This window comes from Oryx dammah, unplaced genomic scaffold (assembly GCF_014754425.2).
Source record: "Oryx dammah isolate SB20612 unplaced genomic scaffold, SCBI_Odam_1.1 HiC_scaffold_25, whole genome shotgun sequence".
In the NCBI taxonomy this organism is placed as follows: domain Eukaryota; kingdom Metazoa; phylum Chordata; class Mammalia; order Artiodactyla; family Bovidae; genus Oryx; species Oryx dammah.
In genome coordinates, this window is record NW_024070209.1 from 39,941,500 (window position 1) to 40,204,432 (window position 262,933).

Genomic DNA, 262,933 nt, shown 5'->3' on the forward strand with positions numbered 1-262,933 from the left:
AGTCAGGATACTAGAAAGTTTGGGTTCACTTGGAGGAGGGCCGGACACAAATTGAAAGTTACAGTCCATCTAACCAACTCCTCCATCTTAAGTCAACTTCATCTTTGTGTAGTAGTTTGGGTCTCCAGGGTCAAATAAAACAGCAATTCAGGTCACATGGCTCTATTCTTTTGTAAGTTTCAAACATTCAATTTATAGTTCTTTCTTTACTTATGCTTATTATTTAATTTTATAGATTTCATCAATATAAATATAATGTTTATTACAAAGTTTAGTCAGACCTATCAAAAAAGTGGAATTTCTACATGTAGGCACATAATATAACTATGAGAAATGGAAACGGAATCTTCCCTTTAGTGAGCATATTAAATTATTCAAACCGAATAGCTTTCCGTCTGTACACATATGTCTACAACAGCCTAATCAAAAGCAAAGATAGAAAGTTAATAATTCAAAGCTTTGGTTATCTTTAATCAAATAGGTGGACTTTTGAGGCTATAAAAGTCATATATACATAAATATGTAAAGTACATAAATATATAAAAAGTCTGAAAGAATATTGCTAGAGGCCTGTATTTATTTAAAGTACCAATTCAGTCTTGAGTCATTTGTTAAAACCATGAGTTCTAGCAAACATCTGTAGGAAGATATCAAAATTAGTCTTAGACTTAGTATAGGTTTATCAGCTGAAGCAACAAGTTTACATAAGTCATGTTACTAAAGTATTTGTTTTTGTCCTATAGTTAAAGTATTTGGAAGCAGAATTCTTAGGGTCTTAGGACATAACAAATGAAAGTGTATTAAAATCTGTTTTAAAGCACATTATTTCTACCTAAGAAAGCAAATTTAATGTACTAGCTTCTTCCCCATTCATTCAATGACTTATTCACCATTCATCTCATAAATATTTATTGAGCTCCCTGCTCCTACACTACTGTAGGGAAAGCAGAAGCATAAAGTATATGGCCATAATAGCATGCGATAAGTGCTCTGGGTTATTTACCAAGTTAGGCCATTCATGAGAACAAATAAGTTAATTACAAAAAGTCCCTCAATAATGTTACTTCCAAAGTAACGGGGTTTAAAAATAAAAAGTTGCCTACATTAGGCTTCATTATACTGTAAAAGAACTGGTGAGTGAAAAACTCTGGAATTATTATATTTACATTAAGGAAAATTAGGCAAGATGCCTATCTTCTTAACTTCATATTCATTTAATGGATGCTCATTCTTCATCTTTTCTCTTCAGTTACAGAAATACTTAAAAGGCATTATAACAGGTTCATTTTAATAAGAGAGAGGACAATCATATAGAAAATGGCTAAATTATTCTCAGTTTAGGGTTTCACTGTTTATTTATTTATTTATTTATTTTTGCCTCAGGCTTTGGGGACATTAAGGCCATGTTATAAATCCTGGTCACTGCTATTTCTAAAGAGCCAAAATGAGAGTTTATTAGCATCTCAGTGGTTGCCTCAATAATGACAAAACAGTTGCTCATTACTGCTCATTAGTTTCATATTAGATTCATTTGCAGTAGCAATACATCTTCTATTCATACTCGATTGCAAAACACCCGATATGATTTGACACCTGCTGTACAATAGAATTCATTAGATAGTAATAACATAAATAGAAATTCAGGAGCTGGACTTCTATTTGCCTCTCTGATGACTCTGTACAGGAAAAGGCCTCTGAAATCATCTAGGCTAGAATAAGATAAATATGCACAGCAGATAATCAAGGTTTTCAAATACCAAATTTTTCTGTCTATAGCAATGTTCTGTAACACAATGTAATATTTTTATCAGTGACATAATTTCCAAAATAATGAAGCATCCTACTATACAGATGAAATGAAATGTTATTTTAAAAACCATATTGAATAAAAAACAGCCTAAGATTTTTTTAAATCACAACATAGACCAAATTTGTTCTCATACACTTCATATTTTTCATACATTTATGCTCTAATTCATGGGAAGGAATCAGGTTTCAAAATGTACCTAATCATTACTTCTGATATTCAATTATGTTTGTTTACTTGAATTCTTGTGAATATTGCTACATGTCACTGAATATAATAAAAGAAGAGGATTTCAAATCGTATTCTTTTGTTTAGATTCATGTCCTCTAAATCACCTAAGTGCAACACAGAAATTCAAAATGAATGACTGCTCTTGCTCACCAGAAATGTTTTAGGGAAATCTAAAGTGCTTTGCTTCAGGTAAGAAAGTCAATTGTTAACTTTTTTATATTTCCATCTCCATTTCTTCCTCTGAAGGAAGAGCTGAATTTGGATAGGTGGAAACTGGGGAAAAAATACTTTAGAGGAGAGAAAAGAACTGCCCTCAGTTTAGAAGTAGAAATGAGCATAGGAAATATTGATGATGTCTACAATAGCTATTTTACAATATATTGGGTTGGCCAAAAACTTCATTTGAGTTTTCATACACTGTTACAGAAAAAAAAAAAAAAAAAAAAAAGCCCAAAGAACTTTTTGGCCAACCCAATATTTAAAGCTTTTAAATAAGAAATTTTCCTATATATGCTGCCTCTTTTTGGACATCAGAAAAGGTTTTTAAAAGTCACATTACTAAAATACATGTAATGAGCCATGAATAAGTCATAACTTATTCTGTTCCATTTCACAACCATTTTTTTAGATATTCACACTATTCCAGGGGTTATGAGGCCATGATATTCATACTTTGTGCAAGTAGAATTTAACAACACTTGGCCATTTCCATCAAATTATAAACTCCAAAGAATCTCAATATTGGCCAACTTTTTGGCCAACCCAATATTTAAAGCTTTTAAATAAGGTATTTTCACATATATACTGCCATTTTGCAGACATCAGAATATGGTGGTCCCATTTATTCAGGGTTTTGTGTTTCATAATTTTAATTACCTGCTGTCAACCATGGTCCAAAAATGTTATTTTGTTCCTTAATATTCCTCAATAATGATTGATTTTCTTCAATTTTATCTTTTATCAAAAAACTAATACTCAAAGCAAAGAGTAGAAATGTTTCTAACTCTTTTATATATGTGGTTGTATTGGCTAAGTTTTAACAGGCTACATAAATAAAACTTCTCTCAGATAAACATTTACCTGGGTTCTTTCACTGAATCAGACAAAGAATCCAAACATTTTGCTTTGTGAAATATCAAAAATTTTGAAGTTGATCAGGGAGTGTTGAGACAGAAACTAGTTCTTCCAGTCCAGTAGAAAACCATTTTTAAAACTGTATAAATAATAGTCTATCATGTTCTCAGCAGTCACAGTGAATGTAAAGACTTAAAGACTAGCTAGCTAGCCACTATTCTAATTCCAAAGGTCAGTTAGTTGACCATTTAGTCTAATTTCACAGTTGAAAAGCAAAGAAATTCCAAAATATTCAGGCATTAACATTCATGTGATAAAGATTTGCAGTTTTACTGATCATCTAGAAAGTATTCATCAAGAATTGTCAAATACACTGTCTTCTGTTTGATATGTCTTTATAAATTAGCGTGGTCAGTATGTAGGGATTTAGATGCAAAAACTCTTTTGCCAGGAAACCAGGCTTACATAGGGATTAATTTATTAAAAGAAAAAATATCTAAGAAGATAAACCTATTAATACATTAAAAAATTATCAAAATGGATTGCTTTTCTTTAAAATCATTGATTTTGTTTTTTTTAAAAGCAATGTAAGCTCATGGTAGAAAATTTGAAAAATTTAGAAAGGGCACAGATTAAAATTAAAATAATTTCAAGTTTCAATATGAATTTCTAAATACTTTTTAGAAAGCATTTACTTTTTGATACATTTATTTCTAATCTTCCAAGTATTAATTTGGTTTACAAAATAGGGATTATATTGGGTACTGTTTTTAACAATAGGATAATTAAATGTAAAATGTCAATAAGTGAAGTAAAGAGCAATTTAAACCTAATTGAATAAAAGTTAAGATGCAAAATAAATCTGATGAAATGATATAAAAATCTAGTACGAAGAAAAAGTATAAGACATAAAAGAGGAATTAAAAACATGGGAGAACAATTGAAAATATCAGTAACAACATTTAAAAAGATAAAATGTAAACATTCTTCCAGAGTTGTTTTAAACATCAAAACTCAGATTAAGAATACCAGTCAATCTTAAATAGACTTAAAATTCTTAGACACAATTGTATATTAATACATCTTAGGTAAATAAAGTGAGTGAGTGAAGTGAAGTTCGCTCAGTTGTGTCCAACTCTTTGCTATCCCATGGACTGTATATCCATGGAATTCTCCAGGTAAGAATATTGGAATGAGTAGTCTTTCCCTTCTCCAAGGGATCTTCCTGACCCAGAGATCAAACCCAGGTCCCCTGCATTGCAAGCAGATTCTTTACCAGTTGAGCTACAAAGGAACAGCATATATAAAGAAAAGATTTCAAAAGTTTCTGGCAATGGTTTTACTTTTTAAAAATTGAGTAGAGAGTCTTATTTCCAATAATTGGGAACTTGGAAATTTTGACCAGTCTTCCTCTGAGAACTAGGAAGTTTTAACAACAAAAAAATTGTTTCAAATCATTAGATGATAACAGGCAAGAATGGCATTGAAACATGTATACTATCATGTAAGAAACGAATCGCCAGTCTATGTCCAATGCAGGATACAGGATGCTTGGGGCTGGTGCACAGGGAGGACCCAGAGAGATGTTATGGGGAGGGAGGTGGGAGGGGGGTTCATGTTTGGGAACGCATGTACACCTGTGGTGGATTCATGTCAATGTATGGCAAAACAAATACAGTATTGTAAAGTAAAATAAAGTAAAAATTAAAAATTAAAAAAAATTTATGTATCAAAGATAGAAAATGAAAAAGAAACTCAGAATGTAAAACCAGGCATTTGATTGCTTTCTCCTTAAAAACTTATACTGATTCTGGAAAACCTAATCGACCTGAGAAACTGAGCAGAGATTTCACTGGGCTTGTGAAGACAAAGAAAAATTAGCACGTGTAGTCTGCAAAAATATGGAATCTGGGGGAGCTAGGGCATGGAAAGTCTATTGGGCTACAAACAAGGGGTAAGGGTGAACCAGACAGACCTTTCTTTTTAGAGACTGAAGCTTACCTTTGAATAAAACTAATATTTGATTGATTTAAGGTAATCAGGCATTGTTGATTGTTTCTACTAGCTTTCTAGACTTCCCTGGTGGCTCAGACAGTAAAGCGTCTTGCTTACAATGCGGGAGACCTGGGTTCGATCCCTGGGTCAGGAAGATCCTCTGGAGAAGGAAATGGCAACCCACTCCAGTACTCTTGCCTGGAAAATCCCATGGACAGAGGAGCATGGTGGGCTATAGTCCACGGGGTCGCAAAGAGTCGGACACGACTGAGCGACTTCACTTCACTAGCTTTCTACCAGAAGCAAATATAAATTACCTGGAAGACAGCAACATCATCCTATATCTCAAGTATCTTAATATCTGTCACTCAATCAATAAAAAGCATATACATGAAGAAAAAAGATAAAGTGACCTAAACTAAAAGAACCAATAGGCACTAAATATTTGTAAAGGTTGATTTCTGTCTTATTTTTATTGGGTAGGCCAAAGGTTTGTTTGGTTTTTTGCAAGGGATAGCTCTAGCCTTTAGTTATTTTTAACTTAATTCAAAACAACTTCATTACATTGTATTGTGACAGCTGTCATATTAACATGCATTTTTTAAAAAATTTACCAGAATTGGAGAATTTTTGCGTAGACATTTTAATATTGAAGATGGGGGAAAAAAAGCAAGTCTTTTAGCATGTGATGCTTTGTTAGGGCTTCCCGGGTGGCACAGTAGTAAATAATCCACCTGCCAATGCAGTAGGTGCAAGAGACTCGGGTTTGATCCTTGGGTTGGGAAGACACCCCGGAGAAGGAAATGGCAACCCACTCCAGTATTGTTGCCTGGAAAATTCCATGGACAGAGGCCTGGTGGGCCACAGTCCATGGGGTCACAAAGACTCAGACACAACTGAGCGACTGAGCATAACCACACGTGCTTAATTATTTCAAGAAAGGTGAAAATACAACTGAAACACACACACACACAAATGATTTTGATTTGTGCCATGTATGAAGAAAATGCTGTGACCAATTGAATATGTCAAAAGTTGTTTGGAAAGTTCTGTGCTTGCGATTTCTCACCAGACAATACTCCTTGTTCAGGTAGATTAGTTGAAGTTGATAGCAATCAAATTGAGACATTAACTGAGAATAATCAATGTTATACCACACAGGAGATAGCCAACATACTCCAAATCAGGAGGTTAAAATCATTTGCACCAGCTTAATTATATTAATCGCTTTGATGTTTGAATTCTATGTAAGTTAAGCAGAGGGGAAAAACCTTCTTGACTGTATTTCTACAGGTAATTTTCTACTTAAATGTAATGAAGATATTCTATTTTTAAAACAAATTGTGATGGGTAGTGATAAGTGGATACAGCACAATAATGTGGAATCCATGGGGCAGGTGAAATCAATCACCACTGACCACACCAAAGGCCAGTCTTCATGCAAATAAGGTGATGTGGTGTATATGGTGGGATTGGAAGGGAGTTCTCTATTATCAGTTCCTTCCAGAAAACTAGACTATTAATTCCAACAAGTACTGCTTCGAGTTGCGATCAACTGAAGTCAGCCATGGATAAAAGATTACAGATTTAGTCAACAGAAAATGCATAATTTTCCATCAGGGAGACCACATGTTTATTTGATGACCAGGCGAAAACCGTTACAGCTTGATTGGGAAGTTCTGATTCATCAGCCATATTCACTAGACATTGCACCTTCAGATATGCATTTATTTCAGCCTTTACAAAATTCTCTTAATGAAAAAAGTTTCAATTCCCTGAAAGACTATAAAAGGAAGTTGGTACAGTTCTTTGTTCAAAAAGAACTAATGTTTTGGGAAGATGGAATTATAAAGTTGTCTGAAAAAATGGCAAAAGTAGTGAAACAAAATGATGAATATATTGATCAATAAAAAAATTATCTTTTGTTTTTACTTAAAAACCAAAGGAAATTTTTTGCCAATACAGTAGTTTAAAAATAGTATAATTAATAGATCTAGTATGCCTTCTTATACCTGATCACTTTGCTTTCACATCACCTGTGATGTTCACACCTTGAATTATATGCATATTTTATTTAATTTCTAATTTGATGTTCTGCTGTGTCAGTTTTGATCATTCTGCTCTTTGCATGTCATCTACTATTTCAGACTGTTTCACTTTCATTTTATTCCTAAAGCCCATATGTTATTGAAATTGTAAAGAGTACAGCATAGTTACTGTTTTTTTTCCAAAGGTAAGTAGGGTTTAGATATGCATTGACTAATGAGATTATGTTTTGTTGATTCCTCATGTTGATTTTTTTTCCTGGATATCTCCTTCTTTAATGAGGAGCAACCAGTATATCCAGGCCTACATGTTGTAAATTGACAATGTGAATATGCATTCCAAATTTTCTTCTACTCAGTGTCTCCTGGGATACTGACAAAATTCTCCTCTTTTATATTAATCTGGAGAACAATACATGTGTACTCTCAAGTTTATAGTTTCTGATTAATGCTTATTTGGTGCAACTGAGACAGAATTGTTTTATCCCTACTGTTGTTATTGTTGACGTGCTCAGTTGTGTCTGACTCTTTGCAACCCCATGGGCTGCAGCATGCCAGGCTTCCCTGTCCTACACTATCTCCTGGAGTTTGCTCAGATTCATGCCCATTGAGTCGATGATGCCATCAACCATCTCATCCTCTGTTGCCCCCTTTTTCTCTCACCTTCAATCTGTCCCAGCATCAGAGTCTTTGTCAGTGAGTTGGCTCTTCACATCAGGTGGCCAAACTGTAGGAGCTTCAGCTTCAGCATCAGTCCTTCCAATGAATATTTCCTTTATGACTGACTGATTTGATGTCCTTGCAGTCCAAGGGACTCTTAAGGGTCTTCTCCAGCATCACAGTTCAAAAGCATCAATTCTTTGGCACTCATTCAGCCTTCTTTATGGTCCAACTCTCACATCCATATATGACTACTGGAAAAACCATAGTTTTGACTGTATGGACACTGGTCAGCAAAGTGATATCTCTGCTTTTTAATATGCTATCTAGGTTTCTCATAGTGTCTCTTCCAAGGAGCAGGCGTCTTTTAATTTCATGGCACCAGTCACAATCCACAGTGAATTTGGAGGCCAAGAAAATAAAATCTGTCACCGTTTCCATTGTTTCCCCATCTATTTGCCATGAAGTGATGGGACCAGATGCCATGATCTTAGTTGTTTGAATGTTAAGTTTAAGCCAACTTTTTCACACTCTTCTTTCATCTTCATCAAGAGGCTCTTTAGTTCCTCTTTGCTTTATGCCATTAGAGTGGTGTCATCTGCATCTGAGGTTATTGATATTTCTCCAGGCAATCTTGATTCCAACTTGAACTCTATCCAGCCCAGAATTTCACATGATGTACTCTGCATGTAAGTTAAATAAGTAGGGTGACAATATACAGCTTTGATGTACTCTTCCCCAATTTTGAAACAGTCCATTATTCCATATCTGATCCTAACTGTTGCTTCTTGATCAACATACAGGTTTCTCGGGAAGCAAAGGTAGCCTTGTATTCCCATCTCTTTAAGAATTTTCCACAGTTTCTTGTGATCCACACAGTCAAAGGCTTTAGCGTAATCAGTAAAGCAGAAGTAGATGTGTTTCTGGAATTCTCTTGCTTTTTCTATGATCCAGTGGATGTTGGGAGTTTGATCTCTGGTTCCTCTGCATTTCCTCTGGTTCCTCTTATCTCCACTACCTGGTTCCTTTACAATGAGAAATCAGTCTGCTGTATTGTTTAAAAGCATAGTCTTGAAACATATCACTCAGGTTCAAACCCAGCTCTGCAACCTATTGGAGGTGTGACCTTGGGTGAATCACTTAGCTTGTCTCTGCTTTAATTAGCATAGCTCTAAAATAGAGATGATAATCCTTACCTCACAGTGCTGCTATAATTCTGTGGCAAATGAATGTGACTGCTTATTAATTTATGTTTGGGTCTTTCTTTAATATTGTTTTAAATTTATTTTTAATTGAAGGATAATTGCTTTACAATGTTGTGTTGATTTTTGCTGTACAACAGCATGAATCATCCATAAGTATATGTACATCCCCTACCTCTTTATCTTCCCTCCCACCTCCCCATCCCACCCCTCTAGATCACCATAGAGCACGGGGCTAAGCTCCCCGTGGTGTACAGCAACTTCCCACTAACTATCTATTTTACACATGGCTACTCAGTTCATCCCACCCTCTCCTGCTTGCCAGTTGAAAATAAAAATCTCTACACAGTACTAATTCCCGTAATTCCCTATGTTTTTCTATTTCTACTCTCAGTTATAGCTGATTTAATATCCAGGCATTATAGGGGTCATCTGTCCCTATTCACCTCTGTCTAGTTTACATTCTATGCTCAATGATAGGAAATTTAATGTTGGTCAGTTTTGTTTGCCTTAGCCAGGGGAATAATCTCTTTGTGGTTGAACACAGGCCTCCATTTCTGATATAGGAATGGGGAATAGGGACTCATTCCCATCTACTATCTGCCTGTCCATGCAACACTTTTGGGGGCCCAGACATGAGTGCCATCCTTCTCAATCTGATACTTTTGCAAAATTAATACTTTAAGTTTGGCAACTCTGTGTATCCCTCCCCCTCACAGAAGACTCTACGACCTCACTTTATAAAGATGAAAGAACTGAGGTTCAGAGAAACAGCATCACAAAGCTAGTAAATGGATGAGCTAGACTTATTTTTCACTCCATCATATTACAAATGATTCCTCTCTCTACCCTCAAACTGGGTCAACTTTTGTTGTTCCCTACATCATTAATGATGCCACTATTCCTCTAGTTTTGTGGACTAAATTTCTGAGTTCACCTTAATTAACACTTCCTGTTCCCTCATCATCGCTCATGTCCCATTCATTTTCCACTCCTGTTTCTTTCACTTCTGAAATAGAACTAAAGCCATCCGCTTCTCTTCCTTTCTGCCTCCACAATATCAGTGCATGTAGACATCATCTTTCCCGGGACCCCTTCCTTAGGCTAACCCACATTCACTCTGATGTTCCCCGATCTATCCTCCAGGACGCTATCAATGTAGTTTCTCTCATTGTTGAAAACTCCCAGACACAGTTTGGCCATTTCCTACCCCTCCCAACACTGACTCACATCCTTTCCTAATACCTCTCAGTTTAAGCATCCCCTTCTTGGGGAAGCTTTCTGACTTCCCTTGATTACCTGAATCCTTCCAGGTTAATTGTGTCTTGTCTGCCTCTACTCTGCCCAGAATGATATCTCTAAAAAGACAGGGAATTTTCTCTATATGTTTACCTAAAGCAGCTTGGCCCAGAATAGGCTCTCAAATAAATATTTAACACATTATTCACTTTGTAATAAAGTTGCAATTCTGCAAGTGTTCCTGTGTTCTCAGAGGCTTTTCAGTGGGAGCTTTATCAGACAAAGCTTAGCTGACCACTGTAGCTTGGAAGTCAAGTGCATTATTTTAAGAGCTAGTCATTTGGACTTTCTGCAATACATATCAGATTTTTTTAAAATATATATTTAACAGCCCAGAGGATCTTTTCTTTGGTAATGTCAGAGAAGACAATTGAAGTCATTGAATTTGCATTAGGAGCAGCAACTTTCCCTCAAACAGTAGCTGCCTTAGAGCAAGGGCAAACTTTCAACAATGCTGGCTAGACTGGGTTGGTCACAGACTCTGCTCTAGATATACCATCCAATGAAATTGGTTTTGGTTACTAATATTCATGGCATTCCTTTTAGGGGTTTTTCCCAATTCTTTTCAGTTCTAAAGTTCTTATTCTATTTATGATGATTTCAATTGCCAGTCAAAAAGCTTCTATCCAAAACTGCTAGCTGAGAAGATACTTGAATTGGAATTTCTATTAATAAGCACTGTAAACAATGACTTAGTGTCATTCATCTAATAAGTTATATTAAATCATGGAAGAAAGACACAAGATGTGTCTGGTGTGTTTTTCCTCCTGATGGATTTTTTCCCTGCCTAATAGTCATTAATTGTTAAGATGGTAAGCGATGTGTGAAAGTGAAATATTTCATTTGTGTCCGACTCTTTGTGACCACATGGACTGTAGCCTACCAGGCTCCTCTGTCTATGGGATATTCCAGGCAAAAGTACTGGAGTGGATTGCCATTTCCTTCTCCAGGGGATCTTCCCAACCCAGGGATTGAACCCAGGTCTCCCACATTGTAGGCAGATGCTTTACCATCTGAGCCACCAGGGAAGCCCAAGAGAGATGTGTTCATGGCATTTACTCCTCCTGACATTTCATTTTTGGGTCTTGTTAATATACTGGGAGATTAAAACCAGTTCCACAAAATGAAATTGTTAACAGTTGAAATCCAGGGGTTCTCATTGTTATGCCACAAATTCAAATTCATAAAATCATTTGCTTACATAAATGCTATTATCTGAACTAAATATCACTTACTATATGGAAAGCAATATCTGCATATGTCATTTTCCAACAACAGTTCTCTAAATCTTTGATACCAGCTGGGTATTCTACAATTCATTCACATTCTGACACTAACTACCCAGAGTTAGCATCAGACTCCATAGATATAACGGCTCAATCACGTAAGACTACATTCACTTCAGACACCAGTCACAATTCCTGGGTCCTATACTTCTGTCAGACTTGTCTAAAATTCAGGAGCTCCCACAACCTACCCCTACCCTCAGCTTCAGTAATTATTAATAGAATGATTCATAGCACTCAGAAAAATCACTCTACCTGGATTACTGGTTTGTTGTAAAGGTTACAACTCAGCCAAATGGTTAAGATGCGTGGGGCATGGTATTAGGAGGAAGTAGCAGAGCTTTCAGGACTTCTCCAGGAGAGCCACCCTCCCAGCACGTTGAGGTGTTTACCAGCACAAAGCTCCCTGAATCTCACTGGTTTTCAAGGTCTTATTCCTTAGACCTGCTTGATTAAATCATTGATCACAGGTGATTAAACTCTATTCCCAGCCACTTTCTCCTACAAGTGTGGCCAGTTTCTCCCTTGAAATTATCTAAAGGGCCACCTTGAGTCACCTCTTGAGCATAAACTCATAGTGAAAAAAGTTCATTTCTATGAACAACAGAAGACACTCCATCACTCAGGAAATTTTTAGGAGCTCTGTGACAGGAACCACGAATAAAAACCAATTTTTTTATACAAGCCTGGGTAAATCATGTTTACTGACAGATACTTGCATGTTATATCTAAATAATACTATTTTTGTTACTATTCTGTAGCCAGATACTTTGAATTTTTTAATGAAAAAAATAAAATTTAAATCTTCCATTGTGTTTTAATGTGGCAAAATCTTTGTTAAACATTCCAGTATCTAAAATAATTCAAATTATGCAGGGTTTCAAATCATCCCTAGGAGGAAGTAGGTTTATGGAGAATAATAATATTTCAAAAAAAGTGAAATTTTAACTTTAGATGTATTCTATTTTTTAAAATAAATTATTTTAATTCCAAGTTTTACTTATTTATTTATTTGGCTATGCTGTCTTAGTTGCAGCTTGCATGAGCTTCAGTCTTTGTTGCAGCATGGGGAATGTTTAGTTGCAACATGTGGGATCTAATTCCCTGACCACAGATTAAACCCAGGTCCCCTGCATTAGGAGCGCAATCTTAGCCACTGGACCACCAGGGAAGTCCCTTAATTTCTGTTTTAGGTGAACAAAATTAAACAAAAAATAATCAAGAAGAAAAATAATTAGGGTCTCTGTTTTTTAAATGCCAACACATTTTAATGGTGAAATATGAAAATAGAAATATAAAGAAGTGAAGTGAAGTAGCTCAGTCGTGCCCAATTCTTTGTGACCCCATGGACAGTAGCCTGCACCAAGCTCCTCTATCCATGGGATTTTCTAGGCAAGACTACTGGAGTGGGTTGCCGTTTCCTTCTCCAGGGAATCTTCCTGACCCAGGGATCGAACCCAGGTCTCCTGCATTGTAGACAGACGGCTTTACCGTCTGAACCACCAGGGAAGTCCCAGAAATATAAAAAGATCTATAAATATTATAACCAAAGTTTGATTTTTACCGTGAGAGTTGGACTGTGAAGAAAGCTGAGCACCGAAGAATTGATGCTTTTGAACTGTGGTGTTGGAGAAGACTCTTGAGAGTCCCTTGGACTGCAAGGAGATTCAACCAGTCCATTCTAAAGATCAGCCCTGGGCGTTCTTTGGAAGGAATGATGCTAAAGCTGAAACTCCAGTACTTGGGCCACCTCATGCGAAGAGTTGACTCATTGGAAAAGACCCTGATGCTGCGAGGGATTGGGGGCAGGAGGAGAAGGGGACGACAGAGGATGAGATGGCTGGATGGCATCACCAACTCGATGCACATGAGTTTGGGTGAACTCCGGGAGTTGGTGATGGACACGGAGGCCTGGGGTGCTGCGATTCATGGGGTCGCAAAGAGTCGGACAGGACTGAGCGACTGAACTGAACTGAAACTGTATAAGAGGACTTACAAAAGGCATTTTTGTAACTTCCAGCTACATTTATTTGTATCTGTTCTTTGCACATTTACTAAGGCCATCAAAAATGCATAATGAGAGAGCAGTGGCAGAATACTTGATCTAGATAATATATTTACATATTCTGATTGCTAATACCCATGTGATGTTGAAAAAAATAAGTAAATTAAAATGTCTTCCAGTGCTAGCCTTGTAAAGAATTTAATTTCAATTATCTAAAAAATTTTTTGAATATGTAGTTCCCTTCCTATATTTTAAAATAAGTAATACTTACTAAAGAGTTTTGTAAAAAGAGACAGGTATAGTAACTTGTTCAATACAAACTGATTAAATTTTCCATGTTATTTTTATATTGAACAGCAATATGTTCTCAATTTACTCAACTTTTGCACATGTTATAGGTTAATCCTTTAATAATACTTTCAGAAGAAATATCACTTAGACAATAACGATATTACAGTGTTTCTACTTTCTTATAGCAAGGATTTAATAGCAGCTATTCTTAGCTGAGATAATTCGTTGCTAATTAGTTCATATTATCAGTTTTTAAAAATTGATACATGTACTAAAAAGTCATGCACAAACTTGGGAACATACTATGTTGTAATTTGCTCTAGCTGGTGCCCTTTTCTATCTTCCTAAAGAGATAAACCACTGAATCTATACAATGTATATTGGACAATAGCAGTGTAAATTATCACTACTATATGAGCAAGTATAATTCCAATTAATACAATGTCCTTTGTTATATTTAAATACCTATCTTAATTTGTATTATGAGGTTTTCTTTGATTATTAATTTTCGGTTCACTCCTTTTTCTTTTTCTAGAATTAAGTCTCTGGGCTCTTGAGTTATACTGCCTAACTTTACCACTTACACATCTTCAATCTTTGAACAAGTTATTTAACTGTTCTGTGCCTTCGTTTCCTCATCTGTAAAATGGAGAACATATTCGCATTCACCTAATAATGTCATTGTGTGGATAACATCTCATCGCATGTAAAGGATAAAAAAGACTCTAGCACATAATAAAAGGTTAACAAACACGAATTATTATTGATAGTCTTATCACCATATTCCTATAGAACTTCTAATTTATAGACTATTGTGTTTCAATTTTGAATAGGGTTTGCATTTAAATCCATCTTTTAAAATTTCTAAATTGCTACCTTTGCATGGATGCCATGTTTTCTAGACTCTTGTGGGGGACATGAACTAGAGAGTTTTGAAAATTTGCTCCTGTTTCTTGAAATAAATTTGTTTTGTTACCTCCAAAGGATATTTGCTTTATCTCCTCACAATGGTTTCCCTCCCCAGAATTACTAAATATTTCCGTTGGTCTCATGATTTTTCTGTTGGTTCAACTTTACAGAGTGAGACTCTTGTTCAGTTGGGGAAGTTGATATTAGGTAGGTTTCATTTCTGTTTTAGCTACAGTCAAAGGGGAAAAGGAAACATCTTCATTTTCTGAGGCTTTATTTTGCTGGATCTGAGAGTCCCAAGTGCCTTCAGGAGTTGTCTGGGAGAAGGACCCACATGACAAACATTTCTGCTGTGGAAAGAGGGTTTCTTTTCCACGGTTGCTGAATCCCAGATTATAGGTGAGCACCTGGCCCTGCCTTTTCCACCTAACGGTGCTAATCTCACGGGTGGTCTATTGTGACACCAGCCACTCAGCCAGTCTTTCTATTGGTACCCTATATTATTTGCCCTCCATTCACTCACTACTGGAGGGGACTAAATCATCAGGTTCTGTTCAGAGATTGGATTTTGTCAACGACGTTAGGCAATCTTGTTTTCTTATTTCCCACATGAACTTTTTTTATTGTAAGTGCCTTATCACAAACTAGTTTTTTACAACGTTCCATCTACTCCCATCTGCAATAGATTTTGTAGGCACGGTCCTCTAATATGGGCCTCTAAATGGACTTCTTTCCTGTTATGCAACATGTTCATGATTTTTAAAAAATTTTTCCCATTATTTATATTTCTTCGATCAATTTCTTGGAACAGTGTTAAATATATGTGCTCACATTACTATCCTAAAATGCAAACCTCCTGTTTTCTTTTCTTTTTTTTAAAATGGGAGATCCTTACTTTTCCAAAGCACTGACATTAGTATATTATGGACCCAAATTTGAAATATGTGATTAAATATGTAATACATCTCCTTGAAAAAGTAAGTTACCTTATTTCTTGTTAATTATAGTAAGGCCATTCTTTTGGATTTGTTGTTGAATTTCTGTTAAACAAATAAATAAGCAAGATACCATGAATTTTTAAGCTGCTACCTGATAATTATATGAAAATATTCATAGAATATGTTGCAATGTAATAGAGACAACAAATGGGTAGAAAATAATCTCTCTTGAATATTAGAAAATAGAAAATATATTTTCAAAAACAAGAGCTTTGAATCCACTATATTAAGTCCAGTTCTTCAATGAGAGAAAAGTTTTACTTAGTTCATCCTACCTTGTTAATTCTAAAAGATTTTATTTTATAACTCATGTACGTGAGTGTTTTTCCCTTTCTAAAATTCATGTTCATTTGCAGCAAATATTTGTTAAGGTCTTATGTTTCTAAAATTTGTGTTTCAAAAGGTATTTTTTCATTTATAAAAGTAGCATGATATTGTAATGTTGAATTATATTTTTTTTCAAATTATAACACTTCTGCAGAAATTCTGATATGCCCTGCAGGCTACTTAAGTATACATCTGACTTCTCCCTAATTCCTCTGAATAAAAATGCTAATCTAAAAGAAAAACACTGGTTTATATGAAGAAAGTACATCAAAATCTTTGTTTTGCTTATTTATTTTTATAGTGTAGATATTGCCTAGCTAAGAACCAAACTCTGATTTTTCCTTTTAAGTGAGTGAAGTAGCTCAGTCGTGTCTGACTCTTTGCGACCCCATGGACTGTAGCCTACCAGGCTCCTCTGTCCATGGGATTCTCCAAGCAAGAATACTGGAGTGGATTGCCATTTCCTTCTCTAGGAGATCTTCCTGACCCAGGGATTGAACCCAGGTCTCCCACATTGTAGCCAGACACTTTACTGTCTGAGCTACCAGGGAAGTCCTTTTCTGTTTAACGCTTCTCTATATGGTCAAGGCAGAGCTGACCACTTCAGGTCTGAGGGTGCAAATAACAGGTTCTGTCCATTCTGCAGGTTTTATTCCATTCACTTAAAATGCCACTCTAGTCCCAGGCATTCAGAGTTACCTACAGTACATCCTAATCTCATCCAAATGACCTCCACATAACTGCAATTATGTGTTATGTGCCCCCTTCTCTGGAGTTTTCCTGAACCAAGCTTGGCTTATACTACCTACATACTCTCATCACTAATAGAGTTCTTCTCACACAGTATTGAAAAATACCTCTTTAAATGCCTTTCCTACCTAATGAAAAGCTCAGCAGGCAAGAACTATTCCTTCCTCAAATTTCTATTTAAAGTACCAAGCATAATATCTACTCTCAGAAATATTTATGAGTTAATTACTAAATGATGTTACCGTACTAAATGGTCAAATGATAAAGAGAAAATTTGAACACCCTATCACAGAGCTGGCAACCCTAAGAACATTAGTAACTACTCGTACTTTAAGTGTGGGGGTAATCTATGACTAACGAATAAATGTCTCTGAGTTATTTTGTAAAAATTTTGCAGTCATCATGTAAATGACAGCATTATGTAATGTTGACAGGAGTTAAATTTAGCCATGACTCATATTCATTTCAGGTTTTCATGGCAAATGTGACGGAGAAATAAGACTATTATCCAGGAAATCAGGGTGTGTGGTGGGAATAGAAAGCCTTGACCTAAAGACAGTGAGTTTAGAATTTAGTTCAGCTTTGATTTTCAATTATGACAGGAAAAAAGAGTAGCACTCCACTTATTTCAGGATCCTTCAGGCTTCCTAACCTCCTGGTTCTGTACAGACTTTCTTTCTAAACAAATGCTTTTCATCAACATAACCTGTGGGATTCTGTTCATAAAGCTGTATTTTCTGAGGAGAACCATGGCACCTAACAACTACTCAGAAGTATACTAATTCTCTTAATGCTTAAAGAGTAAATAGATATTATTCCAAGAAAGAAAAAATTGAATATTTATACAAAATTACAGTTATAGAGGGCTTTCCTGGTGGCTTATACAGTAAAGAATCTGCCTGCAACGTGGGACACCGGGGTTCGATCCCTGGGTCGGGAAGATCCCTTGGAGAAGGGAATGACTATCCACTCCAGTATTCTTGCCTGGAGAATCCCGTGGTTGGAGGAGCCCGGCGGGCTACAGTCCAGTGGGTCGCAAAGAGTCAGACACGACCGAGCAACTAACATACATAGCTACAGAGAAATAACTAGAGAAACTGGAAAACCTTTGCACTTTCAACTTTTCAAACAATTTGAACTTTTAGAGGGAAAATATAAATCTACTTGCAAAACAAAGAAACACAGGCAATTAGGGATGGATTAAAAAGAAGCATTAAAAACAAACCAAAAAAAAGCATAAACCAAGGGGACATAACCAAGAGTAAACACATCAAAACACGCAGAATATCTATACACAGAAAATATTAATCAGTACTTAGGGACATTGTTTGAAATAGTAAAATACTGAATGCAATCAAAAAAGATCAGATACAGTAGGGATACTTCGTATAATCAAATACAACTTAGCCACTAAAACTTAAAAATGAACTGTTTTCTCTATACAGACATGGAGCAATTGTCAAGACACACTGTAAAGTGGCAAAGCTAAGGTATAGATTATTGTGTAAAACAGAAAAAATTAATGTCCTATATAAATATATGTATATACAATAGAATATAAAATATATTACATATATGCTTAGATTTGAATCAAAGGCTCATAGAAAATAATGGTTGCTTCTGGTGAGTAGCATTTGCGGTAACAAAGAAACTTGCTTTTCATTATATAATTTGTCGTGTTATATAACTGAATATGTTTTAATGTGCATGAATTATCTTTCAAGTTTTTTTACATAATAAGATAAAATCTCTGAAGTAATTCTGATACTTAAAGTTAAATGCCACTGGTCTAGTATGATCGTTTAGACCTTAATAAAGTCACTGTGTAGCAGAGGTTCTTAACGTGGTTCTGTCCCATGGACCCCTTGCCAGACCAGGAGAGCTTTTGGACTCATTCCTCTTAAAGTTTTGACTTTTTTAACTGGATAAAATAGAATGATAGACATAGGATCATAAAAGAAATAAAATTATGAAATTAGTTATAAAATTTTTTAAATACCTAGATCTGACGTTAGGTCAGATTTCTCTAATAGTGATGAATATAAATGATATTTTGAGATATGCAGAACAGCTCTGTTATGATATGAAAATATCTTCAATTTCTTTGGTAGAAAAATCATAAGTAATGCTAATGCTACATTGTTTGCTACATAGGTTAAATCCCTGTTAAAATTAGTGAAAATAAATATTATATATATATTTTTTTTTTCCCCTCACTTTCATATTCACATTCACAGACTTCTCTGCCTATCCAGGAATTTACTGAGTGTCTATGGACTCCAAATTAAGAACCTTTTCTTTATAAGAATTCTCTGGTAGTAAGTTCTTTCAGATTCCAGAAAATTAATACATATCTTTGTCATAAGGGTTTCAGATGATAGCTAATGTGTTAACTATAGAATTTTTCTTAATTCCCACTTATAAATATGTTTGAATATGTTTGAGATATTAATTTTTTCTAGATATGACAGTCAACAAGTCAGTCAGAGATATTGTGACACTTTTGAGTTTATACTAATCTATGAAATGAAAAATACATCAATCAGCTACCCAGTGGATCGTTTCCATGCAGACATCTGTTATTATTGATTCTATGTTTGTGGGGTTTTTTTTTTGTAATTAAACTTCATCTTTTTTCTCTAGCCCACCCTAAAATCAGCAAATTACAGCTTTTTTCATTTTCTTTACTTTTTACACAGGACTCAGCTAGTAACAGCTCCCGTACGTCTCCATACCAGGACAGGTGGCTACTAAAACCTACATCTTCATTTGGTTCTATATAGCAGTACAATTTTTTTAGCCTGGAATATATGATTGAACAAATTTCTCAAATTCCAATGCCCTTGCCTTTTAAACAATCGTTGCTTCTTCACTTTGTCTCAACCATCAATGCTGTTAATACTCTGAACCCTCCTTAAGCTGCAAAATGTCCACTTGAAAACCTTAATCAGTCAGAAGGTTGGTAAATTATACCTTCATGCTATCCATATTGAGTACCCATTACTCCTGGACATAGCACATTAACTGACTCATTAGCTATTTCAAACCATATGGACTTGGGTTTGGGCGGGTCATTTTGATAATATCCTGAGGTGAGTTTCCTAATTATTGCAATTATGTGATCTCAATCATGAGGCCAGGCTCACAAAATACTGTCAGTGCCTTTAGAATGAGTGTCAATGCACCCAGACAATGACTGAGATGAGCAACATGCTCTTTGGTTGTTATAAGTCCCTTGATACCCAAAAAGTAATTACTTGAAAAGTTCTGAGAAAATGCCAGAAACAGTCTTGAGAATCAAGTAAGCATGGAATGTTGCAGTGCTTGACAGCCATGAATAGATGGGCCAGAGCTGAAAGTGGGAAAACTTGAATATTTAATATTGATGCTGTTTAGACATTATGTTTCTAATATAAACCTCAAATAGTATTTTAAGCAACAAGCAGATTTTTTTAAAAAGGGAATGAGAAAAGAGTAAATGTAAAAAATATGGAGTCTGTGAGAAATTCTGTAAAGATATTACAGGAAACAAATGGGGGAGATTAGAAGTTCACATACTAGAGGTGATGGAGGGGATGGAGAGTTGTTTTCTTTTTTAATAACAAAGTTTTTTACTGTAAAGTATACATGAAAGTTATCATTTAAAGTGTACAGTTTGTGGCATTAAGTGCATTCTCATTGTTCTGCAACCATCACTACAACTATCTTCAAAATTTTTCATCCTGCAAAACTGAAATTCTACCCTAATGCAGTAAGTCTTCAATCTCTCCTCCTCCTGGCCCCTGGTAATGACCAATCTGCTTTCTGTCTCTGAATTTGTCTACTCTGGGTACCTCAGGTAAGTGTCATCACACAATATTTGCTCTTTTGTGACTGTCCCTATGTCATTTAGCATATCTTTAAGGTTCATCTGTGTTATAGCATGTGTCAGAATTTTCCTCCTTTTGTAAGGATGAATAATATTTCTGAATGTATATATGTATTTGTATACATATCACATAGTTTATCCATTCATCTGTTGGTGGGCATTTGAGCTACTTCCACCTTTTAGCTACTGAAAATGAAACAGAGGAAATTGCCAAAACTTAACACTCCCTTCTATTTTTCTGGCTTCTTTACCTAACAGCCAAATATAAACATTCAGTTCAGTTCAGTTCGGTTGCTCAGTCATGTCTGACTCTTTGTGACCCCATGAATCGCAGCACACCAGGCCTCCCTGTCCATCACCAACTCCTGGATTTTACTCAAACTCATGTTTATCGAGTTGGTGATGCCATCCAGCCATCTCATCCTCTGTCGTCCCCTTTTCCTCCTGCCCCCAATCCCTCCCAGCATCAAGGTCTTTTCCAATGAGTCAACTCTTTGCATGAGATGGCCAAAGTATTGGAGTTTCAGCTTCAGCATCAGTCTTTCCAATGAACACCTAGGACTGATCTCCTTTAGAATGGACTGGTTGGATCTCCTTGTAGTCCAATGAACTCTCAAGAGTCTTCTCCAACACCACAGTTCAAAAGCATCAATTCTTCGGTGCTCAGCTTTCTTCACAGTCCAACTCTCATATCCATACATGACCACTGGAAAAACCATAGCCTTGACTAGATGGCCCTTCATTGGCAAAGTAATGTCTCTGCTTTTTAATATGCTGCCTAGGTTGGTCGTAACTTTCCTTCCAAGGAGTAAGTGTCTTTTAATTTCATGGCTGCAATCACCATCTGCAGTGATTTTGGAGCCCCCCAAAATAAAGCCTGTCACTGTTTCCACTATTTCCCATCTATTTGCTGTGAAGTGATGGGACCACATGCCATGATCTTAGTTTTCTGAATGTTGAGCTTTAAGCCAACTTTTTCACTCTCCCCTTTCACTTTCATCAAGACACTTTTTAGTTCCTCTTTACTTTCTGCCATAAGGGTGGTGTCATCTGCACATCTGAGGTTATTGATATTTCTCCCGGCAATCGTGATTCCTGCTTGTGCTTCCTCCAGCCCAGCATTTCGCATGATGTAATCTGCATATAAGTTAAATAAGCAGAGTGACAATATACAGCCCTGACGTACTCCTTTTCCTATTTGGAACCAGTCTGTTGTTCCATGTCCAGTTCTAACTGTTGCTTCCTGATGTACATATACGTTTCTCAAGAGGCAGGTCAGGTACTCTGGTATTCCCATCTCTTTCAGAATTTTCCACAGTTTATTGTGATCCACACAGTCAAAAGCTTTGGCATAGTCAAGAAAGCAGAAATAGATGTTTTTCTGGAACTCTCTTGCTTTTTCCATGATCCAGCAGATGTTGGCAATTTGATCTCTGATTCCTCTGCTTTTCTAAAACCAGCTTGAACATCTGGAAGTTCACAGTTCATGTATTGCTGAAGCCTGGCTTGGAGAATATTGAGCATTACTTTACTAATGTGTGAGATGAGTGCAATTGTGCGGTAGTTTGAGCATTCTTTGGCATTGCCTTTCTTTGGGATTGGAATGAAATCTGACCTTTTCCAGTCCTGTGACCACTGCTGAGTTTTCCAAATTTGCTGGCAGTTGAGTGCAGCACTTTCACAGCATCATCTTTCAGGATTTGAAATAGCTCAACTAGAATTCTATCACCTCCCCTAGCTTTGTTCATAGTGATGCTTTCTAAGGCCTACTTGACTTCATAGTCCAAGATAAACATTAGTAATCAAAATTTTCTGTTCCTATGGCTCTAAGATACATGTGAAAGGATTAGCACAATCAGAGCTGCTGAAGTGGGTCATCTGGACACAACACCTAAGCACAAAATCAATATGGAAGCTTTGGAGTGGAGTGGTCATGCTCAGGCTGATGTAAACAACAGAACTGTTGAATTCAGAGTTTTTCTGGGAAAGGTGGGGTTTCCCTGGTGACTAAGCAGTAAAGAATCTTCCTGCAATGCAGTAGCCACGGGAGATGTGGGTTTGATCCCTGGGTCAGGAAGATCCTCTGGAGGAGGGCATGGCAACCTACTCCAGTATTCTTGCCTGGAGAATTTCATGGACAGAGGAGCCTGGTGAACTACAGTCCATAGGGTTGCAAAGAGTCGGACACGACTGAAGCGACTTAGCATGTTTGCACGCACTGGGAAAAGGAAAGAAGTCTGTAATTCCACAGCTGAGTGATGAGCAGATAGCTACCTAGGGAGAAACATTTTAAATATTTAAAATCTAGAGATAGGGAGACACAAGAACAGATTCTGAGACAAATATACATTTAGGCTGGAAATGTCGTCAGTGTGAGTAGGTCTCAGCTTGACAAGCACTATTCACACTTGTGAAGAGCTCGAGAGTTCTGGACAGATATTTCCAATTTAGAGGTTGAAAGAACAGGCTTAGAAATCAGAATAACTCAGGAATTAGTAGTAGTCTGTGTGTGCTGTTTCATTCTGTTAGAAGTATTAAACCACTTGATAGAGTGACACCATTTGTTACTGGGAATCTAAATTCAGTGGATATATGATGGTCAACCCATGGAGAAGACACTGTCATTGATTTTAACAATTCTAATTTATTTTTGGTCAGAAAGAGAATCATGGCTTTCTTGATATTTTATTTTGGAAGTGTTTGTTCTAAAATTGAACCTGTCCAAATTTATTCTTAGGTAGCCTATCCCCTGACCCATTGAAGCAAATCTGTTACCTAAGTGAGGGCTGAAAACCTTTCAAGGTTTTGATACTCTCATAAAGACCTGACTCATAAAATACTAAGCCCTTAAAGTGTAACATAATATTTTTGAGTAACTGTGCATGAGGGTGCTGAATTTAGTTGCTTAATGTGACAGCAACTTTGTGAAAAAGATTAATAATTTTTGGAAATAAAGATTATCTGATGAGCCTCAAATATAAAGGAAAAAACCTTCACTAGAAACTAAATGTAAATGTGGGTGACAGACCTTGTTTTATCTGCCTGAGGGTTCAATTCAGCTCAGTTCAGTCGCTCAGTCGTGTCCGACTCTTTGCGACCCCATGAATCGCAGCACACCAGGCCTCCCTGTCCATCACCATCTCCTAGGGTTTACTCAGACTCATGTCCATCAAGTCGGTGATGCCATCCAGCCATCTCATCCTGAGTCGTACCCTTCTCCTCCTGCCCCCAATCCCTCCCAGCATCAGAGTCTTTTCCAATGAGTCAACTCTTCGCAGGAGGTAGCCAAAGTACTGGAGCTTCAGCTTTAGCATCATTCCTTCCAAAGAAATCCCAGGGCTGATCTCCTTTAGGATGGACTGGTTGGATGTCCTTGCAGTCCAAGGGACTCTCAAGAGTCTTCCCCAACACCACAGTTCAAACGCATCAATTCTTCGGTGCTCAACCTTCTTCACAGTCCAACTCTCACATCCATACATGACCACAGGAAAAACCATAGCCTTGACTAGACGGACCTTAGTCGGCAAAGTAATGTCTCTGGAATAAAAGCAGAAGGACCAGGTGGTAAGGCTTGTCTTCTAGACAAAGGATACTTCATATGACAAGTGTTTAACTGAGCCATCCTGTCCTTAATCCCATTTAACTTCGAACTTTGTACGAAGTGTAGCAGAGTGGTTAAGAGTACAGATTCTGCAGCTGAACTGCCTGGATTCAAATTCTGTCTCCATTGCTTGCCTGCTGTGTGATCTTAGGCAATGAACTAAACTACTCAGATCTTTGGGTTCATCTACTGTAAAATAGGGACAATAATATATATATATATATGTATATGTAAACTTCATTTTTTCTTTTTTTTGACTATTAAATGAATTAATATCTAGAAAGCAATTAGAACAGGGCCTGGAACATATTAACAGCTCAATATGTGGTAAACCATTACTGTTGCTCTCACTGTGGTTTCCTCCTTTCATTTGACTTTCTAACAAGCATTCAAAAACCATCTCTACTGTGTATTAACGCATATATATGAAATTTAGAAACATGGTAATGATGACCCTATATGCAAGACAGCAAAAGAGACATAGATGTACAGAACAGACTTTTTGGACTCTGTAGGAGAAGGCGAGGGTGGGATACTTTGAGAGAATAGCATTGAAACACGTGTATTACTATATGTGAAACAGATGACCAGTCCAAGTTCAATGCATGAAATAGGACACTAAAAGCCGGTGCACTGGGACAACCCAGAGGGATAGGAAGGGGAAGGAGATGAGACAGGTTTGGGACAGAGGAACATATGTACACCCATGGCTGATTCATGTCAATATATGGCAAAAACCACCAAAATATTGTAAAGTAATTGGCCTCCAATTAAAATAAATACATTCATTAAAAATAAAATAAAATTATATTTATATGTATGGCTATTCTTCTGAAGTCGCTCAGTTGTCTCCAACTCTGCCACCCCATGGATAGTAGTCAACCAGGCTCCTCCATCCATGGGATTCTCCAGGCAAGAACACTGGAGTGGGTTGCCATTTCCTTCTCCAGGGGATCTTCCCAACCCAGGGATTGAACCCGGGTCTCCCGCATTGTTGGTAGATGCTTTACTGTCTGAGCCACCAGGGAAGTTGATTTATATGTATAAAATGTATAAAAAGGCCAATTCTAGAGAAAGCCCACACTGAAGAATCACACAAAAAGAGAAAATCATAGGCCAATTTTTTTAATTAAAATATTTGCCATATCTCAATTATTTCTAAGTCTTTTATCTGCCTTTATGTTCATTGCTTAGGGCTTTTAGGTCAATTATGCTCATGCGTTTATCTTCTTACCTGTCTCAGAGCTGAGGGCAGCTGGGAACAGCGGCATGAACTTTTTTCAGGGACAGAATGAATCCCCTTGCCGGATTAAAGATGCTCTGATATCTTGGAAGGCTTTTTCCTAGTGTTTTTCAAGGTTGGTTCAGCTAACCAGAGAAGGGATGACAGTTGAGTGGCTTTTATGGAAAGGTAAGCTTCTGCTTAGAGACACTCAAAACCGTTTTGCCTGACCTTTGCAGATCACTGGTTCCTCTATTAGCCTTTCCAAGTAGTGCCTCCTTTACCTAACATTGTTCCCATACTTCTAGGCACTTTTGATCTAATTTATAATGTGTAGTAAACATTCATCAGTTTGCAATGCTCTCTGTGATTTCAGCATAGATGACTACCCTTCACGTATTACTGTTCTATAAAACTAGTGTAAATGAAATAAAATGTGACTCTTCCATGACTTCAACCACTGCAAGTCTTCCCTCGTTCAGCTTTCTCTGTTTCACTTCTTCTATTATGTCATAGAGATGTACCTAGCACATTTTCCCTTCTGAGAGAATAACAGAAAATCTTTCCATTGCTGAGATTATTGAAATGTCTATTACCTAAGAGTGGGTGTTGCCAATGAGACCAAAAGCAAGTGTGTAAAAGAGAAAAAGATAAAGAGGGAGGGGGACAGTTTAACATGAACTTTATATAATTAATTTCTGTAACATGAAAACATTTTATATATTTGGCTAAAGAACCTTGATATGACTCCTGAAGACAACAGATCCACAGCACTCTTCCTATAAATATGAAAGAGTGAAAAATAGGTTTTCAGGTAAAAAATAATTTGCAAGTCATGAATTAAGCTTGTCAGTATGGATTGTGCAGTGTTTTGGAGAGTAAATATAATTTCATTTAATTTGTAAACTATATTGATGTTAATGGAATGAAAGACCCATTTAATTTTTCTTATAGGCTAATGGCTAAAGAGAAATCTTTGTTAACTGCTGAAGACGTATGAATCTGCAGATGTTAGTGAGTTTTAGCTACCCTATGGCTATATAGTTTAAAATTTTTATATAAAAATGTAATAATATGTTAAACTATAGTACCATCTAACTTATTATTACTTTTTTATATAGAAGTTTAAAACTATGTAGCCATAAGGTAGCTAAAGCTCACTAACATTTGAATATTCATACCAGTAACACTGAAGAAGCTGAAGTTGAACGGTTCTATGAAGACCTACAAGACCTCTTAGAACTAACACCCAAAAAAAGATGTCCTTTTCATTCTAGGGGACTGGAATGCAAAAGTAGGAAGTCAAGAAACACCTGGAGTAACGGGCAAATTTGGCCTTGGAGTACGGAGTGAAGCAGGGCAAAGGCTAAGAGTGTTGCCAAGAAACACTGGTGATAGAAAAACACCCTCTTCCAACAACACAAGAGAAGACTCTACACATGGACATCACCAGATGGTCAACACCAAAATCAGATTGATTATATTCTTTGCAGCCAAAGATGGAGAGGCTCTATACAGTCAACAAAAACAAGACCAGGAGCTGACTGTGGCTCAGATCATGAACTCCTTATTGCCAAATTCAGACTTAAATTGAAGAAAGTGGGGGAAACCACTAGACCATTCAGATATGACCTAAATCAAATCCCTTATGATTATACAGTGAAAGTGAGAAATAGATTTAAGGGACTAGATCTGATAGATAGAGTGCCTGATGAACTATGGACTGAGGTTAGTGACATTGTACCGGAGATAAGGATCAAAACCATCCCCATGGAAAAGAAATGCAAAAAAGCAAAATGGCTGTCTGAGGCGGCCTTACAAATAGCTGTGAAAAGACAAGCAAAAAGCAAAGGAGGAAAGGAAAGATATAAGCATCTGAATGCAGAGTTCCAAAGAATAGCAAGAAGAGATAAGAAAGCCTTCCTCAGCGATCAATGCAAAGGAATAGAGGAAAAGAACAGAATGGGAAAGACTAGAGATCTCTTCAAGAAAATTAGATATACCAAGGGAACACTTCATGCAAGGATGGGCTCAATAAAGGACAGAAATGGTATGGACCTAACAGAAACAGAAGATATTAAGAAGAGGTGGCAAGAAGACACAGAAGAACTGTACAAAATAGAGCTTCACAACCAAGATAATCACGATGCTGTGATCACTCACCTAAAGCCAGACACCCTGGAATGTGAAGTCAAGTGGGCCTTAGAAAGCAACTCTATGAACAAAGCTAGGGGAGGTGACGGAATTCCAGTTGAGCTATTTCAAATCCTGAAAGATGATGCTGTGAAAGTGCTGCACTCAATATACCATCAAATTTGGAAAACTCAGCAGTGGCCACAGGACTGGAAGAGGTCAAGTTTTCATTCCAGTTCCAAAGAAAGGCAATGCCAAAGAATGCTCAAACTACCGCACAATTGCACTCATCTCACATGCTAGTAAAGTAATGCTCAAGATTCTCCAAGCCAGGCTTCAGCAATTCATGAACCGGGAACTTCCAGATGTTCAAGCTGGTTTTAGGAAAGGCAGAGGAACCAGAGATCAAATTGCCAACATCCGCTGGATCATGGAAAAAGCAAGAGAGTTCCAGAAAAACATCTATTTCTGCTTTGTTGACTATGCCAAAGCCTTTGACTGTGTGGATCACAAGAAACTGTGGAAAATTCTTCAAAAGATGGGAATACCAGAGCACCTGACCTGCCTCTTGAGAAACCTATATGCAGGTCAGGAAGCAACAGTTACAACTAGACATGGAACAACAGACTGGTTCCAAATATGAAAAGGAGTATGTCAAGGCTATATATTGTCACCCTGCTTATTTAACTTATATGCAGAGTACATCATGAGAAACGCTGGGCTGGAGGAAGCACAAACTTGAATCATGATTGCCAGGAGAAATATCAATGACCTCAGATATGCAGATGACACCACCCTTATGGCAGAAAGTGAAGAGGAACTAAAAAGCCTCTTGATGAACGTGAAAGAAGAGAGTGAAAAAGTTGGCTTAATGCTCAACATTCAGAAAACGAAGATCATGGCATCCTGTCCCATCACTTCATGGCAAATAGATGGGAAACAATGGAAACAGTGTCAGACTTTATTTTGGGGAGCTCCAAAATCACTGCAGATGGTGATTGCAGCCATGAAATTAAAAGACAGTTACTACTGAAAGGAAAGTTATGACCAACCTAGATAGTATATTGAAAAGCAGAGATATTACTTTGCCAACAAAGATACGTCTAGTCAAGGCTATGGTTTTCCCACTGGTCATGTATGGATAAGAGAGTTGGACTGTGAAGAAAGCTGAGCGCTGAAGAATTGCTGCTTTTGAACTGTGGTGTTGGAGAAGACTCTTGAGAGTCCCTTGGACTGCAAGGAGATCCAACCACTCCATCCTAAAGGAGACCAGTCCTGGGTTTCATTGGAAGGACTGATGCTAAAGCTGAAACTCCAATACTTTGGCCACCTCATGCAAAGAGTTGACTCATTGGAAAAGACCCTGATGCTGGGAGGGATTGGGGGCAGGAGGAGAAGGGAATGGCAGAAGATGAGATGGCTGGATGGCATCACCGACTTGATGGAATGAGTTTGAGTGAACTCTGGGAGTTGGTGATGGACAGGGAGGCCTGGCGTCTTGCAATTCATGGGGTCGCAAAGAGTCAGAAACGACGAGCAACTGAACTGAACTGATGGTACCATCTAATGCAAATTAAGGGTGTCCTTCCCTTTTAAATCTTTTCCCTTAGTAATTGTCTAGAACCTCCATCCCATTATATTCCAGATCTAAGAAGACCCAATTCAGGATGCCCAATGAGCCAGCAGAACGAGAAAAACCTCAGTGGAGGCCAGTGAGAATTCAGGGTTATATGTGAAGACAAAACACCTCTCATATGAACTCTATGAACACAAATAAAATCCCACAGTATTCAAATTACAACTAGGGAAAGCAACAGGAATGAGCAGTGGTGAGACAATTTCTATAGCATGAGAGCAACAGCTATGATGGATAACATAGCATCTAAGATGACAGAATATACATCATAAGGAGTCTTTTAAACAACAAGAGACATGGTTTCCCCTACTTATTAATAAGAAAATAATGATTTCTGTTTGGGTCACATGTTAGAGATAGTGATGGAGGGAGTGTTGGAAAGAATATAAAAGAGATTGCTGGATTTGGAAGCTAATGTGGAAATGGGGGCTGAGAGATAAAGAGAAGAGTCAATTATAGTTTGTCAACTGTATGAATAAAAATTACTTTTTGTACATCTGAATCAAGGTATATAAATAAATATTGATTCTAATACTGATAAAATTATTGATAAAATATTCTCATAAGCTTTTCAGACTAGGAAAACAATACTGGCTCCATCTACAAAATATATAGAAGTATAAGTATCCAACATGGGATATGACAGAGGATTATAGGAATGGCTACATAAATAAAGAGAAAAAAAACCACTGCTCTCTGAACAGATGTGCTTGTATTTCCATGAATGTGGCCAGTATTTTATTTTATTTTTTATTTTTACCATTGAAACAGCAAATTTTTATAAGTATTTGAGATAAGCTGTTTTCACAAATAGTCTGGATTTGTCTTCTGTAAATTTCATAGAATTTTCAAATCAGATTTCAACTGGACCTTTGTCATGCTTTCATTAAGTACAGCTGTATGGTTGTGAAATCGCATAGCATTTGGTGCTTTCGGGGATGTGGAAACTGGGCATGTTGGCAGCACAGCATCACTGGAGATGGTTGATGCACAGGAAGTGCATGAAGGAAGTGAGCCTAACACATGTGGGGAGTGACCAAGTGGCCACCTGTGACTGGTGTCACCACTGACGCCACCAAACAGCTCGTGGGGGTAGAACCTTCCCTTAAGTTAAAGAAGAAAAATAAACCACAGCCTATTTTTTATTTCAAGAATTAGGCATTAAAACTCTTATCGTTTCCAAATGTCCAAATGGGCAAACAAATGATCTAGTGAATTTTGGTCAAAGATAATCAAAGCAAAGGCACAAAATTCTTATCCAGGTGAATAAAACTGTTAGTGGGAAAAATACATTAAGCTTTTTATTAAAATTAGAAAAAAATTAATAATCATGTTGATCTAGTGATACTTAGTTCAGTTTTCCAGTCTACTTTTATTTTTAAAAAACTGAAAAAGGCAAATTTTTTAAAACAGAAGTGTTAAGAATAATTTGATGTGGCTGAATAACAAAGTTCTAATAAAATGAGGTAGTTCAGTTCAGTTCAGTTCAGTCACTCAGTTGTGTCCGACTATTTGTGACCCCATGAATCGCAGCACGCCAGGCCTCCCTGTCCATCACCATCTCCCGAAGTTCACTCAGACTCACGTCCATCCAGTCAGTGATGCCATCCAGCCATCTCATCCTCTGTCATCCCCTTCTCCCCCTGCCCCCAATCCCTCCCAGCATCAGAGTCTTTTCCAATGAGTCAGCTCTTCACATGAGGTGGTCAAAGTACTGGAGTTTCAGCTTCAGCATCATTCCTTCCAAAGAAATCCCAGGGTTGATCTTCAGAATGGACTGGTTGGATCTCCTTGCAGTCCAAGGGACTCTCAAGAGTCTTCTCCAACACCACAGTTCAAAAGCATCAATTCTTCAGCACTCAGCTTTCTTCACAGTCCAACTCTCACATCCATACATGACCACTGGAAAAACCATAGCCTTGACTAGACGGACCTTAGTTGGCAAAATAATGTCTCTGCTTTTGAATATACTATCTAGGTTCGTCATAACTTTTCTTCCAAGGAGTAAGCGTCTTTTAATTTCATGGCTGCAATCACCATCTGCAGTGATTTTGGAGCCCCAAAAAATAAAGTCTGACACTGTTTCCACTGTTTCCCCATCTACTTCCCATGAAGTGATGGGACAGGATGCCATGATCTTCGTTTTCTGAATGTTGAGCGTTAAGCCAACCTTTTCACTCTCCCCTTTCACTTTCATCAAGAGGCTTTTTAGTTCCTCTTCACTTTCTGCCATAAGGGTGGTGTCATCTGCATATCTGAAGTTATTGATATTTCTCCTGGCAATCTTGAGTCCAGCTTGTGCTTCCTCCAGCCCAGCACTTCTCATGATGTACTCTGCATATAAGTCATCTCCATATCTGAAGGAGTTCCTTTAAAAGTCTAAGGAGCCCTATGGAAGCTGATGGACTGCTTTCTATTTCTATTACAAAGCAGGTAGAGGGGAAAAAAATAAAAGGGAAACCTCTGGGCATGAAGTGATCTATATAACTTCATCTCCAGTTTTTCTCCACCTTCCATATCCTTCACCTATTTGGCCAGCATCCACCATTATTTTGTTTTCAGACTGGTTTCCTCACAGGCAGTTTGGACTTCAACTCTCCAAGTCTCTGATTTCCCTTTCTAATGTTGTTCAGATGGGAGTTTTGTGCTTTGCATCAATTCAAGTAGAAACAGATGTTATGAAAGAAACTTTTACTAACATTTAGGAAGAAAGTTAAGTAATTCTATACTAACCAAATGTAGACTTAACCAGGAGCTAGTAGCATGGCAGGTTTGAGAGATCTGCCCTTATATTCTTTTCTTAGCCACAGTCTTTTCTCATGACTTGATTGTTCAAGTTGCTAGGCTTAGGCAGACATAGGCTGCTTCCCTTGTCATATTGAGGTCCTTAGGAGTTTTCACTTTTGATTTTGTGTCAGAAGGGACACTTTGGCTCTGAGATGTGTTTAGCTCCTGGTCTACAGTTATCTTTGACTGTTGATTGTTACCTTTTATAGTCATCCAACTTTTCTTGAGTATCTGGAAGAAGAAGGCACATCCTTCTGGCTGCTAACAATGCTTTCTCATGTTCCAAGACAAACGTCTCACAAGAAACTTAATCGTATTTGTCCTTGTAGAATATTATTTGAGCTCTAGGGTCATCAGTCAGGTCTTCTAGTCCAAACACCTGAGTGATCAGACCTTCAGATAGTGCTAGCCCTCAGACTGTGAGTCACCCCTAGCCTGCAAATCACCCAACAAGGGCATGCCATCCTCTGTAAGTCTCTGACACACAGAATATGTGAGCTTAGTAAAATAGCACTTGTTTTATGCCACTGTTTGGATTGTTTATCACTCCAAATGGTAACTGAAACAGCTGAGGATATAAATTTTGGAGTCTACAACATATACATCGCATTTAAAGCTTTGGTACTAGATAGAATAAAAGATGATCAGTGTCTGAGCCCTGAATAAAGGCTGAGTTGAGACAGATTAAGCAACGTACATTTAGAATGAATAGCCAGTAGACTAGAAGAAGCACCAGGCAATTATTGATATTATGGAAGCCCAAGGAAGAGACCTGAGATTGAAAAGGATGCATTTTTTTGGTGATGGCACCAAAGGTACAATTGCCAGTTTCCTACCTCCCTTCAGAGTAACTGACTTCAGTTGAGTTGACTTCAGTAGGAGTGGAGGAAACAACTGCTAAAGTTGAGAGGTCAAATAAAGAAATCTTTTAAATACATTTAAAATTATATTTAAACTACTTATTTGGAGTTCAAATCATCAATGACTACTACCATTATATTCCAACTGTAATTTTTGTAATTTAAGTGCAATTGAAATGATAACCAGGTGCTTTCCAGTCTTTCCAGATCTACCCTTTAAAATTTCTGTGGATTTTTAGGGGCTCTCATTCTCATGGCAACTTCTGGTATGTTACTTTTTCATGTGCCATTTCTGATTTGAGTCACATTTGCTCAGATGTAGACATGAATTCTACAATTTGCACACTCGCACAAACTGGGAAACAAGTGGGAGGAAGGTAAAAGAGAAGTTGAAATCACAGCAACTCAAACAACTTTAAGTGAAACAGTGACATTATCATTCTTGAACATCTTTGGTTTCTCCTGCAGCCAACGTCTCCATAACGATCTCTTACTTCATTCAATATCCAGCTTCATACCATCTCTCTGGTTTTAATGTTCTTTCTTTCTCCTATCTTACTCCTGTAAATCTCCAAGAACTTCATATTTTTCTTTTTTTTAATTTATTTTTTATTTTACTTTACAATTCTGTATTGGTTTTGCCATATATTGACATGAATCCATTCTAGAGAGCAGTTTTCCCTTCAAGTTGTCCAGCCAATGAAATTTTCTTCCATTGGTGGTACAGTTATGAATAGATAGAAAAAAACTTTGTTCTTACTTTTGACTTATTTTAGTATTTTTTTTCCTCCATGTCCATAGACACTTTATTCAAGTCGATTTGCTAGTATATATTCTGACTTTTACTTATTTGATGATATCTCCATTTGCGTCATCATGCATAAGAATAACTTGACTGTGTTTAGCATTCTTAAGTCAAAATCATTTTATTTATAGCTCTGTGGTCGATTCTTTTTCTTCTTTTATTTAGAGTCTTAGAGAGTAATCTTTGAGGTTCATTTAATCGCTGGTAAGTAGATTTTTGTCCTGCCATATTATGGATATTTTCCCTTATCTCTGAAGCTTGTTATCCTTTCTTTTGAATTCTAAAATATTTTTGTAAGTTTATCTTCTATATTACCAATGTTGCCTTTTCAGATGTAACAACTTGGGTTACTTTCAGCTTTGCTTTGTAATTTAGAATTATGTTATGTGTTTTTAATTTTTTTAAAAATCTTTGATCCATGAGAATTTTTTTCTAGAATGCTTTGTGGTAGTTAGAATAATGACACACCACCGCTGCACACCCACTAAAAATGTCCATGTTCTGATCCCTGGAAACTGTGAATGTTACTTTACATGGCAAAAGACCTTGTAAACATGATTATGTTAAGGATCTTGAGAAGGAAACATCATTCTGGATTATCTGGGTTGATGCAATGTATTATCAAAGGTCCATATAAGAAAGATCAGGAAAGTCAGAACCAGAAAGGAATACTGGAAGATGCTACACTGCTAGGCTCTAAAAGCAGAACATGGAACCACAGGCCAAAGAGTGTAGGCGGCCTATGGAAGCTAGAAAACTCAAGGAAATTGACCCTCCCCTACAGTGTCCAGAGGAACACAACCTACTCTCATCTTGATTTTAAGATTTCTAACCTCCAGCTCCATAAGAGGGTAAATTTGTATTGCTAATGTCATAACTTTGTGTTAATTTATTAAACAGTAATAAGAATTTAATACATACTACCTACTCCTTGGAAGAAAAGTTAAGACCAACCTAGATAGCATATTCAAAAGCAGAGACATTACTTTGCTGACTAAGGTCCATCTAGTCAAGGCTATGGTTTTTCCAGTGGTCATGTATGGATGTGAGAGTTGGACTGTGAAGAAGGCTGAGCACTGAAGAATTGATGCTTTTGAACTGTGGTGTTGGAGAAGACTCTTGAGAGTCCCTTGGACTGCAAGGAGATCCACCCAGTCCATTCTGAAGGAGATCAACCCTGGGATTTCTTTGGAAGGAATGATGCTAAAGCTGAAACTCCAGTACTTTGGCCCCTCATGCGAAGAGTTGACTCATTGGAAAAGACTCCGATGCTGGGAAGGATTGTGGGCAGGAGGAGAAGGGGATGACAGAGGATGAGATGGCTGGATGGCATCACTGACTGGATGGACGTGAGTCTGAGTGAACTCTGGGAGTTGGTGATGGACAGGGAGGCCTGGCGTGCTGCGATTCATGGGGTCGCAAATAGTCGGACACGACTGAGCGACTGAACTGACTGACTGACTGATTATTAGTTTCATAGTAAAAATGGCTTCTTTTATTTTGCACATGACTCAAGAAAATTTTAGAATGGTTTTCTGTTTATTGTAGGAATTTTATTATTTGAAATAGGTAGTTCTGATTTTTCAAAAAAGGAATATAATGTAAATAAGAGCTTCTTTCCTTGAGTGTGGTAATTTTTCTGTGTTTGGTCATCCACAGAGGACTGTCTATACTTTCTTAGTCTTAGGCTAAATCAAAATAGATATGATTTTCTCACTAGTATCTCCTGTATAGATCAAGTAATAAATGAAAAAAGTTACAATATAATAGTGTAACTCTGATATCTTCCCAAACCTCAAGGGTTTTGAAATAAATCCTCTCTCATAGAAATGAAGTAATTCAGGCTCCTATTCAATGCGTGTGAAGATGGTGTAGTTGTTTCCCAAATAATTTCTGAGGTCTCAGTAAGTGCTTACAAATTTTAATAACCGTTTGCCATTTCTCACTATGAATTATTGAGACAATGATTACTCAGAGTAATCCTAAGACGTAGATAGTATCATGTCACTCCCTTGTTTAAATTCTTAAGCGGCTATTCATTTCACTTTGGAAAAAAAAAACAACTTTAAACTCACAGTCCTCAATATTATCTGTCCTGCGCCTACCTCTCCAGGATCAGCTGTCTTTGTCATCTCTCACTGTGGTCCTTTTGGGGCCTTAAATACAAGTTTTTTCCTAGCTCAGGACTTTGCATAAATCCTTTCCTCCATGAAATGTTTTTTCTCCCCACTTGGTCTGCGTCCTAACAACTCTTCATCCTTCAGGTCTCATTTTAAGTGTCAGTCTCTCAAAGGTTTCCCATGACCTTGCCTGCCAGTTAAAATTAGCTCCTCCTATTACAGCTGCTAATAGAATCCTATAAATTCTCTCAGTGATTATTTAATGCCTGTCCCCTCTAAAAGGCTATAAGTTTTAAGAAGGCAAAGACTATGTCTTTTGTTACAGTCTACCTCCAGGGCCAAGTACAAGTAATATTTGAGTAAGTGACTGAATCTGAATTGCTGCGTCTGGCCTCTCCATGGTGATTTCTGGCCATTGCATTTCATCCTCTGCTCTATTTTGTTAATCTTTCTTAGCCACAGAGCATGAACATCACCTCTCATCTTTGTTTTTCAGTCCCCAAGTCAGTGCCAGGTTGCAGGTTTGTTTCTATTTTTAAATTTCATGTGTTCATTCAAACTATTTGCACTGGGCACTATTCTAAATGTTTTTCTTTCTTGGTGTAGGGAACAAGATGCAGTGTTGGCTGCTCATAGTTCTATAATATGTTTTGCCCTTGATATGGTCCAAATGTTTTGGTCCATATACATGAGGTTATGCTCCTAATGATACAATGCCTGGACTTCAAGTTTAACCCTAATATTTCTGAATTTCAGAGGATGGTGTTAGTAATTTATCACTGTTTTCTTTACTGCATTATGAATACATTGCTCTTTTAAAAGAGGATATTTGACATTGGTACTCCATGACTTCCTTTAATACCATTCTATCTGTATTACTTTTAACAGAAATGTTTCAAAAAATATCTTACATATGGCCAGTATGCATCTTTACTTTTTATTGCTAATGTGGAATTTTTTCCTCTTTCCCATTTAAAACAAATATGGTATTGGGCATCACAATCAGAATTTGAAAGCTGGAAGATAAAAGTCTGCCCTTGTCATTATCTTGCCCAGAAGCTGGCAATGATTTCTTTACCAAACTCTGGTTTCCTTACCCTCTATCTTTTGGTTGTCTATTTATCAGTTTATTTTTGTTATCAGTAGGTACTGCATTCTAGGAAATTACTATGTATGTTAAAAACTCAAGAGTATCCATATAGCGTGAAATATCCTGTAATAGATTGTCCCGATTGCTTCAGAGGAAAAATTCATGACTCTAGTAACATTTGCATTTCATAGTTGATTGAGTACCTTGTGAAATGAATGAGCACTGTCAAGAATACTTCACTCTGTTGATTCACTCCAATATACTGGCATTTGAATGTTCATCACCCCTATCAAATCAATTCAGCATTACTAACTTCACTTCTAGGGAATGGATTTTTGTAGCCTTCTTCTCCATAACCTGGCAGAAGAGAAAAGAGAAAGCTCCATGAGGTATGAAAGAGTGCTAGAATTCCTCCATTTTAGAAGTGAATTCAAGTGGCATCAGATGAAACTCAAATCACATATGTGTGAGGATATGAAACACTAAGGTGTGGATAACATTCAGACAGAAAATGAGATTACTATCCTCAAATAAAGTTGTTCTTTTGAACTGCATTATTGGAAAATAATCTTGGCAAGAAGAACTTCTAACACTAGTTATGGCTGTAATCCATTAGAATGATTTCCTAAGAATGGCTTATAAACATCCTCTTAAATATACTTGAATAGAAGAATTTTTCTCTTGTGTGCTTGAGGTGGCTAAATAAAGCATGGTCCTTCCAGAACTGAGACCAACACAATAGATCATTAATTTTATCCAATTGTTTCCTGAAGTGACCCCAATTATCTGATTTCTTTCATCTAATATAGTTCATTCACAGAAAGTGGAATATAAGCAACATTGTATTTCATTGTCCACTAAGAAAGGGAGTTTATTTGATATAATAATATTATTTTGGACCCTTTATATTGAAAAAAAGAATATATATCCCTTTAAACTATAAAGTATCTACATTCAGCTGGGTACCTAATTATCTTCCCTGAGAACTTTTTTAAAAGAACAAATGTGGTGAGGCAATGGGTATATCATTTATTTCATTTTATAGAAATAACACTCATTTGTTTTTCTTTGTCATAGTAAGTAAAACATTTCAGAGATCTAAAATAAAATATTAATTCAATCCCAGCTTTCCTGTTCCACATGCTGACAGAACCCAACGTAATCAGTGTCAGAATAATGTCTAACTTCCACATTATTGTCTATGTTTATAAAAATAGAATATGTACACATAATATGAAAATATCCAAGAGAATATAAAAAGAAATTAAATCTATTATAAAATTACTGTAATCAAAAGAAAGAGCTAGAAAATGGCTAAGAAAAAGACCCACCACATATACACCATTCTATATTCTGTGGGGCTATCATAGCACACATCAGCAGTGAGTGTCAGCCTCCTGCTCAAGTTTCCATTGATTCTCCATTGTCTGTAGTAGTTCTGTCCAACGATACTTTCTATGATCACAGAAATATTCCATAACCTGTTCTATCCAATGAGGTAGCTACAAGCTGCTAAGTCACTTCAGTCGTGTTCGCCTCTGTGCGACCCCATAGACGGCAGCCCACCAGGCTCCCCCGTCCCTGGGATTCTCCAGGCAAGAACACGGGAGTGGGTTGCCATTTCCTTCTCCAATGCATGAAAGTGAAAAGTGAAAGTGAAGTCTTTCAGTTGTATCCGACTCTAGCTACAGGCTACACGTGGCTATTGAGCATTTGAGACATGGCTTGTGAAACTAAGGTACTGAACTTTAAATTGTGCTGAGTTTCAAATAATTGAAATGTAAATGGTCATAAGTGTTTTATAACTAGTGTACTGGACAGCACAGATTTGTAATGTCAAACCCAGATTTCTTATCAAGCATTAAAGATCCTCCATCATTTTATCTCAGACAACCTTACATCAAGACCTATGGGACCTTAGAATTAAAAACAGAAAGACAATGGTGCTGCAAATATGGAAAAAGAAAGCCTAAAAGTGTGGACTGCAGGACACATGGGAAAACTGCTCTTACCTCTACTTTGAATATATCATCAGCTTAATTCTTATTGAAAGCACAGCTTCCACTTAAAAATCATTCAGCAAGTTCCCTTTCCTCCTTTTCCAGTTCATGTTTTTGCTTACTGCAGGCATATTGGTGGGGAGAAAGAGGATGTAAAGGGTGAATGCAGTTTTATGATTAATTAGCCTTTTATGGTTCTTCCCTTGTAGCTCAGTCAGTAAAGAATATGCCTGCAGTGCAGTAGACCCGGGTTTGATCCCTGGGTCACGAAGATCCCCTGGAGAAGGAAATGGCAACCCACTCCAGTATCCTTGCCTGGAAAATCTTGTGGACAGAAGAGCCAGGTGGGCTACAGTCTATGGGGTCACAAAGAGTCGGGCATGACTGGGCGACTAACACTTACTTAACCTTTTATGATGCTTGTTTTGGGGACTGGATACAGTAGGACTAAGAAGCACACTTTTGACTAGCCAATATTAGGTTTTATTACATTTAGTTGTTTGAGAGATAATTCAATACATACTTCCTTACAGTTGTTTAGCAACAGAGTCCTACTGATTAATATCTCTGGAAAATATTTTACGGAGTCATTGACATACTAGCAAAGTAATGCTCAAAATTCTCCAAGCCAGGCTTCAACAGTACATGAACTGAGAACTTCCAGATATTCAAGCTGGATTTAGAAAAGCCAGAGGAACCAGAGATCAAATTGCCAACATCCATTGAAACATAGAAAAAGCAAGAGAGTTTGAGAAAAACACCTATTTCTGCTTAATTGACCCAAAGCCTTTGACTGTGTGGATCACAACAAACTGGAAAATTCTGAAGTAGATGGAAATACCTGACCTGCCTCCTGAGAAATCTGTATGCAGTTCAAGAAGCAACAGTTAGAACTAGACATGGAACAACAACTGATTCCAAATAGGGAAAGGAGTATTTCAGGGTTGTATATTGTCACCCTGCTTATTTAACTTACATGCAGAGTATATGCAAAATGCTGGGCTGGATGAAGCACAGGCTGGAATCAAGATTGCTGGGAGAAATAGCAATAACTTCAGATGTGCAGATGACACCACCCTTATGGCAGAAAGTGAAGAACTAAAGAGCCTCTTGATGAAAGTGAAAGAGGAGAGTGAAAAAGTTGCCTTAACGCTCAACATTCAGAAAACTAAGATCATGGCATCCAGTCCCATCACTTCATGGCAACTAGATGGGGAAACAATGGAAACACTGACAGACTTTATTTTCTTGGGCTCCAAAACCACTGCAGATGGTGACTGCCGCCATGAAACTAAAAGACGCTTTCTCCTTGGAAGAAAAGCTATGACCAATCTAGACAGCATATTAAAAAACAGAGACATTACTTTGCCGACAAAGGCCCATCTAGTCAAAGCTATGGCTTTCCCAGTAGTCGAGTATGGATGGATGTAAGAGTTGGACTATAAAGAAAGCTGAGTGGTGAAGAGTTGATGCTTTTGAACTGTGGTGTTGGAGAAGACTCTTAAGAGTCCCTTAGACTACAAAGAGATCAAACCAGTCCATCCTAAAGGGAATCAGTCCTGAATATTCATTGGAAGGACTGATGCTGAAGCTGAAACTCAAATACTTTGGCCACCTGATGTGAAGAAATGACTCATTAGAAAAGATCCTGATGCTGGGAAAGATTGAAGGCAGGAGGAGAAGGGGACGACAGAGGATGAGATGGTACTATGGCATCACCGACTCAATGGACATGAGTTTGAGCAAGCTCTGAGAGTTGGTGATGGACAGGGAAGCCTGGCGTGCTGCAGTCCATAGGGTCACAAAGAGTCGGACATGACTGAGTGACTGAACTGAACTGAACTGAACTGACACACTGACAAATGACATAAAGACATTTTATTGTGTCCTTGTCTTTCATTTATATGGACAATCAAGATTATGTCTTTTGGACAAACAAGTTCATACTTTGTGATGGTCTTGTACATGAAGAATGTTAAGGGCATAGCATTTGGTCCAATTGTTCATCTGATAGCTTTGAGATTCTATTTATCTGAATACTATTATTTTCAAAATTTCTGTGTCAGTAACTGCTTAGTGCTCCAGGGATTGTGCATTTGTGAGTGCAAATGGCCTCCTGATTTTTATAAAACAGAACTAGCTTGTTTGGCAGGCAAAATGTTTCCAGTGAAGTGATCTCCTTTTCTCACATTAAATAACAAAGATTGGATTTTTGTAAATGTCTTGTCTATGCAACATCTTTAACACTTTAATTGATTTGAAATGATCTTGGCCTTGTAAAGTATGCTAGCTAAATGCTAAGGGTTTTCTTTTTTCTTTGAACCAATGCAAGTATTTCTATAGCACCTGGTTCTTTGAAAAGCAGAACCCATGCCATACCTACAGGCTGGCACATCGCCAAGGAAGTCCTTTTATTTGTGTGTGTTTGTGGTAAATCATTCATACTCTATGAGATCTATCAAAATAGTGTTGTTTGAAAACCTTGTTTTTCCCTACATTTTTTTCTTCTAATGATTCATACTTCATTACTTTCATGTCTAAATTCTCTTTTCTTTCTTGTTTCTCATCATGTTCATTCAGAAGATGTTCTTTCACTAGTTTCAAAATTTGTATTTCTATATTCTGTCAGTTTTCATCTTGAAGCATACACATAGCAATATGCTCTGAATTATAAAATTCTGCGTTACATACTAACACTTAAAAACATCCCACATATTCTCAACACAGGTTTACCTGCACTTATGTTCTCATTTTTATTTAGTACAAGTTTATTAGCATTTTAATTTCATTAGCGCTGGAAACTTTATCAGTTAAGATTTTGACTGCGAGAAACATAGAACCAATGCTAATTGGCTTTAACAGTAAGGATACTTCTGTTGATACTTCATGCATGAATATGAAAAGTATGGTGGCCTCAAGATTAGGTGAGTGAGTGTCAGGCGAGTGTATGCTCCTCAGTTTTTGTCTCATCACAACAAAGATTTGGAGTGACAGACATTAAAGCCCCCTCGGAGTGTCACAGCTCTCAGGTCTTGAACCGACTGTGTTATAGCTCTTAGACAAATCAGTGTTACAGCTCAGTGTTACAGCTCTATTTAGAAGATAGCAGGAAAATCCATCTTTGAGGCGTGAGGGCACATTGATCCAAAGACACAAAGAGAAGAGCTCCCCAGCGCACCGGCAGGAGTGGGGGAGAGAGGGAGAGCCCTTTGGCTCCCCTTTTTACATGTTTTTTTTTTTTTTTTTCCTTCCCCCTGGGCCTGTCCTATACAAATTGGGCTTAGCCAGGAGTGCCATTCTACCTGAAGTCCTCATTCCGGTCCTCGGACCTTCCTTTGACCTTCCTCTGTTCTATTTTTGCGGGTTTTTTCCTTTCTTGTCTTTTAGCCACTGCCATTTTAGACTGCTTTTCCCCATTCTAACTACCTAACATTCCCCCCTCAAGAGATGGGAGGCCCAATTCTTTGAGAATAGGGGCGTCGAGGTCTTTCTGGCTACTTCCTGCTGAATTGGGATGGCGAGGGGTATTGGGCCTCCCCCTCTTGCTAGTCTCAAGCCTCAGAGTCCTTATAGCGGTGTCCATCTAAGGGTGAGTGATATTTTCCATGGTTGACTGTAGTTTTATATCTTTGTTGAACTGGCACTGCATGTTGTAGCTTGTTGACCTGGTCAGAGACAAAACAGGTTAGACAATTGATAATACATGGAGCAATTTAAAGCAGTATTAATATAGCATAACAAGGACTGGTAGGGGCATTAGCCAATTATAAATTCACATCGCCAGGATGGCTCAAGTCCCTCCTTGTTCAGGGACCAGAAGATCTATCTCCTGTCTGTCTTGGAGTACAATCTCTGTCAAGCTGTGTTGGCTCTTTAGAGCTATCCTGAGAAATCTTATCCCCAGAAACTTAATGTTGGGGTGTTCATTAGAATGGCACTCATTTGTAATCCTGAATAGGTATCTGAGATCTCCCAGGGGCTCACAGGTGTATTGAGTGTCCTCTTCTGTTTTCTTCCATGGCTTGACTCATGAGTAGTGAATCCAGGAGTCATGTCCTGGCACCTTGACTGCTGTGGGGGTAGAAAGTATTACAGGGTAGGGGTCCTTCTGTGTGGGCTGGAGTTGAGCCTTTGGGGACCCATCTTTCCAGACTTTAATTAGGACTTGAGTCCCTGGAGCAGATAGTGGTGACTCCTTAGAATCTTTTGGGTCCTGGTTCATACCCCACAAGCTTATATCCTGTTGGAATTGTCCAATGGCCATGGTATAACACTCCCAAGGCTATTCCCTCTCTTTCATGGACATAAATTTGGAATGCTTTTTCTGGGTCTGGCAAACTCAATACAGGTGCCTGAGTTCAGGCCTGTTCTACTGTAGCCTCTGCCTTCTTTTGAGGAGTTCTCCACATCAGTGGGATTGAATCATCTCATCCCTTTAAGCTTTCATATAAGGACTGGGCAATTAGACCATTGTTGGGTATCCAGATTCTACAATACCCAGTTAGCCCCAGGAAAGCTCGCAATTGTTTTCGAGTCGTGGGGGAGGACAACTGGAGGATTCCTTGTACCTGATCAGAGGACAGCCTCCTAGACCCGTGTGTAATCTGAACTCCCAGGTAAGTGACTTTTGTCTCGACTATCTGTGCCTTAGCATGGGAGACTTTCTGCCAAAAAGTTTAGAACCTGAATTGCATGTTGTTGGGTACTTTCCCATCTAGAGAGCAGATTAATAGGTCATCTACATATTGTAATATTTTCCCATTAGGTCCCAGATCCAGATCTAGGAGATCCCGGCTAAGGGCCTGTCCAAACAAGTGGGGGCTATCTCTGAACCCCTAAGGTAATGCTGTCCAAGTCATCTGTTGGTATTTTTCTCCTGGGGCCTCCCACTCAAAAGCAAAAAGATATTGGGATTCTTTAGGCAATGGTATGCAAAAAGTGCATCTTTGAGATCCAAGACTGTAAACCACTTGGCACTGGGTGGGATTTCTCCCAAGATTACATAAGGACTGGGTAATGTAGGATGGAGCGGTACTACAGCTTCATTTATGATCCAGAGATCTTGAACCATTAAGCAGGTTCCGTCCTTTTTCTTTACTGAGAGGATTGGGATGTTACATGGTGAATTGGTGGGACCAATGGCATCTGGTCCCATCATTTCATGGGAAATAGATGGGGAAACAGTAGAAACAGTGTCAGACTTTATTTTGGGGGGCTCCAAAATCACTGCAGATGGTGACTGCAGCCATGAAATTAAGACGCTTACTCCTTGGAAGAAAAGTTATGACCAACCTAGATAGCATATTCAAAAGCAGAGATATTACTTTGCCTGCTAAGGTCTGTCTAGTCAAGGCTATGGTTTTTCCAGTAGTCATGTATGGATGTGAGAGCTGGACTGTGAAGAAGGCTGAGCGCCAAAGAATTGATGCTTTTGAACTGTGGTGTTGGAGAAGACTTTTGAGAGTCCCTTGGACTGCAAGGAGAGCCAACCAGTCCATTCTGAAGGAGATCAGCCCTGGGATTTCTTTGGAAGGAATGATGCTAAAGCTGAAACTCCAATACTTTGGCCACCTCATGCGAAGAGTTGACTCATTGGAAAAGACTCTGATGCTGGGAGGGATTGGGGGCAGGAGAAGGGGACGACAGAAGATGAGATGGCTGGATGGCATCACTGACTCGATGGACATGAGTCTGAGTTGAACTCCAGGAGATGGTGATGGACAGGGAGGCCTGGTGTGCTGCGATTCATGGGGTCACAAGAAATTTATTTATTAAAGGGTGTAGTCCCTCCTGAGCCTCTCTTTTGAGGAGATATTGTTTCTGGTTAGGAAACCGAGTGAAATCTCGGAGGACAGTGATGACCGGTTCAGCTTGGTGGGCTCGTCCAGGAATTCCCTGGGCCCACACCTGGAGGTTAATTTTGTCTTTCCGTAGTTTTTGGTCCCTCTCTATTGAAGAAGGTGTAATGGGTTCTTCAGTAGTAACCAGGAGCTGTAGAGTTCTAGGGGCTGAAAAGCTTCCCATCATAAGTGTGGTCCTCAATTTAGTGAGTATATCTCTTCCCAATAAGGGAGTAGGACACTCAGGGACCACCAGAAACTGGTGGGAAAATACTTGTTCATTCCAGCAACAAAGAAGTGCTCGGGTGAATCTTTTAGTGGTTGTTTTTCCTGTGGCACCCAAAATGGTACAGGTTTGGGGGGAGAAGGCTCCGGAGTAGGAGATCAAGACAGAGTAGGTAGCCCCTGTGTCAACCAAGAAATTCTCAGACCTACCTGTCACATCCAGTTGCACCCTTGGCTCCAGCCCCATGATGGTTATCTGTGACAGGCAGGCTGGCTGGAGTGGGTCGCTTCAATCCTCTTGAACCATTGTGAAGGTAGGCCTGGCACTTGACCTTGAGGCTCTTGGGTCCCGAGGGCAGAGTGCCACCCAATGTCCCAGTTGATGGCATTTATGGCAAGCCATTCTAGGAGACTTGTCATGGTTTGGACACTATTTGGCCCAATGCCAGCCTGTCTACAGATTAGGCATTTGCCTCGTGCCTTGTCCTTTAAGGAATCAGGGTGTGCCATAGGGCTTCTCTGGAGGGTGGCCAGCATCTGGGCATGCCTTGTCTCTTTCGTTCTCTCCCTCTCCTGGGTCTTGGCCTTCTTCTCCTGTTCTCTGTTATAAAAGGTATTGGTGGCTGTCTGGATCATCTCATCTAAAGAGGCAGCAGGGTCCTGCTGCTGTAGCTGTTGTAACTTAATTCTGATATCTGATGCACACGGGGACAGGAATTTGTCCTTTAAAATCACCTGTCCCTCGTAAGAGTCTAAGTCCAGATTGGTAAACTTTTGGAGGGCCACTTTTGCCTTTCCAGAAAGGCAATGGGGTTCTTGTTGGGCTCCTGAGTTATTGCTGAGACCGGGCATAGCTGATTACTTTTTGTTGGGCTGCTTTTAGTCCTGCCTTCACACAAATTAGAAAATGATCTCTTTCCCAGATGTGCTCAGGGTCGTTAGAATTCCAATTAGGATCGGAGAAGGGGACTGCAGTTTTCCCTACTACGTATCTATCACTTGACATGTGAAGCCCCGTTGCATACCCTCGGGCTTCCTTTAAGACCCTAATAATTTCAGGGTCAGATAAAGTTTGACTAAATATGACCATGATGTCCTTCCACATCAAGTCTAAGGCCAAGGTAATATGTTGGAACGTATCTATATATTTGCCTGGGTCATCTTTATAGCTTCCCAGGTCTTGTTTGATCTGTCTTAGTTCTAAGAGGAAGAAGGGCTTATGGACGCCGGTTGATCTGAATTCTCCTCCAGTTTCAACTAAGGGACATACTCGAGCTGGCTTTTGTGGAGGGGGTGCTCCTGGATATGGGGGCACGTTTGGATACAAGGAAGAAGCACCAGACAATTCAGGAGCTATGGGAGGCTCCAGTCTCTTTGGGGGCATTGGAGGTGAGCCTTTTGGGGGGGGATTCCTTCTCTTGGTTGCCTGTGCCTAACACCATCTGCCTAGTAGGCTCACTTTTAGGGCATACAACAATCCCATACTTAAGACATAGTTCCTTCATATCTCTTAGTCAGAAGAAAAATTGGACATAGGGGATCTCTGTCCATTTTCCTTGTTTTTTTGCAGAATAATTCTAGCTGCAGGACGATATTGTAATTTAAACTCCCATCCTCAGGCAAGTGTTCTTCGTCCCCCAGTGGATATTGTGGCCATGCAGTGGCACAAAAGAATTTTAAGCGACTCCTCTTCAGAGTTAGATGATCAAACAGCTTCCAGTTATCAAGGATGTATCTCAGGGGTGTCTGATGGGAAGTGGATTGGTTATTTCCCATCTTAACCAGAGGTTTTCTGGAATCTGAGGCTGAACCGCGTGAGCTTTCTGCTGAGTTCGTTTTTTGCTGTCTTGGTTTCCAGCATGATGGGCCTTCCCCTGAGCTGGGTTTTCTTCCTGTTCAGCTTCTACCGTGGGAGCTTCCCTGAGTTGGGCTCCTGCTGTGCTTGGCCTCTTCTGCGCAGAGGTTGTTTCAGCCAGGCTAAACCTGAATCAGGGCACCATAGATGTGAGGCGTGTGTATGCCTTCAGTTTTTGTCTAGTCACAACAAAGATTTGGAGTGATGGACATTAAAGCCCTCTCAGTGTGTCACAGCTCTTGGGTCTTGGACAGACCATGTTATAGCTCTCAGGTCTCAAATGGACCGTGTTATAGCTCTTAGACAAATCAGTGTTACAGATCAGTGTTACAGCTCTATTTTATTTAGAAGATAACAGGAAAATCCATCTGTGAGACGTGAGGGCATGTTGATCTAAAGATGCAAAGAGAAGAGCGCCCCAGCGAGAGGGAGAGAGAGAGAGAGAGAGAGAGAGAGAGCCCTTTGGCTCCTCTTTTTATGTTTTTTTCTCCCCCCTGGGCCTGTCCTATGCAAATTGGGCTTAGCCAGGAGTGCCATTCTACCTGAAGTCCTCACTCCAGTCCTCAGACCTTCCTTTGACCTTCCTCTGTTCTATTTTTGTGGGTTTTTTCCTTCCTTGTCTTTTAGCCACCACCATTTTGGACTCCTTTTCCCTATTCTAACTACCTAACATGAGGAATAATGGTCTCAAGGATTCAGGTTCCTCCCGTCTTTCTCTTCAGTCATTCTTTCCTTTTTAACAGTTTTGTTGAAGCATAACTTACAAACAATTCATGAATTTTAAGTGTACAATTAAATGAATTTTGACAAATGTATAATCATGTAATCACTGCCACAATCAAGAATTCCAAAAAGTTCCACTAGTCCCTTTGTAATCAAGTAATACAAGTCACTGTGTAGATATAGGTTCATATTTCTCTTGGGTAAATATTTAGGAACATGAATACTGGGTCATATGCTAATTATATGTTTAACATTATAAAAAACTGACAAACTGTTTTCCAAAGTAGCTCTGCTATTTTGGATCCCTACCAGGAGTTTAAGAGAGTTCCAGTTACTCCATACGCACACTAAAACTTGGTGTCTTAGTGCTTTCTGAAAAGCAAAAGTTTTTAATAATTATGAAGTTAATTTATGAATATCTTTATTTAGGTTTTCAGCTTTCCCCCTGCCTCCAGGTATATTATCATTACACAAATTCAAAGATTACAAAAATTTACCTGTTCCAAGATAAAATCTTTTTCCCAGGTTTTCTTCCAAAAGTTTTATAGCTTTAACTCTTGTATTTAGATTTAGGTTTATGATCAATTTCAAGTTAATTTTTCTGTAGCATGTAAGTTAGGTGTTGAGGTTCTTTTCTTTGTTAACAAGGAGTTGTCTGGCCCAAGTGTCAATAGCACCAAGGTTGAAAAACACTGTTTTAGGTCATAGTGAGGACTGGCTAACAATAACTGAATTAGAATGGCACTGAAGTGTTTTCAGCAGAGGAGTGATCTAAGCTTTTTAAAAAAGACCATGTGGCTGTTTGTTGTGAAGAGACTGAAGGAGTGGAAGGGTGAGAAACAGGATTGCTTTTAGGATGGTACTATCAGTCTCCAGCAAAGACATGTGGTTTCGACCAGAAAGACAGAAGTAGGGGCAGCAGTAAGTGATGGATTGTGGGTATATTCTGAAGGTTCAGCTCGCAGGATTTACTAACTGTCATGGGCTAAGTGTTTGTGCCCTCCTAAAATTTGCATGTTGAAATGTAATTCCCAACGTGATGGTATTTGGAGATGGAGGCTTTTAGGAGGTGACTGAGTCATGAACCTCTCAGCCTCAAAACTGTGGGAAATGCATTTTTGTTGTTTAAAACCACCTAGTCTATGGTATTCCATTATAGCAACAGGAAAGGTTATGGCACCAACACAAGCAGGCATATACAGGTATGGAGAGAGGAGCCATGTTTGACCCCTTAAGAATAATCTGTTGTGCCTGGTGCTGGAGCCTGGGGAGTGGATAGAAAACTGAACAAATTTAGAATGGGAGATTTAATGCCCAAATAAATGTTTGGACAGGAAACAAATAGCATTTATATATGTATCTTACGGAAATAAGAATGGATATTACATTAATGAATGAGTATCTTAAAGGGCACAATTATTCTGCATACAGACTATTGAGTTTCTTTTAAAAATGCTTTTATATCCACAACATTAAATTTTTTTTAAAGACGTGTCTTCTCATGCTGTTTTTAATTTGGTGACATTTTGATAGGTGTAGGCAGTCCTAAAACTCTATTCCATCAAAGTCATTAAAGGATCTTGACTTTCCTTTCAGTATTTGCATCCCAAGAAATTACTGACTTCCTACAGAAGATGTTGATGTATTGTTTATTAATTGCTTTCTGAGCATTTGTTTTGCCTACCCTGAAATATTATATTTTAGGAGGAGAAGAGGATGACAGAGGATGAGATGGTTGGATGATATCACCGACTTGATGGACACGAGTTTGAGTAAGCTCTGGGTATTGGTGATGGACAGGGAAGCCTGGCCTGCTGCAGTCCGTGGGGTCACAGAGTCAGACATGACTAAGAGACTGAATTGAACTAACTGAAAATATTATAAGCTATGAGTCCTTATTATATATTACAAAACAGTTTATTTTTCCTTCTTACTTAATTATCACCATAATCTTATAACCAATAACCTGACAAAGATCCTTTCCTAGACCAAACTCTACTTAGGCTCACCTGAACTCTTTCCCAAATAGGCATTCACTTTTGGACTTATATGTTTTCTCCACACTGTCCAATATCAGTAAGCATCTCCCAATGCTAAGTTTAGCCAGCATCTCCCAATCCTCCATTGGAGGATTCAGTTCCTCAGCTTCTACCATCCCACAGATGATGTCTGATTACCCTGACCTGCCTTCTGCAAGAATTCTGTTAGCACTATTTAGCAAGTACTCTCTTTATCCCCTGATATTTCCTCCTAGTAAATATCATGGCATCCGGCCCCATTACTGCATGGCAAATAGAAGGGGAAAAGGTGGAAGTAGTGACAGATTCCCTCTTCTTGGTCTCCAGAATACTGTGGACAGTGATTGCAGCCATGAAATCAGATGATTGCTTCTTGGCAGGAAAGCGATGACAAACATAGACAGTGTGTTGTAAAGCAGAGACATTACTCTGCAGACAAAGGTCCATATAGTCAAGGCTGTGGTCCTCCCAGTGGTCACGTATGGTTGTGAGAGCTGGAGACCATAAAGAGGATAGATTTCCAAAGAACTGTTGCCTTTCAACTGTGATACTGTAGAAGACTCCTGAAAATCCCTTGGACGGCAAGGAGATCAAACTAGTCAGTCTTAAGGGAGATTAACCCTGAATATTCACTGGAAGGACTGACACTGAAGCTGAAGTTCCAGTATTTTGGTCATCTGATTCGAACAGACTTATTGGAAAGTCCCTGATGCTAAGAAAGATTGAGGGCAGAAGGAGAAGAGGGCGACAGAGGAGATGGATGGAGGGTATCATCAATGCAATGAACATGAACTTGGGCAAACTCCAGGAGATGGTGAGGGACAATGAGGCCTGGCATGCTGCAGTTCATGGGGTCGCGAAGAGTGGGACTGAACTGGGCGACTGAACAACTCTTTGCCCTGATATTCTTCTTAGTAATTTTCTATCCACTGACCCCAACCTGTTCCTTGGCCATAAATTCCCACTTTTGTTTTCTGTCCATAATTGGAATTGAGCATAGCTCTTTCACCTATTTCAAGAGTTCTTTTTTCAAACTTTGAAACTTTTTATTTTGTATGGAGGTATAGCCAATTAACAAAGTTGCGGTAGTTTCAGGTGAACACCGAAAGGACTCAGCAATACACACACGTATCCAAGCTCAGTGTTACAAAGCTCTGTGCCGGCCTGGGGGCGGGGAGGTAGAATGGTTACATTCTATTGCAAGAGTTTTGAATAAAGTCTTCCTTATCATTTTAAGAAATGCCATAATCATTTTTTTAATTTAACAAATTTTATTAACCTAAATAGGCTTATTTCCACTTCACAGACCAAAAACAAAAAAAAAAAAGAAAAAGAAAAAATGTTTTTATAGTTTTAAAGTAATTATGGTTGCCCCCGGGCCGGCGTCTCCGCCCTGGGTGAGTGATGCGGGTCCAGGCGCAGAAAGTTAGCTTGGCCCCTACCGAGGGCCGCGCCGGCTCCGGGCCCGCCTCCCCGCGGGATTGGAGGCCCGCCGCCCCGCCCGGCCTCGCGAGGCCCAAGGGAGGCGCCGCGCACGCCGAGCGCCTGGCAAGCCTTCCCTCGGCCCCGGGTCCTGGGAGTCGCGGCGAGACCCCGCGCTTCCGCGTCCCGCTTGCCCCGCCCGCGCGGCGCCCCCAGGCCGGGAAGGAACCGCCGTCAGAGTGAGACGCCGGGCCCGGGCGGGTTCCCTGCTTCTGCGGTGGGTTCTGACTTTTTAAAACTCAGCGCGAAATCCTGGCTCCTCTTCCCGACTCGTTTGCGCAAAACGCGGGGCGGGGAGTTAGGCGGGAAAGGGGCTGGGTTTCTCTTTCCCCCGGCCTAGAGGGGCTCGAGGTAGGAAGTGAAGAGTCCGGACGCCGGCGGACTTCCGCTGGTTCGGGCCGGCCGTGGGCGTGGCAAGAAGAGGGGAGTTGGGTGGGTGGGAAGGTAAAGGGGGTGTCTTGGACGGCCGAGGGGTCAGGCGGGCGGCGGGCCGCCCCTGGCCCCGCCGTCACGGTCCGTCTCTGAGGCCGCCCCAAGCCCAGTCCCGGCTCGGGTTCAGGCCTCTGGGTACCGGTTTGTCTCCGGAAACTCGTGTTAAGCACTTTTCATCCTAGCAGGGAGGGCCCTGAAACAGCAGGGACTAGCTTGTCTGGAACTTGCCTTGAGAGGAGGTTGGCGCTTCCTCCTGTGCTTTGAACCCTGGATCCATGCCGCGGGTGTTCACTGTATAGACACCTTTCAGGCCTCAAGTTCTGGTGTCACGGACTTGCCCCAAACGGTTTTTATCTTCTTCATACTGATGGAGAATGTTGTTAATGCTGAAAAGTTGTTATCTGAAGACTTAAGGTTTTAAATCAGCAAATAAGTGTTGGATACCAGTATTTAAAGTCAAGATACTGGTCAGTATATATAAAGTGAAAATGTCAGTCAATTGTGTGACTCTTTGCAACCCCATGGTCTGTAGCCCACGAGGCTACCCTGTCCATGGGGCAAGAATATTGGAGTGGGTTTCCATTCCCTTCTCCAGGGGATCTGCCTGACCCTGGGATCCAACCCAGGTCTCCTGCATTGGAGGCAGATTCTTTATTGTCTGAGCCCCCAGAGAAGCCCCCAGTATAAAGTACGGGTCAGAACTTTTTCTTCTTTTGGGCACTGTTCATATGAATTCCCAGCTTCCTTTGTGTTCGAGATAGGAGGACAAGTTAATATTGCTCTACCCGGGTGTTGCTGCTGAGTAAGATAGGGCAATGGGTTAATATAAGTGAAGCAGGGAAAGCCTACCGGAAGGAACAGAAACCTCGTTCAGAAGATGGATAGATTATACAGTGAAGACTACTTTCATTTCGAAGGCACTCACCAGGTTTAAAGAAAATTCTTTGAAACTACTTAGAGGATTGTGGTTACCTTCACACTTGGTTTCAGGCTTACATGCTCTGTGTGTGTTTTGTTTTCCCTAAGAAATTTTCTAGTCCTACTCAAAAATCTCTAGTAAGATTCACTAACCTATGTACAATTATAGTTAATTGGTTAAAGTTGCGTGGCTATTCTGTGGCGTTTCTACACTGTTTTTGGTAGTGCTGCATACATTTCTAAAGCAGGGCAGTTTTCACTTCGGTGATAATGGGGAAGGGACAGGGTAGAGAGAAGCGGAAATAAGCTGAAACAGTAGTGTGGTAGCCTTAAAACTAACTGCACAGTGGCCTAGTGCTCTGCTTAGTTACGTATCCATGAAAATCCTGGGCTTATTTAACCAATATTTATTGATTTGTGTCAGTTGCTGGGTTTGATAATGACATATGTTGCCATTGTCCATGTTATCTCAGCCAAGAGCTGTATTTTTTTTTCTAGTGACTGAAGAGTTTTTCGTCTTTGACATTTAGCATTCTCAGTGAAAGTATTTTCATATATATGAAATTTATTTTCTCTTTGTAGTTGGAAATTAACTCATTTAAGGTATATTCTGAATGATTAATAGGTATTTTGACCCCCTAACTGAATTTTGGAAATGTTAAGTGAGGTTCAACACGCTTTGATTTTTTTTTAGTATCCGTGTCTCTTCAATTTCAATATTGTAATGTTGGTGAATCTCCAGTTTGAATATAATATGTGGGCTTTCCCAATCCCAGTTGACTTCAGAATCCTAATTTCTGGGAAGGTGCATAGAAGACATTTTGAGAAACATATTTAAGTGCAGTTTTCTTTGTTGTTTTTATTTTTAATCACAGCCTCACTCCTTCTGTCAACAGAAGTGATGCCACCAAGAAGAAAAGAGAAATACAAGCTTCCTATTCCACTTCCGGAAGGCACAATCCTGGATGACATGGAAGGAAAACAATGGGTGCTGGGCAAGCTGATTGGCTCTGGAGGATTTGGTTTGATATATTTAGGTAAAGTTTAAGTCACCAGATACTCTGATGTATGTGACTGTGACTTCTTAATATTTTGAAAATTGAAATAAAATAGACTTCATAAATGTAAGTTACATGAAAATAGTTAGTGTTTAGTAGAATGTCTATGCTAGGTTCAAGATGTTACTGACCCTAGTCCCTTCTTGTCCATGTCTTTTCTAAATGACTCTTAGAAAGTTTTCAGAGCACAGTTACACAGTCTGCAAGACAAATGGTTAATGTTCTGTTTTGAGAGTGTGTTTTCTTGGAAACATCGGTTTTTGATTCAAGAGAACACAACTCTATGATTATGAACATTTCCCATGTGAATCTTAATCATTAATGTTGAAGTAGTATAAGGTTTTGGTCATTTCTTCGCTAGGTCTCACTAGAGAACTGGGCCTTAGTACTCCAAGGCCATCTATTGCGTGGAATGAATTAACTTCTCTCTTGTACATCTAGATTGGTACTAGTTATGTGCTATCTTTAGGATAATTAACAGACACTTAAGTATAGTTGCTGTGTTTTTTGGTACAAATAAGGAACTTAAGTTGAATGTGTTTTTACACTACATTAAAAAAATTTTAAATCACATTGACTTTAAAAGGATTGTTCAGGGCTACCTTTTATCCATAGTTTTAAGGATCAAGGGATATCCATTACAAGATGAGATTTAATTAATAAGATGAATATTAGTGATTAAAAAAAAATCCTCTCAAGGAGAAATTCTAAATATATTGACTTATTACATCTATGTCTGGAGGCATTTAAGAAGTTGATAAAAAAGCCTTCATTGGAAGAATCTTGGATTCCTTATTAAATATTTTAGAGTACAGGGGAGGAAAGACATTCCCTTTGCTCTCCTAAGTTTAATAGCTGGGCTTATGAAATAAACTGATAGAAGGAAGATTAACAGGAGAAAAGGTATACAGGTATATTAATTTTTTGATGTTATGTGCACAGTAATATTCAGTTCAGTTCAGTTGCTCAGTCGTGTCCGACTCTTTGCGACCCGACTCTTTGTGAATCTCAGCACGCCAGGCCTCCCTGTCCATCACCAACTCCTGGAGTTCACTCAGACTCACGTCCATCGAGTCAGTGATGCCATCCAGCCATCTCATCCTCTGTCATCCCCTTCTCCTCCTGCCCCCAATCCCTCCCAGCATCAGAGTCTTTTCCAATGAGTCAACTCTTCGCATGAGGTGGCCAAAGTACTGGAGTTTCAGCTTTAGCACCATTCCTTCCAAAGAAATCCCAGGGCTGATCTCCTTCAGAATGGATCATGGAAAAAGAAAGATAGTTCCAGAAAAACATCTATTTCTGCTTTATTGACTATGCCAAAGCCTTTGACTGTGTGGATCACAATAAACTGTGGAAAATTCTGAAAGAGATAGGAATACCAGACCACCTGACCTGCCTCTTGAGAAATCTGTATGCAGGTCAGGAAGCAAGAGTTAGAACTGGACATGGAACAACAGACTGGTTTCAAATAGGAACAGGAGGATGTCAAGGCTGTATATTGTCACCCTGCTTATTTAACTTCTGTGCAGAGTACATCATTAGAAACGCTGGACTGGAAGAAACATAAGCTGGAATCAAGATTGCTGGGAGAAATATCAATAACCTCAGATATGCACAGTAATATTACAGGGGGAAAAATAGTTGAATAAATATCCTAAAGCATGGTAAGATTTGAGAGCTTACATGCCATCTTAATAAGGGACAGTACATGATTTTTAAGAGACATTACTAGGCCTGTAGAAGAGTAGATGGGGGCTGTGTTAATCTGTAACAAAGTTTGGGAGTGATGTCAATTTCTAATCTCTTCTGTGATGAGTCAGTCTTTCCTGGTTAATGAAGCTCTCCTAGATGTAATTTAAAACAGTTGAGTTGTGTTTTTTGGTTTTGTGTTTTAGGGGGCGGGGGTCAGGGTTCTGTCTTTAGCCAAATAAAGGGTGTTCAGAGAAAGCCTTTCCTTTCATTTGCTAGTTTTCAAGTGCCTTCAGTTCAAAATAATCTTTTTGCCAAACAGGAATATTTTAGGGTGACCTTTTGGAACTGTGGTGTTGAAGACTGTTGAGAGTCCCTTGGACTGCAAGGAGATCCAACCAGTCCATTCTAAAGGAGATCAGTCCTAGGTGTTCTTTGGAAGGACTATGTTGAAGCTGAAACTCTAATACTTTGGCCACCTCATGCAAAGAGTTGACTCATTGGAAAAGACTCTGATGCTGGGAGGGATTGGGGGCAGGAGGAAAAGGGGATGACAGAGGATGGGATGGCCGGATGACATCACTGACTCGATGGATGTGAGTCTGAGTGAACTCTGGGAGTTGGTGATGGAACAGGGAGGTCTGTGTGCTGCAGTTCACGGGGTCAGAAAGAGTTGGACGTGACTGAGTGACTGAACTGAACTGATTCTGCCACCCTTCTCATGCAAATGTGTTTCATGGATCTTGAAGGATTAAGCTCCTCTTCTAATGAAGTTGAGTTTTTAGTATTGAATAAATGGGTGAAATACAGTGAATAAATAACTTCTTATTAATCACCTGAGTGTCTAATCTTGTTGGGAAGATAAGACCAACACAAAAGTATAGTGTGGGTTAGATAAAGAACAGCTTCCCTATTTAAAGGGTTTGAACTTGCTTGAAAAATGTTAAGTACTAGATTTAGTGACACAAGCAGCACTGTTTAACAGAATTATAATGCAAGCCACATATGGAATATAAAATTGTCTAGGAACCAGATTTTAAAAAAAGCAGCTGAAATTTATTTAAATAATATATATTATTTAATGTGATATATCTAAAGTATAATTCTAACACATTATTAATATTAAGAAAGGGAAATATTTCACTTCTTCAGTTAAATGAGACTAGACCAGTATGTCTAGTCCCATTTTAGGGACTCAATAACTACCTATAGGTAGTGGCTACCATGTTGAATGTTGCAGATAAAAACCCTGAGAGGACTTGGAGTCTACAGAATATATTCTTTGAAGAATTAATTGTTGGTTGAAACTCTGAATTGATGAATTCTCTTATATAGAGGAGTGTTAAGATCTCTGGTATACTGTCTTGACTCAAGGTCAGAGAAATGGAGTTGAATAAGTTATTTCTGATGTGGCTGAACTATAGCCTTGGATTGCACAGCTTATCAGTTATTCTAATATTTGAATTATTTTGAATAATTTCAAAGAACTACAGAAAAGTATTGATTGTGCTAGTCTTATTTCTTTTCTCTTTTTAAATGTAAATATTATATGTGTTAATATGTATTTAAATTTAAGAGCATGTTTAATGTGTGTGTATGCGTACATATATGTGTATACATGTTACTTGTGTGGTTCCTGTTGTGAAAAAGGAATTTAGGCATGTGGAATTAGGAATTTAGGATTAGTCACGTGATTTATTTGCCCCTGTTCAAATATAGAAAAAACCTTGCTTCTTTCAATCTAAATACTGCACATATTTTTTACTTAATTTTTCTTAATAATATTTAGTTTGCAATAATTTTCAAGATTTCATAGTTTTGAAGTACCCACTACTATCTGAATTTTAGAACCTGGATCCTGGATATATGAGCAAATGCATGTGACTGGGGTAAGATTTTAAAGAAATGTTAGCTATTTTGAGGAAAAGTTGTGTGTTGCAAATGTTGTTACTGTTCTATCAAAAGTGGCACTCATAAATTATAATCTCAGCTCTTCGGTGAGATGCTGTCAGCAATAACTTTGTTAAAATTAGTTTTTACGTATTATTTTCAAGCTGAGATAATCCATATGAAATTATATCATGTTTTGCATTTTAGCATGGTTCTCTACATTTCCTGTATAGATGAAGTAGCCGGCCAGTTCAGGTTTCCCTAATACCTTTGTGTCCAGCTACGTTGTTAAGCATTATATTTTCCAGATAACACTTTCAGCAGACGCTTCGCAACATTTGTCACCTAACGCTGAGAAGAGACTAACCGCCCTGACTCATATGTGCATGTGCAACTGTCCTGTAGTTTTGAGATCAATAACGAAAGCCTTTCAGTAGTCAGCAAGAAGTAAAGGGGAAGGGGCAGAGATGTTTTGTATTTACTCTAAACTTGGAGAAATAATGTTCCTGTAGCAGTAACAGAAGTAGTAATAAGAGGGAAAAGAAAGTCTGAACATAAAACAAAGTTCTTTCTTTGCATTTGAAAAGAGAGGAGGGGAAAAGGAAGAAAGGAAACTGTTTCAGGGAATGGGAAAGCTTGCAGTAACCTCAGGATCAAATAAGTGAAAACAAAATTCTAAAACTTCAGGAGATAGAACTAAGAGTTTGAATTTTACTTTAGTGCTAGGTATAACACAGAACCAAGCAAACTGAGGAATTTCATAAATCACAGCTTAAGATTTTGACCTGAGCCTTTTGCGAACTGAGTGACTTTCATCTATTCAGGAATCTTTGTTTCTGTCCTCTAGGATTGAGGTAATAATACTTGCAATGATTAAGGTAATATTTTTAAAGAACTTGGAACTTCATAAGCAGTTCACTGGAATTGATTTATTTATTTAAAACGTCCCATTCTCAGTGATAGCTGAACTCTAAATTTGGTGTCTGGTGCTCGGAATAGCACGGTGACTAAGACATGTACGGGAGGGTTTTTCCACTTGTCCTCCCGTGGACTGTGGTGGGCTTAGCTACTAAATGTGGTAAAACTGAGAAACAGAGAATGTCAGTGGAAGTCTATGACATTTTACTTGCCAAAGTGTATGTTTTTCCCATTTCAATTTACAGTAGTACTCATGATGACATAGTGAAAAGTTCTCACATAAGCTGTATCTTATGTTTCAGATATGAAAGGTATTATGTTTCAGAATTAGTCAAAAACCTAGAAAAACAGAACTATAGCTAATAAACTTTAGCCAAATTCCTTTTCTTATACGGCTTTCCCAGGTGGCTCAGTGGTAAAGAATCTGCCTGCCAACGCAGGAGAGGTGGGTTTGACCCCTGGGTTGGGAGGATCCCCTGGAGGAGGAAGTAACAAATGATAGAATGACTTATCTGAGGAAGTTTTATTTTTTAGAATTTGAGCAGAGCCATAACCATTTAGCATCTTTGGAGTATTAAGCTCAGGCTATATGTTTACCAGTTATTTGCCTCAGAGATTGAGAGTGAAGTCAGACCACTCAACCCACACAAGCCAGTTTGCTTTTTTCCCCCATAATTATAGATGTCACCCTTAACTCCAGCCTGTAATCTTAAACATAACACTCTTAGTCATAAAAACTTGAGACAAATTAACTATAAAATCTGTATATGCTCTATTGACAGTACATCAAGAGCATTATATTTTATAAATAATGTTATTATAACTACAGTTAATTTTTGAAGCATTAAGATCAATCATTTATTCATGGATAAATGTTTAGATCAAGTGACTGCCATACATTTCTTGGGTACTCCTCTCAGATTAGCTCAATTTTGTTCTTTAAAAACAGAAGAAATCTTTGTGGGGTGGGGCAGAGAGAAAATAGAGTAACTGAGAGTTGTAGATATTGTCAAAGTTTAACTTACTTATCGATGAAAAATAGGCTTCTATCTAAATAGAAAAAAATTATGTGTGGTTTTTATTTATTTTATTTTATTTATTTTCTTGTTAGGTGGCTCAATGGTAAAGAATCTGCCTTCCAGTGTGGGAGATGCTGGTTTGATCCCTGGGTCTGGAAGATCCCCTGGAGAGGGAAATGGCAGCCCACTCCAGTATTCTTGCCTAGGAAACCCCATGGACAGAGGAGCCTAGTGGGCTACAGTCCACAGGGTCACAAAGAGTCAGACACCGACTTAGTGGCTAAACAATAACAACTTTCTAGTCAGCTAGAATGGATTGATTTTTAAGGTATGCAGAGTAATGTTCTGAAGAGCCTAATGATAATGCTAGCAACAAAGTAAAGTTACTGAAACATGCATTACTTCCTAATATATTGTGTTCAATGTTATTTTGGCAGTGTTTTTAGGGAGACTTTGAGATAAGCAGTTAATCTGACCTAACACACTGCAACATTGTGGTCCCACCACAATGCTGCTGCCGCTAAGTCGCGTCAGTCGTGTCCGACTCTGTGCGCCCCCACAGACGGCAGCCCACCAGGCTCCCCCATCCCTGGGATTCTCCAGGCAAGAGTCCTGGAGTGGGGTGCCATTGCCTTCTCCAGTGCATGAAAGTGAAGAGTGAAAGTGAAGTCGCTCAGTTGTGTCCGACTCTTCAAGACTCCATGGACTGCAGCCCACCAGGCTCCTCTGTCCATGGGATTTTCCAGGCAAGAGTCCTGGAGTGGGGTGCCATCGCCTTCTCCAGATTATACCAACTATACCATTCTTAAACCTTTAGCTGGGAACTAATTTATCTTATATATGACAGTTTCTAGTACAAGTTATCCTTATTTCACATTTATTTCCTTCTTCTCACCTCCAGTTTATCGTCCACAAAATTTCCTAGTAACAATTGTGGTCAGGGGAGAAGGCAATGGCACCCCACTCCAGTATTCTTGCCTGGAAAATCCCATGGACAGAGGAGCCTGGTAGGCTGCAGCCCATGGAGTCTTGAAGTGTCGGACACGACTGAGCGACTTCATTTTCACTTTTCACTTTCATGCACTGGAGAAGGAAATGGCAACCCACTCCAGTATTCTTGCCTGGAGAATCCCAGGGATGGGGGAGCCTGGTAGGCTGCTGCCTATGAGGTCGCACAGGGTCGGACACGACTGAAGCGACTTACCAGAAGCAACAGCAGTTGGTATAATCTCAACAGATGAAGAGATTGCTTGGGATTTTGTGAATTTAATAAATGTGTTGTACCTTTCATAAGAATTTAAATTTCCTAGAAGTTGTATTTTAATTTTGTATGTGCTGACCATTGGCTGTTAATTTTGCGTTTTAAAAGCACAGTGTTCATTTACTTACCAGCTAAGAAATCTGCTGCTGCTACTGCTACTAAGTCGCTTCAGTCGTGTCCGACTGTGTGATCCCATGGACTGCAGCCCACCAGGCTCCTCCATTCATGGGATTTTCGAGGCAAGAGTACTGGAGTGGGGTGCCATTGCCTTCTCCAGCTAAGAAATCTAAATACCTGCAAAGGTTTGGATTCTTTGTATAAAAAGGAAGCATTCTCCTAAGGTTTACTTAGTCTTTGCTTGTCTTTTTCATTTTTGTAAGTGTCCGATCTTTTTAACATATTTTATATTATGGGTTTTCATTTACAGCATTCTACTGTCAAATTCTTTTGCCTTAAGGGAGGATTTACAAACTGCTCTGTTCTTCAATAATTTATGCATTATGTCTCTTCCACTGCACCTGTTACTATCTTACAATGGTTTCAGTGGTCAAGGTTTTTAAATTTGAAGCCTATTGCTATAGGGAAGTTTCTTCTTCATGAAATGAGTTCACCTCTATTGTCACACAATAAAAACAAACAAAACTCAACTTTCAGGAGCTTCTGGCTTCCTTATGAAATATGAATGAAGTTTAGCTTCTCAAGTGTTTTAGGCTTTTTTCTTTAGGCATGGAAGAAGAGTAGGAAGTAGTCTTCTTTTAAGAAACAGGAATATCTATGTTTATAAAATAAATGAGAAGAAAATTAAGAAACTCTAAAGCTCTAAATAGGAGTATTCACTAGAAGTTAGCTATTTGGATGATGAAAATTTGTTCACCCTCCTCACTTAATGATTCAAAAATGTTCATGGATCTTATACTGCTTACATACTTGGTTTTGCAATTCATGCATCTTCAGAATGTTTGTCCCTTGTAACTCCATTACATGAACTGAGTACATTATGCAATTTTCTACATGAAAGGGCATTTCAAGGCAATTATTTCAAGAAAATTTTTGAAGGTTTCCATTGTTTCTTTTAAAAGGAAAAAAGAAAGTCGTCCTGACTTCATTTAGTCAGGAAGACTTTCCTTTAACATCTCCAATCAAGTAATACTTGAGGGAAAAGATTCCGTAGAAACATATCCATTGAAGGCCAGAAACATCTACAGATGCAGTGTGATCCTAGGCAATGAGGCATGTGGCCCTTCATTGGCATTATATGATAACAGGAGGATCTTCTGGCAGAAGAGCTGACTTTTGCTGCGTTCTGCATGCTGCCCCTCCAAGCCCATCTTTGATTGGCACCTATGCCCTATTGAAACTGGCATCACACCTTCTGAATGGGCACAGTGCCAGCCAAGCAGATGGGTATGGGCAAAAGCATGCCAGAAACCCAGTATGTGCATCAAGTTTAAGTATCAGGGGCCCAAACTCCCATCCAGGGATATAAAAATGCAGTCTGTTGAGAGCTTTTTATGCTTAAGGTTAAAGGACATGCCATTTCTACTCCAGCTTAGAGGTTGATTAATTTTGAAAGTCAAACAGGAGCTCCTGTGGCAGTGTCAAGCAAAATTCTATCTTTGGTGAATGAGAATTACTACTTCATGTAGGGAAGAGAAAAGTATTGTAATGAAGTTTCCAATGAGAGTTACTCTCCTGCAAGTGCCTCCAGCACTTAAGCAGCATGCATTCAGTGGAGATGAATATTTCTGTTCTCCAGCAGAGCCAGGTGCAGTCAAAGCCAGATCTTCAACCTGCTGCAGTAAAGAACCCTAAATTTAGAAAGGGCAGGTAAAGTTTGGAAGAACTCCTTGGTGGCAGCTCTCACCATGAGCTGATGAGGCTTCACAAAAGTGTATAAAGGAGATGAAGGAAAAACTCCAAATTAAAAACCTTCCGATTACTTCAGTCTGAAACAGAAAGATCTTTAATAAAGGGAAAAGTTTAGTCCTTTCTCTAAATGCAGAAATTTTTTTGAATTTTATATCAATAAAAAGTTAGTTTACCAAAACGTTAGAACCGACTTAATGCATAAGTAACAAAGCTTCCTATTCTAACATTTATTTCATTGCATGTCTATCATGTATATAAACTTCACTTCTTGAATAATGGATTTTGCATAAAATTGAGTTCTAAATATCATATTCCTTATGATCGTCTCACACCAGCTACAGAACTGGGCAAAAATTAAAAAAAAAAGGGCATCATTCCTTGTGATCACTTTAATCGTATTCTCTAAATGCTCTTAAATTTACAAGAATGCCTATAAGACCAGCTGTGGCCAAGAGAAGCTTTTTGTAATCGCCTTATAGCCATTGCTTTTTCTTTTCCACTGTGTAAACTTTATCTATGGAGCAGATTCCATGAGACCATTGTGAATACTTCAACGTATTCAAAACATATAACTGCCACAAATTAAACTACTAAAACTAAAGCTGGTGCATTGTAACTGCCAAGTAAAGCTGGCACGTCCCTCCGTCAGACTGCGGGAGAGTATGCCATACAGTCCTCAGAAAACACAATTCATCCAGAAGCACTCTTGTCACTTGCTCTGATATTAAACCAGAGAAAGTGACATTAATTAAAGAAGTGACATGAGCCAACAAAAGCAATGAAATTCTAAGCTTTGGCTCATGTGCAGACCTTACTCCAACTTGCTCTGCTTAGGTATCGTGGCCATTTAAGAGGAGTATGGCTACTTCCTTTCTCCTCCTCCTCTCATCTTTCCATTCGGAAACATCGCTTTCAGGGAACTAAAATTTCATGCCCAGGGTTGCCCTAGCCAGTTGGTACACTGCAGGGTTTCCTAAAATAGTCATGTGGTGGCATGTGATGCATTTACTGCAGTTGGTAACTGCATGAGATGAACAACTAGGGACAGAGGCGAGTTGGTCTTACAAAAAGGCGAACAGCAGCCGAATTGAGCAGAGTCCATAGATTCAGGAGACTGAGAGCTAGGGGAGTCTGTTGCTAGGATCACTGGTGGAAACAAATGGTGGCTGGTAGGCCTTATGAAAATTCTAACATGCTAATGAGGCAAGCAGGGGAGTAGCCACAACTTTTCTTGCTTGCTCTTTGTTCCTTCCTGTATGTTCTTTTGCAGTGCTTATCTTGTTTCCTATGATTACCATTTGTATACTGTTTACCCTCCACCAATACTAGAATATAAACTCCTTGTAGGCCTTCTCTCAGAGTGCTTCGACAAGGCCCAATATATAACAGCTTAAAAAATGATTGGTTAAATTAAAACTAGTCTGTTGGGGAAAAATAATTTTCCCAACAGTCATCTTATCTGAGATGAAATTTTGTGCTATTGGTACTATAACATGTGGCATGTGTGTAAGGGTCTGCCTTTTTAGAGTTAGAGGCATTATTTTATTTATCTTGGGGAGCTTGAGGGGATATAAGTTTCTGTTCATTCTCTTTCCAAGTATGTTTTTTAAATATAAGAAGCTATATACTTAATCCATAGATTATAGGTTTATTGAGGGAATCTACTTTGCTAATGCACAGTGCAGAGAGAGTTAAAAAAAATGGACATTATATTAAGATTAAACAGTTTAGAATGAAACAGTTCTACAGAGTAGCATTTAATTGAAGTAGACTTAAAGCAAGAATAAACTTTTGTGGAGAAAATAGATGGGGTTTAATGTTAAATGGATTGACTTATAGGCATGTAAATATATTTTAAAAATCTACTTTTCAAAGAATATAAACACAACTTTAATGGAAAATAAATTGTTGGTATTTCTGTTAATCCAAGAGAATGAAAGATTTGATTAAGAGTTTTGTACATAGTCAGAAGCTTTTGTTATAGTTTCTGGGCATGGGTGTTTTATATTTGAGATCAGGAATTTTCTGTGTAATTAGTCTTGAGGTTTAATGTACATTTTTAATATCAGACAGACAATGGCTTCAAAGAGACAGCAGTGCTGCAAAGGAGCAAGAAAAGAAGGCCAAAGTTGACACACACAGAGGCAAAACAGTGTAGGAAAAATCAACACGTTTTGCAAAATCAATCATTGAAAATGTGTCAGTGTTCAGGAGACTGTCTTTAATTTGCAATCCAAGTGAAAAAGAGTATTTAAATATGAGAGGCAGTATTATTGAGCCCAGCATGCCTGCTACCACTTGTTTGACTAGCTCAGAATAGAACACTGAGAGGCAAGGGCTCAAAGTTAAATGAACATTTATACATTTTAAAATCAAATGAAAGATTCAGAGTATATTCATGAATTAATTTTTTTTTTCAGAACCCTAAATTTAATCAGCTGGAATTACTTTTAAAGTGCCGTTCTATTTAACTTTTGGGAATGATGAATTTGCCTTTTAATAGGAGTGCTGTATTTTATCATGAAGATGAAACAAACTGTCTTTTGTTAATTATTCCCTAGAGACACTGGCCATTTTTCTCTCCTATGCTTAGTGTGGAGTAAAGGCAGCTTCCTGCAAATTTATATCAAGCAAGAGTAATCGGAAGCTACAACATGTGTGAAAGAGGCTCATGGAAGGCTTAGCATCCATTGTAGCTATTCTGAAGGCCACCTAATGAAATTCACAGAGGTGATGTTAACCAAAGCCTCACTGTGGAGGCCGTGAACACAAGACACAGAGCAGTGAAAAGGAATGAAAGCAAGAATCCCTGGTAAAGACTAGCAGATGAGTCATATGTGTCAGGGGCATGCTGCCAGGCATAGTTTCTGAAACCTTTTTTAGGAAATCTTCATCCTCATCCAGTACTAATAGAATCTTTTACTCAGTGTGTGCCAAGCTCTGTGTTAAATGCTTCATATGGATTATTTCATTTAATTCTCCCAGCAGCTTGACAAGGCAGTTTTGAGGCCTAGGAATGTTAAGTAATTTGTCTAATTGTCTTCCATCTCCATTTGAACTTGGGTCTCTCTGCTCTCCTGGTTGGTGTCTTTTGTCAAAGAACACTCTGAATTTATTACTAGCCAGAGAAAATAGTGACAAATGACATGCCTGTGACATGCTCATTTCTAAAATAACTGAAATATTTAATTGATAGTATTGGCAGCTAATTTAAGAAATATGTTAGCACTGATGCTGATAATAGTGTCATTTTCATTCAGATTGACAACTTGAGGTGTAGAGCATTCGTGATATGTTTTTAATATTTTCACAAAATCTGTGAAAGTACATCTGATATTTATAGTAAATCTAATGTTAAGAACTGGAAAAAAATACATATACTAAAAATGTACCTAGAACAAACAATATTTTTATGAAAAAAAAAAGTGAGAATAATCAGTCAGTAGTGCATGCAAACTGATGGGAAAGATTAGATTTTTCTGCTTTAAAAAAAATAAGTATGTCAAGTTTATGGGGATATTATGCATTTGTTTTGAGGGTAATAAGCAACAAGAGATCAAAAGAAGCCTCTTTAAATCCCTATGACAGACTTTAATAAGCATCATGTGAAAATAGATATTTTTACAAATATTGAATTGTTTTTGGCATGTCTTTTTTCCATTGGGTAAAATAATTTAAAGATATACTATTTAGAAAACTAAGTCTTTTAAGAAAATTAAAAAAAAACAAATACTTGGATAAGTGAAATGTTGATAAAGAATATGTTTCTTTATAGAATTTGTTCATATACCAAAATATTTATAAGTATAGTTTAAAAAAATTATTCAGTCAACATGTTATTATACAATAATATTTACCATGTACCCATAGATGACTTTATGACAAAACTATAACATTTCATATATAGGCAAATCTTTGTTTTTAATGGAGAAGTGATATTTATTAGATATTGTAATGCTAGTTTCATGCTTTGATACTTTTTTCTTGCCAGTATATACATAGCAAGGAAAAGAATGAACGAAGTATAATATTACATTAGAGTGCATGTTATTGAGCACTTTTGGTGATAGTTATTAATTTCAATTTCTGGAGGATGTGAAGAAAAATACTCTTCATTACACTTCATCATGTTTCTATTAAAAGGTTATATGTTACACTTCTGACATAGATTTCCAGTATCAAATGTGAGTACTATATTACAGTTGAGGATGGAATATTAGTTATATAAACCTTCTGTCTTACAAAGTGTTAGGAGGATGGTAGAAGGAAAAGTAGTAAAACCCACTGAACAATCCCCACACAGTACACTTCAAGACAAATGAAAAGAAAGCCATAGAATAGCCAGGACATGGAAGCAACCTAGATGTCCATCAGCAGATGAATGAATAAGCAAGCTGTGCTACAATAAACAATGGAATATTACTCAGCCATTAAAAAGAATACATTTGAATCAGTTCTAATGAGGTGTATGAAACTGGAGCCTATTATACAGAATGAAGTAAGCCAGAAAGAAAAAACTAATACAGTATACTAACGCATATATATGGAATTTAGGAAGATGGTAATGATAACCCTGTATGCGAGACAGCAAAAAAGACACAGATGTATAGAACAGTCCTTTGGACTCTGTGAGAGAGGGTGAGGGTGGGATGATATGGGAGAGTGGCATTGAAACATGTAAATTATCACATGTGAAATGAATCGCCAGTCCAGGTTCGATGCATGATACAGGGTGCTCGTGCCTGGTGCGCTGGGATGACCCAGAGGGATGGGATAGGGAGGGGGTGGGGGTGGGATCCAGGATGGGGAACACATGTACACCCATGGCAGATTCATGTCAATGTATGGCAAAAACCACCACAATATTATTTTGCTTTTTACTTTACAATATTGTAAAGTAAAATAAATAAATAAAACTGAAAAAAAATAAAAGGTTCAAGAAAAAAAAAATGAAAGCAAAACAAAGTTGCATATCTAACAGATAGTTGTTGTGTGATAAAAAGGGGGAAGAAGAAAAGCTGTAAGACTTCCATGAGACCAGAATTTTCATTCTAGTAGAAAACATTTGAGCAAGTACAGACGTTCTGAAATTAACTAGTTTAATGTAAATTGAATGCATAATGGAATCTATGTTAAAAATAAGAGATTTTTGGTTGGGGAAGGACCTTTAAGTTCCTTCTGACCCTGAGAATCTGTGAGATCCTGAAAGATGGTGAGAGATACTAAAACGTGGATAAAGGCTTTAAGGAAAGAATTGACCCAGCTGAACAGAGAGTTAGTTCTGCTATCAATAAGCAAGCAAAATAAATCTAAGCCACAGAAAAATGATGTAAAGGGATCATCAAGAAGAAAAACATAATGGTTCTATTATCTGTTTATTTAGTATGTTTTTAGAGAATAAGAATATTATATGAAAATGTAAAGACTTGCAAAGTAGAGGCCATGTGGAATGATATAAGGAAGATTTCCCTTATTTGAAACCTAATTTCATCATGAATATTAGTAAGTGTTTCAAAAAGTGAGAGTGGGGCCAAAACTCTTAGATAGTAGCTTTTTAAACGTAAAATATATAATTTCAGGAATAGAGTTCAATAACTACTTCAGCCCTTAATTCATAGACTGACCCAGAGGTAAGAGAAATATGGCTAAAGAGAGCTAAGAGAAATATGGCTATCATTCCAGTATACTATTTGGCCAAACCGAATTCCTCTTAAGAGAGAAGGAAACAATTGAGGATTTCGGAAATCTGAAATGATTTTATAACAGATTATCACAAAGATAAAGTAGACTTGAAAGTATGTAAGTGAATAAGACTTCCAAGAGATAAATGAATTATAATATTGAGAAAAGATTGATGATACAAAGTAAAAAGTTGAATGAAAACTGGAGTTATGGACATAATTTTATAATACATTTTGCATTTCTAAAATAGAGTCAAGAACTGTGGTTAGGACTTACAGGATTAAGAATTAAACAGAAAAGTTGTTATATATCAACTCGTCAGGCAAGTTCAAAATGTATTTAGTTAATACTAATGAAAACATCTGAATTAGAGTATATCAGTGTGGAGTGAGAAATAAATGGATTGAAAGATAGTCTATTATAAGATAAAATAAAATGTGTAATATATACCACAACCAGTAAATAATTAGTGAAGGGGAGCAAAAAAGAATAACAATAATATAAATTTGCAGAGTGTTGTATTATAACTTGTTATTTGTTGTTCAGTCGTGTCTGACTCTTTGCAGACTCCAGGGACTGCAGCATGCCAGGCTTCCCTGTCCTTTCCCATCTTCCAGAGGTTGCTTAAACTCAAGTCCATTGAGTTGGTGATGCTGTCCAACCATCTTGTCCTCATATCATAATTATATTATAATCAGTTCAGTACAGTTCAGTTCAGTTGCTCAGTTGTGTCCAACTCTTTGTGACTCCATGGACTGCAGCACAATTGCCAGTTACCACACTGGACAAAAAACTATCTGAAATCTATTAAAGGATGTCATTGACCAAAACCCCATAACTACTTGCCAAAAGAGAAATACCTGAAAACAATAAAATATTAAGATATTAAAGAATCAAGTTTTTTCATGCATGTGTAAGCAAAGAGTAAGATGAGCATTTTAAAAAATTATCTTATGTTCTACAGTAAAATACCATTATGAGAACTAGACAAGGACATTGTATAATGGCAAAAGGTTAATAAAACCAAGTGAAAATAAAACGATAGAATTTGATATGGCCAGATTGCTAGTGTTGTCTTTTTTCCTTAGAGAAAAGAGAAAAAAAAAGAAAATCTAGCAGATATTCAAGAAGAACATATTACAAATATAACTAAAGGTATCATAAACAAAGTCAGGAAATGACTAATCAGTCACCTGTTAGGTCTTCATACTGGTCTTTATGGAACCCAAATATACAGGTAAAAGGAGTAGGGGCTCTGGTCCCTCCACCCATGTTTCAACCTGAGAATTCTGCTTTGTTCTAATCTTTTTATCAGGCTGAAAAGAAATATTTCATTACTAAAAGAGTTTGAAGATAACTGATTATGCTATAATAATTAGTAAGCTCTGACGGTAAAGTGTCTGTCTACAATGCGGGAGACCTGGGTTTGATCCCTGGGTTGGGAAGATTCCATGGAGAAGGAAATGGCAACCCACTCCAGTACTCTTGCCTAGAAAATCCCATGGACGGGGGAGTCTGGTGTCCATGGGGTCACAAAGAGTCGGACATGACTGAGCGACTTCACTTTCAAAGTTGAATAGTAAAGCTCCTAAAGAAAGGCAATGCCAAAGAATGCTCAACTACTGCACACTTGCACTCATCTCACACGCTAGTAAAGTAATGCTCAAAATTCTCCAAGCCAGGCTTCAGCAGTAAGTGAACCGTGAACTTCCAGATGTTCAAGCTGGTTTTAGGAAAGGCAGAGGAACCAGAGATCAAATTGCCAACATCTGCTGAATCATCAAAAAAGCAAGAGAGTTCCAGAAAAAACATCTATTTCTGCTTTATTGACTATGCCAAAGCCTTTGACTATGTGGAACATAAACTGTGGAAAATTCTGAAAGAGATGGGAATACCAGACCACCTGACCTGCCTCTTAAGAAACCTGTATGCAGGTCAGGAAGCAACAGTTAGAACTGGACATGGAACAACAGACTGGTTCCATATAGGAAAAGGAGTACATCAAGGCTGTATATTGTCATCCTGCTTATTTAACTTATATGCAGAGTACATTATGAGAAATGCTGGGCTGGAAGAAGCACAAGCTGGAATCAAGATGGCTAAGAGAAATATCAATAATCTCAGATATGCAGGTGACACCACCCTTATGGCAGAAAGCGAAGGAACTAGAGAGCTTCTTGATGAAAGTGAAAGAGAGTGAAAAAGTTGGCTTAACGCTCAACATTCAGAAAACTAAGATCATGGCATCCAGTCCCATCACTTCATGGCAAATAGATGGGGAAACAGTGGCTGACTTTATTTTTCTGGGCTTGAAAATCACTGTAGATGGTGATAGCAGCCATGAAATTAAAAGATGCTTACTCCTTGGAAGGAAAATTATGACCAACCTAGATAGCATATTGAAAAGCAGAGACATTACTTTGTCAACAAAGGTCTGTCTAGTCAAGGTTATGGTTTTTCCAATGGTCATGTGTGGATGTTAGAGTTGGACTATAAAGAAAGCTGAGTGCCGAAGAATTGATGCTTTTGAACTGTGGTGTTGGAGAAGACTCTTGAGAGTCCCTTGGACCGCAAGGAGATCTAACCTGTCCATCCTAAAGGAGATCAGTCCTGGGTGTTCATTGGTAGGACTGATGCTGCAGCTGAAACCCCAATATTTTGGGCACCTGATGCAAAGAACTGACTCATTTGTAAAGACCCTGATGCTGGGAAAGATTGAGGGCGGGAGGAGAAGGGGACGACAGAGGATGAGATGGCTGGATGGCATCACTGACTCGATGGACGTGAGTTTGAGTGAACTCTGGGAGTTGGTGATGGACAGGGAGGCCTGGCATGCTGCAGTTCATGGGGTCGCAGAGTCAAATACAACTGAGTGACTGAACTGAACTGAAATTTGCATATGCAATAACAAGAATTTATATTTGGAAGGGATTTAACAGCATTATCCAGAATAAATTTTTTTTCAACAATTGTATGAGAACTCATTTTGTGTGTGGTGATTTAGTAAATTTTAAAAAATCAGAATTTTTATATGCTATAGTCTCAGACACAATGGTGAAAATATGTACCACTATCATCTTGCTAGCTTTGTTATTCTCTTATAACCTGCATTCTGTCTCCACAGTTTCTATGTATTCAAATTGTGTTTATTTGACGTTCACTTCCCCCTTGAAGTCTATTGTTTTCCTTTTTTACATTTTCTGCCAGAGTTGTATATTGTATATTTGTTTTCAATAATATTTTTGCCTCTCTTTTGTCAGAGACAAAATTTTGGAGAGTTGACATTGCAGATATGTTGAGTCTTCAATTCACAAATACAGTATCTTTCTCCATTTCTTTAGGTCTTTGATTTCTTTCATCACTGTTTTGGCTTCTAGCATATCAATCCTGTACATGTAATGTTAGGTATACATGTTTTTCTTTCTTTTGAAATGTTTAATGCTATTGAAAATGATACTGCTTTTGTAATTTTGTTTTCCAATTGTGCATTATTAGTGTATAAAAATACGATTGATTTTTCTTTTTGACCTCATCTTGGTAAACTTATTAGTTCTAGGATGTTTTTTTTTCAGTTCTTTGGAATCTTCTATATAGTTAATCATATCATCTAGGAGTAGGGGCCACTTTGTTTCTTCCTTTCCAGTCTGTGTACTTTTTGTTTCCTGATGTTTTGCACTAGCTAGCACTTCTAGCACTTTATTGAGTAGGAATGGTGAGTGGACATCCTTGACTGTTCCCAGTTTAAGGGAGAAAACATTCAGCCTCTCATCATTTATAATAATACTACCTATATGTTGTTTCTAGATATTCTTTTTCAAGTTGAGGAAGCTGTCCTTTACTGTCTGAGAGTTTTTATCTTGAATGGATATCAGATTTTGTCAAACACTTTTTCTGCATCAATTGATGTGATCATTTGGGGTTTTTTACATTCTTAATATGATAGGTGACATTAATTTCTTATTTATTTTTTATTTTGCATCAACATGAGAGGAGGCTATTGGTCTGAGTAGTTTTCTTTTTCTTTCTTTCTTTATGGTTTTTTCCCCCTCTACTATCTCTTTCTGGTTTTGGTTTTATGGTTAATGCTGGCTTCATAAAATGAGTTGAGAATTATTCCCTCCATTTTTGCTTTTTGGAAAAGAGGATAACAGAATTGATGTTACTTCTTTTCCATGTGTTTTGTAGAATTTCACAGTGAAGCCATCTGGGGTTAGAGATACCTTTTTTCCTGAACAATGTTTGTTTGTTTTAGAGCTTGATTTCGTCTGGGACTTGTTCGGTTATTTGTTTCATTTCAGGTAACTTTCAGTAGTTTGTGATTTTTAAGCAGTTGTTTCATTTCATCTAAGTTGTCAAATTTCTGTCTATAGAGTTGTTCATAATACTTGTTTATTATACTTTTAATACGAGTTTCTATAGTGACATTCCGTTTTCATTCCTAGTATAAGATTACTTTTCTCTCTTTGTTTTCTCTTTTGTTAGTCTTGATATCTTTTTATTGGTCATTTCAAAGACACAGCTCTTGGTTTTGTGGCTTTACTGTATTTTTTGGTTTTCAGTTTCACTGATTTCTGTTTTTATCTCCTTTCTTCCATTTGTTTTGGGTTTGGTTTGTTCTTTCCTTGGTTCCGTCAGATGGAAACTTACTTATTTGAATCTTTCTTTTGTAGTAAAAGTATTCAGTGCTAAATTTGTTTCTAAGTCCTTCTTTGGCAGAACCACACACATTTTGATGTAGTTGTCTTATATATTACATCTAGACTAATTTAAATTCCTCCAGACCATATTATGATTTTTGCTTCAACTATGAAATACATTTTAACTGAAGAAAGGAATAATCCATTGCATTTTCCCAATATTTACTATTTTTTCTCTTTTATTCCTGGTAGTCCACATTTCCTTGTATGATTTTCTTTTCTTTTTTGAATATCTTTGTTTGGCAATTCTTATATAGCAGATCTGCTGGCTATGGCTACTCTTAGTACTCCTCACTTGAGAATGTCTTTATTTAATTTCAGAAAGATATTTTTGCTGGATATTGGATTGACTTATTTTCAGCACTTCATATAGTTTGTGACTCCTCCCTCTGGTCTTCAGGGTTTCTGATGAGAAATTCACAGTAATATGAGTCATTTTACCCTGTAACTAACTGTTTTACTCTAGCTCCTTTCAAGGTTTTTCTTTTAGTTTTCAGCAGTTTGTGTGTATGTGTCTGGGCATCGAACTATTTGGGTTTATTCCAGTGGAGAATTCACTGAACTATAGGTTTATGTATCTATAAAATTTGGGACATTTCAGCCATTATTTATCAAATATTTTTCTGCACCACACTCTTTACTTTTTTTCTTCAGGAACTGCAGTATCATGAAGATTTGTTAAATGTTCTGTTATTGCCTGAGATTCTGTTCAATTTTTTCATGTTCTACTTTGTTGTTTTTCAGGTTGGTATATCTTTATTGATCCATCATCAAGTTCAGTGACTCACATGTCATCTCCAGGATCATATTGAACCCAATCATGAGTTGATAAATTTTTGTTTTGGTCATTGTATTTTTCAGTTCTAAAAGTGTTATTTAATTTTTTCTTTGTATATTCTGTGTCTTTGCTACCCTAATCTGACTTTTCCATTTATTCCAAAAGTGTTTGCTGTTACTTTCTGGAACATTTTTATTATAGTTTCTTTGAAGTCTTTATCAGATAGTCCCCAGTTCTGTGTAATTTTGGCATTGATGTCTTGAATTAGTGTGATGGTTTTGTTACAGTTTATTAACTATAGTCCATCATTTACGTTAGTGTTCACTTATATAGTACAGTTTTATGGGTTTTGACAAATGCATGATGTCATGTATCGACCATTATAGTATCATGCAGAGTAGTTTCTCTGCCTGAAGTTTCTCCTGTGTTCTACTTATTTATCCCTCTGCCCTCTGTTTCATAATGGCATATGGTTGAAATCATACATTATATAACTGTTTCAAACCAGCTTTTGTTTCCTTTGAATATATCCGGAAATGGAATTCCTAGATCACATGATAGTTCTATTTTTAATTTTCTGAAGAACCTCCACACTGTTTTCCATAGTGGTTATACAAGTTTATATCCCTTCAAAGGGTTTCGTTTTCTCTGCATCCTTATCAGCATTTATTACTACTTGTCTTTTTGATAATAGCCATGTTAACAGGTGTGAGGTAATATTTCATGGTTTAATTTGCATTTCCCTGGTAATCAGTTATAGTGAGCACTATTTCATGCACCTATTGCCATTTGAATGTGGTTTTTTTTGGAAAAAAATCTATTAAAAATAGCCTTTATCCATTTAAAAATTGGGTTATTTATCTTTTTTTGCTATTGAGTTGTATCATTTTTGTATGTCTTGATTTTGGATATGTGATTTGCAAATATTTTATTAGTCCATAGGTTGCCTTCTCATTTTGTTGATGGTTTCCTTTGCTATGCAGAAGTTTTTAGTTTTTTAGTTAGTCCCACCTGTGTAAATATTTTTGCTTTTATTGCCTTTGTTTTTGGTGTTAGATCCAAAAGAGTCATTACCAAGACAAATATGAAGGAACCTACCCTCTATGTTTTCTTCTAGATCTTTTATGATTTTAGGTCTTACTCACAAGTCTTTAAATCCATTCTGAGTTGATTTTTGTATACAGGATAACATAGGGGTCCAGTTTAATTGTTTTGCATGTGGCTGTCTAGTGTTCTACCACCATTTACTGAAGAGCCTGTCCTTTCCTCATTGTGTATTCCTGACTTCATTGTCAATTAATTGACCATGAATTTATAGGTTTATTTTTGGGCTGTCTGTTCTGTACCATTGATTCATGTCTGCTTTTATACCAGTACCATCCTGTTTTGATTATTACAGCTTTGTAATCTGGTTTGAAATCAGGGGATTTGATGCTTCCATCTTTGTTTTCCTTGCTGTGTATACTTTGGCTATTCAGGATGTTTTGTGGTTCCATGTGGATTTTAAAACAATTTCTATGAAAAATACCACTAGAATTTTTGTAGAGATTACATTGAATCTGTATATTGTTTGACTAGTTTGCATATGTTAACACTATTAATTCTTTTGATCCATGAGCACATATTGTTCCATTCATTGTGTTTTCTTTCATCAATGTTTTAAAGTCCTCTGTGTACATAGTTTTCATATCCTTGGTTAAATTTATTCATAAGTAATGGATTCTTTTTGACACTATTGTTTGTATGCTGGAGTCATAAGGATTTTCTCCATAGGTGTCATCTACAAATGGATACTTTTACTTTCTTTCTTCCCAATTTGGATGTCTTTTATTTCTTTTTATTGCCTGACTTCTCTGGCTAGGACTTTAAGTACTATGTTGAATAAAAGTTGCAAGAGTGGAGATCCTTGTCTTGTTCCTGATCTTAAGGGAAAAGGTTTCAGCTTTTTACTTGGGTACGATATTTGATGTGGGTTTCTCATAATTAGCCTGTTAGGTTTGGGTATGTTCTTTCATTACTCAGTTTTTGAGAATTTTTTATCGTAAAAGGATTTTGAATTTGTCAAGTGCTTTTTCTGCATCTATTAAAATGATCTTAAGGTTTCTATCCTTCATTTTGTTAACATAGTTTATCATGTTAATTGATTTGCATATTGAACCATCCTTGGATCCCCAAAATAAATCCCACTTGATCATGGTGTATGATTCTTTAATGTACTGTTGAATTCAGTTTGCTAATGATTTGTTGAATATTTTTGCATGTATGTTAATCAGAGATACTGGTCTGTAATTTTCATGTAGTCTTTGTCTGAATTGATCTTTTCCATTGTCTTTCTAGTTCTGTTTCATTTATTTCCATTTTGGTCTTTATTTCCTTTTTCTACTAATGTTGAGCTTCCTTTTTTTAGTTCTTTGATATGTAAAGTTAGAAATATATTGGATTTTTCATTTTTCATAGTATAAAACTTTATTGTTACAAAATTCCTTCTTAGAACTGTAACCCACAAGTACCGATATGTTTTGTTTCCATTTTCATTTGTCTCAAGTTATTCTTGATTTTTGAAAAGTTCTTCTTTGAGCCCATGATTGTTCAAGAGTATATTGCTCCAGTTTCCATATATTTGTGAATTTGCTAGTTTTTCTCTTGTAATCTATATCTAGTTTTGTATCATTGTGGTCCAAAAAGGCACTTGATAATATTTTATATGATTTCATTTTTCTTAAGTTTGTTACAACTTGCTTCATCACCTAACATGATCTAGCCTGAAAATACCTTTCCTGTGTACTTAAGAAGAATGTATTCTGCTGCTGTTGTTGGACTCTTCTGTGTATGTCTGTCAGATTTCTCTTATATAATGTTTAGTTTACATCCATTATTTCCCCATTGATTTCCTATCTGGGTGATCTATCCATTGTGGAAAGTAGGGTATTAAAGCCCTATACTATTTTATTGCTATTCCCCCCTTTAGATCTGTTAATATTTGCTAGACATATTTAGGTTCACCTATCTTGGGTACATAGATATTTACAACTGTGATATCCTCTTGATGAAGTGATCCCTTTATCATTATATAATGATCTTACTTGTTTCTTGTTATAGTTTTTCGTTTAAAATATATTTTGTTTGACATAAGTGTAGTTTCCTTTGCTTTCTTTGGTTTCCATGTACATAGAACATCTTTTTCCACCCCTTCACTTTCAATCTTGTGTCTTTGAATCAGAAACAAATCTCTTGTAGATGATTCTCATATAGGTGGGTCCTTTTTATTTTTTTTTTATCCATTCAATCACCCTATCTTTTGATTGGTGATGAAGCCTGCTTTCTTGGTAAAGTATGGGCAGTTAAAAAATGTTTTATGTCAGGTTGAAAAGAAAATATATTCTTTTTTTTTTTTAATGTAGCCTTTAGATAAAAACTGTTAATTGTATTGTTTCAATTTATTCTTGTTGGTTGCCTATACATTATGAAATTGTATTAAAATCTTCCCTGATTTTTCCAGCTTTCTTTCAGCTAATTTCAGCTAATTAGTTTCTTTTTATTTTGTTTCTCTGCATCACTAGGTTTTAGTTGTCTTATAAATAGTATACATTTATTTATTTTTTGACAACCTTAAAGTTTCTTTCTTTAGCTGATGAGCTTAATCTACTCAAATTTATTATTATTATTGACATTTAAAAAAATCAAAGATGTTGTGGATTATAATGTACGTCATAATTTTATATATGTATATTAAGTCTCCCCTGTGTGTGCTGCTAAGCTGCTCCAGTCGTGTTGGATACTTTGTAGCCCTGTGTACTGTGGCCCACCAGGCTCCTCTGTCCATGGAATTCTCCAGGTGAGAGTACTGGAGAGAGTGGCCATGCCTGCCTCCAGGGAATCTTTCTGACCCAGGGATTGAACTCGTGTCTCTGATGTCTCCTGCATTGGCAAGCAGCTTTTTTACCATTAGCACCACCTGGGAAACCCTAAGTCTCTATTAGATGCTTGAAAGTTCATAATTATCTTCCTCATGAATTGTTATTTTTGTTTATGTAAGATCTACTTTATGGATGAAAGTTTGAGTGAACTCTGGGAGTTGAAGATGGACAGGGAGGCCTGGCGTGCTGCGATTCATGGGGTCGCAAAGAGTGGGATACGACTGAGTCACTGAACTGAACTGAAGATCTGCTTTATATGTAATGCCTGATGCTGTCCATTAAACTATGACACAGTACCTTTAAAATAATCTTACATATGGAACACTCAATTGTTGCAGTCTGTGTAAGTCTTTGGTTGCCAATTTCAGAATCTCAAATGAATTCAATCAAAAGGGAGGTTTATTAACTCTTGTAAGTGAGAAGTACAGGACATTTTTGGCTTTAGGTATGAGTGACTCCAGGGCTTATGCAGTATCTCTAGGGCTCTTTTCTCTCTTTCTGCCTTAACCCTACTTTTCTCAGCTCTGGATTTTATTTTCAGGCTTTATTTTCCATTTACCAGAGAAAAGTGATCACTGATATTTCTAAGATTTTGGTATCCTAAAAGTTTATCATCTGTCTTGTGTTGCTTAGTTACATCAACTGCTAGGGAAGACTTTTCTACCTAGTTGAGCACTTTACTCTTTCTGAACTAGTTTTGGTGGCCCGTGGGCTTGTACATTGCAGATCGCCAGGCTTGGTCATGTGCCCAACTCTGGAACGTAAGGGAGGATACACTATGATCGCAGCCCTTCTAGGTCTACATAGATAGTTTGAGGTTGGGTTCCTCAAAGGAAAAATCAGAGAAAGTTTCCAATGGATAGAAAAGAGATGCTAGGAAGGCAAATACCATGTATGTGTACAATGCATGCCTTTTCAGGTCATCAGACACCTCTTCAGAAATTTAAATGAGGATGTGAAACTACTTTTTTTTAAACTAAATTTTATTTATTTTTAAATGAAACAAAGATGAATATTTTTAATGATACAAGTTACAATTCACAAAGAGGATAGATAAAAGATTAATATAAATTAATATAAGTAGAAATCTATATTTAAATTATTAATGACATCATTCAACATGCTCCTTATAGTTTCAGCACTTGATAAAATTTTCTCAGAGAAACATTAATATGTCTCACTATGATTATATTTTTAAAAATTTTCTCTTGTTGTCCCCTTATTCTGATTTTTGCTTTATGTATCTTTGTTTCTTTGTTGTTAGGTGACTACTTTCAATACTATCACTGTCCATGCTTGATCATTCTTCTCAACTTCCAATAGCTGTCAGCTGTAACCTACTAAACTGTATACCTTTCCCTCCATGATCAAGTCCTATCAGTTTCACCTTGTGAAATCTCTGAAATCTGCTTACTTTTCTTTATCTGCCATTGATACTTTAATCTACAGTCCTCCCTTTTCTAATCTATCAAAAGTAAATCCTTACTGATCTGTGTGTATCTACTCTGGTTCCCCTTCAGTCTGCTCTCCACACTATAGTGTATTGATCTCTTCAGGATGCAAATCTAATTATGTGTTTCCTGGGCTTCCCTGGTGGCTCAAAGGTTAAAGCATCTGCCTGCAATGTGGGAGACCCGGGTTCGATCCCTAGGTCGGGAAGATCCCCTGGAGAAGGGAAAGGGCAACCCACTCCAGTATTCTTGCCTGGAGAATCCCACAGATGGAGGAGCCTGGAAGACTACAGTAGTCCACGGGGTTGCAAAGAGTCGGACACGACTGAGCAACTTCACTTCACTTCTGTCCTAAACGACACCTCAAGCTTTTAAAACTTTTTATGGACAGAAATTCTTAGCTAGATTTTGATCTTGCCCTTTACTATCTCTCCAACTATGCTTGTACAAGCGTTCCCTTTTATATAAGTTAAATTACACCATCTACCTCATTGTGCCATCTTCCTCTCCCTGTAACACTTATGTTAATTGGTTTTACACTTTTGTATGAGTATTTGATGAATGTCTGATTTCTCCATTAGACTATGAAAGCAGATAACTTTGTCTGTTTTCTGTCATTATTTAATTTCACTACCTAGAATGTGTTTTGGTTAACGGTAGAATTGTTTAATTAATTAACTGATTATTGTAACGAGACCTCCTTGATCACTAGGACAATTTATTTGTTCACTGTCCATCTCCATCAGCCTTCTGGTCAATTGATTTTGAATTTAGGCCCTCCGATATAATCTGACTTGGAAGTTTATAGAGAATATTGTATAGCTATCAAATGACAAGTGTGGGGATTATTCAAGTGTTATTTCAACACATGATTATGTTCATGTGAAATCATATGAAGAGAAGATTCAGATTATAAAGTGGTAAAGGTATACGGATTGAAATCAGCAAAGAGTAAGACATTGGACTGGTTGGATATTTTTTCCCCCACTTACAATGTAATGTTACATATCGAATTAAAACTCTCAGTTTCCTTTTGGGCTTTTATGTTTCTTATGTTCTGCTGTTCTGGCCACTTGCTTTCAGAATAGAAGCAGGGAGTTTCTACCAGCTTCTACCTCAGGAAGCAAAGACCATTCAGTTCAGTTCAGTCGCTCAGTCGTGTCTGACTCTTTGCGACCCCATGAATGCAGCACGCCACACCTCCCTGTCCATCACCATCTCCCAGAGTTCACTCAAACTCAAGTCCATCGAGTCAGTGATGCCATCCAGCCATCTCATCCTCGGTCGTTCCCTTCTCTTCCTGCCCTCAATCCCTCCCAGCATCAGGGTCTTTTCCAATGAGTCAGCTCTTCACATGAGGTGGCCAAAGTATTGAAGTTTCAACTTTAGCATCAGTTCTTCCAAAGAACACCCAGGACCGATCTCCTTTAGAATGGACTGGGTGGATCTCCTTGCAGTCCAAGGGACTCTAAAGAGTCTTCTCCAACACCACAGTTCAGTAACATATCTAAAGAAAAAAAACACAAAAGCATCAATTCTTCAGCGCTCAGCTTTCTTCACAGTCTTAACTGTCACATCCATATATGACTACTGGAAAAACCATAGCCTTGACTAGATGGACCTTTGTTGGAAAAGTAATGTCTCTGCTTTTGAATATGCTATCTAGGTTGGGCATAACTTGCCTTCCAAGGAGTAAGCATCTTTTAGTTTCATAGTTGCAGTCACCATCTACAGTGATTTTGGAACCCCCCAAAATAAAGTCTGACACTGTTTCCCCATTTATTTCCCATGAAGTGATGGGACCAGTTGCCATGATCTTAGTTTTCCGAATGTTGAGCTTTAAGCCAGCTTTTTCACTCTCCTCTTTCACTTTGATCAAGAGGCTTTTTAGTTCCTCTTCACTTTCTGCCATACGGGTGGTGTCATCTGCACATCTGAGGTTATTGATATTTCTCCCGGCAATCTTAATTCCAGCTTGTGCTTCTTCCATCCAAGCATTTCTCATGATGTACTCTGCATATAAGTTAAATAAGCAGGATGACAATACACAGCCTTGATGTACTCCTTTTCCTATTTGGAACCAGTCTGTTGTTCCATGTTCAGTTCTAACTCTTGCTTCCTGACCTGCATATAGGTTTCTTAAGAGGCAGGTCAGGTGGTCTGGTATTCCCATCTCTTTCAGAACTTTCCACAGTTTATTATGATCCACACAGTCAACAGTTTGGCATAGTCAAATAGATGTTTTTCTGGAACTCTCTTGCTTTTTCCATGATCCAGCAGATGTTGGCAATTTGATCTCTGGTTCCTCTACCATTTCTAAAACCAGCTTGAACATCTGGAAGTTCACGGTTTATGTATTGCTGAAACCTGGCTTGGAGAATTTTGAGCATTACTTTACTAGCGTGTGATGAGTGCTTGATGGACGTGAGTTTGAGTGAACTCCGGGAGTTGGTGATGGACAGGGAGGCCTGGCATGCTGCGATTCATGGGGTCGCAAAGAATCGGACACGACTGAGCGACTGAACTGAACTGAACTGAGATGAGTGCAACTGTGCGATAGTTTGAGCATTCTTTGGCATTGCCTTTCTTTGGGACTGGAATGAAAACTGACCTTTTCCAGTCCTGTGGCCGCTGCTGAGTTGTCCAAATTTGCTGGCATATTGAGTGCAGCACTTTCACAGCATCATCTTTCAGGATTTGAAATAGCTCCACTGGAATTCCATCACCTCCACTAGTTTTGTTCATAGTGATGCTTTCTAAGGCCTACTTGACTTCCCACTCCAGGATGTCTGGCTCTAGGTGAGTGATCATACCATCATGATTATCTTGGTCATGAAGACCTTTTTTGTACAGTTCTTCTGTGTATTCTTGCCACCTCTTCTTAATATCTTCTCTTCTGTTAGGTCCATACCATTTCTATCCTTTATTGAGCCCATCTTTGCATGAAATATTCCCTTGGTATGTCTAATTTTCTTGAAGAGATCTCTAGTCTTTCCCATTCTGTTGTTTTCCTCTATTTCTTTGCATTGATCCCTGAGGAAGGCTTTCTTATCTCTCCTTGCTATTCTGTGGAACTCTGCATTCAGATACTTATATCTTTCCTTTTCTCCTTGGCTTTTCGCTTCTCTTCTTTTCACAGCTATTTGTAAGGCCTCCCCAGACAGCCATTTTGCTTTTTTGCATTTCTTTCCATGGAGATGGTCTTGATCCCTGTCTCCTATAGACTGTCACAAACCTCAGTCCATAGTTCATTAGGAACTCTATCTATCAGATCTAGTCCCTTAAATCTATTTCTCACATTCACTGTATAATCATAAGGGTTTTGATTTAGGTCATACCTGAATAGTCTAGTAGTTTTCCCTTCTTTCTTCAATTTCAGTCTGAACTTGGCAATAAGGAGTTCATGATCTGAGCCACAGTCAGCTCCTGGTCTTGTTTTAAAGACCATCGCCTAGTGTCCATTACTGTATTGAGTGGACCAAGGTTAGGGCAGAATTACTTCTCTTCACACTTGGGTACCATACTGGTAAAAATAGCTTGCCATAGGATGGGAGGAGGAAGGGGTTTCCTCATCTTTACTTCTGTACTAGGACTGGACCCCTTTATAGACTTTCTTCAGTATTTTGTTTCCTAGGTATGGATAATTCATTTTTCCTGTGGTTCCCTTGAGACTACTGCATGGGTGAAATTTTGATGACTTTTATGTGAATAAAGAAATAAATAAGTTTAGTTTCTTTGTTACTGTGAAGAGTCTGGCTTCACAATTTAACTAAAATTGAAGTGATTTCTTCAACTGACTAATAGCATTGCTAACATCAACGTTTTTGGAGATTGATTAAGAAAATTGTTCATGAGTTGGCTAAATTGTGAAAGAATTTATATACTTTAGTAAATTTCTAACATTTTTTTGCATCTATTAAGTAATACAATAGAGAAAAGACAAGGTGATAGGTAGGAGAAAGGGGTAATGTTAATAGTAATGAGAGGACATAGCATTTTGGTAAATTCACTGAAAATTCACCTGAAAAATTTAATCTTATTCTCAATCTAAGTTTTTAATAGTTTGACCTCTTTTTCTTTACTTTCCTAATATGCTAGCCTCTTGATAAATATTTGTTAGTTGAATGAATAAAGGGATCAATGAAGAGTAAATAAATGAATGACAAAATTCTAAACCTTCACAATACAAATAAATATATGTGTCAACTTCTCTTATCAAGATTTGAAAACAAAATAATCTTTTAACTTAGATAATGTAGATGAAATGATTGATTTGGTTTAAGAATTTCAACAGTGAACTTTTCATAAGTTGGATTACTATATCTAAAATGCAAATGGTAATAAGATGAAGTAAGATAACTTGAAATTGAAATGAGCTTATATAATGAGATACATACTCTTTAATTTAGGAATAGTTGATTGCTAGGTTCAAGAGATGATTCTTTTTAAAGGCTTTATTCTCTTTCAAACTTGATTTACTCTAGAATTTTGCCAAGTAAAAGTTGTTTTGAAGTTTTTACTTAAAATGAATCAGTTTTCACTTTGAATTATAGATTTTAATTTAGCAAAATGGAGTGAATAGATTGTACTGTATATCATTTTGGGGTTTAATGATATATGTCTAGAAAATAGTTTCCCCTGCATTTGGATCTGTATGATCAATATAAGCTACTGGTTTTCATGTTTGCATATTTGAATATGGTTTATGGTAAAGAGTGTAGGCTATGGTGTCGGATTTGAATTTCAGTCCCCAGTCTGCTACTTAGTGAGCAGATTATTCAACTTGTTAAACCTTAAGAAGGATCTTGTATAAAACAGAGGTGGTACCATAAGAGGTTCTTAGCACAGTGTCTGGGACGTAGTAAACAATCAGGAATTGGAAACAACAATTTTTTTTCCCTCACTGTCTTTGTTTTGCAGCTGTCCCCACAAATAAACCAGATAAAGATGCAAGACATGTAATAAAAGTGGTAAGTATTGCTCTTAAATTTATGTTTCACATACATTTGACTTTTTAATTTCTGCTTTATTTCATTTTTGTAAAAATGTTTTTCATCTTAGTCTTCATGATTTTATGATCAACACAACAAACATTATTTTTACATTATAAAAATTTTTATTTTATATTATAAAAAATTTTTTAATTATAAAAAATTATAAAAAATTTTATACATTATAAAAAATTTATTTTACATTATAAAAATTTAAAGACTAGGGAATTTTGTTCTTCATTGACATTTATCATCCTTGTATCTTATCTAGATATCTATCTTCTCCTCTTTTCCTCTCTGTTCTAGATGGTGAAGTCCATAATGGCAGGAATGAGGTTTTATTTGTGATTGCATCCCCTGTGCCTAGTATAATTAATGAAATATAGGAGAAACTCAGTAAAAGTATCATGTATGAATGAACCACCAAGGTAGTTTGCAGTGTATCCACCCTGTTTTGCGTGTTAGTACACGAGTGTCTGTGTATATGTACAATTCTGTGTTTTTAGTAAGTTCTTTCCATAAGAAGACTGCTTTCATGTGTAAGACTGTATAGTGATAGCATTACAAAATGTTAAAAATGAGATTCTTTATTTAGTGAGAAAATCTTGAGATTTTTATGATTCAGGTACTATTATTTATTATATATGTATACTCGTATTTTCACATTTGAAATACCAATTCCATCTTTAAAATTTTTTTTCTAATAAGATCAGTTGTTCTTTTCTTTTATAGGAATATCAAGAAAATGGCCCATTATTTTCAGAACTTAAATTTTATCAAAGAGCAGCAAAAAAAGACTGTAGTAAGTAAAATAAGTAAAGTAAGCTACTTCCATATGTATGTTTGCTAAGGGGGAGTTAATATTTTTGTCTTTTTCTGGCCTTATGGAAATTTTTTTTCAATTGGAAATTTTTATTGTAAAATGATCAGTTAATTGTTATGTAAAAATGACAGAGGTATATAAATAGTGATATTATGTACATAATGGGTTATATATTTCAAATCGAAGTTATTTGTTACCTTACATAAAATATTGGATTGTTGATTGAAGCCACCGAGAGTTCTTCAGGTGTAAAAGATAGGATGAAATTATTTCTTTTGCAAAAAACCATTTGGAGAGAAAGGATATAAAGAAAAGACATTAAAATGGGCAGTAGATTATAAATTAAAGGAATGACCATAGAATAGATTAGGCCAAACCATATGAAAATGATTATAAACATTAAGATGATTTAGAAAATAAGTTAAAAATGTTGAAAATTTGTATGTTGGGAAATTAATTGGAGCTGAATATCAGATGTAAGAACTACCAGTTAGAGGATTAGACTATGAAATAAATATGAGCAAGGCTAAGAAGAATAAAAGCATTTTGTAAAAACGATATGATACAGATGGTTTTGTAAAGCTTGAAGGAAATTGATATGAGTAATACCTATATAATCAAGGTCATTTACATTATGTTTAGGAAAAAGAATGATGAGTCTCACCTCAATAATTAACTTTGTTTTCTTTAATAAAACCTTCTGAACATCAAGACTGTAGTCTTTACTAACTGCTTAAACTATGTCATAGTGACAAATAGAATCCATTAAACTTCATTGTTTATCAGTAGAGCTGTCTTAAACATTAAGCATATTTAGTAGAAAAGTGAAAAATTAAATAAGCTGCCTGATTATTTAAGTGAATTTGTTTTTTTTTTTAAAACAAAATTTAATCAAAATAGTTTCTGTACAATATAGTTTCAGAGTAAGATGATTCTCCTGACCACTTTCTATTTTCAAAAAAAATCTTACTTTGGCTCTGCCAGGTCTTTGTTGCTGCTTGGGCTTTTCTCTAGTTGTAGTGAGTGGGGGCTATCTCTATTTGCGGTGCACAGCACAGGCTGCTCATTATGGTGGTTTCTCTTGTTGCTGAACATAAGCTCTGTGGTGCATGGGCTCAGTAGTTGTGAGGCAGGGGCTCAGTTGCTCTGCGATAATGTGCAGTCTTCCCGGACCAGGGATTGAACCTATGTCTGCTGCACTGGCAAGTGGATTCTTTCCCACTGAGTGACCAGTGAAGCCCCATTTCTTTTTTTTTTTTTGCTACTCTGGTTTTAGGTTTTTAGTAATAAGAAAGAAAAAGCTGTCTTTCTACTGCTCCTTTGGTAGTTATCATATTTTTTTTTATTTAAAAATTTAACAAGCCTATCGGGGAATAAATTTTGTTAATGGATAGAAACATTTGGATAAATATGGTGTCCTCAGTTACTCAGTCGTGTCCAACTGAGAACCCCATGGACTAGCCCACCAAGCTCCTTTGTCCATGGAATTTTTCAGGCATGAATACTGTAGTGGGTTGCCATTTTCTGCTCCAGGGGATCTTCCTGACTCAGGGATCGAACCTGTGTCTCTTGTGTCTCCTGCATTGCAGACAGATTCCTTACCATTGTCCCACCTGAGAAGCCCCCATACTATACTTGATCTTAGCTAAAAGGGTGAGAAGCAATAGATGATATCAGTGAATTTTATGACTATGACTATTTTTGTTTTTGTTGCATATTCTATTTATTTATTATTTTTTTGGAATATAGTTATTACACAATATTGTATTAGTTTCTTCTGTACTTTCTTTAGATTACTTTTCCATATAGATTATTAGAGTATTGAGTATAGTGATTATTACTTTTTAAATGTTAGAAATCTGTATTATGTATTTAATATTATCTGTTAATTATTGCAATAAATATAATTTGAAACTGTTAGCTAGATATATTTGATTTAAAAAAATATTTTTAGGAAGGTCTAATTTCTATTTGTTAGCTAAATAAGTTTAAGCATCTACACAAATGTAAGAAATACCTTTCCAAAAAATATATTTTTTTTCCTGTTAAATTTGTCTTTACAGTCAAAAAATGGATAGAACTCAAAAAGCTTGATTATTTGGGAATTCCTCTGTTTTATGGATCTGGCATTACTGAATTCAAGGGAAAAAGGTAAAATGGAATTACTATAATCAGATATTGTCCTGTAACTATTTCTTATGTGGTCTGTTAGTTATTTGTAGCTATATAGCTAGTTACCTAAAATGTAGAGGCTTATAATGACAAACTAATATTATCTTAGTTTCTGTGGGTCAGTTATCTATGTAAAAATGGCTTTCCTAGATAGTTCTGGCTCAGGACTTCTCATGAGGATGTAGTCAGATGTCTTCTGGCTATAGTTATCTTGACTGAGGAAGCTCACTCATGTGGCTATTGGCAGGCCTAAGAAGATCTGATTCTAAATTCACTCATGATTGTTGGCAGACCTCACTTCCTCACTATGTAGGTCTCTCTGTTGGCTGCTTGAGTGTCAAAAAGACATAGCAGCCAGCTTCCAGTAATTGAAAGAGAGGACAAAGAGCACACACAAGAGTATGCATCCAAGAAGAAAGTCACAGTCCTTATATAATCTTATTTTAGAAGTTATATCCCATCATTTCCCATTTCTTAGTGGTACATCCATACCATATAATACTATGCAGCCCATTAAAGAAATCAATTAGAGCACTACCAGTTGATTTGGAAGGATTTCAATGAGGTATTATTGAAAAAAGTGTGAGGCAAAAAAGTTCTTATAAGAAGATCACATTTTTGTAAAACAGATGTAAAAATTTCTATATGCCTTTGTGTGTGGCTACATAGATAGAGAACAGGGGCTGATGTGAGTATGTAAGTGAAGGGAAGTGAAGAAGAGGAGGAGGTCTCAAACAGAAAAGAAAAGGGAGAAGTGCATTAAAAAAACACGTTTATAAATGTATAGAGAAAGTAAATATGATTTTATAAGATCAAGAAACAAATGTAAAGGAAATATTCTGTATGAGAAAATAATTTGCTCAAGGCCATATGTCAAGAAGGTAGTAGAATCAAAATAAATTAAGTTCAAGACTAATTTAGAAAGACTCCTTTTCATGATCTAAGACCATGTAAGTGGCTCAGCACAGCTTGCTCTTCTACTCGGAAACTATCTGCAAAGTAAATACTTAGTAATGTGTTTCTGCAAAAGGCCAAGATTATTAATATACATTCATTCTCAGTTAGTTCAGATTGGATAATTCTTGACTGTTAGGTTGGGGGCATTTTTCCATTGTTTCAAATTCGTAAATGGACAGTTTCTGCATTGCCGTTTTAACATCTCCTTTTGACTTCTCCTTCTTATAGTTACAGATTTATGGTAATGGAAAGACTGGGAATAGATTTGCAGAAGATCTCAGACCAGAATGGTACTTTTAAAAAGTCAACTGTCTTGCAGCTAGGTATCCGAATGGTAAGAAAGAATGACTTATTTCCCATGCTCCAGTTTCAGATTATTTACTTGTTACAACATACAAATTGTTGCCCTTTGTAGAATTATCAGAGAATGAAGGATTATTGCCCTAGAAATGTCAGTTATTGAGAGTAGATGCTATTTTGGTGAAATTGATAACAGTGGGCTCTGTAAGTGACAGAATGTGCTGTGTTTGGCACTACAAACTCAATTAGGCTTTGGTTCTACTGTCTGATTTTTTTTTTCCCCCCTCACAGCTTTGTTTTACATACCAGGACAAGCTTGCATTGCTATAAGAATAACCTCTGTTTTGTCAGTTATTTTTATGACAATGCAAAGTATGGCAAAATATATTATTTTCCATACTACACATGTGATAAGGGAGTACTATAAAGTTTTTATTATGAGTTTGGGATGGTGGCAGTCATTAATGTGACAGTGAATAATATCAATATATACTTTGCCAAATAAGAAGCAATGAAATCTTACTAGCACCCATGCACACATTTTGTTTATACCACATATTTGTCTTATCTTGTTGGTGTTTGATTTGCCTAAGCTTCATTTTATTTTTTCCATTTTAGATAGAATGCGACTAATCCTGCCAGGTTGGGATGTGGCAAATAGAATTCATTAATTTTCCCATTCATCCTCTAGCCAGCCAGCAGATGTTTTTTGAGCACTAGGTGTAGGTAACATGCAAGTCTCAAGGGCTTCAGAGAGGAAGCATAGATGTTTTCTGTTGCTCTACAGAGGGAGAATGGCTTTCTCTGTGGTAATGGACATGGTGTTTTGTTCTGGGGGGCCTCAAAACTTACTTAATAATTATTGCTTGAGTGAGGAGTTGCTGAGTGGGCGTCATTATTATACTTCAATCCTCTGATTTTGCCATGTTTCTCCTCTTTGGACAGAAGATTTGGGCATTAGACTGTCGGGAGTGTAGCACAGGTATTGCTGAGTCTTGACTTCCTTTCCATCAGAGGTGCCCTTAAAACATTAAAACATTTGGTGTTCAAGAATCCTTTTATGCAACTTCTCCCCAGGATGCATGACCGGAACATGTGATAATTTTAGAATAGATAAATGCACAGTTGGGAAATACATCACTTTGTAATTGTTAATATGAAAAAAAAATGTGTTATTTTCTATTCAAAATGTTCAGGTTGATCATGAGTTCTAAATTGACATCAATATAACTGTATATATTTCTTTCCACAGTTGGATGTACTGGAATATATACATGAAAATGAATATGTTCACGGTGATATAAAAGCAGCGAATCTACTCTTGGGTTACAGAAATCCAGATCGGGTAAATACAGTATTGAGCTGTTGCCTTCAGTAAGGATCCTCAAAGTACTGTACTGAGACAGACATTCAGAAAACAAACTCCTAACTGGGAAGAGTTTGCAAATGAGGACTTAACATGATGAGTGTTATAATTTATCTTATCTTGCTTATCTAATTTAATGCACTAAACTAATAAGTAGGGCTTCCCTGGTGGCCCAAATGGTAAAGAATCTGCCTGCAGTGCAGAAGATTTTAGCTTCAATCCCTGGGTTGGGAAGATCCCATGGAGAAGGAAATGGCAACCCACTCCAGTATTCTTGCCTGGAGAATTCCATTGACAGAGGAGCCTGGCAGGCTAGTCAGTGGGGTTGCAAAGAGTCAGACACAACTGAACAACTTTCACCTTTTGAAATAATATGAGGAAACTGAGATTTGGTTCAGTTCAGTTCAGTCACTCAGTCGTGTCCAACTTTTTGTGACCTGATGGACTGCAGCATGCCAGGCTTCCCTGTCCATCACCAATTCCCAGAGCTTACTCAAGCTCATGTCCTTCAAGTCGGTGATGCCATCCAACTGTCTCATCCTCTGTTGTCCCCTTCTCCTGCCTTCAATCTTTCCCAGCATCAGGGTCTTTTCCAGTGAGTCAGTTCTTCGCATCAGGTGGCCAAAGGATTGGAGTTTCAGCTTCAGCATCAGTCCTTCCAATGAATATCAGGACTAATTTCCTTTAGGATTGACTGGTTTGATCCTTTTGCAGTCCAAGAAACTCTCAAGTGTCTTCTCCAACACCACAGTTCAAAAGTATCAGTTCTTCAGTGCTCAGCTTTCTTATAGTCCAACTCTCACATCTGTACATGACTACTGGAAAAACCATATCTTTGACTAGATGGACCTTTCTTCGCAAAATAGTGTCTTTGCTTTTTAGTATACCAACTAGGCTGCATAGCTTTTCTTCCAAGGAGAAAGTGTCTTTTAGTTGCATGGCTGCAGTCACCATCGGCAGTGATTTTGGAGCCCAAGGAAATAAAGTCTGTCAGTGTTTCCATTGTTTCCTCATCTATTTGCCATGAAGTGATGGGACCAGATGCCATGATCTTAGTTTTTTGAATGTTGAGCTTTAAGCCAACTTTTTAACTGTCCTCTTTCACTTTCATCAAGAGGCTCTTTAGTTCTTCTTCACTTTCTGCCATAAGTGTGGTGTCATCTGCATATCTGAGGTTATTGATATTTCTTCCAGCAATCTTGATTCCAGCTTGTGCTTCATCTACTTGGTGGGGGGTATTAAGTAATTTGTTAATGGTCACATAGTAGCTGGGTCAGGATTTAAACTTTTGAGCAAGTATAAACAAAGAACTAACAAAATTAAATGAGAGAACGGATGGGTTTATCCAGAGAAAAATAGAAGCTGTCACCTTAGTTCCTCTTCCACTGTATAAACAATTAAGTTTTTAATAGAGCTACTTTCCCACTATAACTTTCTGTGAAGATGGAAATATCCTATATGTTACTGTTCAGTGTGGTAGCCATTAACCACATGGGCTATTAAGCACTTGAAATGTGGGTAGTACAATGTCAGTGCTGATGAGGACATGGGGCAGCAGGAGCTCTCATTCACTGCTGGTGGGATGGCCACTGTGGAAGACAATTTGGCAGTTTCTTACAAAACTGAACATGTTATAACATATGATCTGGCAGTTGAATTCATTGGTATTTACACAAAGAAGTTGAAAACTTATATCCACACAAATTCCTACACACAGATGTTTATAGCAGCTTTAGTCATAGTTGCCAAAACTTGAAGCAACCAAGATGTCCTTTAATAGATAAATAAACTAGTTCATCCAGACAATTCAGTATTACTTGGTGTTAAAAAGAAATGAGCAGTTAAGACATGAAAAGGCATGAAGGAAGCTTACATGTGTATTACTAACTGAAAATCTGTGTAATTCAAATTATTTAGCTTTTAGAAAAGGCAAATCTATGAAGACACCAAAAAGGTCAGTGATTGCCAAGAGTTAGAGGGAAGGGAGGGATGAACAGGTGGAGTACAGAGGACTTTAGGGAAGCAAAACAATCATGGATAGATGTCATTTTACATTTGTCAAAACTCATAGCATATTCCCACCAAAAGTGAGTCCTAATGCAAATTATAGACTTTTAGTGATAATGTTGCATCACTGTAGATTCATCCATTGTAATGGATGTGATACTGTGGTGTGGGATGTTGATTTGGGAGGAGGGAAGAATGCTTTGTGAGAACTTACTGTAACTTGCTGCTCAGTTTTACCTACCTTGCTATAAATTTAGTAAAATTGAATTTGAAACTGCTCTAAAAATATTCTGAAATAGTATAACTACTGTGACTGAAGAACTTAATTTAAAATTTAACTTAATTGTAATTAGTGATATTTTTCATCTTACTTTGTTCCTCAGCCTTCAGTTAGTTCAGTTCAGTTCAGTCGCTCAGTCGTGTCTGACTCTTTGCGACCCCATGAATTGCAGCACGCCAGGCCTCCCTGTCCATCACCAACTCCTGGAGTTTACTCAAACTCATGTCCATCGAGTCAGTGATACCATCCAGCCATCTCATCCTCTGTCGTCCCCTTCTCCTCCTGTCTCCAATCCCTCCCAGCATCAGGGTCTTCTCCAAGGAGTCAACTCTTTGCATGAGGTGGCCAAAGTATTGAAGTTTCAGCTTCAGCATCAATCCTTCCAATGAACACCCAGGACTGATCTCCTTTAGAATGGACTGGTTGGATCTCCTTGCAGTCCAAGGGACTCTCAAGAGTCTTCTCCAACACCACACTTCAAAAGCACCAATTCTTCGGTGCTCAGCTTTCTTCACAGTCCAACTCTCACATCCATACATGACCACTGGAGAAACCATAGCCTTGACTAGACAGACCTTAGTTGGCAAAGTAATGTCTCTGCTTTTGAATATGCTATCTAGGTTGGTCGTAACTTTCCTTCCAAGGAGTAAGCGTCTTTTAATTTCATGGTTGCAGTCACCATCCATGGTGATTTTGGAGCCCCCCCCAAAAAAGTCTGACACTGTTTCCACTGTTTCCCATCTATTTGCCATGAAGTGATGGGATCGGATGCCATGATCTTCGTTTTCTGAATGTTGAGCTTTAAGCCAACTTTTTCACTCTCCTCTTTTACTTTCATCAAGAGGCTTTTTAGTTCCTCTTCACTTTCTGCCATAAGGGTGGTGTCATCTGCATGTCTGAGGTCATTGATATTTCTCCCGGCAATCTGATTCCAGCTTGTGCTTCCTCCAGCCCAGCGTTTCTCATGATGTACTCTGCATATAGGTTAAATAAGCAGGGTGACAATATACAGCCTTGACGTACTCCTTTTCCTATTTGGAACCAGTCTGTTGTTCCATGTCCAGTTCTAACTGTTGCTTCCTGACCTGCCTATTGGTTTCTTAAGAGGCAGGTCAGGTGGTCTGGTATTCCCCAGCTTTATTGAGGTTTAATTGACAAAAATTGCATATGTTTAAGTTGCACAACATGAATTTTTTAAGGTATGCAAAGTGATGATTTATTATATGTATGTATTGTGAAATGATTAATCAAATTAACACATTGATCACTTCACATAGTTGTTTTTTGTTTTATTTTATGGTGAGAATACATAAGATGTACTGTTTTAGCAAATTTGAAGTAGTTACCATGTTGGGCATCAGATCCCCAGAACCTAACTCATCTTCTAACTAAAAGTTTGTACTCTTTGACCTCTATCTCTCCATTTCTTCCAGCTCCCTCCCCCACCAGCCCTTGGCACTACTGTTCTACACTCTGGTTCTATAAGTTACTTTTTGTGTATGCCACATGTTAGTGAGATCATGCAGTATTGTCTTTCAGTGTGTCTTGACTTGTTTCACTTAGCATTATGTCCTCTGGGTTCATCCATGTTGTTGCAAGTGGTATATTTCTATCCTTTTTATGACTGATTGTGCATATATATAGCACATTTTCTTTATTTATCCATCAGTAGACACTAAGGTTATTTATATGTCTTGGCTACTTTTAATAATGCTGCAATTACAGGGGAATAGGTATTTCTTCAAGATAATGATTTCATTTCCTATGGATATATATCCAGAAGTAGTTTGCTGGATCATATAGTAATTCAGTTTTTAATGTTTGGTTTTTTTTTCCTGAAGATGCTCCATACTGTTTTCGTGCTTCCCAGGTGGCACTGTGGGTAAAGAATCCGCCTGCCAATGCAGGAGACTCAAGAGATGCAGGTTTGATCCTGGGTCTAGAAGATCTCTTGGAGTAGGAAATGGCAGTCCACTCCAATATTCTTTCCTGGAAAATTCCATGGACAAAGGAGCCTGGTGGGCTGCATTCCATGGGGTTGCACGAATCAGAGATGACTGAGCACGCATGCATGCACACACATACTGTTTTCCGTAGTGACTGTATAGGTTTACATTCCCACCGACAGTTGTACAGGGGCTCCCTTTTCTCCAAATCCTCACTAACATTTGCTGTCTCTGATAGCCTTCTAACAGATACGAGGTGATGTCTCATTATGATTTTGATTTTTCGTTCCCCTGATAATTAATAATGTTTGATTATTAATAATTAATAATGTTTTTCGTACACTTATTGGCCATTTGTATGTCTTCTTTGGAAAAACTGTCTCTCTAGGTTCCCTTGTCTGTGTTTTAATTGAGTTATTTTGCCTTGCAAGTGAGTTTTATGGGTTCGTGTATATTTTGGATGTTAACCCTTAGCAGATATGTGGTTTGCAGGTATTCTCTCCCATCCCATCGGTTGCCTTTTCATTTTGTTGATGATTTCCTTGGCTGTGGGGATCATTTTCGTTTGATGTAGTCCTACTTGTATATTTTTGGTTTTGTTACCTATGCCTTTGGTTTCAGTTGCAAAAAATCATTGCCAAAACCAGTGCTCATGGATTGGAAGAATTAACATTGTTAAAATACCTGTACTACCCAAAGCATGCACATGCGTTTGGGTGAACTCTGGGAATTGGTGATGGACAGGGAGGCCTGGCGTGCTGCAGTTCATGGGGTCGCAGAGTTTGACACAACTGAGCAACTGAACTGAACTGAACTGAACCCAAAGCAGTCTGCAGATTCAGTGCAATCCTTCCGAAAGGTCCAGTGATACTTTTCACAGAAATAAAACCCCAGTCCTCAAATATGTATGGAGGCAAAAAAGACCCTGAAAAGCCAAAGCACTCTGGAGAAAGAACAAATCTGGAGGCATTATGCTTCATGATTCAAACTATATTGCTGTGCTCTAGTAATCAAAGCAGTATACTATTGGCATAACGGCAGACCCAGCGCAGTGGGACAGAATTGAGAGCAATGCATATGTGACCGGTTAATCTTTGACAAGGGTGCCCAGAGTATTCAGTGGGGAAAAGATAGTTTCATCAGTAAATGGTGGTGGGAAAAGAGTGGACTTGGACTCTTATACCATATACAAGAATAAGCTCAAAATTGTTCAAAGACTTAAATGGAAGACCTGAAACTGTACATCCAGAAGAAACCTAGGGAGGAAGCTTAATTTTAATTGATTTAAATTTATAACCACATGTCGCTAACAGCCAATGCATCAGCAGAGATCTAAAAAGTTAAAAAATGGAGTGTATTAAAAAAATAGCATTTAGCTGGGTGTTTAACTGAACTATAAATGAAGAGAGAAATTTCTTAATAAAAATACCCCTAAAATCTTAGAAAATATGGAGAAATTTCAAATTTTAAGATGTCTGTATATTTTAAAAAATTGGAAAAGGAAAGGCAAATGAAAAGCTGAGAAGTATTTATGACAGATAAACTTTAGGATATATAGCAAGTTCTAAAAAAATTAATAAAATAAAAAACAACAAATAGTTTCTTAAAACAATGATTAAAAAAATGAACAACATTGAAGAAATAGAACTGTTTGAGAAATAGATGAAAAAAAGTTCCCCATCACTAACAACTGAGAGATGTACAAATCAAAACAATGCGGCAACATTTCAAAGAACTTAGCAGATAGGAGAAGTCTAAAATAATAATCTGATGACATTCAGGCTGATGAGGGTACAGGCACTTGTAGAATGCCAGTGGGAATGTAAATTAAATGAGAGTAGGAGATGAAATCAAGTTAATGGAAGTGCAATTTGGAAATATATATTAAAAGGCTTTAAAAGTGTGCCTGCTTTTTTAAGGTTAGATTTATTGAAATATAATTTACAAACAATAGAATCCATCTTCTTAAATGTATAGTGTGATGTGTATTTACACATGTAAATTGTATAACCAGCACCACAAGACAGAGCGTTTCTATCATCCTCAGTCAGTCCCTTTCTCTCACCGAGGCAATGATTTCTGCCTTTTTTTTTTTTACTTTTTTAGTGATGCCATATAAATAGACTTATAGGTTTTTACTCTTTGTGTCTGGTTTCCTTTACTTGGCATATTTCTGAGGTTGATCCATGCTGTAGTTCGTTAGTAGTTTATTCCTCTTTAATGATAGGTAGTAGTCCACTGAAAACTATTGCAGTTTCTTTCCTGTTTACTTCTGGATAGATATTTGTATTGTTTCCAGTTTTTGACAGTTATGAATGAAGCTATATAAACATTTACGTACAGGTTTTTGTATAGGTTATGTATTTTAACTTCTTCTGGGTAAATAACTAGGCATGGAATTCTCAGATTATGTGAGCGTGTATGTGTGCTAAATCGCTTCAGTGGTATCCAACTCTGTGACCCTATGGAACATAGCCCAGAAGGCTCTTCTGTTCATGGGATTCTCCAGGCAAGGATACTGGAGTGGATTGCCATGCCCTCCTCCAGGGGATCTTCCCAATCCAGGGATCAAACCTATGCCTCTTGAGTCTCCTGCATTGGCAGTTGGGTTTTTTACCACCAGTGCCACCTGGGAAGCCCCATGTGAAGTGTGTGTATGACTTTAAAAGAAATAGCCACATTGTTTTCCAGAGTGATTGTGCCATAATATATTCCCAAAGGCAGTGTAGATAATTCCAGCTGTTGTATTACATGCCACCATTTGGGCTTCATTAGTTGTAAAAATTTAAGCCACTATAGTAGACGTGTGGTTATATTGAAGGTTATTTAGGTTATAGTAGGTTATTTATTTATTTTTGGTGACACTGGGTCTTTGCTGCTGCCTATCAGTTCTGTTCAGTTCAGTCGCTCAGTCAAGTCTGACTCTGCGACCCCATGAACCACAGCACACCAGGCCTCCATGTCCATCACCAACTCCCAGAGTCCACCCAAACCCCTGTCCATTGAGTCAGTGGTGCTATCCAACCATCTCATCTTCTGTTGTCCCCTTCTCCTCCTGCCCTCAATCTTTTCCAGCATCAGGGTCTTTTTATATGAGTCAGCTGTTCACATCAGGTGGCCAAAATATTGGAGTTTCAGCTTCAACATCAGTCCTTCCAATGAATACTCAGGACTGATCTCCTTTAGGATGGACTGGTTGGATCTGCTTGCAGTCCAAGGGACTCTCAAGAGTCTTCTCCACAACCACAGTTCAGAAGCATCAATTCTTCAGCATTCAACTTTCTTTATAGTCCAACTCTCACATCCATACATGACCACTGGAGAAACCATAGCCTTGACCAGATGGACCTTTGTTGACCAACTAATGTCTCTGCTTTTTAATATGCTATCTAGGTTGGTCATAACTTTCCTTCTAAGGAGTAAGTGTCTTTTAATTTTATGGCTGTAGTCACCATCTGCAGTGATTTTGGAGCCCAGAAAAATAGCCACTGTTTCCACTGTTTACCCATCTATTTCCCATGAAGTGATGGGACCAGATGCCATGATCTTAGTTTTCTGACTGGTGAGCTTTAAGCCAACTTTTTCACTCTCCTCTTTCACTTTCATCAAGAGGCCCTTTAGTTCTTCATTTTCTGCCATAAGTGCATGGTGTCATCTGCATATCTGAGGTTATTGATATTCAGACTGATCTGGAGAAAGTGGGAAATCCACTAGACCATTCAAGTATGACCTAAATCAAATCCCTTATGACTGTACAGTGGAAGTGAGAAGTAGATTTAAGTGACTAGATCTGAATGAGTGCCTGATGATCTATGGACGGAGGTTCATGATATTGTACAGGAGATAGGAATCATGACCATCCCCAAGAAAAAGAAATGCAAAAAAGCAAAATGACTGTCTGAGGAAGCCTTACAAATAGCGGTGAAAAGAAGAGAAGCGAAAAGCAAAGAAGAAAAGGAAAGATATACTAATTTAAATGCAGAGTTCCAAAGAATAGCAAGGAGAGATAAGAAAGCCTTCCTCAGCGATCAATGAAAAGAAATAAAGGAAAACAACAGAATGGGAAAGACTAGAGATCTCTTCAAGAAAATTAGACATACCAAGGGAATATTTCATGCAAAGAAGGGCTCAATAAAGGGCAGAAATGGTAGGCACCTAACAGAAGCAGAAGCTGCTGCCTATAGGCTACTCTTTAGTTGTGGTGTGTGGGTTTTTCACTGCAGTAGCTTCTCTTGTTGTGGAGCACAGGTTCTACGTTGCACAGATTTCAGTAGTTGTGACATGGGGGCTCAGCTGCCCTCCAGCATGTGGGATCTTAGTTTCCAGACCATGGATCAAACACATATCATGCATAGGGAGGTGGATTCTCGACCACTGGACCATGAGAGACGTCCGCTAGTAGCAGGTTTGTTTTTAAGTTGTTATTTTATTTCTCCCACCTACAGTGGGAGTATAAATCCAGCCATTTTATTCCCACTTTGCCATAAGTGGGCTTCTCTTATGGCTTAGCTGGTAAAGAATCCACCTGCAATGTGGGAGACTTAGGTTCAATCCCTGGGTTGGGAAGATCCTCTGGAGAAGGGAAAGGCTACCCTCTCCAGTATTCTGGCCTGGAGAATTCCGTGGACTGTGTAGTCCATGGGATCACAAAGAGTCAGGCAGGACTGAGCGACTTCTACTTTTACTTTGCCATAAGTAAAAAGGACCAGTTTTAAAGTTTATTCATTTATTGTGAATAGTTTGCTCATGTCTTTTGCCCATTTTTCTAATATGTTTTTGTCTTAGTCCTTGATTTTGAAGAGTTCTTTAGATGTGAATTATATCAGCTTTCATCTATTACATATTTTGCAGATATTTTCTCCCAATTTGATTTTTGCTCTTTAATTATACTTATGTTGTTTTATTGCCATGTGGAAGATGAATTTTTAAATTTTTAGTGGTGAAATTTACCAGTCATTCATTACTACGGATGTTGAGTCATGGTTAGTAATCTTGTTCTTGTTGCTTAGTTGCTAAATTGTGTCCGACTCTTTTGCGACCCCATGGACTGTAGCCTACCAGGCTCCTTGATCAATGGGATTTCCCAGGCAAGAATATTGGAGTGCTCTTCCATTTCCTTTTCCAGGGAATCTTCCCAACCCAGGGATCGAGCATGTGTCTCTTGAGTCTCCTGCATTGGCAGGTGGGTTCTTTACAGTTGAGCCAGCCACCAAGGAAGCCCATCTTGTTCTAGAAACAGGTTTATATGAATTTTATTATATGGTTTCATTTTTTATGTTTAAATCACTTTTTCACTTAGAGTTTATTCTTTTACATGACAGGAGGTGTCAACCCCATGTTATCTTTTCCTAAATGATTTTCCAAGTTTTCAAAAACTTGGAACTGTTTATAATAGTTCTATAAACTATAAGCTATTTTAAAAAAGCAAAACTTTGCTTCAGTAATGTTAGATACCACCTTTGTCATATACTGAATTTCCGTATGTACTTGAGTTTATTCATGTACTTCCATTGAATCTTTCTGATTTGATGTCTGTGCTTCATTCCCATACTAGTGCATTAATTTCTGAGGCTTTGTAGTGTATTTTAATATGTGGTACATCTGGTAGTGCCTTGTAGAGTTTCTTTTTCAGTATTAGTCTAGCTATTCATATTTTTGTATGTTCTGTTGTGTAGCTTCATTTGAAAAAATACTTGTTGGTGTTTTCATTGAAATTTTGTTAAAACTTTTAAAATTAATTTAGGGAATACCTGACATCTTTATGATGTATAGATGTATGCTGCTGCTGCTAAGTCGCTTCAGTCGTGTCCGACTCTGTGCGATCCCATAGACGGCAGCCCACTAGGCTCCGCCGTCCCTGGAATTCTCCAGGCAAGAACACTGGAGTGGGTCTATTCAACAACAAAAAATGTTTTTGAATTCCATCAGTTTTTGCATTTGTTTCTTCTGAGTGATTATTGTTTGTATATATGGAAGATACTGATTTTTGAGCATTCATGGTATATTCTGTTAATTTACTAAATTTGTTGGATGTGGTTTTAGTCGTGATTGTCCAGGGTTTTCTTGGGAAACTGTCATATCATATGCAAGTAAATGTAATTTTCCTTCTTTTCCAGTTCTTATGTTTCTGATTTGTTTTGCCTAACATGGAACCAGTATATGGTAAATTGTAGTAAAAGTCATGATCATCTTTTTCTCTTCTTGATCTTAGTGAAATGCCTAAAAGTAGTACCTCATTAAATATGACACTGGCTTTAGGACTAAGGTGTGCATGTGAATCTTTGTGTCTTTATAGCTATAGTAAGGAAATAATCATTGGGGGGCTGCAAAATCACTGCAGATGGTGACTGCAGCCATGAAATTAAAAGACGCTTGCTCCTTGGAAGAAAAGTTATGACCAACTTAGACAGCATATTAAAAAGCAGAGACCTAACTTTGCCAACAAAGGTCCATCTAGTCAAAGCTATGGTTTTTCCAGTAGTCATGTATGGATGTGAGAGTTGGACTATAAAGAAAGCTGAGGGCCGAAGAATCGATGCTTTTGAACTGTGGTATTGGAGAAGACTCTTGAGAGTCCCTTGGACAGCAAGGAGATCCAACCATTCAATCCCAAAGGAAATCAGTCCTGAATATTCATTGGATGGTCTGATGTTGAAGCTGAAACTCCAATCTTTTGGCCACCTGATTCGAAGAACTGACTCATTTGAAAAGACCCTGATGTTGGGAAAGATTGAAGGTGGGAGGAGAAGGGGGCAACAGAGGATAAGATGGTTGAATGGCATCAAGGACTCAATGGACATGAATTTGAGTAGGCTCCAGGAGTTGGTGATGGACAGGGAGGCCTGGCATGCTGCAGTCTGTGGGGTCACAGAGTCAGACACAACTGAGCAACTGAACTGAACTAAAGGAAATAATCACCTACTCCTCTGTTCTTGAATGGGTGTTTTGTTTTTATGGAATGAGTATTGAAGTGAAGTGAAGTGAAGTCGCTCAGTCATGTCCAACTCTTTGCGACCCTGTGGACTGTAGCCCACCAGGCTCCTCCGTCCATGGGATTCACCAGGCAAGAATACTGGAGTGGGTTGCCATTTCCTTCTCAAGGGGATTTTCCTGACCCAGGGATCGAACCCAGGTCTCCCACATTGCAGGCAGACGCTTTAACCTCTGAGCCACTTAAATTTTGTCAAATGATTGTTTATCATGTATTGAAATGATCATGGTTTTCTCAGGTCAGTTAATGTGGCATAATATATTGCCTTGCTTCTAGTAGTGAACCAACCTTACTTTCCAGGAATAAATTTCATTTGTTATTGTATGTACTAAATATGGAAATGAAGTTTGTTCACTAATACTTTATGTAGTTTTTATTTATATTGGTATTTGTAAGTGATCCTGGCCTGTAATTCTCTGTTTATCAGATTTGGGTATCAACATTCGACTGACCTCATAAAAAGAGTGTGAGGTTTCCCTTCGTTTTCTGTTTTCTAGGACTATTTCTATTACATTGATAGCATTTGCTTTTTTAATGTGAAATTGTCTGGTTCTACTGAGGATATTGCTTGTTACTCTTGATTTTTTTCCCTATGGAAATTGGTTGTTAAGCTGTTTATCTCTACTTGAGTCAATTTTAGTAGTTTTCGGTTTTGTCTAGTTTTTCAAATTAATTTCTGTGGTAGTCTGCTTGTCATTGCTTATGGCTTTTAAATTTCTACTTGTGGTTGTTTCCTTCAGTTTTTTTTTTTTTTTTAATTCTTGGCTTTCTCTTTTTTTTTTCCCCTTGATGAAAATAGCTAGTTTGTCCATTATATTAATTTTTCAACAAAATTGGATTTCAATGTATTAATGAGATATATTGTTGTTTTCTATCACTAATTTCTGACTTTGCCTTTGTTATATCTTGTGCTCTTTTAATTTGACATTTTTGTTCTTTTTCTTGTCCTTCAATTTGGGATCTAATTCATTTATTTTCATTTTTACAATTTTTACTTCTGTAGGTGTTTAAGGCCATATTTTTTCCTCTGGTTCCTGCTTTGTATTGTACCTCATGAATTTTGATATGTAGTGTTTTTATTGTCTTTATTTTTTAGAAGGTTTCTATTTCTCCTTCACCAAAAAGCAGTTCAGTAGAAGAATTTTAAATTTTCATATAGAAAAACCTTTTAAAATTTTTTGGTTATTAAAATCTAGACTTTTAACAAGATGGTCAGAGTATTATTTTTAGTAATTTCATTCTTTGAAGTGTGCTGAAGCTTTTATCACAACTTAGAACAGGATCAATTTTTGTTAGTCTTCCCTGTTTTCTTGAAAAAGACAGAGTCTCTCTTTATAGTGTAAACTTTAGTATCTATTCAAAAGGTCTCCCTATTGACTGTGTTATTCGTGTGATCTGTATCTTAGTTTTTGTCCACTTGATCTGTTTTGTACTGAGAGTGGTATTTAAGCCTTCAGTGTGTATTTGTCTCCTTGATTCTCTTGTAAATTCTGTTTTATAAAGATGATTGCTCTACTGTTTGGTAAATAATCATAATTATGTTTTCTGTGTTTCTTATGTATTTTCTTTGGTCTTAAACACCGGGAGTTGGTGATGGATAGGGAAGCCTGGCGTGCTGCAGTCCATGGAGTTGCAAAGAGTCAGATGTGACTGAGCAACTGAACTGAACTGAACTATTCCTTTAAGTTATTTTTGCAGGGAGAAGTCTTGTTTATGAAAGTTTGTATTTTTGTTATTCTCTTAATCTTGGTGTTTATACTTTTTAAAGATGCTTTCAGTCACTCCTCCCTATTTAACTTTTTAGTACTCCTCTGATAGTCTTTTGTGGCATTTTTTTTTAACCACAATTTTAGTAAGTTCACTATCAGTGAGCTTATTTTCCTTTTTTCCTTTCCTTACTGTTGTCTTGAGGTCATACTGCTTTGTCAGAACATATGTTATTTGTATATTCTTCATTTATCCCTCGTTTTTTAGTCTTAGCAATAGCATATTAAGTGCTCACCCTTATGTCTTTTTGCCAGAATTACTCACCTTTTGATTAATTGAAGCTAATCTTCTAGTAGACTGTTCAAGAAGTGCTGATGGATATAGCATTCCTTTGCATGTATAAAATGTTTTTCAATAGTATTAATGCCTAAAGGATAGCTTGGGTGGATTTGAAATATACAGTTCACACATTTTCCCTTGAATTTCTGAAAATACTGATCTATTTTTGCCTTGTTAGCGTTTGCATTCAATAAGTCTGCTGCCAGTGTAATTCTTACTATTTTATGTTATTTGTCCTTTTTGCCATCCTGTCATAGGACTTTTTCCTTTATTATTAATGTCTAATCATTCAGGTATGACCTAAATCAAATCCCTTATGACTATACAGTGGAAGTGAGAAATATATTTTAAGGGACTAGATCTGATAAACAGAGTGCCTGATGAACTATGGACGGAGGTTAGTGACATTGTACAGCAGACAGGGAGCAAGACCATCCCCCAAAAAAAGAAATGCAAAAAAGCAAAATGGCTGTCTGGGGAGGCCTTACAAATAGCTGTGAAAAGAAGAGAAGTGAAAAGCAAAGGAGAAAAGGAAAGATACACCCATTTGAATACAGAGTTCCAAAGAATAGCAAGGAGAGATAAGAAAGCCTTCCTCAGCAATCAATGCAAAGAAATAGAGGAAAACAATAGAATGGGAAAGACTACAGATCTCTTCAAGAAAATTAGAGCTACCAAGGGAACATGTCATGCAAAGATGGGCTCAATAAAGGACAGAAATGGTAGGGACCTAACAGAAGCAGAAGCTATTAAAAAGAGGTGGCAAGAATACACAGAAGAACTGTACAGAAAAGATCTTCACTACCCAGATAATCATGAAGATGTGATCATTCACACTCATCTAGAGCCAGACATCCTGGAATGTGAAGTCAGGTGGGCCTTAGGAAGCATCACTATGACCAAAGCTAGTGGAGGTGATGGAATTCCAGTTGAGCTATTTCAAATCCTGAAAGATGATGCTGTGAAAGTGTTGCACTCAATATGCCAGCAAATTTGGAAACCTTAGCAGTGACCACAGGACTGGAAAAGGTCACTTTCATTCCAGTCCCAAAGAAAGGCAATGCCAAAGAATGCTCAAGCTACCGCACAATTGCACTCATCTCACATGCTAATAAAGTAATGCTCAAAATTCTCCAAGCCAGGCTTCAGCAGTACGTGAACCGTGAACTTCCAGATGTTCAAGCTGGTTTTAGAAAAGGCAGAGGAACCAGAGATCAAATTGCCAACATCTGCTGGATCATTGAAAAAGCAAGAGAGTTCCAGAAAACATCTATTTCTGCTTTATTGACTATGCCAAAGCCTTTGACTGTGTGGATCACAAGAAACTGTGGAAAATTCTGAAAGAGATGGGAATACCAGACCACCTGACCTGCCTCTTGAGAAACCTATATGCAGTTCAGGAAGCAACAGTTAGAACTGGACATGGAACAACAAACTGGTTCCAAATAGGAAAAGGAGTACATCAAGGCTGTATATTGTCACCCTGCTTATTTAACTTATATGCACAGTACATTGTGAGAAATTTTGGGCTGGAGGAAGCACAAGCTGGAATCAAGATGGCTAGGAGAAATATCAATAACCTCAGATGTGCAGATGACACCACCTTTATGGCAGAAAGTGAAGAAAAACTAAAGATCCTCTTGATGAAAGTGAAAGAAGAGAGTGAAAAAATTGGCTTAAAGCTCAACATTCAGAAAATTAAAATCATGGCATCTGGTCCCATCACTTCCTGGCAAACAGATGGGGAAACAATGGAAACAGTGGGCCGACTTTATTTTTCTGGGCTCCAAAATCACTGCAGATGGTGATTGCAACCATGAAATTAAAAGACGCTTGCTCCTTGGAAGGAAAGTTATAACCAACCTAGACAACATATTAAAAAGCAGAGGCATTACTTTTCTAACAAAGGTCCGTCTAGTCAAGGCTATGGTTTTTCCAGTGATCATGTATGGATGTGAGAGTTGGACTATAAGGAAAGCTGAGCACTGAAGAATTGATGCTTTTGAACTGTGGTTGTGGAGAAGACTTTTGAGAGTCCCTTGGACTACAAAGAGTTCGAACCAGTCCATCCTAAAGGAGATCAGTCCTGGCTGTTCACTGGAGGGACTGATGTTGAAGCTGAAACTCCAATACTTTGTCCACCTGATGCAGGGAACTGACTCATTTGAAAAGACCTTGATGCTGGGATGCAGGTACTTCCCTGGTAGCTCAGATGGTAAAGCATCTGCCTACAATGCAGGAGACCCGGGTTCGACCCCTGGGTCAGGAAAATCCCCTTGAGGAGGAAATGGCAACCCACTCCAGTATCCATGCCTGGAAAATCCCATGGACTGAGGAGCTTGGTGGGCTACAGTCCATGGGGTCGCAAAGAGTCAGACATGACTGAGCAACGTCACTTTCACTTTCTGATGCTGGGAAAGATTAAGGGCAGGAGAAGAAGGGGAACGACAGAGGATGAGATGGTTGGATGGCATCACCGACACAGTGGACATGGGTTTGGGTAGACTCCAGGAGTTGGTGATAGACAGGGAGGCCTGGCATGCTGCGGTTCATGGGGTCACAAAGTGTTGGACACGACTGAGCGACTGAACTGAACTAAATTATTTTACCAGGATGTGTTTTAGAGTAGATCTCTGTGTATTGGTTTTCCCAGCTACTTTATGGGCCCTTTTGATATATTAATTAAGCTTTTTGTTTCCAGAAAGTTTTCTTCGTTTATAGTTTTAAATATTAGTTCTCTGTATGTTTATGTTTTAAATTAAAACAATGGAGAAAGGAACTTAAGTAGTAAGCTATTTATTGGGAAAAAAATAAGTGAGAAGAAATTCAAAATTAGAGAGGGAAGACACTGAATGATTTGACACGAGGAAAAGGCAAGAAAAGTTGACATTTATACAGCCTTTGTCAAAGCAACAGGGTTATAAGGATTGAGGTAAAACTGGAAAGTAGAGTCAAAGAAATTTTGCATAAAAATAGCAGCCTTCTTAGTTAAGGTGAAATGGTAAGATTCTGACAAGGATAATAATCAAAAATCATGTCCCAGATAGCTAGTTGGGGGTACAACTGATGTTCTGGGATGTTTTTATTTTGTTTGGTTTCTTGGGGAAAGTTTCCCAAAAATATTCACAGTGAGATTAAATAATGTTTTTCTTTAAAAATAGTCCCATTGAAAGTCTAAATGCCTACTGTAAATTATTTTGATTCTAAATTATTTCGATTCTTCTCATTACTTCCCCTGCATTTTAATAGCATCTATTTTTTGATAATTCATCTGACACTGTCCAGATTTAGAAGTTTTAAGATTCTCAAAGTGTACACCCTTACCCTTCTTTCATGATTTTCAGTGTTTTTATTGAAAACAACAACCAAAAAAACAACTTTATCTATGGAAAACTCTCATTGTAAAAAAATCGAGGATTTTTAGATGCTTCTTTATATCATCTCTGTTTTAATAAGATATTTTAAAATATTTTAGACAAGATATGAAAGAATCTTTGTTTTTTATTCTTTAGTGCTAATATTGGGCTTCCCTATTGTACTTTGTAGAAGAAATGGAAATCAAATGTACTGGTTTGATTTAAAAATTCTTTAAAATAGTATTATGAGAAATGATACTGAGTGGTGGTTTTGCCAATGAATCCAACCAGTCCATGGTAAAGGAGATCAGACCTGGGTGTTCATTGGAAAGACTGATGCTGAAGCTGAAACTGCAGTACTTTGGCCACCTCATGCAAAGAGTTGACTCATGGGAAAAGACCCTGATGCTGGAAGGGATTGGGGGCAGGAGGAGAAGGGGACGACAGAGGATGAGATGGCTGGATGGCATCACCGACTCGATAGACATGGGTTTGGGTAAACTCCAGGAGTTGGTGATGGACGGGGAGGCCTGCTGTGCTACAATTCATGGCGTCATAAAGAGTCGGACATGACTGAGTGACTGAAGTGAACTGAACTGAACTGAACTATTCATTTGGCTGCATCTCCCAGCATCACTAGCAAAGGAAGTTGAAGCATTTTAGCTTAAATGATGGTTTGTGCCCATCTTTTTATTTCATTGGTGCTGATGTGCTCCTCATGTGTGGAAGGCCACCAAAAGCACATTATTCTTTTCAGGCAAAGCTTACATCCCAGCTCTTACCTGAAGACTTTCTTAATGATTCTTCTGCACTGATCTCCATTTCTAATTTCCTTTAATCTTCTAATGTGTATTTTAAATGAGCAAATGTTTAAGTAAAATCTCACTTGTCTTGTTTTGTCTTATATTCTGAACAAGAATGATGAGGCTTGAGGTTTATGTTTAGGAAGGTATACTTCTCTTCCTTCTTTTGAATTCCTTACATCACCTAGGTTAGTGTTCCTTTATTAATAACCCTTCAAGAAATACTTCATTGACTTCTTAGGACAGGAGGCTGATACCTCTGACTTAGTACCAGGACTAAGTGGTACTTGATTATTCAGCTCTTTGACCTCACCATGCCCCATGTGTTTCTGCCCCGGAGTTCCTACTAAATCGAAGGGGATGGCCCTCATTGGTACAGGGGAACAGTTCTCCATGTCAACATCTGGAGTGATAAATATACCATAGGAAAGTTGCAATTTTTATAAACACTTGTTTGATTACTGGGATTTGTGTTGGACCGAAAGTCAGGAGACCAGGTTCTGGTCCCAGCTCTAACACTTTGAATTGCAGCTTTCAGAAAATTATTTCACCTGTGTGGATTTTGGCTTTTTTTCTCTGTAAAACATGGAGCTCTGGCTAAGTGAACTCAAAAGTTTCTTCTTGCTGTAAAAGGTTGTAATTCTCTGAAAACGTGTTTTCCAAGTGCTTAATACTTACTACCAAAGGTGATGTTTCTTAAACTGTTTTCAACGTGTTGCTTGCTGTTGTGTAGCTAAAGAAGTTAAAAAGTTCAAATTTAGAAAAATAATTTAATGATATGAGAGCAGGAATTGTAGCACCTGACCTGTGTCTGCTGGCAAAAGGCTAGCTTTCAGATTCTCTAGGATATCCATAGGATAGGGTCATAAGCTTCATTAAAGCTGCTTGTTCACTGTTTGCTAGAGGGGATTCTAACATAATCCATTTATCAATCACAGTTACTTATAAGATGGAGTGTGAATTTGTGTTTGTACGAATTTTACATGGTATGTGAACCCAATCTGGTTACCATTTAGAGAGAGCATTTCCTTTGTTGAACGTATATAGTCCTGATAACATTCCTCTGTATTTTATTATTTCCAGAGTAGCATTATATGATCTTAGCTTGATGATACCATAATATTGCTAGATGGTACAGCTGGCAAGGCTACTTTAAAATATTTTGATATTGCATGTATAGGGTTATGCTGCAGATTAAATAACATGGTAGTGTTTATAGTCACTTAAAGCATACAGTAACGTGCATGTTATTTTCTTTCTTCCTGGTGAGTTTCTGCTATATTTCTTCAGTTGAGCAATAAGACTTTGAAAATTGTTGCTATGATTTTAGGTATTTGAACTTTGAAAATTAATATTTTATGAGTTTTATATTAATAGAATTATTTTTAAAATATACACTTTCATTGGCATTTTATCTCAGTGTAATTATTTGTCATATGGATATATTGTTTTAAAGATTTAACAGGTTGCATGTATCTGCTATTCATAGATCATTTCTACAAACTTTCTGTTTTGGAATCCTTTCAGAATATTTGTCAAATAAAGTCAGCTCCAAATTTTATTTCCATCTAACATTCTGTAATGTGTTAATACTACCAAGATTTACTATACTCCAATTTATTGCTTTAAAATTATTTAGTAATCAAATGTATTTCTAGCTTTCTTATCTGATATTTAATAGTGTTCCTATAATTAAAATTTCTGTACATGTATGTATTATAATAAGATGTCTGATTTGAATCAGATTAGCTCTATATAAAAATTCTTATTTCAAAATACTTTCCAAATGACAGGTATATGAATATAGACTACTGGAGTCATTATTGGAGGGTGATGATGGGTGGGAAATTATTGAAGAAAAATATCATAATATAATTTGAAAGCCATAGTATCCATATTTAAAGTTAATCTTTTATAAAGCTTATTTCCCAGTACTGAGACTCAAAACCTGTTAAGGGCTGAATATGGTTTTATTTACTAGTTAATATGGGAAAGTGGCATTTCTGAATTCTGAGTTAACTCATTGAATTGTATAAACTGGATGGATTAAGAGGTATGCCTGTTTCTGCTGTGCTGTGCTCAGTTGTGTCTGACTCTTTGCGACCCCATGGATTGTAGCCCCCCAGGCTCCTCTGTCCATGGAGATTCTCTAGGCAGGAATACTGGAATGGGTTGCCATGCCCTCCTCCAGGGGATCTTCCCAAACCAGGGATTGAACCCAGGTCTCCTGCATTGCAGATGGATTCTTTACTGACTGAACCACCATGGTTTAGGGGCTGTTAAAACACTGTGAACTGGAAATTTCCTGGTGGTCCAGTGGTTAGGACTTGGCATTTTCACTGTAAGAGCCCTAGTTCAATCACTGGTTGGGGAACTACAATGCCATGTGCTGCGCAGCCATGAAATTAGATGATTACTTCTTGGCTGGAATGCTGTGACAAACCTAGTGAGTGACAGTCGCTCAGTCGTGTACGACTCTTTGCAACCCCACAGACTATACAGTCCATGGAATTCTCCAGGCCAGAATACTGGAGTGGGTAGCCTTTCCCTTCTCCAGGAGATCTTCCCAACCCAGGGATTGAACCCAGGTCTCCCGCATTGCAGGAAGATTCTTTACCAGCTGAGTTACAAGGGCCCTAGACAGTGTGTTAAAAAGCAAAGATACTACTTTGCCAACAAAGCTCCAACAAAGCTCCATATAGTCAAGGCTATGGTCTTTCCAGTGGTTACGTGCAGTTGTGAGAGATGGACCGTATCGGTAGAGCACCGAATAATTGATGCTTTTGAACTGTGGTGTTGCTGAAGACTCTTGAGAGTCCCCTGGACAGCAAGGAGATCAAACCAGTCATTCTTAAAGGAAATCAACCCTGCATACTCACTGAAAGGACTGATGCTGAAGTTGAAACTCCAATGAGTGGGAACAGCCATCTCATTGGAAAAGTCCTTGATGCTGGGAAAGACTGAAGGCAGAAGAGGGCGACAGAGGATGAGATGATTGGATGGCATCGAATGATGCAGTGAACATGAATTTGGGAAAACTCTGGGAAATGGGACGGGGAGGCCTGGCTTGCTGCAGTCCATGGGGTCACAAAGAGTTGAACACGACTGAGCGACTAAACAACAACAACAAATGCTTCATGATATCACAGAAACAGACAACTGTGGACCCCCCCAAGGGGAAATACAATAAAAATGGCATGATTGCTGACAATTTCAACAATGTCTTGGAAATGAATAGAATTTGTAGTTAATGTAGAGCAAAGAGATGCTTTTGAATGTTTAGGTAACTGTGTTTTATGTAAACACAACTTACTTTGTAAAGTGAAACTTTTTATAATATAGTAATCACAGTCAAATTATACCAGCCATTATTTTGTATCTTCTGTTAAAGATACAAGCTCTGATAATGCTTTGTTGTTCAGTCACTAAGTCATGTTCAACTCTTTGTGACCCATGGACTATAGCACTTCAGGCTTCCCTGTTCTTCACTATCTCCTGGAGTTTCTCAGACTCATGTCCCTTGAATGCCATCCAACCATCTCATCCTCTGTCACCCTTTTGTCCTCCTGCTCTCAGTCTCTCCCAGCATCAGAGTCTTTTCCAATGAGTTGGCTCTTTGCATCAGGTGGTCAGAGTATTGGAGCTTCAGCTTCAGCAGCAGTCCTTCCAATGAGTAGTCAGGATTGATTTTCTTTAGGAATGACTTGATCTCCTTGCTGTAAGGGATTCTCAAGAGTCTTCTCCAGCTCCTCAGTTCGAAAGCACCAATTCTTCAATGTTCAGCCTTCTTTATGATCCAACTCTCACATCCATACATGACTAATGGAAAAACCGTAGCTTTGACTAGACAGACCTTTGTTGACTAGACAGACCTTTGTCTGCTTTTTAATACACTGTCTAGGTTTGTCATAGCTTTTCTTCCAAGGAGCAAGTGTCTTTTAATTCTGTGGCTGCAGTCACTGTCCATAGTGATTTTGGAAACCAAGAAAATAAAATCTGCCACTGTTCCCACTTTTTCACTGTCTGTTTGCCATGAAGTAATGGGATCAGATGCCATGATCTTCATTTTTTGACTGTTGAGTTTTTAGTCAATTTTTTTACTCTCCTCTTTCATGTTCATCAAGAGGCTCTTCAGTTCCCTTTCACTTTCTGTCACTAGAGTGGTATCATCTGCATATCTGAGGCTGTTGATATTTCTCCCGGCAATCTTAATTCCAATATGTGATTCATCCAGGCCAGCATTTTGCATGATGTACTCTACATATGCATTAAATAAGCAGGGAAACAATAGACAGCCTTGTCATACTCCTTTCTCAATTTTGAACCAGTCTGTTGTTCCATGTCTGGTTCTAACTGTTGCTTCTTGATCAGTATCCAGGTTTCTCAGGAGGAAGGTAAGGTGATCTGGTATTCCCATCTCTTTCAGAATTTTCCACAGTTTGTTGTGATCCACAAAAGTCTTTAGTGTAGTCGATGAAGCAAAAGTAGATTTTTTTTGGGAATTCCCTTGCTTTTTCTATGATCCAGTGATATTGATGATTTCCTCTGCCTTTTCTAAATCTAGCTTGTACATCTGGAAGTTCTTGGTTCACATATTGCTGAAGCCTAGCTTGAAAGATTTTATTACCTTGTGAGCATGTGAAATGAGTGCAGTTGTACAGTAGTTTGAACATTCTTCGGGCTTCCCTGGTACCTCAGCTGGTAAAGAATATGCCTGCAATATTGCTGGTTCGATTCCTGGCTTGAGAGTGATGCTGGTGAAGGGATAGACTACCCACTCAGTATTCTTTGGCTTCCCTAGTGGCTCAGATGGTAAGAATACACCTGCAGTATGGGAGACCTGGGTTCGATCCTTGGGTTGGGAAGAACCCCTGGAGAAGGGAATAGCTACCCACTCCAGTATACTGGCCTGGAGAATTCCATGGACAGAGAAGCCTGCAGGCTATAGTCATGGGGTTGCAGAGTTGGACACGACTGAGCAACTTTCACTTGAATATTTTCTGGCATTGCCTTTCTTTGGGATTGGAATGAAAACTGACCTTTTCCAGTCTTGAGGCCACTGCTGAGTTTTCCAGATTTATTGGCATCTGAGTGCAGCACTTTAACAGCATCATCTTTTTAGCATTTGGAATAGCTCAGCTAGAATTTCATTACCTCCACTCGCTTTGTTCATAGTAATGCTTAAGTAATGCCTACTTGACTTCGCACTCCACCATGCCTGGCTCTAGATAGTGCCCACACCATTGTGGTTATCCAGGTCATTAAGACTTTTTTTGTATAGTTCTTCTATATAGTCTTGCTGTCTCGTCTTAATCTCTTCTGCTTCTGTTAGGTCCTTGCCATTTCTGTCCTTTATTGTGCCCATCTTTCCATGAAATATCCCCTTTGTATCTCTAGTTGTTTTCTTCTGTTTCTTTGCACTGTTCACTTAGTAAGGGTTTCTTATCTCTCTGCTATTCTCTGGAACTCTGCATTCAGTTGGGTATGTCCTTCGCTTTCTCCTTTACCTTTTGTTACTCTTCTTTTCTCAGCTACTTGCTAGGCCTCCTCAGACAGCCACTTTGCCTTCCTTCCTGTTCATTGTTATGAACCTGCATCCATAGTTCTTCAGGCACTTTGTCTACCAGATCTAATCCCTTGAATCTATTTGTCATTTCTACTGTATAGTCATAAGGGATTTAATATAGGGCATACTTAAATGGCTTAGTGCTTTTCCCTATTTTTTTTTTCAATTTAAGTCTGAATTTTACCATAAGGAACTGATGATCTGAGCCACAGCTCCAGGTCTTGTTGTTGTTGACTGTATTGAGCTTCTTCATCTTTGGCTGCAAAGAATATAATCAGTCTGATTTCTGTATTTGCCATTTGATGATGTCCATATGTAGAGTTGTCTCTTGTGTTGTTGAAAGAGGGTGTTTGCTATGACCAGTGTATTCTCTTGGCAAAGAGAATGTTAGCCTTTGCCCTGCTTCATCTTGAACTCCAAGGCCAAACTTGCCTGTTACTCCAGGTATTTCTTGACTTCCTACTTTTGCATTCCAATCCCCTATGATAAAAAGGACATCTTTCTGTGTGTTTTTTTGTGTGTGTGCGTGTGTTAATTCTAGAAAGTCTTGTAGCTCTTCATAGAACCATTCAACTTCTTCAGTATTAGTGGTTGGGCATAAACTTGGATTACTGTGATGTTGAATGGTTTGCCTTGGAAGCAAACCAAGATGATTCTGTTATTTTTGAAACTCTCCCCAAGTATTGTATTTCAGGCTCTTATTTTTCTTTTTTTTTTTGACTATGAGGGCTATTCCATTTCTTCTAAGGGATTCTTGCCCAACAGTAGTAAATATAATGGTAATCTGTATCAAATTCACCCATTCCCTTCCACTTTAGTTCACTGATTCTTAAACTGTCAATGTTCACTCTTGCCATCTCCTGCTTAAGCATATCCAATTTACCTTGATTCATGTACCTAACCTGAACCATGTACCTAAAGCCGAAGAATTGATGCTTTTGAACTGTGGTGTTGGAGAAAACTCTTGAGAGTTCCTTGGACTGCAAGGAGATTAAACCAGTCAATCCTAAAGGAAATCAGTCCTGAATATTCATTGCAAGGACTGATGCTGAAGCTGAAGCTACAGTACTTTGGCCCCCTGATACAAAGAACTGACTCATTGGAAAAGACCCTGATGCTGGGAAAGATTGAAGGCAGAAAGAGAAGGGGACGGCAGAGGATGAGATAGTTGGACAGCATCACTGACTCTATGAACATGAGTTTGAGCAAGCTCTGGGAGTTGGTGATGGACAGGGAAGCCTTGCGTGGTGCAATCCATGGGGTCGCAAAGAGTCAGACACGACTGAGCGACTGAACTGCACTGATGGACCTAATATTCAGGTTCCTATGCAATATTGTTCTTTACAGCATCAAACTTTTCTTTTACTACCAGACACATCCACAACTGAGCATCATTTCTGCTTTGGCCCAGCCTCCCTTTCTTTCTGGAGCTATTTTTCCACTCTTCCCCACTGCATTTTGGACACCTACTGACCTGGGGTTTCATCTTCTGGGGTCATGTCTTTTTGCCTTTGCATATTGTTCACAGGATTCTCGAGGCAAGAATACTGGAGTGGTGTGCCATTCCCTTCTCCAGTGAGTGTTTTGTCAGAACTCTCTACCATGACCTGTCCATTTTAGGTAGCTCTGCATGGCATGGCCCACAGCTTCATCGAGTTACACAAGGCTGTGGTCCACATGATCATTTTGGTTAGCTTTCTGTAATTGTGGTTTTCATTCTGTAGGCTGTGGGTTTATGTAAGCTTCCTGATGGGAGGGACTGGCTGTGGGGAAAACTGGGTATTGCTCTGGTGGGCAGACCCATGCTCAGTAAATCTTTAATACAGTTGTCTGATGGGTAAGGCTGTGCTCCCTCCCTGTTAGTTGTTTGGCCTGAGGCAACGTAGTCCTGGAGTCTTTAAGCTCTGTGGTAGGGCTAATGGCAACCTCAGAGGACTTACGCCAACATGTGCCTCCCAGGACTGCTGCTGCCAGTGCGCCTGTCCCTACAGCAGACACTGCCAACCCACACCTCCACAGGAGACCCTCAGACACTCAGCAGCTGGGCTGGCTCAATCGCCTGTGGGGTCACTGCTCCTTTCCCCTGGGTCCTGGTGTACTTTTTTGTGCCTTCCAGATGTCTGTTTCACCCTGTCTTATGAAAGTTCTGAAATCAGATCCCACCAGCCCAATAATAATGTTTACCTGCTTACCAACATATTGCAAAGTCTTAAGCTTCTGTTTGATTTAAAAAGGAAGATTGTAAATTGGATGCAATTCAGATTATCCTCTTTGTTTATTTTGTTTAAGGACAAACACAAGCACTTTCATATCATTTGGAAATCAGAAAGAGAAGGTATTGTAGGTTCTTTCATATAATTGAGAACTTGTCAGAAGAACAAATTGGAAATTGACTGTAATTGAAAAAGTTTCATTTTGTAAATGTGGCAGTTTTAGTAAAGAGGCAGTTGTTAACCTGTTATGCCCAAGTCGCGAAATCTCCCAATGACCACCAGGGAGCTGGTATCCGGTGCAAAAGCAAGAGAGTTCTTATTACCAAGCTTGAGCTGGGGCTCCCACCGTTAGCGACGCAGCGGCTAAGGAAAAGAGCCCTGAACTCTGGGTTACATTGCTTATATAGGGTATTCTCACACAAAAAATTCGAAAAACGGGAGTTTCCGGGTTGGGAGATGTCCAATTGGTTACCTTCTGTGGAAGGGTCAGGTGTTGGGTTCTGACTGGTTTTCATTTCCCGGATTGGCCACGGGTTCTGATTGATTCCCATTTCCCGGGCTTAATTCGAATTTCCCAGGCAGGTCATAAGTCCTGAACGTAAAGTCAGGAGATCCTAATCTGGGATCTGATTGGCTCGCAGGTGGTGTGGTGTTCAGTTCAGTCGCTCAGTCGTGTCCGACTCCCTGCGAACCCATGAATCGCAGCACGCCAGGCCTCCCTGTTCATCATCATCTCCCAGAGTTCACTCAGACTCACGTCCATCGAGTCAGTGATGCCATCCAGCCATCTCATCCTCGGTTGTCCCCTTCTCCTCCTGCCCCCAATCCCTCCTAGTATCAGAATCTTTTCCAATGAGTCAACTCTTCGCATGAGGTGGCCAAAGTACTGGAGTTTCAGCTTTAGCATCATTCCTTCCAAAGAAATCCCAGGGCTGATCTCCTTCAGAATGGACTGGTTGGCTCTCCTTGCAGTCCAAGGGACTCTCAAGAGTCTTCTCCAACACCACAGTTCAAAAGCATCAATTCTTCAGCGCTCAGCCTTCTTCACAGTCCAACTCTCACATCCATACGTGACCACTGGAAAAACCATAGCCTTGACTAGACGGACCTTAGTCGGCAAAGTAATGTCTCTGCTTTTGAATATGGTGGTGGGGTGAGGTCAGGGGATTTCCAAAGACTCTTTCCTCAGAACTCTAAAATGAAGTCTTTTTTAACAAAATGGGGTGGCTTAGGTTCTTCAAACCTATGTATTATTGAGGGAATTTCCCCCCAAAGTCTGGAAACCATATTAAGTTATAGCCCAACCATCTTAGATCAAATAGGCTTCCAGATATTGCTTGAAGAACCAGGTTGGAATAGGAGGGCAGGTTGGCATATAATAGGTTATAGGGTCAAGATGCTAGTATCATTAGGAAAATCCCTAAATATAACTCAGCGTTTTGTTATGATACTTGAATTTATGGCCCCATTTCAAGGAGTCATAGACTTGGGTGTCATGGAACAGTAGATGGAGTGAAGAGATAGTGAAAAGGCACAGCTTTCTGCTTTTTCTTTGCATGATAACTTCATGGATGTGTCTTTAAGTCTCTTAATCACAGTGAATATTAAATATAAAGGAAAGAAAAGATAAAATTCCAGTAAGTAGTTGTGAGATATAGGAGGAGAAAAGAAAAACCCAACACGTAAAGTACATGTAAACAGTATGTAAGATCAAACTGTATTTTTGAAAAATATACCTTAATATTTACTCTAATAAATCCCATGTTTGAAAAGTAACCTGGCACCTTTTAAAAGTCATATTCTGTTGTCTAGGCTGTTATTAATAGGACACAGTGTCATCTGCAGTGTTGTGTTAATGGCAAAAGGAAGATGGGGAAGTTGAGGAAAAACAAAAAAGTACGGTATAATAAAAGAATAAAAAGAGCAGATTTATATCAAAATGTGGTAGCATCTCTGAGGCTGCATATAGGTTTCTGGTAGATATGAATGGCTTCTGTGAACATGAACATGCTGCTTATTCACTCCATGCTTCATTCCCCTTCTGGCATGTAGTGGTTTCCATTAGTCAGTAAGCATTTAGTTTATTGTGAAGATTTTCACATTATGGTATCTTGTTGAGAGAATAGGAAAATATTATGTGCTATTGAAATAAGATAAATGCTGTCTTTTTTTTTTATAAGAGACTCTAAAGTTGCTGAATAAGTCTGTATATTTTCCTACAGTTTTGAAAGTGTTTTCTAAATTGCGATTAAAGAAAGTCATAAATAGTGTCTATCTCCCTCCATAGTATAATTTCCATCAGTCTCTGATGAGAGTTTAAGACACATTTCTTGCTACAACAGGATATGCTACTTAAAAGACTTTAATTGTATAAAATAGTCTAAATTATGATAAGGTGATTAGATTTTACAACAGGAGAGATTTAAGTTCTTGAAAAGTGAATCACATTTTGGGACTGTATCCACATCTCTTTAATGTGAATCTGCAAAGTGGAGGTTAAATCGTAATATGATGAGTGTTCACATCTCAATGAGCAATGGCATTTGTCCACATTAACATCTTTTTTTCTGTTCCAGCCCTGTTATCTCTTGCACCCACTTCTCCACCTCATGCTTTGCTGTCTGTCATGCAGGTGTTGAGAAATGCTTCTGTACGAGCTGTTCTGGCTGCCTGGTACTTAGGTTTCCTGGTTGCTTGCGGAACAGGAAGGCAGCAGATTTGACTCTTGATGGGAAGGAGGTCCTTTATGTTTTCCATCATCTGTGAATCTATCATTCAGCTCTGCATAAACTGAGAGAAGTAGAAACTAGTGGAATTAGTGTGTTAGCCATCAGTCAACCAGTTTGCTTTTGATAGAAAGATGAGTAAATCATTTTCTATCTGAATCTTCTCTTCTTCCTCCTTTTCTCTTTTTGCCAGGTCATTGAATCCTCACTCAACTAGCCACACTGTTTTTAGAGTTACTTTTGACTCTCAATCCTCTTACCGTTCTCTTCTTTGTCTGTTTTTGTTCACTAGTGCCCTACTCCAGCCTCTCATTGTCTCTTGCCTGGACTATTACCATATTTTCCTAAATGAAGTCTCTGCTTACATTTCCCCATTATGATGCTGCCAGCGCTGATAATATTATTTCTTGCCAAAAAACTTTGGTGACTTCTTTCTGCCTGCAGAAATTGTGTCCCAGCTTCTTAGCATGGTTTTCAAAGCTTCTAATAAACCCATTATAACTGTTTTTTTTTTTTTTTTACCTGGCTTGTAATGTGTTTCTAATAACCTCTACACTCCCAGCAGACACTAATCCAGCCCTGGTTTTCCTTGTTTTATCTCCTCTTCCCTATCTCCGTTCGTGAAAATCTTAGATATTTTTCAAGGCCCAACTCAATGTCACTTTGTTCTTTGAGTTCCCCAATTAGGAAATAACCTGTCTCCACCCCTACTCTAAAATATTATTATTTTAAAATCTGTTAGGCTTTTTTCAGGGTAGATGTTACTTCTAGATGTGCTGGTGTTATCCCTCCTTCCTCTGTGTGGGTCATTGGAAAAATCTCAGTCTTCTGGTTAGGCTGATTTAGATTCTGATCTCAACTTTGCCAGTTGCTGTAGGTTTATTTGTTTTGCACAGAGAACCTAAACTCACTCAACGTCTTTTCTCATCCTCAAGGTATCTTAAAATAGCTTGCTCTTAGGGTCATGAGGGTTAAATAATTTGACTTCTGTAAAGCGCATATTGCCTTTGCATAGCAAGTATTCAATCATATGCATTCATTTTGTTTTTCTTTCCTTTTAAAAATGTATGATTCTTCATATTTGATCATGCTTGGCACTCAGGTGGCTGTTGAAAGAGATTTACTTCTATTTGTCCAATTATTACTATCAAGTCAGATCAATAAAATTTCATTTAAGCTTCCTGTGCAGAAGACTTCAGAGTAGGTGCTGTCGTGTATATAAAAATGTATATATCATTATCATTGTCCTATAGGAGTTTATAGCCTATACATGTGGAACCAAGGCATAAATAAAAGCTAAATAACTGTACATTTTTAAATAGTAAATCCATCTGAACACAAATGAAAACCCAATGAGTAGCCTTGTGTTTAAAAGGGTCAACTTATCAGAATAGGATTCAGGTATGAGTGGTGGATCTTGGAAGAAGTGTGAGGTATCAATCCAGAAGATATGGTAGGAAGTGGAGAAGAGCCCTTGGGGTGTTCCTGGAGGGGTGTGAACTGAAGACAAAGGCCCTTCTGGTGTGATTCACTGCAAGGAAGAGTTATCACACACTGCTCTTTAATCATTCCTTTCTCTGGTCCACTTGGAAAAACAAAGTGTTATAAGATCCTGTAAGCATAAGAAAGCAAGGAGAGGGAAGGAAAGATTTAGTTCAATGTAGAACGTGAGAACCTGGCCTCAACTATTCAGTCCATGGAATTCTCCAGGCCAGAATACTAGAGTGGGTAACCTTTCCCTTCTCCAAGGGATCTTCCCAACACAGGGATCAAACCCAGGTCTCCCGCATTGCAGGCAGATTCTTTACCATTTGAGCCCAAGAATACAGGAGTGGGTAGCCTATTCCTTTTCCAGGGGATCTTCCTGACCCAGGAATCGAACTGGGGTTTCCTGCATTGCAGCTGGATTCTTTACCAGCTGAGCTCTCAGGGAAACCTGAGCCTAGCTCTATGGTTGTAAATTGGGCTAGGTAAAATAGGAAGTTGATTTTTGAGGCAGATCTATTTAGTAGAGGCAAAGTTATGATTTTCATGGTCATCAAAAGCTAATTTGTTTTTCATCTTTATTAGTTTAGTGCTTTTAATCAGAGCTGTAATTTACTACCTGTGTCAAATTCACTTTTCAGAGACACAGATGTGGAGACAACATTAGGAGTACAAGCTCTTTATTGAGGGGAGGGAGTATAGTACCTGTATAAGAGAAAGGCACTAGCAGTAAAGAACCCGCCTGCCAATGCAGGAGACATAAGAGACACAGGTTCAATCCCTGGATCTGAAAGATCCCCTGGAGGAAGGCGTAGCAATCTTCTCCAGTATTCTTGCCTGGAGAATCAGATGGACAGAGGAGCCTGGTGGGCTGCAGTCCATAGAATCGCAGAGTCAGACACAACTGAAGCGACAGCACAGCACAATAGAAAGATAAAAGGAGAGGGAGCGGGTTTGGACAAGGAAAGCTTTCAGAGTGGGATGTTGCAATGACACCTATGAAAGAAAAGGAAACACGAAGATTGGGCAGGGAGAGCTCAGACTGTGATAACAGTTCCGACAAAATCTCAGCCAATTAGGGAGCACCAGAGCTAATGGGTCCCCTTTGAAGAGTCTCCAGTTGGGTAAAAATGGCCACACAGCTTTCCCGCCATGATCATTCTTTAGTAGGAGCTGCCGGGGGAGAGTGTGGCTTTGGCTCACATGCTGTGCTGGTTCCTAGTGGCGCTGCCTCTGGAGGTTGTCAGATTATTGCACTCCTCACAGGTGAAAGACCCGTTCTTTCTTAATGAGGTTGTGTCTCCATGGCTACTATACTACCTTTTTAATAATAAAATATTAAAATTGAAAGTCCTTGAAAGTATTAGTGTAGATTAGATGGTTTTTGAGGGGGAGGGGACAGCCAAAAAATTCACTAAAACAATAAAATATTTTGTAGAAGCTGAATTTAATGAGTGTTGGATGACTTACATTATTTGTGTGTATCATATGATTTTTCATCTGTTAAATGTGTATAGTGATACATCTTCCCTACCTGTCTCACAAAGTTGTAAGAGAACAAAACAAAACTGAGTAACATACAAGGGAATCCCCATTAAGGCTATTAGCTGATTTTTCAGCAAAAACTCTGTAGGCCAGAAGGGAAAGGCAGGATGTATTAAAAGTGATGGAAGGGAAAAACCAACAACCAAGATTACCTAGCAAGAATCTCATAGGAATATAATTGCTTTACAATGCTATATTATCTTCTGCTCTACAATGAAGTGAATCAGCTCTATGTATAAATATATCTCCTCCCTCTTGGACCTCCATCCCACCCTTTCTCTATCACACCCATCTAGGTTACCACCAAGCACCAAGCTGAGGGTCTTGTGTTTTTTAAAGGTTCCCTCTAGCTATCTGTTTTACACATGTCAATCCTAATTTCTCAGTTCATTCCGCTATCCCCTTCCCTGTCTGCCATGTGCTGACATGTCTGTTCTCTACATCTGTGTCTCTATTCCTACCCTGGAAATAGTTTCATCAGCACTGTTTTTGTAGATTCCACATGTATGTGTTAATATAAGATACTTGTTTATCTGTTTCCGACTTACTTCACTCTGTATGACAAACTCTAGGTCCGTTCATGTCTTTACATATGACCCTTTATTGTTTCTTTTGGTGGCTGAGTAATACTCCATTGTATATATGTACCACTTCTTTATCCATTAATCTTTAGATGGATATTTAGATTGTTTCCATGTCCTGCTGCTGCTGCTGCTAAGTTGCTTCAGTCGTGTCCGACTCTGTGCGACCCCATAGACAGCAGCCCATCAGGCTCCCCTGTCCCTGGGATTCTCCAGGCAAGAACACTGGAGTGGGTTACCATTTCCTTCTCCAATGCATGAAAGTGAAAAGTGAAAGTGAAGTTGCTCAGTCGTGTCCGACTCTTAGTGACCCCATGGACTGCAGCCCACCAGGCTCCTAGCTGTTGTAAATAGTGCTGCTATGAACATTGGATTACATGCGTCCTTTTGAATTATGCTTTTCTCAAGGTATATGCCTAGTAGTGGAATTGCTGGGTTGTGTCGTAGTTCTACTTTTAGTTTTTTAAGGAACCTCCATATTGTTATCTACAGTGACTGTATCCATCTACATTTCCACTAGCAGTGCAAGAGGGTTCCCTTTTCTCCACACCCTGTCCAGCATTTTATTGTTTGTAGATTTTTTGATGATGGCCATTCTGACCAGTGTGAGGTGATACCTCATTGTAGTTTTGACTGGTATTTTTCTGTTAATTGGGCTTCCCTTTTGGCTCAGCTGGTAAAGAATCCGCCTGCAATGTGGGTGACCTGGGTTCGATCCCTGGATTAGGAAGATACCTTGGAGAAGGGAAAAGCTACCCACTCCAGTATTCTGGCCTGGAGAATTCCATGGACTGTATAGATTTTGTACATTTTGTATAGAATTTATAAGTTCCATGGACTGTTTGTAGATTTTTTGATGATGGCCATTCTGACCAGTTTGAGGTGATAACTCTTTGTAGTTTTGATTTGTATTTTTCTAATAATTAGTGATGTTGAGCATCCTTTCATGTGCCTCTGCCATCTGTATGTCTTCTTTGAAGAGATGCCTGTTTAGATATTAGGCCCATTTTTTGCTTGGGTTGTTTTTTGTGTTGATCTCTATGTGCGTGCTGTATGCTGAGTTGCTTTAGTTGTCCCCAACTCTTTGCAACCCCATGGACTGTAGTCCGCCAGGCTCCTCTGTCCATGGGATTCTCCAGGCAAGAATACTGGAGTGGGTTTCCATGCCCTCCTCCAAGGGATCTTCCCAACCCAGGGTTCAAGCCCACGTCTCTTAAAAGTCTCCTGCGTTGGCAGGTGGCTTCTTTACCACTTGTGCCACCTGGGAAGCTTTTTTGTATTGAGCTCCATGAGTTGTTTGTATATTTTTGAGATTAATCCTTTGTCCATTGCTTCATTTGCAAATATTTTCTCCCATTCTAAGGGTTGTATTTTCCTCTTGTTTATGGTTTCCTTTGCTGTGCAAAATATTCTAAGTTTTGTTAGGTCCCATTTGTTTATTTTGTTTTTTATTAGGAGGTAGGTCAAAAAAGATCTTGCTATAGTTTATGTCAGAGTGTTTTTCCTTGGTTTTCCTCTGAGAGTTATATAATGTCTGGTCTTACGCTTAGGTCCTTAATGCATTTTTAGTTTATTTTTGTGTATGGTGTTTGGTGATGTTCTACTTTCATTTTTTTTTTTTTTTTTTTACATGTAACTATCCAGTTTCCACAGAACCACTTACTGAGGAGGCTGTCTTTTCTCTATTGTACATTTTTACCTCCTTTGTCATAGATTAGGTGACCATAGGTGCCTGGGTTTATCTCTGGACTTTCTATCCTGTGCCATTAGTCTACATTTCTGTTTTTGTGCCAATACCATACTGTCTTGGTTACTGTAGCTTTTTTCTATAGTTCAGAACTAGGGAGCCTGATTCCTCTGCCTCTGTGTTTCTTTTTCAAGATTGCTTTGGCTATTTGGTGTCTTTTGTGTTTCCATAAAAACTGTAAAAATTTTTCTTCTAATTCTGTGAAGAATGCCTTTAGCAATTTAATAGGGATTGCATTGAATCTATAGATTGCTTTGAGTAGTACATTCATTTTGATAGTGTTGATTCTTCCAATCCAAGAACATGGTATATTTGTCCATCTGATTGTGTCATCTTTGATTTCTTTCATCAGTGTTTTATAGTTTTCTTGAGTATAGTTCTTTTGCTTCCCTAGGTACATTTGTTCCTAAATATTTTATTCTTTTCATTGCAGTGGTGAATGGAATTGTTTCCTTAATTTCTCTTTCTGATCTTCCATTGTTATTGTATAGGAACGCAAGACATTTCTGTGCATTAATTTTGTATCCTGCAACTTTACTGAATTCATAGATTAGTTCTAGTAGTTTTCTAGTGGCATCTTTAGGATTGTCTATGTACAGTATCATGTCATCTGCAAATAGTAACAGTTTTATTTCTAATTTTCCAGTTTATATTTGTTTTATTTCTGTTTCTTCTCTGATTGCCATGACTAGGACTCCTAAAACTATGTTGAATATGAGTGGCAAGAGTGGACATCCTTGTCTTATTCCTGATCCTAGTGGAAATGCCTTCAGTTTTTCACCATTGAGAATGATGTTTACTGTGGGTTTGTCATATATGGCCTTTATTATGTTGAGGTAGATTCCCTCTGTGCCCACTTTCTGGAGAGTTTTTATCATAGATGTGTGTTGAATTTTGTCAAAAGTTTTTCCTGCATCTGTTGAGAAGATCATTTTTTTATTCTCTAATTTGTTAATATGGTGTTAACATTGATTGCTTTGTGTATATTGAAGAATCCTTGCATTCCTGGGATGGATTTCACTTGATCATGGTGTATGATCCTTTTAATGTGCTCTTGGATTCTGTCTGCTAATAGTTTGTTGAGGATTTTTGTATCTTATGTTCATTAGTGATACTGGTCTGTAATTTTCTTTTTTCATGATATCTTTGTCTGGTTTTGGTGTCTGGCTAATGGTGGCCTCACAGAATGAATTTTGAGAGTGTTCCTCCCTCTTAATTTTTTGGAAGAATTTGAGAAGGACTGGTCTTAGCTTTTAAAATGTTTGACAGAATTTACCTGTGAAGCCATCTGGTCCTGGACTGTTGTTTCTTAGATTTTTAATTATAGTTTCAATTCCATTACTTGTGATTGATATCCTCACATTTTCTAATTCTTCCTGGTTTAGTCTTAAAAAGTTGTACCTTCCCATTAATTTGCCTGTTTCTTCCAGGCTGTCCATTTTATTGGCATATAGCTGCTTGTAGTGGTCTCGTACGATCCTTTGTATTTCTGCACTGTCAGTTGTACTTTCTTTTTCATTTCTAATTTCATTGATTTGAGTCCTCTCCCTTTTTTTCTTGATAGTTTGGCTAAAAGTTTATCAATTTTGCTTATCTTCTCTAAGGACCAACTTTGAGTTTTATTGATCTTTGCTCTTGTTTTCTACATTTCTATTTATTTCTGCTCTGATCATTATGATTTCTTCTACTGACTTTGGGTTTTACCTGCTCATCTTTTTCTGGTTGCTTTAGGTGTAAGGCTAGATTGTTTATTTGAGATGTTTCTTGAAATGAGATTGAATTGCTATAAAATTCCCTTTTATAACTGCTTTTGCTGCACCCCATAGGTTTGGGTCACTGTGTTTTTGTTGTCATTTTTTTTCTTTGTAATTTTTTTATTTCCTCTTTAATTTCTTCAGTGATCTCTCAGTTATTTAATGGTGCGTGTTTTTTTGCCATGTGTTTGTGATTTTTTTTTAATAGGTTTTTTTTTCCCCCTGTAATTGATTTCTAATCTCGTAGCATTATGGAAATGATACTTGATGAAATTTCAATTTTCTTAAACTTTCTAAGGCTTGATTTGTGACCCAGTATGTGATCTATGCTGGAGAATGTTCTGTATGCACTGGAGAAAAAAAGTGTATTCTGCTGCTTTCGGGTGGAATGCCCTATAAATATCAGTTAAATCTATTTGGTCTATTGTGTCATTTAAAGCTTGTGTTTTCATTTTTGTTTTTTCTTTCTGGGTGATCTGTCCATGTATTTTCTGTCCACTAATGTAAGTGGGGTGTTAAAGTCCCCCACTATTAATGTGTTATTGGCAATTTCCCCTTTTATAGCTGTTAGCATTTGCCTTATGTATTAAGGTGCTCCTATGTTTGGTGCATAAATATTTATAATTGTTGTATATTCTTGGATTGATCCCTTGATCATTATTTGGTGTCCTTCCTTATCTCTAGTAACAGTCTTTACTTTGTAAAGTCTTTTTTATCTGGTACAAGTATTGCTACTCCAGCTTTCTTCTGATTTCCATTTGCATGGTGTATCTATTTCTCTCCCCTCACTTTCAGGTTGTATGTGTCCCTAGATCTGAAGTGGGTCTCTTGTATATGTACAGGACTTGTTTTTGTATCCATTCAGCCAGTCTGTGTGTTTTGGTTGGAGCATTTAATTCATTTACATTTAAGATAATTATTGATATGTATGTTCCAATAGCCATTTTCTTAATTGCTTTGGGTTTGTTTTTGAGGGTCTTTTTCTTCTCTGTGTTTCCCACCTAGAGAAGATCCTTTAGCATTTATTGTAAAGCTGGTTTGGTGGTGCTGAATTCACTTAACTTTTTCTTATCTGTAAAGCTTTTGATATCTCTGTTGAACTGAATGAGATCCTTTCCATTTGCTATCAATATCTACATTCTCAGGATGTCTACTTTGCAAAGTGAAGTCTATTTAGTTCTCAAATAAAGATAAAAATGCATCATAAATAGTGAAAGCAAGCAACCAGTTTTACATCTGATTCTGAAGTGCAATTACTTTGGGCAGTTACTCCTGAAGCCATGTTGAGAAATGGCATCTGTGAGTGAGAGACAAAACTGAAATATCATGTTTTCATACAATCTAGCAAGCTATGTTCTTCAGCAAATGAAGGAAACTGTGTTGTTTATATTTTGAAGTTCAGAATATCTTCTACTTAGGCTGTCCTGAAACCAACAACTTCAATTAAAATTTAGTTAATAGGTATCTTTTAAAATTCCAGTTGCATTCTAATGTTAATACTCTTGTCTTAAAGCTGAACATTGTGAAGTGTTGCCTTATTCCCTAAATTTTAAATAAATACATGTGAAACAACCCATTTTAAAAGTTGAAGCTGCTTTCTTTTCCAGTGGTTTAGGGGGGAGAGGATCATGGTAACATGTAGGTGGAAAGTATAATATTCTGGCTGCGTGCATGCTGTCGCTTCAGTTGTGTGTGACTCTTAGCACCACTGTGGACTATAGCCTGCCAGACAGCTCTGTCTCTGGGAGTTTCCAGGCAAGAACACTGGAGTTGGTGCCATTCCCTTTTCCAGGGGATCTTCCCAACCCAGGGATTGAACCCAGGTCTTCTGCATTGCAGACTGACTCTTTACCTCTGATATATGTTAGAATAAACGTCTAATCATAACACTTCCCTATTCAATGTATGCTCTATCTGTAAAACTACTTCTCCTCTCCCTTCTTTCTCTCTCCAAAAGTAACCTTAGGAAAATTCACTTGAATTGCCATCTGACTTTTCAACAATCTATATTCTGTTTGGATACCCTGCTTAGATTCTGACTGACTTACAAAGATAACAGTGATAATATGGATTGGTCTGAAAAACAAAGTACAGCATTGATGTTCCATTCTTAAATACGGACAACATGATGCTGGTTTTTTTTTGTTTTGTTTTTTTTTTTAAATTTTGACAGTCATTATCTCTTATAGTCTGTTCACTGTTTTTATGCTTCCTGTTAATGGAGATTCCTCTAATATTAGCTTACTACTTTTAGATTGTTCTCATCTCCCCTCCCTGTTGAAATAGTTTTATGTTACAGGGAGGGGTTACTAAGAAAAAAGGCTGATCCTCATAAGCTGTATGAATATAGATAAAAAGACATATTGTGGTTTATGACATCTACATGCCCACCTGGAGGGAAGGGAATTTAAGAGCCAAATAAAAAGAATGAAAATCTAAGTCAACTCAGAAACAAGATTTGCCTATGTTGAAGTAAGGATTTAAGTTAGAAAGTTCATTGTTATGGTCCCCAGTTGTATATATTTTATCCGAAGGCACCATTTGGTTTAATAAAATACAGATCTAAGGTTCTCTTAACCTATCAGTTTCTTAAGACTTAATTATAAAGGTTAAATTTTCAAAGGACAAAAACATTATTCATTTTTCTGTTCACGTCTTCCAGGTTTATCTTGCAGATTATGGACTTTCCTACAGATATTGTCCCAATGGGAACCACAAACAGTATCAGGAAAATCCTAAAAAAGGCCATAACGGGACAATAGAGTTTACCAGCTTGGATGCCCACAAGGGAGTAGGTAGGTTTCTTTTTTTAATTTCAGAATAATTAGAACAAAGTCTTAAGGCTCCATGAAATGACCTTTTTGCCTGGTCAGTTTGAAGAATGAGAACACTGCAGAGATTTTTATCAAAAGTAGTGAATTCCTGCATGTCAACAAATATTCTTCTAACTAAGAGAAGAGATACACATTTTGACAAGTGAAAAAAGAATAAAAGATGTCAAGTAAGCAAAATTTGATGCTCATTTGGAGCAGCCTAAAGTACTAGTTTGTTTACATTAAACTTGTAAGTCAACAACTGAATTTTTATGCTTTAGAAACTCTTTCGGATTTGAAGAATGATTCCTGTTTTTCGTTGTGCTCTTATCAGAGCTTTAGAAGATACCATCTCAACAATAAGGAAGTCTTTTCTGAAACTATGAAGTGTTAACTTGTGGAAATCTCTCCTAGTCACCTTTCATATATCTTACTTATTTAAACTCACTTTGATGGTATTGGAAACACATTTGCAGGTAAATTACATACATAGTCCTTTTATTGGATATTGATTGTACTGCCTTGCATTCCAAGGCAGACTTAATTCAACAATTCCCTAATTAGTTAAAGTCATAACCTATGTCTTGTATTCATTTACCATTAATTAAACCTTAGCTGTTTATTACACTGCAGTCCAAATCCAATAGCCGACCCAGAAAGCCATGGAAAAGGAAGTAGGAGTTCAATATTGAAAATATATGGTGCGGAGTCCCCACTGATGGTTGCTTTGTTCACAATCAATATGGTCAATGCAACTGTACTTTCTTAGTTGCTCTGTCAGCAAGACAAAAAGTCAATTCTAATGTTATGCTAGTAAAAAAAAATGGTGACTATTGAAAAACTTTGGCTTTCAAAATTATATTATTCATAAACTTTGTTTACAAAAGTATTTTCAAATATACTAAACCACATAAATAATTTTTAAACAGCTTCAAATGGACCACATTTTTACTAAAAGACAGTTAGACATTTGCACTTGTTAATGGCTGTTGAACTGTTACCCTAAACTGATACTTTCTAACAAGTTTTTGTTGGTGCAAACAACTGTATATTACTGCCTTTTCTATTAAAAGGACCATTGACCATGTAATGTAGAGGGTCTTGATCATTTTCGAGGGCAATTAAAACCCACTCTAGTTTAAGGTAGGCCACTGATAAAGTGAAACAAGTGTGTCAGTTGTATACCTTCTTCCTTTCAGGAAAACTCATAGGTTAAATTTTGGGGGTTGGAAATTAGCTCATATAACTCCTGATCAGAGTAAGAGAAATCACTGCATTTTTTTTTTTCAAAGATAGTTTGGTTAAAAAAGTAATGATTTCACTCAGAAATTTAATAATATTGTATTATTTTTTACCATTAACATTGTTAATGAATCAATGGCCTTTTAAAAAAGATATAAATGGGACATTGGCTTTAATTAAGGGCTTCCCTGGTGACTCAGATGGTAAAAAAAATCCACCTGCAGTGCAGGAGACCTCGGTTCAATCCCTGGGTTGGGAAGATCCCCTGGAGAAGGGAGTGGCAACCCTCTCCAGTGTTCTTGCCTGGAAAACCCCATGGACAGAGGAGCCTGGTGGGCCTGTAGTCCATGGGGTCGCAGATTCAGACAAGACTGAGCAATTAAGCACAAGGAATGTAAAAGTCAAATGTTCACTGATAATGTTTTGTTTTGTTTTTTTATTTTAAAGTTCTCAGTGAATTTTGTTCTTCACTATTGCAAGATATATTAGTATGAAAGAATATTTAGAAACCTGAAAGTACTTTTTGATAGTGGTATAACTGTAAATTCATCGTACAGACTCTTAAGCATTGGTCCAATTACATTATTGACGATGTTAACTTATGATTGGGCCACTAAGTTCAACGAATAGCTCTAATACTGATGTGATTAGATTTTGACCATTATAAATATAACTGTGATTGTGGAATGGGAAAGTAGAGTTGATGGATGTTGATCTGATCACTGCTGATCACTGTTTGGACTGTGGAAATTCTGGAAGTCCTCCTCAGTTATTCCATAGTTTAGGTAAATATTTTCATTATGCTACCTTCATGAAAGATTTGAACAATATTTTATTCTGTAGTGTATTCAAGTTTTTTGCTCCCTAAATAATAATACATGTTGATGAGCTAGGTAGATTTCACCATGCTAGGTCTTTGGAGAGAAGAATGAACTGAGAATAGTAATAGAAAGATATTACCTCTTTGGGAAGGCTACTCAGGTTGGAACCTCCACTACATATTTTTGGTATTTGCTGAAAAGTTATAAGCTGGAGGGAATATTCATTTTTACCATAGGTTTAAAAAGATTTCTATAAAATTAGATTCCCTTAATGCATTAAAAATAGAGTATACAGTAAAGTTCTCACCATATCCATATTTACATATAGATATACATATATATGCATATGCCTTCACATATATGTATACACACATATATACTTCCACATATAGATGCATAGATGTGCATGTACACACATTTGCTGAAATTTTAACATGCAGTTTAGTATGAAAACTGAAAGGTTTGTTATCCTCAAATATTTGAATACTATTCATTCCTAATGTTTTAGATTTAATTTTCCAAAGTAAAACATTTCACTTTAAGATTTTATTAGAAATGAAGTAATCATTTAGTCCTATCTAGAAACTACTATAAACAAGGCCATAAATCCTGTAGGTAAATGCAGAAGGTCAGATTCATAAATATTAATGTGTTTACTTTCAGTATACATTATGTAGTTTAATCTCAGAAAAATCTTTTCTATACCAGTGCAGCTATGAGATCAAATAAATACTGAGACAGATAATGCAAGGGAAAACATAAAGAGCAAAACAAGTTATCACTAGGAAATAGAATCTCTAGTTGTCAGAGCATTTGTTATGTTTTGGGTTTCTCTTGGCTTGATCAGGCCCTGGGAAATACCCAGCCTTCACTGTAAGACTGACTTACGGATTAGACACTTAACAGATACATTGCTGACCTGGTCAGGCTGTCTGGTCCGTTACCTTTGTAGTGGTTATTCAGAAACTGAAGCTAACTGTCATGTTTCTGTGGATTGTTAATAGTTGGGTTTTCATAATGAAAGAATTTGTATAAGGTGCCAGTCATCAGTTTTACATAAGCATTTTTAGTTAAACTGTGTAAAAGGAGGGTAGCTTGTATTACTATAAGTAAGAATATGAATAGAGATATATAAAGGTGAATGAACAGCTGGGTGAATGGATAGATAACTACTCTTGAGCTATTGTACATGTATATATCTGTATTTTTTCAAATTGCAATTATTCTTCTAAACTCAATTCTCTTACATGACCTAGAAGTGTTTTGTGAGTGGCTGAAGTGCTTCATTTAGTGTAAAATTAGAGTAATACATGTTGGGCTTATCTCATCTATTATTAATCTTTTATTCATAAAAACCAACATGTATAAACATTGACATATTTTTGGGCTTGTTGCCTGATAATTAAAGAGAATTATATCTGTGTCAAATACACTATTTTAAAATTTGTTACATTCTTAGTAATGTTAAAAAGCAATATTGGGATCAATGTGTGGTATGGATTTTTGTAGATTTTTCTGCTCACTGAGGCATGCAGTCAATACCTAATTTCTCTAGAGATATACTGCATTTAACATATTGAGCTTTTTAAAATACTTCAGACCTGTGCATTGAGTGTATAATACCTGTTTTAATTCGACATCATTGATGACCATACAATGTGATATCTAAATTGCATTTTAAATGTCCATTTGTTTATATGATATATTCAGTATCAAGGAAAGAACTATATTGCGTACTTTTAAATTTTTTTGCCAATTGCTACCGTTTATGAAATCCAAGTCTTGTGTTATTTCCTGCATGGCTGCATTTCACTCTAATATGGCACTCCAACTTACAAAATATATGTGAGATAAACTGCAAATGTGTTTTCATGCTACCAAACTTGGGGAAATGACATGGTTTACACAATATTTAACTTCCTAAACAATAATTCAAAAAAGGGAACCCATTTTTCAATTATAAGATATTAAGGTAAACCTTCAAGTTACTATTGAATCTACTAGTAGTCAGAAAAACATACTGTTGATTTTTATTTTTAAGTAAATTTCAGTGCTATATATACTCCTTGGTTGATGTATAAATAAATTTTAATGAAGGCACTATTCCCTCTATGTGGCATAACCCAATTTTGACATTTAGACAAGACTTTCTTGGCATAGATCTTAAACTGTTTGGTTGGGTTAAGAATACACATTGGCCAAATGTAAGATACCTTTACTCTGTTGAATAACTTCTCCTGAGATCACACAGTAGTGTTTGATCAAAAACTAAGGCTTAAGATTTAAAAGGTACTGAAGAAATGAGAGACCTGATTTTATTTATTTGAAATGTGACACATTGCATTCTACTTTCCTAATATCCTAATTGCAGTAAATTGGAGCCACCTTAAAGTTCCCTAGCTCTTTATATATCTGAATTGGGAAAACTACTAAATAACATAGGTTAAAAAATAAATAAAAAATAACATAGGTTACTAGTTAGCAAAACAAGAGTAACGTTTAAATTTGTTCTGCAGGTAGTCACGATTCACTTCTCAGGTGAGCATCTTACTCAGATGTTTTCTGCTTTCCTATTGTCATTTCTGAATATATAAACTAGTATTTTGAGCAATTAAACCCTGTTTGCTTAAGGCAGAAGTTTTCAGGTTCATTTTATTATTTCCTACAAAAACTTGTTTTTCCTCCTACTTTATAATGTTACTCTATATAAGAAAAAAACTGTTGTCTATATAGAAAACATGTTAGGCAAATAATCAGATTCATTTGGGGATTAACACTGATATTTTTCTTTTTCTCCCAATTCTTTGATTCCATTTGGTGAATCTCACCCTGATAATTTTACTGCAGTTTATCTTCATAGTAAGGACCAGTTCTCCAGTGTGATTTCTTTGTTGTTTCTGTTCCAGCTTGGAAGAACCATTTAACACTTTATAAATTAATGTTTTAATTAGACAGTCTTTTTCATCTGAATGAAGTAGTTTTAAACAAATAGTTTCATGAAAGGTTGGTTGCATGAAAAATTTTGATAGTGCTGCAGCTTAGACCTCAGGATCTGCTGCTTATTTCTTCCTTGCCAGTACACCTGTCTTTGGACAGTATATCTTTTGATGTTTTAAGTTAAAATGCCTGCTTCAAATACTTCCCTAACTGTAGAAGCCGTATATATAAGGTTGTCTAAATGGTGTTAAAACTAATAAGGGAGGCAAAGTAATTGGCAGATTTGAGTGTTGGCTTTAGATTCTGAACACTTTGGATTTCAGTGCAAAGCTCTGTAAATTTTTGCTCTGTGATACCAAGCAAGTTGTTTAACCTCTCTGAGGCTCTATTTTCTTATTTGTCAACAGGGTTAATGATACTTACCTCATGTTATTGTTAGGATGATTAAATAAGATAAAAGCAGTTAGAGTGTCTGGCACAGTAGCAGCTTCATAAATCACATGGATTGTTTTTATTTTAATTATGTATTCTAGTGTCAGCTGTTTCTGGTATCTGCTTTCTAGGGAAATAGAATTCAAGTCCCACTCCACCTGTGCATTTTTTTGGGGGGGTTTCTCTTGGCAATAATCTTTTAGAAATGTTGAGCAACTGAGAACGCCACCATATTAAAAAGCAGAGTAAAAATTGGATGCTAAATTATATTTAGAAAGTGACATGAGAATGTAGAAGAAAAATATTAATAACTAAATTTTCCTATATTTCTAAGCAGTAACACCATAAGTAAAAGTATGACTTTACATATAGGAAATATACATGAAAATATGCTGTTAATGATTATATTAACTATAAGTGTACCTGATAAACTTTATGTATTATAATAAATTATACAGAAATACAAATTATATAGAAATAAAATAATCCATAACATATGTTTCAGCTTTCAAATTAAAAAATATTTTCATAGTTTGACACTGTCTTCTTCAGCTGTGATCAACTCTTGTTTTTTTAATTTTAAGCATTTTGTTGTCAGATATACAGGAAATAACAGAATAATACAGTAAATATCCAAATGTTCGATTCCTAGATTCAACAGATATTATATTATCTATCTTTTGTTTAAAGTACATCTATATTAAATTTAGATATATGACCAATTTACTGTGTTAATTACATACCCACTCATAGATGCTAATATTGTCATCCAAAATATTTTAATTAATTTAACCAGTGTTAAAATTGCTCTTCTGTATGTAGTAGATGGAGAGATGACATAGTCGTTGGTACAGTCTTAGAGTTTAGATTCTCAAATAAACACACCATACTTTGCAGTTTGTTTCCCTGAGAGGAAGTTTCAGGGAGAGGTGTGTGCTTGGAAGCATTTTTAATCCTTTCATCTCACTGTTCAACGGTGGGAAAGAGTTACCGTAGAATTTTTTCTTTAAACAGTGGTAAAACATTTACCTAACCATAGTTATTAATGTATATATGTAGTAAAAGTAAACAAAAGTTTGAAAAATGTGATGCCATAGTTTAATTAGGTAAGACTGAACTATACTAGTGAAGTAAAGTTAATTCTCCAAGGGCTATTTCAGATGAAGACCAGTTTATGAAAGATTGGCTTTAGGAATCTAAATGACTTGTCATTACTTACAGCTTCATATCAATTAATCCCTCAGTTGGAGGGTAGGGGGAAATGGCTGGAAATGTTCATTCTATTTTAATTCTGGTTGTTTTTCCTCAGAGGGTCTCTTGTGTGTAGCCTATATTGTCCAAACAGGTGCCAGAATATAATTTTTTGAAAATTAGAGGATGTGAATTTTTTTAAGTGGTAGTAATCAGAAATTGCCATAATGGAAAAGGGACTTGTGAACACATCTGTACAAATGGAACCATTCCATTATTAATGGGAGATTTATTACTGAAGAAATCACTGCAAAACAGCATGGTAGAGATTGTGTTTTTATTTTAATAGGGGAGCCAAGTCTTGCATTAGGACATTGTTGAAGCTGTGCAGAAAGGAAATGATACCCATGAGACTGTCGCATTCTACTCGATTGAAGGGCCTTTAATAATCCAGTACTCTAATAGCAGTTAAGATAGAGTATGTGTGAGAGCTAATCTTGTCTTCTGCTTTTATAATAACTTATGTATGGTGACCAGAAGTAGTTATGGTGTGCTAGCAACATTGTTCTTAGTAGACAACTTTTAAAATTAAAAACTGAGTTTACTGACTTTTCAGAGTATGTTTAATGAAAGATAATAAAACAGGATACCTGTTTACAACAGGTTTAGCAGCCATGAATTACACTTAGGAGATTTTATATCCCTACACAGGTGAACATTCAAGTCATGGTAGAAATCTAAGCCAACCTATTGTTTTATAATAATTTGGAATGGTTATAAAAATGAGTTTATTTTGTGGGACTTTGTTAATGTTTTGATCATTATTTCAGTAATATTTTTTACATTTTGATGTTTTACTAGATTTCATTGTCCTTCTTTTGAAGTCAGCTACTTAAAAAAAAACATAAAATTATCATGAAATTAGTCTGTCATTTAGTAATTTTACATAAATGATATTTACAGTGACCTCAATGTATTCTTTTACTGTATTTTTTAATGAAAAGCCATTTATATTAAATTCTGGAAGCCTCTATTTTGCTTTAAAATCTACTTCCCACCACCTCCACCTTCACCCTTCATGCACTCTATTGCTTTACCTTTTTCTCTTTTTTTTCAGGATGTTTGACCAGAGTTTCACCATAGCACTGCTTATATCTAAAATCATATTTGTAAAATTCTAGATCCGTGTACCCACAAAACAGAAGGCATTTTTTTCCTATACTGTCATTTAATTGAAAAGTCTTAAAGACTTTTAATACTGTACACTAGATGGCAGTTTTGTCATATTCTTCCAATTTCAAAGGCTACTAGTATGAGTGGAACAGGAAAGGCCATCAATGTTTAGTCTGCACTCGAAGGGTCTCTGCATGACCAATGCAGACCCCATGGACTTCCTGGAACATATGTTAGCAATTTAGCTGCAGACATTTATTTCTTTGTTTTACTGCTTGGCTCTTTGAGAAAGTGTTGGTGCCAGGTTATGGGTTGTCTGGATCATGTCAGAGGCCATGGAGATCAAGTTCATGTGACAGGCCAGACTAAGGAAGGATGAAGTTGGAGGAGGTGAGGAAACTGACCCTTACTTTCAACAGCAACAAGTCACTGCCTGTCTGTGGACTGGGGCCAAATGCCTGGGCGTTTAAGCTTTTCTCCAGCTGAACAAACAAAACACATCGCCCATTTGGCTTTTTCATATTTCATCAGTGGTAGTTCATTCAGTGATTTCTCTATTTCTCAAAACTTGCTTATCCCTCATCTTTCTGTCTTAATGCTTATTCCTATAGCCCTGTCCAGACGAAGTGACCTTGAGATCCTCGGCTACTGCCTGCTGCGGTGGTTATGTGGGAGACTGCCCTGGGAAAGGAGCCTGCAGGACCCTGTAGCTGTCCAGGCTGCGAAAACAAAGTACATATTTTCAAGTATTCCATCATTTACAGCACCAGGGCTGAAAGGATACACTAAAGCAAGTTAATATCCCAGAAAAGACTGCCACTCAACTAACATGATAGCCAAAGCAAATTTCTTAAATTTGAAAAATATGTTAAAAAAACCAAACAGCTTACAAACATACACTCCGTTAAGCTAACACCTATGAAATCACATGTATTGAGTTGTAATGCAAATATAAAGTGAAATATTTGTTACTTCACAGGGTGTTTTCCAAAGCTTAGATTCTAGGTGGTGGTATTTTCAAGGAAGAGTATTTTCAAATTATCATTGTACAAGTACATGGAGTTAGTGTAAGCTTGGTAGCTTGGTGTGATTGATATTAACTGTGCAAAGCAATTGTGTGAAGTGGGACAAACAAGACTTATTTTTTCAAGTGAGAAGAACATACTTCTTTTTAATCCTGTGTTTGGGAGGAAGAATGTTCTGTTTCTTAAGGAAGAAACAAACAAAATTTGTATATGAGATGTTTATCCAAGAGATCATTTGCAGCCACATAAACATTTATAATATTCCACATTCAATTTTTATCACCTAAACTCTATTAGCATGAGAATTAGGTTAGACTAAGAGCAGAGTGGGTTACTCTTTTACTGTTTTTCTCACTTTTTTCTTAGGCCTTTTGATCAGGCCTAAGAAAAAGTCAATTGCTTATAACACAGCTTAGTCAATTTTTCATTATGTACCGAGATATTCTCAATAGTAGTTATGTACAGATATAATATCACGATTGGAAAAAGCTGCTGTATTTTAAATAAGACAAGTCACAACATAAGTTTACAGAAGGGGTAACTAATCTGTAGAAATCAGTCTTTCAAATTCAGTGTGACATCAGTTCTTAACAGAGAGGGAAGCTAACCCGCAGACAGAGAGTAGTACAGATTACATTTGTAAATACTGACATATATTGTAAGATATATCTCTCCACTTCAGTCTTGATCATTCTAGTCCCTTACCCCAACTAACACGTTTGTATGTCAGCATTAGAACGGTCTCATCAGTTATTTACTGCAGTGACTGATGTGTCCATCTAACCTTCAGGTAACTAATGCTCTTCAATATATGAGTCAGGGTCAAAGCACAGTAATGGGCACATGTAAGCAGTCTTGGTTTCCAATTTCTCACCTCAGTTTATCTAATTTAAATAAAATGCTTTATTTTAAAAACTAGCATATTAATTCTAATGATAATATATATGTTTTTCTTTTCACAAGACTTACAGATAGATATTCACAGACTTACAGATATTTGTTTTGGTCTTTTATCAATATGCATGTATAGATGTGTTCATTGCAGATCTCTTTAATGAATATGCCTGCATGTATATATTTGAAGGTAATAGAGTATCATATAAATAATAAAACATAATACTTAAAAACATAATCCCCATTTATATTTTTAGGTCCCTTGCCTCTGTTAATATATTTATTTTGGCCTGATTAAAAGCATAAACCTATTGACCAGTAAAGCTAGTATTATAAAGTTTATAATTAAGGCATATATATGTATACTAATAAGATATATATTCAATTATGATATAAATTGTTCAAACTTCTTATATAGTACATAATCATAATTTATTCAACTTGCTGAGAAGGCATAACACTGAATTTCCCAATAAGGGCAGGCTTGTATATTCAACCATATTACTGTATCTCCCTTCCATCCTTTATGTTCCTGACATCAGGTAATATTAGATCAGTACATTTACTGTTGCAATTGTGCCTATGCCTGAGTTTGTGAATCATTCATATCAGTAATTTTAGTTGAGTGTTTATATATTTGTGGCTGAAGCAACTTAAGAGATTTGTACTTGTTCAGTCTAAAACACTGAAAAGTCTTAGAATAATGGGTTTTGGGGGAGCTATTTCTTGTTAATCTGTTTAATCTTGTGCTTCATTGCTCACTTCTGTGTTCCAATTCTTTGTGACCCCGCAAAGATTGTAGGTTGCCAGGCTCCTCTGTCCATGGGGATTCTCCAGGCAAGAATACTGGAGTGGGTTGCCATGCCCTCCTCCAGGGTATCTTCCCAACCCAGAGACTGAACCCAGCTCTCCCACATTGCAGATGGATTCTTTACCGTCTGAGCCACCAGAGATAGCATAGCATAAAACAACTGCCCAGTGAAGAACAATATACATAAAAAGGAAATAATTTACCCCTTCCCAGTTGTAAATACAGGAGGAAAAATATCTTGAAAATCCAGGTAAAATTTTTTCACATATCTTTTTCTTGAGGTTTTCACAAAAAAACCCATGTCTCCCTACTTCTATATTTGCATATACAGACCTTGTATTAAAGCATTTATACTGTATTTCTATGTTTAGTTTCTAGGTGATTGATATAAAATTGATCAGTGAGATTTAGGGATTTCGCCTGTCCACTTACCCTCTTATCCTGTACAGGTGGGTAGGAAAAAAAGTATGGAAAGCCACCCTATTAGTGACCCATCAACAAGTTTTGTTTTCTGACCAAAACAGCATGTCACAGGATTGCAAACAAATTCACTGTGCCTTACTCTCCTTTGTTTCAGTCTGTTGGATGAGCTCCCTGAGTCGGTACTTCAATGGGCTCCTTCCGGAAGCAGCTGCCGTGAGTCAAATGATAACTTCTATCTCCCCCTGTAGGATTTCCAGGTCACTGCATGTGTCACTCTTGTCAATTTTTCTGCACCCAATACCCTTCCCACAGTGGTGGGAAGAAACCCCCCCGGGTTCCAAATAGGTTGCTAGAGAAGGAACTTTTAGATCCTCTTTTCATTAGGACACAAGAATGCTGCAAGAACTTGCTCAGGGAGTGTTCTCAGCTTTGCTGATGGCACTGCTTTCTTTCAGATGTATGTTTGGGGAATTGTGCACAAGTTCAATGGTCTACTATATCTGGTATTTCTAGAGTGGACTTTGTGGTTTTGTTTCTCTGAAGATAAAGTTGATCTAAGGAAAAAGTGCTTTCAATTAATCATTTAAAAAAGCAAACTATTAAACATTTGAATGCTGTTTAGACCTGGATTATAGTCTGACCCAGCAACCCGAAAAAAAATTTTTTTTGGTTTGGCAAGGCATATGACCTGGGGATTCAGAGTATATTTCATTAAACGGGTTTCTCTTTCATGTCAGTATAGACTGTTTTGGAATTCTTTAATTGGTAGCGCTGTCAGTAAAAATAGCAAGGCGATTCAGAATTATCCAAGTGCTGCATAGCACATTGTTCAGCCCCAGTTTAACAGCCGAGTTAGATTGCCTCACAGAACAGAGCCTGCTTCTGCCGTCCGGTTTGCTTTCTTTCCGAGACGATAAGCAGAGTGAATCTTGATCTCTATTTGTATCGGGCAATTTCAGTTAGCTTTTAGCTGACTTATGAAAGCAAATATGTACACTGACTGTCTAGAGAAGGTCAAATAGTATCAGTTTCCACATGAGAGTTTGAAAGTAGAGTTAAATCATTTTAAACTTACACTTACAGCCCTTCTTTGACCAGAAACCAGAATTTTAATTTCCATAGGAAACAAATAAACCAGTCGTGCTTTCCCACTTCCATTTCCCAAGTCCTGTAAGTCTGCCCCATATGAGTCTTGCTGCTTCTTCACTCTCTGTAGTCCGTTTCCTTCTGTTGGAGCAAGGCAAATGGGACAATAGTATTCTCATTGGTGGGGATGGGCTGCAAGATGAAAGCTTTTTGTTTATGTAACTCCACTGAGTAACTCAGTCAATATGCCAATATTCATTTTTGGCTAATATTGTTATTTGCATTTTTACCAAATCGTGCAGCTTTCATTTTACTCAATAAGACAGCAAAATGAGAGATGAAATGTTAAAAAAAAAAATTTAAATTGTGTATCTGTCTTTTATTGTCTCCCTCCTGCCTAAAAAATAAACTGTTGAGTTTAGGATTAGAAAAGAAAGCCCAGGTGACCTGAATCATACACAATAAATGCCTATGGACCAGTGTGTGTTCTGGGACACTGCTGTTGCTAGAGATGAGATATGAATGATGAGAAACAGGAGGAGGAATGCCAGGCTCCTCTTTTTCAGTACAAACCATTTGTTTGAGTCTATACTGTTATTTTATAAAATGCAGATTTCTATTTTTAAAGCATAAAATGTTGAAACATTATGATTAACTGAAAGTCTCAAGTTGTTTGTGCTTAGGAGAGTGGGTATTACTAGAATGAGAATTAATCTGATTTACAGATTTGCTACTAAGAAATTTTATGATATAAAACAGCTGAGAAGTTTGCAGCATGCATGTCCCACTCAGTGAAATAATAATAGTTTCAAAAGTTTCTGTCTCTTGAAATGATAGTAATGATACTTAATATTTCACTAGCTTAAAAAGCAGATGATTCAAGAATATCATAATTTCATACTACTCAAAGCATTTTGTTTTATAGCTCTGGAAATATGCTAGTAAATTAAAAGGTGTACCTAATATAATAAATCTAGATCTTGAAACGCTAACATTTAAAACCAGTACTATATCACAAACGTCTGAGCATCAGGTTTATCATAATAAATTCGTAATAGAGGTGGCTCTTCTCTTTTTCTTCCTCTCCTATCTCATGGTACCTCATTTTTTTAAAAGCTCAGACCCACAAAGGCTTTCCAGCACAGCTGCAGTCAACTGGTAGAGCACCAGGAGTCTTCTGTTGTCTTCTAACAGTGATTTGTGAAAACTATGCCCAGCATATTCACATATTCAGCTCTCTTCTCCATTTGGGATATTCTGGTTAATAGAATTATTGTAGGGCTTCCCTGGTAGCTCAGCTGGTAAAGAATCTGCCTGCAATTCAGGAAACCCTGGTTCAATTCCTGTGTCAGGAAAATTCCCTGGAGGAGGGCTTGGCAACCCACTCCAGTATTCTTTCCTGAAGAATCCCCATAGACAGAGGAGCCTGGCAGGCTATAGTCCATGGGGACTCAGAGTCACACATGACTGAGCGACTAAGCACAGCATACCAAACCAGGCTTACCAATTTTAAACAAAGAACAGCAGAATATTTACATTAATATTTATATTAAAACAGTAGTGAATATAATTTAATCTTTTTTTGTTTTATTCATCTCTTCAAGAATCGGATGCCCCCTAAAGGGCTTCTGGAAACATGAGATATAACTTTGATGAAGCTGTAGCACTTGCTAGTTATAGATCCTGGTTAAGCAAATGGTGGGTAACAGAATTTTGACATCTTATACATTCAAGAGGAAAAAAGGAGGTTGCAGAATTGCATCAGTTTCCAAAAGGCCAAAAAAACTAAACTCTGGAGCCAAGAGTTTTCAGTTTAGCCATAGTAGCCTTATGCTCCTAGAAAATAGTTGTGGACAATACAGTGTAAAATGGTCTCTCTCTGACATTCCTTGGGGGGAGAGATGATGACTATTCCTTTTCGAATTTTTCCCTGTAGGGAGTGACACCCAGTGTCTCTGCAGTTCCCTACTTGAAAGGAGGTAGACCTGGAGGGGAGCAAAATTTTAGGCAGTTACTTCTTCCAACTCACAAAGCTTTCCCACCATAGGATATAAACAACTAAGTGAGAAAGTAAGAGCTCCTTCTGTCTGGGTTAGTAATAAGTTTTTGAAGAGGAAAGCCTTGTAAAAACTAGTTTATGGAGTATAAACATTTTTGAACAAATGGAAACATGCCAGTTTTTAGATAGTGTATGGTATTATCACTTACTTGTATCTCAGATTGAACCTCCACCTGAAGCAAAAATGCAAACTACGTTTGTTTTACAGTGGTTATATTTGTCGTTTTGGTTACGGATTCTTTTCGTGCTTAATGTATTTAAAAGTTTGTAGTTTGCAGCTTTTTTTCTTGTGGGGAGATTACTACACCATTCTGGGGAAGAGAAGAAATAAAAGATGGCAACTTCTCCCCCTTGTGCTCTAAGTCAGAAAGATTATGCTGTGATTGCACTGGTCTAGATTGGTATGGGAGACCTGATATCGGCAAATTCTAAAGTCAGTCATGGCTAAAACCATAGAATTCAAGGTCATTTCTAAATGTATGTACTGTTGTAATCTCAAAGTCAAAGTCTTAATTAAAATTTTCAGTGATTTTTTTTTCCTTTAAGGAGGTGTATAGTAAGTATTCCTAACTGAATTTTTAAAACTTAAAAAAAAATTATTTTTAACTGAATTTTGAAAACTTTAGGAAAAAAGTGTGAAGCATGGCTAGTCTATTATTCATGTAATTCTTAGTAGCTGCACCCCATAAATTCAAACCACTAACTATAATTTTTAAATGGCTTCCTTTGATGAGTGAATTACAAACTGTATCAACAAAGATATGTAAATAAAAGCCCACCTGTTTCTCCATCTTGTCAAATTTGTAGGTCACTGTATGTCAGTCAAGTTTGGATATCATTTAAAAAGTACTTTACATTGAGTTGTTCATTCTTAGTTTCTTCATAGAGGATGTATGTGTACACATGCACATTCTTGTGTAAGAGAAAAACAACTGAGATTTTGAGAATATAGTAGTCTTGACTTTTGCCTATTATGAATGACATATTAAAAAAACTTAATACTTCACAGGTGAAATAGCCCAGTATTTGGTATGTGCTCATAACTTAGCATATGATGAAAAGCCAGACTATCAAATGCTCAAGAAAATTCTGAACCCAAGTGGAATACCTTTAGGACCACTGGAGTTTTGCACTAAAGGAGAGAGCTTAAGTATGCATGCTCCAAACAATCAAAAGGTAAGTGACATTTCCTGCAATCCAATGATGACCTTCTGTGAAGCTTATCTACCAAATGAAGTTGTTTTAGGTGTCAGAATGAGTCTGACAGTCCTGTTTCTTACTTATAATTTCTAATTCCTTTATCCCCTAACTGAGCTCCAAGAAATTTTCTTGAAGGTCCCTTTGACTTGTCTTTTAGAGAAAAATAGTAGAACCTATGTGCCCCGTTGTGTATTATTAAACAGATAAAGCAGTCACTAATATCATAGAGATAGGATTAGAGTAAGATAGTAAAGGGTAATCCAACTTTATTCATGAAAAAATTTTTTTTTTTTTCTGTTTTCCTTCAGATTTTCTTTAGTCATCCCTTTGCTTTTGCTTACTCGTTCGGCCATAATTTGGTGGTAATAATAATATTCTTAGATTTTACCAGGTCATTTTTATGTGCTGATATTTCAATCTGTAAAAACAATTTTTGAAATAAGTTATTTTTTAAAGTTTTGCCTTCCACTTTATCTTTCAACTGACTCCCTCACAGCAGCACTAAAAATTAAAAAAAAGAATTAGAACTGGAAAGAACACAAAAGAATTAAAACTTGAAACATATTTTAAGAGGATGAGGGAAACCTGAGACTGCGATCAACATTACTGGACAGGCAGCTAGATGTTCAGCCCTGCCGTGACACTGCTCATATGCAAAAAAAAGGGGGGAGGGCTTTGTTTCCTGATGCATGCACATTGGGGTAGGGTCAGGATGCCATTCATTTTTAATATTTCTTCTGAACTTTGGATCATCATAAGTGTTCACAAGCCAAGAATGCAAGATGCAAGCTAATGTGACTGATAGGCTGCTCGATGAATGGTGAGTCAAGTATCAGTGCACAGATGGTTCTGATTTGCTGAATTTTGTAGCTGCTGCAACTGAAGACATAAAATATCCTTCTAGTCATAAATTAGCTCTTTGGAAGCAAAACCTTGGCACCAGAGCTTTACAACCTTCAATTAGTAGGGAAAGAAGTATTTGAATGACTGTGGTATTGACATCTGTAGGCCTGCATAGTAATCATTCCTAATAGAAGAGAATATCTGTTTGAGGAGGTTTTGCATGGCTAATTAACTACCAGTGAGAATATGTAATTTTTTCATGATCTCCTGATTGTCACCTTTCTCTCATGATACAATTACATTTTATTGTAGCAAGTGCCTCACAAACCAATTGTCAGCACTATTTACGTATTACAGAAGGCAGAACAAAAGTTCATGTTTAATAAAAAGCCACTGGATTTTGATCTTGGTAATTACTGAGACTTATTTTAACAGTTTTATTGACTTTGGGGTTTTTATCACTTTTGCAACAAAACAAAGAGCCATTTCCTTGACATAGTATTTCCCTTGCAATAATGGTCACCACTTAATCTACACTAATTTAAGTAGATTTTTTTTCTTTTTTTGTAGTTTTTCAGTTTCATAAACTTAATTGAAATATAAAAGAAGCCATTTAAAAAACTGATAGCTATATCCTCTGATATAAAATTCTAATTATTATCCACCAGAATTTTCATTTTCATCAAATTCAATGGTTTGCTGTGAAACCATTTTTTATATGCAGAGATAGAGCATAAAACATTTTTTTCCAGTGAGCCTCAATCAAAAATATTGTATTTCCCTTTTTATTAGAGCATTTTGATTATGAGTAAAAAGAAAACATTAGGAATAATATGGATTCTTAAGACTTTAGTTAATTTCTGTTGGATCAGCCTCAGTATATAGACACTGAGATGAATCAGGATATACTTCATAGCAGATCAATATTTATTGAACATTGACGTTATTTCTCTAGTATTTTGAGAACAGTGGAAACAGTGGCTGACTTTATTTTTCTGAGCTCCAAAATCACTGCAGATGGTGATTGCAGCCATGAAATTAAAAGATGCTTACTCCTTGGAAGGAAAGATAAGACCAGCCTAGACAGCATATTAAAAAGCAGAGACATTACTTTGTCCACAAAGGTCCATCTAGTCAAGGCTATGGTTTTTCCAGTGGTCATGTATGGATGTGAGAGTTGAACTATAAAGGAAGCTGAGTGCCGAAGAATTGATGCTTTAGAACTGTGGTGTTGTAGAAGACTCTTGAGGGTCCCTTGGACTGTAAGGAGATCCAGCCAGTCCATCCTAAAGCAGATCAGTCCTGGGTATTCATTGGAGGGACTGATGTTGAAGCTGAAAGTCCAATACTTTGGGCATCTGATGCAAAGAGCTGCCTCATTTGAAAAGACCCTGATGCTGGGAAGGATTGAGGGCAGGAGGAGAAGGGGACGACAGAGGATGAGATAGTTGGATGGCATCACTGACTCGATCGATATGGGTTTGGGTGGACTCCAAGAGTTGGTGATGGACAGGGAGGACTGGCGTGCTGCGGTTCATGGGGTCACAAAGAATCGGACATGACTGACCAATTGAACTGAACTGAACTGAATATATTTAATAATTATATATATAGACTCACCATATGTGACCACACCTCAAGTATCTTTTTATTTTTAAATTAAGTTTACAGATTTTGAAATGCTGAAAAACCTAGACTTGAAGATGATCAAAAACACAGTATGATAATATAAAATGTCTTGAACTCAATTCTCCTGAATGATCAAGTACAGGATAGTTTCCACAGTTCATTGCTCCCATAACAAAAATCGTTTTTAAGTCCAGAATGAATATCAATCACATGGCCCAAAATTTCTCTTTTTAGACAGAATTCCCTTATTAGCAACTAATAACATTTCTTGTTTTCTATACATGGACCTAATTGTTTAACAGAATAAATAATGAACTCCAGACTTGTGCTTTTGGACAAAGATTCTTGAAAAAAAGAAGTCAGTAGATCAGGAAACATATATAATTAGATAAATAAAATGTTTCTAATTCAGTCTTCAAATGAAAGTTATGAATATTTAATTTTTAAGTGTTATTTCCCTCAGCTTGCTTTGTGCCTTTTTTTAATTTTCTAAATATTTATTTTGGGTGGTGTCAGATCTTATTTGTGGCACAAGGAATCTTTGTGGGCTCTTCAGTAGGGCTGCGGGGTTTCTCTCAAGTTGTGTTGTGTGGACTCCAGAGTGTGTGGACTCTGCGGCACACAGGCTTTCTAGTTGAGGTTCACAAGCTCAGTAGTTGCAGCATGTGGGCTTAGTTACCCTGAAGACATGTGAGATCTTAGTTTCCTGACCAAGGCTCAGACCCACATTCCCTGCATTGGAAGGGGGAACTCTTAACCATTGGACGATCAGGGAGGTCCCAGATGTACCTTTAAATTTAGTAGTTATAACAAAAATGTTTTGGTTAGGTATTGGAAAATAGCATATCACCATAAGAATCTTAGAAACTTATAGCACCTTTTGGGGAAAAAAAAAAAAAGGAGGGAATGATTTTCCAATACTAGGCATCATAAACTGTGCCCTGTAAACTGAGGTGCCTTCTTGAAATCCTCAAATACTATTAATGGAAATAACTGGAAGTAAACTTTTGTTTACTTAGGTCAGGAGGGGCGGCCCTGAGGAGATACCCCTCGTCCAAGGTAAGGAGCAGCAGCTGCACTTTGCTGGAGCAGCCGTGAAGAGATACCCCACATCCAAGGTAAGAGAAACCCAAGTAAGACAGTAAGTGTTGTGAGAAGGCATCAGAGGGCAGACACACTAAAACCATAATCACAGAAAACTAGCCAATCTGATCACATGGACCACAGCCTTGTCTAACTCAGTGAAACTAAGCCATGCCCTGTGGGGCTACCCAGACAGACGGGTCATGGTGGAGAGGTCTGAGAGAATGTGGTTCACTGGAGAAGGGAATGGCAAACCACTTCAGTATTCTTGCCTTGAGAACCCCATGAACAGTATGAAAAGGTAAAATGATAGGATACTGAAAGAAGAACTCCCCAGGTCGGTAAGTGCCCAATATGCTACTGGAGATCAGGGGAGAAATAACTCCAGAAAGAATGAAGGGATGGAGCCAAAGCAAAAACAATACCCATTTGTAGATGTGACTGGTGATAAAAGCAAGCTCCAATGCTATAAAGAGCAATATTACATAGGAAACTGGAATGTTAGGTCCATGAATCAAGGCAAATTGGAAGTGGTCAAACAGGAGATGGCAAGAGTGAACATCGACATTTTAGGAATCAGAGAACTAAAGTGGACTGGAATGGGTCAATTTAACTTAGATGACCATTATATCTACTACTGTGGGCAGGAATCCCTTAGAAGAAATGGAGTAGCCATCATGGTCAACAAAAGAGTCTGAAATGCAGAACTTGGATGCAATCTCAAAAATGACAGAATGATCTGTGTTTGTTTCCAAGGCAAACCATTCAGTATCACGGTAATCCAAGCCTATGCCCCAGCCAGTAATGCTGAAGAAGCTTAAGTTGAATGGTTCTATGAAGACCTACAAGACCTTTTAGAACTAACACCCCAAAAAGATGTCCTTTTCATTATAGGGGACTGGAATGCAAAAGTAGGAAGTCAAGAAACACCTGGAGTAACAGGTAAATTTGGCCTTGGAGTACAGAATGAAGCAGGGCAAAGGCTAATAGAGTTTTGCCAAGAGAATGCACTGCTCATAGCAAACACCCTCTTCCAACAACACAAGAGAAGATTCTACACATGGGCATCATCAAATGATCAATACCAAAATCAGATTGATTATATTCTTTGCAGCCAAAGATGGAGAAGCTCTACACAGTCAGCAAAAACAAGACCAGGAGCTGACTGTGGCTCAGATCATGAGCTCCTTATTGCCAAATTTAGACTTAAATTGAAGAAAGTAGGGAAAACCACTAGACCATTCAGATATGACCCAAATCAAATTCCTTATGATTATACAGTGTAAGTGAGAAATAGATTTCAGGGACTAGAGCTGATAGAGTGCCTGATGAACTATGGATGGAGGTTCATAACATTGTATAGGAGACAGGGATCAAGACCATCCCCAAGAAAAAGAAATGCAAAAAAAGCAAAATGGTTGTCTGAGGAGGCCTTACAAATAGCTGTGAAAAGAAGACAAGCAAAAAGCAAAGGAGAGAAGGAAAGATATAAGCATCTGAATGCAGAGTTCCAAAGAATAGATAAGAGATAAGAAAGCCTTCCTCAGCAATGAATGCAAAGAAATAGAGGAAAACAACAGATTGGGAAAGACTAGAGATCTCTTCAAGAAAACTAGAGATACCAAGGGAACATTTCATGCAAAGATGGGCTAGATAAAGGACAGAAATGGTATGGACCTAACAGAAACAGAAGATATGAGGAGGAGGTGTCAAGAAGGCACAGAAGAACTGTACAAAAAAGATCTTCACGACCAAGATAATTACGATGGTGTGATCACTCAACTACAGCCAGACATCCTGGAATGTGAAGTCAAGTGGGCCTTAGAAAGCATCACTACGAACAAAGCTAGGGGAGGTGATGGAATTCCAGTTGAGCTATTTCAGATCCTAAAAGATGATGCTGTGAAAGTGCTGCACTCAATATGCCAGCAAATTTGGAAAACTCAGCAGCGGCCACAGGCCTGGAAAAGGTCAGTTTTCATTCCAGTCCCAAACAAAGGCAATGCCAAAGAATGCTCAAACTACCACACAATTGCACTCGTCTCACACGCTAGTAAAGTAATACTCAAAATTCTCCAAGCCAGGCTTTAGCAATATGTGAACCGTAAACTTCCAGATGTTTAAGCTGGTTTTAGAAAAGGCAGAGCAACCAGAGATCAAATTGCCAACATCTGCTGGATCATGGAAAAAGCAAGAGAGTTCCAGAAAAACATCTATTTCTGCTTTATTGACTATTCCAGAGCCTTTGACTGTGTAGATCACAAGAAAGTATGAAAAGTTCTGAAAGAGATGGGAATACCAGAGCATCTGACCTGCCTCTTGAGAAATCTGTATGCAGGTCACAAAGCAACAGTTAGAACTGGGCATAGAATAACAGACTGGTTCCAAATATGAAAAGGAGTATGTCAAGGCTGTATATTGTCACCCTGCTTATTTAACTTCTATGCAGTGTACATCATGAGAAACCATAGCCTTGACTAGACAGACCTTAGTCGGCAAAGTAATGTCTCTGCTTTTGAATATGCTATCTAGGTTGGTCATAACTTTTCTTCCAAGGAGTAAGTAACTTTTCTTCCATCTAGTCAAGGCTATGGTTTTTCCAGTGGTCATGTATGGATGTGAGAGTAGGACTTTGAAGAAAGCTGAGCGCCAAAGAATCAATGCTTTTGAACTGTCATGTTGGAGAAGATTCTTGAGAGTCCCTTGGACTGCAAGGAGATCCAACCAGTCCATTCTAAAGGAGATCAGTCATTGGTATTCATTGGAGGGACTGATGCTAAAGCTGAAACTCCAGTACTTTGGCCACCTCATGTGAAGAGTTGACTCATTGGAAAAGACTCTGATGCTGGGAGGGATTGGGGGAAAAAGGGTAAGGGGACGACAGAGGATGAGATGGCTGGATGCCATCACCAAATCAATGGGCATGAATTTGGATAGACTCTGGGAGCTGGTGATAGGGAGGCCTGGCGTGCTGTGATTCATGGGGTCAGAAAGAGTCGGACACGACTGAGCGACTGAACTGTACTGAAACTTTTCTTAAGGTGTTGGAGATACTGATATTTTGTCCTGAAAAGCAGGTCTTAGGTGGTATTTGCCTCAATCAAGGTGACAGTAGGCTAGCTGAAATTACTCTCTGGTAGTTGTGAAGAGACTAGAGTTGAATTAGAAGAATCTGTCATCAGGGCCACCTCTTTATGCCATCCATTGGGATGTCATGTCCAGAATTCACTGAAGGAAACCATATTCAGTAAGAATGCTTATGGAGGCAGGGAATAGCTATAGGTCATAGTTTAAAATATTCAAGCTTTCCTACGTTTCAGGCAGGAAAAAGTTTGTTCCTTCTTTCACCCTAAATCTGAGGTTTTGCATAGCAAATGCAGGGGTGTATAAATTATTCAGGGTAGTAGTAATCTTTGTATTGACCTTAAAAATCTATAGATTTCTTTCTTGAGCTTTTTGTCCCAAAATAATTCTGTTAAACTTATCTTCATATTTATTTTCTGTGTGAGAAAAAGTAGCATATAAATTCTTAATTATAAGCATATTTTTGCTTATTGAATTTTAGAAGTATAAAAGTATTCCTTATTTTGTAAAACAATGTGAAGTGTCAATGGAAAATTAAATAAAAATTAGCTTATTTGAATAGCCACTTTCTGGAAAGTGACACACATTTGGATAGTGTCCTTCTATTTGATTATATGAGATATCCAAAGTGTTTTCTATAATTAGTTTTATATCTTTGAGAAAAAGTTTTACTCTGTTCACAAGTAAGGATTAAACTTCATGATCCCACTTTGCTCTTAAGATTTTAAGTTTCCCTAGGAATAGAAATTTTCCATAAACTGGATATCGTTTTATCAGCTAGAAGTGCTCACGGCAACACAGCTTGAACATCCAGCCAACTGATAGCAGATCCAGGAAGGCACTGTCTCTTCCAGGAGGCCTCACAGAGGACTGAATATTTTAGAACAAATTTTGTTTGTGCATCAGAGGCTTCTGGGCCCAAAACTGTCATATCTAAAGTGCCTAGCATACAAGAGGCACCAAAATCATCAATTAATATCTCAACTAATCCTTTATGTCACAGAACACATTTCATGATGATTGGCAAGTCACCGGTTTATTAGGATAGAACTGTGTAGAGCAGCCTTGGGAAACCCTGTTTCCCACTTGTGGTATGACAGGCATTTATTACCAAGACGACTTCAATGGAAAACTGGCTCAGAAGGTGGTTACACATGAATTTTCCTAGGAGTTGGAGAGAGTTGAGTGATAGAAATAAAGAACCCCTGAGTGATCAGACAGCAATTCCAATTTTCAGGTTACTGAGAAGCAGTGGCTTTGCTACCCTTTGAGAACCTGGGATCCGAGAGGAGGGTTGAATAAAGAATGGTGTTGTGACAGCTTAAACCTAGCCACAAAACACCAGCATATTTTAAAGGGAAAGAGTGAACACATTTGGCAATAGAAGCTAAAAATTGAGAGACTACAAATTAAGGCTCTGCTTGCCCAGCCAAGGTAATTCATTCTCTAGTTTGGCACTGGCCACTCCATTATTTCCCCTTGTACTGTTCCTATCTTCTGCCCCCTATTTAACCCATGAAACAAAGGTGATGGCACTTTCAGTTGCTGTAAACATGAAGCTGCTGAACAAATACTTCACATAAGGATCTTCACTGTGGCTTTCAATCTTCCAACTATATTGTGGGAGCTGCCCTTCTATTTCGTGTCTCCTTCAAGGTTATTGAGAGTCAGTCATCCCCCCAGATAACAGCATGGTGTGAAAAAGAAACCTTAGAGACAGCAAGCTTGTTATAGAATTTAACCTCTGATACTGGTACACAGAATTAGATGACATGGACTGTTATTCATCTGTTCAAAGGTTAAATTACCTGTGTAAAAAAGTAAGCAATATCATAAGCTCCTTTTATATGTTCACATTAATTAGGCTCACTTCAGCGATAGGAAACTAAGATTCTAATTAATAAGAATTTAAACTGAAAAGATGTGCTGGATCCACTCCCAGCAAAGGTTAATAATGAATTCATGTGCAGTTTTAAAATGTGACAGTTTTCTGTAAAAAATGCCGTTTTCAATAAGCAAGTTATCTGTAGAGATAATTTCTAAAGAGTGCACAACAGTGACACTAATTTTAATTGGTCTTGTCCTATTGATGAGAATAGGCCTGGATCTTGCCAACTATTCTATTTTTCTGTAACTTCCATTTGTTGGTTTACTCTTTATTTCTTCCTTTTTTCAAAGATTGGCAAGTATAGAGTTTTCAAGAATCTGGGCGTGAATGCAGTTTTCTTTTACAAATGTCAAAAGTTTTCACTGTGTATGTCATTACTTCCTGTGTGTCAACAGGTTGATTCACGAAAGGCTGCAGCAAAACAAGTCTATCAGGTGCAGGATACATTAATAGAAAAAAAAGGCCACAGTGAGAGAAGTGCTGAGTCCCGTACACCAAGGAGAAAAGTGCAAGAGGAGAAGAAGCTGACTGGATTGTTTAACAGTGAAACAGTGCGGGTAAGAGGTGCTTTCTTGTTGTCTTCCTTAAGGTTACATTAGAATATGCCCTTTGGGAATAAAGACTTTTATTTTCTCCTGAGGACCAAGGTTGCACAGTTGCGCTAAAAAATAAAGTACAGAAAATATCCTATCCGGCAGATAAATCCAAAGCAGCCAACACCAGTTATCACAGAAACAGAATGACAGTGAGCACCTTTGCCTGCAGATCTGATTCTTTCTTCAGCCTGAGAATGTAATGAAATGTACTTGAATTTGTTATGCTGTCTGTGACCCGAGGGACTCACCGTATTCCACACTTTTACGTAGACTCCTCCAGTGTCCAGCTAATCAACAGGTGTGAGAGTGTCCTTGTCACCATGCTTGTACTTACTATTCTTTCTTTATTATTTTGGCTGCACTGGGTCGTCCTTGCTGTGTGCAAGCTTTTTCTAGTGCAGTGAGTAGGGACTGCTCTCTAGTCCTGCTGAGCTGTGGGCTTCTCATTGTGGTGGCTTCTCTCATTGTGGTTCACAGGCTCTAGGGCACACGGGCTCAGTTTCCTCACAGCATGTGGAATCTTACTGGAGCAGAGATTGAACCCCTGCATTGGCAGGCAGATTCTTAACCACTAGACCACCAGAGAAGTCCAGTTGTATTTTTAAATGGCATATTTTTTATATCATCCAATCATTTCTTTGGCTAGTGACTCACCTCTAGCAGATGACTCATTCAAGCAACAGCAAATCTTTCCTAATTTAACCTTTTTTGACAAGAGGCATACAACGTATTTATATCTGCAGTCAAAACATTTTTTCCCAGAACACCCAACATTTTATTATTTAAATAACATCATTTTCCCCAAATGACTTGAGTAGTTTATAATATGAAACAAAATAATTCAATGCCCCATCCTTCTATTTCTCCCCCACCCAAAGAAAGAAAAACAAATTGGTTAATCAGCCAACTGGGATGTTAATTGCTAAAGTGAGCACTGAATTTGCCTCTGAACTTCTTGGCAGACAAGGAAAAAATTAGAAGCATACTAGGTAGGCATTTCTCATGTAACCAGCAAGCATACAAGTTTATCGAGAGAGAGAGAGAGATGCTTTTTTAGTACTAATAGGAGTCTTTTGTATTTATTGTTATTAAAACAATGGTAGCATCATTTGTTTTCTGTTTTCTTTTTAAATTGATAATCTACTTCAAATGAACAGAAGTTCCCATTTATAAAATTTTATAGTTTTATAGTTCCCATTTAGAAAATTAAAGACAAATATTACTCAGTGACAAAATTTAAGAGATTCTTGAATGCTCTTTTTCAACCCTTAATGGGCACTGGTATCACTTGAGTATGTAGTAGAGAGGGATATAAAAATACTGATGCCCACATTCCAAGAAAAGAAATGGATTTGTTTTCATTGGGGTGGTAATGCGACAGGTGTGTATAGATTTTATCACTCCTGAAAGTTCTTTGTTCCTTTTCTCAGTCAGTCCCCTTCCCTCAGGGACAACTTATGTTCTGATTGTCGTCACTAAATCTAGTTTTGTTTAAATCTGGGTCTCCTGCGTTGCAGGCAGACTCTTTGCCCCCTGAGCACCCAGGGAAGCCCCTCACATACATGTGGTCGTATGGTATGCCCTCTTTTCTAGCTTCTTTCACTCAGCATGGTTTCTTGAAATTTCTCCATATTATTGCACCTACCAGTAATTTGTTCTTTTTCGTGTCGAGTAATATTACATCATAATTTGTATATCCATTCTTCTATTAGTGGGCACCTGAGCTTCCCCTGACCCTTCTTGTTGTTGTTCAATTGCTAAGTAGTGTCAGACTCTGACTCCATGGACTGCAGTACCCGAGGCTCCTCTGTCCTTCACTATCTCCCGGAGTTTGATCAAATTCATGTAATTGAGTCGGTGATGCTATCTAACCATCTCATCCTCTGTGGCCCCCTTCTCCTCCTGCCCTCTTCCTGATCTTTCCCAGTATCAGGGACTTTTCCAATGAGTCAGTTCTTCGCATCAGGTGGCCAAAGTACTGGAGTTTCAGCTTCAGCATCAGTCCTTCCAATGAACATTCAGGATTGATTTCTTTTAGGACTGACTGCTTTGATCTCCATGCTGTCTAAGGGATTCTCAACAGTCTTCTCCAGCACCACAGTTCAAAAGCATCAGTTCTTTGGCACTCAGCCTTCTTTATGGTCCAACTCTCACATCCATACATGACTACTGAGCAAACCATAACTTAACTATGTCAGCAAAGTGATGTCTCTGCTTTTTAATATGCTGTCTGAGTTTATCATAGTTTTCCTTCCAAGGAGCAAGCATCTTAATTTCATGGCCACAGCCACTGTCTGCAGTTATGACACAGGTCCTTCTATGGATATGTTCTGTTTGTCCTGAGAAGTGGAATTGCTGGGTAACAGGAGAGATGTATGTTCAACATTATAAAAAGCTAACAGATACTTGCCATTTTATACTCCCACCAATAATGTATACAAATTCCAGCCATTCCACATCCTCCCTCCGCACTATTGGTGTTTGTAAGTCTTTCTAGCCATTATAGCATTGTGTGTATTAGTATCTCATAGTGATTCCAGTTATCATTTACCTGATAACTAATCATCATGAGCACTTTTTCCTGTGTTATCCACTCATATATGTTCTTTTGTGAAGTGCCCTTTCAAGTGTTTTTATCTTTTATTTGGATAATTGTTTTTAAGATGTAGGAATTCTCTACATATTCCACGTCCCCTGTTCAATATCTGTATTGCAGAAATGTTCTCCTTGTGTGCATCCTGCCTATTTAGGCTTTTATGAACAGAAACTGTTCGTTTTTATTTGAAATTCAGTCTATCAATTTGCCTGCTTGAAGATCACAAAGTTATTTTGATATCTTTTAGAAGATCTATAGTTTTAGCTTTCATATTTGGGTCTATGAGCCATCTCAGATCAATTGGGTATAGTGTGAGTGACATAGAGGTTGACGTTCATTTTTTCAATGTTGTAAGCCAGTTATCCCCACACCGTTTCTTTATTATTTATTTATTTGGCTGCACTGGGTCTTAGCTGTGGCATGTGGGATCATTTCCTGACCAGGGAGCAAACCCAGGCCTCCTGCTTTGGAAGCACAGGATCTTAGCCAGTGGGCCCACCAGGGAAGTCCCAGAGTAACATACTTAAAAAGATTTTTCTAATTTAATTTCTTTGGAGCCCTTTTCAGAAGTCAGCTGACTATATAAACATGGTTCTATTTCTAGACTCTCTTTTTGGTCAGTTTATTTGTTTATCCTTAGTTCTGAAATCAGGTAGTCCTTCAGCCCCTTTCTTTTCTTCAAAGGTGCCATGGCCATTTTAGATCCTGGTCCCCTCCATTAAAAATTTAAGAATCATCTTGTCAAATTCCACTAAACAGCACAGTGGGATTTTAATTGGGACTACACTGAATCTAAAGATCAGTCTAAAGGGAACTGAAATCCCAACAACATTCAATTCTCCAATGCAAGAACTTGACACTTCTCTCGGTTTGTTTCTTTAAACAGTATTTTTAGTGTAGATAGCCTACACTGCTTCCATTCAAATGATGTCTCAGTATTTTGGTTTTTAATCCTATTATAAATGTCATTTTTCAAAAACTTCATATTCCAGTTATTTGTTGCTGGTATATAGAAATGAAATTTTAATGCCCTTGTGTCTTGAGATCTTCCTGCAATTCACTTCATTAGTTCTAGTAGTTCTTTTGTATCCTTAGGATTTTTTACATAATCAATCATGTTTTCTGAAAGTTTTCTTCCTAATGTACATGTCTTTCATTTCTTTCATGTCTTATTACACCTGCTGGGATCTCTAATACTATACTGACTATTCAGTGTAGTAATGAGTTGGCATCCGTTTTATATTCCTCATTTTAGGGGGAAAGCATTCATTCTTTCACTATTAAGTATGATGTTAGCTGTAGATTTTTCCTAAATGCCTTTTATTATCAGGCTCAGGAAATTTCATTGTATTTATAGTTTACTGAAGAATAAGTTTTAGTCAGGAATGGGTATTGTTTTTTGGGATGTGTTCAGATCATATAATTTTTCATCTTTACTAGTATAATAAACTCCACTTAGTTATGATGTGTTGTCATACTGAATTCAATTTGCTGTTTTTCCATTATAGATTTTTATATTTCCGTTGATGAGAGATAGTGGTCTGTAATTTTTTGTTTCAGTATCCTTGTGTGATTTTGTTTTCCAGTCACTGTGCAAGTTACATTAGAGGGAAGTATCTATTTTCAGAAAATGTTTCAATAAGATTTGTCTTTCATGAATGAGAGTTTAGCAAGAAAACTATCTAAGTCTATAGTTTTGTTGTAAAATTTTAAATTATGAATTTACTCTCTGTCACATGATTATTAGATTTTCTTTTTCTTCTTATGTCAGTTTTGGTAACTGATCTGTCAAGGAATTTGTCCATTTCATTTAACTTGTCAAATCTGTCAGCTCTGTGTGGTTCATAATATTCTTTTGTACTTTTAACATCTTCAGTATCCTGGTAATGATAACTGAATTCATGTTGCTTTATAGTGACATGGTCCCCCCAGTCCCAAACCCTGGAAAGCATTGGTCTGTTTTGCATCACTGTAATGTTGTCATTTTGAGTATGTCAGTATAAACCAAATTATACACTATGTAACTTCAGATTGGCTTTATTTCTTTCCCCATAATGTCTGTGAGATCCATCCAAATTTTGCATCTATTGATAGCTCATTCTTTTTTTATTGCTAGGTGGTATTCTGAGGTAGGGATGTAGTGTTGAAGAACATGTGAGTTTCTTCCAGTTTTTTTGCCTTTTGCCATTTATGTCTAGTAGTTCTCAGTTAATTACTAAAAGCAATGTTTTCTAGTAAGGAGGATGTGAGATGCTGCTTATTTGCTATCCCTTGCTTAATGCAAAGCAGTGGTGGTCAGTAGGGCTGTGTACCAATAAAACTTTACTCATAAACAGGCAGTCAGTGAGCCACTTATCCAATCCTACCATAGACTGTCTTTCCCAATCAGAGCTCTCAGGAAGACAGCTGAGGGTTAAATCCTTCTATGAGTGCTTTCCCATTTGACATCATCTGTTGTTGCTTAAGGAGAGACAAGGTATATAGGTCACACAGGAGAGGACTGTCTTGAAATTTCAATAGTCGACTTCTATTTTTACCTAGATGGGGACTAACTAGATCATTCGTTTCTACATGTAAGTTAAGTTGTATGTAAATACAGTTTAAGTTAGCTTACCTGTGGCTCTTCTCCTTTAGAAATATTATTTGATGGTATATTTCTTTGTGAAAGAACTATGCTTTATTGGCCTACTGGAATAACTATTAACTCATTTTGCCTTTTTAGTGAATTAAACTGACAAAACTTTAGGAAACTCATTCGTGTGACTTTCTTAGTTCTCAGGCAGCAGTTTATAGCTATCTCAGTAATTTCTTAATGGAAAAGCTGAAGAGCCTTCAAGACATCTCTTTGGGCATGGTAAAACTAACTTGTATAGACTGATTCCCTTTTGCATAGGAGGTTAGAGTGAGCATCTTTTCTCAGGTCAATTTCTGAACAAATAGATTTTTACCAGCTGTCTTCTTGAGGTCTGTTATGGGAAGATATTGGTGCTTGGGCAGGAAGCTACAGTGGACAGGCCACTGGCTGATACCACACTATGTGGGTGCACAGTCCACAGGTACCATTGTGCCCCAGTGCTTCTAGCATCTTTAATTATTACTGACCAAAAAAGCCTTCTAATGATGACTGTTCTTAGCCCCATCAGATTAAGCCTGGTTTTTTTCTTGCCCAAAAAAATCATTATTTTCTTATGCTATCTTATCTTTAGACTATAAATTATTTAAGAAATAGCCTATTTCTTTGTTTAAAAGGTCCAATCAAATTAGCCAGATTGATTGTTTGATGCTTTATAAATACTTAAAATCCAGAACCTAAAAATAACTTCTCAGGAAAAATAAAAAAGCACATAAAAACTTGATCTTATGTAACACATTTTATTTAGCATTCTTAAAGAGTACACTAAAATACTTGGATAACTCAAACCTAACATATAATAAATATGTCTTTTCTCATAGGAAAGCACAAGAAGAAGACAAAAATATTGTGAGTCTCAAGAATTTCAAAATGATGTAAAAAGTTCTCCACACGAATCCAGCCGTATACAATTCCCAAATTCATTTTATGAACCCCATCAAGATTTTACCAATCCAGATATGTTCAACAAGTCAAGCTCTCCATCTTGGTACGCAAACAGTTCTACAAATGGTATGGAGGTCACAGAATTAGACAATTCTACAGGATTCTGGTTTACAGTGTCCCAGTTTACATTTAGCGAAGAGATAAAAGTAGATATATGTTATTATGCCTTCACCATTATTTTTCTTTTGATATTAGTATGTCTTGCTTTATATTTTCTCTGAAGTTATCAAATAAAATCCTTTTGATAATTTAAGTTTCTAGCTCTTCACAGGAATGCTGCATTCTTATTTCAGGCTTTTCTCCCAGACATTTTCAAGGTAATTGGCTTATAGAAAGAGAGGAATGCTTTATATTAGAAATGATGTAATGAATAGGTAAGAATAAATAAGATAAAATACTTAAGATTCAGATCATCGAGGAAAACTAGAAAAGGGGTTAACCTATTTTTGATCAAAAGAGTGATCTGTAAATTAAAATATTAATGGAGGCAAATTTATCTTAGAAGTTTTTTTTTAAAATAAATTGACAAATGTTTCTAAAAGTTTTATATACTGATATACTATCAAATTGTATACTATATGTAGTATATATATAAATCTTCTATACTATATAAATCAATCTTCTAAAACACATTACTGGAAGCTAGGTACAGTTTTAAGAAATGTGACAAATAAATTGCTTACCTTACTACAATACGGACATTCACCAAACATGATGTTAAAACTCTGTCTACTAGTCAGTAGTCCTCTCAACCACTGAAAATTGTGAACAGAGAAGAAAAGAGGAGGAATGTCAACATGATTACAGGTACTCCATATATCATTTCATTCTTTTTGAGTACATTATATTTTTATGTCAGAAGATTTGCCTTCTTAATTTTCTTTTGCAAGAGTAAAGAGAGACATTTTCTGAGCCAATACCAAACTACTAAAATGCTAAAAAACAAGGGGAAACCAGGATGGATTTTAAGGTCTGTACCACTGATTTATAATCAAATTACAGGCCCCTTTAAGGATCTGATAAAATGAATGCACCTTCTCTACCCTAGCACAGCTGTACCCAAAAATAGTGTGTTCAAATTCATGGAGTTCACAGACCTAACCTAAATCCATGAATCACAAATTAAGAACTCCTGCTATAAAAGATACCATTGGCTCTTAAAATTTAGGTATTAATTCTGATCTTAATCACCAGTAGTGGGGTTAATTCTCAACCCATTAATTACAAGCAGGAGGCAACCCATTTTTAAAAATTAAATGAATTTTCATTATTAACAAAAGAAAGCATATGTTCCCTTAAGAGTATCTCTATAATTAGACCTCATATTTTATGATTTTATATAAGGTAAATTGACATCCCTACCTAAATTCTACTGTTAAACTGCAGATAGCACCAGCCACTAAACTAATCACAAAAATCATGAGGTGATTTTAAGGAAGTCTTTGAACAGTGAAAGCACTATACAATGACAGGTTGTTTTTGTAGACAGATGCACACATAGTTAATTATATGTCTGCTGTGCCCTAAGATAAATGCTAGACAGCAAGTGACTGCAGACAGGAATGAAAGCAGACTTAACATATAATAAATAGTAAGGAAAGTGTCATTGACTAGGTGTTGTGAGATATTCGGATCACAAAATGCACTCTTAATATCAAAAGTAGGATTATTACATTTATTCTATAGCCTGAAAAGTAACAGGTACTCTGTAGTACTAGCTCCATTTCACTTTATTGCCACCATTAGTCCTACTTGGTTGAGTCCACATTGTGGTTACATGAGATATTTACACAAAGATTCCAATGTTCCATCAGAATCTTCAATTTGTTATACATCAGTGAAAAATCCATGAATATAGTCTAGATACATGTCCCCCCTTCTTGGATACTTTAGAACATTTCTAAGTTCATCAGTAATCATGAAAAAATGAAACAAGGCATTTGGAATGAATGGTTAAGGAGCTAATGGCAAAAAAGGTGATCACTATTGACTAAACAGATTTTATTTCAGATTTCACATGTGTATTTCCTATGCTGTTAAGTCTTGCTGATATTTTTATTCTTACCTCATATAAGCATATATAATGGAAAGATTGGCCACACTGTGAATTATCACACACTTGATCAGGAATGGCACCATCAAGTTGATAGGCATAACAAATCCCACAATCCATAGAAAAATCCTTCAAAAGAAAAGAAGTATTTGGGGATGGGTGGGAGGAAAAAAGAAATAAGAATACACAAGGTGAAGTAAAGAATGAATATGGTGTTAGATAATGTTAAATTTTTATAAAGGTAATTATATTGCTATGTTACAGAAAATACAATCACATCACTGTTTAACACCTTAGAAAAGCTATTTGCAAGAGAAGGCTTCCTTTTTCATCCAGTAAATAATATACACAGATATACTAAAAAACAGGTTCTGCTTCTGGCTCACTAGATGTTTGGGCTTAAGTAATTTTTCTAGTTTGTACATGAATATAATGCCATGATAGAATGCAAACAGGAATTGACATCACTTGTGATTATACTAAACTTCAAAAGTCTGTAACTAAAGGAAAAAGACAAAAACATCCCACCAATTTAGTAGTCCACGTTTGTCATAAATCAATTCTATTATTTTTGCAGTGTAGTAGTATCTATTCAGTTTTAAAAAGCTATACTGCCATCTTTCACAAAGACTTCTTTCAAACTAATTAGAACTTTACTTCAGTAAGCCATAAGTAGACAGTATAGAAAATCCAAACATCTCATTAGCTATGCTGGAACTTTCCCCCTATTTTTAATAATAAAGATGTCATTAATCTCTTCACTGCTTGAAGACCATGAAAAAAGTACACTTATAACACCAATCAAAGGTTAATAAGTTCTTTGATGCAACTATTGCTTGCAGTTCAGAAGTCTGTTGTAATATTCTTCCAGTTCCTTCCCTCTCAGCCTCATTTTTCTCTGGTGCCTAAAAGAACATTTAAGTTTCATTATGCAATACCATTTGGAATATCAAAGCACTGATAAAGCTTACAGATTTTTCCAGGATAGCACGAGCTGGAAAGTCAATTTCTAAAACATCTTTCAAATTTTGTAACAGACTGTTTTCTGGATCCCTGAAAGTATGAAAAAAAAATTGTTATTAAATTTGTTTAATCATAGAAAAAAGTAAAAATTGTATTGCAAAGATACCTACCACAAATGTATGTTTCTGCTCAGCCTAATTCCCAGGGGTTTTACCACTTCAGATATTTTTTTAAAAATAAAAAAAAAAAAAGTCAATTTAGGGCTTGCTGCTTTCATTTTTAAAGTCATATTTGGCACAGAATTTGTCTCTTTATTGAGTTATGTAACTGATAATGCTGTATTATATATTTAGGTATACAGCATAATGATTTGGTATCTGTATTTTGCAAAATGATTATCACAAGTTTAATTAACATCTACCATCATGCAGTTACAAAATTTGAAATATACATAGTATTTGTTAATTACAGGATTTCGTTTCCTAACTATCTGATTAGAAAATCAAAATCACATATATAAGAAACACAGAAATAGAGTTCACGATGAGACATTTTCATTTAAGATATTTACCATTAGTATATTAATACATTAGAATATTTAATTACAGTAGTGGACAAGGATTTTATGTTCTGTTAAAAACATTTAAACCTGAGATCTCATACCATGGTCAGCTCCAAGAAAACAGCACTCAGGAAGCATAGTGGGATGCCTGGGGTCTACCTCTATATTTATTGAAACATTATTCCCTAGAATAAAAGAATATTAAAACTTTTAGAAGTAGAATGGTTCATAAAAAAAATATAAAGGAGTAATTTGGGTACTTAGTTCATTGTATATCCAAGGAAAGATTGTTTTATATGCTTTTTTACAAAAGTAAACACATTACTAATTCATAATTTAAAAGAAGTGAAGTAATTTTAAAACTTTGATCATGACTAAAGATTTGGGATCCTAAGTTTCAAAAAACAGTGCCAGTTCATAAGCTGTGTGTGTGCACCCAGTCGCTCAGTTCTGACTTTTTGCGACACTCCCTGGAAGACCTTGCCGGGTTCCTCTGTCCATGGGATTCCCCAGGCAAGAACAATGGGGTGGTTGCCATTTCCTCCTCCAGGGGATCTTCCCAACCCAGGGATTGAACCCACATCTCCTGCATTGGCAGGTGGATTCTTTACCACTGAGCCACCTGAATTCTGGTCAGAATTCCATTAAAGTTTGAATTACAATTTTCTATGGAGTGATAAAGATCTCTAATATAAAAAATTACAAGTTACAAACTGAAAAATACTCTAAATGACTTCTATAACTTTCTTGAAAAGAAGAACATAAAAGACTAAAAATACAATAAATGGTAAAAATAAATGTTTAAGATTTGAATTTTATACAAACATTGTTTCTCCATGTGAAGATTTCCTGTGTAGGCTAACAAAGGGTTCAATTCATATTAAATGTTTGGAAACTGTTCATTTAATATCAAAAACAACTAACAGTTCATGAAATCTAAGAAGTAAGCAATTTCTACTTGATACTACATTCTTTGATACATTTTAAGTATACTATAGTACAAATTTCAGAAATTTTATTGCTTTTATCGAAGGTACATATAGTGTAATTGTTTTGGAGAAGGCAACGGCACCCCACTCTAGCACTCTTGCCTGGAAAGTCCCATGAACAGAGGAGCCTGGTGGGCCGCAGTCCATGGGGTCGCTAAGAGTTGGACAAGACTCAGTGACTTCCCTTTCACTTTTCACTTTCATGCGTTGGAGAAGGAAATGGCAACCCACTCCACTGTTCTTGCCTGGAGAATCCCAGGGACGGGGGAGCCTTGTGGGCTGCCGTCTATGGGGTCGCACAGAGTCGGACACAACTGAAGCGACTTGGCAGCAGCAGCAGCATAGTGTAATTGTTTAAGGTCAATTTGGATTTCATTTTTATGGTAAAAATGTCTTGATAAATTTTATACACTATAGCATAATCCTTTGGCTAAGGTTGGCAACAATATAAATACAATTATTACAGATCTGGCAAAAAGAAATAATCAAGTAAAATAAAAAATGAGTACAGTAATTCAATAAGAAAAACAAAATTACAAAGGTAACTTATAATCTCACTGTTTAATGCATGTTTTACCACGAACACAAATTTCACATTAGCCTTTAGCAGTATCATCTGCTAATGGCTGCAGAAACTTTCATCTAACAGCAATGGTCATACTATCGAATCTTTTGATTAATTTGCTGAAAACTTGGTCCTAGAAAGGCAAACCAACGTCTGAAGAGAAAAAAAAAAAAAGGAGCTAAAACATAAATATATAAAGAAAGTGAATAAAACCAAGGTTGTTTATGCTGAATCATGAGAAATAAAGTAAAAAGTGTATTTAACCATAACCTGGAGAAATAATTATATAATGGGGCCATTAATACTATACTTCTTTGGAGACAATATTTTCATTTTAATATATACTTGTTCACAAATATACTGTAACTTGGTTAATTATTCTAAATTAAATACTGTTAAGACTTTTTCAAACTCAGTAAGTAACAGTACTATTTGTAGAACTGCTGCACTTCTCTCACTTCTCGTAGTAACGTGCCCCTTCCCCCAGCTAGATAATCTGTTATGCCTAGGTAGAAACTATGCAAACTGCTCAGTAATTTGGATATGATTCACATCAAAATATCCTTCATAAAACTATAGTTTATTTACTGTGATCTCAAATATAGTTTTAAAACTTCTAAAACCTTGAAAGGTTGAACTTTAAAACTGATTTCATGTATTGCTTGCTCATAATGATAATATATAAAACAGTAATTTCATCGTAAATAGAATATGGTAATATTGCCAGGATGATATTTATGGTTATTCCTTATCTTATTAATTAAAAAGGCCTGGTAGGCTACAGTCCATGGGGTCGTGAAGAGTCGGACACGACTGAGCAACCTCACTTTCACTTTTCATTTTCATGCATTGAAGAAGGAAATGGCAACCCACTCCAGTGTTCTTGCCTGGAGAATCCCAGGGACGGCAGAGCCTGTCGTCTATGGGGTCGCACAGAGTCGGACACGACTGAAGTGACTTAGCAGCAGCAGCAGCAGTATAATACTTATATAATATATATCCAATTATTATTTTGTAAAGCTTTCTTTTTACTCTTCAGTGGCATGCATGGCCCACTTCAGGTTCTTTTATCCTCCTCTATATTCCTGTTAGAAAGTATTCCCAGACTTGTTCATACTAATCTTGTCTAGTTTCACAAATGAAGACTTCATTATTTCTAACAGCTTTTTCCCAAGTAATGGAAGTTTAAAAAAAAATCTACTCCACAATTTCCATGCTAATTAAAAGCTAATTAAACACTATCTGAATGCTATATCCATGGATTAGATCATCACCTTTTATAATGAAACCTCAGTACTTGTCCTTTCTACTTAAAATATTTACATTTAAATATGTACTAATAAATCATAGTTCATCCCTCATACAAAAAAGTCTCATCTAAAATCCAATGTCATCTTAGATTCCTTTTCCAAAGTAATACAAAATACACTCAAACATCTTTTAAAAAGAAAAAAGAAAAACTTCCTTAATCCTCTTTTACCCTACCTAATACAATTCTGCGTGCTGTAGCACTCCGTGTAGGTTTTTCTGGCTCAAGTACCCAAGTCTTCTCATCAATTTCATCCATAACATCCCAGAATGTCTTCAGTGATTCCAGTGCTGCCAAAAACTGACTATAAATGCTTATTAAGGAGCTCTGTGAAAAGACAAGTGAAAGCTGCATAAGTTGTATGACTATCAATAGCAGATAATCTTCCACTTACAACTCAGTTTACAAGTTTTAAGCTCTGTTTCATTTCAGCTAAAACTAGGCTCTAGTAAACAATAGTTAACTCTCCCTGCTTCGTATCTCTTCACCACTATTAGTATTAACAGAATTCTTCTTTGACTGTCACTGAACTGTGCACTTACCAAGTAAACTTTTTTAAAACCATATTTATTTTTATTATGATTAATTTTGTACTATATGTATGGAAAAGTATTAATACAAAGTATATTTAAACTATTAATGTATATAATATATATTCAGCAGTCTACACAATTTTTAATATGAAAAATTTTACCCAGTTATCAAGCACTGTATTTACAGTGCTATTTGTAATCTGATTAGATTACTTTTATACACTATTAATAAGTAACTTTGCAGACTTAATTAGACATAGATTATGAAAGGCTTTCCTCATTTTTAAAGAATTCAAACAGAAATGACAAGATTTCTTTTGATGTTAAATTTTAGCCAGTCTCTGAATTCAGTATTTCAGGCATTAATCCATCATGGGAATTAAATACATTTTCACTACATGACAAGAATTAAAGCTGTCAGACTTTAAAAATCAATTCATAATTACCTGATTCAAAGTCAAGAGTTTCTCATAAAATAATATATGATTAAAAAGATACAACTATTTACTAAATATTTTATATAAAAAGCAATCAAAACTAAAACCATTAAAAAAGAATTAGGGATTTTATTGTTTCAAATAAGAAAAAATAAAGTCACCAAAAATACTGCAAATGTACTCATCCAAAATAACTGATACAAGCCAATAATTTAAGAATATGATACACCCTGAGTAAGATGAAAAGAAATAACTCACTTCTTTAAAAATGTATTTTATACTTATACACTTAAGAAAAATCCATTTCATCTCACTTCAGCAGGGTTTTACATGTAGATGGATTTCATAGCCCAGATTCACAAAGGTAGTTTCAACTCTTCTAACCTTTTATATACAGAAAAAAAGAGTAGGAACTAGAACTTAATGTCCAAAAATAACCTTTTAGGAATTTGAGAGTAGGATGTCTGTTCTCTTCTAGTATACCATACTTATCTACAAGTTTAGATGCCAGAATCCAGAAATCAGAAAACCAGACTCCCAAGTGTTTTTTTTTTTTTTAAACTATGAGATGTCCTTTATTTCCTCTTTCACTGAATACACCATCATTCTTTATATACCCAACTAAGAAACTAGTTTTGACCCTTGTAGATTTTCGGTCTTATAACCTAATAAGTTCAAAAGCTAACATGAGACCTAAGTCCATATTTAACATTTCTTGGTAATTATCTTAGTATTATATACTATCAAAATAATCCATTATTCTTATTTCCATATCTAGATTTGCCATCCTTGACTTCATCTGCCTTTCTGCAGGGTACCCTATTTAAAATAAAGCCCTGAACGTATCAGTCCCTCTCTTAAAACCATGTAAGTCAACATTCTAACTGGATTTTTTTCCAGTTAGATTTTTTCTAGTTATATTTCCCTAAAACCCACCATTTACATTGCAATTGATTTTTGTATTCTACAAACCTGATACTATGATTTCTTGGTTTACAATACACAGTTTAAGTGCAGTTCTTCTCAAAGTGATGTTTTTGTCCTTGTGATACTACCATGGAATAAAAGCAACACAATTCTAAGAACTGTTCAAGAAATATTTGTTTAAATTGAACTAAACTATTTGACATTAAAATATAACCACTGATGACTTTCATCATTCTGTTTATTAGGATTACCATTATTTACAGGTAGCTTGCAAATTATATTTTATGTTATCAGTGATTAAAACCACAGTTCTTTATCATGACTTACAGTTAATATTGTTCAATATGCACACAAAGATATGTTTATATATAATAAAATGAAATATTTTCTGTGGGTATATTTACTACTCCAAGCTTCAATAACCACATTCTCTATGATCATTCACAAACTTGTTTAGCACAGATAGAGAATCCAAAACTACTTAGCCATTTCTATATTGATGATATCTATATGGCTGTCTAACTTGCACACCATACTGAGATGGTCATCATCTTCCCAAAGAAGAATTCCCTTCCTGTTTTATTTTTGTTTTTTTCTTAGTGAAGGGACTACTACTTGTCCTACTGCCTAAGCCAGGAATCTAAGCATAGTTTTAAGTAGATAACCTTCTAACTGAATTTTCTTCCTTTAGACATAGCCCTCCTACTGTAATGGACTTTTGTACTCTGTAAATCTAATACTGTAATTTCTTTGCTTACAATAAAAGTCATTAACCATTAGATGCAAATACAATAAACCATTTGCTAGACAGTATGTTGGGATTTTTAATAGTTTACTGAGGTATCCTTGTCATACAAAGAACTGCACATATTCAATGTATGCAAGTTGATGACTTTGGGCATATATGCATATCCATAATACCATCACCACAATTAAGGTAATAGATACAGCCAACACTTTCCAAAGTTTCCTTATGTCCTTTTGGGGTTTTCTTAACAAAGAACATGAGATCTACCCTCAACAAATTGTAAAGTGCAACTACTTGCATTGTAAACTATCTTGTACACATGGTCCCTGACCTAGAGAAATTCACAACCTATCAAATCAGAAAGATCTGCACCTCATTAGACAAAGGATTAATTAACACCCTTAATATAAAAGGTTACTTACTGAAAATCAACTTTCAAAATATATACATACATATTTAAAAAAGGGGATAACGTTTCCCAGAGAAAAATTTCACATAATCATTTAAAAAATACTTCACCTCGTAAGTTTAAACATTATTTCTAAGTGCAAAGTTTCAGGTATGATGAAGTAAAGTGCAAAGTTTGAGAGATGAGCAAAGCCTCAGATTTAAGAGGATGGTACAAAAAACAAGGTATACTGGATTGGGGGGTGGGAGTGGGTTTGTTTTCCCAAAGTAGCTTTTCTTTCAATAACTAGGTAGCTCAATTCCATGGTATGGCTTCTTTCTTACAGCCCTCCCATTACTAGTCACTGCTTTATTACAGAACGCCACTGAAGATGTGAGCATTCTTAAAGTCCTATGGGACCATGGTATATGCTCTTAATCCATTCTAGATTAATGGCTTTGTTATGATTCAACACCAATGATTTTGATTCAAAGCTTCATTTGTTGCTAAGTAGTATGGTTTTTAAAACGACCCTTTTAATGACAATTTTTATTTTCTTTGTACTTGTCCAGACTTCCCACAATAATATATATTATTTGTATAATCACAAAAGAGCACAGATAGAAACAGAAATAAAAGGTCTGTCTGCTACCCTATCATTTCATGATGGGTATAGTGAAAAATATACTAAATTTAATGAAACGAATATTTCAACCATGCATCAGGACTATGTTAGGATCTCCAATACAAAGATAAAAGAACTTATCACCACTCTAATGGTAGGGTAACAAAGTATCTGATCAAGACATACTCAGCCTCTTGAAGCCTTAATATTATGTCTATAAATGTGAGTGTGCCATAGAATCAAAAGCATAGATAACTTCTAAGGTGACCTTCAGATCTAAAGTCAAGAATTCAAATATAACTTTGAAAATTCATAAAGTAGATGATTCTGTCCACTCAAAAGTACAAATATTTTCTTTCAAGATGCCAGTTACTATAAATACTCCGATTTTTTTTCCAAATTATGTTTATAAACATTTTCTCATTCACATTATAAATAATTTATGATTCACTATAGAACAAACATTTCCTCTTTAATTAAAAGAACTGTTATACTAGGATAAAAATATTTGGATTACATTTTCTATACTCACATATTTAAGGAGAGAAATAAAAAATGCATTATACAACTGCTATTATTTTCTAAAATACAGGGGCAAGATTTCAGTCTTCTATAACTTTTGAGTTTTGAAATAATTTATAAAATCATAAATTTCTAGCAGAAATATAAAAGTAATATCATGAACATCCAAAAATCACATGTGGAACATTGCAACTGATTAGTTTCATTAATTAAAGGAAAATGTCAATCTTTTTTGCACATACACATGATTAAAAGAAACAGAGGGGGAAACCTGTAGGCGGAAGACAAAAGAAATTAGCAAAATAAACAATTAATTAAAACAAAGAGAAACGGCTTTGTGTCCCAAAAGCAATAAATTGTTACAGAGAAAAAAAGTACCCCAGTAACCAAGATTACGATGTAGAAGCTTCTCACGTAAGTCGTTCTATGGTGGGGAGAGGATGTGATGCTAAACAACCTCTTGTTCTTAAAGCATTTTTCAAATTAAAATAGAAGTCCTGAGAAAAAATATCAAACAAGATGAGAAGAGCACATTCTATATTCTCTACCTACTCCAAAGATTTGTAGCACACCATTTCAATGGCATACCAACCATATTATTTTATCCATGTATTTTTCATTCTATTTTTATGTGGGGTAAGGCAGTGACAGGCAAAAAAGAACACAGACTAACCACCAAACATTGGAAAACTACATCTGTAACATTCCATGCATTGGGAGCTCAAGAGCTAAGTTTAACAGGGAAGAGAGTCTCTGAAATGGAGACCAATCTTGTGTGAAAAGCAATGGTCAGAATATTAAAAAGAATGTATTAATCTCAAAGAAAAAAGACATCTTGACATGATTTGAAAAGAGCAGGCATAAAGATATTAAGAGATCAGTTTCACACTGGGTTCACCTAAGGCATTTAACGAAATCCTCTGCACTGAAATCAGGATACCTGTACCATTGTGTATACAGGCATCTCAATGAGAAGAACTGTATGTGACATCCCTGTGTTGATGCACTAAACACTTCTGAATAAACACAATTCTGAACAGTTTATTGGGTATGACAGATTTGGCATTTAAACCTTTAGATCATGAACCATTCTGGGCAAATGTCACCAAATTATGGCCTTACCAAAAAAATTAAAAGGCATATTCTATCTCCTGACTAGTTATTTATATTACTGAAACAGTCAATTTTGGAAATGCTTGCCAATTTTTATCACAGGGAAGTGTGATTAATCAAGTGCCCCAACAATTAAGCAGAGGAAGGTAAAGTTGGTTATTCTTGTTTTATGTTTAGTAAATAAATAAACCATCAGAAAACTAGATTACATCGGAAATCCTAAAGGATATCATCTTTTCTCATGACATACAGCCAACAAATAAGGAAGGAGATGAAAACGTTATATTCAGTGAAAGGAATTGGTGCTCTGGTTTCCACTGGCACCACTCACTAATGAGTGATTTATATGCTAAAGTCTAAACTCTTCAAAACATGCTAGTCCTGATTACTGAAAGGTTAATGATCTCTTTTTTATGTTTGACAAAGAAACTGGCCAACAAGTATAAGCCAAGAAGTTAGTGGCTGAGACCCATTATTATATAGAAGGTGTATAAAATTTTTCAAATAGTGGTGACAAGTCAAAGGAAGCTGATAACTGTAAATAAAAAGTTCTGTAGGGGTAAGGACATCATTTGAGAGATTAGTATACTCTTTGAATTAAAATAAATTGAGTTTTTAAAAGAACTGTCAAGTTATATTGCTTAGAAGGTCACATAGAGCTGCAAAGGTTTTGTTCAATTTTGAAGAACAAATCAAACACACAAAAGGCAAACATTGGGATTTTTGCAGGAAGGTAAATTTGTGGGCTGTAAGTTTAACTGGTATATTTGGACCACTGTCCTACATCATCTTTATTTGTAGCTATAACATTAAGTGATATATGCAATGGTAATTTTAACTTGGAAATCTCCCCCAAAAATCAAAGCCTGAGGCAAGGGCTGGCAGTACAGATAGGTTATTCGAAGTAATCTTAGGGACTGAGGGAGTAGGGACTGGAAAGAGTACAAGAGAAGAGAGAAAACTAAAGTAAGGAAGTACTTTCAAAATGGTCACTGTGGTCAACGGTCGCTCTATGAGAAGTTATGGAGAAAGTTCCTCAGAACTGCCACCCAAGAAACAATTCAGGAGCATTTATTCACTGGCTTCCATTCCTGACTGCTCGTGTTGCTCTAAGTGGGGTTACAGATTCTCTCACATTCCACATCTGCGTACATACATACGTGTGGTGGCTCACACAAGCATCACTGGTCCCAGCATTTGAAGAGCTCTGGCCAAAGAGCATTGGTAGAGCTGAGGTGAGGTGCTTTGTCAAGATACACAATCATGAAATGAACTGAACCAACGAGACTGAGTAAAAAGTGGATGCAAAGGAAGTGAAGTAGGGAGCAAGGATTATCTAAGTCTTAGCCATGTGCCAAAGAGGGAAGTGACATTCTCCAAGAGTTAAATATGCCTATTTTGAATAAACTTATCCTCTTAAAATTGATTTATATAAAACTTTAATAGTAATAAAAGGGATTATTTGAAATAACATGTATATATATATGTGTGTGTGTGTGTGTGTGTGTATAAATTCTGCCTACTTGGGGCTCTTGCCTTATTACCGAGCTTTCAGAGCTCTTTGTATATTCTAAGCATATATGCATTATCTATATATCTTGCAAATACTTTCTCCTAGTCAATAGCTTGTCTTTTTGCTCTCTTAACAGTATTTTTCAAGAAGGAAAAAAAAAACTGTACATCTCCTATGTGATCTAGCCATTCTAACTCTAGGTATTTTCTGAAAGGAAATGAAAGTATATATTCATATAATGATATTCATATGATGTTCATAGTACCTTATTCATAATGCCACATCTTGGAAATAACCCACAGGTCCATCACAGGTAAACAAACAATATGTGATTACATTCATACAAAGGAGTACCACTCAGCATAAAAAGAATGAATTATTAGTACATACTATGACACTGATAAATCTCTTAATTATGCTGACGAAAGAAACCTAACATAGAAAAGTACATAGAATTACATAAAACTCTAGAGAGGAGAGCAGTAGTTGCCTGGGGATCAGGAGGAGGGACAAGAGGGACAAAAGGGAGAGATTAAAAAGGGGAAGGGGAAACTTGGTTGCTGTGGAAATGTTTATTATCTTGATTGTGGGGTTGACTTCACCCATGTAAACACTTCTCAATGATCACCAGATCATACACTTTAAATACATTCAGCTTATTGTATATCAATTATACCTCAAAAAAACTATATAAATGGAGAAGGAAATGGCAATCCATGCCAGTATTCTTGCCTCAAAAATCTCATGGATGGAGGAGCCTGATGGACCCAGTCCATAGGGTCTCAAAGAGTTGGACATGACCATGTTACTCAGCATGCACACACCAGGCTGTTTTAAAAAACACTCATCTGATTTTTGGACAGTAATGGCTCTATATAGCAGTCCCTTCTTTGCAACAGATTTGTAGTGTATTTCTCAACATTTAGGAGCTAAAGAATTTACAAAATAGCCAAATTTCTAACACCAAGGACAAAGGCAGAAGAGTCACTGTTCATTAACCCACCGTTTAGAGAATAAACTTTTATCACTTGTATATGTATATATTGAACAAGGAAGGAGAAAGGATATATATGGGAACTAAGATGTTAGCTATTCCCCCATAACTGTTATTAAATTATGTTAAACTAGGAAAGCACTTAAGCAGAAAAGTGTGAACACTGCCAATCTCAAAATGTAACGCTTATTATCTTTAAAAGCATTTTGTTACTTTTATAATACCTGAAGTGATATAATAATGTCAGTCACTTAACCAGATCTTAGAGTATAATATCTTCATCTTAAGTACTATTATTTCCAGTATTTTAATAATTTTCTCACAGTCCCGGAATGTGATCTTTTGTGCTCTGATGACACTTAAATTAATAGCATAATTTTCTGGTACTTGCAACAGTTGCTTTCCATCCTGATTTTTTTATACTTTCCTATAATACATGCAGATAAATCCTCTAATAATCATTTTTATCTTTATCTCTGAGGGATTCAAAAAGCTTCAACAGAATAAGGAAATATCAAGAGATTAAACTTTTAGAGAAATTTAATTTTAATATTAATTGCAATATTCCCAATAAGATATCTTTAAAGAGATGATAAATCTCTTAAATATCAGTTCATTTGCTCTTATTTGCAAGCTTCATTGATGTTCTCAACTCTTTCTGTAGGTATAACTAAATCTATTTAATCAAATACTGTTCTCTGGCATACAATCTATAAGGCATACATCAACTCTTCTTATAGTTTACTTTTACTATAACTGACCGCTGATGATTTAAAAGATTTGCTACTATTCTTAAGACATGTGGAGAGTATATATGGCCAAAATCAAATGAAACATACTCCATGTATAGCCATTACAGAAGGTAGCAACTGTGCTTATAGAAAGATAAGGGAGACAGGGAAAGAGAAGCAAATAAATTCTGTCAGGTGTATGCTGAAAATGTATGGGCACTTCCAATGTGGTCCAAAGCTATCCTATATTGTAGACCATCAAAAAAAAAAAAAGTAAAGCTAATTAAATGAGGGTTCTGGGTAGATTACAAAGTAGAAAGCAAAGTAGGAATCCGTCTTCCCACCTAGACAACAAATGCACTGAAAGAAACTATTCTGGAACTCTTAAGTCCATTGAAGGCTTGCAACTCTGGTCAATATCAGCTCAGCTTCGCAGGGGCTACCCATCACCCTGCTCCCTGACAGGCAGCTCTGCACACACTACATGAGCACCTTGCACACAGTTTATATGAATCAGGGTAAGAGAACAGGATGTGTCCTTCAAATATCACGTGTCCATGCTCTGATGACTGATGGCCGCTTCTCATCTCAGAGGAAAAGACAAAGAAGCAGTTGGACATCGCTGTTGCACTTCCTTCAGCTGTTCTTCCTTCACTTCCTTCAATCTCCTGCAAAAATGACTTGCAGAACTATGCGCCACTGCCCCTTCCCTCCTCTTCATTTTTCTTTTTCCTCTTCTGAGTGTCAGGTATTAAAGACTATAACATTCAAAACTATAACAACTCAACTGGGATGAGTGAAATAGGTGAGGAAAATTAAGACCTATAAATTTCCAGTTACAAAATAAATGAGTCATGGGGGTGAACTGTACAATGTGGGGAATATAGTCAATATTATTGTAATATCTTTGTATGTTGACAGATGGCAAACTAGATTTACAATGGTGGTGCTTTTGAAATGTATAGAAATACTGAATCACTGTCTATTGTGCACTAGAAATTAACAAAGTGTTGTAGGTCAATTATACTTCAAACAACAAACTCAGAAAAAGAGATCATATTTGTGGTTGCTGGACTGGAAGAAACACAAGCTGTAATCAAGATTGCCAGGAGAAATATCAATAACCTCAGACATGCAGATGACACCACCCTTATGGCAGAAAGTGAAGAGGAACTTAAAAGCCTCTTGATGAAAGTAAAAGAGGAGAGTGAAAAAGTTGGCTTAAAGCTTAACATTCAGAAAATGAAGATCATGGCATCTGGTCCCATCACTCCATGGGAAATAGATGGAGAAACAGTGGAAAGTGTCAGACTTTATTTTTGGGGGCTCCAAAATCACTGCAGATGGTGACTGCAGCCATGAAATTAAAAGACGCTTACTCCTTGGAAGAAAAGTTATGACCAACCTAGATAGCATATTGAAAAGCAGAGACATTACTTTGCCGACTAAGGTCTGTCTAGTCAAGGCTATGGTTTTTCCAGTGGTCATGTATGGATGTGAGAGTTGGACTGTGAAGAAGACTGAGTGCCGAAGAATTGATGCTTTTGAACTGTGGTGTTGGAGAAGACTCTTGAGAGTTCTGAAGGAGATCAGCCCTGGGATTTCTTTGGAAGGAATGATGCTAAAGCTGAAACTCCAGTACTTTGGCCACCTCATGCGAAGAGTTGACTCTTATTGGAAAAGACTTTGATGCTGGGAGGGATTTGGGGCAGGAGAAGAAGGGGACGACTGAGGATGAGATGGCTGGATGGCATCACTGACTCGATGGACACGAGTCTGAGTGAACTCCAGGAGTTGGTGATGGACAGGGAGGCCTAGCGTGCTGTGATTCATGGGGTCGTAAAGTCAGACACGACTGAGCGACTGAACTGAACTGAGGAGGATGGGGGGCGGGGTGGAGGGTAGAAGAATCAGATGAAGGTGGTCAAAAGGTACAAACTTCCAATTTCAGTTATAGTAAATACCAGAGATGTAATATACATGATTGATATAATTAACGCTTGTATATGAAACTTGTTAACAGTAAATCCTAAAAGTTCTCATCACAAGAAAAAATAATTTTTGCCTTTTTTTAATCTATATGAGATGGACAGTAACTAAACTTATTCTGCTGTTCATTTCATGATGCATATATGTCAAATCAATATGCTGTACAGCTCACACTTACCCTGTGCAATATGTCAACTGTATTGCAACACAACTGAAAGAAAAAAAAAGGCAACTCTCATTACAGGAAAATTTAGGAAGTCACTCTGCATGCTCAGGGAAAGGTACAGGCTCGAAAAAGACCAAAAAGACCCTGTTTATACCTCAGGCTGATCCTGGACAAGAAGATGGCCTACAACAATCAAGAACACACACACACACACACACACACAAATTGAAAACAGGAGAGAATTTGATCTTTCCTCCCTGGGGATAGGGGACAATCCAATTTCTATAGTTACCACATTATATGATTTAAATTTCCAGTTTTCAACAACAACAAAACCACAGGGCATCAAAAACAAAACAAAGTGTAGCCCTGACTCAAAGGAAAAACATAAATTAACAGAAAAAACAAACAGCTCCAAAAATAGACCTGAGAGTATCTCTACTAGACAAAAAAATTTGAAACAACTGATACATACACTTTAAAGTAACATGTAGAGAAAGTCAAGATAACAATATATAGAAAATACAGAAAAAGAAAACCTTGAAAAAACATGAAAATAACAATAACTAAAAATGAAAAATTCACTAAGAGAATTCAAAGATGAGTTTGAACAGGCAAAAAAAAAACCTGTGAACATAAAGACAGGACAACAGAAGTTACTATGTCTGAGAAGTAGGAAGAGAAAAGATCGAAGAAAAGTGCACAGAGTTTAAGAAACTACAACACCATCAAGTTAACCAATATATGGATTGTGGGATCCCAGAAGAAGAGAAAATGGCATAAAGAATATTTGAAGAAATAATGACTAAAAAATCCCCAAATTTGGTGAAATACATAAATATACACATCAAAGAAGCTCAATGAACTCCAAGAGATCCACAAAAAACACATTAAAATCAAGCTTTCAAAAGACAGAGAGCCTTCAAAGATCATCACATACAAGGGAGTCTCTAAAACTATCAGCAGATTTCTCATCAGAAATTTGATGACCAGAAAACAGTGGGTGATATATTCAAAGTGCTAAAATTTTTTTTAGGTCACAAAAAATCCTAAAGCTGGCAAAATTATCCATCAATGTAGTGAGAAATGAAGCCATTCCCAGATACACAAAAGGAGTCTGCTACCATTTAGACCTGTCCTTTGCTGCTAAGTCGCTTCAGTCGTGTCTGACTCTGTGCGACCCCATAGACAGCAGCCCATGAGGCTCCCCTATCCCTGGGATTCTCCAGGCAAGAATACTGGAGTGGGTTGGCATTTCCTTCTCCAATGCATGAAAGTGAAAAGTGAAAGTGAAGTCGCTCAGTCGTGTCCAACTCTTAGCGACCTCATGGACTGCGGCCCACCAAGCTCCTCCGTCCATGGAATTTTCCAGGCAAGAGTGCTGGAGTGGGGTGCCATTGTCCTTTAAGGAATGTTATAAAAAAAAAAAAGTCTTATAAGTTGAAATCAAAGGACACTAGACAGTAACATGAAGCCCTATGAAGATTTAAAGATCTCAGTAAAGGTAAATACATGAGGCAAATAATAAAAGCTAGTGTTATTATCATCATTTCATGGGAAATAGATGGGGAAACAGTGGAAACAGTGTCAGACTTTATTTTTTGGGGCTCCAAAATCACTGCAGATGGTGATTGCAGCCATGAAATTAAAAGACGCTTACTCCTTGGAAGGAAAGTTATGACCAACCTAGATAGCATATTGAAAAGCAGAGACATTACTTTGCTGACTAAGGTCCGTCTAGTCAAGGCTATGGTTTTTCCTGTGGTCATGTATGGATGTGAGAGTTGGACTGTGAAGAAGGCTGAGCGCCGAAGAATTGATGCTTTTGAACTGTGGTGTTGGAGAAGACTCTTGAGAGTCCCTTGGACTGCAAGGAGATCCAACAAGTCCATTCTGAAGGAGATCAGCCCTGGGATTTCTTCGGAAGGACTGATGCTAAAGCTGAAACTCCAGTACTATGGCCACCTCATGCGAAAAGTTGACTCATTGAAGTTAAGCTGGTATATAAATTAAGCTGGATTATAACTTCAATATGTTAAATGAAATCCTAACAGTAACCATAGAGGAAATAACTATAGAATATCGAGGACAATATATGACAGAAGGAATTTAAATGTTTAACCTCCAAAAAAATCAATTGAACTCTAAAGCAAAATGACAGATTAAGTGCCTCCTTATCAGTATTAAACTATAAATGTAAATGGATTGAACCTTCTAATCAAAAGACATATTGGCAGGGTGGGTATACAACTACATGCTATCAATAACATTCTCACTTTTGATCCACAGACACAAATGAGCTGAAACTGAAAGAATGAATAAAGATATTCCATGTAAACAATCACCAAAAGAGAACAGGAGTGGCTATACTAATATGAGACAAAATAGACTTAAAATCAAAATAGATTATAAGAAACAAAGAAGAACATTATGTATTAATAAAAGGTTTTATTCAGCACAAATTTATAGGAATTACAAACTTTCATGCAGCTCACAACAGCCATCAAAACATGAAACAAAAATTAATAGAACTGAAGAGAAATAGTTGTACAATAATATTTGGATGACATCCATACCCTGCTGTCAATAACAGAACAACCAGAAAGATAAGGAAACAGAGTACTTCAGCAACACAACAAACCAACAAGATCTAACAGACATATACTGAATACTCCACACAGTAACAAAAGTACATATTTCCCAAATGCACATGGAATATTTTCCAGTACATGTTTCAGGCTATAAAATACATATGAATACCTCTGAAAAGACAGACACCATATAAAGTATCTTTTCCAACCACAACTGAATGTAGTTATAAATCAGTAATAGAAAACTGGAAAACCCACAAATTTATGGAAATTGAACAACATACTCTTAATCAATAAAGATCAAATAAGAGATCAAAGTGTAATCAGAAAATTGATTTTTGTTGTTGTTTAGACTTATGGGCTGTGGCCCACAAGGCTTCCCTGTCTGTGGAATTGCCCAGGCAAGAATACTGGAGTGGGTTGCTATTTCCTTCTGAAGGAGATTTTCCCAACCCAGGGATCGGAACTCACATCTCCTGAATTGGCTGGCAGATTCTTTACCAGTGAGCCACCTAGGGAAGCCCGATTAGAAAAAACTTAAGAGACAAAAAATGAAAACACAGCATTTAAAACTTACAGAATGTAGCAAAAGTAGTAACTGCTGCTGCAGCTACTGCTAAGTCACTTTAGTCGTGTCCGACTCTGTGTGACCCCAGAGACGGCAGCCCACCAGGCTCCCCCATCCCTGGGATTCTCCAGGCAAGAATACTGGAGTGGGTTGCCATTTCCTTCTCCAATGCATGAAAGTGAAAAGTGAAAGTGAAGTCGCTCAGTCGTTTGTGACTCAGCGACCCCATGGACTGCAGCCCACCAGGCTCCTCCATCCATGGGACTCTCCAGGCAAGAGTACTGGAGTGGGGCGCCACTGCCTTCTCCAAGCAAAAGTAGTAAAGAGGATATTTATAGTTATAAATACATCCATTAAAAAACAAGAAAAAGTTCACCATCAACAACCTAATTTTACAACTAAAGAACCAAACTAAACTCAAGGCTAGCAGAAAGAAAGGATTAGAGAGGAGATGAGTAAAATAAAGCATAAAAAGACAGCAGAGAAAAACAATGAAACCAAAGGTTGATTCTTTTAAAAGTTCAAAAAGTGGACAAAATTTGAGATAAATTGACCAAGAAAAAAAGAGAATTCAAATTATTAGAATCAAATATCAGTAGGGATATTACTACTATTCTACAAAAACAGGAATTATAACAAAAATTTCATGAAATTTTATGAAAAAATTTCATGAAAAATTATATACCAACAAATTGCATAGCCTTGATGAATAAATTCCTAGAAACAAAACTTTCCAAGACTAAACCACAAATAAATAGAGAATCTGAATAGAATAATGAGGAGTGAGGAGACTGAATCAGTATTCAAAAGATCTCAACAGAGAAGTTCTGGACTTGATAGTGTCATCGATGAATTACGCCAAACATTTTAAACAACTTAACAAGATGTTGTCAACTTCAGATATGTAGATGATACCACTCTAATGGCAGAAAGCAAGGAGGAACTAAAGAGCCTCTTGATGAGGGTGAAAAGAGGAGAGTGATAAAGCTTGCTTAAAACTCAACATTCAAAAAACTAAGACCATGGCATCCAGTCCTATCACTTCATGGCAGATAGAAGGGGGAAAAGTGGACACAATGACAGATTTCATTTTCTTGGGCTCCAAAATCACTGTGGACAGTGACTGCAGAAGACGTCTGCTCTTTGGAAGGAAACGTATGACAGAGTTAGACAGCATATTAAAAAGCAAAGACATCACTCTTCTGACAAAGGTCCATATAGTCAAAGCTATGGTTTTTCGAGTAGTCATGTACATATGTGAGACTTGGACCATAAGCCTGAGTGCCAGAGACTGATGCTTTCAAAATGTGGTGCTAGAGAAGACTCTTGAGACTCCCTTGGACAGTAAGGAGATCTAACCAGTCAATCCCAAAGGACATCAACCCTGAATATTCATTGGAAGGACTGATGCTGACGCTCTAATACTTTCGACCACCTGATGCAAAGAACTGACTCACTGGAAAAGACCCTGGTCCTCAGAAAGATTGAGAGCGGGGGGAAGAAGAGGGTGACAGAAGATGAGATGGTTAGGTGGCATCACCGACTCAATGGACATAATTTGAGCAAACTTTGGAAGATAGTGAAAGACAGGGAAGCCTTGAGTGCTGCAGTCCCTGGGGTCACAAAGAGTTGGACATGACTTACTGACTGAACAACTACCACAACCACCAATACTTCTCAGACTTCTCCAAAAAAATTGATAAGGGTAAAATACTTCCTAACTAATTTTTAGGTAAGTATAAAGAGGCTATGGACATGAGTTTGAGTGAACTCCGGGAGATGGTAATGGACAGGGAGGCCTGGCGTGCTGTGATTCTTGGGGTCGCAAAGAGTCAGACACGACTGAGCAACTGAACTGACTGACTGACTGAAAGAGGCTCAGTCAGTCAAATCAGTCGCTCAGTCGTGTCCGACTCTTTGCAACTCCATGAATCACAGCATGCCAGGCCTCCTGTTCATCACCAACTCCCAGAGTTTACTCAAACTCATGTCCATCGAGTCGGTGATGCCATCCAGCCATCTCATCCTCTGTCACCCCCTTCTCCTCCTGCCCCCAATCCCTCCCAGCATCAGGGTCTTTTCCAATGAGTCAACTCTTTGCATGGGGTGGCCAAAGTATTGGAGCTTCAGCTTTAGCATCAGTCCTTCAGTGAACACCCAGGACTGACCTCCTTTAGAATGGACTGGGTGGATCTCCTTGCAGTCCAAGAGACTCTCAAGAGTCTTCTCCAACACCACAGTTCAAAAGCATCAATTCTTCAGCGCTTAGCTTTCTTCACAGTTCTACTCTCACATCCATACATGACCACTGGAAAAACCATAGCCTTGACTAGACGGACCTTGTTGTCCAAATAATGTCTCTGCTTTTCAATATGCTATCTAGGTTGGTCATAACTTTTCTTCTAAGGAGTAAGCATCTTTTAATTTCATGGCTGCAGTCACCATCTGCAGTGATTTTGGAGCCCCAAAAAATAAAGTCTGACACTGTTTCCATTGTTTCCCCATTTCCCATGAAGTGATGGGACCAGATGCCATGATCTTCATTTTCTGAAGGTTGAGCTTTAAGTCAACTTTTTCACTCTCCACTTTCACTTTCATCAAGAGGCTTTTTAGTTCCTCCTCACTTTCTGCCATAAGGGTGGTGTCATCTGCATATCTGAGGTTATTGATATTTCTCCTGGCAATCTTGATTCCAGCTTATGCTTCTTCCAGCCCAGTATTTCTCATGATGTACTCAGCACATAAGTTAAATAAGCAGGGTGACAATATACAGCCTTGACGTACTCCTTTTCCTATTTGGAACCAGTCTATTGTTCCATGTCCAGTTCTAACTGTTGCTTCCTGACCTGCATACCTGTTTAAGAGGCAGGTCAGGTGGTCTGTTATTCCAATCTCTTTGAGAATTTTCCACAGTTTCTTGTGATCCACACAGTCAAAGCCTTTGGCATAGTCAATAAAACAGAAATAGATGTGTTTCTGGAACTCTTGCTTTTTTGAGGTCCAGCAGATGTTGGCAATTTGATCTCTGTTTCCTCTGCCTTTTCTAAAACCAGCTTGAACATCTGGAAGTTCACGGTTCACATATTGCTGAAGCCTGGCTTGGAGAATTTTGAGCATTACTTTACTAGTGTGTGAGATGAGTGCAACTGTGCGGTAGTTTGAGCATTCTTTGGCATTGCCTTTCTTAGGGATTGGAATGAAAACTGACCTTTTCCAGTAGTGTGGCCACTGCTGAGTTTTCCACATTTTCTGGCATATTGAGTGAGGCTATCTTTACTGTGATACTAAAGCCCCAAGAAAACTAAAAACCATGATCCCTTTTGAATACTGATAAAAGAAAAATCCTCAACAAAATACCAAATTTAGCAGCATATTAAAAATATTACACACAGAGATCAGGTGGGATTTACTCCTGGAAGACAAAAATGGCTCAAAATATGTACATCAATAAAATATAAAACACTATACTAATGGAATGAAAAAAAATCCATTTAATCATCTGAACTGACCCAGAAAAAAACATTTGACAATATTTAACACCTTCTCATGATAAAAACTCAACAAAGATTGAAGAAAGTTACTGCAACAAAATAAAAGCTATATAATAAAAAAGAACAGCAAACATCATACTCAATGCTCAAAGACTGAAAGCTTTTCCTCTAAGATCAGGAACAAAGCAAGGATACCTACTTTCAACACTTCTATTCAACACAGTACTGGAAGTTCTAGCTAGATCAGTTAGACAAGAAAAAGAAATTAAAGCATCCAAATAAGAAAGGAAGAAGTAAAATTATCCCTGCTTGCAGATGATATAAACTTACAAGCAAAAAATCCTAAATACCACCCCCCAAATTATTAGAACTAAGAAGTTAATTCAGCAAAGGGCCAGGATACCTCTTTGACCACTAGTTACATTTCCAAACAGCAACAATAAACAACCCAAAAAAGAAATTAAGAAAACAATTCCATTTACAACATCATCAAAAAGCAAATCAAAAGAATAAAAGCCTTAGTAATTAACTTAACCAAGAAGGTTAACGACATAAAATGAAAACACAAATGGTTATATCACTCCTGATAAAAATTAACAGAAGACATCAATAAAAGGAATCTCAACCCACATTCATGAACTGGAAGACAATGCAATCCTTATCAAAATCCCAATGACATTTTTTGGGGGCACAAACAGAAAACCCCATCTTAAAACTCATAGAATCTTAAGTGACCCTGTATAGCTATACAATCTTGAAAAAGAATAACAAACATGGAGGAAAAAAGTGGAAAGGACAAAGTGGAAATTACATTTCTGACTTCAAAACTTCCTATAAAGCTACAGGAATCAAAACAATGTGGTACTAGCATCAGACAGATAAAATACAAATGGAACAGAACAGAGAGCCTAGAAACATACACTCATATACATGATCAAATCATTTCTGACAAAGTGTCAAGACCGTTCAATGAGAAAAGAACAATCTTTTCAACTAATGGAGCTAGGAAAACTGGGTATCAATGTGGAAAATAAGTTGGCCCCTTATCTAGTACCATATACAAAAAGTAACTTAAAATGGATCAAAGACATAGATATAAGAGCTGTTTAAGTATAAAACTCTCAGAAAAAACAGGGCAGAAGCTCTGTGACACTGGATCGGGCAATGATTTCTTCAGTACAGCACCAAGGGCGCTGGCAGCAACAGGAAAAGTTAGACTGGATCAAAATTTAAAAATTTTGTGCATCAGAAGACAGCAGCAACAGAGTAAAAAGGCAACACACAGAATGGGAGAAACATTTGCAAATCATGTATGTGATAAAGGATAAATATCTATAATATAGAGAGAACTCTTAAAACTCAACAACAAAAACAACCTATTCTAAACTGGGCAAAGGACTAAGACATTTATCCAAAGAAGATACAGAAATGGCCAATAAGTACATGAAAAGACACTCAATATCTCTTAGGGAAATGCAAGTCAAAATTGTAATAAGATCACTTCACTCTCACTCGTTAAAAGAAAGTAAGTGTTTAGGAGGATGTGGAGAAACTGAAACTCTTGTACACTGTTGTAGGAATGTAAAATGGTACAGGAGCTCTGAAAAGCAGTATAGCAGTTTCTCAAAAAATTAAAGATAAAATTACCAATTAATTATTGGTAATTTAATTACCAATTAAAAGTGGGAACTCATAGAGCTATACATGCACATCCATGTTCACTTGCAGCATTATTCCCATGAGCTAAAATGTGAAAGCAATTTAAGTCCATCAATGGAGGAAGGGATAAACAAAATGTGGTATTATACATGTAATGGCATATTTTTGATCTTAAAAAGGAAGGAAATTCTGACATATGCTACAACTTGTATGAAACTTGAGTATATTATGCTCAGTGAAATAAGCCAGTCAAAAAAGACAAATGCTACATGATTCCACTTACGTAAGGTACTTAGCATAGTCAAACTATAGAGTTAGAAACTAGAATGGTGGCTGCTAGACACTGGTGAAGAGAAGAAGGTGAGTTACTGTTTAATGGGCATAGTGTTTCAGTTTTACAAGATTTGAAAAGAGTTCTGGAGATGAATGGTAGTAAAGGTAACCAAAAACTTGATGAATGTATTTAATACCACTGAACTGCACCTTTAAAAATGGTTAAGATAGTAAATTTTGTCTATCTTATCACAATTTTAAAAAATAATAAAGATGCTAAGAATGCCAGGATAGGCCTATGATACCATGGCAGCCTGAGCCTGACTGATGAACAAGCCCCTGTGGCTGTTTATCCATTTATATCCCTCAGATTGTTAACTCTGAGAAAAACCACGTCTTGTACAATGCTACTTAAGACCCTTAGTATTTGGTTCAAATACATTTCTAATATTCCACGTTAACTGCTTTTAACTTCCTTTACTTGGTATTAAAATAAAGTTCTACATAATAAAAAAAATTAAGCCAATCAGAAAAAAGCAAACTAGGCTAGCTTTTTGTTCTAGGTAGGACATACCACAAAAGGGTTCTACTCTACCCTCATCAAAAAGTTGACTAGATCTAATTGTTATTATTCACACTAAAAACAACAAAATAAGGAAGTAAATGTTCACAAAAATATTTGCTTTCAGAGAAGGTCAAGACTAATAAAATATGTGTGTTGCTGGCTATCAATGTTACCTTCACAGCCAGAGCCAGGGAACTACATGCTAACAGGAACATCACTTAAAAAAAATAAAAAATACTGTTCCATTACCTCTGCTATCTACCAACTCCAAAATTCTGGTTTGCTTCATTATATCCATCTGCTAAGTTAGTTTGGCTTCTCATACTCAACTTTTTTTTTTTTAGCACAAAAAGAAGAAGAAAGTAAGTATATAGCTGAGAGTATTAATCAGTGATTCTAGCAGATCATACTTGAATTAGCATCTTTTATATTTGAATTATCATTTCTGTCTTCTGTCTACTGGAACTTTATTTTCAATATGGGTATCTGTTCTTCCAAACGGATGGCTTAAAACACACACACACACATATATACCAATATTCACATATTTTAAAATAGCCCTTGGATTTTAAAAAAAAAAGTACAAATAGACATCGTATATTAATTTTCTAGAGTCCCTGACATTGACAAAACATGAGGTAGAGAATGTTAATAAATTGTTTGTGTTGAAATAAAATTGCTTTGCTGATAAGCTAAGACAATCCTTTTTATCCAAAAGCATTTTAAAATATAAATCATAATATTAAGAAGCCATTTGGAGACTGATACTTACATGTTTTCTTTTACCTAGGACACTTGCTTTATAAGAATATTTTATTGGTTTCCTCCAAACTATAGTCCAAGTATTCATAATACATTAACCGGCACACTGTAAGACCAAACAGTATTTCTCAATATTTCTGTTCAGAAATATTGTTACTATATATATATATGTTACTTGTTATATGTTATGTTAGTTTGTTACTTATGTTACAATGTATATATAGTCATCTGCCATAACCAGAGAGCCTGGTGAGACTGATGGTTGTTTTGTATTAATCATCTCTATTTTATTTTTCAGCACCAGAATACTTCCTGACTATTGCATATAAATGGAAATATTGTCTTTAGAGTATATGTAGTTCAACATACAAAGAGAGAGATACCACTTACTTGTCATATATGGATGTGGTTGTGTTTATATATACAATTATACAACATAATATAAATGTATATTGAAAGAGGGTTAACTGTTACTAATCTAGACTGCTGTTTCTTGCCCAGCAGTGTTGGTCCACTCTTGCATTAAGGGAGCATTTACTGTTTGCTTAGTAACTTGTAGGCAGAAGGCTAAATAAAAGAGTCTTCTCAACAAATCTGACCAATCAATCAAAAAGACCTAAAATATTGACATCTGGGGTAATCTATTCTGAGATCTACTCAGGTGACTCTACAATGAGGTTCACAACTGACAAGCCCCCAGTCATGTACTCAGAGCCTTCAAATAGTTTATAATAGCTGACTTTTAATGATGAACAGATAACCAAAGATGATAAGAAAAAGCAACTTAAGGAAACAGACACTATTCAGGTGGGAAAAAAGATATATATTATTAGTATCTCTAGGGACAAAAGAAGATATATCAATGAAGTAAACTCTTAGAAATTAACATGACAGGATTAAAAAAAAATAAAACTCAAAAGGAAGGTTACCAGAAAACAATGAAATTTACCAGAAAGTAAAGCTAATAGGAAACCCCATCTAGATAATTAAGAGTAGATTTAGACAACTGATGGAAAATTGTGGATTGAATGAGTTTTAAATACACAGAAAACTAAGAAAATGAAATAGACAATTGTTAATTCTAGGTGGTAACAAAAACTGGGGCAACAAAGGAAAAATAATATTGAATACTAATTAACTACATGGTTTATCTCTGCATAGTATATGTATATGCTCACCATAATAATGTAAACAGAATATTGATAATCAAAATTACAAGATAACTATCTGAAAAGAAAAAGAACACAGGAAGTATTTATATGTGTTTGGAGTGGGGGAAAGGCAGAAGAAACAGCAAAATGAAATAGCAAATTCCTCATTATCTACAGTGGGAAGTTAACAGATAATGGCCAAACCAAACCAACAAACAAAAGGTAGTATAATTACAAGAGCATGTAATAATGCATATTACATTATAACACCAAAAGATCAGCTAACAATTAAAAGTGGTTGGCCCTGGAGAGGGAGAAAAAGGTGGGAAGGACGCTAGGTCATGCTGTTTTGTCTGAAAAGAAAACAAACAACAGCAACAACAACAAAAAAACCCTTGTAAATTTAACTCTTTAAACTATGTTCATATACAACTTTTATTAGAGTATACCCTTTTAAAAAAATCAACAGCTTGCCCATATTACAAACTAGAAAACATGATTTTAAAAAAAGACCAAATCGCATTAGCAACAAAAACTATATTAGGAATAAACTCAACAAAAATATACAAGATGTGGATTAAGAAACTATAGCTACTTAACTGGGGGACCTAAATAAATGTAGAGATAATCAGTTCCTAGACTGTGAATATATTAGTTCTTAATTGGATGGATAAATGTAAACCCAATTATAACTAAAAACTAAATTATCCTAAAGATTATCTGGAATAATAAATGCACAGCATTATAAATAATATTTCAAAAAAAATATTTTGTTAAGTGATAAGCACAGGTTCAGATTAACCAGTGACATCCCAACTCCATAAATGAAGGCATTAAAGGTGATTTCACATTTTTTTAAATTTTGCTTGCTTTTATTTTCTCTCTGTTTTAAAGAATCGATGTAGGGGTACTTTAAAAATACATGTTATTTAAAAAAAAGAAAGAGAAGCAGTTAGTAAGTTACTGAGTTCAATAGGATACCATATCACACAGGTCAATCACATCACATAGTCTCAATAATGAACTAAGTTTCTTTGTTATGATTCCTTTGATGTCTTTTTATCCATACCACTGTAGCAACAATAAGATGGCCAAGAAACCAAAAGTATATTTAATTAACCAATTAAAGACTGAACAAAAATCCAGTTCTATGAGTTCTCCAGCAAGGATAGCAGAGAAAAAATGGAAAGAAAGATAATCCAGTAGATCAAAAAAGCAGAATATCCTTAGGATCCATACAGCATGATACTGAGCATTTTCTCCATCTACCATTCTATTTGTTTTAAACCAAATTTATTTTATTAAGATCTCTTAGAAAAAGTTCATTATTTCCATATACATAACGAACTAAAGCAAAGAGCAGCCTTGTGATTTGTTTGAGATTATACAGTTAAGTCAATGGCTGAACTGTAAACAGAACCAAGGATACCCAACTGCTAGTCTGTTACTCTAACTAATGGATCATGCTCACTGCTATGTAAATAGGACTGTTTTCCTTTAATTATAATTTCTTCATTCACCATCAGATTATCAGCCACAGGCTTTATCATTAGTTTTGCTCTTCTTTTATTCATGGCATTACTCCCAAGAATATGAGATTTACATGATAAAAAAAATATAATGACCACTGTTTACTATATCATATCCAATCTCTGAAAATTCTAGTCAACATGACGAGGCTAGTTAACTGAAGCCTACACTTAATGGCATATTTACAGGTAAGGGTACAACTTTAGCATCTATTTTGGGTTGATCAGTGACCTGGAGAAAGGTAATTTTATTTTTACAGAATCACTACTGTCAATGCATGTAAAATCTTACATTAGAGCATCCTATGGTCTCATCAGTCTACATTATTCATATATATGATCTAGATATACAAGTCCAAAGGGCAGCAGATTAGATTCATTTTAGAGTGTTTGTGATGTTGGGAAGTAGAATAAGATAAAAATCATGACATGCTCTTACATTCCTATGCTGAAATCTATAAAAGAAAACTGGGTAAACAAAGTAAATATGTGAAAAGAGGTGTGCAGTCACTTGTCTTTGAGAAGCACTTTGTGTTTCTTTGGCACATAGAACGGCAGCAGTAGAAGCAGCAGCCTTGCCCTTGGTGCTCATTTCTTACCACTCTAAATGCCTCCTCAGAGCCAGAATACACTGGCTGTTGCTGATCATGCTGTGAGACACCTGCACTGGCTACTAGGCTTGTCATGACGCACAAAACCCTACCATCTTCAGCTTGACATTGTGCAAGTTATAATTATTCATCCAAATGAATATGTCAGAGCAGCAGCAGCAGACCTCTCATCAGAGCAAAAGAAAAATACATCAAAACATTATCAACCCAGCAGGAAGACAGGGACCATAAGGAAAATTACCCATTTTTAATATGGATGCCACAAAGTCATGCCTATTATTTTACATAAAGAAAGGAAAATAAATATCTTCTAAGTTTAAAGTCCAGAAACACTGAATCCAAATAGGAAATGTATAAAAAGGAGACAGGGAATTTTTTAAAATCAATTATCTGGCACCTGTTTACAATCTTTTAAATGTAAGTTTGCTGTAAGACTACAATACTACAATTCTTTAAGAACCACAACTGTTTAAAAATTGTTTTAAAAAAGGAAAAAGATAGTAATTCTCACAAGCAGAACTGTTTCCAATAGGTCAATGAAAAAAGATCACACACAGCAAAGAAGTTTGATGTTGCTTCACACTTTCAAAACATAAACTAATATTGCCAACACTTTTATCATGCTAAAACACTCAAGAGTTCATCTGGAAATAGCAGCAAAATGCTTAACAATGAACAGCTAAACTCTAACAATGGACCATTTTAGTAGTACATGGAAAAGAAAAATAAAATCACCTCAGACCTCCACAAATGAAGGTACATCCAAATTCTATAAGCATATTAAAAAAAGGCAAGTGTACATATAATTCCTATCTCATATTTAAATGTGAAAAAAGTGTAACTTTTACAATAAACTTTCAATGAATATCTTTTTAAAACAAGATACAAAAAATTTTCTCATTCAAGACACATAAAGCAGAAATCACAATGAAGAGATTGATAAATGTGACCACACTGAATATTAAACTTCTGACTGACAAAATATATCAAAGTTAAAAAGCATGCCACAGGGATGAGACACTTATATCCCATATAACCAATACATAATTAGTATCCAAAGTATGTAAGAAATGCTTATAATAAAAAACAAAAATATAAGTAGGCAAAGATTATAAACACAACAATAAAGAGTATCAGTTCTTGATAGCAATTAAGATCAGAGTAAAATCAGAATGACATAGAAAGGGTGTGGGAAAGTAGAAATTAGTACGCATTGCTGGGTAGGAGTATAAAGCTATACAACCAATTTGGGAAAATAACTTGGCAATGTTTAGTAATCTCAAAGAGTATACTTACAATCCAGCATTTTCACTTCAAAGCATAAACCATTTTAAAAGTCTCACATGTATAAAAGGAAACATAGAAAGATGTTTATAGCAGCACTGTTTAGTAAGAAATTGTGCAAGAAATTGTGACCAACCATATCATTAGGACACTGAATAAACTAACTGGTGGATTCATATAATGAAATGATATGAAGCATTTAAAATGTACTATACAGGCACAGATCATGGGCAAATCTCAGAAAAAAATGTTGTTTAAAAAAGACTGAAAATACTATAGAATATGGCATAAACAAATGTAGCAAAAGAGTATGCATGGATAGCATACACATCAATTCCAGGAAAAGATATTCCTCTAGAAAGAGACAGAAGGAAAGAAAGGAAAGGAGAGAAGAAAAAGGAGTAAAATTTTAAGCCCCAGAACATTTTATTCCTAAAAGAGACAAAAATATATCTGAAACAAATGTGATAAATGTTAAACATGTCAAATTTGAGTTGTGGTTAAAAAGATGTCTAAATTTTTATCTGTACTATACTACGAATTTTAATATGTTCTTTTAATTAAAAAAAAAAAGATGCAATTCCAGTTACTACTAATTCTGTATTCTTAGAACTAATACAAAATAGAAAACTTGACATATGACACAATTAAATCTAAATCTGGATTTGAATTAATATTATAAACACTTATTCCATGCTTATTTGTGCAAGGCACTTAGCTGGTGTTAAGTAGGAACATAAAATGTAGAAGAAATTGCTCTTAAGATTTTGTAATGTTAGAGTCACAAACTAATTTTGTTAAATGGCAGGATAAGGTAACTGCTAACAGTCCTTTTGTGGAGATGTGAACTTCGCAGATTAAAGTCTGGGGAAAACTTGCATGATTAAACATGTTAAAAAAAAAAAACTAGGAAATTAATCAAAAACATATTCTTCAACCTTGGGATTTTGATAAATATTAAATTATAATCTAGAGATAACATATGGAAAGAGTAATACAATCTAGGTACAATGTTATCTCATGATCTCACATAATACATAAAATTTATAGAGGCAAACTGAAACTATTCAATTTATGTACAATTCCAATTCTTAAAAAAAAAAAAAACAGTATATCTTATGTATTTATAACACATATCACAATACCAAAAGCAAATCATAGTGGTTTTCATCACCTATATTTTGCTGTGTTTTCTTGATTTCCATTGGAAGGAGGGAGATTGTTTTGTTTTTAAAGAAGAAAATGACAAAAATATATTTTAAATGTAGATGGTATAATTTAATATTTGAAACCTCATACAACAATGTAAATGCTGTTAGTCTTTTTTTTTTTAAACTAACAAGACGATTACTTTATATGTTAGAATATAAATGTAAGCATAAATTTTCACTTGAACCTACCAAAATTTCATAACAAAAATAAGGGTAGCCTCTACTCGGAGAGTATTTGTTAAATGTCAGTAGGAATTTTTTCACTTTGCATAAGAATAGAAAGATTCTCTTCATATTGGTATCAATTTACTTGGTGAGACATTAGATTACCTGTCATTAGATTTCTCTTTGAATCTAACCACGATCCTGCCAGATCTTTAAAAGTCACACATGTCAATGTTGATGACAGAACTATTGATAATCATACCAAATTTTATCTACATAATGGTACAATTTACAGTGCACTCCTAAATACATTAACTTGTTAGATATCACCAATGTATTGAGAAATTAAACTGACAGGAGCAGGAGAAAGAATCAAAATAAGAATATTCCAAAGCATATGCAAAAGAATATAGTATAAGTTCAAGGACGAACTAAGGACAAATACTTTAAAACAATAAAAACTGAATAGAAATGGCAGGATTTATATTTTCAGTCATAACTCATTCTCCTCTGAAAAAGATTCTCTGATATTATGTCTGAAAATTTTCACCCAATTTTTAACCTACTGCTCACTGCTTTATAACAGAGCTCCTTAGGATTTAAAATTAAAGGACAATTTCTGTCAACAGAGCTTTTTCATGTTTATTTAAAATGAAGCATAAAGATCTAAAGGCTGAATGGGGTGTCTGTGTGGGTGTGTTTGGAGGATGAGGAAGGAGACGGGGAGACAGTCAGAGGGCAGGGAGAATGGGCATCAACTGCTAGGAAATATGAAAGCAACGCTCTCAAAATCCTGTTTATAAGTAAATGTTTAAAGAAAACTGAAAAGACCACTTTATAATGGCCACTTAAAATGCTTTTTAGCTACTTAAAATAAATTTAAGAATTTACCTGTGGTGTCCAGGAAAAAGAAAATGGAACAGGAAAATCCACAACACAATCTGGTGATTCTGCAGGGTACTACAAAAAAGCATAAAATTAGGGTCATTTTTGTTTCACTGTGACAATTTCACATAAATATATTAGAAAAACTGAATATATTAGGAAAAGTATTTCTATAAATGCAAAGGTATTATATATATTTTGGTTCTACTATTATAAAGGTGTTAAGAGCTGATAAACAGTCAACAAGCTCAAGAGGTACAAAGTGTAGTGATTTGGGGATGCCAAACCAATCAGTAGTAATGAATTAAGTCAGTTTCTGGGCAGCTGCTAATGTGATTTGAGGGGCAAACCACACTGAATCTCAGTTTCTTTATCTGTAAAATGACAAATCAAAATGGTTGATATTTCATTTCTTTTCAGTCTAAAATTTAACCTCAAACAGCCTGTCACTACTTAAAGAGGCAATACTTGTTAAAAGAATCAAGAAATGCACAAAATGAACACATATAGTTATCAATTATTTTCCACAAGAAAGCACTGAATTTTAGCAAGAAGACTAATAAAAAGAAACAATGAAATAAATGCCTTCTGGTTTATTAAGGAAAAACAAAATATTAGTTTTAAGAAAAATTTTTTCATGGTTGATAAACAGAAAATTAACCCCTCAATAGTTTTATATAAGAAGTGACAGCCAAAGGACTAACCACAATTCTGAGTTAACAAAGACAAAAGATAGCTTCCTTAAAATCAATTTTGTTATTAGAGAATTCTATTACATGATTTCTCTAAGATTCAGTTTGGATTCTTAAAAGTCACATGTAATTTTTTAAATGCTCACTTCTTTTCTCTAAAAAGCTAAATTTACTAAAAAGAAAACCCATTTTAGGAAAACTCCTTTCTCTCATTTGACAAAATAACCTAAGTTTTAGACTTTCACTTTTTTCAACCTTTTATTTTTAACCACCTCTCTGCATAGCAAAAGGACACAAAAAAGTATCACAACAGTATTTATTATAAACATCAGCCCATTTGAAATCAATGCTTCAAAAAGAATTAACATTTAATTATAACAAGCTGGCTAAAAATAAACCTGTCATTGTACACTCTGACTAATGGAATCTAGCTATGCAGAACTGATATCACAAAGGTAAATACAAGGAAACCATATAAACATATAACTATGCTCTAACTTCTGGGGGAAGAAAGGAAGATCTGGCTGAGATTATAGAAGAAGCCCTACTTCAGACAATTCAAACTATTAGATGATGTTCTTCCGATTATAACTGCTGCAATCACTAGAAAAACAATTTGCATGCAATTTTTACAAGTCATGTGATTATCTCAAAGTAAATGCAGGCAGAGATCTTAGCTTTCTTTCGTTTATGGTTCTGCTAATTAACTCCTGACCTTGGACAAGTCATTTAACTTCTCTGCCTGTTTCATATGTAAAAATAATAGAACACAACCAAAAGCATTGTAAAATCTCTTTTCCCTCTAAAATGTGAATTTTCTGGGGAAAAAAAAATACAAACTTAAAACCTCCTTGGGTCAAAAATGGGACATTTAGTTTACCTTGAGTTGCTGCTATTTGTCTATTTGGCTGACAATGAACAATATCAACTCTCTAAACAATCATCAATCAAGGTTAAGAACTTAAAGTGAAAGTGGTCATTCAGTCATGTCCGACTCTTTGCAATCTCATGGACTGTAGTCTACCAGGCTTCTCTGTCTATGGGATTTTCCAGTCAAGAGTACTGGAGTGGGTTGCCATTTCCTTCTCCAGGGGATCTTCCTGACCCAGGGATTGAACCCAAGTCTCCTGCATTGCAGGCAGACGCTTTACCTTCTGAGCTACCAGGGAAGCCTAAGAACTTAATATTTACTGTATACAGAATAGATAAACCCAGTAAAGTGCCTGTAACTTTGGAAATCATTAAGTATATATGGCACATTATGTTAAAAGAGAATTATGATCCTACATTCAAACAGGGCTCAGGTTACTAAATGGCACATATGTACTGATAAAGAGAGCCACAAGGAATTAAACAAAAAAGAGATCCACAAGGAGTTAAACAAAAAGCAGGTTAAAATAAATATGATTCCACATATCTGAGATAACATTCAGATATATATTTAGGTACATTTATGCAAACATACAAATATGTATACAATAAATTAGACTGATCTATAAATAGTTGGCTTTACTCAGTCAATGTATAAATATTGTATTATATTCACATTCAAGATCAATTCTGTTTATATAATAAATATTATATAACTATCAAAACTAAAAGGCACAAATTTATATAATTCTGGATGATTTAACATGACTCATGCAGTATCATCCCTAGATACCCATTTCTGGAGTTGTCTGTATTGTTGTTATAGGTCGCTTAGTCAGGTCTGACTCTTTGCAACCCCATGGACTACAAAACACCAGGATTCCCTCTCCTTCACCGTCTCCCAGAGCTTACTCAAACTCATGTCCATTGAGTAATACTAACTATAATGTATATAACAAAGTATGATACTGTATAATAACTATCAAATTCAGTATTTTTCAAGCCACTAGAGATTGTGAAAGTTTTACTTTACAAATCTAGTTGACAATAATAACTAAAGCTCCACATAAAGAAATAAACTGAAAAATAGGTATGGTAATTAATACAGTTTTTCAAGTCTCACCTGAAACAATTCAATCAAATTAATAACCATAAAAGAATATAATTATATAATATTGAGTATATACTTTCATAACAAACAATATTTATTAGACTCTATACCATACGTTCCTAAGGAAAAATTTAACCAACTCAATTCATGACTGGACTCCCTGGCAGAATGATACATAAAATTGCAGCAGATTATAAAAACAGTCATCAGAGTGCCCAGTCTCAGAAACATCTATGATTTGTTTTTCAAGCAGTTCTGATCTTGACCAAAGCTAAGGAAGCTCTGGGCTACCCCTTTTTTAAAGAAAAGACTATGGTTTAGGATGAACTGTAAATACTGCATTAAAAATACACTTATAAAAATACCGAAATTCAACTGATTTCCTTACGGCCTTTCTTTTTGATTATATGTTCACTTTTCATAGAGCAAGTCTGGACAGAATTCATATTATTTTCTTTGTGGGTTTCTGGAAACAGTGAGGCAGAGGGCCAGAACTGGTAGAGTTGTATTCAAGAATAAAAACAAACACATTACTAGATATCAAAAAGTATCAGATAAAAGAAACAGAGGTTTGTGTATTTACAAAAATAATCATGTTGCAAGGTTTGTCAAAAAAATAAGCCAGGCCCTATAAAATTCAGTTTGGATTAAGATTTTGCATTGTATTAAGGACCCTTTAACATGTAAGTTTTAGCATTCACTGTTTTTAACTGACAATCCCAAACATTCTTAAGAAAGAAATTACCACACCTGAAAGACACCTTTGGTCTCTATGAAAATTGAACTAAATGGACAATTTAAGACTAATAAGCCCTACCAATATAAGATTCATTTAGTTTCTGCCTTTTTTTTAAAAATGCAGATTATTTTTCTTCCTAATTTCTTAAAAACTCAAAGCTTTCTCTTTTTTCTTGCCAGGGCATACATAATAAGTGCTTTATAGCTATTGGTGCTGCAAAAATTCACACCTGAAAACATTCTCCAGAGGAATATTAAAAGGGCCACCTTTATCTACTTTGAAAAATTTTAAGAAAAAGCAGAAAGGATGGACCATTCTAGTGGCTACACATCTTCCCTCTGAATACTATCAAAAATATCATTAATTAGAATTAATAATAAAATCTTATAGATGTAGTTACAGGCAATGTAGATTTAAATCATTCTCTCTCAGTTAGTAGAAAAGATGGCAAGAAATGAGGCTATCAAAAAAAATAGAATCAGGATAGGATGTATTTTAAATTCTTCATTTTGGTCTTCATAGCAGCAATTTTTATCAATGTACAAAATACTAGAATATTAAAAAAAACCAAACAAATAAAACTCTGAAGAAACTGACAGAACCTTGCCACTGGCAGTATGTGACCTTCGGAAGGATAAAGGCAGATTTCTCCTTGATTAAAAAAAATTTTTTTTTAATTAAAAAGGAAAATAAGTGTTTTCACTTTCATTTAATAAAAATATTCATGTAACTTATTTTACAATAATATTTATATCCCACTAATATTTTCTCAAAACTTACCACATATGTATCTTAGAACTATAAACATTTGGTGCGTAAGAAAAGAATGAGTCCTTTCTCAATTTGTCTGATGTAGAGGCACTATAAGATATCAACTTTTCTGTGTCACCCCAGCACAGCTTTATATATTAATTCTCATGAAAAGCTTAAATGCCAGACACATTTTTTAAAAGGACAAACACAATTGATCTTTTCATCACTATAATCTTCTGAAATAGAGTTGATTGATGACTTATAAGAACAAAAAAAAGTTAGATGACCTGGTTTTCTCAAATTCTGATGTTTCTCCAGTGATTACTAAGTATATGGTTAATATCCTGAACTTGCTTGTTCTACTTATTTCTCAAAATTCACAATGTATAATTAAAAAAAATGACAAAATAGCTATGCATTATGCCAATAAAATTAGTAGTTATAGATCACTAGCCTGTAAGGGCTCTATAAATAGAGATATATAACCTCTGCAAAATTTTTAAAACCAGAAGTAAAAAAATTTCAGCCAAGAAAATAAAAAGTATCCATATATATGGGTCTGTGTTTGGGGTGTGGTGGGAAGTCAGAAATAAGAACAAAGGTAATTCATAAAAAATAAAAGTTGAAGACAAAGACTTCTTCAGTAGAACTTGGAAAAGCAGAAACTTCCAATTCTTTTCTACATAGGATGTTACAAACATAACATAACATAACATAACTTTGAAGCTGCCAAGCCGTATTTGATCAAATCTGAACTAAAATAGTGACATGAAAATATATCTAGGCTTTGGGAAACAATGAATAAATCAGAGGCATTCCAAAATAATTTCTTTAGGAGTCATATATATATTTTAGAAGCAACTAGCACTTGTTTACACTGAAAACATTTTCAGAATTCACTTCACAAGGTATTTCCTGGTCAGAGTAACAGTCTAACGAAGCACATACCTTCGCCTTCAACTTGACAGTGATTAGATGCTCTCTACCAGAAACATCTGCTTTTAACTTGATGGTACTAAAGCAAGGATCCACATACACAAGCCTGGTGAGTAGAAGGAAATAAAAAAAGATCACAATGGGGAGGGTGAGGCTGGGGGAAGGAAGGGGTTGGGGGATGGTAGCAATTGAAAATATTTGCTATATTCCTATTAATCCATTATAAAAATTAATCAGAGGAATTTCTGCATGCCATCCCATTATGCTGCTATAGATTTACTGCCGTTAATACAGCAGCCCAGTGCCTAATGCAGTCATAGATCTCCGGATTATTTACAGTGTGTGTCAAGGCTCATGCTGTGGTCAGTGAGCACTATGTTTCGGTTTTCCATCACTGGAACCTTTGGCACACACAGCATGTTCCTGTCAGACTCTACTTATGTACACATTAAACTTCCTGTCAAACTCTTTGATCCATTTCTGTAGTTTTATACAGTATGAGACTTTTATGCTTCCTTTATTTGTTTTTCTCCTCGATGAACTTCTCCTTTATTATCAATAATGTTACTGTACAAACACCTGGCTAATATTAGTTCATATACTCAAATTGATCCTCTCAGGAAAGTGCTGTATAAGCACAGGTACCGCCTGGTCTCCCAACAATAAATTTTCTTGTTGTGCAATATATAGCTTCTGACATTTAACCTGGGCATGAATTCAAGATGACTAATATTTTAAACATATAGCACAGGCACAATTGTTTTGGCTTTAAGTTGCTCTAAATGCATGAATTTTCTCAAATGGAAACCGATACCCTTTGAAATATGTCATTCTGTAAAAATACAGTCCCTTGAGTAGCATTAGCTACTGCCAAAAAGGATCAAATTTAGCAGTATATTTACTGGTGAACTGGGCATGTGGATATTTTTTTTTTGACATTTTTACAATACCATTCTCTTGTAAAGATAAAAAGTAGTCTAAGAGTATTGTACAACTTATCACCCAGACTGATGGCAAAACCTATTAGAGTTCAACACTAACATTAGCCTCCTAACCCAAGAATCTTTTTTTTTTTTTAAACACTCTGTGCTGTTAAGTCACTGGCCAGATATAATAGTAAAATAGGTCAATTTCAAGAAATTCTGGGCAATAAAACTGCGGAATACTATCTGTAATGAAAAGATCTCAAACTGAAAATACAAATCTTGAATAATAGAATAAAAGTAAAACAGAATAATCCTTATTGACAGAAAAAAAATTTATCATAATCTATGAAAACTCTAGGTCTTAGAAAACAAATGAAGCTAAACTTATTCTAGAAATGTCTACTTACATAAAAGTATCAATGAATTTATATAGATAATCATTATTTTCTTTCAGCTTTATCTATAAACATCACAAATTCCCCTCCCCTCCAAAATTTAGAACATAGGACTTTATCTCATGTTTTATCAATATGACTGTCAGGGTTAGATACACGGGCATCTGAGTCTTTGAAGACATCAACACTCCAGATTCAAGATGTTGAAAAGAATGTATATATTTACATCTTCTCTACTCATATACAAAAATTGGAATTTCAAAGAGATATACATAAACTCACAGTTACAAAAGCACCAACCAAAGCAAATTTTCAGCAAACTTTATAAAAATGTAAAGTGGTCAGAAGTGCACTGACTGACAAAACAGATCAGAAGACAGGAAAATAAGACTCTAGTAGGGAGCTGGCTGGCCAAAACAGAAAGTCTACAGAATAGAGGGTATTGCTTATATGTGGGGAAAATTAAGGAAATTTTTTAAAAATATAAGAAACCAAAATGGGAAGAGGAAATTTTAAACTAAATTATAAACAATAAAGCTATGTTAAAAATGGTAATTGCTCTACCATTAGCTTTTCAGTGAAAAATATTTATGTAGTCATAAAAAATTAAACTGCTTACTAATTACAATTTTTAGAATTCAGCAATAGACAAAGCTAGCAGACTTAATTATAGTTACAGAAATGAATGTAAATATATTTGATCGTTGCAATTTAAAAGAGAGACGACAAAAACTGGGAAGTAGAAAGGGGAAAGATACGAGGAGGGAAGATTAGAAACATTAAATTTTGTAATTGGTAATTTGAGAGTAAGAGATATCATCTTTAAGCAGACATGTAAGAAGTTTAAGAAATAGTAAAGCTAATAGAGGAATAAAAGAATAGTGATGAAGGGAGAGAAAAGGTAGTATATGAACTAAGTTTATTTTTGTTACAGTAATTAATCAGTATGTAATTCTGATAAATCAAGTAATGCTGAATATAGGCATATTTTTAAAAAATATAGAAGTTACTTAGAAACATGAACATTTCAGAGTGTCTCAAAGAATAAGACCAGGGATGGGAAGTGTTGTGGAAAAAGCCTATTGCTTTTCATTATAAACCCTAAATTGTTTAGAAGCATGATAAATATATACACATAGAGAAAGCAAGAAGGAACATGGAGATAGAAGGAAAAAGTAAATCACCAACTAGTACTTTTCATACTCCTCATTGCTGCTCGACATCCACATGTTCAAAATTATAGAACGTCTCTTAAGTAAGACAGAAATAAACTAAAGTTCTAGTCTTTTGTTTGCAATCACAGGAACAAAAGATTATCTTGCCACAAAGTTTAAGATGTAGAAATAATACATTAGAGAAAAACAGGTTCATGCTCAAAGTATTGCCCTGAATCAAAAGGATTATAAGGTTAATTCCATTGAACTGTAAAACATAATTCAAACTTTAAAAAATAATAATTTCAGGTTAATCTCAGCAAGGTCACTTTAAATGAAACACTTTACCCACATTGATTCTACTTTGAGGAAAATGGAGAAAACTAAATGTGATCATCATATTAAATACATGTGACCTAGATTGGCAAATGTCCTCTAGTATTTTTTCTCAGCTACTTTCGTTTGGTAATAGGATCCCTGCCTCCACTCCCAGCTAAACCAACTTTTGGCTGGGTACACTCCATCCAGCTAGTAACCTTTCCAGCTGCCCTTGGGTATCAGCATATCATTAAATTTGACCAATGAACTACAAACAGAAGTGATATGTACACCTTTCAGATCATTTGTAACCAAATAGTGGCTGTACCTCCCACCACCCCTCCCATTCTCTCTTCCGATAATGTAGAACTGAGGCTAATATGACCCATCAAAGTCCATGCAGACTTTGACTTTCTGAAGACATCAACACTCCAGATTCAAGATGCCGAGAAGAGTGTATGTATTTATATCTTCTCTCTACCAACATACAAAAAATGGAATTTTTTAATAACAACCTCTTAACACAGCTCTGACCAACAAAACTTTCTGTGATGATGGTATCTGCACTGTCCAAAGACTGGCCATTAAACACCTGTAGCTATGGAGGACTTAAAACATAGCTAATATAAGTATCAATATTAGCCAACTCATTGGAAAAGACCCTGATGCTGGGAAAGACTGAAGGAAGGAGGAGAAGAGGGTGTCAGAGGATGAGATGAACTTGGGCAAACTGTGGGAGATGGTGAGGAAGAGAGAGGCCTGGCTGCAGTCCCTGGGATTGCAGTCGGACACAACGTGTTTTGTGTGAAAGTCTGAGGATTTGGAGTTCTTTGTGAACAGCAACTCAGCCTGTGCCTTAACTAGCATAATATATATCTCTCTCTATTCACAACAGAAAAGAATATCTTAATGTTTGGCCTACAGAAAAGATATTAAAGGGGAAAAAGCAGTAATAAGCTCTTACAAATAAAATCAGTTTTTCTTTTAAAAAGTTATTTTAAATGTTCTATTTTACTATTAAATTGGATGGCTCAATTTAAACAATATGAAATAATTTCTACTCATTTAAATAATATATTTGGGGAACTTTATTGGAAAACTCATTTTTCTGAGAAGCTATAAAATCATATTTAAAATTTATATTTAGAAGGAGTCTAGGTATCTACTACTCAGCTAGACATATTCTAAAACTAAGAAAAAATAAAAACAAAAATATAAAATCTAAAGAAATAAAACACTATACTTTTTGCATTTGAATTTCCATTTATCATTTCCTGCATTTCTTTATAAGTTACTGCTTACAATAGTAAATGGTACTAAATTTAAAGAGTTAAGTTTTTTAAACATTTGAAAAGGATACTTAAACTTTAGAAAGGTTTTTGTTGTTCGGGTTAATAGGTGAATGTTATCAATACAGAAAAACAAAAAGAACGTGCTTTATATCTCTTGAAATATTTGGTATTTATTTTGACCAAAAGCTTAAGTTTTATAGTTTCTTTAAATATCTAGATCCATTTTATGTAGTAATAACACCAAAAGGAAGACGAAGACTTGCATGTTTTAATAAAGCATCACAGTTTGTTTCCATTCTTAAGTATTAAGTTTTTCAAAAATCACTTCCCTAATTGACATTTTAACTTCCTATATTTTCTGTGTGTGTGTGCTCACTCAGTTGTGTCCGACTCTTTGAGACCCCCACAGACTGTAGCATGCCAGGCTTCTCTGTCTATAGAATTTTCCAGACAAGGATACTGGAGTGGGCTGCCATTTCCTTCTCCAGGGAATCTTCCCAACCCAGGGATCAAACCAACATCTCTTGTGTCTCCTGCATTGGCACGCAGATTCTTTACCACTGCACCACCTGGGAAGCCCTACACCTCTACCTTGCCTTCTGCTAAATAATCTTTCCAAGTATCTTATTAACATATCAACCATTTACTCAAAAATATTCAGTTAGTCCCCATCACCTGGCATATAAAAAATCCTTAGTTTAATAGTTAAGACCTTTCAGTCTGACCCTGATATTAATCCTCTTACACAACCAACAAATCCACTCTGAAGTTCAAAAATGAATTGCACATTTCCATCACCTCTACCTTCTTTCCTCCATTCCCACCCTTTTAAGGCTTTTTATATTCCTTCCAAACTTTCCCAATGTTCACCTCCTCTAAGAACCTTCCTAAATTATCTGTAGTGCAAAAACATTTCACCTTTCTCAAAACTATCATACAGTTCCTTTTCATGGAAGTTTTGCCTTTCAATCAAGTAATTTTTAAAATAAGGAATATGTAAGTTTTATTAATATTTACCTATGGTCAGTTTTCATTGCAATTCCAAAGAAAGGCAATGCCAAAGAATTATCAAACTACTGCACAATTGCACTCATCTCACATGCTAGTAAAGTAATGCTCAAAATTCTCCAAGCAGGCTTCAGCAATACATGAACCAGGAACTTCCAGATGTTCAAGCTGGTTTTAGAAAAGGCAGAGGAACCAGGGATCAAATTGCCAAATTCCTCCGGATCATCGAAAAAGCAAGAGAGTTAAAGAAAAACATCTATTTCTACTTTATTGACTATGCCAAAGGCTTTGACTGTGTGGATCACAAGAAACTGTGGAAAATTCTGAAAGAGATGGTAATACCAGACCACCTGACCTGCCTCTTGAGAAATCTGTATGCAGATCAGGAAGCAACAGTTAGAACTGGACATAGAACAATAGACTGGTTCCAAATAGGAAAAGGAGTGTGTCAAGGCTGTATATTGTCACCCTGCTTATTTAACTTCTACGCAGAGTACATCATGAGAAATGCTGGGCTGGAAGAAGCACAAGCTGGAATCAAGATTGCTGGGAGAAATATCAATAACCTCAGATATGCAGAAGACACCACCCTTATGGAAGAAAGTGAAGAGGAACTAAAAAGTCTCCTGACGAAAGTGAAAGTGGAAAGTGAAAAAGTTGGCTTAAAGCTCAACATTCAGAAAACGAAGATCATGGCATCTGGTCCCATCTCTTCATGGGAAATAGATGGGGAAACAGTGGAAACAGTGTCAGACTTTATTTTTGGGGGCTCCAAAATCACTGCAGATGGTGACTGCAGCCATGAAATTAAAAGACACTTGCTCCTTGGAAGAAAAGTTATGACCAACCAACCAATAGATAGCATATTCAAAAGCAGAGACATTACTTTGTCAACAAAGGTCTGTCTAGTCAAGGCTATGGTTTTTCCTGTGGTCATGTATGGATGTGAGAGTTGAACTGTGAAGAAAGCTGAGCACCGAAGAATTGATGCTTTTGAACTGTGGTGTTGGAGAAGACTCTTGAGAGTCCCTTGGACTGCAAGGAGAGCCAACCAGTCCATTCTGAAGGAGATCAGCCCTGGGATTTCTTTGGAAGGACTGATGCTAAAGCTGAAACTCCAGTACTATGGCCACCTCATGCGAAGAGTTGACTCATTGGAAAAGACTCTGATGCTGGGAGGGATTGGGGGCAGGAGGAGAAGGGGACGACCGAGGATGAGATGGCTGGATGGCATCACGGACTCGATGGACATGAGTCTGAGTGAACTCCGGGAATTGGTGATGGACAGGGAGGCCTGGCGTGCTGCGATTCATGGGGTCGCAAAGAGTCAGATATGACTGAGCGACTGAACTGAACTCAACTGAACCTATGGATGTGTCAATGTTCTATGTATCAAATAACATAAACAAGTTGCTGTCAGACTGGTCATATTTACTGATACATATGTATGTCTTATACAATTAAAGCAAATTCTGTTTAGATACACTAAACATATTACCAATTTAGAAAGACAATTTTTCAGTATCAAATAATTTGCATTCAGTGATTTGGATATACGTATGAGGTAAAAGCACTCTATAATGGTAATTCAGAAAGAAAGTCATACTTTTAACATCTATGATCTTATGCGTTATGCAACAAAATTATTGTGATAATTAAACCATGACACTAACTATATGCTGTAAAACTCATGTAGTTGGACCTTTTTGGTGAACTATAATTTCAAGAAATTTGAACTTACTTTAGAAAAGGAATTACTTGCGTCACATAACTTACATTTCTTTTCAACCCTTATTACTAAATATCATTGGTTTTATTTAAAAAACGAAAACTTTGTGGTTCTGAGAGGTTGTTACCTGCCCAAGATCACACAGCTGATAAGCCAGAATTAAAGCCTTGTCTAATTACTGTAATTTAGTCTTAACAAGTATCTCCATTTCTTCCAATATGTTATAAAATTCTTTTAAATGCACTGAAAGTTACAGAAAATATCACCATCAATGAATTAAGTCTATTGCAAAAACACTGGACTTAACTAAAAATATAATTCAATATATGTTGACGGTATTTCAGCTGTAATTTTACCAAAAATTTAACTCTTTACCAAAACAAATTTGAAAGGACAAATAGTTTAATTTTACTCACTCTAAATGATAAATTGTATTGTCTAGAAGGGACAAAAACATCAGATCATACCTCCTGTCTGAATCAATTAATCTCTGAATTTTCTAGGGTCATGCGATTACTAAAACAGACACTGTTGTTGTTCAGTTGCTAACTCATGTCCACCTCTTTACGACCACATGGAATGTAGCGCGTCAGACTTCCCTGTCCTTCACTATCTCCTGTGGCTTGGTCAAACTCATATCCGTGGTGTTGATGATGCCATCCAACCATCTCATCCTCTGTCACCCCCTTCTCCTCCTGCCTTCCATCATTCCCAGCATCAGGGTCTTTTCCAATGAGTAGGCTTCTCACATCAGTTGGCCAAAGTATTGGAGCTTCAACTTTAGCATCAGGTCATTCCTATGAATATTCAGAGTTGAATTCCTTTAGGACTGACTGGTTTGATCACTGTGCTGTCCAAGGGACTCTCAAGAGTCTTCTCCAGCACCACAATTCAAAAGCATCCGTTCTTCAGCACTCAACCTTCTTTATGGCCCAACTCTCACATCTGTACATTACTAGAAAATCCATGACAGTGAACGTCGCTCAGTCATGACCAACTCCTTGTGATCCCATGGACTAACTGTTCCATGGAATTCTCAAGACCAGAATACTGGAGTGGGTAGCCTTTCCCTTCTCCAGGGGATATTCCCAAGCCAGGGATTGAACCCAAGTCTCTGGCATTGCAGGCGGATTCTTTACTAGCTGAGCCACAAGGGAAGCCCAAGAATACCAGGGTGGGTAGCCTATCCTTTTTCCAGAGGATCTTCCCCACCCAGGAATCGAACTGGGGTTTCCTCCATTGCAGGTGGCTTCTTTAAGAACTGAGCTATCAGAGAAGCTATCAGAAAAACCATAGCTAAACATCAGTTCAGTTCAGTTCATTCGCTCAGTCATGTCTGACTCTTTGCGACCCCATGAATCGCAGCACGCCAGGCCTCCCTGTCCATCACCAACTCCCAGAGTTCACTAGACTCACGTCCACCGAGTCAGTGATGCCATCTAGCCATCTCATCCTCTGTCGTCCCCTTCTCCTCCTGCCCCCAATCCCTCCTAGCATCAAAGTCTTTTCCAATGAGTCAACTCTTCACATGAGGTGGCCAAAGTACTGGAGTTTCAGCTTTAGCATCAGTCCTTCCAAAGAAATCCCAGAGCTGATCTCCTTCAGAATGGACTGGTTGGCTCTCCTTGCAGTCCAAGGTACTCTCAAGAGTCTTCTCCAACACCACAGTTCAAAAGCATCAATTCTTCGGCGCTCAGCCTTCTTCACAGTCCAACTCTCACAACCATACATGACTACTGGAAAAACCATAGCCTTGACTAGACGGACCTTAGTTGGCAAAGTAATGTCTCTGCTTTTAAATATGCTATCTAGGTTGGTCATAACTTTCCTTCTAAGGAGTAAGCGTCTTTTAATTTCATGGCTGCAGTTACCATCTGCAGTGATTTTGGAGCCCCCCAAAATAAAGTCTGACACTGTTTCCACTGTTTCCTCATCTATTTCCCATGAAGTGATGGGACCGGATGCCATGATCTTCGTTTTCTGAATGTTGAGCTTTAAGCCAACTTTTTCACTCTCCTCTTTCACTTTCATTAAGAGGCTTTTTAATTCCTCTTCATTTTCTGCCGTAAGGGTGGTGTCATCTGCATATCTATGGTGACTGCAGCCATGAAATTAAAAGACTCTTGCTCCTTGGAAGAAAATTTATGTCCAACCTAGACAGCATATTAAAATGCAGAGACATTACCTTACAACATAGATCCATCTAGTCAAGGCCATGGTTTTTCCAGTGGTCATGTATGGACGTGACAGTTGCACTATAAAGAAAGCTGAGCACTGAAGAATTGATACTTTTGAACTGTGGTGTTGGAGAAGACTCTTGAGAGTCCCTTGGACTTCAACGAGATCCAACCAATCCATCCTAAAGGAAATCAGTCCTAAATATTCATTGGAAGGACTGATGCTGAAGCTGAAACTGCAATACTTTGGCCACCTGATGTGAAGAACAACTCACTGGAAAAGACCCTGATACTGGGAATGACTGAAGGCAGGAGAAGGGGATGACAGAGGATGAGAGGATTGGATGGCAGCACCAACGCAACAGACATGAGTCTGCGTGAACTCCGGGAGTTGGTGATGGACAGGGAGGCCTAGCATGCTGCAGTCCATGGGGTTGTAGAGTCGGACACAACTGAGCAACTGAACTGAACTGTACTGGGACACATTTGAGACTAAAATCGGCTAAGAGAAAAGGAATTAGTTAGGACTATCCTAGGTAAAGTGAGATACAGATCAACCATTCTATTATGTTGATGCAAACTTAATGGCAATTTTGGACAGCGAATTTTAAATAATTTTAACTAGGCTCAAATACATTTTTATTCATCAAAATAGGGAATTATTACAATCAACACATTTTTGTCAAGGAGAAATAACTTTGTTTATTCCTGTAGTGCAAAAAGTCCATGCCTCAGGATTCGATCAACTCTTGGAAACCATTTTCTGCCTCCTGCTGGTTGTAGAAGCATTTTCCCTGCAAAAAGTTGCCTGAAGAAATGGTTGGTTGGCAAGAGGTCAGGTGAATATAAAGGATGAGGCAAAACCTCGTAACCCAATTAATTCAACTTTTGAAGCATTGGTTGTGTAACTTGCTGAAAAACTGGGCCCTGTTAATCAATGCCAGCTGAAAGCATTGAAGTTTTCGATAGTTATCGATTTGCTGAGCATACTTCTCAGATACAGTGGTTTCACTAGGATTCAGAAACTTGTACTGAATCAGACTGTCAGCAGACCATCAAACAACCATCAAACACTGACCATGACCTTTTTTGGGTGGAAGTTTGGCCTTGGGAAGTGCTTTGGAGCTTCTTCTCAGTCCAACCGTGGAGCTGGTCATCACCGGTTGTCATATAAAATCCACTTTTGTCATATGTCACAGTCTGATGGAGAAATGGTTCATTGTTGATGCACAGAATAAGAGAAGACCACACTTCAAAATGACGATCTTTTTTTCACCTGTGGTCAGCTCATGATGTATCCACTGATCAAGTTTTCTCACCTTTCCAACTTTCTTCAAATGCCTAATGACTGTAGAATGGCTGATGTTGAGTTCTTCAGCAACTTCTCACATAGTTGTAAGAGGATCAGCTTCAATGATGCTCTCAACTGGTTGCTGTCAACTTCCGATGGCCTGCCACTACACTCATCTTCAAGGCTCTTATCTCCTTTGCAAACCTTTTTGAACCTCCACTGCACTATACGTTCAGTTAGCATTTTCTGGGCCAAATGCATTTTTGATGTTGTGAGTTGTTTCCCCTGGTTTATGACCCATTTTGAACTCAAATAAGAAAATCGCTCAAATTTGCTTTTTGTCTAACATCATTTCCATGGTCTAAAATAAACAGCAAGTAACATCATTAGCAAAAAAAATGTAAAGTGAGAAATGTGAATTAAAATGATATATAACCACATAAAGTGTATTTTAATATCACATGTCAAACTTCAACAGTGCAAATCCGCAATTATCTTTGCACCAACATAATGAAAAGCAAACAATGCTTTCAACTTCAGGACATCCTTAATACCAAGCAGAAAATCCTGTTAAACCCTAAGGATTCTGCTTAATTCTTGCTGTTTTAATGAGCTATCCTGTAACACAACACAAGCAAAAGTTAACAGAAAGCTATCAAGACACCTTTTTGCATCACTCACTTTTTTGAGCCAGTTATAAAACCCAAAATTATCCACAACTTCATCTTACCCTAGGACAACTAGTGTTTTTAGTGTGTTCTAACAAAAGTTGAAGCAAGTATAGAAATTATAACAATAGCAATCAAACTTAACATCAGCTACTAATTCTCACTGTGTTTCTATTAAAAAGGTACACAAATATAGAGTAAAGATTTCAATCATATTTTAAATATTTCCTTTTTTCTAACTTTAATTTTTTTTTCACCAAACCTGATCCTAGAGTTGATTAGATATGTCAAGTATATAATTTTAAAACACAACTAAGTTTTCCTTACCTTAAAAAAAAAATCCGTCTTTTTATGATTGAATTTTACTATTCCACTAACAAATCTACAAGATTATTATTTAGAGTGTAAGTAAAATATAGACTGTATTGACATGGTCGAGGAATCATGAGAGTTTGAAAATCCATTTACATCCATTTGTCATGCAAATTATTATATGTTATTTTTTTAAATATTTTAAATTAAGAAGTTGGCCAGCTGCTCAGGCAGGGCTTCAAAAGGTAACAAATATAGCATGAAGACAGTGGTTCAGGTCTCATTTTTAACTCCATGGGTCCTGAAATCCAGTAGTATCAGTGTCTCAAGTGTACTAGGCCTGATTTAAGAATTAAGCCACAAAAGTAAAATTGAAAGATGTTCTTGCTTTGCCAGACAGTGGTAGATAAATACTGACAAAACCTTACTATATGGCTTCTCACAATCCATGTAGACAACTTCTCTTCTGCTAACACATTATTTGTAAAGACTATGAAACAATTAGGTAACAGCAGGTATATTCTAATTCAATCATGCATCCTAATTACGTTAATTAAACTATGATTTTTCATAAATCTAAGCAACAGATTTGAAAACTATCATTTTTTCACATGGCAAATTTTTTCCATAAGGAGAGTCACACTTTGAGGCTGAAACTAATAAAATCTATGCCCAATTACTTGAGGGAGCTTTACTAAAGGCTCCATACCAGAGCCATCTCCAGAGCACAACTCCAAGAAGCATCATCAAGCCAAATACCAGAGCACTCTTATGCAGCCAGCCTTGGCCATGTACATGCATCTTATAAGCGAAGTTGCGGATAAAAATATACATCTTGAAACTTTTTTTGGAGAATTAAATAGGAACTATAAAGTAGCTAGCAGGAACTTATAATTGGAATTTCCTATATATAATAACCTTAGTCTAAAGAGAAGACAAACATTAATACTGTGATGACTGCTACAGTAGAGTATTCATATCCTTACCTTGGCTTTCATCTATTATCTTAGTTAGAGACCTGTTTCTTTTTTCCTCCCATATCAGAAGAATGTGTATAAAGCAAAGCAAAAGTCAGTACTTTCTATGTATCTATAAAAACACTTATTCCATAAAATATTTTATATACTTGCACTACTTCTAACTTTGTTGCTAACAGATCTCAAAAAATCCTTTAAGTATATTCCATAGTATCTACCTGAGTTAGAATTAAGTACTACTGGAATCATCTACTTAAATTCTGATTCTTCTACTAGATGTAAGTTCCATGAGGAATCTTAAGTCTTGATTGTGTATCTTCACTGCCTTATATTATAGGCATTTGATAAACAATAGGTGGAAAAAAATAAATTATTCAAAAATTTGATATTTGCATACTCAATGCTTCAACTAATCCTCATTATTGGAGTTCTCCCAATAATGTCACATCTACTTAGAAATTGCCTCAAACTATCAAAATAACGGAAATAAAACAAGAACATTGTAGAAGGCCTTCCTATATCCCTATCTTCTAAACACTAAAATCTTAATATTTAGCATCAGAAAATAAGTCAAAGTAATTTTTCTCTTCTATCACTTCAAATCCAAAGAATAATCACATCCATGACATCAATGGCTCAGATGTTAAAGAATCTGCCTGCAATGCAGGAGACCTGGGTTCGATCCGTGGGTCAGAAAGATACTCTGGAGAAGGGAATGGCTACCCACTCCGATATTCTTGCCAGGAGAACTCCATGGACAGAGAAGCCTGGTCTACAGTCCATGGGGCTGCAAACAGTAGGACGTGCCTGAGCGACTTTCACTTTCATGACATCAATGCCTGAAGAAAAATCTTTGTAACTTCAGCAGGATAGTTAAAAGTGCACCTCAATTCGTTACTTGTCTTCTCTGTCTCTATCCCAAATCCTATTCAGGAATGACACCTTATCAGATAAGGTTAATTTCATGAATATGCACTAACCAGTTCTCAATCTCACCATAATGGTACATTTAAAATTATACATAATGTCCATTTCTGGATTAAAAATGGAGTACCTTAGACCAAAACTTCCAATGAGAACAACTAAAGCATCCTGATGACAAGGAAAAGAAAAAGAAAGTTTCAGGGTGTCAAAAAATTGCTAAGGCAACCAGGACTTGACAGACCAAGGTCCTGAAGAAGGGGGAACAGAGGAGAAGTAAGACAATGCTTCAGCCATTTTCCCCTCAGGTATCTAGCAATTCCCCCAGGGGAAGAAAAGGAAGATTGAGGAAATGGGGCAAGCAGAGAGTTATCAGTAAGTAGCCAACAAACAAACAGAAACAAAAGAACAAAAAGCAACTCAGCAGCATTTCTGGCAATCTCATGAGAATAGAGCAATAAAAATAAGAGACTTAAAGGTCCAGAATCTGGTGAAAATGTAGGGTCAGAGACTGGAGCCTAATATTCTGGCAATTTTTCATCAAAACTTTTCATAAATTGCAAGGTGTAAGAGGATAAAAACCCAAGCAGAAAGCCAATGAAAAACAAAGTGTAATATTTAGAAATCTCATAATACTGAAGAGAAATTAATTAGAATTTAGAAGCCACCAGTGGGGAAAAGTCCCAGTGAACATATCTATGCTCTCAGTGGGAATCCCTGGAGGGCTAACTATAAAAGCAAAGTACACAAGATGCATATGAAGCACTGCTCAAAATGGAGCCGAGACTCTAACGGAGAGGTAAACTAGCCTTACAAAGACAAAGATTAGAGTTTAGGATCTACCAAGGGAGAAATCCAAATGAACACACTTGACTCTTGCTTGAAAGCTCTGGAGGGTTATAGCCTGGGGGTAGAGAGGGGACAATGAGAACCCTGCAAAAACTACAACCCATCCTGAATCATTGCAGTCTCTATGGCAACTTGCCCCCACTTTATTTTCCTAGTAAAAAAAAAAAAAAAAGTAAACCCTTTGTAGAAGAAAATATCATCTGGAGCCTCTAAGTTTTTTAATACACAATTTGCAACACTCAACAAAAGATTATCAGGCATAGCAATGAAGCCTGAATGGCCAAGGGCAAAACACTGAAGAACAGCCAGCAGGATAGTAAAAAAGGAAAAAAGGGGCATTAGCTAGAATGCATAGAAATTAAGACAGCTTCCTCATATCTCCCCTTTTTGCCTTTTTTTTTTTTTTTTTAAGAAAAAGCAATCATGCTTCCCTGGTGGCTCAGATGATAAAAAATGTGCCTGCAATGCTGGAGGTCTGGGTTTGATCCCTGGGTTGGGAAGATCCCCTAGAGAAGGAAACAGCAACCCACTCCAGTGTTCTTGCCTGGAGAATCCCATGAACAGAGGAACCTGGCAGTCTACGGTTCATGGGGTCACAAAGAGTCGGACATGACTGAGAGACTAACACTTTCACTTTTCAATCATGTTACTAAGCAGAAACAGGGAGACAACATCTTACATTTTTTGTTGTTGTTATACAGTATTCAACTTTGTACTGAATCAATTGTGACAATAAAGAAAAACCTTTACTTTTTGCTCTCAAAAAAAAGTCTAGGCCTTGGTATTTACCTAACAGAGTTAAAAAATAACATCCACATAAAGAACCTGCACACAGCTGTTTACAGCAGCTTTATTCATAACTGCCCAAACTTGGAAGCAACCAAGATGTCCTTCCGCTTGTGAATGGATAAACTGTGGTTCACCCAGACAATGAAATATTATTCAGTGCTAAAAACAAATGAGCTATGAAAAGATTGAGAAGAAACTGAAATACATAGTACCAGTGAAATAAGTCAACATGAAAAGACTTCATAATGTATGATTCCAACCACATGATATTTTGGAAAAGGCAAAACTTTTGGAGAGAGTGAACAGGGCAGTAGTTGCCAGGGGTCAGAGCAGAAGAAGGGATGAGTAGGTAGAACATAAGGTGTTTCAGAGGCAATGAAATTACTCTGTACCATATTATAGTAGCAGATACATGTTTTTATACATTTGTCCAAAAGGAGAGAAAGTATATGACTAAGAGTATATGCTAATGTAAACTGTGGTTTGGGGATGATAACAATATGTCAGTGTGGGTTCATCCACTGTAACCAATGTACCACTCTGACAGGGGATGCTGATAATGGGGGAATCTAAGGGTTTATTTGGGGGAGAAAGCATATGGAAAATCTCCGCACCCTCCTAACTTTGTGATGACTAAAACTACTCTTAAAAAAACAAGTCTATTAACAAAAATTAATAAAAGTACCAGGAATGCCAAGATCCAGAACTATATTGACAGAAAATCACACAAAAATAAATAAATTAAAAACAGACTCAAGGGGATCTAGATTACGGAAGCAGGTAGAAGAAATTTTAAACTATGAAAATATAGAGAAAAAATAAGAGAATTTCAATAGAGCATTAAAATCTAGTAGAGTTATACTAATACCTAACAAAGTAGACATTAAGGCAAGAAATATTACTAGATACATAAAGAAACATTTAATGATGAAGGAAAATCACAAGGAAGATGCAGCAACTATAAATCTATGTGCACTCTAAAATTAAAAACACAACTCCAATATGATTCAGCAATTCCATTTCTGAGTATATGTCTGAAACAAACCATAACATCAAAGGGATACCTGCACACCCATCAATGCAGCATTATTTATAACAGCCGACACGGAAACAACCCAAGTGCCCACTGACAGATGAATGGAAAAATAAAATGTGGTCTGTGTGTGTGTATATATACACACACCATGGAATATTTTTCAACCATAAAAAAGGACATCTACCATTTGCAACAATGTGGATAACCTCTAATGGGCATTATGCTAAATGAAATAAGACAAACAGAAAAAGACATGATGTCACTCATATGTGGCATCTAAAAAGTATCCTAAAATACTAAATTCACAGATACAGAGAAAAGATTGTGGGTTGCCAGAGATGGCTGTGGAAGGTGAGTGCAATGAGTGAAAAGAGGTCATCAGGTACAAACTTCCAGTTAGAAAATAATTAATCAGAGTGTAACTGCTTATATACATTACAGCTTATATAGTGACTATAGCTTATAATATTGAACAGATGACCCTTGAACAACATAGGGGTTAGATGCACCAACCTTCAGCACAGTTGAAAATCCACCTATAACTTTACAATAGGCCCTCCAATGCTGCAGTTCCACATCCATGCATTAAACCAATGGCAGATCAGATAGTACTGCAGTAACATTCACTAAAAAAAAATCTGCATATAAGAACCTGCGATGTTCAAGGGTTAACTGTATTGTATATTTCAAAGCTGCTAAAAGTAAATCTTCCAAGTTCTCATCATAAGAAAAAAAAATATGTATGTATGCTTACAGATGTTATCTAGACTTCTTGTGGCAATCATTTCATAATACACAGACATAGTGGATGTTGTACATGCGTATGAGTTCACTCACTCTGTTGTGTCTGCCTTTTACAACCCCGTGGACTGTAGCCCACCAGTTTCCTCTGTCCATTCAATTTTCCAGGCAAAAGTACTGGAGGAGGTTGCCACCTCCTACTACAAAGGATCTTCCTGACCTAGAGATTGAACTCATGTCTCGCTGCACTGGTAGGCAGATTCTTTACCACGGAACCACCGGATAAGTCCATTATGTTGTACACCTGAAACTAGTATATGGTCAAGTATACCTCAATAAAAAAATATTAAAAACAATTCTTTAGTCAGGAGGAAAATTATTCCAGACATGATAAAAATGCAGTAAGGAAGGAATAAAGAACACTGGGAAAATAATTGCGTGTGTATGTATAAACACTGACTTTAAAAACAATAATAATGTTTGTCAAATTTAAATATAGAATTAAAATGCATTATAACAATAATAACAGGGGGAGAAACTGCAATAAAGTTTTAGATCCTCACAATATAAGAAACTGGTAAAGATAACAATATACATTTTGCTACGTGTCTATTGTAATCTCTAAGGTAACCTCTAAAAGAATAAAAAAAGTATGTACCTAACAAGTTAATAGAAAAATATAATAAAAATTGTGATTAATTCAAATAAAGGCAGATGAAGAGAAAAACACAAAATATATGAGACAAACAGAAAACATGCAGCAAGACAGTAGATATAAAACTAAGTAAATTGGGTGATGTCAGTCAATGGCAGTCAGAAGTTCCTAAAATTCTCCTCCCATACAACAGCAACAAGAAATTGACCCAAAAATTTCAGCAAAAAAGTAAATATACAAGGTGAGTGAGTGACAGTCGCTCAGTCATGTCCGACTCTTCATGACCCCATGGACTGTAGCCCACCAGGCTCCTCTGTCCATGGAATCCTCCAGGCCAGAATACTGGAAGCGGTAGCCTTTCCCTTCTCCAGGGGATCTTTCCAACCCAGGGATCGAACCCAGGTCTCCAGCATTGCAGGCAGATTCTTTACTGAGCCACAAGGGAAGCCCATATGAGGTGAAGGGATATGCTAATTAATGCAACTGTGGTAATCCTCTCACAATGTACAGGTATATCAAATCACCACACAGTGCACTTTAAATGTGTTAAAATGTTGTCAATTATATCTCACTACAACTAAAAGAAAACAAAGTAACATTGATAACTTCTTAGCTTACTGTGTACATAAAAAGGTTATTTTTTCCAAATTATATTTAGTATTTTACCTTGTAAGTCAATTTTTTATGCTGACACACCTTTAATTCATAGTCACAAAAAGGATCAGATACTCTAACTACAATTAAACGCTTTGACTAAAAACATAAACTGCTAAAGCTGCAAATATATCAAATTGAAATATGTTAAAAAAAATAGGCATTTCTTAAAACAGATTTCAAAATAGACATACTTATCCCAACCAAGAGCTCTTATTTCTCCAATAAGGTTTGAGTAGAACTTGGGAGGAGGAGGTAGTACATATGGTTCTTTTTTATTCTTTAAAGCAACTTCCTGTTTAAAAGAAAAAACATGAATCAGCTGTGGAATGCTACACAATGAATTATTAGTACCTGACTACAAAACACAACTCTTGCACCTCATTAACATGTCCATTATTTTTATAGAAAATCCAGCTGATTTCCCTCCTCATAAAAAAAAAAAAGACAAAAAAAGGGGTAAAGGACTACACCAAAGGTCATGTAAAAATGTCAATTATTATACCATACAAACTTAATATTGAAATGTCTAATTTTCTCCTAGACTATCATGTCTATCACAGATGAAAAAGGGTCACCAAAAAACAAAGCAAAATCCTCATCCTCAAGGCTTTACTATTTTTCTACCCCTGTGGATATAATGTTTGATAGAAAGAAACATGTACCTTTAAAGAAAAGCCTGAACTCTATGTACATTGCCTAGACCGATATATTTGTACACCATTATGAATCACATTCTTACAAACAAAAATCCTTCTTTATCACAATAAATAGTTAACCTGTTTATTTCCTTTACTGAATTCCATGCTGTATCACTCCCAGACCAGCGAAGCATTTTGCCATCTATCTGGTTAGATCACAGCTTCTTTCCCCAAGAAACCTACCTATGACATCTTTAAGATGATTTATGTTCCCCTGAACAAAACTAAAATTTACGTTTTTTACAAGCAATACAAGCATCACTAGAGTTGCTGAGGCTGAAAATTACCAGTTACTTCAAAGGTGTTACCCTGGACAGTATCTTACTTGGAAAGTAAAAAATAAATGTACATATGAATTACACAGAGGTTCATATGGTTTGGATTATTAAAAGGTATTATAAAAAGCGGGCTTCCCAGATGGTTCAGTGATAAAGAATCCACCTGTCAATGCAGGAGACCCAGGAGACCCAGGGTTCAATCCCTGGGTCTGGAAGGTCCCCTGGAGAAGGAAATGGCAGCCTACTCCAGTGTTCTTGCCTGGGAAATCCCAAGGACAGACAAGCCTGGCTGGTTACAGTCCATGGGCTTGCAAACAATTAGACGTGACTAAACACATTGTAAAAATTAAAGAAATAAAAATTTTTAAAAACAGATATAATAACAAAACCATATAAGAACAAGTCTAAAATTATAAAGATTTCTGGTAACCCTAATAAAATGTATACATTTTTATTCACTTAAATATGTTTATTAACATGGATAGAAGGCTACTAAATTAACACTAGAAAAGACTAGATTTTTACAAAACAGCATTTCAAAAATCAGGACTGCTAACTGAAACTACTTAAATACAGTTCTGAATCTGCTTTAGGATAAAAACAAACAAACCAAACCCTGAAAACTGGTTAGTAAGGCCTAGAATGTCAATTTGAATTAGAAAGGAAGCTCCTAGAAGATAAAAAGTATACTGCCTTTTCATAAACTACTTAGTGCTATATATAAACAACCTGATGGTCCACAAAAATTATTAGTATTAAGATTCTCCTGTTACAAATACTACTAACAGGAGTCAGTATAGTGCCTGTACTTACAAACATGTAAGAGTTACACAGTATTTCTTTGGAAATTTTTTTCAATTCAAAAATATTAATTACTGTTATTCATATATACTGAAGATAAAAAACAAACGGATAATAATGTACTTGGATAAAAGAGTACTTTAATCCTAGATTTATGACATTTGCTAACTCTGACTTCTACTTTGGGTCAGACAAGTTATTCCTATTCTAGACCATAACAGAGAAAAGGGAAAAGACAGAGAAGCAAAGTGTTCTTTCTGGAGAATGAAGCAAAGGTACTTAGAAGAAAGAACATAGGCTTTACAAACCAGGAGTTTAGATCCTAACTTTAAACAATTCCAAGTTTTGAGGCCTCAGGCACTCAGTGACTCAGCTCTAAAAAAGGAATAAAATAATCTACCTGTTGAGTTCTTTTAAAATATAATTGTTCATTTAATAAATATGTATCAAACTCCTACTACATGCCTAGTTAGCACTAGGAAACTCCAAGAGAAATTTAACAAAATGTCCTTAAATAAGTTCAACAGCTACTGATTTCATTTGGGCAACAATCTTAATATTTTCACCAGGGATTATATTAGGTTAACCCTATTACTAATAATACAACCCAATAAATAAACTAATAATTCTTACATCTTTAGGTAGACTGCCACAAATGTGCAATAGTATTACCAACCCTGTCCACAATTTTAGAGAGTTAAAGTACAGGATCTTATTTAGGAAAGTAAAAACAAATGTACTAAACAGACTACTGTGAATTTGAGATCAATGATACTATTTTAAACTAATGAGTATTTCTTCAAAATTAAATGACCATTAGAGCTTAAATTAAAGTTAGCTTCATAGTAAAGCCTAATGGGCCACATAGTTTTACTCTGGTTCTCTTAGTCCTATTTGTATGGCTTATCGAAATTATGATAAAAAATCAAAAGAAACTTTTTCAACTTTTCTCCAATGTCAAGGAGATGTAAACCAAAATGTTTCACTACTTCACCTTACCTTTTTAAGGTTATCATGTTGTAGCGTTTGACAAAATTTACAATGAATTTTGATAAACCTTATTAACTACAGTTTACAAATTTACAAGTCAAAATTTAAACTTTAGAAAGTGACTTTTTAAATACTTTCATTTGATCCCAAACTTTTCACCAAAGCCTTTGTCATGAATATTAAAAAAAAGAATTCAAAACAAATCTAGCAAGTAAATTAAGTTCTCAATATGTGGCAGCTGCTGCTAACAATAAAAGGAAAACAGAACCACAAAGAAATAACAAAATGCTTTCAGTTGTTAGTAGAAATATAGTGGCATTGTAATTTTATAAAACAAATATAAGAAATATTTTATAGATGTGAGAAATGCATAAGTAAAACATAAAATTATAACTATGTTAATACTCAAAATGGAAAAGAAAAACTAAAACTAGAATTACCTACCACATGATCCAACAATCCTACTCCTGGGAATTTAACCAGACTAAATTAACTCAAAAAGACAGAAGCACCATATTTTCATAGCAGCACTGTTCACAACAGCCAAAACATAGAAACAACCTAAATGTCCATCAACAGATGAATGGAGACAGAAGATGTGGTACATGTATAAAATGGAGCACTACTCACCTATTAAAAAATAATAATAATGATGCCATTCACAGCAACATGGCTGCAAATAGAGATTATCACATTAAGTGAAATCTAAGAAAGAGAAAGACAAATACTGTATGATATCATTTGTATGTGGAATCTAAAATCTGGTCAAAATGAACCCATCTACAAAACAGAAGCAGACTTATAGACACAGAGCACAGATCTGTCCTTGCCAAGGAGTAGGAGAGGAGGGAGAGAGATGGCCTGGGAGTCTGGGTTTGGCAGATAAAAATGATTACGTTTAGAACGGATAAAGAAGGTCCTACTACACAGCACAGGGAACTATATACAATATCCTGTGATTAACTATGATGGAAAAGAACATTAAAAAGAATGTATATACGTGCATAACTGAGTCACTCTGCTGTACCTCAGAAACTGGCACAACACTGTAAATCAACAGCACTTCAATTAAAAAAAAATACTAGAAATGAAAACTCAGATTTAAGAGAAAAGAGATACAAGCATAAAAGTCAAAGAAGTAAAATCCCTATGCCAGATGTGAACTGAAAATATTGAAATGAAAACAAGTAATAGCAAAGGTCTAAACAGTCAAAGCTATGGTTTCTCCAGTAATCATGTACGGATGTGAGAGATGGACCATAAAGAAGGGAGTGCTGAGTGCTGAAGAACTGATGCTTTCAAATTGTGGTGCTGGAGAAGACTTCTGAGAATCTGTTAAACAGTAAGGAGATCAAACCAGTCAATCCTAAAGGAAATCAACCCTGACTATTCACTGGAAGGACTGATGCTGAAGCTCCGATATTTTCACCAGGTGATGCAAAGAACAGACTCATTGGAAAAGATTCTGATGCTGGGAAAGATTAAGGGCAGGGGAAGAAGAAGGTGACAGAGAGTAAGATGCTTGGATGGCATCACCAACTCCATGGACCTGAGTTTGAGCAAACTCTGGCAGATAGAGAAGGACAGGGAAGCCTGGTGTGCTGCAGTCCATGGGGTCACAAACAGTCAGACATGACTTACTGCCTGAACAACAAATAGCAATGAACATGCCAGTTTCAAGACTGTGGCCAAAAAAAAAAAAAAAAAAAGACTGTGGCATCCAAATACCATTTCCTACAAAGAAATCATATCTCTTTGGTAAAACAGGATAAGTGAATGGAACTGGGGCAACTGGTGCCACAAAGAGAAGATTAGATTGTGTTAAAAAAACTCAGGAGCCAATATGAAAGGACTTATATTGACCAAAACTGGTAAAATTTAAGCATTAAAAAGAATAATAATCACAATGGACTAAAGTTAATCAAATATTTTAAAATACATGGGTTCATAATACTAAAAAAATCATTAGTTCCCTTTGAATTCCTAGGTACCAACTCATTATTCTTAAAATTGATTTTTTTTAAAAAAAGGAAAAAAATCAAGCACTTATCCTCATTCCAGTATGGGCAAGATCTCAAATTTACCAAATAAATGATGAGGGGCCTCCCTGCTAAATTCTAGTAAAACAATCTTGTGAAAAAAATAAAAAATAAAAAATGATGAGGGGAACTTCTTTTCTGTGAAATTTTCAGCTAATAAATGTAGACAATGGACTTTTTTAAATCACCATTTGCAACCCCTAACAAAACAGTGGATGTAGTTAATGACCATCATTGGAAGCTAAAATCAGTTGGTGATAGGCTGATCAGAAACTTTATATTGGATGGATCTAAACCTATTAATCTTAACTCTATTAAATGAGGAACTACCAGACACCATGTACCTCCTATGCAGAGTAAGAAGTACAGAGCATAAAGTATTATTATCAGGAGAAATGAATGCAACTTCATTCAGACCTCTAATTTAACTGCTAGATTACAAAAAAAAAAAAAGTAGAATATGTTAAAAGATAGCATGAATATCTAATGAACCAAATTCAGAATGTAGGAAACCTTTCAAAATGCTCCAGTCCTCTTCTCCTAAAAGAGTAGGTAGGTAAAGAAATATCTTAGGCAAAACTTTGAAGTTTGCTCATGGGTCCATGGGTATTTACTGTTGTCTTCCTTCTTTTGCTAATCAAGTATCTTATATATCCATGCATGCTAAGTCGTTTCAATCATGTCCAACTCTTTGCGATCCCATGGACTGTAGCCTGCCAGGTTCCTCTGTCCATGGGAATTCTCCAGGCAAGAATACTGGAGTGGGTTGCCATCTCCAGGGGATTTTCCCAACCCATGTCTCTTAAGTCTCCTGCATTGACAGAAGGGTTCTTTCCCACTAGCGCCACCTAGGAAGCCAATTTATGCACAGTTAACTGACAATAAACTGGAAAATTCTGAAAGAGATGGGAATACCAGACCACCTAACCTGCCTCTTGAGAAATCTGTATGCAGGTCAGGAAGCAACAGTTAGAACTGGACATGGAACAACAGACTGGTTCCAAATAGGAAAAGGAGTATGTCAAGGCTGTATACTGTCACTCTGCTTATTTAACTTCTATGCAGAGTACATCATGAGAAACGCTGGACTGGAAGAAGCACAAGCTGGAATCAAGATTTCTGCGAGAAATATCAATAACCTCAGATATGCAGATGACACCACCCTTATGGCAGAAAGTGAAGAGGAGCTAAAAAGCCTCTTGATGAAAGTGAAAGAGGAGAGTGAAAAAGTTGGCTTCAAGCTCAACATTCAGAAAACGAAGATCATGGCATCTAGTCCCATCACTTCATGGGAAATAGATGGGGAAACAGTAGAAACAGTGTCAGACTTTATTTTTGGGGGCTCCAAAATCACTGCATATGGTGACTGCAGCCATGAAATTAAAAGATGCTTACTCCTTGGAAGAAAAGTTATGACCAACCTAGATAGTATATTCAAAAGCAGAGAAATTACTTTGCCGACTAAGGTCTGTCTAGTCAAGGCTATGGTTTTTCCTGTGGTCATGTATGGATGTGAGAGTTGGACTGTGAAGAAGGCTGAGCGCCGAAGAATTGATGCGTTTGAACTGTGGTGTTGGAGAAGACTCTTGAGAGTCCCTTGGACTGCAAGGAGAGCCAACCAGTCCATTCTGAAGGAGATCAGCCCTGGGATTTCTTTAGAAGGAATGATGCTAAAGCTGAAGCTCCAGTACTTTGGCCACCTCATGAGAAGGGTTGACTCATTGGAAAAGACTCTGATGCTGGGAGGGATTGGGGGCAGGAGGAGAAGGGGATGACCGAGGATGAGATGGCTGGATGGCATCACGGACTCGATGGACGTGAGTTTGAGTGAACTCCGGGAGTTGGTGATGGACAGGGAGGCCTGGTGTGCTGTGATTCATGGGGTCGCAAAGAGCTGGACACAACTGAGCGACTGAACTGAACTGAACTGAACTGATATATATATATGTAATGAAGCTTAAGAAGTTTTTCAGAAATCTGTAATTGTATATGAATGGTGGCTCAGAGGTTAAAGTGTCTGCCTGCAATGCAGGAGACCTGGGTTCGATCCCTGTGATGAGAAGATCCCCTGGAGAAGGAAATGGCAACCCACTACAGTATTCTTGCCTGGAGAATCCCTTAGACAGAGGAGCCTGGTGGGCTACAGTCCAGGGGGTCGCAAAGAGTCGGAGACGACCGAGCAACTTCACTTTCACTTTCACTTTCATTGTATCTTTAAGAGTGATTTTTTAATCTCTGTTGATGTTACATTCTCTAACAGACCAGAAGTACACTTTATTTCTTCACAACCTGTCCAAGTCTAGTGTCAAGTGTACCCATCAAATTGGTTCTTACACACAGTTCTACTCCTCTTGCAGTTCCAGAAAAGTACCATCCACATTTATGCACAAGTAAAATAAAACATTAAATGACTGAGAGTTGAGAAGTTTTAAATTCTAATGTTAGTTTTTAAAGGAATTACAGAAACACACCAGATTTACAGAGTATGACGACAGTGTTAGAAAACAAATTCTTACCAAAAGCATCTTCAATTCCATCATAAAACTCACTAGATCAGGAGACTGCTGCATTCTCTAGACCAAAACATATTTTTAATTAATTTCATGTGTACAATGAATACTCCATGCACTGGAAATGGAAATTTTTTAAAAGTCCATATAAATATAAAAAAAAAAAATTAGCTAGCTTAAAAGTATAAGAATTGAATTATTGGTCATCAACACTATTATTTCTATCAATTTCATTCTGAAAGAGTAATTAAAGCCCTCAAATCTAATTTGGTGAGATATGCTGAATTATGTAAGCATGGCACTGAAAGTCTCACACATTACTCTATTTCTTCAGCACAGACTACTGTCAAGTTTAGCAAATCTAGCAAACCACAGCACTATTAAAAAAAATAGTATGACTGGAATATCAAGAGGAGTATAAAATATAAAAATCAGGCAAATCTATACAATTAAATCTAGTTAGAATAATGAATTAACTAATCAATAATACTGTGTATTTTAATTTTTTCTTTGACCTTAAAGACTGCCTATAATTGTTAATTTTGTCCTCTCACAACTAACCTGTATTAATTCAAAAGGAGTCAATCTTTCAATAAGGTAAAACAGTTACAATAATATGACAAAAAGTAAATGACTTCTGAAGTACAATGTTAAAGTGTTAGGGCCCCATTTCCTAGAAATCTTTGATTCTTAAAAGAAAATTATTATAAAATAAAAGCGAAATAATTCTCATTAAAATTGCTTTATTAAATAAATCTACATCATTTCTCTGCTTCAAATCAAAATAATGTTATTTTTGCTACTTTTTCTAATGCACTGCACTACCACCACACAGTTCTGAAGCTGATATGTAAATTTCAGTTTTTAGAGGAGAAAAATAATAATCTAAAGTATTCACCAATACACGAGGCATATGATTCATACTTTAATGTAGCTTGGTAGGGCACATGTTTGCAGAACAAATCTTTGACTTTCCCTTCTTCTACATATTTCCCCTGTAGTTGACTAGTGATGAGTACTAAATTATACCAAAAGTGTGCAAACTACAGCTCAGAGGCTAAATCCAGCCCAATAGCTGTTTTTATAGAGTTGTAATGAAATGCAGCCACGCCTGTTCATTTACCGCTTGTCAAAACTGTTCTGTGCTACAAGGGCAGAGCTATGTAGTCATAACTGAGATCTTAGGGTCCCCAAAACCTGTAAAATTTACGACCTGGCCCTTCACAGAAAAGACTGCTGACCACATCTCCCGCCCTGACTCATATTTAATGAAGTTAAAAATGATACCAGGAAAGAACAGTAACGTTCACCTGGACTTTGGAATAAAATAAAGACTAAAACTAATACTGGGTTCTATAGTATTGGAGGCCGGGGGGGAGATACATAACTGGGACTTTTTCTAGGAGCTCTCTTGGTGAATTGGTGGAGAAAAACTTATGAATCTTAAGTCTTCATTAAGAGTTTTTCTTCAAGCTATTTAGCTATCTCATTAGATTCATTTCTTAAACTTTAGCATACAACACAGTCTCAGTGAAAGGGGAGGGGACGGTGGAGAGAACACAAAGAGAAATCATGTAAACATTCCCTTAAAAATATGCTGTAATTATATTGCCAGTAATGACAGTCTACTTTCTACAAATCAAACAATTTCCTGTATTTTTTTGTGGTTCAGTACTGCTTTAAGTGAGAGTAACTGTCATTGTCATTTACCATAGATAATAACCTGCTTTAAGAGAGAGAAAACAGAAGATCAGGAAAAACACACAAATTAATAAACCATTAAAAGAAAGGCAGCTCTATTTACATCTATTTTTCTACAAGAGGTATTTCATTATTTTCAATTGCTTCAGTAACTGATTTGCTTGTTTCTCTAATCATTAAAAGAATTTTCAGGAAGAGGAACCTAAACATTACGAATAACTGAATTTGGGTGGGGATGTGGATAAAGTGGGTGAAGGGTGTCTAAAGTATAACTTATAAATTAAAAAAAAAAAGTAACTAAATAAATCCTGCCTATATTTCATCTATGCTGCCTTTACATCTATTCTTATTACATATGCATGCCTGATCCTAAGTGATTTCCACCCCACTTTTCTGTTGCTAATCTTAAACTACAATCACATTTTTGCCACAGATGTCCTACAACTCCTAAATGGGTCCTGGGATACTTTTGGTACCACCACTATTCAGGAAGAGAGAGTGAATGCATTTGAACGCCCTGAAGTTCCAAACATGGAAATAAAGTTTCAACACAAATGCTACCGGGAAATGTGCTGAGGATTTTAGACAGAAAATATTTTACATAAAATATGGTTCCATAAAATGCTTGATAGAGAAAAAAACCTACAGAATTCAGCAACAACTAAACCAGTGTGTTATAACACTTTGCAAAACAGGTTTTAAAAAGAGCATATTTAGTAAATTCCTAACCTCGCTTGGCAAAATGGTTGTCTGGCAAGGCCTTAAAAATAGCTGAGAAAAGAAGAGAAGTGAAAGGCAAAGGAGAAAAGGAAAGATATACCCATATGAATACAGAGTTCCAAAGAATAACAAGGAGAGATCAGAAAGCCTTCCTCAGTAATAAATGCGAAGAAATAGAGGAAAACAATAGAATGAGGAAGACTAGAGATCTCTTCAAGGAAATTAGAGACACCAAGGGAACATTTCATGCAAAGATGGACACAATAAAGGACAGAAATGGTATGGACCTAACAGAAGCAGAAGCTATTAAGAAGAGGTGGCAAGAATACATAGAAGAACTATACAAAAAAGATCCTCATGACCAAGATAACCATGATGGTGGGATCACTCACCTAGAGCCACACTTCTGGAATGTGAAGTCAAGCAGGCCTTAGGAAGCATCACTACGAACAAAGCTAGTGGAGGTGATGGAATTCCAGGTGAGCTATTTCAAATCCTACAAGATGATTGTGTGAAAGGGCTGCAGTCAATATGTCAACAAATTTGGAAAACTCAGCAGTGCCCATAGGACTGGAAAAGGTCAGTTTTCATTCCAATCCCAAAGAAAGGCAATGCCAAAGAACGTTCAAACTACCTCACAATTGCCCTCATCTCACATGCTAGCAAAGTAAAGCTCAAAATTTGCCAAGCCAGGTTTTAACAGTACATGAACCATGAACATCCAGATGTTCAAGCTGGTTTTAGAAAAGGCAGAGGAACAAGAGGTAATATTGCCAACATGCATTGGATCATAGATAAAGAAAGAGTTCCAGAAAAACATCTACTTATGCTTTATGGACTATGCCAAACCTTTTGACTGGATCACAACCTTTTGTGTGGATCACAACAAACTATGGAAAATTCTGAAAGAGATGGGAATACAAGACCATCTTACCTGCCTCTTGAGAAATCTGTATGCAGGTTAAGAAGCAACAGTTAGAACTGGACATGGAACAACAGACTGGTTCCAAATCAGGAAAGGAGTACGTCAAGGCTATACACTCTCACCCTGCTTATTTAACTTCTACGCAAAGTACATCATGAGAGACGCTGGACTGGATGAAGCACAAGCTGGAATCAAGATATCCAGGAGAAATTTCAATAACCTCAGATATGCCAATGACACACCCTTACTGCAGAAAGTAAAGAAGAACTAAAGACCCTCTTGATGAAAGTGATACACACAGTCAAAGGCTTTGGCATAGTCAATAAAGCAAAAGTAGATGTCTTTCAGGAACCCTCTTGCTTTTTCGATGATCCAGTGGATATTGGCAATTTGATCTCTGGTTCCTCTGCCTTTTCTAAATCCAGCTAAACATCTGGAAGTTCACAGTTCATGTGCTGCTAAAGCCTGGCTTGGAGAATTCTGAGCATTACTTTGCTAGCGCTTGAGATAAGCGTCAATTGTGAGGTAGTTTGAACGTTCTTTGGCATTGCCTTTCTTTGGGATTGAAATGAAAACTGACCTTTTCCAGTCCTATGGGCACTGCTGAATTTTCCAAATTTGCTGACATATTGACTGCAGCCCTTTCACACAATCATCTTGTAGGATTTGAAATAGCTCACCTGGAATTCCATCACCTCCACTAGCTTTGTTCGTAGTGATGCTTCCTAGGACCCACTTTACTTCACATGCCAGGATGTGTGGCTCTAGGTGAGTGATCCCACCATCATGGTTATCTGGGTCATACAGATCTTTTTTGTATAGTTCTTCTGTGTATTCTTGCCACCTCTTCTTAATAGCTTCTGCTTCTGTTAGGTCCATACCATTTCTGTCCTTTATTGTGTCCATCTTTGCATGAAATGTTCCCTTGGTATCTCTAATTTTCTTGAAGAGATCTCAAGTCTTCCCCATTATATTGTTTTCCTCTATTTCTTTGCACTGATCACTGAGGAAGGCTTTCTGATCTCTCCTTGCTATTCTTTGCAACTCTGCTTTTAAATGGGTATATCTTTCCTTTTCTCCTTTGCCTTTCGCTTCTCTTCTTTTCACAGCTATTTTTAAAGCCTCCTCAGACAGCCATTTTGCCTTTTTCCAATTCTTTTTCTTGGGGATGGTCTTGATCTCTGCCTCCTGTACAATGTCATGAACCTTCACTATAGTTTTCCAGGCACTATGTCTTTCAGATCTAATCCCTTGAATCTATTTCTCACTTCCACTGTGTAACTGTTGGGGATCTGATTTAGGTCATACCTGAATGGTTTAGAGGCTTTCCCTTCTTTCTTCAATTTAAGTCTGAATTTGGCAACAAGGAATTCATCATCTGAGCCACAGCTTCCGATCTTGTTTTTGCTGACTGTATAGGGCTTCTCCATCTTTGGCTGCAAAGTATATAATCAATCTGTTTTTGGTATTGACCATCTGCTGACGTCCATGTGTAGAGTCTTCTCTTGTGTTTTTGGAAGAGGGTGTTTGCTATGACTAGTGTGTTCTCTTGGCAAAACTCTATTAGCCTTTGACCTGCTTCATTCTGTACTCCAAGGCCAAATTTGCCTGTTACTCCAGGTACCTCTTGACTTCCTACTTTTGCATTCCAGTACGCTATAATGAAAAGGACATCCTTTTTGGGTGTTAGTTCTAGAAGGTCTTGTTTGTCTTCACAGAACTATTCAACTTCAGCTTCTTTAGCATTACTGGTCGGGGCATAGACTTGGATTACTGTGATACTGAATGGTTTGCCTTGGAAATGAACAGATTTCATTCTGTCATTTTTGAGATTGCATACAAATACTGCATTTCAGACTCTTTTGTTGACTATGATGGCTACTCCATTTCTGCTATGGGATTCTTGCCCACAGTAGTAGATATAATGATCTGAGTTAAATTCACCCATTCCAGTCTATTTTAGCTCGCTGATTCCTAAAATTTCGACGTTCACTCTTGTCATCTCCTGTTTGACCACTTCCAATTTGCCTTGATTCATGGACCTAACATTCCAGATTCCTATCGATATTGCTCTTTATAGCATCAGACTTTACTTCCATCACCAGTCACATCCACAACTGAGTGGTATTTTTGCTTTGACTCCATCTCTTCATTCTTTCTGGAGTTACTACTCCACTGACATCCAAAAGCATATTGCGCACCTACCGACCTAGGGAGTTCATCTTTCAGTGTCTTATCTTTTTGCCTTTTCATACTGATCATTGGGGTCTCAAGGCAAGAATACTGAAGTGGTTTGCCATTCCCTTCTCCAGGGGACTACATTTTTTCAGAACTCTCCACCATGACCCATCCATCTTGGGTGGCCCTACACAACAGGGCTCATAGTTTCATTGAGTTAGACAAGGCTCTAGTCCATGTGATCAGATTAACTAACTACCCTCACTTAAAACAAATCTTTTAAAAAAAGGACTTACCTGTTGTACTATGTGATGATATCCATTAAGTACTGCTTTCAGCTGCCAACTACATAGTAATCTAAAATTTTAATGGAACAAAATGGTTTGTTCATTGTTTAGAATTAAAAGGAATAAACATTTGTATGCTAACTCTAATATGTACATACATAGAAAAGAATGACATAAACATAATTCTGACAAGTTAATAAAATTTTTACTGCTAGTACTGTTGAAAATCATGTCTTCAAACTGTTGGTACTAACTTTATTTCAAAATATAAATGACTGCAATCAGCAAATGACATGCAAACAAACAGTACATTTTTTTTTTAATTTTAACATATCCAAAGCAACGTTTTCTTGAACTGGATTCTTTCCCAAGGTAGATTAAATAAAACCAACAGTTTTGATCATAATTTACAGAACTTGTATTTGAGAAACCAAATGCATTATAATAATCTGTGTTTGTGCTGGCTTAGTCATGTCTGCCTCCTTGAGACTTCGTGGACTGTAGCCCCATAGGCTCTTGTGTCCATTATAACAATCTAATCTTCCTTAAATTCCAGATTAAGGACACACATACTTTTAACTGTGTAACTGGCTCACCCTCAGCTGCATTCTTAACACTGTTAGGTAACTCTTCTGGAAATGCTTTTACTTACCTAGAAGTAGAAAGTCTGAGTTTTCCCAACCATGATCTTTTCAAACAATCATGACTCTCCTTTTCTGGTCTGCTAACCCACATCCTCTCTGCTATCTCCTGTCACAAGGGCAGAATAGCTCATTCGACTGTCCATGGGGAACCCCGTCTTCAAATGTACTTTCCACCTCCTGCCACCAACTCAGTCACATCAATTCACTAATTACTCCTTTACTGTGGTATCCTTACTTTCCACTAGCATTTTTTCCTCTGTAACTTGTTTAAGCAAATCTTATTTTTAGGAAAACATGTAATTATAACTCTTCCTTGACTGCACACCCTTCTCTGGCCACTCCTATTCTTCAAAGTAGTTTATACTGTTTACATTTCCTTTCTACCCACTCCAAAAACCCCAATACAAGCCGACTTCAACCACTACATGAAACGTGCAATCTAACCTGACCCCTTTGCAACACTAAGCACTGCTAACCACTCTGACTTTTAAGCTGCTCTTTTTTTGGTTTCAGAAACAACTGTCCAGGTTTTCCTGTTAAATCTGCTCAATCCTTTGTCTTCTTTCAAGTTCTTCTTTATTTACCACACCTTTAAATATTGTTATGCCCTCAAGATTATGTCACTAGCTTTCTCTTCTCACTCTATCCATGCAGGAAAACCTATCCACATTCATGGCCCCAAATCCCATGCCTACTGTGACTTCTACACACATCTCCATTCCAAGCTTCATGCTTAAGTTCCCCACCAAAACACTGCTGCTGCTGCTGCTAAGTTGCTTCAGTTGTGTCCGACTCTGTGCAACCCCACAGACAGCAGCCCACCAGGCTCCTCCATCCCTGGGATTCTCCAGGCAAGACTACTGGAGTGGGTTGCCATTTCCTTCTCCAACCAAAATACTACTACCTACTAAAATCTCCTGTTCATACTTCACATCTGATATGCCTGAAAACAATTCCCCTTCAATTTCTTCCATCTGTGACCTCTTCTCTAGTTTAGTGATCTGAGTTAGGAATTTGCAAAGAATCCTCCCCACTCCTGTCTCCCTCTTATCTCCCACTTCTGATCAGTCACAAAATCCTGTCAGCTCTACTCGTAACTGTCTCTGGATTCTTCTTCCTTTCCTACCCTCAGAAAAATTTTGGAGCAGAAATTAGATTTTAGGTGCTACCTAAATTTCTATTCTCATCTCTTGACATTCCTTGAAGGGCTGTCAATACCTATAGCCCATGTTGACACCTAATTTCTATCAGGGCAGAACTGATGTTGTGGGACTTCCCATGCCTGAACATACACATAATTAACATCAGTCAAAAAGTTGGAAACAAAGTTTTCTAATTATTTCTATTCTCCAAATATTTTCACTTGTTTACTGCTTTAAATAAAAAGTAAACTAGACTGTGTTGCTGTCGAAGAGCACTTCACCACCACAGAAAATCATTTAAAAAGCACACTGATTTGTAAAAATCAGAAATGCTTCTGGCTAACTAATTAATAAGCAGAACTCTAACAAACAGAATCAGCTTATACAGATGTGACTGCCCATCCCAACAAGATGCCTGTAGAGTATATAACAAAATACCACATTACCTGGCATTCCTCAGCTGTAAATCTTTGGGCAGCAATAGTCTAAGGTGGAAATCTCTTCCCTGTGAAAAATATTAAAAAGGTTCACTCAAATTAACAGAAGTCAATCAGAATCACATAAAAAAGGCAACATTTTCCTGTATTTTCTAAAAAGTATCAACTTTATTCAAATACTTATTAAAATACAAGCAACAAAATAGTGCATTTAAGGGAAAATAACTCAAAAATATGTCAGAAACTTTTGTGATTATTGGGTAATCAAAACACTGAGACAGGATTTTGTTTTTAAAGAAAAAGTCATTCACATAAATAAGAAATACTAACAAATTGTTATGCAGACATAAAGGAGAAAGTTAAATGTTATTTCTTAGGAAATAAATTCAAGAAAAAAGAAATTCTCTCAAACTGATTTGAAGATAGAAGAAAAAATCATGACATACCCCATATTTGTAGTTTTCCAAATTTTAATAAAGTGAAAATATTTAAATAATCTTAATATACAGACATCAGAGAAATATTTTCATAAATCGGAGTATATTTAGTTCTCCCACACTTAAAGACCTTTAATAAATAAAATCCTTGAAAGTTAATTATTTTAATTTAAATATTCATTAACTATAATCTGAAAAAACTAAATTTTTCTTAAAAGTCCTTCTAAGGAAAGAAGGACAGTTCTCTGAGAAATATACTGTATTACTTTCTTGAGAAAGTGAATGGGAAAGCAGCTTAAACTTTGTACCTTAAATAGCATAACATGAAATCTAAGCAAAGGTAAGCAGAAAAAGACAAACAGAAATATAATCTTTTACTCCAACAGTATAAAATGAAAAAGAGTAATAAAATTCTTGAAAAACAATTACCACGAGAATTTTATCAGAATCTCCCTCAAAGCAGTTTCAAAAATAGAGGAACACAATTAAATGTACCCCATAACCTTTACTTTCATGGTAATATTGCAGTTCTGACTTTCATTACATTTAAATGTCCTTTAAAAAAATGAAACAAAATATACTACTGACCTTTTCAAAAGGTCAAGTAACAATAATTCACTATTTCATTAAACCACTAAAAAGTATTATGTAGTAACCTTAACCTAACTTTATAGACACCCCACACATAGGTGTAAGAACAATCTGGAACTCAAAATTTACATGAAAAATAGTAAAACTACTCTACTCAACTGTGTTACATAAAATAATAAAATTCCAAAGTCTCTTATTTGCAAAATCCAACCATTTTAAAAGTCAAATGCCATGTCACATGTCATAATACTGATTCAAGAAAATGTCTAAAATTATCTTTTTTTAGTTAAATCATAGGAAAAAAAATATGTTAACTGCTCTCATGAAGAATTTCCAAATTTACAGCAAACAAAAGTATCAACAGTTGCCTAAATCTGAATCTGTCTACATACCAATCCCAAAAAATATGTACATCAAAATTAAGAGCAAATAGAACCACAAAAACCCCATCTTAGGCAGAGGCAGAAGAAAGAGAATGGTATAAACTTCAAAACTGCCTGTAAGAAGAAAAATACAAACCACTTTCCAGTGCCTTCCATCCTGAGGCTCCTACATCAAGTCCTTTGAGAGAGCTAGGGGATTCAGGAAATTTAAAAAAAAAAAAAAAACAGAAAACAGAAAACAGAAGAGGGGATTAGATTATGTGTGAAAAATATAGAGTTAGCAACACAGAAGTCAAGGACCTCATCTTGGATAAGAACTGTAAAAGTAAAAGATAGTAAAAGGGCTAGCCTTTGGAAACGGTGTTAGGAGGAAAAAGTAGCAACTATGGGAAACTGAGGGTCTTACATAACATTAAAAATGCTGGATTCTTCCTCCAACACTACCAAAAAAAATCATCCATCAAGTAAACTGCATTTTGCAAACAGAAGATAGTACTTTTTAAAATTAGAGTATAATTGCTTCCCTGGTGGCTCAGAGGGTAAAGCATCTGCCTGAGATGCAGAAGACCCAGGTTCCATCCCTGGGTCAGGAAGATCCCCTGGAGAAGGAAATGGCAACCCACTCCAGTATTCTTGCCTAGAAAATCGCATGGACAGAGGAGCTTGATGGGCTACAGTCCATGGGGTCACAAAGAGTCGGACACAACTGAGTGAGTACACTTACACTTACTTACTTATAGTTGCTTTACACTGCTGTATCAGTTTCTGCTGTACAGCAAAATGAATCAGCCATACATATACATATATTCCTCCTATTTTGCATTTCCTTGCTATGTAGATCCAAAGAGGGTATTCTTGAGGAATTTAACAAATTACTGCAGCCAACGGTTGACAAACACAAAGATAATGTCTCCATCAATGCTAAGCTCAGTTCAGTTCAGTAGCTCAGTCATATCCAACTCTTTGCTACCCCATCACCAATTCCTGGAGCTTGCTCAAACTCATGTCCATTGACAAGGTGATGCCATCCAACCATCTCATCCTCTGTCATCCCCTTCTCCTCCTGCCTTCAATCTTTCCCAGCATCAGGGTCTTTTCCAATGAGTCAGTTCTTTGGCCAAAGAGTCAGGTGGCCAAAGTATTGGCGTTTCAGCTTCAGCATCAGTCCTTCCAATGAAAATTCAGGAATGATTTCCTCTAGGATGGGCTGGTTCGATCTCCTTGCAGTCCAAGGGACTCTCAAGATCTTCTCCAACACCACAGTTCAAAAGCATCAATTCTTCGGCACTGACTCAAAGTTTATAGTCCAACTCTCACATCCATACATGACTACTAGAAAAACCATAGCTTTGACTAGATGAACCTTTGTCAGCAAGTAATGCCTCTACTTTTTAATATGCTGTCTAGGTTGGTCATAACTTTTCTTCTAAGGAGCAAGCGTCTTTTAATTTCATGGCTGCAATCACCATCTGCAGTGATTTGGGAGCCCCCCAAAATATAGTCTGTCACTGTTTCCATTGTTTCCCCATCTATTTGCCGTGAAGTGATGGGACCAGATGCCATGATCTTAGTTTTCTGAATGTTGAGTTTGAAGCCAACTTTTTCATTCTCCTCTTTCACTTTCATCAAGAGGTTCTTTAGTTCTTCTTTGCTTTCTGCCATAAGGGTGGCATATCTGCATATCTGAAGTTATTGATATTTCTCCCAGCAATCTTTGATTCCAGGTTGTGCCTCATCCAGTCCAGCATTTCACATGATGTACTCTGCATAGAAGTTAAATAAGCAGGGTGCAATAAACAGCCTTGATGTACTCCTTTTCCTATTTGGAACCAGTCTGTTGTTCCATGTCCAGTTCTAACTGTTGCTTCTTGACCTGCATACTACTATGACCTGCTAACCTACTATGAGACAAAAACAAAATGTGGAGAGATAGGAGGGGGATTTGGGATGGAGGGGACATTATATATACCTATGGCTGATTCACACTGACATATGGCAAAAACCATCACAATACTGTAAAGTAATTGTCCTCCAAATAAAATAAATATATAAATTTAAAAAAAATAAGAACTGAGACATTTCAGGTGATGACAGTCCCTCAACATAAACAAAAAACATAAGGCATAAACAAACTACAATACTGAATTAAACATTATTTGGTGAGTATTTGCACCCAGATTCAGAAATTTTAAAACCTCATAACAGAAACTGAAGGGAAAAAAAGACAAAATAATATTAAAATGGAAGGATAAATTAAGAGCTACTCAAAAAAGAATAGAATAAAATAAAAAATTCATAAAAGACAAAAAGGTAAGAAAATGACCAAATGAGAAAAAAATTAAAGACCACTTGAGAGAAGCAACTGAAGTGGACACAAGCAAAAAAAAAAAAAACCAATAAGAAAAAGATCAAATAACATCTGGGAAATAGAATAATAAATAAAACAAGACTTTAAAAAGCCACAGTGTAACAAACTTTTAATAATCTGAGTGAAAATGCTCACTTAATAATATATAATTCAGTATTCCTTTAAGAAACTGAAGGGAACGTCCTTTAATTTATATAATGGAACAACAGGGAAGGATTTATCTTCCCATTTTAACTAAAAGACTGGACAAAATATTTGAAACAATGATTTTTAGACATCAAACAACAGGCAGCACAGGACAATGACCTCTGAAAGAAGGGAAACAAAGGAGAAAAGTCTCTGTAATTGGCCAGCCTGGAGAATTTTCAGGCTGCAGGGCAAGGACGAAGAACCAAATAGAGCCTAACATATTCTATTATTTGAGAAGACAGGCATGAGTAAGGGGAGGCCAAGGCATGTAGAATTTACAAGGTACAGTACAGAAGAGGAGAGAAATACATGGAGAAAAATTACACAGAGAATAATTCTACAGAACTTCAGAGAATTCCTAAAAAGTGTTCTTCCGCTGAGTACTGATTGCCGCAGGATGTGAGACTACCTAAAGATGGGGAGATAAGAGACTATCTCGAGGCACTCACACAAGGCTAAAAGAAATCATGTTCTAACCAACCAGAGTGGAAAACCTTGTACTGTAAGAGCTATTAAACAGTACTCTTCAGAGTGTTGTCTCAGTGGTATAACCAAATCTCTAGGCTCAAGTCCGTTCTGTTTCAGCTTAACAAAGCTTAAAAGTAAACCTTGGAAAGATTTGCTGTTTCCAAGTAATTTAACGGTTGTCATTCAGTCACTCAGTTGTGTCCAACTCCTTGCAACCCTATGAACTACAATATTCCAGGCTTCCCTGTCTTTCACTATCTTCCAAAATTTGCTCAAACTCATGTCCATTGAGTCGGTGATGCCATCCAACTATCTCTACTTGTTGCCCCTGTCTCCTCCTGCTCTCAATCTTTCCCAGCCTCAAGGTCTTTTACAATGAGTTGGTTCTTTGAAATCAAGAATATTTAAGAGAACAAAAAATTTCATACAACCAGTGGAATGCACAATGTATGTCAACCAATCAAAATACCAGGTATGCAAAGAAGTAAGAAAATAAGATTAAAAAGAGAAAAATCAAGAGAAACAAATATAAAATGGCAGATGATAGAGCTTCCCTTCCTACACTTAAGCAGTTATGTTCAGGAAGGTAGAGAAAAGCATCAGTATGCTAAACAGACACAAAAAAACACAAAGACCCAAGTTGAAGAGATGAAAAATACAATGTATGAGATGAAAAATATGTTACAATGCAGTTATTAAAAGCAGATTAAACACTGAAAAAAATATATTTGTGTACCTGAAAACACAGAAGTAGAACATCCAAAGAAAGCAGAGAAACTGACTGGAAAATAGAAAAAAAAAAAAAAATCAATGAATTATGGAACAACTTAAAGTGACTTAATACACATGTATTTGGAGTCCCCAACATAGGAAGCAGGAAGGAACAAAAAACTTTTTGAAGAAATAACGGCTGAAGTGTTTCCAAATTAAATGAAAATACAGATCCAAAAAGCACAATAAACCCTATGAAGGAAAAACATGAAGGCAACTACATCAAGGAACATCACAATCAAATTGACAGAAACCAGTGAGAAAAATATTAACAGCCAAAGAAAAACAATATACTTACAGAGGATCAAAGATAAAGATAAAAAGTAGAGATTTCTCATACATAATAAAACAAGACAATGAAACAAAACTGCTAAAGCACTAAAACAAGAAGTCAACCTAGAACTTTATACCCAGTGAAAGTATCTTTCAAAAGGTCAAATAAACAATTTTTGAGACATAAAACAGCTGAAGAATTCAGCACTAGCAGATATGGACTACAAGAAATGTTAAAGGACCAAGTTTAGGGAGAAAGTAAATGAGTCCACGGGTAGCAAAGACTTGGACATGACTGAGTGACTGAACAAAAATAACGACAAAATAAAACAAGATGGAAATCTGGATATACAACAAAGAGTATCAGAAACAGTAAATATATAGATAAATATAAAAGACCTTTTTCTTATTTTTTAAAATCTCTTTAAAGCATAATTGTGCCAAAGCTGGAATGACTTAAGCAACAAATAATGTATTACTAGAATATAATTCAAAATATAAAATATCTGTATGTCCATACTGATATAAACGATTGAAAGAAATAGAGAAATTAATCTCCCATACAGAAGAATTCCAGATAAATTACAACTGACTCTTGAACAACATGAGTTTGAATTGTTCAGGTCCACTTATACATAGATTTTTTTTTTTTTTTTGACAATAACTACATACTGTAGTGCTATACAATCTGCACTTGGCTGATTTCATAGATGGATTTTCAAGCCCACAAGTTTTAGCACACTTAAGCTTTGCGTTATTCAAGGGTCAACTGTATATAGATACTCCACTTCAAAAGGGAGGCAGAATAATTCCCCACTTCTTAATAAGGGCTGCTCATAGTGACTTCCTGCCAAAGAATACAGTATGGAAAGGGGTGGGAAAAAAAGCAACTTCCCACTAGGGAAACCTACAAACACAACTTCAGCCAAGTGATCAAAGTCAACATCAACAGTCATAAATCATGTTGATAATATGTACCCTTAATATGATGTGATGAAATGGTATCTAAACTTTGTGATGTTTCTCTCAAAAACCCATAAAGCCTAATCACAAGAAAAAAGGCAAATCCTAGTAGAGCAGTGTCCTACAATAAACTTGACTAGAATTCCTCAATTAAAAGGGTCATTTCATAATCATAAAGGAGTCAGAGTCATCAAAAACAAGGAAGGTCTAAAAAATTATCACAGCTCAGAGAAGCCTTCATGGCAAATAAATGGGGAAACAATGGAAATAGTGAGAGATTTTATTTTGGGGGGCTCCAAAATCACTGCACTTGGTAACTGCAGCCATGAAATTAAAAGACACTTGCTCCTTGGAAGAAAAGCTATGACAAACCTAGACAGCATATTAAAAAGCAGAGACATTACCTTGCCAACAAAGGTCCATCTAGTCAAAGATCTGGTTTTTCCAGTAGTCATGTGTGAATGTGAGAGTTGGACTATAAAGAAAGCTGAGCGCTGAAGAATTGATGCTTTTGAACTGTGGTGTTGGAGAAGACTCTTGAGAGTCTCTTGGACTGCAAGGAGATCCAACCAATCCATCCTAAAGGAAATCAGTTCTAAATATTCATTGGAAGGACAACACAAAAGAAGACGCTACACGTGGACATCACCAGATAGCCAACACAGAAATCAGACTGATTAGATTCTTTGCAGCCAAAGATGCAGAAGCTCTACACAGTCACCAAAAACAAGACCGGGAGCTGACTGTGGCTCAGATCATGAACTGCTTATTGCCAAATTCAGACTTAAATTGAAGAAAGTAGGGAAAACAACTATACCATTCAGGTATGACCTAAATCAAATCCCTAACAGGAAGTGAGAAATACATTTAAGGGACTAGATCTGATAGACAGAGTGCCTGATGAACTATGGACAGAGGTTCGTGACACTGTACAGGAGACAGGGATCAAGAACATCCCCAAGGAAAAGAAATGCAAAAAAGCAAAATGGCTGTCTGAGGAGGCCTTACAAATACCTGTGAAAAGAAGAGAAGCAAAAAGCAAAGGAGAAAAGGAAAGATATACTCATTTGAATGCAGAGTTCCAAAGAATAGCAAAGAGAGATAAGAAAGCCTTCCGCAGCAATCAATGCAAAGAAACAGAAGAAAACAATAGAATGGGGAATACTTGAGATCTCTTCAAGAAAATTAGAGATACCAAGGGAACATTTCATGCAAAAATGGGTTCAATAAAGGACAGAAATGGTATGGACCTAACAGAAGCAGAAGATACCAAAAGGAGGTGGCAAGAATACACAGAAGAACTATACAAAAAAGATTCTCATGACCCAGATAATCACGATACTGTGATCACTCACCTAGAGCCAGACATCCTGGAATGTGAAGTCAAGTGGGCCTTAGGAAGCATCTCTACAAACAAAGCTAGTGGAGGTGATGGAATTCCAGTTGAGCTATTTCAAATCCTGAAAGATGATGCTGTGAAAGGGCTGCAGTCAATATGCCAACAAATTTGGAAAACTCAGCAGTGGCCACAGGACTGGAAAAGGTCAGTTTTTATTCCAACCCCAAAGAGCAATGCCAAAGAATGCTCAAACTACCACACAATTGCACTCATCTCACACGCTAGTAAAGTAATGCTCAAAATTCTCCAAGCCAGGCTTCAGCAATACGTGAACTATGAAGTTCCAGATGTTCAAGCTGGTTTTAGAAAAGGCAGAGGAACCAGAGATCAAATTGCCAACATCCGCTGGATCATGGAAAAAGCACGAGAGTTCCAGAAAAACATCTTTTCTACTTTATTGACTATGCCAAAGGCTTTGACTGTGTGGATCACAAGAAACTGTGGAAAATTCTGAAAGAGACGGGAATACCAGACCACCTGACCTGCGTCTTGAGAAATTCGAATGCAGGTCAAGAAGCAACAGCTAGAAATGAACATGGAACAACAGACTGGTTCCAAACAGGAAAAAGAGTAAGTCAAGGCTATATATTGTCACTCTGTTTATTTAACTTATATGCAGAGTACATCATGAGAAATGCTGGGCTGGAGGAAGCACAAACTGGAATCAAGATTGCCGGGAGAAATATCAATAACCTCAGATATGCAGATGACACCACCCTTATGGCAGAAAGTGAAGAAGAACTAAAGAGCCTCTTGATGAAAGTGAAAGAGGAGATGAAAAAGTTGGCTTAAAGCTCAACATCCAGAAAAGTAAGATCAGAGCATCCAGTGCCATCACTTCATGGCAAATAGATGGGGAAACAGTGGAAACAGTGTCAGACTTTATTTTGGGGGGCTCCAAAATCACTGCAGATGGTGATAGCAGCCATGAAATTAAAAGATGCTTACTTCTTGGGAGCAAAGTTACGACCAACCTAGACAGCATATTAAAAAGCAGAGACATCACTTTGTCAACAAAGGTCCGTCTAGTCAAGATTATGGTTTTTCCAGTCATGTATGGATTTGAGAGTTGCACTATAAAGAAAGCTGAGGGCCAAAGATTTGATGCTTTTGAATTGTGGTGTTGGAGAAGACTCTTGAGAGTCCCTTGGACTGCAAGGAGATCCAACCAGTCCATTCCAAAGGAAATCAGTCCTCGGTGTTCTTTGGAAGGACTGATGCTAAAGCTGAAACTCCAATATTTTGGCCACCTGGTGCGAAGAGTTGACTCACTGGAAAAGACTCTGATGCTGGGAGGGTTTGTGGGCAGGAGGAAAAGGGGACAACAGAGGATGAGATGGCTGGAAGGCATCACTGACTCAATGGACATGAGTTTGGGTGAACTCCGGGAGTTGTTGATGGACAGGGAGGTCTGGCCTGCTGCAATTCATGGGGTCACAAAGAGTCAGACACGACTGAACTGAACTGAATCTATAGCTGTGTGAATAAGCAATCTTGGCAGCAAAATTTTCTTGCTCTAGTCAAGTCTTTAGATAACAGACATCATGGCCAAAATCTTCACTGCTATCTCAGGAGAAACACTGATCCAAGATCATCCAGCTGCTGTTGCTGTTGCTGCTGCTGCTAAGTCGCTTCAGTCGTGTCCAACTCTGCGCGACCCCATAGACCACCAGGCTCCCCCGTCCCTGGGATTCTCCAGGCAAGAACACTGGAGTGGGATGCCATTTCCTTCTCCAATGCATGAAAGTGAAAAGTGAAAGTGAAGTAGCTCAGTCATGTCTGACTCATTGTGACCCCATGGACTGCAGCCCACCAAGCTCCTCTGTCCATGGGATTTTCCAGGCAAGAGTACTGGAGTGGGGTGCCATCGCCTCTTCTGTCATCCAGCTGAGTCACATCCAAATTCCTGATCCATAGAAAAGGTGAGATAATTTAATGTCTGTTATTTTAAGGCACTAAGGTGTGGAACAGTCATATACAGCTAAAGGCAACCAAAATAGGGAGCATCATTACAGATCCCAAAGCCATTAAAAGGATAATCATAAAAGAGAATATCATAAACTTTTAAACCAATAAATTCAAAAATCTAGATGAAAATTCTCAAAGGAAACAAACTACCAAAGCTTACTTAAGGGGAGATAAAGAATCTGATAACAGAGAAAACACCTTTTAATCACACACAGATCACCCGCAAATAAATAAAATTTTATTTTTACAAACATCACTGTTTATTCACAGTGCAATAAAACCAGAAATAGCAAATTAAAATGAAAAAAAGACATTCCATGAGAAAAATTTTAGATCTTCTATTAAATAACTCCCGAGTGCAGGGAAACTACAAATTAAAATTAAGTTCTAAAAAATAAAACATACATGTCGGCATCTACAGGATACCTTTAAAACGGTAATGAGGGAAAACTGCAGACTGTTAAAAACACATCAAGAAAAATATTGTCTCACTGGCCAAATTTGGGATAATTTAAACATCAAATAGGAAAGAAAGGATTATAATCCATTAGACAAATTACTTTTAAAATCCATAAGCCTGATATAAATAAATGGCAAAGGGAAAGTCACTCTATCACAGAATGACAATTAATAAATATAGAAGAAAGAAAATCATCATTGGGAAACATCAATTAACTGACTGGAACAAGAGTCAATGGCTGCTACAATGGAGGTGGTGTGGAGGAAAAAGAGTTTGATGTCTCAAAGTAGCTTCCTCTAAGTCCTTAATAATTACAAGAGGAAAATCTGGCAGATGCCACCTTAAACCTGTGATCAGAGATAACATGATCAATAATGAGACCTGCTGACATCCCATGCCCTAAAAAGGACATGATATTCTTTCCGTGGCATATGTGTCAGAACTGCATAACCTGAATTTAACGATGAGAAAACAGTCAAATCTAAATTGAGAGACATTCTACGTAATGACCAGCCTGTACCCCAAAAATGTCAAGTTCATGAAAAACAGAGGAAGACCAAAGAACTACTCCAGATTAAAGAGACAGGACAACCAATGTAATGTGACATTTTACATCAGATAGTTAGGGGCTGGGAAGGGGTATAAAAAACGTAACTGGCAACAGCAAAAAAAAAAAAAAAAATCTTAATTTGGGTTGCCATTTCCTTCTCCAGGGGATCTTCCCAACCCAGGGATCAAACCTGGGTCTCCTGCATTGCAGGCAGACGCTTTATCCTCTGAGCCACCAGGTAAGCCCATATGATGATTAAATTTCCTGATTTTGATAATGGTACTGAGGCTATGTTATGGGTGTGTCCTTGTTATCATGAAATACACACTTAAGTATTCAGGAATAAAGGAGCACTGTGTCTGCAACTTAATCTCAAACGGTTCAGGGAAATAATGTGTGTACACACCCACCCAAATACACATCAGAATAAATCAAATGAGGCAAATAGAAAATAGTGAATCTCCTCAAATGTATACACAAATTTTTCCTACATCCTTGCTATGTTTCTGTAAATTTGAAATTATATACAAGACAAACATTTTTAGAAAAACCGAGCTCCACCAAAACAAAACAATGTTAAATAAGATCTTCAGGTTAGGATTTCAACAGCTGCTTAAGCCAAGTAAAATGAAAATTGTAGCTATAAGCAAGGATTCTAATAAAGTTTCATCTAATCTGACTACTGATGGCTACATGTTTTCTAAGAAGCTTCAGCAGATACAAGCAATATCTCTTCAACTTTTCTAAATGTTGTGCAAGTTTTCAACTCGGTAATTCAAGACCAATACTTCCAAATGGGGGAGGAAAAGGTGGATTAACTTTATTTCAGAAGTAACAATGAAATTTAACCTTTCGTGATGAAATCTACTTTCTGCGATGGTCACAATGAATTTGAAAACAAATGAAGTTCAAGTGGTCTATAATCTTTTCTTAATCCGTGTTATTTAGGATTAGTTCTACACCTAATATTCTTAGGAATAGGTAAAATTTTCATTTAGCATGTGAATTTAAATAATTCACTCAATATTCTTGATTGTGTTTTGAGGAAACTTCAAAACATGTGGTAATTGCTAAAACATGGCCCCTATCCTCAAAAAATATGTGCGCTAGCTGGGGAGAGGGCGAATTTGTCCAGAAAGCAAAGTCTATACTCAGAATTCTAACCTAAGGTAGCTTGGTAAAGGAGGAAAACCTACGAGTGGCATTAGATACACTGAGTTTACAGGAGTCTATTGCGATCAAGGACCAGTAACTTAATCCCCCCCAATTTCCCATGCCGTGATTTACTCAACAATAAAATGAGATTTTTTTCTTCAAAAGACTGAGGATTAGGCGAGATATTGTAGTTGGAAAGTGCTTTGTAACTTCAAAGCCCTACACGTGTTTACTATGTGTAATAAACGCCACAAGAGAGGCCACCTGGAATCGGCAAAAATAATTCGGTTGTCATGAGTTCCTACAAAATACCGCAACTGGATGTGCTCTGGTACCCTGAATTTGGCAGAGAGCCAAAATGAGATTCTCCTCAAAAATGTTCTTTCTTCGGGAAATACCAATATAATGAGCGAGCAGAGACACCCCTCTGAACGGCCTCCAACCTTCGCGGGGCTGGGCGAATGTTAAGTATCGCGGCAAGCAAAAACTGACCAATTTTTTCAAAACTTGAAACGTGCGACCGACGCCAACATAGGAGCCAGGCAGAGAGGGGCGGGGACGAGGGGGCGCGGCCCGCAGCCGGCTTCCCCCCCGGCCCCCCGCCCCACTCTCCCCGCGCGCGCGAACCTCCCGGCGTCTCCCGTAGGCGGTTACCCCGGCCCAGGCGTGCAAACGGCGGCGAGGAACGGGTTTCCAGCAACAGCCCACAATTCTCAAACTTCTCTCCGAGGAGCCCTCGCGGGCCACCCTTCTCAAAAACCGCAAGTCCGATTCCCCTAATCCTTCAGGTCACAGACTTCCACGGCCCAGGCTGCACCGCCAAAGGAAAGCTCTCCGAGCGAAAGAGCATCAGCCGGGCGAATACCTGAGCCGAAATGAAGCCTTCATACACGGTTTTCTCCCGGTTCTGGGGCAGAAAGAGCGGAAACTGGCGCAGCAGGGTCGCTTCCGCCTCCGCCATAGCTCGCGGTCCGCGGCACCGTTGCGGTACTGGCGGCCGCTGGTCCCGCACATGCGCAGTCTTGCCTGCGCCTGGGGCGCCGAGAGACGTACACCCGCGCGTTTGGCGGGAAGTCTCGAGCTTTCCCTGGGCGAAAATGAGGGTCCGGTGGTAGTCGGGATGCCTGGGCTCAGCTCCAGCCAGGGTAAATTCGGCTCAGCGGGAGGCAACATTGGCCCCAGCGCTAGGCAGGAGGGAAGATTGTTTTCTGAACCTGACCGAACCTGATCATACTAGCTATGAGTGTCCGGAGAACCGTGTTGGATGTTTAGCTTAATCCAGACTCAAGTCAACACCAGGTTTCTGGTGCGTTGCACTTGTGAATATCTAAGGCAAAACAGGAGGGGAAATTGCTAATGGACTTGAGGAGCAGAATTTAATTTTTCTTTAACAACCCTTCTATGTGCCGTGCTAAGTCACTTAAGTCGTGTCACTTAAGTAGGACCAACACAAAGATTATGTGACCCTATGGACTGTGGCCAGCCAGACTTTTCTGTCCGTTGGATTCTCCAGGCAAGGATACTGGTATACATATGTCTAACTCAGGAATGGTAATTATCCATTCCTTTTTTTTTTTTTAATAAGGGGTGATTAAGGAACTTAATATTTACTGCACCTTTGATTTCAGTCAATATTCAATGCAATATTCAATATTGTAATCAATTCAATCAATATTCAGTCAATTCAGTATTCAATATTGTATTTTTGAACCCTTGTATTTGCTAAACGTCATTGTAATAGGCTACAGGTTATGCAAAAATGAGTAAGATTCACACTCAAACGTTTTGATTGCCCTCAAAATCGGATGAGACTTTTTCAAGATTCTTAGTTTGACAAAAATTATAAGTTTTCTGGATGCTTAGAGAAAAACAAGAATGTTAGCAATGTAAATATAAATTACTCTAAAGCAGTGGCTTTCCAAAGATCCTGGATCCATTAGCATCACGTGGGAAATTTTACATCACCTTTACAGAAAGGCAAATTCTCACCCCTGTGTCTCAAACCTAGGGAATCCCAAACTCTGAGAGTGATGCCCAATCTGTGTTACAAGCCCTCGAGGTACTATGTTGCACAGGCTAAAGTTAGAGAATCTCCCCAGAGGCTTGGTGTGCCTCCACTCAAGTTATGCAATTCGTTTATTAAAGATGACAGGCTACAAGTTTTGTGAGGGGCATAAAGTGAAGGTCGTAAAACAGTAGGATAATTAGCACGTATAGACAATGCCTTCAAGGACTTATAACTTATGAGTTAAAACACTTGCTGTTACCAAGGATTTCCCTGGTGGTCTGGTAGCTGAGACTCTTCCCTCCCAATGCAGGGTTAGGATTAGGTTCCATCCGGATTTCTGGTCAGAGAGCTAGATCCCACATGCTTCAGCTAAGACCCAGAGCAGCCAAATAAGTAAATAATTTTTTTTTTTAATTTGCTGTTTCCAGTATTTTAAACTTCTCTACCATCCCCACCATCCTGTTCCCCATGGAAGGCTTTCGCAACTGCTACCTCTTTTTGGAAACCTTTTATTAATTGATAAAATTATTGCTTTCCCTAATCACTTGGTATATTTCTTGGTACATTGTTGGTGTTCATTAACTATTTACTAAAATGTTAATTAATATCCAGTAGTCCTGTAGGCCGGAGAAGGCAATGGCACCCCGCTCCAGTACGCTTGCCTGGAAAATCCCATGGACAGAGGAGCCTGGTAGGCTGCAGTCCATGGGATCACTAGGAGTCAGACATGATTGAGAGACTTCACTTTCACGAATTGGAGAAGGAAATGGTAACCCACTCCAGGGTTCTTGCCTGGAGAATCCCAGGGACGGGGAAGCCTGGTGAGTGATCACACCATCATGATTATCTGGGTCGTAAAGATCTTTTTTGTACAGTTTTTCTGTGTATTCCTGCCACCTCTTCTTAATATCTTCTGCTTCTGTTAGGTCCATACCATTTCTGTCCTTTATTGAGCCCATCTTTGCATGAAATGTTCCCTTGGTATCTCTGATTTTCTTGAAGAGATTTCTAGTCTTTCCCATTCTGTTGTTTTCCTCTATTTCTTTGCATTGATTTTATTTATTAATTTATTATTATATATCTGTTGATACCTAAATATCTTTGGTTTCCTGTTATCACGTATTCACAAAGGACTTTCTGGACTTATAAACTTCTGGAAACTTCCTAAATATCAGTTGAGTCTTCCATGAGCAGAAATTACTTGTCCAGACAAGCCATCTTTATTACACTCACTCCTACCATCAATATGGTGAACTGTGCAGTTAATAGCCACACTGTTGTTTCCTTGCCTCTGAATCCTCATAACCAACCACAGATAAAGAAACTTTCACAAAATTTATTGTTAGATATCATCTTATTCCTTAAGGAAAAGATACCCAATTTCAACTACCCATTCACGGTAGTCAAATTTGTAATTGAGCATTCTATATTGATAATGTCTGTATGAGGAATCCAACCATCAAAGAACAAGGAGAGGTAGCATATAAGGTTTTTTAATTCAGTAAGTCAGTCATTCTCTTCAGGTGTTCCAGATTAAGTGCTGGCTCTCACTGTCATCAATTTGTGTGTGCTATGCTAGGACCATTGTTTACATATAGCCCAGTCTAAAACAGCCACCCTCAAATTCACAGGAAATACTCAGTATGTTTAAAATTCAGAAAGATGGTGAATTATCACTTTAAGAAACTTCACACAGACACGCACCAAAGTTCAGGCTCTTCAAGATGTCCTAGGCATGACTTCTTTTACATCATGCTCGGTTGGTAAGTCGTACCCAACTCTTTGTGACCCCAAGGACTGTAGCCCTCCAGGTTACTTTGTCCGTGGAATTTTCCAGGCAAGAATAATGGAGTGGGTTGTGACTTCTTATATATACATGTATGTATGTTAGTATTTAAATGCTATTTCTTGGGGAAGAACTATATGTCCTAACATAGAAAAATCTGAAAACATTCTCATGATTGAAAAATACAAGTTCCAGAATAACATGTTTACTACTATACCATTTATGTTTAAATAAACTCACAGTGTATTTTTAGCAATGGTTACTTTTGGGGCAAGAGATAGGAGACAAGGAATGGGGGTGATGGCCTGGGGAGACTTTCACCTCATCTGTAATATTAAAAAATTTTTAAATTTTAAGTTAAAATTTCATCTTAAAGTTTTAAGCAGAAGATATTAGGAAGAATACAAAGAAGAACTGTACAAAAAAGATCTTCATGACCTAGATAATCACAAAGATGTGATCATTCCCACTCAACCTAGAGCCAGACATCCTGGAATGTAAAGTCAGGTGGGCCTTAGGAAGCATCAGTATGAACAATGCTAGTGGAGGCAATGGAATTCCAGTTGAGCTATTTCAAATCGTAAAAGATGATGCTGTGAAAGTGCTGCACTCAATATGTCAGCAAATTTGGAAAACTCAGCAGTGGCCAGAGGCCTGGAAAAGGTCAGTTTTCATTCCAATCCCAAAGAAAGGCAATGCCAAAGAATGCTCAAACTACTGCACAGTTACACTCATCTCACACGCTAGTAAAGGAATGCTCAAAATTCTCCAAGCCAGGCTTCAGCAATACGTGAACCGTTAACTTCCATGTTCAAGCTGGTTTTAGAAAAGGCAGAGGAACCAGAGATCAGATTGCCAACATCCACTGGATCATGGAAAAAGCAAGAGAGTTCCAGAAAAACATCTATTTCTGCTTTATTGACTATGCCATAGCCTGTGTCGATCACAATAAACTGTGGAAAATTCTGAAAGAGATGGGAATACCAGACCACCTTACCTGCCACTTGAGAAACCTGTATATAGGTCAGGAAGCAACAGTTAGAACTGGACATGGAACAACAGACTGGTTCCGAATAGGAAAAGGAGTACGTCAAGGCTGTATATTGTCACCCTGCTTATTTAACTTCTATGCAGAGTACATTATGAGAAACGCTGGGCTGGAAGAAGCACAAGCTGGAATCAAGAGTGCTGGGAGAAATATCAATAAGCTCAGATATGCAGATGATACCACCCTTATGGCAGAAAGTGAAGAAGAACGGAAGAGCCTCTTGATGAAAGTGAAAGAGGGGAGTGAAAACGTTGGCTTAAAGCTCAACATTCAGAAAACTGAGATCATGGCATTTGGTAAGTTGGCTTAAAGCTCAACATTCAGAAAACTGAGATCATGGCATCTGGTCCCAGATGGGGGAACAGTGGCTGACTTTATTTTTCTGGCCTCCAAAATCACTGCGGTTGGTGATTGCAGCCATGAAATTAAAAGCTCCTTGGAAGGAAAGTTATGACCAACCTAGATAGCATATTAAAAAGCAGAGACATTACTTTGCCAACAAAGGTCCATCTAGTCAAGGCTATGGTTTTTCCAGTGGTCATGTATGTATGTGAGATTTGGACTATAAAGAAAGCTGAGCACCAAAGAATTGATGCCTTTGAATTGTGGTGTTGGAGAAGACTCTTGAGAGTCCCTTGGACTGCAAGGAGATCCAACCAGTCCATCCTAAAGGAGACCAGTCCTGGGTGTTCATTGGAGGGACTGATGTTGAAGCGGAAACTCCAATACTTTGGCCACCTGATGCGGAGAGCTGATTCATTTGAAAAGACCCCAATGCTGGGAAAGATTGAGGGCAGGAGGAGAAGGAGACGACAGAGGATGAGATGGTTGGATGGCATCACTGACACAGTGGACATGGGTTTGGGTGTACTCAGGGAGTTGGTGATGGACAGGGAGGCCTGGCGTACTGCAGTTCATGGAGTTGCAAAGAGTTGGACGTGACTGAGCAACTGAACTGAACTTTAAGTACTTGTACCATTCTAATTAAGGTCTATAACTATTTTATTGCCCAGATTTTCAGCTTTGTCCCACGTGTTTCTTCTCCCAGTTCCTATGAATATAGAAGTGGGCTGCCAACCATTGACATTAGTGAGAATAATATGGGAGAGTTTGCTTGAGAGTATTGAAGAAAGATGCTAAGAATGTTGGGAAATGCCAACATTAAGGAAGAATGGTGTAGAGCAGCCAGGTGGAAGAGCCCTCTAGGTTGGTGGCAAAGATGATGGAGTAGAAAGACCCTGAGCTGACATCCTCCCATGGGCACACAAAAATGACAAATATTTACAGAGCAATTTCCTACGAGAACAACCTGAAAACAAGAGAAAAGCGTTTCCACAGCTAAACATATAAAGAAGGAACCACAGTGAGACAGGCAGAGGGATATACTCATGTGTTAATACACACATACCCTGGTAGATAGATATCACTCATAAATGGGAAGATAATCACAACTGCAGAGTTCTCTATAAGGAACAAGAGATCCAAGTCCCACATTGAGCTCCCCAGCCCAGGAGTTCTGACCTGAGAACATGACACCCCAAAACATCTGCCATTGAAAGCCAGCAGGGCATGCATAGGGAAGTGCCAGAGGACTGTAGGGAAATAGAGACTCTGCTCTTAAAGAGTCTCTATTTGCAAACAATACATCCAATAAGGGTTTAACACCCAAAATACAAAGGGTGGACACAAAATCTCAGAGGCTCCAAGTTCCTGCACAAAGGCAGTAATTTGAAAGGATCCTATCAGACACATTTGCTAATCTTGGAGAAGCTTTCAGAGAGGCAAGAGGCAACTGGGATTTGCCCTGGGGACAGTGATGCTGGTGAGAGTATTTGGGGGAGTATTTTCTACCACAAGGATGCTGATGCTGGCAAGCACCATTTTGGAGTCCTTCCTCTAGCCTGTTAGTGCCAGAAGCTTATGCATCCACCAGTGAGTCACTGTCAGTCCTCAGAGCCCCTGGTTCAAGATGTCAGCTGTGCAGAGACCCAGCCCTGCCCACTAGCAAGGAAGCAGCTACCACATAAGGCAGTGCACTGGCAGCCAGATAGGCTTAAGGTTGGCACTGCTTACCATTGTGCCCACAGTAGTTGGCCCCACCATAAGAGAAGGGGGCCACACAGCCCATATAAAGGGGGCACCTCTGGAGCATAGGGGACACCTCTAGTAAACAGAACAGTGTGAGCTTTTGGGCCCCATAAAACCTCTCCAACGTGAGTCCATTTCTCTAAGATCAGGAGAAATGAACACAGAAAATCAGGTAAAATGAGGAGAGACAGGAATGTGTTTAGAACAAACAAATAATACTTCAGAAGAGCAATACACACAATAAGAAGTCCAAGGAAATGATTATAAATATGCTTAATGGATGAACATTGATCTTTATAATCATAAATCAAGAATGCATGAACTCAGTGAAAAGATTAGCAAAAAGTTAAAAAATATAAAGAAGAACTAAACAGAGCAAAGGAACACAATAACAAATAAATAATACACTAGAAGGACTCGACAGTAGATTAGATGATACAAAGGAATGGATTTGACGATCACTGAACTAGAAAATAGGGTAGTGGAAATTGCCCCAGCTGAACAGAAAAAAGGGAAAAGAATTTTTTAAAATGAGGATAGTTTAAGAGACCTCTGGGATTGTGGTAATCTACAGATTCAATGTAATCTCTATCAAATATACCAATGGCATTTCTCATAAAACTAAAACAATTCTAAAATTTGTATGGAGACATAAAGGCCCTGAGTAGCCAAAACAATGTTGAGGAAAAATAACAAATCTGGAGGTATAATGCACCCTGATTTTTAAATATACTACAAGGCTACAGTAATCAAAACAGTATAGTGCCAGCATGAAAACAGACACATAGATCAATGGAACTGAATAGAGAGCCTGAAATAAATTCATACACATATGGTCAATTAATCAGAGGCAAGAAAATGTGATGGAGAAAAGACAGCCCTCTTCAAAAGTGGTGATGGAAAATCTAAACAGCTTCATGAGAAAGTATCAAACTGTGCTACTCTCTAACACCATGCACAGAAATAAATTCAAAATGGATTAAAGTCTTACATGTGAGAGCTAAGGCTATAAAACTCCTAGAAGGAAATGTAGACAGTAAATTCTTTGACATTGGTCTTAGAAACATTTGTTTTATATGTCTCTTCAAGCAAGGGAAACAAAACCAAAAATAAATAAATGGGACTACATCAAACTAAAAAGCTTTTACACAGTGACGGGAAACTATCAACAACCTTATTAGGCCACCTAGTGAATGGGAGCAGATATTTGCAAACAATACATCCAATAAGGGTTTAACATCCAAAATACAACAAGAATATATACAACTCAGCATCAAAACAACAAAAACACAACCCAATTAGAAAATGGACAGAGGCCTGAACTGACATTTTCCTAAAGAAAATAAACAAATGTCCAACAGATCATGAAAAAGTACTCAGTGAAAAACCAAAGGCAAGCAAGAGAAAAGTGCAGACAAAGAGAAGATCCACAAAGTCCTCACTTTTATTCTGGAAAACTGAAGCTGAGAAATAAAAGGGGGTTAGAGGGGATGGCCTTCCCAGGTGGTGCTAGTAGTAAAGAATCCTTCTGCCAATGCAAGAAACAGACTCGGATTTGATCCCTGGGTTGGGAAGATCCCAACTCCAGTATTACCACTCCAGTATTCTTGCCTTGAGAATCCCCTTGGATAGAGGAGCCTGGCAAGATATACTCCGTAGGGTCGCACAGAATGAGACACAATTGAAGTGACTTAGCAGGCACGCACTTAAGGGAACACTTGTGATCTTTTCATTGTTGTTTTTCAGTCGCTCAGTTGTGTCTGACTGTTTGTGATCCATTTCTCAGTTATGGTTTTTGAAAAAAGAAGAGAAAGGCAAAGGAGAAAAGGAAACATATATCCATCTGAATGCAGAGTTCCAAAGAACAGCAAGGAGAGATAAGATAGCCTTCCTAAGGGATCAGTGCAAAGAAATAGAGGGAAAAAATAGAATGGAAAAGACTAGAGATATTTTTGAGAAAATTAGAGATGCCAATGGAGTATTTCATGCAAAGATGGACACAATAAAGGACAGAAACAGTATGAAACTAACAGAAGCAAAATATAATTAAGAAGAGGTAGCAAGAATACACAAAAAAACTATACAAAAAATATCTTCATAACCCAGAAAACCATGATGGTGTGATCACTCACCTAGAGCCAGACATACTAGAATGCAAAGTCAAGTGAGCCTTAGAAAGCATCACTATGAACAAAGCTAGTGGAAGTCATGGAATTCCAGTTGAGTTATTTCAAATCCCAAAAGATGATGCTGTGAAAGTGCTACATTCAATATGCCAGCAAATTTGGAAAACACAGCAAAGGCCACAGGTTTGGACAAGGTCAGTTTTTGTTCCAATCCCACAGAAAGGCAATGCCAAAGAATGTTCAAACTACCACACAATTGCACTCATCTCACACGCTAGCAAAGTAATACTCACAATTCGCCAAGCTGAGCTTCAAGACTACATGCACTGAGAACTTCCAGATGTTCAAGCTGGATTTAGATAAGGCAGAGGAACCAGAGATTAAATTGCCAACATCCATTGGATCATAGAAAAAGCAAGAGAATCCCAGAAAAACATCTACTGCTTCATTGACTATACCAAAGCTTTTATCTGTGTGGATCACAACAAACTGGAAAATTCTTCAAGACATGGGAATACCAGACCACCTTACCTGCCTCCTGAGAAGCCTGTATGCAGGTCAAGAAGCAACAGTTAGAACTGGTCATGGAACAACAGACTGATTCCAAACTGGGAAAGGAATATGTCTAGGCTGTATGTTCTCATCCTGCTTATTTATCATGAGAAATGCTGGACTGGATGAAGCACAAGTTAGAATCAAGATTACCTGGAGATATATAAATAACCTCAGATATGCAGATGACACCACCCTTAAGGTAGAAAGTGAAGAGGAACTAAAGAGCCTCTTCATGAAAGTGAAGGAGAGTGAAAAAGCTGGCTTAAAACTCAACATTAAAAAAACAAAGATCATGGTTTACCATCCCATGACTTCATGGCAAATATATGGGGAAACAATGGAAACAGTGACAGACTTTATTTTCTTAGGCTCCAAAATCACTGCAGATGGTGAGTCCAGACTTGAAATTTAAAAATGCTTGCTCCTTGGATGAAAAGCAATGACCAACCAAGACAGCATATTAAAAAGCAGAGACATTATTTTGCTGGCAAAGGTCTGTCTATTAAAAGCTATGGTTTTTCCAGTAATCATGTATGGATGTGAGTTGGACCATAAAGAATGTTGAGCAGTGAAGAATTGATGCTTTTGAACTGTGGTGTTGGAGAAGACACTTGAGAGTACCTTGGACTCCAAGGAGATCTAACCAGCCAATCCTAAACAGAATCAGTCTTGAATATTGATTGGAAGGACTGATGCTGAAGCTGAAACTCCAATACTTGGGCCATCTGATGCAAAGAACTGACTCATTGGAAAAGACCCTGATGCTGGGAAAGATTGAAGGCAGGAGGAGGAGATGACAGAGGATGAGATGGTTGGATGGCATCACCAACTCAATGGACATGAGTTAAGCAAGCTCCAGGATTTGGTGATGGACAGGGAGACCTGGTGTGCTGCAGTCCATGAGGTCGCAAAGACTCGGACATGACTGAGTAACTGAACTGAACTGAATCATATTAAATTATTTTAATACACAGGTGAGCAGGTTTATCCTCAACTAGTGTTTCTCAATGTTTGGTCCTTGGACCTACATCACCTATGAAGATGTCATTCCAGACCTATTGAATCTCTTAAATCTGGGAGACAAGCTCAACAATGATTAGCAAATTTATTTTTTCACATGCGATTCTGATGCAAGCTAAAGTTTGAAACCATTACCCTGGACTTAGTGAATCTACATTTTACATATGAATCTATTGTGCAGCTGACACGTCCAAGGTAGGGGCGGTGGCCGAGAGGAGCTACCCCACGCCTGAGGTCAGCGGCAGCAGCCAAGAGGAGCTACCCTATGCCTGAGGTAAGGAGCAGTGGCTGCACTTTGCTAGAGCAGCCGTGAAGAGATACCCCATGTCCAAGGTAAGAGAAACCCAAGTAAGACGGTAGGCACTGAGAGAGGGCATCAGAGGGCAGACAGACTGAAACCAAAATCAGACAACTAGCCAATCTGATCACATGGACCACAGCCTTGTCTAACTCAATGAAACTAAGCCATGCCGTGTGGGACCACCCAAGATAGGTCATGGTGGAGAGATCTGACAGAATGTGGTTCACTGGAGAAGGGAATGGCAAACCACTTCGATCTTCTTGCCTTGAGAACCCCATGAACAGTATGAAAAGGCAAAAAGATAGGACACTGAAAGATGAACTCCCCAGGTTGGTAGGTGCCCAAAATGTTACAGGAGATCAGTGGAGAAATAAATCCAGAAAGAATGAAGGGATGGAGCCAAAGCAAAAACAATACCCAGCTGTGGATGTGACTGGTGATAGAGCAAGGTTTGATGCTGTAAAGAGCAATATTGCATAGGAACTTGGAATGTTAGGTCCATGAATCAGGGCAAATTGGAAGTGGTCAGATAGGAGATGACAAGAGTGAATATCAACATTCTAGAAATCAGCGAACTAAGATGGACTGGAATAGGTGAATTTAACTTAGATGACAATTATATCTACTACTGTGAGCAAGAATCCCTTAGAAGAAATGGAGTGGCCATCATAGTCAACAAAAGAGTCTGAAATGCAGTACTTGGTTGCAATCTGCAAAATGACAGCATGATCTCTGTCGTTTCCAAGGCAAACCATTCAATATCACAGTAATCCAAGTCTATGCCCCAACAGTAACACTAAAGAAGCTGAAGTTGAACGGTTCTATGAAGACCTACAAGACCTTCTAGAGATAACACCCCAAAAAGATGTCCTTTTCATTATAGGGGACTGGAATGCTAAAGTAGGAAGTCAAGAAACACCTGGCATAACAGTCAAATTTGGCCTTGGAGTACAGAATGAAGCAGGGCAAAGGCTAATAGAGTTCTGCCAAGAGAACACACTGGTCATAGCAAACACCCTCTTTCAACAACACAAGAGAAGACTCTACACATGGACATACCAGATGGTCAACACCAAAATCAGATTGATTATATTCTTTGCAGCCAAAGATGGAGAAGGTCTATACAGTCTGCAAGAACAAGACTGGGAGCTGACTGTGGCTCAGTTCATGAACTGTTTATTGCCAAATTCAGACTTAAATTGAAAGTGTGGAAAACCACTAGACCATTCAGGTATGACCTAAATCAAATCCCTTATGACTATACAATGGAAGTGAGAAATAGATTTAAGGGACTAGATCTGACAGAGTGCTTGATAAATTATGGATGGAGGTTTGTGACATTGAACAGGAGACAGGAATCAAGACCATCCCCAAGGAAAAGAAATGCAAAAGAGCAAAATGGCTGTCTGAAGAGGCCTTACAAATACCTGTGAAAAGAAGGGAAGCGAAAAGCAAAGAAGAAAAGGAAAGATATAAGCATCTGAACGCAGAGTTCCAAAGAATAGCAAGGAGAGATAAGAAAGCTTCCCTCAACGATCAATGCAAAGAAATAGAGGGAAACAATAGAATGGGAAAGACTCTCTTCAAGAAAATTAGAGATACCAAGGGAACATTTCATGCAAAGATGGGCTTGATAAAGGACAGAAATGGTATGGACCTAACAGAAGCAGAGATATTAAGAAGAGGTAGCAAGAATACACAGAAGAACTGTACAAAAAAGATTTTCACGACCCGGATAATCACGATGGTGTGATCACTCACTCACCTAGAGCCAGATTTCCTGGAATGTGAAGTCAAGTGGGCCTTAGGAACAAAGCTAGTGGAGATGATGGAATTCCAGTTGAGCTGTTTCAGATCCTGAAAATGATGCTGTGAAAGTGCTGTACTCAATATGCCAGCAAATTTGGAAAACTCAGCAGTGGCCACAGGCCTCGAAAAGGTCAGTTTTCATTCCAACCCCAAAGAGCAATGCCAAAGAATGCTCAAACTATGGCACAGTTGTGCTCATCTCACACACTAGTAAAGTGATGCTTAAAGTTCTCCAAGCCAGGCTTCAACAATACATGAACTGTGAACTTCCAGATGTTCAAGCTGGATTTAGAAAAGGCAGAGGAACCAGAGATCAAATTGCCAACATCTGCTGGATCATCAAAAAAGCAAGAGAGTTCCAGAAAAACATCTATTTCTGCTTTATTGACTATGCCAAAGCCTTTGACTGTGTGGATCACAAGAAACTGTGGAAAATTCTGAAAGAGATGGGAATACCAGAGCACCTCACCTGCCTCTTGAGAAACCTATATGCAGGTCAGGAAGCAACAGTTAGAACTGGACATGGAACAACAGACTGGTTCCAAATAAGAAAAGGAGTACATCAAGGGTGTATATTGTCACTCTGCTTATTTAACTTATGTGCTGAGTACATCATGAGAAATGCTGGGCTGGAAGAAGCACTATTGGAATCAAGATTGCCAGGAGAAATATCAGTAACCTCAGATATACAGATGCCACCACCCTTATGGCAGAAATTGAAGAGGAACTAAAGAGCCTCTTGATGTAAGTGAAAGAGGGGAGTGAAAAAGTTGGCTTAAAGCTCAACATTCAGAAAACGAAGATCACGGCATCTGGTCCCGTCACTTCATGGGAAATAGATGGGGAAACAGTGGCAGACTTTATTTTTCTGGGCTCCAGAATCATTGCAGATGGTGATTACAGCCATGAAATTAAAAGACACTTACTCCTTGGGAGGAAAGCTATCACCAACCTAGACAGCATATTAAAAAGCAGAGACATTACTTCGTCAGCAAAGGTCCATCTAGTCAAGGCTGTGGTTTTTCCAGTGGTCATGTATGGATGTGAGATTTGGACTATAAAGAAAGCCGAGTGCAGAAGAATTGATGCTTTGAGATGTGGTGTTGGAGAAGACTCTTGAGAGTCCCTTGGACTGCAAGGAGATCCAACCAGTCCATCCTAAAGGAAATCAGTCCTGGTTATTCATTGGAAGGACTGATACTGAAGCTGAAACTCCAGTACCCTGGCCACCTGATGCAAAGTCCCTACTCATTTGAAAAGGTGCTGATGCTGGCAAAGATTGACAGCAGGTGGAGAAGGGGATGACAGAGGATGAGACGGTTGGATGGCATTACCGACTGAATGGATGTGGGTTTGGGTGGACTCTGGGATTTGGTTTTGGACAGGGAGGCCTGACGTGCTGCTGTTCATGGGGTTGCAAAGAGTCGGACATGACAGTGACTGAACTGAACTATTGTGCAGCCAGTTGAAGTCACTGCGCTAATCAAACAAATAATGGTTCAGACACACGTTTTACACTTCCACATTCACAATTACCTGGCTACATAGTTAAGGCTTAGAGGATATTAGCTAAAGAAGAAAACATAGTTTATTTGTGTCAAACCAATATTTAAATGACCCTCATAATACAGAGATTATTCTAATTATTATAAGGGAAATATATAGAAACAACATATTTTACAAGTTGATTTTTCAAAAGAATACTAAAATTAATTTATATTTTATTTACTAACTGAATATCAGTTAAGAAGAATATCAGTTAAGTTCTGCAATACAGAACTTCATATTTTATAAATTTATGTGTGAACTATTCAGCAATGAAATATGCTACACATAAAATAAGAAACTATGAAAGTATATGGTGTCATTCATGCTATTCCTTTAAAGACTTCTTTGTTGATAGAATAGGATTTAGTAAAATAGTAATTTAGTTTCTATTTAATGTTGCTTGCTTTATTAGCAGACAAATAGAGCAAATAAAGTAACCTGAACTATCTGTAATGTGACAATAGCAAATTTTACAAAATTCTGAGAAATAACAAAACTAAATTAAAATCATCCTAAAATTCAGAAGTGATTTTACACATAAGTCATTTCAAAATAAAATCATTTCAACTGTCTTAATAAAAAAAAATAGTAATACTTTATTTTTCAAAATCTTAATATTCAAAATCATCAATGTTAGCAGATCTATGGGGAAGCCTAGAATGATACATTTCTGATAGTAGGTATAATTTGCAAACTGTTTCTAAAAAGAAACTTACTTATATGTAGCAAGAACCATAAAATTATCTTCTTTTGAGCAAGTACCATTTATGGGAGTATATCCTAAGAAAATAACTTTTTAAAGTTAATAGAACAAAAAAGTTTATAGAACTAGGAGATGACCTAATGTCCAGTAAGTTGAAAATGCTTAAGTTATATAAAACAATAGAATGTCTAAAAGTCATTAAAATTGCATAGATATGTGTGTAGGTCTATACAGTTGTTTGTTGTTGTTTAGTCACTAAGTCATGTCAGTCTCTTTTGTGACCCCGTGGTCTGTGGCTCCCAGGCTCCTCTGTCTGTGGAATTTCCATGACAAGAATACTGGAGTGGGTTGCCATTTCCTTTTGCAGGGGATCTTCCTGACCCAGGGATCAAACCCATGCCTCCTGCATTGACAAGCGGATTCTTTACCACCTAGCCACCAGATAAACCCATGTAGAGAATATTGGAATATAAAAAGTGTATATGAAATCCCAGTATATCAAAGAGCAAATCAGTGTCAAGAAAAAAAGAAGGAACTTGCATAATTAGTTGATATTTTAAAAATAAAAGATTCTTCATTTTTCTTTGTAAAGTCAGTTACTTAACAATACCATAAATTTTTTAAAAGAAGGTATTAGCAAATATTTTTATAAATGTAAATGTTGTCAGGTATAAAGTTATCTATCAAGTTGGAGGAAATACAGTATAATGAAAAGAGAGTCAAGAAACTTCAAAACCTTGCTTTTGTATAAATCACATAATGATCTCTAAGGTCCTTTGCAATTCTGAAACTGGATTTGAAAGAAATGAATGGGTTCAAAAATAAAACCTACATACACAGTCAAATATGGATTATCTGAATAATAAACCTGAAAAAAACTTTTAAAATCTTATTCATATTGTGATTTATCTGCCTAATTAAGAATATGTTTCTGAAATCTAAAGTAGAATACTGAAATTGGATGTTTTTACTATTTTGTCGACAATTAGGAAGATAATTTTGCATATTTTCAGGTGGACAATAAATGCTTTCAGGAAATGGTGAAGAGTTATGAACCAATTATTGCAGCATGGGGTGAAGTTCATGTTCAGTCTAGACTGAGCTGCAACAAAGAGTTATAGTAAAACATCTTTACATAATGATTATTTTATTTGATGAATTAAAAATTCACCAAATCCTTAAGATGATCATGTTCAAATTATGCACATAAACCTTATCAGGGAAGATGTAGATAATTTCCCCATTTGTAGGTGCTTATCGTTCAGAAATGATTATATAGCATCATTCCAAAATTCAGGGTAATTATATATACATAGCAACTATATATATCTCATTATTTCAAAATGACAAAATCATTTTAAGTAACTTCAAAATCCTCTCAAGTATATAAAATTGTTTCTTGTAAAATAGTTAAAATCTTCAAATGGTCCATCTGAAGAAGATTCATTTTAATGTGATTTTTCTTTATAGCCTAAAAAAGGTACAAAAGAAAGGACATTGTGAAAGTGAAAAGGCACAAAGGAAATGGTGTCACATGTTGAGGTTGGTGAAGTCAAATTTTTAAAGCTGGGACTTCATATGAAAATCTGACTGACAAAAGATGAAATCATACAACTTTGTAGAACTCTTTAGATTATTATTCACTAGACTTATAGATTAATATAAGTATACTTACAGCTTTGTACTGGTACATTTCTTATAAACTGTAATAGTGTAGAAGTATTTTCTGTATTCAAAATTTGTTCAGTATTTTGAAAAGTATCTTCTGTTACCTTACTGTGCATGATTTGGTGGAAGTCACAACTGAAATTATTCTCTCTTCCTCAGCTGTCCTGATACTCTGAAAAATAGATATAAACTCAGAAGAATATAATAATTGAAAGCAAAGAAATTCATCCAACAACTGTAAAGCCCCACAGATAACCCCTGTGCCAGAATAGTCTTAAATATCTTTAGTTAGTTAAATTTCAACTAACCTCATTTCAGTCAAATACAACTTTATATGCTGTATAGAATATATTGAGCTAAAGCCCATAATCCTTCAGCCATCTAAATGAAGCTATGCCCATGTCAAATGTGACTATGGATGAAAAATGGATAAAAATGAATCTGTGTACTGGCAGAAGCCACAGAAATCACTGGACTTGATGAGCAGAATCAAAACCCAGAAAATTTTCCTTCTACCAGAGTAGGGGCTCCTTACAGTACCTAACTTGCAAGATTTCCTAAACTCTGTGAACACAGTTATCTTCTATTATCTTCTATTCCCTTTGCCAAATGAGTAAACTTAATATATTTACCCCATTCCTGCTTCACCACTGTATTGCCTATGTGTGTGTATGTATGTGTGTTTTGAAGTGGCAAGGGGTGGTGGCAGTGACTGAGAAATCTAAATCCAGATTCTAATAGAGAAGTTATATACCACTGAGAGATCCTGGAATTTGAGATGAATGCAATGACAGATGAAACTTTGGGTGTCTCCTTGGGGGAGGTGATGAATATGCCTTTTGCTTGAGAAGAGGAAGGATATTTGGTAATCAGAAGAGCAAACTATATTGGAGACCACTGAGGACTCACCAAACCCATTTCCTCTTTCTCCTGGGCCTGTAACTAAACATTTCCAGTCCCTTTTGCTATTTGACGTGGCCAAGTGACTGAGCTGTAGTCAATGGAACCTTCTGTGCATGATTCAACATTCTATTTTCCTGTCCACTGGCTTGAATCAAAGGATTCTGAACCCCTCAGGAATGATGGAGGCATGAGGTAGAAAGAAGCTGTGTCTGAAATGTCTTCCAATTGACTTCATATGGAAGAGAAATAAACCATGTTATAGTTAAGGCACTGAAATTGTGGGGTTCATTTGTTACACTAGCATGTAGCACACATTATTCTAATACAGTGGAAAGCAAATCACTATGGTATTTAGATTTCATTTCATCATTTAAAAGAGTACAGTAAGAGCTATATTGTAAAAAGTCCAACATTTATTACATGCCGAAATTATCTTAGGATCTATTTAAACTTAAAAAAGTTTAGATGTCAGAAATATGTGCAATTAAAAATTTTAATCTGGGTAATGTTTGAGTTGAAAATATGAAGACCACTTCTCTGAAACTCCACTATTATTCTTCACTGAACTTCTGTGATAAGGCCCAGGTGATATTATGTAGAGTAAGAACCTACACTTAAACACATTCAACAAATCTGAAATACCTATCCTGGAATAAACAACCATAAACCTATCTATTTATCAAATATTTTTTCTGCTCAACTTCTATTTGAAAACATTTTATCAGCTTCTTCTTACTGAGGAATAATAAAATTGAATATCTTTGAGAATAGCTAGCACTACAGATTAGTAACAAATTCATCCTAAATTTCAGTAACAATTTATTGTACATAAATGTGTTCTTACATTGTTTTTTACTTCTAAAGGCAATAATTCTGGACATTTGAAAATATCAGAAGGAAAAAAAGTTATAAAAAAGTGAAAAGTTTTTCAAGAATAAGCTCTTAAGCTTTGAGGAAAAAATAAATTTTAAACCAACTTTTAAAATCTTTCAAATAGCAGTTGTAATGTATGATTCCAAGGACAAAAATGTTAGCATATTTTCACTCTTCAAGAAATCTGGTAAAAGACTTGTGTCAAAAATAACAATTTTTTTCATGATGTAGTCAGACAATTTTGCATGTGTCTTGATATATTTGGTTCTTTATGAAAACATTTTGAAATCAGCATTGTTTTGCTGTTCTAATGGTTATAAAGATTAGTTTGTATACAATGTTTTAACATCAACATTAACTTAATGGCAGTAAACTGTATCTTTGATGTAACCAATAATTTCTCTGTCTCCAAACCTTCCTAATGAACTTACTCCATAAAAAGAAATTATTTTTTTTACCAACTAAAATGATGTAATATTTAGACATTTTGAATTCTTATCTTCTTAATAATCCTGATTACCAAAACTATTTCTATTAGAAACTGTCAATTATGGACAGAGCTGATTTTTCTTTGTCATTGAGGCAAAAAGAAAAGTGTGTGTGTTTTCTCAATTTAAATAGCCAAGGCACAAATAACACAACTGGCCTAATTTATCCAAACTGGAAATCTTTGGGTAGATTGTATTCATTGACTAGGCTTCTCTGGTAGCTCAGCTGATAAAGAGTCTGCCTGCAATGCAGGAGACTGCAGTTCAGTTCCTGGGTCAGGAAGATCTGCTGGAGAAGGGATAGGCTACCCACTCCGGTATTCTTGGGCTTTCCTGGTGACTCAGATGGTAAAGAATCTGCCTGCAATATGGGAAACCTGGGTTCGATCCCTGGGTTGGGAAGATCCCCTGGAAGAGGGCATGGCAACCCACTCCAGTATTCTTGCCTGGAGAATCCCCATGGACAGAGGAGCCTGGTGGGCTACAGTCCATGGAGTCACAAAGAGTCAGATACAACTGAACAACTAAGAACAGTGCAGCACAACACTCACTGACTGTGAACTCCCTACTTTGTCACTGTGGATGATGTCTTATGCTGGTCAAAATTTCCTGTAGGACCAGCTGATTGAGAAGGTTGAACAGCTCTTAGCTGTCGGCCCTTTCTGCAAATTGCCCTCTGCTGAAAAGTGAGCTGACTGGCCCAAGCTCATAACTTGTTCCCAGGTTGCTAATGCAGGGGTACAGAAGGCTTCTCTCTTTTTCCACAGCGAGGGACACTCTGACAGGCTAGCTCAGCTTCATAGCTCCTCCTGCCATCAGCTGAGGACTCTTTGTGCCTGAATTACATTCCCACTTCTCCCTCTAGCTGAGGGAGGTGACTCAAGTGATAAAGAATCCACCTGCAATCCAGGAGACAGAGGAGATCCGGGTTCAGTCTCTGGTTCTGGAAGAGCCTCTTCAGGAGAAAATGGCAACCCACTCCAATATTATTGCCTGGTGAAACCCATGGGCAGAGGAGCCTGGCAGAGTATTGTCCCTGGGGTCACAAAGAGTTGGACATGACTGAGCACACAAGCCTGTTTCCCTCCACCCAGTTCTTCCTTCCATTCCCTGTAAGTACTGATCCCCTGACAACTCTCTAATAAACTTCCTCCTAAGAAATTTTCCCCTCATCATCTGCTTCATGGGGAACCCAACCTGTGGCCATCATCAATTAATATCTGAATAATTATGTATGCAGGATTGCTGCTACTATTTAAACAACTAATAATTTAATAAAGGAGAGTACTTTCATTTGCATTGTTTTCAAAACCCATTCATATCTGCTCTCTCAATGGGGCTTCCCAGTAATTCTGTGAGGTAGCTGGGACAAGGATTGCTATCCACGTATTATAGCTTTATAAACTGAGACTTGGAGAGAAATGACTTCTTGATTCCAGACAGCAGTTATAATTCATGTTTTATTCTAGTTTGCTTTATTGTATATATTACCACTTCTCTAAAAGATTCTTATTCATAATTGCTGTAAAACTGCTTCTCAGAATTTGTTATATTTCCCAACTTGTCTTCCTGGCAGTGTGAAATTCAACACCATCAACATATTCAGATTTTCCCAAGCTTTATCCCCAAAATCCCATTGCCCAGGCATACATTATTTTACCTTCTTTTGTCCTTTCAAAATATGTGTCTCAAGCATCTGCTATAAATGATATATAACATTTATTAAGAACCCACTATATGCCAGGCACTGAAGTAAATGCTTTTTATGTGTTATTTCAATGGACCCCTGTGAAAACTTTACAATGTTCGTTCTATCATTTCCATTATGCAGCTGAGGAAACTGATGCTTTGGGAGCTGAAATAGTTTTCTCAAGCCTACAAAACTGAGGTTGTCCTAATACCAAAAGTATACTCTTCACACTCAAACTATGCCTTTCTGATGAACGAAGAAGATAAATGAATTTGAGACATGGCTCCTCCTCTCAAGGATTTACTATCTAGTATGGAAAGGTGCTATAATACTGATTATAATTTA

At 37.0% G+C, this 262,933-nt stretch overlaps 2 protein-coding genes across 8 annotated transcripts; one reads left to right on the forward strand and one right to left on the reverse strand.

Annotated features, from left to right (window-relative positions):
* Nucleotides 1–51,173: 51,173 nt before the first annotated feature.
* VRK2 (VRK serine/threonine kinase 2) lies at nucleotides 51,174–158,034 on the forward strand. Of its 4 annotated transcripts, XM_040224885.1 has the most exons (15): nucleotides 51,174–51,361; nucleotides 53,391–53,531; nucleotides 83,644–83,693; nucleotides 84,447–84,516; nucleotides 86,601–86,688; nucleotides 87,895–88,000; nucleotides 89,219–89,311; nucleotides 127,041–127,173; nucleotides 135,599–135,719; nucleotides 138,295–138,353; nucleotides 142,295–142,461; nucleotides 145,977–146,075; nucleotides 151,408–151,569; nucleotides 156,321–156,358; nucleotides 157,658–158,034. In XM_040224885.1, the coding sequence occupies exons 2-14, from the start codon at nucleotides 53,396–53,398 to the stop codon at nucleotides 156,330–156,332; spliced, it is 1,296 nt and encodes a 431-aa protein (XP_040080819.1). In that variant the 5' UTR covers nucleotides 51,174–51,361; nucleotides 53,391–53,395; the 3' UTR covers nucleotides 156,333–156,358; nucleotides 157,658–158,034. The 4 variants fall into 4 exon arrangements, with proteins under 4 accessions (XP_040080819.1, XP_040080817.1, XP_040080818.1 ...); XM_040224883.1 differs by lacking the exon at nucleotides 156,321–156,358 and having other exon boundaries at nucleotides 51,192–51,361; XM_040224884.1 differs by lacking the exon at nucleotides 156,321–156,358 and having other exon boundaries at nucleotides 51,207–51,361; nucleotides 53,370–53,531.
* Nucleotides 157,557–242,992, reverse strand: FANCL (FA complementation group L). 4 transcript variants are annotated; one of them, XM_040224887.1, is made up of 14 exons: nucleotides 242,840–242,992; nucleotides 230,009–230,067; nucleotides 227,786–227,846; nucleotides 221,972–222,028; nucleotides 214,841–214,941; nucleotides 196,767–196,860; nucleotides 191,660–191,728; nucleotides 164,399–164,549; nucleotides 161,461–161,544; nucleotides 160,968–161,013; nucleotides 160,806–160,887; nucleotides 159,847–159,963; nucleotides 158,465–158,536; nucleotides 157,557–158,106 (listed from the first exon to the last, which is right to left on the reverse strand). In XM_040224887.1, the coding sequence occupies exons 1-14, from the start codon at nucleotides 242,933–242,935 to the stop codon at nucleotides 158,071–158,073; spliced, it is 1,125 nt and encodes a 374-aa protein (XP_040080821.1). In that variant the 5' UTR covers nucleotides 242,936–242,992; the 3' UTR covers nucleotides 157,557–158,070. The 4 variants fall into 4 exon arrangements, with proteins under 4 accessions (XP_040080821.1, XP_040080823.1, XP_040080822.1 ...); XM_040224889.1 differs by lacking the exon at nucleotides 242,840–242,992 and adding an exon at nucleotides 231,547–231,693; XM_040224888.1 differs by lacking the exon at nucleotides 221,972–222,028 and having other exon boundaries at nucleotides 242,840–242,980.
* Between the last annotated feature and the right edge of the window lie 19,941 nt (nucleotides 242,993–262,933).

Bases quoted from the DNA above. Each gene is read 5' to 3' on its own strand.
- VRK2 (XM_040224883.1), top strand. From the start codon at position 53,396: ATGCCACCAAGAAGAAAAGAGAAATACAAGCTTCCTATTCCACTTCCG. The intron at 89,312-127,040 runs GTAAATACAGTA...CACGTCTTCCAG, and splicing joins GTTACAGAAATCCAGATCGG to GTTTATCTTGCAGATTATGG. The intron at 127,174-135,598 runs GTAGGTTTCTTT...TTATTCCTATAG, and splicing joins GGATGCCCACAAGGGAGTAG to CCCTGTCCAGACGAAGTGAC.
- FANCL (XM_040224887.1), bottom strand. From the start codon at position 242,935: ATGGCGGAGGCGGAAGCGACCCTGCTGCGCCAGTTTCCGCTCTTTCTG. The intron at 161,014-161,460 runs GTATGAGATCTC...AAATATCTGAAG, and splicing joins TTTTCTTGGAGCTGACCATG to TGGTAAAACCCCTGGGAATT. The intron at 158,107-158,464 runs GTAAGCAATTTA...TCTTTCTATAAG, and splicing joins AATGTCCGTATTGTAGTAAG to CCAATTACCTTGAAAATGTC.